At 39.1% G+C, this 264,623-nt stretch overlaps 1 protein-coding gene across 4 annotated transcripts; it reads right to left on the reverse strand.

Moving 5' to 3' along the window:
• Positions 1 to 30,191: 30,191 nt before the first annotated feature.
• PREX2 (phosphatidylinositol-3,4,5-trisphosphate dependent Rac exchange factor 2) lies at positions 30,192 to 220,965 on the reverse strand. 4 transcript variants are annotated; one of them, XM_054815635.1, is made up of 41 exons: positions 220,799 to 220,965; positions 220,480 to 220,702; positions 166,880 to 166,951; positions 166,683 to 166,805; positions 165,854 to 165,958; positions 162,932 to 163,033; positions 161,026 to 161,187; positions 153,161 to 153,294; positions 148,814 to 148,917; positions 140,060 to 140,209; positions 135,513 to 135,657; positions 132,780 to 132,880; positions 128,581 to 128,684; positions 126,696 to 126,745; positions 126,053 to 126,128; positions 125,220 to 125,292; positions 123,910 to 124,052; positions 123,695 to 123,787; positions 122,225 to 122,373; positions 119,750 to 119,835; positions 117,380 to 117,516; positions 114,001 to 114,118; positions 112,955 to 113,139; positions 110,771 to 110,932; positions 106,295 to 106,517; positions 105,736 to 105,943; positions 99,817 to 99,996; positions 96,943 to 97,037; positions 94,839 to 94,921; positions 94,412 to 94,502; positions 93,722 to 93,850; positions 87,585 to 87,626; positions 84,695 to 84,912; positions 81,889 to 81,991; positions 79,542 to 79,685; positions 74,885 to 74,999; positions 61,638 to 61,704; positions 59,367 to 59,557; positions 47,086 to 47,188; positions 40,277 to 40,344; positions 30,192 to 36,256 (listed from the first exon to the last, which is right to left on the reverse strand). In XM_054815635.1, exons 2-41 carry the CDS (start codon positions 220,618 to 220,620, stop codon positions 36,211 to 36,213), a joined length of 4,821 nt encoding a protein of 1,606 aa, XP_054671610.1. In that variant the 5' UTR covers positions 220,621 to 220,702; positions 220,799 to 220,965; the 3' UTR covers positions 30,192 to 36,210. The 4 variants fall into 4 exon arrangements, with proteins under 4 accessions (XP_054671610.1, XP_054671612.1, XP_054671614.1 ...); XM_054815637.1 differs by having other exon boundaries at positions 220,480 to 220,959; XM_054815639.1 differs by lacking the exons at positions 30,192 to 36,256; positions 40,277 to 40,344; positions 47,086 to 47,188; ... (3 more) ...; positions 79,542 to 79,685; positions 81,889 to 81,991 and adding an exon at positions 83,832 to 84,074 and having other exon boundaries at positions 220,799 to 220,959.
• Positions 220,966 to 264,623: the final 43,658 nt, after the last annotated feature.

The raw sequence follows: 264,623 nt of genomic DNA on the forward strand, positions 1-264,623 counted from the left end.
AAACAAATAGAAAAGAGAACTTATTAAAGGAGGTTTTAAAGATAGCATAACTGTCTATGGTTGCATATTGTGCAATTAGCTAGATCCTAAGTTCTCAGTGTTAAAATCTCAGGGGGTTCGGTTTCGGTTGTGGTGTTGGGGTGTTTTTTTCTCCCACAGAATGGTTGAGGTTGGAAAGGACTGGTTCAACCCCGCTGGTACAGCAGGGTTACCTAGAGCTGGTTGCCCAGGACTATTTCTAGATGGCTTTTGAATATCTCCAGGGCTGTTGGATCTTTCTGCTATCTGATGTCATTTTTGCTTCCCATTTCCCTAGACCTTTTTTTCTCTGTCTTAATTCTCACTCACAACATACAATCTAGACTTTCCAGTTGGCTTGGGAGACACACTAGCAATCCTACTGTGGCTGGAAAAGCTTCCAAGGCCAGATGCAGAATTAGCTTGTTAAACAGACACACTTGTAATCTCACAGCTCCGTAACACTTAGCTGACCGATTATCCTTTGATATGGATTAGGCACTTCAGGGAGACGTGAACACAGACAGTTCCTTACGAAGAGCTTCGAGTTACTATTTCCTAGTTGAAGGTCTCCAGCAGCTCCCTGACAGAAAGCTCTCTTGAGTGCTGAAGTACGGGAGTGCAGGTGTCTCCTGCAGAGACCATAGGCTCAGTGACATGATAGAGTAGGAAAAGGAACTTCACTTTTCCAAGAAAGCACAAAAACTGTGGCTAGATTTAAGACAAGCCACACTAAGTTAGCTATCAATAAATACCTGTGATTTGTAAATAAGCACAGAGGTCTGGGTATGTCCCTTCTGTCCTCTCAGTTCTTAAGGGAAAAACATTTTTTTTAAATTTAATTAGGATATTTTAAATTCATTTTAAAAATTGATATTAGTACAGGTCTTTTAAAATTAACTTTCATTTTAATACTGAAGCATCACAGATTAAAAACAATCTCTTGGATTAAAATTACTGATTGGGACATGCATAAATTTATATTAGTCTCAGCAATCTTTTTGTATGAGAAACTGAACTCTAAATTACTTTACAACCCAAGTAATAAAATATAGTCTATGATTCTTGTTTCATTCTGTAGATATTTTTCTTTAAAGAACAGTATACAGCATGCACATCTACGTAACACTCAGGACTGAACTACAAGAACAGAAATGACTGCAAGAATTTGCACACAGACATCAAAAAATGAAAAGTGTCACAATTTCAAATTATGCGCACCACACAAAGTAAAAACCGTAAGATTCCAAAAAAACAGGGAGAGGGACGAAAGAAGAGAGCTAATTTTAAGATGCCTGTGGCCACACTCTATTCAATTCTTATCCTTTGTCCGCACCTGTGATGTCTGAGCTCTGTGCTTATTACCATCATTACCATAAAAAATAGGTGGTTTTCTCATCCTTTGCTCTTCTTAGCAAGAAGAGTGTGCATGTTTTGGTAAGTTGTTCTGGTTTGACTTAGTTCAAGGACTTCACTGGAGTAGGAGCCCATTAAGTAATTCCATAGTATTCTACATAATTTCAGACCTGCCATCTATTTTTTCAGGAATAGGATTGCTGCAGTTCCAATGCTGAGCACCGAGTTTTCAAACTTATGGGCACTTGCAGTACCCATTCATCATTGCTGGAGTTAAAAAACCCAGGCTTTACATACAAAGAAGGTGTTCTTCAGGAGTCAGAGCTGCCACTGCCTAGCAGAACAGGAAACTGATGACTTGGCTGTCTGTAAAGGTACGCTGTGGGTCACAAATGCCCGGTGCCAAGTCAACAATTTTCTGCCTGCTGGCTAAAATTTGATCCATATGCTCTGTAGGAAGTTTATTTTTTGAGATGGCATCTGGAGTGCAAGAGAGACATTAAGATCTAAGAGAAATCTATAGTGGCAATATATGAATTTATTACAGACCTTTGCATGGCTTTCTAGCTGCCATTAAGTGCTTTATGTTTCAGCTATCAAAAATCATCAGAAATTCCTTAATGAACCTTTCAAAAAACAATTAGGGAAAAAAAAAAAGACCAACTAGCAGGCACATTAAAAGAGATAGCATTCATCAAAACCTGATGATATTTTCTTTATAAAGCTTTCAATTTTGGCAATGTTTCCTTTAATGTAATAACTATATAAAAAAGAATTCTTCTTCCATTACTGTGGTTTGTTTCTATTGAGTTTGATATTCTGTGCAAAGTCATTATCTACTTCATGAAGAAGTAAGAGAGCCATTAGTCAACAGCCGACTAAATGTAGTCCTTACAGTACGCTTGTACTTTTTAAAAAAAAACAACTGAAGTTACCTTCAGGAAAATAAAATCCCTGAGTTCCTGCACTTTATACATGAGGCATTATTTTTTATTGCTAAAGCATAGCCTTGGAACTTTACAAACCCCTATTGTAAAATTGTCTAAAACAGCACACTCACGACACACACACTGGCTGAATATTGCAGTGCTTCAAGCTGTTTAAAGTAATGGAGGTCTAACAGTTCCTGACCTAGAAAGCTACCATCTAGCTTCTTATTTAGTATACCACTAAAAATGGATCTGCTCAGATAGCATGTTGTCAAAAGAAATTGAAGCATCTTAGTTAATTGTACTGAAATACCCAATTTACCTTTTATCCCAGCTCAAGTTATCACACAGAAGGAGAAATAACATCACTGGAGGGTTCATGCTAATAATTTGGTATACTTAATTTTGCTTGGGTTTTTTTAAACCAACTCAGTAAAGGATAATATCCCCACAAGCTTGAGTTTAGACAACCTTGAATATCCTTTCTATGGTTTTCTATTCACACCGAATAGAAATACAACTTCAAAAACTGTGCTAGACTCAGACTTGTTGTAAAGAGCAAGGATTCCTTTGCATCATCATTCTCCTAGAAAATTCAACCTAAGTAGCAGATATTTTGTCCTTTATACATTGTGATCTTGGCCACAAACACTCAGCCTCTGTGGTAAAACATTTCCTGTTCCCTGCAGGGCAGGAGCCCTTGGGAACTTAAAAGTTTGCATTATCCTCAGGCTCTCAGTAAGGACAAGAACAAATCACTAGAAAATCCAAGATTCATAAACCACACTGTGCTTAAGGAGGATGAGTGACTACCTCTTTGACTCCTTTTATTCTCAGATGTGTTGTATAATTTGTTTTCATTCATCACGTTCAGTTTCCTTCTTCCAACAGTTTGTTCAGGAATGCTCTTCTCATGCTATTCAGAGAAAAACCCATCTAATCTTGAAAAATTTAGTTAATATCATATTACCAATCCAACCATTAATAGATATCACTACTCTCCAAGACTTTATTGCTGCTTATATCCATTTTTAGCACTTTTATAGTTGTTTTCTTTCTGTTTGGCTACACCTAAACATAATACATTAGTAAAAGGAAAAGTAGCAGAACTTATGAGCACACTCATAATAGAGCAGGACCTGACTCTGTATATTAAATACGTTTCAAGGACAAATCTGCTCTGAGATTTCACAGTTTAAGTGCTGTACAGAAGACTACAGACAGGCATTATTAGGAAGCCAGCTAAGACTGCACTGCAGCCTGCTAAGCAGAGCTCTCAGTACCCTCCTAAAGATGGATAGGCCAGATTCATATTCCGCTACACTAACACCCAGGGATTCAAATAATTAAATAGAAGATTTACCACACCAACTGACAGCCACATTCTTCCTTTCTGAGGGATACAAATGTTAATTTAATTATTTGGTAGTGGCTAAGAGCATAAAAATGCAAGCCTTCGAAAACTGTTCCTTTCCCCTCCCTCTCTAGCCCCGCCATACGACAGGAGCGTTTGTCTATGCAGTGCCGGCATTCTGGTAGCGTGGATGGTGGCAGGGACTGAACCAAGACCTTTTGGCATGTACTGCTGGCCCAAGAGTTTGGTCTAGTTCTTCTAGCCTGTGACTAGTAACTCTAATGTTATGCAGACCAGCCACTAGAGGGGAATAAAGAGTCACACTCTATTAACACGGGTTACTGCATTGTAAACTGCTTTGTGGGCAGATCTGGGACATGGCCATGAACAAGCGCTGTACCTGACTCAGCTGGCAACTCTGGTTCTTGCTGTAGTCCGATATGTTTGTGCGTGCATATTGCATTCAGACAGCAAGCTTTACCTAAGGCTCTATAAACCTGGAGTATATTTGTATACTCACTGCATAATTATTATAAATGTTTGTACTGTGAACTGTATCCTAATTACTTGCAGTGGTAAAGTCATGTAGACTCTGAACCACTAGGCATTTCAGCATGGTTTTTTTTAGCTAAAACCACACATGTAAGTTAGGTTGTCAGGTGCTTTAAAGGTAAATGTATATAAAGTGTATTGCTAGATGATGACTTTTTTTTCGGGGGGGGGGGGGGGGAGGGGCGGTGGAGGTCCGTCACAGCTAAGTCCAGCCTAGGAGAGCTGTTAAGCTTTAGCTGCCTATAAGACACTCCTCTGGGAAGCTACTGAAAGCAGGTATCGTTACTAAAGCCACTGAAGAGTGAACCAGTGCAGAGGCCAATCTAGAGAGAGGAAGGTTAGGCCAACTGGTTTTCAGAGACTCGAGTTAGCTTTTGTGCATACAATTTGGACTCCTCTGCTCTTAACAACACAAGTTAACACTAGTCAAGGATTCTCCTTACTCATCAGGAATCCCCAAAATGCACAGGAGACTGTTTTCCAGGTTGCTTTTCATTACCAGAACATACCTAAGAATGAACAGGATTTTGCTCAATGAGCATACCAGTAATGCCAGCTTCCAACATTTAAAAAAGAAAAACAAAAAAAATGGGTCTAAACCAAAATCATCAAGAGAGACTTTAAAATAGATTTTTAACCTTTAAATTTCTCAGTTTCAAGGCCTCTTGGCCCTCTTCCTCCCCTGACACAAAGCTGTGATCTCTAGTAACTTTTTTTTTATAGTGAAAGCAAAGATTCTGTGTAGCTATTTGATTGCAGGAACTAGAGGCAGAAAAAAACCAACACTAAACATAAAAGGAGTAATGGTAAAAGATATATGAGTTGGCAATGCCGCTGAATCTTCTTCTCCAGGCTTAATGGAGCTGGATTTGAAGACAATACCGAGGGACAAGAGCTTAAAAATTGAAAATTTACTAGCCTGAAGATTGCTGTCTTCTCGGAAAAATCCGGGCAAAGAGGTATGTGTTGCTTTTTAGTGAGAGGGAGGCTAGCAATGATCCCATTTAATTTCCTGTAGTAGGAAGCTTAGCAAATATTCGGTAATATCTCCTTAGGTGATTACTGCTTGTACTTGGAGGGGTGTGAAATTAGAGGAAGTCCTTGAAATATTAATGCTGATGCCCATTACAGTCCTTGAAGAGGAGGACAAGGACCTTGAACTGAATGTGCCATTGAATGCTTGCCCTTGGCAGCGTTGCAGCCATCACACACACATCTGATTCTTTCTAAAGGGGAAAAATTCTTGGCTTGGGATCCATCCCCTTGGGTTTGTTTCTCATGGAAAATGCTGGACACAAGGTTACTTCATCATGGCTGATTTGCTTAATTGGAAAGAGAGATCAGTATTTCTGCTATGAAAGTAACTGGAGTTTTAACATTTCTGCATCTGTCTGCTTTCATAGAGTTTCAACTGATTTTCCTAAATCAGGATGTGCACAGGTCTTCCTAGGCTGTTGCCTTGATAATGAGTTGCATTTTCCACCTGATACACCAAATCTTAGCCATACAGCTGTCTCCCACTAGCAATTATGAACTTGGAGCATTTAAAAGAATATGCATTACAATAAGAACATACATCAGACAATTAGCAAAAAGTAATTGAATTTGTCTCCTGTCCCAAAATAGAGGGAAAAGCTTGGCTTGTTATTAGTACCATGACATCCCTAATAACATTTTAAAATGTATTTTTAATCTAGGATTAATTTTCGAGCACTTGATAAGGCAATTTACATTTCATAAGCTTCATTGTTCTAAACAATTTTGAAATAAAGGATTATCTTCTGTAGCAAAATTGAAAGCCTCATTTGGAGACTAGGTTACCTATGTGCCTGAGCTTCTTTATGAAAAGATGTAGACCGTTATTTTGCTGGAAACTTTTTTTCATGCAAATAGAGGAAAGTATTGTCTATTTAACAGAAATATTTTAGGTTCAGTCATGTTCTTATCAGGAAATTTAAATTCCAAACTCTGCATATAGAATAATATGCCAGTTGGTACCGACTTCCCCTCAAAAGAATAAAGCATGCAAATATATAGGCCACATATAGAGATACTAATTCAGTCCTTATAAACAACACTGCAATTAATTGTATTTTTAAGTGTTCTAGGAGTCAAGATTTTAATGTTTTGGTAGTCATTGGCTGACCTGCTTTAAATCTTCTTACTAGTGTGTTTACATGAATTGGACCTCAGTTCTATTCCGGTTGGACTTGTGAACTGAGTCTTGAATGTTTTGTTTTGTGGGAAAGATTTGTGCAAACTGACCCATGTAGAATTATACTGTATTTTTCATAATGCACTATAGAAATTCAGCATAGTGGCTTTCTTTACAACAAGAACTATTTTCTAGTTGTTAGGTAAGCATTAATACAGGACTTAAAAGACTGTAATTTATAGACTTCAGTACATTATCAAAGATACGCATAAGAATTTTTTTACATTTGTCTGACTTTTGAGGCTTTTTGGCAAATGCTGTAGGGGAGGGATTTTTGAAAATAAATGGAGATACTCACAAATGTGAATTTATGTAAAGACCTTTTGCTGATGTCTGAACAATGGCATGGAAGCTGAAAAAGCATGGAGAAGCACAAGGACTAAGTGACTGGAAAACCATTAAGAGAGGAAACTGTGTGAGTATCTACACAACTAACATAAATAGTGGGAGTGAGCAAAGTACTAGAATCATGCAGTGTACAACATTAATTCTCCAGAGAATGTGGAAAGGATTGTAGACCAGGTATGATGGTCCGTTAGAAAATGGTATCTGTCAAGCTCACTACACTATGCTATGCTGGCAGTTATGTCAAAATGACAAAGTAAACACATTTGTCTACTTGTACTTAAGAAGAGAGAAAAAATTTCCAAGAGGTTTGGAATCACGCTGCAAGACAGATCCTATGCCTCTAAATATAGTGGGATCAGTATCAGGTCCACAGTAAGGATAAAGGGTAAAAAGAACAGAAAGCCTGAAAGCTTTGAAAGCAATTTTGAAAAGTTATATTTCGGAAAACAGAAATACATTGATCTGCCAGATTTGTTGGTGCGGCCTTTTCCTTAAGCAGAAACATGCTGCATTTGAGAAAAAAAATGCATGAATGAACAGTCTGTTCAAAACAGAAAATGTAAGAAAGATAACAGCATTGTTGGTATTGCCAACAGATTGTGAGCCTGTACATAGGTTGCTATTACTGAGCTTTAGATAAAGCACACTGGTATTTGGAACATTTCGAAAGGTTTGGAGAATCAGTTCAGATAGTTATCGGAGATTAAGTTGGTAGTGAACATTCTCCTGAACAATTAATCCACAAGCCCAGTCAGGAATGCAGTACCCCTCTTACTGAAATGTTTTTCTGATTTCTTTTCCCCCTATTCACTTCCTATTTATCATTTATGATTGCTATGAAGAGGTATTCAAAATAGATGAGTACATTATCTATCAGGGTAGATAATCACATTATCTACTTCTTTATTGTTTATTAGTAAGGATGCTCCGCAAATTCGGTATGAGTGTAGGGAAAAAAGAAACAGAGGACTGGATTTTGGTCTCTGGTACCTAAGCACATCACACGGAACAATCCATATGTTCACTGACAATGCATTTTCCTACCATAAAATCAGCATCTCCCTCTTTTCCTACTTTGCACTGAGTTTTCTCTGTCTAGTCTGTAAAGGTCTCTTACACACCCCACTTTCCCTTCTACCCCTTTCTTTGGCATAGATGAAACATTCTTGCCACTGAAAAAAAATTCTTTATTCCAGGATCTACCCTAACTATTCTCACCTCAGATGCTAACATGGGTTCCAAAGATAGGAATTGCAGTTTTTGTTACTTCAGGCTTTGTTTTGCCCTTCTCATCTGCCTATGCTGAAACATTTGTAGTAAAGATACTTCCATTTAAGGCTGCAAATCTGATGTTTCAGTTCAATTCTAAAAAAGGTAACCAGCTTCAGTACAACTTTCAATGACATTAAGAAATCGTACCTCAGGATTTAGTCTTCTGTCTCCACCAATGGTAAAGTCTTGCTTCAAGAAATCACCATTTTAGCCCTTCTAGTCAAGGTCCTTAGGACAGAAAAATAATTGTAGTTATCCAACACCAGCTCTATAGAAAGAATTACTTTATTGCAGATGTCCTCCTCCATCATGAAGCTCCATTCACCTCTGCACTGAGATTGAAATTGCACTGATTTTCAAAATTCTTCAATCCCCTTTTCCCCCACCGTTCTTGACAAGAATTTTTCAATCTCAGTCACTGCCCTTCTGCACTGTTTGTGTCCTCTCTTACCTGATCCATACTCTGCAATGATGAAAAGTTTATATTCTGCCTCATTTATCAGAATATTAATGTTTGGAATATTTCTCCAAATCATTTATTTGCCAGCATCACAACAAAATTTTTACTTCTTTTTAGTTTACAAATGAATATGCAGTGGTTTCATTATGCATGACAGTAATGATGCTAGGTACAAATATATTTCCTTTATAGAGTTATGATTGGCCGGTCCAAATTTGTGAGCTGTTTACTACTGCATTGCATTTTAACAGAAATTCAAGTAGGATATACACCGGTACAAGTTAACAAGTTATAAGTCTTTTCTTGACAAAATTAACTCTCATGGAAACCAAATTTTCTTCTTAGTTTAAAAGTAAGTTAGCAATAAGAAATATTAATCTTTTAGTTTGTTAGTGTTTCTCATCTCAATGAACTGATGTTTCACATATAAATCGCCATTTCACTATAACCCACACCTTAAACCAATACATTCCAGACAAAAGCTGGATAGCTTATGGACATCCTCTTCAAATTTTCATTTAATAAATCAAAAAATACATAATATTTCAAAATTATCTGATTTGGGTTTCTAACAGAGGTTGAAATCGCTCCTACCTCCCATGAGAACATTATATAAGGAGAGCAGGAGAAACTGCCACATGAGAATTATTTTTAAAACATTTCAAATGTAGCTTAAAGTGTTTTTAAAGTAGTTTTCAATGTTCAGAGAAAGCATTGCATGGACAAAGGAAGGAAATGGAAATACTACAAGAAGACATTTTCCTTACAAGTACAGAACAGAATGTAATTGAGTTTCAGTTCACATTCAAGAAGCTTGAAAAACAACATATCAGAAATGCAAATGTGTACAATATGTTTAAAGACAAATATAATGCAATTGGTCTGGGTAGTAGCTAAATCAGGAAATTGACTGTAATTGTAGTTTATTTTATGAGAATATAATACAATTACAAGACTGTTGAAAGAGAAGCTTATATACATCAAAATTACTGGATTACAACATTATGTTCTTTATATGAAATTCTGCTCTCAGACTCTGAGGCAAAGGATGAAGTGGCAGAGAGTGTGGTAATGCAGTTAAGAGCCCCATAGAGCACCAGAGAAAGCCGTACCGCCAGCAAAGTTCAGAGGGGATGCAAGGAAGGAATCAAAATATCACTTCAAAATGAAGTGACACAAGAGCACGGGATAAAGAAAAGGCTTGGGCCCCACTACACAGCCTTTCTTTTTACAAGCTTCAGCCCAGCCCACCCCTTTGCCCACACAGAATGCAAGTAAAGAGTATGAGGACACACATAGCCTTGGGCTTTGGGCAACCTGGTCTAGTGGAGTGTCCCTGCCCATGGCAGGGCAAGGGGGTTGGAACTAGATGATCTTTGAGGTCCCTTCCAGCACAAACCATTCTACGATTCTATGACTCAGTGTCCAACCTGGATTGGAGGATAAAGTTACCAATGGGCAAGTGATAATTTCCCAACCGTTTGGATCCTGGAGATGCAAAAATAAGCCTGTTGTTAGTGCTCAACTAGAATAAGATTTGCTGCCATGTATTAACAGGAACACTAATCTCTGAGTGCAAGAAAAGCAATGCTTGTAGATTTGCTTGGACATTAAAGTGACCTGTAAAAGGATTAGTTCACAAGTCCTACAGAATTTCCATTAGATTTGTAGAGTAAGTGAAATAAAAAAATCTAGCATGACTAAGAAAATTTATGTGGAATACAATGGTAATGATGAGCTGTGGGATAAGATCAGATGTTTTCTCATATGGTCTACTGAACAATAAGATCAGAGACCATTTTGGATATAGTCCAAGGAGCATGCCAAGCAGAGGAAAAAAAGATAGGAGCTGAAGGTACATTAGGAAATGAGTGATTACAATAAAATCAGATATAAGATGTGTGCAAAATGCCTGCCGCAAGAAGAGGTAGTGTGCTTTTAAGATGTGGACTGGAAGTAGGGTTTGGGAAGATGTAAATTGTAGTGGTTGATCTATCCTAATGAAAAAAGTAATGCCACTTTGGATAAAGTAAGAATGAGAAATTGGGCCATATAAATACAAAATACTCTAGTGAAAGACTAGGAGTCAAATAGGTTTCATATACATTCTGTTCAATTAATTTTTCCTAAAGCAACTGGACTGTGATTATAATTTTCAGTCTGATATTAATATACCACCCAAAAGATTCTTAAAATGCTACCCAACACTTTGGCAAGGTGACAGTCATGGCAAAATCACATTTAAAACATTCGCAAAACCATTCAAGAGCACAATCCTGGTGAAAAAAAAACGGTCGTTACTTGTAACAAAGACATTTCTGTGGTGCTGTATTTTCCAGCAGCACTTTTCTTATGTTTACCTGAATTTTACTCTTGGATAAGGTAGGGGAGCTTTTCAGTTGTAAGAAATTTCAAATTTCTTAGGTCAGGATTCTAGAAAGAACAATTTTCCTGTTCTGTAATAGTCTAGGCCACAAGACTGCCAGGCATCAAGTCTTTAAGTTATCGGGTGAAAGAAGAGCTTTTCGATAGAAATCTGTTACTTTCTACTAGCATTCCTTTTTCCAGTTCAGAATTTCTACCAAGTGGACTTATTAGAAATCTTCCAATAAGCTTCAAGGCCAGGCTGGATGGGGCTTTGGGCTACCTGATCTAGTGGAGGGTGTCCCTGCACATGGCAGGGGGGTTGGAACTAGGTGATCTTTGAGGTTCCTTCCAACCCAAACCATTCTATATGATTCTATGAAGCTATAATGCACTGGGGGGGGGTAGTAAAGATCTTTGGTATACACATTTCTCCTAATACAAAAAATGTAGAATGGTATACAGCTTAATACATTACAAAGAGGTTTGTGATCCTTCCACACCCCCCAAAGTTTTAGCCCTTCATATAAGTTAATATAGAATGAACCTGGCTACAACTATGTAGACTTGGCAAAGATACAGATCTTCAGCTTGGATTAGCTTTGTCTTACCCAACTCTGCAATGGAGACATACATTAATACTTGCACTAGAAATATGCAAAACCCCTGAATTTCAATTAGAGAAAGCCTAAAAATCCAAGAGTTTTCAGGCAGTGCCTTTAACGATAACCCTTTTTGTCTATGCATGAGGACATTTAAATGCTCATTCCACAGAGCGTGTCAGAAACTAGCCGGTAGGCAGGAAAGTATTTCGCTTTCACAGGTGTAATTATCACTGGATAAAAAATACTTTCTGCCCTACATCTCCCTCTTCTCTCTCATCCAGCTGGCAATCAGCACCAACTTCCAGCCTCACAGTAAACAGCTATACCAACAATTTGTCATAGTTTTCTGCTCCAAATGAGTACTTTATTTTGAAACCTTTAGCTATTTAGATGCTATTATGCATATGTTAATATTTAATTATTTAATGTAATTAGCAAGTCCTTATGGCTCTCCTTTGTATAATATGGTCATTGTATTCACTCCTTTTTTTCTTTTTTAATGATGGCAGAAATGAACAGTAGTTCTTATTGTTCTGTGATCTCATCAGCTCATACAAACTAATTTAGGTCAGCCTGCACCAAGCTTGGATGCTCTTCCAAAATACATAAAGGGGGTTTAGTAGATTGAATTAGGGATTTGCAACTTGACAATTAATCTGGTGTGATTTAACACCAAATGAGCTAGAAGACACTGGATTGCTGCAGAAATTATTTGTGAGGTAAAGAGTGGATTCCAGCTCCTGACCAAATTCGACTTCCTTCTTCAGAAGGGTTTTATCCAAGTAATATAATGACCATTAACATATATAATAAACCTTTCCACTCACACATATATCAAGAATACTTGTGGACAAAGATGCTTTCTGAGATGAATAAGGGTAGCAGAATTTGTTCCAAAGATTTATTGGGATCTCCCTTTTAATCATGTCAATGAATAGCAGCTATCAGATATACAGAACTCTCCAAAGGGCTTCAACTTGCCTTGCATTGAAGACTCAAGTACTGAGCAAGAACCCCTCAAGTCTGCTCTCTGCATGTAAAATCAATTCCAGAAATTAAAAACCAAGGGAGGAGGAGGAAGTAGGAGACCCACTCTTACCCCAAATCCTCAATTCCTCTGTCTATTCCTATAATGACCCAAATTCTCCAGTCCACTTCAGAAAGTTTTCTAAATTAATCCCTGGACCTTTTAAATTTGGAGCACCTCTTCTATGAGGACAGGCTGAGAAGAGAGGGCTCCGGGGAGACCGTATTGTGGCCTTTCAATACTTAAAAAGGGATTATTATAAGAAAGATTGGGACAGACCTTTTAGTAGGGCCTGTAGCCATAGGACAAGGGGTAATGGCTGTAAACTAAAAGAGGGTAGGTTCAGACTAGATATAAGGAAGGATATAAGGATATGTTTTTTGTGGTGAGACACTGAAACAGGTTGCCCAGCGATACGGTAGATGCCCCATCCCTGGAAACATTCAAGGTCAAGTTGGATGGGGCTCTGAGCAACCTGATCTAGTTGAAGATGTCCCTGCTTATTGCAGGGAGGTTGAACTAGATGACCTTTAAAGGTCCCTTCCAGCCTAAACTATTCTATGATTCTACGTTTGCTGTGTTCCTGCCTTTGTGTCACTTTGCAATTTTTTCACTAACTGTACAAAACTGGTCTTAAAAAGCACAGGGGTTTTTTCGTGGGCAAGAGTTGTTTGTTTGCTTGTTTTCTAAAGAAAAAAATTATCATTTCTTTATAAAGCAGGTCCACAAATATGAAATCTGCTACCTGACTGCAGGAGTACTGCAAAATTGTAATTGATATGTTGAATGAACGTAACATAACAACAAGGAATTGGTACATTTATAATGGAATTTCAATCCATCTATAAGACACGCAGCTTTACAGATTGTGTAAACATTGTTGACGAATGGTTAAAAAAATGTGATTGCTATTATGGTAGGATTTTGAGAAGTATGCTAGAGAATACTGTATAAACTTACCAGCAAAACAAGGACTAGCATATGAAATTTGGTGGAAGATTATTCATAAATTATCAGAACTGGGAGGGTGAATTGTAAGACAAATTAAAAAAAAAATGATTTTTTCAGTCAAGTGGGATCAAAGCTACTAGCATAATATCTACTAAATAGTTTCAATGTCTCGTTTGTGAAATTATTCAACAGATAATATGAACAAAAATCATAACTACTTATATTCTTTAACTTAAATGGACATTTATGCATTTCTTTTAATGTGTATATACATTAATTTTAAAAGCTTTAAAATCTTTTGAGATAAGTGCTATCTATGCAAGGAAAACATATTAAAAGAAATATAAATGTACATATATGATATATTTCAACAGAACTAATGTTTTTAGTGGCAGTTAGATTTTGGGTTGGCAGTTGTTTTATATAGCAAAGCCAAACAAATGTGGCATTTGGAGAGCAAGTAATACTTAAAGAACCCTCCAGATCACAGACCATAGTAAGATCCTAAACATATATGCAAATGAGAGGAAAAACTCAGTAATTAAAACTTGTGGTGACAAAAGGAACAATTTTTCTTGGTCAGAAAAAGATTTACTGCAGAATTCAGCATGTTTAGAAACTCCTAGACAAAGAGGGGGAAGTCAAAACAGTAAGGCACGCAGATAGAAATTGCTCAGCACAATTCAGTGAAAATTCACAAAGAGCGGAAAACATGCTGTGTAAGTGTTCTCAGTATCTAATAAGGGAGCCAGGCAATGAGGTTAGCCTTGTTGCAATAGAAGTCATAGAAACTATAAGATCAAATAGAAGCAATATCCAGATGTTTAAATTTAGGTGTCTAGAGACAACTAAGACCTTGTTCCTGAAAGTATTTATACATATGCTTAACTTTACAGATCTTAATAGCTTCATGAGCACAGAGTCAATGGGAGCTGAATGGTCTGCATCTTGGAAACCGTGAGACCAGTCCACAGAGGCAGACAGGGCAAATGGAAAAGAAAAAAGAGCCAGAGCAAATGCAAACGAACAGAACAGATTTAAATATTTCCATACATACATACACACACGTATGTATGTGTGTATATATGTACATATGTATGCATATATATGCTTATATACATAATGCCCAAGGAATGAAGAATAATTAAAGAAGTAAAAGATTACATATCTGGTTATAAATGCCTTGAAAAATAACACAAAGCACAGTTCATTTGAAAAGTCTACATATTCCACAGGCTAGGCCAGCTGTTATTAATGTTTGCTCTAGAGTGCAGAATACCTTTTTCAGTTCCTTTTGGTTCAAATTCCAGCTTTTGCAGAGGTAGACCTCCCATACTTTACTTCTAATCTATGTTTTGCTGGATTTAGATCTTACATACTAACCAATTTATTCAAAATCCTGGTAGGTAAGATAGCAAGAATCTTCCCAAAAGCAGGGGCAGGCAATAATTTTTACCTCTGTAATGCACATGCACTTGTGTAACAAAATGCTTGTGATCAGATAACTTTTTGGATCAGGCAGGAATGGTTTAATTGATTTCAATAATGCCATTCTTATTTATAGCAGCTGAAAGTGGGTATCTTCATGCTTAACTTCTATTTTGCATAACTTTACATTAACACAAAATAAACCAAAATAACTTCACTCAAGTCTAAAATAGAAATTTTATGGTAATGACTGCTTTTGAAGTAGTTTTATGTTTGTTCTAAATTACCAGATACTATCAGTTCCAAAATGGGACTTTGAACATTCAAAGTGAAGAAAGAGCTTTTTTCTAATGATGCCAGCAGATATGCAAAACCACAAATGATACAAAATGAACATTGACTGTGTTTTGTTATCAGCCTGAGGGTCAGGGCAAGCTCAGGTTCATACTAGAATGTCATAAAAACATTGACAATTAGGGATAGAAAGGTTTTCGAGAAGTCCTTTATGCCTTCCTTTGGTCCAAAGGCAAAGTCAGCTACATCTGTATCACTCGCAACATATGTTTGTCAAATATGTTCCTTAAGACCTGCAGTGTGAGAGGCTGCACACGATTCCTATTCCAGCTCTTCACATTATGATAGAAAGCATTTCCTAATTTTCACTGGTTTTTCCTCTGCTATTTGAGATCTCTCACACAAAAGACATGGAGGGGAAAAAATCCCCACCCTCTTTGCAGCAGCATTCGATATACATGAAACTCAGTTCTAATTTAAAAAAAAAAAAAGCTTGTTTTCTGGTCAATAAAAAATAAAAGCTGTTAAAAAGGTTTAACAGAAAAAGTGTACTTAGAGTAAACCAACATGAGCCAGCAGTGTGCGCTTGCAGCCCAGAAAGCCAACCGTGTCCTGGGCTGCAGCAAAAGAGGTGTGACCAGCAGGTCAAGGGAGGTGATCCTGCTCCTCTGCTCCGCTCTGGTGAGACCCCACCTGGAGTACTGCATCCAGCTCTGGGGTCCCCAGTACAGGAGAGACATGGAGCTGTTGGAGTGAGTCCAGAGGAGGGCCACGAAGCTGATCTGAGGGCTGGAGCACCTGTCCCATGAAGACAGGCTGAGAGAGTTGGGTTTGTTCAGCCTGGAGAAGAGAAGGCTCCAGGGAGACCTAATTGCGGCTTACCAGTACCTGAAGGGGCCTACAGGAAAGATGCTGAGGGACTGTTTATGAGGGAGTGTAGTGACAGGACAAGGGGTAATGGGTTTAAGCCGAAGGAGGGTCAATTTAGGTTAGGTGTTAGGGAGAAGTTCTTTACTGTGAGGGTGGTGAGGCACTGGAACAGGTTGTCCAGAGGTGGTGTGCAGGCCCCATCCCTGGAAGCGTTCAAGGCTAGCTTGGATGGGGCTTTGGGCAACCTGGTCTAGTGGAGGGTGTCCCTGCCCATGGCAGGGGCTTGGAACTAGGTGAACTTTAAGGTCCCTTCCAACCCAAACCAATTCTATTCTATGATTTTTTTAAAAAGTACAGTTTTCTGTAGAACAATTCTATTCATTCTAGGAAAGCATGTTTATTCTTTGCTTTTTCTCTCTGTAATGATTCTTGGCTCTCTAAATTTCATTGAATCATTGTGCTGTGACCGGTTGCTACACTGTAGCATGAAAGTATGTATTTATCATCACTATCTCTGTATTCTATTATTAATTTTTCAGTAGGTAACCAAGACCATTCCAAAAAGGGAGGAAGCAGAGTCTTCTAGTTCTCATGGGGAGGCTATATTTTAGCTAGATTTCCATCTCTGCATTTTGCTGAGGGTTCCCATTCACTATTTTTATTGGTGACAAAACTAAGTATTCAAATATTTTTATATTTATATGCATAACTTATCTTCTTTTAAAGCTCTATTTTAGGATTCTGTTCTCCATCTCACATCCAGGCCCTAAAAGTTAGAAGATGAGTTACAACCCTTTTCTTGATATGTTCTTGCACTGAAACTTTTTAAAAAGTAAAGAAGTTTTGACTTCTTAGTCAAAATGTCATGTTATATTCATTGTTCAAGTAACTACTGTAGGCAACTATTTGATGGCACTTGACTGTAGCTAGCAGTCTGGGACTTCCTGTTCTTCCTACTTTTGCTCTTTGTTATGCTTTTTCTAAATCCCTTTACTACAGAAAATGAAATCTCATTGAAATCTCATGCAGGTGTTCAGGGCTATTTGAGAAGGACTGAAAATGTGCTATTAGTTTCAAAATGGCCTTCAAAACCCTTTCTACTGTGTTTTGTTGTTGAATAGTTTTATCCAGAAGTTATGAAGCATTCAGTCTTTATCTTTCTTTGCCTTTCATTTGACAGTCTAATGAAATTGCTGGCACATCCACCACACATTTCAAGTCAATAGTAATAATTGAGTAAGTGGTATGTAATCATGTTCTTGGCATGTAAAGAATGGTAAATATGTGTCTCCATTATCTCTGAGATCCATAAAAGGGTGAAGAGTCCAACTGCTTATGGTAAGGTCAAGTTCAAGACTAGTGCTTTCTTGAGCACACTGACTTCATCCACACTGCCAAGTAGCTGCAGTACAGCTTGACATACCACTTACCTTGCATCTCTTAACACCTATCCAGAGGCCTCTTGTGCGACACCTGGTGAAACCTCATGCTGTAGACACAGCCAGAGGTATCCACAGCTGCCAACTTCAGTTCAGCAGTAACTGCTGCCTGCTGCTGCCCCTCTTGCTCCTCCTGCTCAAGAGTCTGAAGTGTATCTGGCTTTCCCTAGCCTCCAGCATTGCATAACATAGGTCAGTGCTATGTAGATAGTAAACTATCTGCAAGAACTGGTGTTTGAAAACTGGCAGTGCATAGAAGAGACATTTCCATCAGCAGCTCAGGTCTTTGACCACTGGACTGTTTGATACCATTCTAGCCAGGCTCCCCATCACAAAGAGGAGGTCTGAGTCCAGACCATCAATGCCACTTGTTGAAGACATATGGTTCAACACTCCTGGCAAGACCAGGAAGCCTGTCCAGAATTTTCAGAGGCAGACAACCATATTTGAGAACATGGCTCACCACATCTAGTACCTTCAGGAAGCATGTGGAGCCTACAGGCCTTAGCTTGTGCTGATCAGCTGGCAACCAGTCTGGGGCCAGCATGTCTGGAAGGAACATGCTGGTGGCTGAGGCCTTCATCTAATGGCAATTGATTCAGCAGCCAGAGTAATTTAGGTCAGAGGGGACATGAAAGCCATGCTAACTTCAAAGTTAGATCAGATTGCTTAGGGTGTTTTCCAGCTGAGTGTTGAAAAATCTCCAAGGATGAGGATGGATTTCACAGCCTGTCTGGGGCAAACTGTGCCAATGCTTAAGGTAACGAATGTTCTTTCCCTTAGCACTGGTCATGCTGTATTTTCCATATTTTATCTTGTGACCATCACATCTTGTGCTTCAGCTCTGCACTTCTCAGAAGAATCTGGCTTTGTGTCTGCAAGCCCTTTCTTTCCCGGCTGAACAAGCTCAAATCCTTCAACCTCACCTTGTGTGCCATGTGCTCCAGCCCTGTCTTCCCTCTGCTGCACTCTCTACCGTTTGTAGACATCTCTTGTACTGAGATGGTGGGAGGGATTGAAACTGGACAGAGTACTCCAGCTATGGTCTCATGAGTGCCAAGCAGGTGGGATTACTCACTTGATCTGCTGTTTACGCTCTGAGAGAGCCCAGCATGTGGTTAGCTTTCACTGCAACCGCCAACTCATGACCAGCTTCATCACTACAGTCCCCAGGCCCTTGACTCCAGAGCTGTCACGTAGACAGTTAGTCACCCCAGCCTGCACTGCTGCTGCACATAAAGGACTTTGCATTTGCCATTCCTCCAGCTCATCGAGGCCTCTCACAGTGGCACCCCATCCTCCAGTGTGTCTACCACTCCCCACACTTTGGTACCATCCACAGCTGTGCTGTGAAGGTACACACCATCCCATTGGTCAGCCCATTGATGATTGTATCAGACAGCATTGGCCCCAGTGTCAACCCTAATTAAGCAAGGTGAGATGTGAGGGTGGTGGCTCCTCCAAAAGGAAGGCCACCATGATAGCATGATGGTCAGGTATGACAGGAAACCTAATAAGCTTCCAGAAACATTGTTAGACTTGTTGTAATGTGCCTCGTCTCTTGCCCTCATGTTCCTTACAGAGCTCCTCTGGTAGTCATTGCCTCCATGGCCAGTCGCTGTGCTATGGCAGGCCCATACCTTCAGTGATTCTGTGGATGCTCCAGGATGATCTCCAGTACCCAGTGCTTGGACAACCTGAATTTCACAATCCTGGACCTGATGATTGGTGTGTCTGGAGCTGAAGCCATCTCCTTTTCTCCTCTTGTTCCTGGAAAAGTAGATATGAAAAATCTTTCTTATTTCTGGGAATGCACAATATTGTATATTGCTGCACGTACCAGCTGCTTAAGAAACCAGTATTGTAGTTTTGCAGCCATTATGAGCACAGCTGGAGTGGGCTCATTCCTTGGAAATACAACTTGCATCAAAGCCTTAAGGTATGGAACTTAAAGTATAGGTTTTCAAAGCCTTCTCTGAAGACTCACATCACTTAACTATCATGTGAAGTCAGGCAAAGTTTGAAAATGCCGAGGTATTTAGAAACAAAAAAAAAGTCCAAAGCAAAACAAAACACTTTACAAAAGTGTTTTCGTTGATTTTAAGTTTGACAAAGCCAACTTTCATTCTAGTTTGATTCTGCCCTGTTGTTGACCTCAAACATATAAAGCAGCAGTTTGCTTCATGAAGGGTTTGTAGAAGGCTTGGAACTAAGTTTGGCAATATATATATATATGGAAAAAAAGTTAGGACTGACTTTTTACACAATACACTGTTCTCTATATAGCTGTCCTTTAGAGAAATCAATGCAATAGGTTCTTGAGGCTTTTTCTAGAAAAACCTTTTTTTTGGAGGAGGGGATGAGTTTCTGTGATTGCTTGATAGCAGGCTTCATTGTTTGGATTTATTCTTCTATTGCACTTCTTTATTTTAAATGGTTTAATTATATTATTTTTAAAAATTTCTTCCTGTACCAATTGAATTTTGAAGTCTCTCAATGAGCTGATAAGCCTTATTTTTTCATGTTCAGTGTTTCACCAAGATGGAACTGTCTGCTTCAGTGAACACACGGGGATCTTGGTGAAATCAGTGGAAATTCCAGTTTTTAGTACTGACAATCTGGTCATAATGAGCATGTGCAGCTGTCATGTAAGACCTCTGGAGTCTATGGGTTTTTTTCTACTACTACATATATTTTTTTTTAGAAAAGGAAACTTCCAAATGACAGCAGATTCTGCTTAAGTATACCATTTGCTTAAGTATTTGCTTAAGTACAAAGTATAAATCTTCTCTGTCTTCTCAATGTCACAAATCTAACAAAATGTTAGAGTATCAAAGAAAATTCTACTTTCTGTCTGGCAACAAAGCCTTTACAGTAAGAGTGTTCAAAATGTTTTTTACCTTATACAGAGCAGAACACAGATGCAAGACGTGATATTGACAGTGCCTCATTTTACTAGAAAAATCTTGTAGAAATAGTTGTTCTTTGGTTTTATATTCATAGCCGTCATACTACATAAAGCCTTTCCTCAGAAGCTTTTTTGCTACAGGCCTAAACATGAAGGCTTCTAGTAAAATCCTCTTGACTCCTTAAAAGACAGCCCTGCAGAGACTCACCGACTCAGCTGGTATGTGCTGTTTTCAAAAATAACTTAAGCATTCAGGGGCCTAAATCTTGTTATTCTTCATTCAAAGCTTAAGTAGCTTTTGATCCAGTACTCGATTTAGGCATGCAAAACCACGCATAGTATTTCTGCATCCAGTAAGAGGCCATAGACCATGCTGAAATCCAGATTCAGTTCTGTATCATAACTTCCATCCAAAAGAAACATGACATTCTGGATAAGTAACATCACTGCTATTTCAAAAAGGTGGAATAAAATTGGAGTTACTTGAGGCATTAGAGTCAGTCAGAGCCAAACACACCTAGTCTTAAACTAACTGCCCCTTTTTCACTGTTTCAATGCAGCCAAATAGAAACTTCTTTGCTAACTTTTATACTGCAAACCGCACAAGAGGCAGATGCATATAAGGATGGTGTTTATGCTTCTGGAACCACTGGGCCAGCAAATTTCTAGTCTATTGAGGCTCCAAATGCACTATTTTCTTTTTCCTTTCTGAAGGCAATAACACCAATTTACTTCAGATGTACATAGCTGTCTCTACTGCAAAGAACAAAGCTCTAGTTTTCATTAACCAATGTTCAGCTCTGGAAGATGCTCCCAAATGGAGTCTGAAAAACTGATGCAGTTTCCATCTTACAGCTTCATGTAATTGCTTAGCAGGTCTTCTCAACTGACAAGTCACAATGATTTTTCAACCTTTTCACAGCTTATAAAATGTCAGCCCTGTGTTGTTTCTGAAATAGGTAGCAAGAAAGTTAAGCTAGTGCCCTCCAAACTCCTTTAGGGATAAGGATACATGACAGCTCAGCCGCTTCCATTGCAATGACTTCCTTTTGCAACCATTGAAATGAAGAATGGTAAGAAGTAGATTTTATCCCTGTGTTTGTTTTAATTTAAGCTTGAGGTTTGAGCTCTGAAACATCCTTCAGAGAGTAGAATCTGTAGGAGCGGACACATTTGAGAATTTTGAAAATACTGTGCAACAATGAAAAAACATCTTTAATTTTTTTTCCTAGGAGAGGTGACCCCTGCTATTTTAAATGCTTCCCTAAAAATACAGGAATTCACTCCAAATGATCAACACCAGTCCCACATACAATTTTAGTGATTTCAGTCCCAGGTACTTAGTAATGCAAGTTTTTCAGTAGTCAATAGTCCTTCTCTCCTAAGGAGATTCTTAATATCTTCTTTATCACAGAAGAAAAAAAATATATTTATTTGTCCACAAGAGATAAAGCTATTTGGTGTTGCATAAATTCCAGTGGGAAAAAAGTAAAGAAAATGTATTAGTGAAGCAGACCTCCCTCTTCCTGGAATTAAAGTTTCATTCAGTACATAGAAGCTCCCTATTCTTCACATTTCTATGGTGCTTCATTTGCTTTTGCTTACTGTAATCCAACCATACAGAATTTTCTACTTAAGTGTCAAGGGGGAGGGTTTGGGGGGGGTTTTGTTGAAGTTTTACAAATATATTGTTTCCTCAGGCATGTATTCTTCTACCACACTTTTCTCATTGCTTCTGCACATTAAGCATCGTCAAGGGCTCTTGAAAATACTTGCCACTAACAAAAAATGGCAGAAATTCCAAAACACATTTTCTTCTCTTATGATCATAGGTGTGATCCTGCTCCCAGAAACCCCTTCAGCATTAACAACACACAATATGTAGCAATGAACTATGTATGTTTAACATAGCTTCTGAGCAATATCAATGGCTAAAGCCTCAATATCCTTCTTTGCAGAATTACGAAATTACAATTTATACAACTTGGCCCAAGACATAATAAGACTACAAACTTATGTCATTATCTGAGCAAATTTTATGAAGGAAAAAATCACCCTGAATGCAATCCAAAACCTATTCAAATCTACAGATATATGGAAGATTAATCTGTTGTTCTGATTCTTCCATAGTTGTTTTTCCACCATGTAATAATGTACATCACAGATTAGGGCCTGTATTTTTCATGAATATACAAAGTTCTGTGTGCCTCCCCAGCTTCCAGCCCCCTTGTAATGTGAGAACTCACCTTGGAAAGGTTTTGTACTGCCACTCTGATCATGCTTTTAGTTTCATCTGTAGAAGTGGGAGAGCTTTCTTTCATCTTCTCATTCAAATGAAGGCTTCTTCAAAGCCACCTGAGGCCGGAAGAGGTTTTGCCATTAATGTTACTGGGTTTTGAGCATGGCCTCTATCTAATGAGCTTACTCATCTTACCAGCTTGCTTACTTGTCTCCCCATCTTCCTCAGCTGCTCTCTTCCTCACTGAGTTAGATAATTTGGAGGCACTTGAGGAAAGAAGATTCTGTATGCTTAGAGAATGAGAACATGCTAAATTAAATAATTAATACACTGATGTAAAACTTCACTTGTCTTGCTCACTATGTAGACAGAATACAGAAATTTTGCTGAACATATTTTCTTGCAAACGACCCATTTGTTAGAACATTTAGGGCAAAGCAGAGCTAATTATCACCAGCAGAATTATAGACTCGGCAAATTGTATAGCTTCTCTTTTGATAGCTTCAAAATAAATACCATCCTAATAGTTAGCCCGAAGAGTATGACAAGGGCCTGACTTGCTATGTCTGGCCCATGTAAGCCCTTATTATAGGAATAATCTATAGTTATGTGGTGAAATAATTAGGTTTCAGCTGTTCCTGGAAGCCTCACCCCCTCTCTCGGTGCTTCTGAAAAGTTATCAATTCTCCAGAAAGTCCAGAGGACACAGATCTTTCCTCTTCCACTTCGATATAACTGTATATAGTGCTTTACTGCTAGTAAAAGCAATAAACACAGGTGGGCTGGACTCCCTGTCTGCTGGAGGATGACCTGGCTCTACCACCTCACTCTGAAGCTTAAATCATTTACTAGATAATGATAGAGACCTGCATAGTTTTGGGAATGCCCCAAAGCAGGTAGGCAGGCAGGCAGGCACTTGACTATAGAATTTTACTGGTGCAAATATCATGCTTTTAAACATTGGTTGGCATTAGAGCATCAAAAACTTGGATACAGATGCTTGTAAGCAGTGTTTCCATGTTTTTATATAAAGAGAGAACAGAAACAGAAAGACCTTAAAGGTTGAAGGAACAGTATTATTCATGTTTTACAGATGTTGAAGCAGAAAAAATTCCATGCATTCCAAACACTGACTTCTTACTTGAGTTCTGATCTTCCAGATTATGCACAATTAAAAAAAAAAAAAAATCTTTGGATAGTTGAGATATCTGGGAAGCTGTAGTGGTACAAATACAACATGAGTAATAAGGTTCACAGTGGGTCGGAGCCAGCCAGAGAGCCTGTCATTAAGTGGTTAGCTGAGACATTTATACATTCAAGGACATTTGGAAAGGAGGTTAGAGAAGAGGAACCTCTGAATATAAGCCAGAATCTCTGAATAACTGATCATTTTGCCAGTAAGGATTTAAATATAACTTGCCATACACGGGGATTGGCAGTTACGGGGAAAGGTCTCCACAGTAATGACTCAAGCCGAATTAGACAAATACATAGTGAATTGAACTACAAGTGAAAGGCTGTTGCTTTGACAATTTAAATATTGGAACTTCATGTGAGTATGCAAAAATGTGCACTACTATGACTGGAAAATCAAAGAAAATAAATGAAAGATCAAGTTTGTTTATAAAAATTGGTATTTCGCTTCTCCTGTTCTGAAGGAAGTTTATCACACCATATTACCTCCTTCATCTTACATTTTATTTGTGTCTAGATGAGACTTTGAAAGCTATCTCTTTACAAATGGTGCAGATAGGGGATTTTCAAAAGCATTTTGATGCCCGACTGCCTAATTATGGAAATTAATTATGCCTAACTTCCTAATTATGGAAATAATTTGGACTAGGCTTTCGAAAGCTTAACGAGTGGTTATCTTCATGATTAGGTATCCAAATACCTCTCATCCTTAGGTGACATTGATTACTAGGAACAGTTCTCACAAGTGTTTCATAAAAGGAATTTAAGACCTTACTTTCCATAAGTCAGAAGAACTTGCATGTTCATTGTAAAATTATCAGAGCTGGCTAATGGAGCAGGAGAATTAGTTCTGTTCTCAGAAGTGATTGAGATACCTGGACACTTTGCATTTGTTGACATCAGTGACTAAATGAATAGAAGCCAGGCTGCACATCAGAATTCAAGGCCAAAGCTGGATTAATTCCTTTGATCCAGATCTTAATGCCAGTTAAAAAAAAAATATATATATATATCTCAATCAGAATATAGACAGATATTCTGATAACCCAGCCCTGAGTCACTTTTGAAAAGATAACTACAACTTCAGTATGTATATCAGGACATCAATCGTTAAGTCCAAAGATGTTACCCAAAATGGCTTGTGAGCCTGCCTAAACTCCCCAGATGCCTCCCAGCTGAAAAGTCCCTTAAGCGACTGTAGCTCTGCTCTGGGTATGCCTAGGGCTGATAGGCAAATAGGTTGGAGCCTAACTCTCATCCAAGTCCTTCCAGGATCTAGAAACAAAGCCAGCCTGATCCGAAGCGTATACATTTATAACATCTAACATACATGAGACTGGCACACATGCTGAAGGGGTATAAAAGTCTTCTCAGTGCTTTTGGCCTGGCAACCAAAAGTGTGTAGTCCAAACTAAACATCATACGCTCATCCGCCTGAAAACAGTTGAACGTGCTTATCCCAAGACTGCACACCAGTAGCCTGGCTGTGCTTTAGAAGAGGAGCAATCTTTATCTCTCCTGCTGAAGCTACACAAGATGCACCGGGCCACCAAGTGTGCAAGCCAGAGGAACCTTGACATCATCTCCAGTCTGTCCTTCCACATCTTCGTGCTACTATCCAGCAGCTGAAACACTGCACAATTGTCACTTCAAGATGCAGATAGCAGACTATTTTTCAGTAGACTGTTTAGATCCAGGTAGACAAAAAGTCTTATTTCCCACGGCACCATATTTGAACAGTCCTGTATGTGGTCCAAACAGCAAATTTCACAGGAAGGGTGTGTTGGGTTTGCATGGCAAGGTTTTGGTAGCGGGGGGGCTACAGGGGTGGCTTCTGTGAGAAGCTGCTGGAAGCTTCCCCTGTGTCTGATAGAGCCAATGCCAGCCGGCTCTAAGACGGGCCCGCCGCTGGCCAAGGCCAAGCCAATCAGCGCCTCTGTGATAACATATTTAAGAAGAAGAAAAACAGTTAGAGAGAGAGAGCTTTTGCAGCCAGAGAGAGGAGTGAGAAGATGTGAGAAACTCTGCAGACACCAAGGTCAGTGCAGAAGGAGGGGGAGGAGGTGCTCCAGGCGCTGGAGCAGAGATCCCCCTGCAGCCCGTGGTGAAGGCCATGGTGAGGCAGGCTGTCCCCCTGCAGCCCATGGAGGAAGGATGAGGGGGTGTAGAGATTCCACCTGCAGCCTGTGGAGGACCCCACGCTGGAGCAGGTGGAGGCACCTGAAGGAGGCTGCGACCCGTGGGAAGCCCATGCTGGAGCAAGCTCCCGGCAGGACCTGTGGACCCGTGAAGAGGGGAGCCCACGCCAGGGCAGGTTTGCTGGCAGGACTGGTGACCCTGTGGGGGACCCCACGCTGGAGCAGTTTGCTCCTGAAGGTCTGCACCCCGTGGGAGAAGTTCATGAAGGACTGTCTCCCGCGAGAGGGCCTCCATGCTGGAGCAGGGGAACAATGAGAGGAGTCCTCCCCCTGGGGATGAAGAAGCGGTAGAAACACCGTGTGATGAACTGACCGTAACCCCCTTCCCTGTCCCCCTGTGCTGCTGAGGGGGGACGGAGGTTGAAGCCGGGAGTGAAGTTGAGCCTGGGAAGATGGGAGGGGTGGGGGGAGGTGTTTTAAGATTTTATTTTATTTCTCATTCCTCTACTCTGTTTTCCTTGGTAATAAATTAGATTAATTCCCTCTCTAAGTTCAGTCTGGTTTGCTTGTGACAACAATTAGTGAGTGGTCTCCCTGTCCTTATCTCGACCCACAAGCGTTCCGTTATGCCTTTTCTCCCCTGTTTAGTGAATGAGGGGAGTGAGAGAGCGGCTCTGGTGGGCACCTGGGCCCCGGGCAGGGTCAACCCACCACAAACGGGCATCACATTTTTTCCATTTCACCCCATTTTATTCAAAGCAGACCTACTTCCACGTATCACAGCTTTGAAATGATCTGTCAGAGCTTGTATTTCTGCACTGCACCAAGAGCCCTGCTCAGTGAACTACATCAGACCAGTGCTGAACGAAACAGAAAATGGCTGTGGCTCGGCACATTTGACAAGTCTTCGGCACCTGTTATTTTCTTTCCTTTGAACGCAACCAGAGTCCATTTTCCATTCTTTGGCCTCCCTTTTGAGTCTGCTCTCAGGAACATTCACAGGGATTATCAGTGTTTGGAAACATGGAAATAGGACTTGGAGAGTGGAAGACCAGCAGAATGAGTTCCTCGGTTTATATCAGTTTTTCTGCTTCAGAGAAAATTTTGACCTGCTTTGCATCTTATTGAAATCCTGATTATAATGAGGCATACATCTTCATTCTTTTGAATATGAATTCTAATGTGGCCTAAAGCAAATTTAAATATTGAGGATACCTAGGGACAAACTAGGGATTTCCACTGGTTTTTCTGCCCTTCTCATTCAAACTTCATTACCATTCTAAAACATGGTATAAGCACTCGTCCCACTTTCATTCTAACTGATACAGAATATCTGTTTCCTATTTTTCTAGCAATCAGATATATGAAAGACCATCAGTAAGACTCATATTTTACTTTCACTGTACTGAACTGTATTTTTTGCTGTAAGGTCATTTGGATCATAGCTAAACTCTAATGAAAATGGGGTGCGTTTTTACCACAATCTCAACAGAAAGCACTTCAGTCACTCCTCCATCCTCAGAGTCCTCTCTTTGCCTGACTGCTCACCATCGGGACAAGTGGTCCTGCAGGAAGCTCCAGACCGTGGCCTTCAACAGAGGTGTTGAAGGCACTACAGGCCCGTTACATCAATGTGACTGGAATCTTAACTTCTACTGTTCCTCTGAAAGGCATCTTGCCTGGCATGAATAAATGAGTTTATTAAATGAAAGAGAAAAAAATATTGGAAAAAGTCTTAAAATCCCATTTAACACTTTTTTTTGAGGACAGTAGAGAGACACTGATTACTTCTTACATTATAAATAAATATAAGAGCCATGATTAGGTAGGGAATTTGTGTTTCTTTAAAGATAAGGATTAAAACTGAAAGAGATTCTCTTTCTCCTCATGACTGTTGTGTGATGAGTAGCCAGATAATGTAGTTTAGTCCCACACTACAGTTTCAAATATTAATGCTTTCTCTCAAAGTCATGGGAACTAGTCCAGAAATGAAAGCCTACTGTCTGTTCTGTCTGTATCAGGCCTACAAACGTCCTTTAAAATTGGCACATGGTTATAATTATTTCCCTATGTTTCCCAAGCTACCAGTTTTCCAGGGTGTGCTGTCAAAATTCCAAACACCTACCCAACTTCTTAATGTAAAAAACTTTATGTATTTTTCTATTTTGGAACAGCATTTAATATGTTGCTAAACATTCAATCAAGCTTCACTTTCTCTTGAATTTGAATTCAACTGTCACTCAATGTATTTTGACATGTATTACAGTTTGAGCAAGTAGCACTGATCAGGATCAGACATTATTTCTGTCTTAATCTGGGTGATACTTTGTCATTAACTTTCACGATGATGCACTGACTTTCGTTAATGCAGTACTGATGTTCATTTGCTTGCAATCATGCCCTGTATTGGTTTGATTAGCCCTGCTGTATGGCTGGTTGATGACAAAACCCCATTGATTACATGTGGTCTGCTTCTCATTTCCAGTCAAGCTTTCTGTCTTGAGACATGAATAGTTTCATTAATTAGGTAAACTAAACACGTTGACAAGCATTCAAGCTAGTCCAGTTCTGGCATAATAGTCCCAGTATTATGGATTCATTCTCTGTAGTCGATGAAAATTTGGTTATTCATTTAAATGAAAGCAGAATCAAAACCTATTGGTGTTCCTTTTATTTGATTATGGTCCCAGAATACATCCAGTACAGTTTCCTCCTACTTTTAGAGGCTGTTACGCTTCATAGGGAAAGACACCAATTATTTATTCCAGATGTTAAAATCCCCCCTGCCCTGATAAAAAAATCTCAGTAACAAGAACAAAACATGACTAGCTAAAATCTACAGCTTTAAAAAAAAATTCTGGATGTAAGTCAAAAGAGTAAGAATTTACATTGAGTCTTCTGTAAAGGATGCAGTTGTTTAATAACGTATCAGCTGTGCTAAATACTTGGAAAAACTGAAGTCAAATCTTCATTGCTGTGTTGACACTGCTCAGCACCTGTCTTGCACTGCTTCTCAGTAACCAATATCCCCCCCCACCCCAATCATGTTCTGGAGATGCATTTTCAAATCTTTTTGCCAAATTAGGGCTATAAAGCATTTTTGGATATTACCCTTAGTCCCAAGATTAAAATCAATGGAAGAGGCCTCCCATCCATCTTGTGACTGGAAATGGGCGTTTTTTCCCCCCAACAGCACTCCAATCCATTAATCTGCTTTCATGCAACACAAGCCAGGAGTACGTTGGACATGGTAGAACCTGTACCAGCACTGGATGTTCCTCTCGGGGAGCAGCAAGAGCAGCTCCACTCCCTGAAGGAGGACAAGCCAGGGCTGTTGGTGAACACAGCCCGATGGCCTCCCCCTGCCAGGACCAGGACAACAACAGGCTCTGCTGACAGTCCAGGCATGATCAGACAAGGCAAAATATTGAATCAGGTGCAGGGTCCATCCAGACAGTGCAGTCAGAAGGAGCAGAAGATGGGACTAGAGACAAAGCTACCCGTAACACAGGTTTCAGGGTCCACCCAGGAGGTGAGGCTGGAGACAGGAGCTGCCCAGGCCTGAGTCGAAATGCTGCTCCAGATCGATGGCCAGTGGGTGCAGGGGTGAGCCTAGCTGGGGCAATTAGGGCCTTTTAGTGCCCTTGGGACTCTGGCAGCTCCACAGAGTAAAATGTATACAGAAATGAGTGGGGCGGGGAAATCAAGTACTATCTGGGAAAGCAGTTTCAGAGAATTAAGATTTCTACAAGCAAGAATGAAGTAATTGTTAGCAATTCCATTTCATCCCTATAAGCAAAGTACGAGCACCATCTACCCTGTTTCTGCATGACATAGAGCCATAAAAAAAAAAAAAAGGCAATCAAATACATAGTAAAAGTAAGCTTATGAGTAACATTTAAAAGGAAGTGTTTTAACTTTCAAACATTAGCTGACACATACTTTGATGTGAGGCAAAGATACGTTATCATTCTTGAATCATGGACTCACACTGTGCCTCATGTGGCCTCTGACATGTAAGTGTGACAAGTCCCTTTGCAGACATTTTGACTTTCAAATCATGATGATAGCAATACTTTCTCATGAAAGATGAGAAATTACTGGACACCCAAGTGCTACGTTGGTGTAATTGATATCTTTCTCAGAAGTTGTTTCAAAGCACTATTTATTCCCATTGTGTACACTGATCGAGAAAATAATCCTTTGGACTTTATTTCTGATTTATTCATGGCAGCAAGTCAAGACCACAGAAATGAGGAGCACTGAAAAAAGAAACCTCACATATGATGGTAAAAAAGCAGACCATGTTTGAAATCATCTGGTCACTTCTGCTTCTCAATACTTCTCTGAAATTCCATGCTGCCTTCCTTCACAAACTTATGGAGAGAGGAATACTTAGGACAGGAAAAAAAAAAAAGTAATCTATCTTTTGAAGTCTAGTTATCCAGAAATACTTTCATCCTCACCCTCCTCCCGGCTAGCAGAAGACGGAAAACAGAAGGGATTTTACAAAACCATTGTAGCTGCTTTTGGGCCTGCCTCCACTGATCCTCATGACCACAACCACCACGTAGAAATCAGAACTTCCTTCATATAGAGACAACTGCTTAGGGAGGTCTGCTATTTCCTCAGCTTTCTGTCCTACGAAAGAAACACTCAGCGCAACTCTTCAAACCCCTGGCATCCCAACAGCAGCTCAGACCGAGTTCCCAATCCCTCTGAAGGACCAGTCCTATCTAGGTGGGTTTTTAGCAAAGGGAGTGCAACTCTCCACATTAGGCTCGTCCGATGCTTATCCTTGCGCACAGCAGTAAACAGATGATGACCGACAAGGGAATGCCAGAAACAGTGGATGTTTTGGCCTTTTGTGGGGCAGTAATGGCACCGTGGGGACGGAAAGGGATTTTTGTGCCTGTGTCTCTTCCAGCCTTCACTAAATACAGGTGCCCACAGCCAGGGACGACTGCTCACACAGGCTTCAGTTTTCCACTGCTTATTAAGTTATACTTTAATTGTCAGCAGTGAACCTAGACTGGGCCTGGGTTCTCAGAAGGGAGTCTTAAGATAAACATTTATTTCTAGAAGTTTAATTGCTGTTTTCCTGCAGCAGAATTCCTCGGGCAGCCATAGTGAAAGGGTTAAAGACCCCCAAGTCCCTCTCCCCCAACTTATTTCTTGCTTACAAATAGAGAGATTTGCAGTTGCCATATTATGAACGGTTTTATTGCTGTCTGACATTTTGTAATACATTGTTACCATTCCAGTCTTTAATAGGTAGACTAAAAAAATAAACCATAGATCTAAAAGTACATAGTATTAGTTTAACCCATAATCAATATAGCAACTGATTCAAAGTATGCTACACGGGCACTTTACAAACAAGGAAAAAGTAATTTAAAACCATGTTTCAAGGATATTTAACATTAAATTCCAAAGGTTACTTCTAACAAACTCAACTACCCGCAAAGCTGCTAGTTTGACAGTTTTCAAACAAAAGCTCACTGAGAGAGTCTGTGTATGGCTGTACTTATACATAACATTTCAAAGCAGTAATGCTCTCTTGTGCTTAATGAGACGTTACAACAGACAATATATTCTTCATTTGAAAAATGTGTGCAATACTCGATGCAGAAATTAAGTTCGTTTTTAAAGTGTAACACAAGTATAACCAAATACGTACACTATATACAGGGTATTAAAAAGTTAGTAAGGCTGCTTAGTCTTTCAAATCTGGCGCATGGTACAGATAGGACACACACCTCTGCAAAAGACGTTGTGGATATTCCCATGGACGTCCAAATCTAAATACTTGCAGAAATGTCCCAGCTACTTTGAACACTCTATTGGACTTTCAAACGGAAGCAGAAGTTATTTCTAAAGTAGTTCCACTCTAGCTATATAGGATTTCTAGCATGGAGATGTTCTTTCTGGAGAAGAACTTAAGAAATGACTACTTGACTGGCCTCTGGACAATCTGAAATTTCTCACCGGTGTTAACATCTTCACGACTGTGCATGCTGTATGTTTGTTTATACATACATAACAAGAAAACATAAACCCATGTCTTCTAGCAGGAAAAGGGAAACATTCCTAATAATACATTTTCTTTAGGAAAACTTGATTGATATATACAGTATATAAAAAAAACCAACCCTACACAATTGTCAGCATACAAAAATATGAGTTCAGTATCTTTTTTATACTTCAAAACCTAATGATGAAAAATCCAGGTATCCTGAGACAGGTCTGTACTGTGCATCTAATTTACCAATGCCAGTGTACTGCCGGAGTACAATTAGAAAAGCACTACCTGCATTTATCAACAAGTACAGAGATAAAATACATAAGGCAATGCATTAGCTTGAGAAACTCTCCTCTTTTCATAACGTTAAAGAAAAATGGTGCAAAAGATGCGTAAAATGCTGGCAGACATATCCATGAAGTAACTGTAAAGAGTACAGAACAGTATGTATATATACTACAGTTACTGATTTCACAATTTAAATGAAAATAAATGAAAGATACTTTCCTTTTTTTGAGCATCATGCTTCACCATGATGTGTATACTCACATTCAGGCAATTGTCTTAAATATATATATATATATATATATACTCTATATCTGACAATGAATTAATAAAACGAAAAATCACTGTTTGCTTGTGAATTTCTCTGGGTAAAAACAGATCAATAAAACTGGTTCATTTTTTTTCCATTAGGGGATTCTAACAAATGAAATGAAGTATGATTACTATAAATCCTTGTCAACTTAAGTTTAATTGTTTTGGCTCTCAAACAGGAGAAGAGCAGTTCTGACCACTATTGACTGCATTAAAACAAACAAATAAAAAACAACCTGAAAACCTGATGCATTTGCTAAAACCCACTGAAAACTATCTAAAAAGCCACTAAAGATTGCAGCGCTCTCAGAGGACCTAAAATTGGTTGGTTGGTTCAGCTGACAGCAGGAATACTTACTTTAAAATGGATCCCTAAACACAAAAATGTTTGACATTGAGAAACTGGAATATATACATTTTTGTATTCATTTACATTTACAATCTGCAAGGAAAAGAAGTGTTATGAAATACTTAACTTGGGGAACTAGGCTGAATCAATGCTCATTTCATAAAGACTGTTTAGCATCCTATTATTCATAGATGATGGTTACAAAGATAAGCCAAACATCATCAGCTCTACCTTAAAATCAAATCTAAGTTTTCTCCAAGCAGGAACCCTATGGCAACTTAGCTGTTCCTTGGCCCTTGACCTTCCCTTCCCAGCTGTTAAATCTCCTGTACATCCCCCACAGACTACAGCTACATCACGGCAGTCAGTATTTGGTAATGTATGTCTCTAGATCCTTGAATTTATTCCCAGAAGAATTACACTTGTCTTGGATGAAAAAGTAAAAATTATATACAGAATGCTTTCCCTAAACCAGTACAACACTTTGTCGTAAAAACAGGCTGCATAATCTGTTGCTGTAGAAGCAAAGATTTAACAAGCTACGGGTGCTACAGCTCTTGTAAATCATCACTCTTGGTCATCTCTTCTTGTCATCTGTAAGTCTAAAAATTTATGAGAGGATAAGCATAGTGTGATGAGAATGGATTTTTTTTTACTCTGCAGGTGCACCTTGAATAAGGAACAAAGACATCCTCCACATATACCAAACAAGACAAATAGCTTTAATAATGAACGTATTTCAATTTATAATTTCAGTATGGGCTTCTTAAAGGTCCATGTAATGTTATCAGAAGTCAGATGTGTTAGAATGTGCAGTGTGCTCTGAAAACAGAGGCACAAGAAAAGCAGCCTGAAAAGCTGCACAATGTTTCAAGTGAACACTGGCTTTTGAAAGACATTTTGAGAAATTAGGCTCCCACTTCCCATAGACAGTCAGTGGGACATTTATGCCCAATTTCCTTTGGAAATCATATCTTTACATGCCACCTGTAATCCCAGAAAACCAAGGCTTAAGTTTCTCAGCCCCTTTGATATCAGGCTAAATAGATACTTTATTTTGCAGTATGGGTCACTGAATAAGTTTTTGAAAACTTCCTCTAGAGGGGGGAAAAAAGAATAAAGAACCAAAAATTAGATACAAAAACAAGAGTTCAAGATTTCTGATGCACACTCAGGAAAAAATAGCTAAAGAATTTGGGCCAGTGACTGGCTTATAACTATTTGTCCCTCAGTGTTTACAAATATCTATTACCCCATGCTTTCAACACCAAAACAAATTAGACAATTACCATATTGAACAGGGACACTATTTTAGGATATTTGCATTCCTGTTGTTTTCAATGCAATAAAAAACCTAGTTACAATAACGTGTGTGCATGCTACAGATTTTGTCCTCTAGGTTATGTGACATTATACAGGGTTAGCAGCTCCATGCATGACTCACTTATGTACAAGCATTAGGTTATCCTTGACAAAAAGAATTAGTTCTTGAAGAGTAAGACTTTGTGGGTTTGTTTTTCTTTTTTTTTTTTTTTCTAATCACAAAGATTATAATCCCACAGCTTCCAGTAACTATGAAAGGGCGTAAACTTCAAAACCCAAAGCAGAAATTGTTATTGAAGTGTTCATTATTGCATATGTCTGTCACAGTTTAAGGCAAACATTCTATACTTAAGGTTGGACCGGTAATTGATACGGCTACATAAATATATACATATTGAAACTCACATATATGTGCAGACATATATATCTGTGGATATATAAAAATATTTATTTTCTTAGCAAAGTTAAAGTCTGTAAAAACACTAAGAATACTGAAAAAGGTAGGAGCCCTAATTCCTCCTTTGGAGAAAAGTAAAAAGTCCCCTAGATATCCTACGTAAAGAACACTCTTTGCAAGAGTACAGCTTGTTTTGACTTCTCACGTATTTCATTGTGGATTAATACATTTGTTGAAGATTTCATAAATAATTAGATAATATGCAAAAATTATGTTGTGAGGTTTGATTGCTACAGCATAACTACAGGCTGCTGTTGTACAAAAAATAAATTTTATTCAAACAGTATATGTCCTGCTCTCATAGAATGCAAAGCTACTGCTACAAGTAGAACTATTTCAGAATATAGTTTTTGTTTTAATGTGTCACCTATGAAACCTCATTTGGGGGCATTTTTGCTGAAAATACTTTGGCCAAAAGAACAGCCAAACGCAGATACATTTTCCCTGGGCCCTCTAAATACTCAGTACAATTTTCAAAATAAATCTGTAACAATTACCACTCCAGAGAACTGAAATGCTATACAAAACAGTTCTGACAAAACTGGCAGCATGGAACAGCAAACCCCCAAACTATGCTTCAACTTAAACCACAGACATTTCCAGTTAAACATAACAATACTGCCTCATCCTCGCCATACGTAGATTTGCTAGTGTAGTGCTATACAAGAATATACACAGCTGTGGAAAACTCTGCAATGCAGAGGCGCAATAATGTAAAGCATCCATTAGACAGGGTCTGAAATTCAGTCTAACTATGGATGAAGATCAGACTTCTCCTCCTTCTCCTTCATTCTAATGGCAGCTGAACAAGGGCAAAACTTCACCTCACGTGCCGTACAGGTATTCCTCCTAAGAGTATGACAACGCGCTGCTTAAGACACGGCTGAGTTTGCTGATCACGAGCACACGTTCGTAGCAGCAGTCTGCCTGCAGCCATTAGGCACAATTCTGAGATGAGTTTTTCCATCTTTAAACCTCACTTACATTATATCCTTGAAACAGTGATGCCATCGTTCTGAGAAATTATGACGGCGCCAGGAAAAAAGGGATTATCAGTGCAAAGGGCCCCATATGAAGTGCATGCTCATTATCAAGCCTAGTTTATCTAGGCTTTTATTCCTTCCACAAGAACGGATTCTGCATAGTGTGTAAGTGAAGTCATTCTCTCTGAACAAGACATTTGTTTTCAAGCTGCTGGCTATATCTATCATGTGGCTGAACAAGACACATCAAATGACTCTGATTCCAGTGTAAAATTCCCAAGGAAGATTCCTGTTCTACTAGTGTAAGGCTGGAGTGCACAATTCCAGAAATGCTTTTTGGAAGTCATTTTCCAATGGCAATAGAGAATATTTGGGGTATTTCTTTTGTTATCCTGAGTAAAGGGTTTTTTTATTTATCAAAGCCCCAAGCACATACTGCTATAGTGCAGTTAGATTTTTGTCATATAGTCCCAGTATCCTAAAGGCCATTATCGGATTATTTTCTGGAGCGGTTCTCCTCATTCTTCTCCAACAGGTGGTGGTGGCTGGCACAGCTTGTATAACCTGACAGGGACAAAAAAACAAAGCAATTGCTATTCTGAGAGCTTGGTCATTACTAAAATCAGTAAATTTAAGGAATACAAACAATCTAAGTCTTCCTGCACTGCAAAACAAGAGGCACTGAATTCAGTTTAATAACATTGATATAAAACCAGTAAAATCTTATTCATGCGCATGAATGTTTACATTGAAAGTGGTATTATTAAAATACATGTCTATAAGCAACCTCATAAAGACATTCCAGTTTAGGCAAGTTTTCTTATTTCTGCACTGAAGGACCCCATCCTGGAGAAAGCTGTCTCCACTCATCCAATTACCAGTTGTTGCTCTGAATTTCTAAATTGGAAAAGCTGCTTGGTGAATGAATGCAATTGCCTCCATTTTTGTTTTGTTTTGGCACGGAGTCAGATCTCACTGTAACACAGTTCCCTATAAAACCGATGCTGTTTGAAGAACCTAAGACAGATGTCAGACACGTGACATGCCAGCATGAAGGTTTTAAACTCCCCCACGTTTCTACATGTATGAAGTCAAGACCAGTAAGATTAGGTTGAAATGACCACCTCAGTACAGAGAGCCACTCCTTCATTTATAAAGGTTTTTGAATTTCTATTGAACTCTTTTGCATGGACTTGGTTATTAGCAAGTGTTTGAAACTTCACCCTAATGTTAGGGATACTGAAAAGAAACAGCAATCATTCTGACCTCAGGCTCTCTGTTCTGTATGTTCAGCAAACAGTACCTCCCCTGCAACCACAGCAATCAGAAGCAGCAACAGACATGATCTCATTTGGAGATTACATATTTTCTTCAGGGAAAGTGTATCGTTGAAGGAATAGTAAAGAGAAGAGACTGAGTATGGCATGGGAAGGAGAAAAAGCATTAGATGCCGAAAATGAAGAGAAAATGACACAGCATGTGCATTAATACTTAACTTGAAGAATCTCTGATATTGAAACACCAAAGCAATAGAAATAGCTGGTTTGGTAGGTCTGGCAGGGTGGTGAATCGTTCAGTGACTTGGGGGCTAGGGATATTTAAGCTGCTCAGGCTGAGTTTTCTAAGTATATTTTGCAAATTTGCCTGCTAAACATCACATTAATTTATATGGCTCCATTTTAACTAATCATAAATTCCAGAATCATACTACAAATCAACACAGAAAACAATCTGTACATGTGGCTGGACTCCACGAACAATTCAATTTCAATGGACTGGTGCCTTCTTGGCATGATACCGTGCTGCTACTGAAATTATGTGAGGCACGGTATGTATGGCTGCCCCCCTGAGTACTGAAAGCCTCTTCAACATCTAGCACATCTTGTCAGAAGAAGCATCCTGTGGCTATGCAAAAGCAGGGCAGGATAGCTGCTCTTCTCTGATTTCAGTTCCCTTGGGAGTTAAAACCCACGGGACGCTCACAACACACAATGGCTGTGGGCTACATAACTTTTCTCTGAATCTCACTGGAAGTGATATTATCAAGCAGTATTGTTTCTGGATGGTAAGAACAGGGAGCATCAGTTCTGTCAGCCAAGCAGCAATTGCAAACCTGTTTTCAAACCTCCACCATAATGAAGCTTTTCCACATTGTCATCTGGCAGATTCAGAAACGTGATCATTTAAGGTTACACTGTGCAGACACCAATGTATTTGTTAGGAGCCATATATAAGCCAATACACATATATCTCATACTTGTGTACCAATGAATAAGATCTTTATACAGACAAGTATGCAGAGAAAAATAAACAGGGGTTGAGTTATTTGATTCTGCTGCTGTAATAAAGCAGTAATATTCAAAGCTGGCAAAAGACAGATAAAATTACTGTCAGAATCTCATCTAAGTAATTGCAGTAGGGTTAGTTCTTGATGTTTTAGCAAAATCTAATTTCTGTGGAACAATGTGCAGAAAAGTTCAGCCCCAAGTACCAAGGTCTGTGTATTCCTCAAGTTAAAATGGTAACCATTAAGATTAGAGAGAGTGATGTAGGGAAATTCTGAAGCAAACTAACAGCAAGGCTGCATAAATCCCTAAGGAGCTATAGTTGCTGAAGACGGTATAGAGCAGAAACAGCCTGTTCTGGGTCAATATACATGGAACAACTATTTGAGATGGCACAAACAGATCAGCTGAGAAAAGACAGAAAACAGAGGCGACTGCAGAGAGCTGAGAACACTGTCAATTGACGTTAAATGGAACCAAATGTAATAGTAAAATCATTTTCAAGGCAAAGAATTGAGAACCCCCAGTATCATTTACCTATACATCAAAAGTATCACTCCTGCTGATGACTATTCTGACTTACGTGACCTTCCTCTCTTAAAGGTACACCACATGTCCCAAACACTGAGGTCAATGAGATATTCCTGTGACACTGCTGTTGCTGCTGACTGGCAAGCATGCTGGATCTATTCTATGTTCTAGGAGCTCTCTCTCAACTTTTCTTCAGCTTTTCATTGCTGTGTTGTGGGAGTGTCAACTGGAAAGAGGTGATCTTTTCTCAACTGATGCAAAGCCAAAAAATGTCTCATGGCTAAGTTTTTCTTTTCAAAAACTTAGATTTTTCCTTTATCACAAAAGCTCTGAATCTAGATACATGCTCTGTCATTTAGAGGTGGGACAAGTTTAGTTTGCAACAATTCTTTGGCTGTCTCCAGAATTATGTCATGAAGGAGGAGTCCATTTAAGGCCAAAACCATACTGTTTGAAATACGAAAAGGCTTCTCACAGCTTTTACTATAATAAAATGTTATTTTTCTGTGTTAGGTTGCCACAATGCAAGACAATTGGTCAGGCAATTTTGCTCCTGGATTGCCTCTAAGCTAATCGTTACTGTGAGAAGGGATGTCCCCATCTGCTGGTAAGGGCAATGACTTCATTGCCGATGGGTTTACTCTAGAATCAGTACTTTTGTTGGATCTTATTTAATCTCCTTTATGGGGCATGCAAGATGCATATATGCTCCAACAAATGCTGCTACTCAGCAACTGAACAGCAGCTGCTGCTCAGATTTGCTCATACCTTGTACAATTAAGGTACACTCCTCTTCTAGAACCAGATAGAGCACAGCCATGGAACAACGTGCAGTGATTTGTTACAAATGAATTATGAGCAGTAGCCTGATTCCCTACTGGAAGAAACTGGGACAGATGAGAAAAGGGGAACAAACTGCATAAGAAAAAAATTCCTGAGTATTAGTGGTCAGAACCCAGAAGACATTCTTTCTGTGAGGCTATAGATAGCATATGTGCTCATTCACATGGTTACCTCTATCAGGTATTACTAATTCACTGTTTCCTTGCTGAAATTTAAACACCACAGTGGGTCTGTTATGTATTTCACAGATCTGTTTAGCTCATTCAATGTGTTATCATTAGTCAACAAAAACATTATGTTTTAAATTGGTAAAAAAAAGTTTAAATTAGAGCTGGATTTATAAAACCACTTTAAGATAAAATTAAGAACATTGTTGTTTGGTTATTTTCATTTATAGGTATTGTGCTTGTTAAGAAACATTTCAGGTACCTGCAATCCATCACAGCATTAAAAAGCTGGATAAATATAGAACAGTCGCATTTTTCATTCTAATGGATGTTTCAGAAAGAGATGAAGAAAGACTACATCATCTCTAAAAGCAACTAGAACGTGATTTTGCTGAGATACTGCAGTACAGTATTTCATTAAAATGGGGCTATGGATTTAGTTATGAATATTTCCCCACAACCACTAAACATCACAAGTGATGAAGGACTTACTCCAGTGTTTTCATAATTACCATGAACTAAGTTTCATTTTTCAAAAAAGGGGCACATTTTGAAGTGCTACATAGCCTGAATTTCTGCAACTGATTACTTCGAAATTGTATGGCTTAAGAACATAATTCATTTTATGTACATTAAAAGCTAAATCTTACCAGTTAGGGCACACTAAGTCACTGTTTATTGTTAGCTTTTGAGCAGCTAGGACAGAATTTGGCACAAACTGGACAAAATCATGGTCTAGGATACAAACAATCAGTTACCGTGGGACAGACTGTGGCGTTCGATCCCTCACTCCTAAATTCTTGGCTGTGTTTTGTACTCTCGCACCCTGTGAAAAAAAAACCAATAATTTTGCCTCATTTATTCCAACACAAGTCAGTAAGTTTTCTGAGCTTTCCAGATGAAGATAACTATTAATTATAATAAATACATATGCTCCATGTCCCAAAACAACTCTCCTCTTCTAAGGTGGGAAACAAAAGCAGTACATTGATTTTCCACTTAGTGAAATATGCAGAAAAAAGAAAATCTTTCCACTTGTCATTAAATAAATGCATACGTATATATCTTACAGAAAAAACTTCATAAAAAAATAAACATTTAAGGTTTAAAACAATCCAAACACATCTTGTTTCAATTTGTTTGATTTTTGTCACGATTTCTTTGTAGAAGACATGGATAACAAAGTCCTTTTCTGAAGTGTCACTTATTTCCTGTGAACTTCTGAACAAAAAAATATTACAGATTATTTCCTATGAAGAGCCTTCTAGTTAAATCTAGAAAAATGGACTAAATTGAGGCACTAAATTAGGATTAGAAAAATGCAGGTCCTGATCTTCCTTTATAATCAGAGTCATAAAAAAAATCAGGTTGGACTGGACCTGCCAAGACTGCTTACTCTAATATCTCTGCTTAAAGCAGGCTCGACTAGAAAAGCTGGTCTCTCTGGACCTCAACTGATCCTTTGAAAAACTATAATGAAAGTGCTTTTGTCTCACTGACTCATCCAGTAAGGAGGAAGTTGATAAAACATGCACAATGTTACCATGATAGTGAAAAATGCAGACTCTTCTGCAAACAAACTAGCTTAGACATATCAAAGAACTCGGTAAAATTTGTTTTTAAATTATGAGGTCTAGCTTTTAAAGTGCAGTTTTATTAATGTAAAGTGGTCATCATAAAGAAACGTATCTGTTAGATATACAATCTCTTTATGTTTTCTAACATTTTAAAGGAGATGGAAAATACTTGTTCTGTCACTGTCATACATACACTGACTCTCCCTTTATTTGTCCTTGTGGACTACCTAAATTCAGGACAAAATACCAGAGCACAAAAATATATAATCTCAGAATTCTTACAGTGAGATATTAGATTGGTGTGAAACATCAAAGATAATTTACATTCCAAACAGAGCTGCAATGGCAGCTGCACATGATGTAAAAATGAGGTGTAATCATTGATTCAATACATAGAGTAAGACTAGACTTTGCATCTGACTGAAATCTGGTAGCCAGGAAATGGAGAAGGTATTAGTTCACTGTTGTGAGCTCAAACAAAAGATGAGAAAGGCTGGCTGGTTACACACAGGTAAGTTCTCAGAGTTTATGTAAATCAACATGTGCAACAAAAAATACTGTGTCCTTACATTTCTTTTAGGGGGGAAAAAAAAAAAAGATAAAATAACTAGAGTACCTACAAAACTGAAGGCAGAATATAAAAGTGATTTTACGTCTAGCTCAGTAGGCTTGCCTCCGACAGTTGCAAGAGACATGACTACAGACCACACCAAACATATGTCTTGCCCCAGAAACTCCTCCAGAATTCAGTCATTAGTCACGCAATACTTCCTCTGTTCAGGAGTGAGTATGCATTTGATCGATTTCAGTGATTCTCTTCTCTTCCTTCCCATCTCGTCTTGGACCCCTGAATAACTTAACATCACTAACCTCCTTGTGGAAGGAGATCCACATCTTGGGTACAATCTTAGCTTGCTGTGTCAAGAACCGCTATTTTCATTTGGGTTGAATCTGCCAGTTTCATTTGATGCCTTTAGTTCTGCACTGGTGAGGACAATGGTCAGTCCCTATCCATGCCACATCTTCTTTAGATGTCTGTCATATCCTCCTTCACTCATGAAGTCAAACAATCCTAGATTATTTTGCCTGTCTACCCTGTCTATAAATCATTCCCAAATGTTGATAATTTTTTCTGACCTCCTCTGAACCTTTTCCATTAGGTTATATCCTTATGGAAGGGATCAGAACATCAGATAGTTCAAAATGAAGGGTCACAGCAACATGATTTCCACTGTGTCATCTCTATCCTTGCCTAAACCATTATAGCTTCTGATTTGCTTTACTGATAGCTACTGAGAATTGAGCTGGTGTTTTCTATCATATCCTGAGGTCTCGGACATGAGATGTAATGGCAAGCTCACAGTCAATTATTGTAAATGTAAACTTAGGGTTTGGTTCTTCCCCCGTGTGCATCACTTAGCAGATATCTACACTGGTTTCATCTGCCATTTTATTGCTTAGTCATGAAGTCCTGTAAGATCCCTTTGTAATTCTTCATAGTTACTTCTCATCTTGAGAAGAGTTCAGAGGAGAATAGGAAGAATGATTGGGTAAGAAAACACAACCCAAAAAAGAAAGATCAGATGAAATGATGTTCTTCTGTCTACAAAAGTGATGGCTTATCAGGGAAATGATAATCAAATTGGGGACGGACCTTTTAGTAGGGCCTGTAGCAATAGGACAAGGGGTAATGGTTATACAGTAAAAGAAGGTAGGATTCAGATTAAATATAAGGAAGACATTTTTTACAATGAGGGTGGTGAAACACTGGGACAGGTTGCCCAGAGAGGTTGTAGATGTCCCATCCCTGGAAACATTCAAAATACTAAAAGTCTGCTGCTAAAAAGGGAGTAAAATCTGGTCCCTAAATCTACAGTATACTGGACGGAAAACAGGAGACAAATTGAAGGGAAAAAAAAAAAAAAAAAGACAGACTCAAGTGAGGCACTAAGTAAAACATCCTAATGAAAACATTAAGAAAACTCTGGAACTGAGCATTTGGGAAGCACTCTGCAGGAGTCTCCACTACTGAAGGTTTAAGAACAGATATGACAAGTGTCTGTCATGAATTGCATAAGGATAGCTCATCTGGTGTCGGTTACAAAGTTAGACATGTTGAGTCCGGACCTTCATCACCTTCAGTGTCCTTTCCTCAGTGCCATTTTCTAAACTTTTATCATAATAAAGAAACCCCACCATGACAGACTGCTGCGATTGGCATATAATTAACATAATTGCGAGCCAGGATATACATATACATGGCAAAACTATCTAAATTAATCACATGTAGATCCTGAACGTCAGTGCTGTGACTACCTCTGAGAACAAAACCAGCCTATTTTTACTTGCATCACTCACTAGACAAATTAATTTTAGTATCTTGCTCACATAATAAATCAAATGCGTTGATTTAAAAAGGAGCCTAGCTTTATACAACCATGTAATTTATTGTTTAGCAGGAGAACAAATTAGACCTTACTTACAACCACCAGATTCTCATTTCTTTTGAGGAAAAGCCCCCAAGAATTACTAGCAACTTGCTACATGACATCTCTTTGTCTCCACTGAGCACCATTATACCATTTCTATTTCAATATACTGCTAATTTATACTTCTCCAGTATTATTCTTAAAGCTATAGCAATGTAAATATTGACACTGTTTGTCTCACGTAGGCGTAAGGGATAACTGTGCTACAAGGCTCCAGAATGCTTCCCTCTGCACACCAGCACTGCCAGAGCGCTGGTGAAAAATGCCAACAGCTCTGAGGAGACACCGCCATCAATCTGGACTCTTATATATGAACTAGTATTCTCATTGCCATGAGAAAAAATGATAGGTTTATTTTCAAGCTACACACTAATTTAAGGATAGCAAGAACCAGTCACATAAAGAAAACAGATTCTCTTTATGTCCAGCTCAAAGAGCTCTAAATCAGTACAATTCTTATAAGAATTACTCAAAATGCAGTGCTGTTGTTATACTCAAGAAAAGGCATGGAAAAATGATTACTCACTTAAAAGACAACACAAATTCTCTCCTAGCCTTTTCTGTTTATCAGCTTTTTAGTTACCTGTCTTCAGAGCCCTGTGCCCTCCTGCAGCTCCTTTCCTAGGCCTCTCTCCTCTCCACACTTTGCTGCATCCTGAAGGCACACTCCTGTCAGGATGCTTTACATGGTATTTTGTGGGTACAGATGTTTACATGAATAAACATAGATAAGTAAATAAAGTTGCTAAAAGATAGTTTGGACATGTTGTCAAAATTTTTATTTTAAAACATCAGTCTAGACTGGATTTGCAGATGAAAACCAGAAACCACTTCACTAAAACCATTCCACAGACCCAAGGTCAGGCAGCTCTCACAAGCTGGTCTCTTTTCTTTAGTTCTTGAAGAACAGGTGCTTGCAAATACCTAATTATAACTGACAGGGCAATTACTTTGAAAATTGTTCCAACAATACAGTCAGGGCTATTATGAGTCTTGTTAAACATGATCACGACCTCATTCAATTTAGAAGGAAAAAAACCCCACCCAACCAAAACACTTCCTGAGGTCATCCATTCATTCAGGTGTCTCCAGTTATTCGGTACTGATGCCCCAAGCTGGAAGAGGTACCAGCTTCGAGTAGAGACAATCTCCCCTTGTGGAAAGCTGATGCTGCTAGGAGCTAACATTGCTGGCTTCTCCAGAATAACAGATGGAATAGATGTCCTTTCATTTGCACCTCCCTCTGGCTGATCTCTTTATTCCACAAAAGATTTGGGGTGTAAACGGGCTAACAAAGTTTTTGGTTGGTTGATTTTATTTATATTAAGCCAGGTAAAAGACACATGTATTGCCCTTAAAAAAAATGTTCTGCATCAAACCCCAAGAAGCTTAGCTTTCCCTCCCCCTGCCCTCCAAGGTTTATGGCCTGCATTATGCAGTTAAATCCTACAGATAATTTGAACATTAAATCCAGAGCAGGTTTCTAGAAAATACCATAGTGTGTTGTTGAAATTACTCCAGAACATTTAGAATTTAATGGAGGGTTATATTTCTACTGCAGAACTCCAAGACTGATTTAAAATTACAACAAAAGATTATTACTCTATTAAATGTTGTAGTGGTTGCCTGCAAGAGGAAAAATGTGTGAAAAAAGTCTGGTCTGATATACTAGCAGACTTTTTTTGCAGTGTCTGTGGGTGGTATTGATCACTATTGATCACCTGCTGTTTTACTTCAGAGAATGTAGCCCCACTGCAGGCTTCTTTCTACATCTCTATTTGAGCAAGTACAGTTACAGCTGCTCAAAACCACGCAAGTTACTTTCATTTTCATTTAATAAACTGCAGAAGATCCACAAATGAATCAGCATTTTTGAAGAGCGTCTAGAACTGTACATTGAAAAAGTGCCCTTTGACAGAATACATCCTGCAAGCAGACATATGCAAAACTCTACATCCATATTTTTTGACTGCAAAATACCCAGATCTGCCTTTTGTCTAGAACTTCAGGAGCAGACATATCAAGCTATACATGCAAGTTTAGTCTTATACAGCAGTAGCTTTCTTTTCAAGTCAAGTTAAAGCTGTAATTCCTGAGCAGACCTATATGATCTGATTCAAGAACCCTGAGGGTATTTATTCACCACAGAAACTTAATTAATGCACTGAATAAAGTGAAAGTCCGATATGAAATGGGACAAAATTACTCTGATGTATCCACGTTAGCCAACAGCACTTATATATAATTGATCAGAATCTATGGCTTGAGAATATCTACACAATTGCTTTAACAGACTACAGGTTTGATCTAGCGTAAGTGTATTTTTGTCTATGGCAAGTTAGAAGTAAAGTACAGCTGTTTAATAATCATTTTCATAACTAAATGGTGATTGCTGCACAGAAAATGGAGCAGAATTAATGAAAATAATAGAATTAGAAGCAAATTAAAAACCAGAAGTTATGAATCTTGTCTTATCTGTGATTAATTGTTCCAATATTTAACTATCTTTTTTTCACTTCAAGATTGAGTGCATCCTGTATCTTCTTTATGCTTTGTCATAAGGTTGAAAGCTACCACAGGCTGGGATATATGTTCCATATGCACACAGTATGATCAAACCCCCACTCAACCTCTCTTTGATCAACTGAATAGGTTGAGTTCTTTAATCTTCACTTCATAAGCCTTGCCTAACAACCTCTGCATCATTCGTGCTCCTCCTTTGAACTCCTTCCAAGATTCCAAACATCCTTTTGAAATCATTTATGTGATAACAAGATATTCTAGAAAACGTTCTGCCAATACAGTGAAGTATATGCCCCATTTTCAGTTGATATTGCCTCTAAATACAGCATTTTTTGTCATATCTTAGCACTAAGAGTTCATCTTGAGGTGGTTATCTATCCACAACAGCCTTAAAATCCTAATATTCTATTATGACCAAAGAGTGAAAAACACTATTTCGAAATAAGCACATTGTCCTCAGGAATCTTGCCTGGAAAGTTAAGAGCCATGGTCTTTATTTCTCCCCTTCCTTCCTACGCTTCTCCTTCATTCAGTACATGAGTCACTTTTTATTAACAGTAGTTAATAATCTTAAGTTATTTTTATGGATAATATATATTAAAATAAAGATTGTCTTACTCAACAGACTATTCTGATGTAAGGTGATACCACAGCAGTTACTATACAAAAATCACCAAGTAAAATCATAAGCCTGTAAAAATTATGATCCATTTACACATACAGAAAAAGCAAGCATCTGGTTAAAAACAGCCTGTTCCACTATTTTAAAGACAACAAATCCTTGCAGTCAACAATAAAGGAAGAGAATAAAAAAAAAAAACACAAACCACAAAACAACAAAATACCCAAACTAAGAAAACTCACGCAGATGTTACACAACATTAAGATGGAGGTTAAAAAATGGTTGAGTCATTCTTGTTTAATGGTAACACATTTTGTTAGGAAACATTGTGATCTTACCCATAGCGAGCATCTTACCTGTTTGCGCATGACATCTGTAGCTTGCATGATATAGCGAGGAGGTAGCCCATGGCTCCGAGCCAGAATGATCGCCTGCTCCAGGGTAACACTCAGAGTGCAGCTGCAATGGAAGACAGGAGTCAGCTAGCAGTGATTTCCTTAAAATAACTGCTTTTAGATCAATTATCTTTTTTTTTTTAAAAAAAGTCATAAATAAAAAGATTACATAGTAGACTTGCCCGCTATCTCTCCCCCACCCATGCAGACATTAGCCTGAACACTAAAGTGTTTCTTAATTAGAAAGATTTTGAGTGTAACAAGCATTCCTGCTGACTTACAACCAAATGCATTTGCCTTGTTTTGCTGCTGTTTAAAAAAAAAATCCAATAAAAACCACAACCCAACTATGGCTTGGCAAGTGCATCAGAGAGTGACAACTCAAGAAGAGGTTTTTGTAACTGTATAAATCCCTTTCCAGGTGGTTTCTGCACACCTTATTTCTCACCCTCCGCTGTTAATGCAGACTCTAGCTTTGGTACCAGGATTCTGACCTCTTGCCCTTAATGTAGCTTCGTTATTCTCATGGCACATTAGTGCAGTTCAGTCCAAAATTAAGAGACATTTACCCCTCCCAAAACAGAAAATAAATAAATAAATAGGGCATTCTTTCAAATAAACTGTTGTCTCCTACTTTGCCAATCTTTTTCAAGTCAACACTTGAGGACACAAACTGATCATGGCACCACATCCTAATGAAAAGGCTGGTAATTGCTTTGTCAGAGCAACCAGGAAAGTTTCAGAGCTAGAGATCTTGCTGTAGGACAACCTGTCATCACACCACACAAGAAGTAGTAGGGAAAGTCATTTTGGACATGCCATCTGATTTCAGTTGTCATGGTGAGGATGAGGACTGATAGATGGTTTCTCCAACAATCAAGACCAAAGCTGTAGAAGACTCAGATAAAGGCAACAAAACTGAGTACAAACAGGTACTTTTTGAAAAGCCCAATATGTTTGAGGGCTGCTGTCATCCAAGAGATGAGTGACTGCATTCTGCACCAATAAGCTGCTTGATAATTTTCTGTTCCCAACCAAAGTACTGCAATAATCAAATCTCTTCAGCCAAAGAGACGAGGTGTGCAGAAAATGATCCTACCTCAGCAGAACCTGACAAAAACTGCGTATTTCAAGTTCAAATTATAAAACTAAGACACATGGTTAAAACATACTTTTGAGCAGCCTTTTGGCAAAATCCTGACCAAAAGATTCTGCATAGCTTATATTATGCACACAGAACAGACAATATGTTTCAATCAAACACTCATCTTGCTGAGCAGAAGATCTGTAGGAGGAAAAATGTGTCTGCACTTATTTTCTTACTGAAAAAAAACCCAACCCTGACACGTTTTAAATACCGCTTAAGTAAATTTATGGACTGTAAAAAGTTTCACAGTAGTGAGCGTAGAGGATATTAAATTTGATCTGTAGCTTTATTAATGGCCTTTCATTAAAAATTTATAAGCTAAGTGATTTTGCTTGGTAATGAAATAATTTTTATTCCCGTTTCTTATATACACTGACCTCAGAGTTAACTTGAAGCAAAATCTATTGATCTTTTGTTATATGCTTGATTAAGGTGCATAATAGTTAAATATTAGACTAGAAATTCTAAACACTGTTTTCACCTTGTCTTCAAAAGGTGAAATATTGCACAAATAAAGTACATGCTCATAATATTTGCCAGCACCAAAATCTAAACATCTAATTCTCAAGACCAGATTGCAAAGGAAGCTTTGCCCTACCGACAACAGGAAAAAGCAAAAGTATCTCAAATCTAATTTTACAGGTGTCATCTAAGCCAGAGAAAAAGGGTAAAAAGTGTCTCTGTCAGTGTAAAAGAGGTTAATGGGCTCAAAGTACAACTTTCAACCAACCAGTTACTGAGCCAACTTTCCCATAAACCCCATCTTCCAAAAGACTGAAAGAACAGAAAAATCATATTCTGCATGCACGAATCGAAACTAACAAAAGAACCTCCTAAATGAAGGTCAGCTTGAAGAATTAGGTGCAAACGCTAATCTTGTGATAGGAAAAGACTGTCAAACTGCTCCCTATCCAAAACCTGATGAAATGGCTGGTGATCGTCGACATTATGAGCCATCTACATTCTGACAACGCCAACCATGATTCAGAAATATGGTTGCCAAGTGGTAAAGACATAACCAGAGTGGGAAAAGCAGAGACAAAGAGTAGAATAGCATAACGAAGATTTCTTTAATAGGCTACTACGGAGGTAGGCAACAACTACAGTACAATCCTGAAACTTACAGGCTAAAATTGAAGATTTCACCTCAAGGTGAAAAAGAATACTCATTCTAAGGCTAATATTTGGAATGCATCCTAGGAAATTATTAGTGAAGACACTCAAGATGACAGCAGTGATGATGTTAACTATCACCACATCTTTTTAATAAAACATTTTACATTCGAGGTGAAGTCCTACAGTAATGCTGCTTAGATACATCCACTGTTTCTTTTAAAAAACCACTCTAACTCATTAATGTATGTTAAAAAATGTTAAAATAGCATCAGTGGCATGACTGCATTTCAATATACTATTTCATTAGAGATGCAATTTAATATTGCTAGATTTTGTGTTTCTCTTAAGGCATGTAAAAGTTCTGATGAATGGCAGAATTAAATATAAATTATTGCTTATGGCTTTTGTCATGTAATTATGAAATAAGGCTACTACTTTCTAAATACAAAACCCAACAACACTCAAGCAACTTCATTTCGGTTGAATACCGAATCAATGAGACGGCATCCTCTAATAAAACTGATCAAATAAACCTTCCACGGTGCTATGCTGAACTGACTCACTAGCAAACATATATTTACATGCTGGTGCTTTCTCCCAGGTCTTCAAATATCGTTTTTAAATTACTACATATCTGTTATCACAAATTGAACTGCCCTGGAAACCAGCTGTAAAAGAAACAAATGCACACAAAAAACATGGGATGCTAACATGGAAAATTCGTAACTGGAAGTACCTCAGCAATAGGGCTGCCAAGCACAGAGAAATCAAGCAAATGCAAATTTAAATCAATACAACTTGTAGAAGTTTACAAAACAGTACGAAAGCTGGGAATTCCTCATATGGTAAGACTGTTCCAGTGGTCTGAGCAAGGTTCAATATCAAAGACTGTTAGCAAATATGTGCAATATGTAATAATGCACCCTTCTCCCCCATTTTGAGAGCTGATAAGCAGATGGTATTAAAGTTTAGAAAGCAATTTGGAAGCAGTTCTGACCACTGAAAGTATCTGGTAATTTGGATGCAATCGGCCCAGACAAACCAAACAGGAAAAATATTAGGGGAAAAACTCCTTCAGTGCCCTCGTAATATTCTGTTATGGGAAGCATAAATCCCACATCTACATATTTTACCATGTACACAAATCAAAATCTGTTCTCACCCCCTCTCTTTTCCTCTCATCCCTTCTTTTATGCCAGAAAAACAAAAGACCCAAATTCATCATCTCAGAATTTATGTCAGTTAGAATCACAAATTCCCTGCCTTGACAGATTATAGCAGCAAGGCAGCACAGACATTTGGCTTTCCCAGCACAACTGGGCTGAGAATTCCTCGTTTCACCCATTTGGTTTCCAAGAAACAGAAGGGGCTGCAGCTGCTCCCAGCCCCTGCCTGCTATCCCCAGTCTCCCATCAGTCACGACAGTATTGAGATGAAGATTAAATACAAACTTTCAAACATCTTCTGGATCAGACCATCCTGAACAAAAGAGGTTAAATCATTTTCTATCACCAACAGTCCATTTGTTTCTGACTGGATGCGATTTTTACTAAAAGGGCTGCAAATCGGCTGGATAGACTACACTGAAAAATGGAGTTGTAAAAGAGGAAAACAGATTGAAATTGTCTAAGAAATGGATTATTTAGTGACAGCTTGTTTAATGTCACCTGAAAGGAAAAATAATTTGAGTTCATGTACAGAGCTGCCACTCAGCAAACTGTATATCTATGTTAGCAGAGTAAAAAGAATCTAAATAATTCAGTTCATTCTCAGGTTTCAGTTAGGATTCCAGCCATCCTACATCCAAAGATGCATTAAAACATCCCTTAGAAAAATGCTCTGAATGGAAAAGATGAGGTGAAACAAATTGGTTTAGTAGTTACCACAGTCGGAGATGTCGAAATGAATTATGTTCTGGCTATGTGAATAGGAAAAAAATATGAAAAGGATGCATGTATGCTTAGTCTAATTAAAATCTAAAGCTTCTACTCAACATGTAATTTAATGCCATTGTTATTATTTTAATTACTTTTCTTTCTATACATCATAAGCTAATCATACCTACATTTGACCACCTTTCAAACCAACTACACTATTAAGTATTCATTTGTTTCTGCTGTCGTTTAAATTAATGCTTATAGAGCAGCTATTACTTCTGTCAGTGTATGCAGCAATTAAAAACATAGTACTAAGTCAGTCACTTTGGGGTAAACATTTTTTGGGGTATTTCTCTATAATTACTAGTGATGGGTAATATGTATTGATTCTGATAAGTAACCCAAAGAAGAAAATAGGCCATGATCAACCTTAAAAAAGGAGGGAAAATGTTGTTCAGGACTGTAAGAAATAAGCATAAAAAGTACAGACAGGCCTAACTCAAGACTCTCCCACAATTTCTAAGCTGTTCTCATTGTGGGAATAAGTCTCCGTGCAAGTAAAACTGGAGTTTGCATTCTCTGAGACCATATACCGAAACTTTGCTGAACAGAATTTCATCTCACAGGGAGAGGGAAGTTGGGCCAGCCAATAGGTATTAGAGAGAAAATGAGCAAGAAGGTCATACGTTAAACTATAATATTGTATTTTACAATTACAATAAAACTCTACTGGAGTTCAGGACTTAGGTTCGGTCCCTTTATGAACCTTTATGAAGCTGAGATGTTCCCAGTGTGGAAAGACCACTACTTCAAAATCAGCCTTGGATTGAACCCATGCACTGAAGGTTAGTCCAAAACTTGTGTTATTTTTGCCAACATATAGAAAGCCATTACTCTGCATGCAAAATATATTTATTCCATTATGATGGTTCAGTAATCATAAACAATGCTTCAAAAAGTAACTATCTGTGGAAGACATTACAAGACCACTCAAAAATGGATAGTCCATGGTTAAGGGGACTTCTGTCTTTTATCCATTAAGCATCAGCACACACAGGTTTCCTTCACAAGAGGCACCACCATGATTATGTAGTTGTGCAAACCTCAAAATAAATATAGCCCAACTCCCTTATCAGGCACACATCCACAATCCCACGACAGGATAATCAAACTCAGCTCTACCAGGTATTTTCAAACACAAGCTACCAACAGATTTCTGACTTGCTGAAGTAGATGGCACAAACTTATCAAACTAGAGAATCAGTCTTGGGAGGTAAGTATACATTAGCCATATTTCAGACCTAACCTTGGTTAATGACTTCTTTTACAGTTTACAAATACAGTTTTAATCAGATTTATTAGATTCAATATTAGTAATTTTTAATCCTGAAGCATGAAACATGCAGTAGGTAATGATGATTTTTTTGGTAGCTTATTTGGAAGATTACTATCATCCAATCTATTTCCAGAAATAAAATGTGACTATTCTGCCACTTTTAAAACCAGAAAGCTTTTCAAAGGATAATGAAAAAAAAGAGCACTTCTTTTCAGCGTACATCTGTCTGTTAAACAACTGCACAGAGCATCTTTTCACAAACATTCTTCCTTGTCACCTTTAATCAGCTGAAAATGTTGCAAGGAGGCACTTCCACCATTAATATTCTTTGATGAAAGAACAGCATTTCCAAAAGATTCAAAGTATCCCATGCCTTTTGTTTGCTCATTTGCACTCATAGTTGCAAAAAGAAACAAAAAAATCTAAAGTCAACTGAAACCTCAGCTTCAGCCATTGTCTCTTGTTCTGTGCAGGAAGCCTTTCACATTAAAGGCTTCTTCCCATGTGAGCAGGCAAGTAAATCTGCTGGAAAATTCTAATTCACTTAACTCTCTTCCACCTCAAAAATTAAAGAAAATTTGGGTATTTTTTTTATTTTAGATTGTTCGAGAGAATATATTCTATTTTTGTTGTAACATAGTGGTTTTTGTAAGGAAGAATCAGATTCTCCTGAAGACCTGGACTGCAGATAAGGCAATACTGCAGGAAATGGAGCATGAGGGGATGATTCTACAGGGCACAGTGATCGAGTTGTGTGTCAACCCTGCTACTAAGTGTCCATAATGTTAAAAGGCATCCAAACAGAAAAAAAGAACACCTTCAAGTCCATACTAGTAAGAACTTAGATCCATCTTATCTGTCTCAGTGCACGTTATGGACTTCTCTGCATTTTCAGATTGCATTTTTAATGAAATAGTGTCTCAAAATTGAGAACATGCAAGAGAACTCTACGACTATAGTCCTTCACATAGGCATTAGAGATAACAAAGCAAAAATATACCAGATTGCCTAAGAAAGGCAAATATAGATCAAAATAAAATGATCATCACTGTAGAAACAACCAATTTGTGCTCAACGTCTTGTTTATTTTGCCTTAAGACAAATTCTCACATATTTAACAATTACATAAGTGTTTTCAAATAGTAACCAGCACAGAGTTAAATACTCTACTATCCTAAATTATTTTCCAAAAAGTTTGTTTATGCCTCAGTAGGTAAGGTATCACAAAGACACACTAACTGTAGACAGATATAACAAAACCGCCATTTAAAAAACTGAAGGGAATCTTGACTACATGGGAAGGCAGCAGGACTAAAAGCACGGTTTAGACCAGAAGGCTGGAGAGGAGCAAGGATTAGTTTTTCAGCCTGTGCTAACCTGCCTCCTGAAAGTAGTCCCATCGATCCCAGAAAGCCTTCTTACTGTGGAGCTAATAGCCAGCCTAAATACAGCTGCAAAACTTCAAGGAGACTTCTTTTTTGTAGCACACATCAGTGAGCTCAGAACTAAATTCCTACAGAAAAATTTCCAAAATAATCTAAAAGGAAGAATTACAATAGAATGTCTAAAATATAAATTCAGAGTACCTATTTTTCACCTTGTTTCATTTGATTCACAGAAAAGCAGCTGGCCATGATGGACAGCTTATGGTGTTACTCTGCTTTGCTATGTGGAAGATGGAGCAGGTTTAGCTGGATTGCAGGAGCTGGGCCAGCTACAGGAGACGGCATCATCAACTCTTGGCACAACCTGCCTCATCGTTCAGCCGAGGGTCTGCCAGCCAGAACCCCACTGCTTGAAGGATGGTAACACTAAGGAAAGACTTTCTGGAGGGGAAATTAAAATTCAGAAAAGAAAATAAGGCAGTGATTTTTCTGGGGTTCATCAAGATTATAAAAGACTTCTTTTCTCTCAAGCCTCCAGGAAATGCAAAATTTTAAATAACCTTGGGATTTGTTTCATTTGGATGCTTTAAATGATTCCTTTGAGCCTGTAAGGCCTATGGTCCCTGAATAGACTTCTGCAGCTGCTGCACCTAATTTCATTTTGGCATGGGAAGAGGCTAGGACATGTCTGTGCAGTGCAGTCTCACTCTTCTCCCTCAAGCAGGAGCTAGCATCATGATTCAATAAAATTTAAAAGTGCCTTTCATCACCTACATTTGTACAGAGTGATTGCAACTTCAAACAGAATGAATACAAGTAAAGAAAGCAGAGCATTGTTTACAGGGTGACAGCTGATTTGCAGACAGAAATATAATTATGGATGATAAAAAAGGGAAAATAGAAATGCGAACTATTGATTTCCTGGACTAATTTAGAGCTCTGTTGCTGATGTTGATCAGTAAGGCATGTTCGTTTATGATAATCCAAGGGGAGTCTGTAGTATTCACATGTCACTTAGGACAGTGAAGGTTAAAGGGACTTATTTTTCCCCGTCCTTGTTTTTTTAGTGATCAAAATATATTTGAAAAGAACTGCTGTCTGAAATAGATATAGGATTTCAGGCTGTAATGTAAATTGGTAAACATATTGTCATAATAAAAATCAAAGCAAAGCAATCACCAGCAATTCAAAATCCCCAGCATTATCTTGGATGTAGGGATGAAAATATGAACCCTGTCAAGCTGTTTTAGCCTGGTGCAGTGTAAAAAGCAATTTAATATGGATCACAGGGAAGTCAGAAACCAAGACACTGCTGATCCTGAGATCAGCAATCACTGTCAAAGCAGACAAAGCTGCTGTTTCATAGTTCTTGGCCTCTTCTGCATTGGACTGCCACCCAGCACCTCCCTCCCAAGCCATCTGGGATTTGCTTCTGGTTAGAAGGAGGGGTGGCAGGACCCTCCCCACACAACCCCTTGTCAATCCATGACACACAAGTTGAGAAAAGACAGAAAGGGCTCTCCAGTCAGTTCAGTAAGAGACAGATAAATTGAGTGAGGGAAGGTTCATATGTATTTTGTCTAAAGTCTATTAAATATATCTAAATTCTGACAGATTAATGGTTTGCTCAGTTCCCACTCCCCATGAACAAAAGCAAGATGCTGACCAGCAGAGCACCCTGTATTCTTCTACAGACTCTCAGACATTCGCTCCCATTAGAGACCCATCATAGAAATTATGAGGACTTTTTTTTTTTAAAAAAAAAGAAAGCATATAGGAACCTTGCTCTGAGTTGATTATTCTTCATTCATAAGCTGGCAAGTCTGATAAGTGAAGAATATACTTTCAAAGTTTAACCTGCAAGGACAAAGTGGTGGTTTTGGCTGGGATAAGAGTTAAATTTCTTCATAGTAGCTAGTATGGGGCTCTGTTTTGGATTTGTGCTGAAAACAGTGCTGCTAACACACACAGAAATGTTTTCGTTACTGCTGAGCAGTGCTCACACAGAGCCAAGGCCTTTTCTGCTTCTCACCCCACCCCACCAGCGAGCAGGCTGGGGGTGCACAAGGAGTTGGGAGGGGACACAGCCGGGACAGCTGACCCCAACTGACCAAAGGGACATTCCATACCATATGGCGTCATGCTCAGCATATAAAGCTGGAGAAAGAAGGAAGGAAGGGGGGGGGGACGTTGGGAGTGATGGCGTTTGTCTTCCCACGTCACTGTTACGCGTGACAGAGCCCTGCTTTCCTGGAGATGGCTGAACACCTGCCTGCCCATGGGAAGTGGTGAATGAATTCCTTGTCTTGCTTTGCTTGTGTGCGTGGCTTTTGCTTTACCTATTAAACTGTCTTTATCTCAACCCACGAGTTTTCTCACTTCTACTCTTCCAATTCTCTCCCCCATCCCACCAGGGGGGAACGAGCGAGCGGCTGCATGGGGCTCAGCTGCCGGCTGGGGTTAAACCACGACAGACAATTCACATCTTTCCCCCATCTGCTTGCCTAGTAGCATCTGTAGATAATATCAGTTTTCAACTCATTTAATATCTGTAGCATAGTGTTAAAAAACAGTTGTGAGTCCTTGGTCTAGACCTACAAAATGTGGATTTCTGCAACTGATCGCAATCCAGGACTTCGCTACATTTAGTTTCTAAGAACACAGAAGGCCAGATACACTACTGAATACAACCAGAGATAAATACTGTCTCTTACTGAAAATCAGTAGATGAACTCTAAAGAACTAACAACTTAAAGAGCATTCTTTTGCAAGATTATCTTCCCTGATTAAATAATATTCCAACAAACAGAAGAATTAAGCCTTCAAGATTGCAAGCAACAAGCAAACTCATCTATGTCTACCGGACTCCACCACATCCAGCATCTTACTTTTCCCTTTTCTGTCCTCCTCACAGGTTTTCATGGTGCCACAAGACAGTTTCACTCTGCAGAGCAGCAAGGACAGTAGGTTCACAAATACACAACAGAATTTAGCAGTAGAAATGTCGGGAATAAAATTCAGCCAGCAAGCCCACTAGCTGAAGACAAAACAAGACTTCTATCTGGGCAGAGGCAATTTCTGAATGCCAAAAAGCAGAGAGGCCAGAAAGAAAACAGCACACTAAGTGACTTCATATGACTTCAAATTCTAAGGAAAAACATCTCCATCCATCCAGTTTGTATGCACAACAGTAACTTCGGGAAACTGTTGTTAAAAAAAAAAATTCTTCAACTTTTTACCACTTCAAAAAATAATAGCACAAGAATCCCTTCTAATCACTAAGTACATGAGTTTTCTTCTTAACTTTTGGAAATTCAGAGCAAAAACTCCTTGAGTACCTATAAAATCTCAAGTAATACATTCCTTTTTCCTGGAGGGCCTATCTTAAAATGTCTCTGAAAATGCCAAGAGTTGATGTTTCTTTCTCTGAACAGATGGTAGCCACAAAGGCAGTACTAATGCACAACTGAGGTAACAGTATCTTGTACGAAGGCTCAACTGGATGCGCTGCAAAGCAGAAATAGTCATGCTTTAGAGAAAAGTGTCTTGCACCTTTACTTTATGTACGTAGGTTATCTTGAATCCTTTAACATCTAGATGGAAACCCACACATAACACATTTAAACCCCATTCCTGTTGTTCATAATACAGTCCTGAAATCCAATATGTTGGTTTTCTATTATGTTGCGGGTTTAAAATATACTTAAATAGACATTTAATAGTTTATACCTTTGAATTAGCCCTAGTTCTGAGCAGAAATTTGATGAATAATTTATTCTCATCTAAGAACAGCTCACACTCGGAATCAGGTATGCCACCTCTTATTCAGTCACTAAATTACTCTGAGTAATTTGTGACCCACATGCTGTGGGTTAATAGTTTATTGGGGCTACTGAAGTTTTTCTGACTTTATTCTTATAGTTTAAGAATTTTTGGCACAAATATACTGGCAAATTCAGAATTTAATCCATGAAATCATCATGAAACCCAGAGGTAGTCTTTTTCAACTTTATTAAAAAATGGCAGAATTAAGCCCAAAGTCTTCTCTGATCACGTAAGACATGAAACTGAAACAAAGATAAAGAGCCAGAGAAAAGCTGGTCTTCTGAAATGACAACTTCATGTCAGTCCAAGCTATATGGTATTTCTCTCCTCACCTGATATAGTGACTAGTGTTAAATAATACAGCCTTTTTCTGTTACTGCCTAAAATCAAATACAGTGTACAGCATGCTATATGCACTTCTACCAGTGACAGAGAGTAATACGAATAGTCTGTTGTAAACTGTTAAAAGAAACGGCAAGCACCGTTCTTATACAAATTGCGTTGGCTATATATGGAGCTTTTCCCGTTTCTCACGCCTGATAATCTGCATTGCAGCTATGTTGCTTTTTTTTTTTCCCCTCTCCTGAAAGCTCTTTTAAAGAAAGGACATTACTTGAAATAAGGAGGAAGTAACACTCATTGTAACAAAAATGTACTGGTAACCAAGTCTGCTAATATAAGGATTTTCATACATCAGAAACAAAGGAGAATGTTTTTAACATATTGCTACCTGTGATCTACAGTTTGGCATTCTTATAAAAAGAACAGATATTTAGCATCAGATTCTTGGTTATGTTTGGGGTTGGTTTGTTGAGGTTTGTAGCCCCCCCTTGAACTACAGTTTTTGCCGCCCCCCCCCCCCCCTTTTTTTTTTTATAACGTGCAAATAATTGTAATCTGCCCAGCTGGAACATAAACACATTGCTGGCTTTGATGAATGTCATTAAGTACTAGAGAGCTCTATAATGACACTATTGCCATGTATACATATGTCTACTAAAAATCTCTTTGCATTCATGACAAAGATAAGTTGATTATAACTCAGTTCATTTTTTGTTACTGTATCAATGACATGAACTGCTCTAAAGGCTGAACTTCTGGTTATCATAAGGCACACCTGCAAAAAGGCATATCTCTTCAAGGAAAAAAATGAAACAGAAACAAGCTCTACTATGATTCCCACCCTAGCTTACAAAGCAAATACAAATTTCAGCATTTCTCGCCTGTATTGAGAGTTAAATATAGTATGTGTTATTCACCTAGGAAACCTTCCTTTTTGCACTTTAGCAATTAAGAATTCTTTTTTCTGACTTGAATGAGGAACAATCCATTACAACTGCACACAACAAAATTGTACTACTCATTTCTGTCAATCACTGAAAATAAAATTATAGAATTTTACCACAAATCTTTCAAGTGTGTTAGATATTTAGTCTAAGATGTTAAGATATTTAGTGTAAGACTTCTCTATAAATAAAAAGCAGCAGTCTCCAACCTGCAATGACTGAATGACTGACTGAAAAAAAAAAAAAATGGAAGAAAAGAAATTGTCATACCGGTGAACTCCACTGTTGCACATAATGATGTGACAAGCTCCAAGCCTGCTACAGAGTTCGGAAGACACTGAAAGCAATCCAACCCCCGAAGCACTGCAGGCAGTGTATGCGCAGGCAGCCGTGCGCTTGGATCGGATAAAGGACCCTATCAGTCGGTAAAGTTCATCCAAGCAATTGAGAGGCCTCATGAGCTGTAAGACAGGAAGAGAGAGAGGTATTTAAATACTTGCTACTGAGAGCACATGAAATGCTTTTTTAGAGCAGGTCATCACAGCGGCAAATGGAATGGCAGGGCTGGCTGAGAAAGCTGAAGCCAAATTCTGTAACATAAATACAGAGCACAGAGTCTTCCACTACATGACCTACAACAACTTTTTCAAATTTTTAAATTCTTACCGTCACTGATTGTTTCATTGCCAGCCCTGCCTACAGAAGCGTTTTTTGCTTCAATAGACCCATCAGTGCCGTTTCCATTAAAGGTACTGGCAAAGAAGGGAAGCCATGAAGAGGCAACCTACAATGGTATGCATATACAGGAGGGATGCCAAGACTGGTTAATTGACTGGCTGAGAAAATCAGCTTACAATTAAGACAACACTGTCCTTTATTTATGCAAATGTCTAGTTCCTAATCCTCACTAACAAAATGGAAAAATAAAAATGAACAGAAGTGACAAAAACATACCACAAAACAAGAACAGTTGACTTTGTAGCAGGACTTAAAATAACCTCAGCATTACTGTATGGAAAATAACTGATCCACCTAGTAAAGAAGGCAGCATCAAGTGGAAGGCTGCTCTCAGAAGAGGAACCTTCAAGAGCGGTCTAGCAATGAAAAACATCATTTCACGGTGCTTTGCGTAAAGGAGACGTTCATAAGATAGTTTTGCAGACCTCATAATTCCAAATCCTCTATTCCCTCTATTCCAGAAACACTTAAAGATTCTGAAACCCCCCTCCCTGCTACTCAAAGAATTAACCTTTTGAAAGCCAGATTCATTCCCTAAAGACAGTTTTAAGTAATTAGGGAAATGGCAGCCTCACTTGCTCCTATATGAAGGTTACTTCACTGGAAAGCATACAGGTCAAGTAAACCAATTATAACAACCAGCGTACTTAAGCCTGGGCACAAATACATTTAACTTGGTTTAGGTTCTATCAGTTTAACTCGCATCCATTTGAACTGATTTTAACTGGTGCCACTACTAATGCAGAGCTACAGGGAACATAGCAAAAGTCACAGCCCCAAACTGAGACCATGCACTCACTCTTAGCTCGCTCCAATTGCAAAATACATGCATTAGCTTAACTCAGCATCCCTTGGTCACATCTGGATTATGAGATGCTTTTATCTTGCCCTTGAACTTTTCAGTGAAATAGATAGGGAACAGGTTTAGGGGTAAGAAGCACTCCACACATAGCTAAATGCCTCCTGCTGTACCTGTGACTGCTTAGAAAGTTAAGTTGCTGACTGACCAGGGAAGGAGAGGCACAGGCACGTGTCCTCCTCCCCTCCCATGCAGTCCAGCATGGATCCAAGAAACAGGAACTATCAGTCTGTTAATGCCCACGCTAGATGATACCAACATAAAATTTTAGTCTGTCACAGGGCTCAGCTGATGATCACTGTATTTCTCACGCCACAGTAGCTCAATCACTTTTGAAGTCAGTGTAGGCAAGACCCTAGGAGCTTCTTTTTTCCCCCCTATTGGGCTGCAATACAGGCATTAACTCCCCAACAATAGGAGAGAGCATTAAATGAATTTTCATAGCCCCTGGGATCTCTCACTCACAGAGGTTTAAAGACAGATAAAGGCATTTTAAGAAAGCCTAAATGAGGAGGTTCAGACGCAAGCCTTCTGAGCAGGATGCTGACGGAGTATTTAATTTGGAACAATGCTTCCAGTTTTCAGAACAAGGAATTTCTGCCTGCACTTGCTCTTCCCTCACCCTGCCCTTCTACCCTCAACATGTTCCTGGAGCTACTGCATTGCTCTGAAAGCAAAATGAAAAAGGAAAGCTATGGTTCCCCTTCTCAAATACAGGGATGCACTCCAGTCACGCCTTTTGATACAGAACCACATGGCACCACATACCCCTAAAACACAGCTGGGACAAAGTGCTGCAAGAGAGCTCCTCCTTTACCTGCACTTGCCCCCCAGCTTTAAATAATTCAAATTTTCAATGGAATTAAGAAAGCCTCAGGAAAGGATTACAATAACACAGTGTGTAACATGCACAGTTTAATTAGGCACTTAACATTTTTATTTACCTTATCTATATAAGCCGCTTTAGATGTTGAATTTGGAGGCAAGTTTGACTTGTCCAGGTAGAACGCCCTGAAAGAACAAACAGAATAAGGCAAAAACTGTTAATTGTTTAAACTCCTGAACAAAATTTATATAAGAGACTATTCTTAGACACAATCCTAAGGTTCACTTTTTTGTTTTGTTTTTTTAACTTCATGCTAAGAGAGGGTCAAGCAATAACGCATGAGTAAATAGGCACTATCACTCTTTTTTTAAAGTAATAAGGAACAGTTTTTGCTCTGGAGACAAAACCAGTCCCTCTGCCCTTTGACAGTATAGAGCAAAATTTTAATGTCTACTTAGTAGAAAAAGAAAAAATGCATCTGAAAGCAATTTTCACCAAAGCTATCCATGAAAAGGGTTGTGTCAACAGTCTAGATTTTAATAGTGACTTTGGGAAACCTAACATATAAAGAGTGCCTGAGCTTCATGCACTACCAGCTATTTTATATTAGCTGTATGGAACTGCAATAATATAAGACCAGAATCCCAAACATGAAACACAGTACTGACAGAGGCAACATACAGAAGCTCACAATATAAAAAGAAACACGAAAGCAAAAAGCCTACAAGGGGGCAAATACGCGTCATACAAGCAAAATGGCCTTTGCAATGCGCACGCTCACGCATGCATGGGCAAATAAAAATCAAACTGCCTCTCTTTACAATTTCTGCATACTTCTTTGAGAATGAATTAGTGCATGAAAGGAAAAGCCAAAGAAAACTGTCATTTACCTGCAGAACACAAGTGTGATAGAGAAAGCATGCTTACTGTATCAGGTTTATCTATTGTGTACTAAAGCTCATCAACCCACAGTCTCCCAGTTCCTTCTATAACCTTTCACAAAAAAGTACAAAAAAAAGTTTCTATAAAAATAGAGACAAATGCAAAATGTGCTCTTTTGAAAGATAAAGGTTGGCTAATTTCTGTGTGGCACAAAGGAGGCTGACAATTTGAACAGAGGGCTTCCAAGCTATCCTTCTCTCCTGAGACAGGAAAACTTCTCTCACTCAACACCAGAAAGAAAGAGGTTTAGCAAAGAGCACATGGGAAGCATGGAGCATTTCTCCTGTTTCCTTCAACTCAGGAACACTAGAGGAATTACTCTTTTTCTTTCTACCTTATAAGCAAACCAATTGCTCACCACAGATAGGCTATCATTAAACATCTCATAGGCTGAGGAACTCTCTTACATATCTCTGTGATAAGATCACCGTTTCTCTGCCTCTGAAGTATTGCTTAAGGAAAAAAAAAATTAAAAAATTGTCCCTGCCCATGGCAGGAGGGTTGGACCACATGATCTTTAAAGGTCCCTTCCAACCCAACTATTCAATGATTCTCTGATCATAAAACTCATTGTGCTGGTTGAAAAGCTCCTAAAACCTGCTGGGGCAGCTGAAAATAGAAACACCTGGTAGGCTTCCCTGCCTGGATAAGGCATCCAGTGAGAACCAGGCAACAGCTACCACTGCAGCAATTCTGGCCAAGGTTAAAATAAAACAAAACCAAACCCCACTGAACTATGGAATGTGCAGGAAAGAAAAATAGATTCTCCAGTGGAAACCTCAAGGTATCACTAGGATCCAGCTCCGTTGCCTGTGCACAAGGAGCAGACCTGACTAAAGGTCACAGCTGAGCCGTAACCCAGGCTGGAACTATGGAGTGTGGTAACCAAACTTCAGTTGCAATAAAATATGAAAATAAACACTGAAAATAATGCTTCTTAACTCTGAAATGACAGGATCACTTGGATCCTCCAGTCATGAAAACACTGATTCATGTAAGACACATGGATAAAAACCACGCTCCCCCCCTTTTTATGGCTTTATCCATGAGAGAAGGTCATCACACTGTTACATATTCGCAGGGCAGGAGTGCAGCCTGCAGATTTGAATAGCCTTTATTCTTCAATAATCTAGAATAACTGAGCTGATAAAAAAAATCCAGCCACCTTTAATTCTAGTAGACTTTACTTCCCATAGCTTTGCAGTTTTAGAAAAGCATCCTCTCCCAAATTTAAGGTTTGAATTAATCCCCTCAGAAAGCCCAGCAAAGCTAATCTAGTCCTGTTATTCCATTAAGGCTGGTGCATGATCCAGAATGTACTCTGTGTCAAAGGAAGCTGGAGACTATTGGAAGGAAAAGAGGTTTGCAGAGAAAATTACTCATAAATCACTCTGAGTGGCCACAGCACATAAAAGCTACCTCAGCAGCAACACACCAACCTTCTTTGGTAGCAAAGCCAAAAAACAAAGCATCACCCTGCCATCCACTGAACATGATCAGACTGAAAGCCCACACTGTTTTTTCCTGCCATGCCACAGGAAAAGCTGCTTCATTCAGAGTCTGTTCAGCACTCCCATTCTCTTTGGACTGTTATTTCAGCAAATTCAGCTGCATTAAACGAAACCAGCAACCAAATATAGAACAGTACACACATTAATGGAGTACATGGAAAATAATCAACTCAGGGTACAAAATGAAGCAACATGGACCCTAGAACAGGATATACAATTATAGGAATTACTCCATTAATTCAGTCAATTATTCATTAACCTAAAGAACAAACAAAAATCAACTATACACAACATTAATTTTAAATATAAAAATATCCTGTTACAAATGAAACTATCCCCCCCCAATCAGATAACACTCCCAGATGTTTCTCAAGTGCTTTATTTTTATTGCTTTTCATAAAAACTGTCTTCAGTATTTTACAGAACATGACAAACTGTGGACAGCATATAAATTTCCAAAGCACTTCACTTAATTACTAAATGCTTGTTAAGGTCCTTAATCATATTTTATGGGAAAAGTTAATGGCAATCTTGGCATGGTGCCCAATTTGGACAATATTTTCTAATCCATTTGAAATGAACAAGAATGAAATCATAGTTCTTTGTCTGCAAATGTGATGCTGGTTTTGCTTCTAAAAGCCTTACAATTTCTCTAAGCTGTAGCAGAAAAGCCTTTCTTTAAAAAAAGGTAGAAAATCCAATAGACATTAAAACTACAGGGGATTATTGCTGTGTTCCACTTTTTTAAGATATCCCCCATGTAAAAATGTCAAATAATGGGACAAATCTCTCAGGGAAATCTTACACTGGAATGAGGTAACAAACATCTTAGAGTTCAAAAAGAAAAATGTATCACAAGATGAATGCTTTCCCAAGATGTTTTCCCAGAACTTGAGTACAAAGGAGATGCGGAAGTATTGATGTTTTCTCAGTGAAGCATTTTATAGGGTATCCTCCAAAATTGACCTGGACATGTAAAATCCTGAAAATTTCAAATATTGAAAATTGAACCCTAAAGAGACTCCAAACGTGTAGAGGTGCGTATTCCTGAGTTACTTTGCACAGGCAAATAATTCAATCAAAGCCAAGTTTCTAGTCTTACTCTCAGCTTGTTGTTCCAGAAAGCCCAGAGGGTTATCCTAGATGTTCATCATCTTTTCTTTGAAATACAACGATAGTAAAGAAGTGACTGGAGTGGTGCAGAGCACAGGTAATTCGGTTGTGGCATTAAATAAAGGCAAGTTGGGGGTTCTGCTCTAGAAAGGTTTTGCTTTGATGTTATAGCAGAGAAGAATTTAGTCTTATATATTCTTCATCACTGTGGCATACATATAAATAAATTCATACTGTCTTCAACAGAAGGATGGAATTATATTTAAATTCTATTTGATTTTCAATCCCTTGGTCACAAGATATTCAAGATCATGTAGATAAGGATGGTCAACAACATGGCAAAGGATATATCAGTACAAAAGTGCAGAGGCACTAAGTGGTAGAGATAGTGTCCCTAATTCTTTTCTTCAGCTCAAACTACAAAGCATGTATTTATGACATAAATAAATAATATCTCTGTGTATTTGCATATATATACGCATATACTTTTGCATTTCTTTAATAACAATTCTGGGTTCTGCCATCTGGTTGTTAACTATATAGGTGAGCATGTGTATAAGCACATATATATGTATACACATACATCTGGAAATACATTTTTATATATATAATACAGATATAAATTCAATTGTTTCTTTACTACAAAGTATCCATTGCAAAAAACTATTTGCTGTCACAACAAACAAATCTGAAAGTGTTTGACATGTTCTTTCCACTAAATGTTAAGTCTCGATAAATTACCAAGTATAATTACCCTCTCAGTCCCTACTAAGACCTAGTGATTTTAAATCATGTGTCCTAACATCTCTGGCAGTGATACAATCGTATGTATGGTGTCACTAGCAATTAGAGAAAGGTTTAATTGTAACAAGCGAAAGCCTTCATGACAGTATAGGATTTTAAATTCTCAAAGAGCATAGATAGTAATATTCTGACCTTTCACAACTATTGTGCAAACTGAAGTGCAGAACAGAAAATTTTAACACCACGTGGCTCTGAACTTACCGCAGGTAATTCATATTTACCCACCTCTAGTGGAGGGTGTCCCTGCCCGCAGCAGGGGGGTTGGAACTAGATGATCTTTAAGGTCCCTTCCAACCCAAACCATTCTATGATATTTCATGTGTAAACAACTCAGCAAGCATTTCCTTTGTACTCGGCACTGGTGAAGCCGCACCTCGAGTGCTGTGTTCCATTTTGGGCCCCTCACTACAAGAAAGACATTGAGGTGCTGCAGTGTGTCCAAAGGAGGGCAACGAAGCTGGTGAAGGGTCTAGAGAACAAGTCTTATGAGGAACGGCTGAGGGAACTGGAGTTGTTTAGTCAGGAGAAAAGGAGGCTGAGGGGAGTCCTTCTCACTCTCTGCAACTCCCTGAAAGGAGGCTGTAGCCAGGTGGGGGTTGGTCTCTTCTCCCAAGTAACAAGCAATAGGACCAGAGGAAATGGCCTCAAGTTGCACCAGGGGAGGTTTAGATTGGATACTGGGAAAAATTTCTTCTGCCAAAGGTTTGTCAAGCATTGGAACAGGCTGCCCAGGGAAGTGGCTGAGTCACCATCCCTGGAGGTATTTTAAAAGATGTGTAGATGTGGCACTTAGGGACATGGTTTAGTGGTTGGACTTTTCAGCGTTAGGTTACCGGTTGCACTCGATGATCTTAAAGCTCTCTTCCAACCTACATGATTCTATGATTCCTGGCTTACTCTGGGCACAAAATGACAAACCAGCTTTTGCTGGTTTCTAAGTGTAAGCAAACAGAACTGTGGGAAACAGTGCAGTCTATGGGGAGGAGGATGTGACTGTAAGGTGAGACAAGCAAAATACACACAGAAAAGAGGAGAACAATTAGATTTAGTTATGCACAGAAATACCTATACAAGTGGGAATGGGTGTTAAGAAAATTTCAAGAAATGAAACTTAAGGGCTTTCTTGACAACTGACTGCTTTAGTGGAATAGACTGGGCGCATAGCTAGGACAGACTTTCAACCTGGAAAACTGAATTCCTTAGAAACTGGACTCTTGAACAGAGGGAATGATTCTTCACAGTGCTCCTCATTTTCTTGCAAGCCTGCAGCACCTAGCTAAACTAGTGATCTCCCACCAATTTAAACTCTCTCCAGTCTGTGAAGAGGGCATGTTGAGAAATTGGTGTTAGGATGATTGCAAGTATCTGAGGTGCAAACTAAGGAAGATGCTTGCAAAGGAACAGCCCTACTATCCCAGCAGGCACATCAAGCCCTACTCTCAAACCTTTATAAACTCACAAACGGGATCATAGAAATGTGAAGACAAAGTCATGGATGACAAAAAATGGAAAAAATACCACTTGCCCTATGTAATACTGCCCACTTTTCACATGCTACATTTTAACCCCTATTTTCCAGTAATCTAGTCTCCAGTATCTCTAACTACTTCCAAGATCACTTGAAACCATCCTATTTGTGATGTGAAAGGGAAGTTCTTGGGCCACAAACAAGTTACAGCTGCCTTCCTGCTTCTCCGATCATTATCCAAACAGCCAAATCCACACTGAACCCATTAGTACTAAGTAATTGCTTCCACGTTTGCCTTTCAGACAGTAGATTTCTCCTTTTTTCACTTCTGATGTTCCAGACATGGAATACACTGTTAAAAAAGACAACATGCCAAACATTCATTGGGTGGTCAGGGTTTCTACTACGGCTATAAGCTGTACAAGCTGCAGGCTTGGGCTGGGTTCCTATCACTGACGAGGAGTGAAAGAAAAGGCTCCACCTCTGATCCCTGCGGATACATGTTCTCTGCATTTGCAGAGGATAAAGAAAGCAGAATGAACCAGTTGTCCACCTCAGTGAGCAAAGACTCAGTATATATAATCTATCAAGACACATCATTTTCAATTTCAGAACACTACCTGTAATGAGTACTGATCATACTTTGTCACAAGTCTAAAGAAACAATGAATTTACACTCACAGAAAGAGCATAGCACTGGAAGAGAAAAAACCCCAAAGTTAGATTCAAGCCAGCTGGCAATATCTTTTAGACCAGCTAGACAAATTTAATTTACTTTTTCCAAGATCTCTCTATTCTCTCTTTGGTCTTGCTTCACTTAGATGCAATGAATCTTAATTTCTGTTCTACCTAAAATGCTTCTCATTAAGTTCATCAGGAGACAAATTTAGCTATTATTTCCTTGTTATGCCCTTCAGAGTGAATGCTTAATTTTCAGTCTCTCCTTCATAAAGATTTTGCATTTAGAAAGAGTTCAGCCACGAGTATCTAGTTCATTTGGAACCACATCTTAAAAATCTAAAAGGCATTAGATTTCCAATTTTTATAATCATATGAATTGCATGATAAATTTCAGTATGTAGCATTGCAGCCCAGTTTTACTGTTGCTTTTTTAAACATAAAGCAATGTATCAAATACCTAGTATTGAAAATAGGAAAACAGTTTTTCACCTGCTTTATAAATACCCCACTGCACCAAAAAGAAAATATTTTCACAGAATCACTCTGAAACCTGTATCTCTCCTCAGGTTACTCTTTTCTGAATTTGATGGCAATGACAAAACCAGATAATGTTGCTCATTAACATGTCGCTCACTGAAGTGGATAAACATGAGGGAAAGGAGGGTAAGACTAAAATCACAGGACAGGACAACAGTGGCACAAGGACAAACAGCATAAGCTTCTTAACCACACGAGTAATTTGGTTTGGAAAAGCTTTCCATTGGAAACAGTAGGGGAAGGAATCTGCCAGTTTTAAGGTGGATTTTAATGCATTTTTTACAGGAATTGATGTATGATCTGGTCTTTGTGATAACACACATATTGTCTTGAGGACCCATCAGTTTGTCCCAGAGACAGACACGCTCTTTCTTTCATAGTAATTAACTGTCTCTAAGTGGCTATGTCCTTCATGTCATTGTATCTCATTTATACCGAAGCAACTATTAGAGAATTTTAGTTCAGCCTGAAGCCCTGAGTGCCATCACATCTATTTTCTGCCTTGACTAAATTATACAGGATACGGAAAACATCAGCCTGCCAAGAAGCCTGCAGCTTGAGAGGCTGCTGTGCGCATATACGTGCATGTATAAATAAAAAAGATGTTATATTCCTCAGACAGATTTTGTTCCACGCTTGCATAAATTCTAGGGGCAGAAATAGTTTCCTTTTCTTGTCTTTTTAAAAATTAAAAGAAACAAGAAAACACAACAATGTGAAAACATCATGGATTATAATATCTCTGAATAAAGAATTAAATTAAATTTGCCATCATTCTGTGGAGGGCTACTTATGCCATAAAATAAATACAGGAGGGTTCAGACAGAGAAACCGTTTGAAGTTACATTGTAAATGAAACACTTTAAAATGACAAATATTACATTCAGCATAATCAGATGTTCAACATAATGAGGGTAGTTAGCTAAATCATTTGTCATTAGATTCACTGATTATAATTGCTTCCTCAGCGTAACAGACTTGCATTTACCTCCTAAAACGATATCCAAGAAAGCAGCACCATAGGGAAAAAAAACCACCAAAAAAATGGCCGTTTCCTTTTACTGCTTACTTTAATTTTTCTTCTATTCTGGCTGTACAACACGCTACAAAAGTAGCTGCCAATAACCCTGGACACAGCTGACTTCAAAGAATAGTTCCAAATCACACAGAATGGTAGGCAGGAAGGAAGGAACATTTTTTTCCAGACCTTCTTTGTCTACTGATGCACAGGCAAGTTAATTACCACACAGTGGTAATTAGCACCCACACCAGTGGCGGGGATGGATAGCAATCCTCAGCTGTATTTCCCACAGCATGATCCTATCTTTGGAGTGAAGAACTGGGTCATCATATAGTCAGGGGTGTCACAAGAAAGTGCTGTGCTGGGGATGAAAGAGAAGTTATGGGAAAGTAGAGCTCTCCTAACCTCACCTTAATCTATTATTTTGCTTATTTCCCTCTGAATATTCCAAATCCAAGCCACTGTAACATCAGGAACAAAATTTTAAAGGTGTTTAGATGTCTAAATGCACACATAGTTGCTGAAGAGGCATTAAAAATGTTTATGAATCTAAAAGCCAGTAATTGCACTGATTTCTCATCAGATAATATTTATCTGCATAGACAGTTTTGGAATCCAAACAGGTATGTTGATGTGCAGTTTTAGGCACCTATATTCAACCAGGGTTTGCTCTTGCAGTCAACAGCAGGCAGCGAAGCATCCTGCAGAGACGCAGAAGCTGGAAGCATACTTGGTACAGCCACAGCCCTGCACCTCACTGAATGACCCGTGCCCTGAACATCCTCTCTGCTTTTGAGATACATCCCTCATGTGCACAGACACGTCCAGGAAAAAACCCTTAAAGAGCAGATGTGCCTGGACTTTTCTGATTAAGAAGCTAACCAGGAGCACCTGTAGAAAATTGCACTTTAATAGAATGTCACAGGAGGGACCCAACTTTTTCCCAGAAAGAGAATTCACAGACAAAAAAACCCCCACAAAAAACCCCACCAAAAAACTAATCTGATAAAATGTCAAATAGTCACAGAGAAAAGAAGACCAGAAGAGCAAGATTCTTTTACTACTGTAGACTGAAAGTCCCATCCTGGGCCATCAAGTCCAAACCTCTGGTAACTTGGACAAACATTACAAAATTGTCATTTCTAAACTCATCAAGGTCCATTTTAGAAAGTGGCTTACTTTTCACAGGAAGCTAATCCAAAACCTGTTTTCTCTGAGGATAAATCCTGTTCTCATATCCAACTAAAATGTTTTATCTTACAGTCACTCCTCAGTCCAAGGGCTGGCTGAGTTACGGCCATTCAGCTAACCTGTCCCAGCTTCCAACAGGCCTGCACTGCAACCAATCTTTTGGTTGCAGTAATGACCGTAAGATTTATTTCTATGCAACATAAGAATAACTACCATACTGAATCTCACTCTGAACAAGAGAGACCTTCACCAAATATAAAAATCATATTCAAAGGACAGAATGTATTTTAACTAAATAATTCTTAAAGCAGTAATGCTTCAAAAGTTACAATTAAAGTTTACTCTCGTGCTTTTACAATTACATGACTCACGATTTGCAAGAGAATACTTAAACCAACCGAGCAGTCCAAGTAAGTATAGTGCATTTGTGAGTTTTTGTTATTCCTATCAGCATTTGTAGTAGTCACGGGTACAACCACCATTGTGCCCCACACTGTTGAAGCAAAACAGTCTCCGGTATCTGTAAAAGCAAGAGGACTGATTCGGGATGGAAAAAGCCTGTTCGAATGGCAAGGAGTACCAAAGGGGGGAAGATGGGGAAAAGTGGGAGGAGGCAGGAGAATATAGAATGAGCTCACTCAACATCAGCCTCTGTACAGGTCAGATACACAGCGTCTTTCTGGTCCTCCTCTAAATTAGAAGACAACTGCTGAGCTATCAAACACATAGTAATAAAGATCTTTAAAATCTTTGCTGACCTAATTACTTTTACTTGGTTGTACTGCATGTTTCTCATTAGCAAACAATTTGATGAGGTTAAATTTACATTGCTGGCAACTACTAGCACCAGCTCAACTTGCAAACAGAACGTGAGCATAACTTTCTTTTCCTTGTCGGTGTCAGAGAAACAGCATTGGTGAACTATAAAAATAAGTGCAATCTGGATGACTGTGAGTGAGAAATGCAGCACGATTAAGAATAATTGTGGGCCAGATGCTGAAGATTTCCCAGCAGTTTCAGAAATTTCATACACTGGGTATTGTTTGGTTTTGTTTTTTAAAAAATAATATCTTTATTCTGATGAAGGACTTCCTACATATTGCTGGGGTAGAGGATGTTGCCTCAGGAATTGTAGGAAAACTCAACTTTAGCTGGCCTTAGAGTAAAAATTCCCTTGTATTATTAATTAGATTCAAATAGCTAGGGTTAAGTGTATTACAGAAGATGGAGGGACTTCTCTCCATTCCACATAAGCATGAAATTCTATAACCAATTTTCAACTGTCTTTCATAGGTTCTCATAAAAATGATAATCTTATCATTACTATTTCATAGTTCAGGTAGTATTTGTAAAAGCCCCAAAGCAAGAACCATGAAATACAGAAGCTCTTACGATGCTCAAATCAGTGTCAAGGAGGACAACTTTGTACCTTGATTTATTATATCACTTCAGATACTGTGGAAAAGCTGGTCACAGTTCCATAGTTATGAATGAATTTTGCAGTAAAAGCAAGGATTCAGTTTCTTGACTTTATATGATGGATAAAGGTTACACTTCCTGAAATGCACTAAAAATTTACTAATATATCTTTTGATTCATTCAGATAAATAGTTTGTAAATTAATTCTTTTAATCACATCAGTATCAGATTTGTCATCCAAAGACACCACATTCCTCAAAAATTTTGTACGTACTCAAACTTTAACAAGACTTTACCACAAGAAATTAAGAGGTAGCTGAGCAAAGGTACTAGTCATTTTTAAATTTTACTGTCCTGCTTTGCTACATCCCAAGTTAGGCCACCATCTCAGTTTGTAAAAGCGACCATACACAACAAAGCGGTCTCATCTGTTTCATATTATTAGAGCATTATTATCTAAATGCATCAGGCATAAGAGAAGCTGAACTTGTATCAAGAGTTCTCATCAACGGATGACTTGGCTGCAGTGTCACTGCCAAACAGTGGTTTCATTCCCACTAATCCCCATCCTCTTCTCCCACTACTTTTTCCTTTGCTATTACTCCCATTTGCTTTCCGCTGCATAAGGTCATCAGCAGATGGTCATTTCACAAGCAAGCAATGCATTCCTTTTCTATGGAGAAAGAATGGTTTATGGATTGTGTCCTGAACGACATATTTTATTACTGATCAGGTAGTTCTGCACAGAGGATTTCTTCCACATGAAGAGTTTATGATAGTATTATTGCATTTGAGTATGTTTCCAGGGAGTATTCAATTTCACTTTTTTGTTCTTCTTTAGTGCAATTATCCAAATGTTAATATCTTTTGCTGCTGTAGTTACTTTATTAGATTCTCCTGGCCAAACACCTACACAGGCTAGCAAATGGCAGAACAAGAACGAAGCATCTGCTTTTCTGTTTTTCCTCTTCACATTATGCCAGTGAATTCCTGAAGCTGTTTGTGCCTCATTTAAGAAACGGGTAGAGTTCACCAGAAAGCAAACAAAAAAATCAATTACTAAATGTTCTCATCAGACATTAGATGGCTGGAAGAAAATCCAAAATTTTCCTATTCTTGTCACTGGACAGAGCTACCCATAGTAACTTTTGCAAATTCTAACTTTTTCATAGTAACTTCTTGCAAAACGAGGCCTTGGAGGTTAGCAACTGCTCAGAGCTGTGAGTCACAACACCGTAAGAGGAACGTACCTCATTAGAGCCACAGCATGAATGGAGGTCCTAACACACAAGGTAAGCAAGGTCAGGGAACATTAGATCATAAAGTCAGGAAGAATTTCTTTCAAGGATTTTCATGGGGGCTAAATTAGGCCTATTCATAGAAAAAACAGCACAAGAAGTCTTGCCTTGTCCAACTGATAGAAATCTCTTTCCAACACTAGCTGACTTCATCTAGGCCAAATACTGGCATGACCAAAGCTTTCTGTAAAACTGATTTCTAACATAAGCCCTGTCAAGCAAATACTCAGGAGGAACCTTTTTTTTTCCAAATAGAAAATACTAATACAAGAAGGTGGAAAACAGACTAAATACTACATTTGTCATTAACATAGAAGTGCACTGACACAGATGTCACAAAAAAAATTAAATATACAGTACACATTGAATACAACTGGCTTTAAAAATCAATTTTGCTATTGTACTGCTTAGATTAAAACAGAATCTAGAAAGTCCACTGCTTTGATAACATTACAGAAATACTTCTGCAAGATCCATGAAGAAAACCTTCCAAAGACAGGAGTGGACCAACAGACGAAGGAATTGGAAAAAGAGACCCTCATTTACCCTCTTTCCTCTTCTCCACTGTCCTTAACCTCTTTTTTTAACTCCTTTTAACTGCTGCTTTTAAAAACTAACAGTTCTAGTGAAATGATAGTGTTTCCACCTGATTCAATAATTTTAAAAGTGAATAGATGTGATTTTACTGTAGTCCTTTGCACTCTTCTTCACCTCATGTGCAAGTAAGTGTACTCAAACAGGTGTTTTTCACAGATACAGTGAGATGCAGGAATGGTCTATGTACACATCATTATTTTACTTCATAACTAATAGATTATTTTGTATACCAGGAATTCTGTCTTTATGTGCAACTTCTTAATGAAATATCTACTGAAACGCACAGCTGCATAATCTTCACATATACTGGCAAGTATGCACTCTGTAACCCACACCCGAACCTGATGCAAGTACCCAAATATGTTTATATTCCCATTAGTATGGTGGGGGCAGGGAGGAAGATGCTCAGCTTTGAGGAAAACACCACCATTTTTTAAGTCCTATTCTGTAGAAATTTAGGTAAAGATGGGCTGCAAAATCAGACCATAATGTTTAGCAATTCTGATACTCCATTTGTGATCAAGGAGACATTTACTTTTCTATATGCATTAATACAACAACCTGGAGGCAATTACACCTATAGCTTTCATGGGAAAACAATTTTTTAAAAAATAACAGTGCAGAAATCAAAGAAGTCAGAACCATGAATCTTGGATCTTATTCAATCACACACCGAAAAACAACCACCATGCAACACACTTCAGTTTAAAGATGTGTCATAGAAACTGAGCTGAAAAGCAGAACTCAGTAAACTAATCTCAGGAATGTTGTTTTATTACCCACCGTAGTTTCTGGTTATACTGCTTGACTTTTTCTAGTGAGGCTGCATTAATCTGAGCTTGAAATTCTTCTACTGAGACACTGTCTCTGTAATAATATCCTTCCATGCTCTCCAATGCTGTGAAAAGAGAAAGAAGAATGGAGAATAGAAAAATCAGTATTAAATATTTAGTATTCGCCTTCTTGTAGCTTTGTTCACACACCAGCAAATTACTTTTAACCTTGAGGCTGTGACCCCACTGTGGATTGCTGAGCTGTTTCCATATGTCATCAAATTTGTACAGATCTCTCTTTAAGATTTCATTTACAAGAAAAATTATATTTCTTGCCCTGTGGAAAATATAAAGGAGAGCACTAGTTTGAGTTCCATTGCTCTAATTAAAGTACTCCTGCCCTGTGAATGTAAATGTGGTTTTTAGTTTTGATATATCCTGGAAGAAAACAGCAGAATGAGCTGGGGTAGAGGAAAGAGAGGACTAATGTACCAGCAACATTCACAGATGGAGACCGAACAAGTTCTTAGGAAACCTGATTTTGGGAGATGTTGAGCACTTGAACCTCTAGTTATTCCCACTGATAATGTGAATGCCTGCTTCTGGACTTCTCTGGATCTCTGAAAATGCCCTATAAGCTCCTTTTCAGGGTTCAGGTAAGTTTCTGAAGTCAAATACTTGACTACGTCCACCTTTGTTGTATCCACTTCACCAAAGCAAGGATGAATATTGCTACAAGAACTCAGGAACTAAACACTTTCATTGAAAGAAGTATCAAATGTCCTTCTCATACAATCGTTGCACTGAATTAGAAGGAGGAAAAAATGAATGCACTACCATTTCATTCTGGGATGCTCTTCCTAGCAACAGTTTTCATAAAAAGAAAGAAAAAAAGAACATTTCCCTGAGTATCTAAAATAAAGGGGCTGGGGGAGTTTAACCTCTTCTTTAGCCAAGTCAAATCAAGTGTTTGAAAGTTTCTCAAGAAAATTTGAACGGGAGAAATCAACATCTTCACATTAAGAGATTAACCTTATTATAATATAAAACACAGGCTCTTGGTGAAATAGTTTTTTTGAGGAGAAGCATTAAAGATTTTACAATTAGGAATATTGCCACTTTAATAATCCATACACATTCCAAGAATTCATCACCCTATCAGAAAATGCAAGCAATAAGCAGAGTTCTGATGGAAACATGCTGCCGTCTTACAGCTTCAGCTGCACACAGAATATTAATTCTGCTTGTACTGCTTAATATGACCAGTTAATAAATAATTCATTCATTGTGAAAGAACATGCAAATTACACTCCCCTTCTGTGCTTTCAGAGTTTGTAATTGTACTTCTGTGTGAAAAATATTAAATTTCACCAGTCAGACTTCCTTCTTAACTTCCTCGGTGCTAAGTCACATCAGAAAGCCCCCCCAAAAATATCCACTGAAGTCCATTTATAATAGCATGTCAGTGCAAACAGAGTTGATAATCCATACTGCTTATTTTACTGGCATAAAGTTTTTTTTTTCCAATTAGATTACCCAACCAGGAAACTCAGTCATCTGTCGGGACTGGCCGGAGCACACAGTTCTGCCTCTACAGGCGCTGCGGGGGCCATGCTCATGGGTGCTGGCAGAGAATCCCACAGTGTGTGCTTTGGCTCTCCCCTTTTTGAAGGGTTTACCATTTTTCTACCTAATATCTTAGAAAGCTCTTTTGTAAGGAAGCTCTCCTTATAAACATGTCTTCTGTAGTATTCTTGAATCCAAGTTAGGATAATCTGGTCTGAATGCGTAGACAACCGAATGGGAAAAAAGCCTGGAAGGATGGGTAGACAAAGGCTAGGGGCTACTGGGACATGGTCCACCTAGGGGCCCATTGCAAGCAGACCACAGGGATCTATATTGTTCAACATCTTTGTCAGTGACCTGGAGGAGGTAAGTTTGCAGCTAATAGCAAACCGGGAGAAGCAGTGGATAGACTTAAGTGCAGGGCCACCTAGACAGAGACCTAGACAGGCTGGAGGAATGGGCCAGCAGGAACCTCGTGAAACTGAACAAAGACAAATGTCAAGTCCTGAATCTGGGAAGGTAGAGCCTAAAGAGCAGCTCTGCTGAGAAGGACCTCAGGGTCATGTTAGACAGCAAGCTGAACACGAGCCTGGAGTGTTCTCTGGTAACCAAGGCGGCCAACAGCATTCTAAACTGTATTAACATAAGCATGGCCAGTAGATTGAAAGAAGTGCTCATCCTCACTTTACTCAACATTCATTAGATAACTAGACACAGTATTCAAGATGCTATGGGCCTCACAGTACATGAAAGCTATTGATCAACTGGAAGAAGTTAGTAGAGGGTCATGGGGTGAAGCACATGTGACGAGAGGCTGAGGGACCTGAGCTTGTTCAGCCTGCACTAGTGATGGCTTCAGCAGGAATCTACTAGTCAGGTGTCATTAGCTACCAGGAGGTCAACAAAAAGACAGAGCCAGGCTCTTCATAATGGTGCATGCTGGAAGGACAAGAGGCAATGGACATACATTGAAACAAGAGATGCTTCAACACAATAGAAATAAAACACTTTTTCACCATTAGGGCAGTCAAGTAAAGGAACAGGTTACCCAAGAGATTGTGCAGTTTCTGTTCTTGGGTGTTTTCAAGATCCTATTTAATAAACACCCAAGTAACCTGGTCTGATGTCACAGCTGACGCTGCTATGAGCAGGAGGTTGGACTAGAGACCTTTCGAGGTCCCTTTCAATCTGAATTATTCTAGGATTCCATGAAAAACTAAAAAATTAAAAAACTCTGGATAATTAAGAGACTAAGTAACAACTTTAAATAAAGTGAATTTTAATTTTAAATAAAGTGTCTTTTAATTAAGCTTATTTATTGCTGAGATCTCAATTCTAACGTAGGAAATGGAGAAATCTGAATGCCAAGAGCAATATCTCATCATTCTCAGACCCCAATCCTGCAAATCCTTTCAAATGTATACACTTAATATTTGGTTGCACAAAATGGTTATTATAAGTGGAGGGACAGATAATATATTCTGGGTTAACATTTATAAACTTTTAAAAGTCTACAGTCCCAATCCTGCAAATATATAGACTTGTAATGTCAGGCATGGAGCTACGCCACACAGAATAGAGCAACACAGAGATAAATAGACCGATGTGCACTGACTTATGCCTTTGATAAAGCATTCCAAACACGATTTTTTTAAATGTTCCATTTGAAAACATTATAAACCATTCTATTTTAGACAGGAAACAGCTTAGCTCTGTTAAGCTTGGGAAGCAAGGATTCATTTCACAGAGGAACTTAGAGAAGATTTCTACATTTGTAGCTAATAAATTTCAGTCAAAGATGTGGATCTACCAAATTAGTTTGATGGCAGCTCAGTCAAACCTCACAGGAAAGAAGTAAAAAACAGAATCCCAAATTCACTCATTAATGAGGCAAAAAAACCCAAAACAATGATTTAAACACTAGGATTTAACTTCCTATCCAGGATTTCTTATTCTTGGAGTCTAATGGACTATTTTGGAGGCGGATTCTTGAAAATTAAAGAAATTTGATATGATAAAGAAAGAAGAAATCTGTATCCCCTCTTGAATCTAAAAAAATAGTATTTCCAGGGTTTCATCTGAACCAAGGTATTTTCTGTTCTCTTTCATGTGCCTTTTTGTCTGCTCTACTGAAATGTGTCTCCTGCTCAGTGTTCTCATTTTCCCCTATGACTGACATCAATCTGCTCAAAAGAAATCCACTGAAGTGTGTCTTTATTAGTTTGTTTAAAAATCAGACTTCAGGGATCTTATTTGTAAAAAATACTGTGTTTACAGTAAGTTCGACTATTTCTTCATGTATCTTTGCTATTTCCTTTTACATCCTCCTTATAAATAAGAGACCAAACCCTCCTCGAAACCTTCATTTGTATGCCTGACTTCTGCCTATTCCACTTAGACCCTGGAAGCCTTTTGCAAGGTACGGAGTAGTTTCAGCTCCCTCTGAAATCAAAGGCGGCTCAAGGCAATCAGCACCTCACATTCACCATTTCAGTGAATCAAACTCCATGCTCCTGATGACTGTAATGACACTGCAGCTAATGCAGGCTGCCTGCAATTTATGAACAGTCTGAGCATCAGCGCCCACCATTCATCACTTCGGTAACGTCAGCAGTGTCATAACTACAAAAGCCTGACAACCTTATTTAAGTCTTCATAACATTTTAAAGAGACAAAATTCTCAAGGGGTAACAATTTAGTCCTTAAATCTGAAGTAAGAGGAAAAGATTATGGTAGCATTTGGAATGCAAAACACTTTTAAAAGCAAGCTGCATGATCTGACTATTGTCCACTAATGTCTACAAAGAACAAAACAATACTGATGAAAGACGATTCATTCTTTGGTGTTGGAATCATATAACAGGTATAAACTTAGAAATGTATTCTCATGCCTCTACTTTTTTATCACAAATCTTAGCATTTCTTAAATTCACATTTTAGTTCAAAGTTCTCAATAAATATCCACATTAAACAACATATTTCAATATAAGCATTGTGCCCTTAGAGTTACAAAGGATTTAAATCAGAGTGAGTAGGGTTTTAAAGAGAGTTAAATATTACATGAAAGAATTAGGGAGGGGGGGAATTAAAACTCAAGTTACCTTGTGAAAAAAGTACTGGATGGATTTTAAATCCCCCTCCATTCTTCAGCCTTTGAGGAAGCTGTTCAAAATGGTTACTATCGAGGTAGAAGTAAACCTTCAGGGTTTGCCGGCTTCCTTCTGCTTGGTATGTGATTGGAACATCTAAGAATACACTCAGTGTTACTATTTCATTAAAAGCAATGACACGTCCTTTTCCAAAAACTGTTGCACTGAAAATTCACATGGTCAGATAAAAATCACTGCAGACACACGACTAATACGTGCAGTATTTTACATTATACTCGGTGTTGCTGAGTTCACTCTTGGCCTGTCCATTATCAGGAAGCAGATAAAGAGAAAAGCAGTGACTGTCATCTCTGCCAGCCTGTCAATGACAGCAAAAATACTAAGCAAATAATGTAATTGGCAACATCCTACTTGTGTTCCCTGTAAATCAGAAGAAACATCCATGTACAGCACACAGTTTAAATCACTGGAAGGATACCTTTAGCCATATTTCACATGCCCTCCTCGGGTGCATGACATATAAGGTCAGTGCGATATATAAAGTCAGTATCTCCTCAGATTTGCGTGGGATAGAACACAAGTAAATACACAGCAGCTACCAGCATATTCATTAAATTATTAAAAATAAGGACTGAATTGAGAAAAAAATGTATTATGGTAGAGTATGTAAAACTTCATTACACTTTGACAAGCTAAATGTCATAATACAGCAACTGGTGTCAAGTTCAGTGCAACTAGCAGTATCATTTTGCAGTTACGGTGATTCCCCAACATACAGTGTGTGTATTATGCCAGATGACTAACATGGAGTGACCATTAGCAAAAGTTGACAAAAATTTTCCATTTAGCTAAATCTCACAGAGGAAGTCAGTTTAATTCAATGTCAGTTTTGTGTGTATTTCCTGTTTAAGTATCGTTTCCATACATAAGCCTCCAAGTTGAAAGCAGTAACAATAAAATTCAGTGATTTTCGTTAATAATATTATGTTTTTACATTGTGTGCGCAAATTATTTTGTACCTAAATGGAAAAGATTCCAAAGAAACAGTTTTCACTATTTTTGGTAATAAGAAAAAGACTTTTTTTTCTTTTATTGACTACGCAGAAGCATAAATGGAAAACCCAAATTTGCCAGTTCCTTGTCTTCTGTAACCACAGTCATCCTGACTGTGGTGGCAGCACTTAAACCGAAAGGAAATACAGAGTTTACTGCAATCCTAGAACACATGGACATTCCATTTATCTCTGGTTTAGCACATATGCCTCAGTTGGAAGATACAATATGAACAGTTCATGACACAGGCATAGGGTTAACTCCCCATCGGGAAGCGCTCCTGTAACTCCAGTTTCATGCTGTTACCTGGCTTAGCAGGTCTTCTTTTTAAAACAAACACTACGAACAGGGTCCTTACTTGAATTATATAGAAATAAATACGGTCTTATATAAGCTAATTCCTACCTGAGTACCAGCCCTGCACTACTGAATTCTTCAGAGCACGGGCAGCTTTGTGGAGGAGCTTTGTGTCTTCTGGTTTTGGTTATTGCAGAAGTTCTCTCATGTGTGGTCTCGATCCGGCAAGGGAATTGTTTAAGAAAAGCTTGATGTGAAGCAGACATACTTTCCTCCCTTCCCAGGAGAGTTATGAGACTTAGGAAAATATGAGGGCTTTTTGCTCACTAAAAGTTCACTGCAGGAAAATCTCTACTGGCTGAAAACATATTAATAAAGGAGTAGCTGAAAATGAGTGAAGGGTATGAACAGCAGACCGCGAAGACAGTCCCTTGCTGCGAGTTGGGCGAGTATTGGGAGGAAGGGCTCAGGACCCTGATCGTCTGCACCAGCAAGTCTCAGAGGAAGTTTCTGGCACAATCTAAAGCTATCCTCACAGTGTTTGCCGTCTCCTTTCAAGAAACTCTTGCAAGACCTACTTTGTCTTTGAGACAATAAAATGAAATGGTTTTTATGCTTCTCCATCTCATTTCAATTGCATTTCTCTCTTAAGACCTTCAAGCTTACTTTACATGGCTCTTCAATGACAACTAGATCTTCCAGGGACTTTACTGATGCAGTCACATACTCCCAATGGAAAATTCGGTTAAGCAAATGCTTTTGCCCCCAAGGTTACTGAGATTACCAGATAACGATTCTGCATTGTCACCGATGTTAGCTGTATTTCAGGAAATCTAGGAATATTAGGAGAGCTCCAGATCTACTAATTCTCCATAATCCCAAGTTATATAATATTCCCTGTGGGAGGTAATGTTCTAGGAGAAAAATGTTACAAACAGAGAAAATGTTTCTGCACAGTAAAGCCCAGATATTAATTATAATTACTCACTCGCAACTAGTGGTTCTGGCTCTGATTGTCTGAAGTAAAAAGTAACTTTTTCCAAGTCAAACAGTGCAACCAATGTATCTTCTAGCATGGCTTGCTCATCAGCCTAAAAAAGGCAAAAGAAAAAGTCAAATGGTCATTTCAGCCAGATGTTTTCCCTACCAGAAATAATATGAGAGCAGGACATAAAAGTAACTACAGAATGTTGCACAACATTTCACTGATGCAGTGTATAACCTAACTAACTCCTACATAATGTAAATATCTTTTTTTCTATTTGCACTTTCCCTTTTATTACTAGTCTAAAATTATTAAAATGAATGTTATCATTTTGCATAGTAAATTAATAGGTAATTTATAGCTACCATTACTTCTCATGGCTTTTAATCAAACAATGCTGTAATTATTTTGATGTAAGATACCAGACCTCAACAGCTTGTCTTGACGCCAGGTCTAGCTTATAAATTAGCAGAGGGGAAATGCGAAAAGCAAATTCTTATTTTTCGCAATTTTCTTTTAAAAATGTCATAACTTCAGCATTTCATTTATAAACACCAGATGAAAGTTCATCACGTCCACTCTAAGCACCAATAATTGAACTAGTAGCTCAGAACAAGTACAGCTCAGGGTGATTTGCACCTTCACCAACAAAACTCTAGATGCAAGTCAAGTATGTAGATATGCCAATATTCTGATTTGCACCTATGGTTCACTCTGTGTACTCCTGAGCTAAAGAGATCCAGACTCATTTACCAAAAAAGCTTCAGGAAGTAAATTACTAACTTCTCAGGACACTTTACTGAATCTTTAAAAAAGAAAATAGCTGTCTACAAGTATGGTTATCTTGAGCTAAATATGCAGAGCAATTACAGCAGAAATCAATAATCACTTAAAGTAATTCTATTCTTCATACAACCCTCCCCTAGCACCTCAAGTTTGCAAGAGCCAAATGGAAATCTGAGGCATGCATTTTTCCTCCTCTAAGAACTGAAACAGTAGGAAAGCAAAGAATAATAAACTAGCTGCCTATAAAATGAGAATAAATTATAGCTTACCGAATTATAGAAAGGAAAAACAAACCCCCATGATTTTACCTGATCTATAAGTGAAGTAGCATTCCCCCTTGTATTTATGGGGGGGAAAAAAAAAAGCTGCTAGAAATATTTTGTCTCCTGGTTCAGTTTATGAAATCTCTATGGATAGAGCAGTTTTATCAGCAGAATAGTCTGAAAACCATTCAGTGACATGGGAAATCTTTGCACAACTGCTCATTCTTTACTGAACTCCGGCCATAATGAGCGCAATTTCCTTCAAATACCCTTGTTTAAAATAACACGGATCATTTGTAAGAAAAATAGTGCTGAGAAGGTTGCCTTTAAATACTTTTCCCTTGGTTAAGAACAGTTAGACAGAAGAGACTAAATTTAATTTTATTTTCAATTTGACAATGCACACTGCTGGTATCTGATTATATGAAAATAGCTAAGTAGCATGCATTTTCACTACAAAGGAAATCTCTACAATCTTGAAAGAAAAAACGGAAGTATTCAGTGCTGTAAAGACAGTTATTTTGTGGCAACGTGACAACTAAGCACATGGAAAAACATAAGACAGGCATCAACTGAACTTACTCTTGATCTCTGAGGACTCCAGCACCAGGACATGATGGTGCTGCACGGTGCTAAGAAGTACCCAAGTCTCAAGACATGATGCCCAGCTCCCCTGACTGTGCTTTCTTCACATACTCCTCATGTGTTTCTCTCAGGCATTGACTTTATCTGTTTTTAAGCTGCACACCTCGTCCTGACATACCCTGTCCCATGCAAGCCCGCATAGGTACTTCAACTACCTGTGAGGCAGTTGCTCACACTAGCTCAAGTCGATGCTCTCCAACAATACCACAGATTAATGCTTTATGATTATGATTTAGAAATACCTTTATTTTTATTGATCTCTTCTGCTTCTAGAGCTTTTCAGGTCAACTTGTCAGCAATTTGCTGCTGAGGTAGACAAGGCAAGGAAAGAAGACGTTTGATGCCAGGAACAGTGTCTGCTATCTGCGTGGATTTTTATACGGTAGGATGTACCAAATCAGTTATTTTCAGTGAGCACCTCCAGAGGTTGAAAGGACTGCCATGCAGCAGACCGCACAGACTGCTTCACAGTTCTTCAGGTTAGCAGGACCCAGTCTAATGTGAGAAGCAGCTTAAATAGCGGAACCAGCACTTTGGGTAACGGGATTAGAGGACTACAAAGCCATGTCCTTTTCTTAATTCCTTCTGAAGCCATGGCTCTCTGCCAAGCCTTGTGAAGAAACAGCAGATTTCCAATTACCCTGACAGGCTACAAGGATTTGCCCTATGACAGGAGCAAAATGGACTAGCATGTCTAGTCCTTCAACTACTACACACCTATTGTTTATTGGGGGAGAGGATGATAAAATTATCCAAACCATGTATTTTGCATTGCTGCTTATTGCAAAGTGAAGTTCTGGTTATCGCCTAATACTACATTCACTTCTAGGGAACAGCTACGATAGCGGTGGGGAGTCAAGGGTAAACTCGCTATCTGCTAACTCAAACCAAACATAATACTGTCTTTGTTGAAAACATATTTCCCATATCACAAACAAACATTTCCCCTATCTGTAATTATCTAAATTGTAATTTTTCCAAATAGCAGCTAATTAAGTAACAAGCTAAGCAAAGGACACAGAAAATCACATTTATAACTCAGACTGTTTCACCGCACCCCTGGTTCGGGGAACAAACGCAGGCTGTGACCAAGCATGCCACATGAGGAGTCTTACCAGGTTAGGTGAGAGCAGGGACTGGAAATGAAGCAGAAGACCTGCACTGGCTATCTGTTCCAACCACCTTCTGCTGGCCTCCGGTGTCTCCATCTCATATTCTTTGTTGTTGTCAAACATCTGATTTAAGGCCACCATCAGTTGCTCTGAAAAAGCGCAGACAGTGGCCACTAGGCTCTGAGAGAAGACCATGTCTCGTCTCAGCTGTATCTCGCTATCTGTGACGGGTAAAAGCCAAAAGAAGAAAAGCAAAAACGGAACAGGAGATTCATTAGCAACAAAGGATCTATGCTGGAATTTTTTTTCTTTCACTAAAAACCAAGTCATTTTAATGTAAAGTACATTACAAGTTTAGAGCCTAATGTTATTACCATGTAAATAGCACTCCACGACCAAAACTGCCATTTTCTCCATTAAAAGATTATTTTATAATTCTAAAATTATAGAGAAATTTACTTAAAATCTGGAATTTAAAAGTAGCTCTTCATAAACAATGCATGTTTATGTTGTAGATTTTAATGGACATGTCATCAATTCTATATACTTTTGATGTTACAGGGTAACGGATGTAAGTCAGATCTCTCTGCTGCAATGTGAGAACCAGCTGGGCACAAAAGCATTTACTTTCCACACAAAGCAAGGATAGTCAGAAGCTCTTAATACAACTGCATCATCTGGTCAACTCCATAGCTACCAGCTGGGTAGGGCAGATGAAGACTGCCTGCTGTAAAGTGCAGACAGGGCATATAGGAGTGTCGCTAGCAGAACATGCTCTATCCAAATACAATATATATATATGAAAATAGAATCTAGAAAAGGAGCACAGAGCAGCATCACGTATCCAGGAAGCAGCACAGATTTATGGTGTCAGAAAAGTCCAGGACAGGTCCCTAGGTAGAAGTCTATGTAAAACCATTAGCAGCTGATTTAAATTAGGGACTAGCTAACCTACCAATTTATTCCGGAGGGCACAGGCATTAGATTAGCTAAAGGTCAAAAGAGTTAGAAAGGGAAACATGTTCTCAGTAAAGCACAAAATTGTGGTGATAAATATTCAGTGCTTCCTTCTTTCTCTTTTCTGAAGGTCTTCAAGTATTTTTATCATTATAAGCTGTTAGGCAAACATCAATCACAAATGGTACAGGTAGACTTAATCTTTGTCAGAGCAAGAGAAGATTAGGTGATTTCGAGGTCTTTTCCAAAGCCTAGAATCTTTGTCCTCACTTTTAGATTCCTCTGTCTCTAAGAGGCTTAGCTCCTTTTCCACCTTCTCTATGGAGCTGGCAAGACTATAGATGACTGGATAAGTCAGCAGAAATAATTCTGTACTCACAAAATTAATAATGATTTTGAAAATATGCTTTTCTTGGACTCCAAGTATTTCTCAAAGTAACTCTGTTCTGTCTGTTTTCCTTCTGAGATCTTCCTCAATCTTTTCCTTGAGTATTTATAATAGTGACCGCTCTTTTACTATCATTTTGATTCCATTTGCCAGCCTCTCAGGACCTCACGAATGTTTACCATAGATGGTCTAATCACTACTGCTTCTGCACTGTGACTCATTCCTTTTTGTTTTGATTATTAAAATTAACCTCTCTCCTTCTCTCCATCTCTCCCATCTCTCAAGTTGTGCACAATCCAGTACAGACAGAATTTTCACCTTTAAAACTCCACCCATCTCCAGCTTCAAAAATCCCATCGGCTTCTCCATGGTCAAAGACTTTCCAATGTCACAGCAGCGCGCAGGGATTTGAGCTCAACACACATTCTCTCTCCTCGTTTTGCTCAATTTTATCTCTGCTTGTCTAACAGCAGCTGACTTCCAGTGCCTTCCTCTGTATGGCCTGCTTCAGAAGCAGCCCTCCTGTGTCTCCAACACCTCATTTCCAAAGCTCGTTTAATACTACTTGAACATCAGATACGGCATACAAGAGCACTTTGGGCTCTTCACAAAAAGATTTTTATACTAATAAAACTATAGAATTTATGAACTTACGAAACCGTGTAACTAGGGAAAACTGCTTTAAAAAAATCAAGTCTGGGGTATTTTCTCAGGTCACTTCTAATTTTATAACACCTGAGAAATTACTAAAAGCTTTTATAATATTTGGAAGAAATCTGACAACAAAGAAATGTTATATTCCCCTTTATAAAACTGCTGTTCTGTGTCATAACAAAATCATGAAACAATACTGGATTCATATAGTGCTGCAAGATAGTTAAAATAATTAGTTTTTACAGTCAAATGTGACTGCTTACTTGAACACTTATGCACCTACAAACTGTAGAGAATCTTCTACCACAATTATTATTTTCTAAATACTGATTTACTGACATTTATTTCGCAGACACACATGCATGTTTTGTGTATTTGAAGCTGTATGATGCATGGGGTGATGGCAGAATAATACACAGCATAATCAGACCCCTTCCAAAAAGGAGGGACTTAAAAAAAGGTATTCTCTAAAAAAAGATAAAAGGAAAGGTATGGGTTAGAATAGTAAGGTACATCTGGAAATAGATGCAAACAAGGAGAAAAGAAAAAAGATAGCAAATAGGAAAAAGCCCAAAAGAAGACAGACAGTGGAAGTACTGTGCACAAGCTCAGTGATTTAGTAGTTACTTCATCTGCCCAGATCCAAAGTAAATGACCAAAGAAGGTATTTTGTACTAAAAAAAAAGAATGTGCCACGTCTGTTAGAAATGTCTTTGGAATTGTTGCGTTCTTCAGGAATCCTCACTGTAAACACAGGGGTAAAGTTGTTGATTATCAAGTTATCATATCTGCGATTTTTCTCCTTTCTCTAAACACAGTATTTTGTACAAAAGCAAAAAAAATTCTCAAACCATCCACGTTCACTTCCCCTACTCCCAAAACAAGGAAAATTACCTGTATACTCCAGAAGTGCCAAGAGCATTCGTGCCTTCACCTCTTAAAGAAAAAAGAAAATACATTGAAATCATGGTTAAAAGTCTTTTCACCAACATGATAATGCATTTGCAGTTTCTCATTTTACACAGCTTAATTCCAACTTCTCGTGAAGGCAATCCTGATTGATAACTACAAAACAGTAATGAGTCTCAACTTCACTTAATTTTACATAGGACTTGATAAAATCGATAATAATCAAAAGCACCAACATTGTGAAAGACACACAAAGAGGCAGCTGCCATCTGGTACGTGTGTACCAGCTGGCCAGTGCAAGTCCACATATGAAGAATTCCAGTCTTAAAACTTGGAAAACCAAGACCGGTTTTCACTGATTCCCACATTACCCCAATTCTTTCTTTTTTCTTTTCCCTCTCTTGTTCCATACCTGAAAATCTCATCATTATCCTCATTTTAATGTATACCAAAGCATCCAGGAAAAACACAACAGCATTTTCACTTTATTCTCAACCTTCAAGATTTTATTTTGCTTCGAACATTTCTTTTCACTTAACAATCTATGAAGTAAAAAAGTACAGATTTAAAAAAACCTCCGAATTTAGACTGACAAAACCTTGAGTTTATATCTCTTTACACTGCGGTATTTTTTTGAAGGAGAAGGTCTCCTCAAATTTTGCGGGCTGAAGGAAGTGATTCCTCTCCTCTACCACGTACCAGAGCACAAATTTAAATGTGTTCACCACCACTGCAAGGAACAGGCACGCTAAAAAGCTGCCATAACCTTAGAGAGTGTCAAACTTCCAGCACATCAGTTGTCCTACAGTAACTGCCTGCCTGTAGGAACACCCCGCTACTACACATGCTTTCACATCTTTGCAACCTTTCTTTCATGCACCCAATTTTCTGTGCAGTCCTATTCCAAGTCCTGCTCAGTGGGCCAGCAGAGCTGCTATGGGGTTCATGGACAATAGGACAATTTGGGAATATGTTGCCCCTTACTAAAACTAACCTAATAGGTTTGAAATTTGAATCATTTGCAATTTGAATACAACTCAGATGACGGAACTGATATTAGAGTCGACTGTATCAACAGCATAGTCTGGATTCTGTGTGTGCTTGAACAGATCTATGAAAAGCCAGAACCTTCCCCAAAGGGGACTATGGTTAAAAACAAGAAAACCTTTCAAGCCTGATCTTCATCCATGCCATACACATATTGCGAAAAGAACTGGCAGTGCCTATGCTTCTGAAATGTGTAATCACAGTATCTCAAATACAAGCACCAAAACACTCAAAATTACTGCTTATTCTTGAAAATTGCCTGGTGATAGGTCTTTGCCTTAGCCTTCTGTCTTTTGAAAAAAACTTAAGAGATTAATAACTTGGCATCTTGGAGTCTGAACATAGCTTAGTAACTGAAAATACAATATAGGGAAATATAGCTTTTACCTGAAGAATTTAGATGCATTGAGGCTATTACTTGCAGCTTGTTTTAGATGAGATTTGTTGGATGTCTGAATTCAAAAGCATTTGAGGTAACTATAAATAATGATTTCCTGCTTATGGGAAAATTACAGGACACTGCAACTCTCCTTTATCATTGCTATAAGTCTTCTCCCTTTCAAAATATACCCACAGGCAAGAGAGTATTTTTAGGTTATTTGTACAACTAGAGACTTACCTGGGGTTAGAAGTGAACCTTAGATATCAACCATTTGCTTTTCAACAAATTCCAAATGCTATGGAAGTTTTCGCCCCTTCTGGCTACATGGCATATGGAAAGGAGTAACTCCCTAGCAATTTCTCTTTAGATTATATGATTTGTAATGCAAGATGCCTTCAATCTCTTTTATTCTTAAACATTCTTTTGTACTTTTTTTTTTTTAATTATCCTATTCTGCTCTTCTGATCTTTGCCAGTAAAAGGCTAGATTTTAGTTCTATTTTGTTTCTCACATCTGAAAATATTTTTGAAATAAGACTGAGATTTGCACTGCATGTTTTACAAGTTAAGTTGAAAGACATTTTGTAGCCCTTTAATGACTGAAAGGCTCCTTCACTCCTCACTCCTATTTTAAATTAAAATAGATGAGAACTTTCTCAACTGCATAGTATTTCCCATTAAAATTTAAAATTATTATGCTAGCAAAACAACTGCACTTCCTCATGCAGTTATGTGACTAGCTGACTAGAAATCTGACTTGCTCTAAAACATCTCTTCTTTTGACCAAAATTCTTATCTTTTTTTTACTTTGGGAAAAAGCAACTACAGAAATTTCTCCACCTCTTTGTTATCTTTATACCTTTCCGTTATTACGGTGGTCAGTTTTGGCTTTACTTTCCTTCTGAAGGGTCCCTTTCTTTCCATCCATCATGTTGATTTTCCTGGTTCCTACACGAGTCATCCTGCAGGTTCTCCTCTTCTGCTTTCCAATTCTCATGTTACATCTCTCACGTACATCCAAAATCCTGTACCTACGTTATTCTTTCTCTATTCAGTTACCGTTGAATTCCTGCCCTGACTGCTGCTCTTTCCTGCACCAAAATCAAGCACTCCATCTTCAAAGATCTGCCTGTGCCAATAACTTATCTTTATCTCTACTGGTTTAACAATTTAGTAGGCCCACTCACTCCAAGAAGTGACTGTCATCTTTTCTTAAGTTTCTTAGTTCCAGATAAATCCTCCTAGAATCTGCATACTATTTCAGAGAACTCTTCAATTCTATCAACTTGATTAGACTTCTAGGGCTGCCTTATACTGTAACCATAGAAAACTTTTCTTTCTCTAATGATATGGTAGACAAATGAAATGAGACAAAGCAATCTCCACATATGTTTTAAATTTACAGTCAAGGAAAGTTTGGTTGTTTTCTCTTTTTTTTTATCTGTGCAAACCTTCATAGATTTTTTTTAAAAAACTGTTCTCCCAATTCCAATACTAATGAAAAGAAAACTGACAGACCAGAATGATCATCTTCAAGGCATTCTGAGTTTTCCCATTTCTTCATACATATTAAACCAAGCAAATAAAAGCATCCTAAGATCTAGGACTCATTTTTGTGGGGCTCCCATGTCTCCTTCTGCTTTAAAGCACTAATCAGTCTAATCTAACACAACATGTTCTACAATGCAACAGAACAATGAGTAAAAAATTACAATAGCCTGTGATATTTTTAAGAAAATAAAAATGAGTCAGTTTTCAATAAGGAGATGCATCCTTATTTTAGCATTCATCAATAATGGTTAAGTATATTTATAACAAATGGAGATTTTAATTACAACATTTTTTTTCCCCACAGTGAACAAAGTTATATCTATGGTCTCTTTTGACTACTTCCTCTAGAACCTGCTAGAAGAGACAAATATATCTGCTTTCCTCAATTATTAAAATATTGCCTTTTACTTATAAACAAACATGAAGATTCTTCTAAAATCCCAAGACTTTGTTCAACTTTTTCTCATAAGCCCAACTAAGCAGTCAAATTAGGGGACATCTTTTGTTTTTTTCTGAATCAGGCAAATAAGAGGGGAAACAGGGAGGTAAATCGCTGTACTATGTGTTAGGTTTTCAGCCAGAAATAGCTCAGGGCAGTACTAGCTGTTCTTCTAGGTATCCTGACCATTTGTGAACACTGCATAATGGCAAGACTGGAAAGGAGAAAACAAGAAATGAAGATATGAAGGGAAAATGTAGCTGCTAAAACATTTTTAACCCTGCTTCGTGCTCATCTGATTTCAGTTAGATCCAGCTGCTGGTTGTGTCTCAAGTTTAATTTATACAGGCCTAAGCTTGTCTAAATCACAGCAGTCTCCCAAAACTGCCTGAGGGGCACATTTCTGCCCTGAATCTTTTCAACACTGAATTAGATATACCTGTCCAGACATGCCTTGGAAACTAAGTCTTGAGAAGTAATTATTCACTTCCATTCTCCTGTGTCTCCTTCATGCCATTTGTGCCAGGGAAGCCACAAGAATCTAGGCTTTCAGGTACCCTTTACATCATGCCAACTCCTTGGTCCCACGGGCAAACCAAAATTATGACGAAGATGCGGATCATGATTCTCCAGAGTACTTCTCAGGAACAAGTATTAGTGATACCAGTTTGGGGGGTGGTGGAATAGGAATCAAATTAAAGAAAAAAAACTACAAGAGAATAGAACGATGTAAAGACTGATGGTGAAAAAACAACCTAAGATGATAATTTTACATGGAAACCCATGTATTTGGTTAAGAAGATGGCACGAAAGCCAGTTGTTGGAAATCACTGACAAAAGCTCAAATGCCATGGATGGAAAGGGAGAGCCAAGAATATTTAAAACTGGCACACAACTTCTGAGATACAGTGATCAGAAAAGGTAAGGAAGAGTGTGTGCTCTTGAACAGCACAAGAATAAGGCTTTTTACTTTTTAGTTCTCTGAACCATGCACAATTCACAAGTATGACAGTTGCAACAAAGTTAGTTACTATAATTTTTTAACAGAGAAAATCTTTCTTTTAATCCTAATTTCTAAAATACTAGAAAATGCCAACAGTTTTATTGTTCAGTAAACATCAAGATTCCTTCTGATAAATATCATCATTACATTATAGAAGTATTGTAAAAAGAGAAGTTTTGTATTATAGAGAGGCAGCAAGTCATTTGGACCTTGCTGAACTCTCCCACAAATTTCATGGTAGATTTAAAACCAAATTTATCTGAATAACTTCAGCTCAATATTGAGGGTGTATGACTAATGTTGAAATGGGTTAAGTCTATTAATTCTATTTATGGGCAAAAAAGTTATGTGAAAATGGTCTGCTAGGCTTGGCTTCAGAAGGGGGGCAATGAAGGACTGTTAAAGACGTATTTCCATTCCTCCCAAACTGTGAAAGAAACCATGATTAATACTTGAATATAGTTCAGTTTACACTGAAGACAGACCTGTAGAAAAAGGGATGCAAAAATATTTATTCACTTTTCCCTCAGTGACAGCCACCATTAAACTAAAAGAGGTATTCTTAGTGCTGGAGAGTCAACCCACTGTGATTGATTCAAAAAGTAGGAGATATTTTTGTGATTGTTTTTATAATTGTCTAACCTAGGGTCTGAAAATATGATTGTATCTGAAATGAGAAACAGCAAAAGTCAGAGGAGGAGGAGGAGTTTGTTTGGTTTGGCCAGTTGCTTTTTGGAGGTTTATCTTAATAAAACTTATCACAAAGTTCTTTTCAAGTGATCTGAAATTTAGCAGTTTCTTTATGGGACACCATGGAAATTAGCCAACAAAATTAAAGAAGCTAAACATACACACAAATCATTTAAAGCTAGCCCTGAGACAAGGTTTTGTTCCCATGTAGACTCCTAGTGCAAGTAGTTTTACAAAAATAATTTGGTTCATTTTTTCTGTTTCTCTATCAAATGGCACAGGAAATAAAGCAGAAGCTACAGGCAAGATTTTTGGGAGAGGAAATCCCAGTTACTTTCTTATGAAGCCAGGGAAGAGGGCAGAAAACCCCAGCTCATGTTGTCATTTGGTGGTGAAGAGGAACAGCGTACTAGGTAACTTTTAGACAGTGGTGGGAGGGAGGTACAGGAGGAGTAGTGATGGAGTAAGTGAAAACCAGTGGACGAGGTTTGGCCTCATGGCAGAAGAGGGAATATGATTTTAGAGGGATAATGATTCCAGATCAATGACAGATAAGAGCAACATATAGGACAGAAGTTGCCCTGCAGAGTCTTCTTTCCATTTAAGATGGTAGAAAAAGGGAGTTGAATTTCAAGGAAAACCCATTTTGGTGTATCAGTCCCATGAAGTTCTGTGACAAATCAACCAAGCCCACTAGACTTCAGCAGCAACTGAAATAACATAGCGCATGCAACATAGGGTTCATTTGTTTTTGTCAGAAGAGACAATTTTCTCTTCAGTATCTGAAGGCAATAGGGTGAGCATGAGACAGCTGAGATATACTCCACTAACCTTGTTACTACAACCACCAAAAACTCCTGAAATTCAGGCATTTCCTATAGACTACATGGTGTTCAGCAAACCTTGCCTAAGAGCAACATGAAGCAGTTGTATTCTCTCCCTTCCTTTCCCTTCCCCTGGCTCTCTGTCGTTAATGAAGTGTTTATTTACAGTCATATTGTTCTTACTAACCTTCAACAAATTTTCTGATATTCTGGGCAAGACTCCGGACGCTGCTGGGGAGGTTCCAAGGGTCTTGCTTGATGTGGAGTCTTAGCCTCTTTGGACAGTTAAGCTTTGGTTCAATTTCCTGCTGAAACTCTAAGCAAAGACAAAAATAGTATTTTTCTGCTTAAACCTCCTGAGAAAGCCACAGTAAGACATCATTTCTTCCTAAATGTTTTCACAGCTCAAGGAGGTGTCAACTTATTTAACTCTAGTTAAAGCTAGGGTGACAGGTCTAAGGAGAGAGAGAGCAGCATTCCCAAATGTGATTCTTTGTGAACCAGGTACGTAAGCTAGAAGGTGCCTGTCTCCGTGGAGTAAGCAGGACCCTGGAACTTTTAGAGGCAAAATTAATTCAAATTAAACTTAAAACAGAATTACTTATTGCTTAACCTAGTCTATCTTTCAAATCATTGAAAGTGTTCCTTGTAGGGTTCATGAAGATACTGCAGATCAAGAATAAAATCTCTGACTTGTCCTATCTTGTGGGTACATCTATTATACCACTGAATATACTTAAGAATTTCAACAATCAATTATTGCAGAATACATCAAGATTAAGCAAAATCAGATCTTTAACATCCAGCTCAAGGAGCAGATAGCCATATCCATACATCCTTCAAGATGCCTTTGGATTCTCACAGAATTAAATATTACCTTGGAGGCCTCGACCTGGTGTAAAGTATTTTGTCTGCTCAAAGGCTCTCATCACAGCTGGTCCTTTCAGAAGGCTGACAATTGAATCGACCTGTTGGGATCAAGGTTCTGTGAGAAAGATGTTTTTTACAGCAACAATTCGAAGTTCTTTCTTTAAAAATACGGACTACAGAAAAGCAGCTTTGGATTCTTTCTTACCTAATGACTCTAGTTAAAGCAACAAGCTAAAGAATGATAGACTAAATCTAAGGACCTGTTTAATTTGCAGTTTTGAACTATTTACAGAAAACTGAAGGAGAATGAGTAAATACATACCATCCCAGTAAACAGTGGAAAGCAAAAGTAAAAAGAAAAAGAAGTATTTGCTAAAGATATCTTAGCTCAAACATGGACATTAGTATCAAAGCCAAGAAAAATAATCTCATACTTGACCAAAAAGATGCTCCAAACAGCTATGCAGTTTGTCCTGTTTATCATGAGAGATTCGAACACTTATGGGAAGCTCATCGCCTGAAAAATATTTTAAAATGAAAAATTGTTTAGAAGTTTCAGCACTTTTCCCAAAATCTTTGTAGCTTGGATAATCTGCTTTGCACACACACTGATGCTTAGGCTTTCACAATTATAGCCACTGTAATTCTAGGCACAGAAACACTAATCTGTGGTGTGTTATCCAGAATCCTACAGCATGCAACTGTTCTCCCTATATATTTTGCATTAAGTAGTCATTCGATAATACAGAAATAGCTCTTAGAGAAAGGACCATATTCAAGACTCAACTGGACATGGTCCTGAACAACCTGTCCTAGATGACCCTGCTAGAGCAGGGGTTTGGGCTGGATGATCTCAAGAGGTCCCTTCCAACCTCAACCATTCTGTGACCAGAACACACAATTCTTCTGTGCTGGAGAACATCCTAACCACCAGACTAAATGGCTAAGTAGGGTGAACCTAACATAGCAGACCACAAAGTCACTGAAATGCATTCACCAGAAAATTTTTATAGGGACTCTACAGACAATTCACAATCTTAATGTTCTTACTAATTAAATGGTTCTGAGATTTTAGTAATTCAACAAAAATACAGCATCCAAATCCTGTATTTGGTATGTAGTACATACCACATCATGTCCTAATAGAGTACAAAGGAGAAGGACTCTCCTAGGTCAGTGCCCTCAGTCACTCACTCTCTCAGGCAAGGGTGATACAACCTGAATTCTTTCAAAAGCTGTGAAAAATTGAGCTGGTTTTTCTGCTTGCCATTGCAGTGACAGATAAGAAGTAGCCACTTGATAATTTATAATCCAAATTTATTCATGGTCAATCTAGACTCATTTTTCTTATGTCAGTGAAACACTTAAATAGCACTTTTCTCTCCTTGATTTTTTTTTTTAGCTCCTTTAGATGTCCTTACAGCCAGTAGTTATAACCCTTCACAGGATTTTAATTGCAACAGATGGAGCATGGTGCCAAAAAGCCCTGATCTGGAGTTAACCAGGTTAGCTTTGGAACTAAAATTAAGTCATCAGGAGAGTGGAAGTTTCACTGAGTAGCAGTATTTATCAACTCAAACACTGTATCTGTGCTTGGCTAGCACAGATATACTCTTTTAGGCAGCTGAGTCAGTACCTCAGCTTGATGCTGCACAAGTGCATATCAGCTCATTTATATTTTAAGTTGAAGATACAGACCCTAGGTCTCCTCTTTTATTAACAGTTCTTTATGTCCTTCACCATTTTCCTCTGTATCTGCTTAGTTCTGTAAGTATGTATCATTTGTGCAAAGCAGCTGCCTAGAATCGCATTATTCACAAGGCATCTCAGATACCTTGCATAATGTCATTAATACTTTCCTGTCCCAACTGAAAATACCTCTTCTGGTACAACCAGCAATACAATTTGCCTTCACTGTGGGCAAGTCTCACTGGCGGCTTATATTCAACTAACATGTCCAGTTCTTTCATTTCCTAAATCATTCCCAATGATAAACTCCCAGCTTAGAGAAAATATTTTTTTATCATTAGTCCCTGAGTATATGACCTTGTACTCCTAGCAGTTAAATCCCATCTCATTCCTATTAGCAGCTGTATTTATTTAAATTTAATTTGTCACGGCATAAACAAGAATGTGCTTCTATGTGGTCTCGCATTCCTTCCTACAAACATACACAGCCGTATCCTGCCGTCTGGGTGCTGACGCAGGCTGGGAGAGCATTCCACGCTCACCTAAAACGCTCCTTACTCTGTGCATCATAACACACTGTCAAGGTCAAGGCATGAAAGCGGTTAAAAGCAGTGACTCTAAGAGCTCTAACTAATTCAGCCTATCCACAGAGATGCTGGAATGTTGGCTCTCTTTCACAGAAGGACTCAAGTGCAGCACTAGCAAGGCGGAAGCAAAATGATACGCTTTATTACCAAGGAGGATGCAATTTTTAAAATAAAAAACAACAAAACTGCCAGGCAAATGAAAAGAAGAAAACTGAATAAAAGGAACAGATGACAGATTCATAGCTGACTTTTCTAAACATACCTGAATCCATTTCATCACTGTGAAAATAAGAACTGCATTGACTGCTACAAATACTGGTGAACGAGGCAATGGAGTTCCTATTGCTGTTGCAATCGCTTGAAAAAGAACACAAAACAAACAAAGAAATAAAGTCATGTCCTTTAACTCTGTATCAAAGTTATGGAAAATTCTTTCCCTTTTCCCCTTTTGAATTTAATGATGAGATGGTCTGTACAATTCTTTATCAACAATAAAGATCCCTATACTTAGGCTATCATATAATTTGCAATTCTGGTAGGACTCAGAGGACCAGATTCCCAAAACAGATGATTCAATTCTCTCCCTTCACCTTGCATGTGAACAAGCACTTGCAGAATGACAATATACACTGTCAATGCAAAATAATCAACTTTTCTTACACAAGTGACAGTGTTTGAAACTAGCCTCAAATGTTTTAATAACTCCACATTCAAATTCTGTACTCCTAGTCCATAGCTAATACAAATGAGGAAATACTCTGGTTTATGACTTGCAAACTAGAGTCCATAATGGGTTTAGAAGAGACTTGACCCATTTGAGTAGCACCAAAACTCAAATTACAAACCATTTTCCTGTGCCAGCCAAAGTAATAGTTTATGATCCCATCTCTTCCAGCTGTTCATTTTGTTAGAGATGTATGGACATTTACATCTGTGACTCCAGTGAAAACTTCTATGCATACAAAATGTCACCGACATTGGTCTAGTAAGGAGATTTGCAGATTAAAATGTGGGGGGTTTTCTGCTCTTTTCTCTCAAAAATAAATTGTTCTACACAGTAAATATATGGAGAACATACCTACTTCTGCAGCATAAACAGAGTAAAACATAGCCTTTTGTACTAAAAATCCTATGAAGATAAATTTGAATTCAAAGTCTTCAGAGTTATTTAGCCACATGAAGATCATTTAGCTTCAATGCAGGAAATGCTTAAGTAATTATCCAGCAGAGGCAGTCTTAAAAACCCAAGTGAATATAAGATAATGTAGAAGTGTACCTAATGGATATTTATATACAATGATGTAGTTTTGGTTTTATGAATTGGGTGTACCCATTCACCGAGATATACCTATCTATATTTTATAAATAATGCTACAGTTACACATGCACCCATACATTCCCTCCTTGTTTTCTTTGTTTTTGTAAACACAGAAGTGATCTTTTACTAGTTTTGGCATACTGACTTATGTTTCCTGACTAAGGTATATGTTTTGGACCTGTAGCCAACCAGGCAGGTGAATGGGGAGAACTTTTAAATGAAGCAATACGATATAATTACAATCATATCCATTAACTGGGTGAAAAGACATCAGTAACAACATGTTCCTAACAGAGGGTGAACAGTCCCAAGGAGTATTAAGAATTTCTGGCTGGATATTAAGAAATGTTTTCTAACTAACCCTATTCACTTATTAAAGTCTCCAAGGGGAACGTGAAGGTTATTTAAAACTGGATTGTGCAAAGCATGAGAAAATAAAACACAGAAAAATGAGAAACAGGTTAGATGTATTAGCTGTATCATTCTGCATGGTGTTGTATTGTAAAGTTTAGAATGAGACCCTCCAACACAAAATGAGAGCATTCTAACAGCTGAAATTAACCTACTTGTTCTAATAACAGCCACAGTGGCACGATGGGATCTGGAGATTTTAAGTATTGCCTAATGTAATTATTTAAGCAAAGGAACAAAAAATTCCAATCTCACTCCAACAACTGTTCTAAACTCACAGATTTTATGATTATTCTGCATACGGAACCGTAGATTTTATCATTCCCAAACAGCCAAAATGGACTATAAATGACTGGGATCAGAATTAAGAAAATATTTTAAACCAAGCAACACTCATGTCCTAAGTCACACCTTCTTTCTCCATACACAAATCTTGTGCCAACTGTGGAACTTCCCAACCGGAGCAAGCGCAGGCCACTGGAACAGCTCCTGCACATCATCATGGACGTGCAGAAACCCCTCAACGTGCTTCAGCTGGAACAGCACTTTGCTGTTGTGCTCACCATGGTTAGAACAAGAAGGACTCAATCTGTGCAAATTATCTCTACATTTATTTCTGTTCAAATACATAGGTATATTTCTGTTTCTACTCTGACAAAGAGTTCCTATCTACCTACCATGCTGCAGTAATCAAATATTAGCTTATGAAAGAGATCTCAGCAACACAGGGTTCTGCAGAAAAATGATGACCCTACTGAGGTTCTACTTTCTGAGCATAATAATGAACCTTGATAATGAACACATAATGAACCCTTATTTTACTTGCAGCTAAAATTTTAATTTAGATTTTATATCGTGTAGTTAACCAATTCTCTCTAAGCAACAGAAGATAATCTTTCTAAGACCCATGGTTGCTATAATTACCCCTTCCTTTTCAAAATTCTTTGTATTTTCACTCACAGTAATGCTATGCATTATGAATTCTAGAGATGAGATGATGCTACAGTATTTAGAGTGGAAGAAGGTCAGGAATATATTTTAGGAACCAGATTAATATTTTTAGGTCAGCAAGAGTGGTGGCATCTTGCTTTCCATGGCAGATATTTGGTGTGTTGTCGGGGAACATAACAACAGAAAATATTTCTGGGTTTTGTAAGACAGGTGATCTAAAGTGAAGCTTTACAGCTCTGGCTATGATATCCTATAAAAGTTAGGGATGCCAAGATCTAATAACTAATCTGTACTCATAAAAAAGTTTACTTTACATATCTTGTAACACATGTGATGCTAGTTATTCCTCTGGTAGAAATGTCAGAATCATTACATTCTAATAGTCTTCATAGCCACCTGTCAGTCTACAAACCCACAGGTTTGATTAAGTTGATAAAATATTATTAGTAAAATTACCTGTAAGAATCCCTGTTGCTGATAGTATCATGACCAGAATCTTCTTGTTCATCACCTGTCACACTGAAACAGACTTTCTTCCCATTCCTTTCCCCCTTTTCATTATCACTGTCTGCTGGTATTAAGGGCTCAGGTGTTTTACGTTCTGATTTGGGAGAATATGTTATTGAAGAAAGAAGGCTGTGAGACAAAAAAAAAAAAAAAGAGAAATTCATGTTTTTCAAAAGTGAGCTAACAACAGAATAACATTTCCCATCAACGTCCTCCAACTATTATTCTAGAATATGTGAAGGGAACATCTTAATTAAATCTGTATCTATTTGAAACAAGGGAAGAAAGGGACACATTCTGCTGTTAAAGAGTGCAACAGCGAAACCCATTAGCATAACTAAATACTTAATCTTGTAAGAATGCAATGATTCCAGTTGGGGAAGAAATACAGCACACTCTTGAACACTTGGGGTCAAATTTTGTATTAACATAACTATTTTTAAACACGAATCATGTACTCCTCAGCACAAATCAAGAAAACAAACCAAAGAAACTATATCTCTGTGAAAAGCATATATTTTCTCAATTACTACTGTATCAGACATGCCAGCCTGCATCACAAGCTATTTTACTAAGGCATTTTAAGAATCTTTATGAACATATCTGTATATTTCCTGACATTCAAGTGTCTAAGCCCCTATCCCTAGTAAAACTGATGATTAATCTACAAGATTCTGTGATGAGCACAAAAGCGACATCCACTCAAGAAGAGAGAACAGTGCAGACTGCTACATTTAGAACATGCACAAATATAGGAAGCAAAAGATTCATGTTCTTGGGTGATTAATTCATATTGAGATGTTCTAATTTACTTTCAAGATCAGAACAGCTATACTGGGCAACTGTCCTCTAATTCCTATTACTCAAACGCACCATTAGAATGACATTTTCTAACTAATATTTGAATTTGAAAGGCAGCATTTTTCTTGCAAAAACTACCTTTTAACTACCTGAAATCAGAAGACACTGAATTAAGCTCTTTTTTCCTGTAAAGTACCCAGACACAGTAGCAGGGGTTTATTGTAGGAGCTGTCAGAATGGTCAACTGGCAAACTTTGTACCAAGTACATGGCAGGATTCAAACATATGTGTTAGATCTTTTTCTTACACAGAATTCTTACTTCTGAAGGGAAACTACAGGAGATGCATATCTTTTGTGAACAAAAATGCTGCCCTTATTGTTATTAAAGGGTAGCATTCAGAAAGTCTTCCTTTACTCCTATTTCTTGCCACACATATCAGTATTGTTACATTACGTAAGGGGGAAATTCTGATTTTAAGTGGTTTAAAGCTCCATCTTAATTTTGTGAGGCTCTGCCAGTTTAAGTAATTAATTCATTCTTAATCCTAACGAAGTTAAGTTTGTTCAGCTATAGTTACATCAGTACTGAGCTATTAATTTCTCCACTCTTTTGACAAAGATATTCTACCAGGAAAACAACTTGATCCTAAGGTGTTCTCCAAAGTTGAAGTTTCTGGACTCACAGCAGCGACTTTTTGCATACAAAACACAATGTGTTCAACATCATGTTGAACTAACGTTTTTGACTATACGCAAATAATTTCCTGACTCTCAGGAATGGACAGAGTTTTAAGAAAGAAATTAAGAAACCATATGCTATGGAAACACAATAGGGTAGATTATCCCCAGTCTGCTGACTGTATAGCAATGAATACATACCTCAAATGGTATATCAAGCTTGGTCTCATTGAAATCATGACCTGATAGATGTTAACATAGAGTTTGACATTAACTTTAGGGAAGCAAGGATGATAAGTAAAGCTTTTTAGCAAATCCTTTCATTATTTCTGCATAACTTTCTCTGGCTAAGAGCTAACGAGATAGACAGGTATTTATGCTGCATATAGGAAAAGGTACTGATCTGAACTATAACTGAAATGTAGAAAAACTATACAAAAGGTATAATTTTACTGGACTTTAAACCCACTCATCCACTACACAGACATCTTTTGGGCTACATGATGCCTTAACACTTCAGATCAATGTGAAATCACAACTCATTTCTTCCCTACCACTTAAGTCACCGGTTAGCAGGATTCCATGAGGTCAGGAAGAAAGATGGGGTCCATATTTTACAGCAGTGTTCAGTTTTGATCTACCTGCTAGAGCATACATGTTCTTGAATATGTCCTAAAATAAATGTTATGAAAATGTAGACCTTAGAAAATCAGTTCTTCATACTTGTAAAACTAATTTTCTGCATACAAAAATACAAAAGGGGTTCAAAAAGAGATTAGACAAATTCATGGCAGATCATTCTAGTAGTGCTCTTAAAACAAAAGGCCCATTTCAAGAAGGCCTTATAGCACTGCCTGCTGGAAGATGAGATGAGAGAAGGACAAGAATTAATCTATAATTTTGCTTTTTAGTGTGTTTATCATCCACTTCTAGGAAAACAAAAATGGGCTTTGGGCAGATCCATTCTGGTAACTTCTTGCGGATTTTACTGTTGCAAGAAAATAATCAAGAGTAAGAAACAAGCATAATGAACTGCAATTTCAGCTCCTGAAAACATCTTCCCCTGAGTAATTATTTGTCAAGACACAGACAGACTATTATATCCCCTTCTTTTATGTGACTGTTTAGTCACTGCTGCCAAGATCTCAGTAAAAGACTGATGAAGGTAGCTGGAGCTTTTCCTAAGGGAGCTTTTCATTTTCTCTCAGCAGGCTGGCTCTTTTTCTAAGGAAATTTTTTTTTGCTAAACCACCATGAGCAAAAGCTGGAACTTTGGATAACAGAGTTCTGGAGCTGGTAGTTCCTGAGGTCACTGAAGTGCTCTTAGAAACCCAATTCAGGGAGTCTAAAACACACAAATCCAAACCTGGATGCAAAAAAACCCCCGATAATCAGGCTTAAATAGACTTTTTTTTTAAAGTGTTTTTGGGGGTTTTTTTAAACTTAAACACAGTACATGCACATTATCTTTTCTTTGGAGACGGGTCTCCCCCAAACAAAATTATCTTAGACATCTCTCTTTCAGAGAAGAAATATGTGAACGAGTAGTAACTAACAGCTAGAAAGCCTCTGTAACTATGAAGAAAATTTCCATGAAACAGACAAATTTAAATCTTGACCAAAAAAATCCTCACATGTGGAATTAATCCTATATGCAACCCAAATCAACACAACCTTAAAAGTATGTCAGAAATAAACAAAACCTGCTACGGTCAGTCAAAGCATTAAAAATGATAGCCACAGGCAGTAACAAAAAACCTATGCAACCTGTGAGCTGCTTCGCCTTTTCCTCACTCTACAGAGCCTTGGAAAATTTTCAAGCCTCTTATATACTCCCAACAGACATCCTTCCAAAAAACAGCTGGGATCATAGGAGCACACTGAGTGCATGCAAACCAAGAACACAGCAGTGTCACCATATAGAAAACAATTTGGAGGAGGACTTACATAACACCTAGCCTCAGCAGTGGGTATCTGGCAATGGTACTAAAGAAGTGCTGGGATGCTATTAAACTATTCGAACAAGGAGTCAGTGGAACTTTGAGAGGCTGTGGAAAGGGGATGTATGTCTTTTTTGTATGTATCTCTCCCTCTCCATCAGTACTGAATTTCTTACGCAACCCAATCTCATCAATGAGCCATGACAAAAGTTACTATGAAGATAATGCTAGGAGTACACAACCTTCTCTTACACATTCCCTTCCCATAATCCACAAGCTCTCACAGACCTGCTCTTCAGGTGAAACACTTTTTCTCAGTTCATTTTCATTCACTAACAGATAGGAGAGGTTGGGCAGCTAACACTGCCCCAAGATTTTGGTAGTTGAAGGAGAGACCATTACTGATCTCAACTCAGAGCAGAGACACTTAGTAACATAAAAGCAGCAGTTGTTCAACAGTACTGTTATAAAGAGTACCAAAGAGTCACTTAGTAGCCCAGGTTTTCTGTCATTCAGTATCATAGAAATTTAGAATTGTGATACTGTGTTCATACTTACTGTCCTTAGAAAGTTATAATAATGAGGATTGCTTATAATAATAAGCAATTCAGTAAAGACATCAATTTTATTGTTGTTGTGTCATAACAGAAATCACAAGTTCTACAGTCTTTATGAAGTTCAGGGATCAGTATGTTCAAGCATTTCCTCCTAGCTGCTGAAGTACAACTATCTCTAATTAAAGAAAGGCTGTTTGATTATCCTATCTTATTACTCTATCTTTTTTTTCTTAGTAGTCTTTTCTCTCAAGGGTTAATTAGTAGCTCTAACTATGTTCTAATTAAATACATGACATACTGCTGAACTGCTCACACCCAGATAGCCCTGGCTTCCCTCTTCCCTGTTCAGCATTCTTATGTAGGTGCCTTAGTTATCCTGTTTCCTGTGCAGAACCGCCTTCCTCCACAGTAACACACTGGCAGTTCTCTCACAGACCGTGAGGAATAAAGCATGAAAAGTCTCAGTCTTACAAATAGCAAAAGATAAAATTTGCTAAATAAATCTGTGTACCTTATACGGGATCTGCTACAAGGTCAGTGTACAGGAAATTTATGAATGAAAAAAAGTGAACCTTTGTGTTTACTGTCACAACTGTGTGACTCAAAATAAATATATGTGTATATATACGTATATACCTGTACACACACAATATATGTGTCTGTGGACTTGTATATGCATGTGTACAAAAGAATGGCTCAGAAGTTCCTGTGCTTTTGCATCACGGGCTCAAGGGAGTGGAAGGGAAAGGTGTGGCAGTCTGGTAGCTGGAACTTCCTGAAATATTGACTGAACTTCCATATATAATTTTCTGACTTCCTTGAGGAAGAGTGACAACACGGGCTTTACAGACAGTCATTTTTAAGTGCACCCAAGCACTGAAATTATCTTAAATTTAATTAACTGACTTCATCTCCACACGATAAGGCACAGAAAATGTTTTTACAGAAAATTGAGGCCACTCTTACTTTCATTCCTACTGCAGTATGTAACACATTACGATTACTTATTACTGTGTAACTATTACATTACATTACTGTTAGAACAGTAGCAAAAAATTCCCACTCTGAAATATCTATAAAAGGACAAATCATTGTACAGTCTTCAAAATAACAGGAGAAGCAATGATACACCACTCTTCCAAACTGGAGATCATGAAAAATTGGCTTTTAAACTCAAGAAGTGGTGTTACTTATGTTTTCAAAATGAATTATTTCTGACATTTGTATTACATATGGGATCTTTCAAAACTGAAAGACCTATCATCTTTATTCATCCTAACCCCAAGACAGCAAATAGCCTACCAGTCAACCCACTTACCTTAAAAATGGAAAAGCAAGTTTTAAATCCGTGTCCTGAATTAGGGCAAACTGTGATGAGACTCTGGGTCTCCCACGTTCAAGCCAAGTATCCTAATCAGTCCAGAGTGGCTCTCCCTAGATCCATAGTCCCCCATTAAGGCCAATTTATGTTTGGGAAAAAATCTAACAAATTAATAATCTTCCTCTGGGTGAAAAATGCTTGACCTACAAATTCATCTTTGGGACTATTCAGCAATACCTGAAGAGTTCAAGAAAAGCTATTTTTATGCTTCTGCCCTATGTTTCCATTCCTAGTGAAATTTTAGATGACATGTGAGCCTCATATTTGTCTCACTTCAAAATAATTAGCATTTCCACATTCTAGAGAAAAGCTACAAATTAAAGTGGCAAAAAGTCAGGGACACTGGGAAAAAATCCAAGATATAGTATTACCTACACTTAAATTCTTTGCCTTATTTCAATTCTATCTAAAGTCAACATTGATCCTACACTACAGAAAAAGGATACTCGGATTTATCGGTATCTTCAATGGAAAAATTAAAGGCGAGTCCAGATGGTAACATTTACTTACTCGTCTATTTGACAGACGCATGTTTCCACCTCTTTCAGTGCAGCTTGTAATTTGAACAGCAATTTTTGATAGACATCTTGTGTTTCTAAATCTTCTTCTTTTAAGAGGTACCTCAGACCATGACCCTCTTGCTGGCCAAGAGATTGTCCTGAAGGGGCAGCCATAGTAGTAATGGTATGTTGGACATAAATCATGGGATTCAGTTTACCTGGGAATAAACCAAAGAGGTTACATCATTATCTTTTTTTCAACATACACTTTGAAGTTAGTAAAATACCTAACAGACTTTGAAATATTTTACTGCTTAAGACTTCATGTAATTATTTAATTTTGCATTTTATTTTGCATATCAAAGTCAAACTATTTAAGGAAAAAGTTATTGTGAAATTATGACTAGCCTTTATTGTGCTTTAAAATAAACCTAAGTGTCAAAAATAGTGGAATTTCATAAAGGCTTGTCCTTAATTTTAATATTTTGGACATAAACCTAAACCAGTTACCTTTTAAGACTCTATATCAGAAGCATTGGAAGTAGTTCTTTGAAGTTCAACTGACTTACCTTGATCACTGTTTTTATTTTCCTTTTCATGAGAAGAATGTTTTCTGCTGTCTAACTGTACACCAAAGGCACTACCAAGGGAAGTTGAGGTTTTAGGGTAAGACACTTCCATCACATTGATATGGCAATTGGTTGGACAGAAATCACTGCTGTGAAGTGGTGAAATCTTTGACTTAGCTTGTTTGAAGGTAGGCCAAGCTCTGTTTTTTAATACTCTTGAAAACTAGAAGTGAGAAAGAAAATAAAATTTTGATTAACAGCTTTTGATGCGTCAGCACTTGGCTGACAAAACTTGTGTACCTGACTAGAAGACACAAGTTTAAAATATTTCAGGCATCCTTGACTTCAGATGCCTTGACTTCATAATTACCATCTTTCTCTACATAGGAAAGAAGAAATGTTTATAGTTTTGAGGGGTTGGTTTTTGAAGTAAATAATATTTACAAATGTAAATAGCCTTGTAATAAGGAGACAGAATTTATTTTCCTTGCAACATAATAAAATATTGTGTCTTCCTGGGAAGAAAGTCTGGAAATGCTCTACGATCCAGTGCTGTACTGCACATGACATTTATAAACACCTGCTGACATATATGTTTTCAAGTCAATGTCTTGCAAAAATTTCAGAAATTTTTGCCTGAAGCTATAAGACAGAATTGGAAGCTATGAATTATGAATTTCATATTCAGGAAAGATTAAGTCCTCCGTAATGGTGTCCTGGGCTGCATTAGGAGAGGTGTTGCCAGCAGGCAGAGGGAGGTTGATCCTGCCCCTCTGCTCAGCACTGATGAGGCCACACCTGGAGTGCTGGGTCAAGGTCTGGGCTCCCGAGGACGAGAGAGACACGGACATTCTGGAGAGAGTCCAGCAAAGGGCACTTGTGATGATTAAGGGATGGGAGGAAAGGCTGAGAGAGCTGGGACTGTTCAGCATCGACGTGGTTCAGCCCCAGCTGAGCACCACGCGCCGCTCACTCACCCCTCCCCGGCAGGATGGGGAGGAGAACAGGAAAGACAAAGGCAAAGCCAGTGGGTTGGGGTAAGGACAGGTTACTGGGATGGCAAGGGAGAGGGAAACAATCAACAACAGTACTGATAACGGAATGTTCACAATGGGCGATAACAGAAAGCAACTCACCGATCCGACGACGACCGACCGGACGCCCAGCCCACACTCAGCCCGTCCCCGAGCCGCACTGAACCTGCCCCTGCCCAACTAGCCCCCTTTTATGGTGAGCATGACGTCACATGGTATGCACTAGCCCCCTGGCCAGCTCGGCTCACCTGTCCTGGCTCCTTGTGAAAATTAACTCTATCCTCGCCAGAACCAGGACAAGCATGGAGAAGAGACGGCTCGGGGGGGAGGGGAAGTGGGCAGGTGTCTCATCAATGTCTTCGAATACCAGCAGGGAGGGTGCAAAGAGGACAGAGCCAGGCTCTTTTCAGCGGTGCCCGTGACAGGACCAGAGGCAATAAGCACAAACCAAAACACAGGAGGTTCCCTCTGAACATCAGTAAACATTTTTTCCCTGTGAGGGTGACCGAGCACTGGCACAAGCTGCCGAGGGAGGTTGTGAGATCTCCCTCCTTACAGATACTCAAAAGCCATCTGGACACCATCCTGGGCAGCCATGTCTAGGTCCCCCTGCTTGAGTCAAGGGGTTGGACAAGATCTCCAGAGGTCCCTTCCAAGCTCTACCATTTTGTGATTCTGTGAAGCTCATAAACATTAGAGCATAAAATTTGCAAACACCATATTTTACAGACTTTGCTAGTCCACCTTCTCTTCTCTCCCTCATATATCAGCTCGGCAATGATGAACATTTATTTTTTTCCCTCTGTTTTATGGTCTAATTCTAATACAGTGCTTAGCCACATCTCCTTCACTGTAACACCTGAAATCTTGTGCACATTCTAGAACAGACTTAGAGTTATTTGGTTTTTAAGATGAGATGATGTTAACCCAAAATGGCTAACACTGAATGTACTAAATTTGGACACTTAGAAAATACACCTACTTCAGAATCATAAAAGTCATGAGATCAACTCTCCCATTGGAAAAGTGACTTGTCAGTCACAAGTAGGACTTTTGTCAAATGTGTCCTTTCCAGTGCAGTTTGTTGTTAGGGGAGAATCTTTTCTGGAAAAGATTTAATCAGTTCCACGTCCCTGGTATTTTAACCACAGTATCTCTCCAGTCAAAATATTGCACTGACCTACCTCAGCTATGGAGCACAGCTCATGCACAAGAATTTTTCAAAGTTAACTTGCAAAGTTCCTTCCCCAATAAATGTCAGTACAAATTCAATCAGTCAAGTTTTGACTAGCACTTCAGTTGAACAAAGGCATGTCCCTTCTGAGTAATAACAGGTTTTTGTGCTGGGATTTAAATTTGTGTTTATTTTGGTGTCATATTACTTCAGCCTGATGAACATTTGACTGATTAATTATATATAAATCTTTATATCAGAACAAGATCTGGAAGGTTACAAGAAATCCAATTATGGAATTGTTCGAAGGCTGAAGAATGTACAAACAGTTAGGAAGGGCACTAAGGACATTCAACGATGAAAATGTTCCTGCAAGCAGTACATATTTCACATCTCAATCTCCCACACATCCTGCTCCAGAGAGACCAAATGCCTGGCTATGATTTAATCAGGTCATAAGCCAGGCCCAAAATTCTTTTCATATATCTGTTGAGAAACATCTGGGACTCATGGCACTGGACTTGAGGTCTATTATGAGCAAAACGTTCTGATAATAATAATAGTAGGAACTGCAGAAATCTACAGGGTTTCTATTTATAGAATTCAAACTTTCACAGTGAAACGAGGAGCCAAGCTGGGCTCAGGCGCTCCGAAAGTCTCCTGTAACTATGGTTACCTTTACCTTGCCAATAAACGACATATCTATTCCTGAAATTCATTGCATTACTAATTGTCATTAAAAGCTGTAACTGTGAAACTACTGATTTTTCAGCAGATGAGCTTGAAAGTGCAGTTTGTATCAGCAATATCTGCTTCTAGACAGTATAAGCACTATGAAAACTTCCCTGAGGCTTTTCACTTCATATCCAGCATAACACAATAAAATTTCATTTATTGTCTTGGCCTTCTGTAAAAAGACTGTACATCATGCTCAAATATTTTGGCTACAGGAAAGGTATAAAACACCTACATGTTACTCAAATTCTAAATACATTATCATTAATGCGAAAACTAATTAATTTGGGGGGGGGTTTAAGATATTTTGATTTTTAATCAATTTTAAAACATGGAGGTTTATAATTCAGGTAAACAACAGGGAGATCGGACATTTAGTAATGCAGTATCAGAATCCTCTTGATGTCTCCTTCTGTGACTCAGCTCCTCAGTTTATTCCATTTCTTGTTAGAGAGCACCCTGAAAAGTCTTTGGAAAGCTGCTTTTTGGACTTCATCCTACAGAAGTTACAGGTTTTCCTTATAGTTTTCCCTCCTCTTCCTTTGACAAACAAGAAAACATTATCTGTTCTTTTCAATGCAACTTTTAGAACTGTGTGAAGCTTCTACATTGAACCTCTTATTTCCTTTTCTTTTTTTTTCTTTTCAATTTTTTGCATATTAAGTCTCAGAACAGACCAGTTTGTAAATGTCACAACTCGGATCCCCAACTGAGATAAGACAGGGCACAGCCAATTCTATGCAGCATTTTGGGCCTACTTCAAACTAGTTCCAAACTCCCAAGAATTACGATGTATGGGAGAGGAACCAGTAGCCAGGATGCAACATAAGTTTGCATTAACAAACTGGCAAATTATTGACTCATTTATGCCCTGCTTAGCTAAACAACTATAGAAAAATACACTGACAGCAACTAGAGGTCATACTCTGGGTTATTTATTCATTCACATCTCATTAATTTAGATCTCAAGTGTATGAAAGTCAGCACCTTCTCTTTTTTCTTCCATGCTATAATGTTTTATCAACCCAAGTTAATCTAATAATTTACAGAACTATTACTATTAATAATCTTGCTAGAAAACGTCACACCAATTTGAAGGGTGTACAAGCTGAATAAAAGGGTAACAAATTGGTATTTAAAATTAAGATGCATTTGAAGGAAGAACACAATTCTGCTGTTACTGCTTCATTTTTGGTTAACATCTGCAAATTCACTAGTGTATTGGTTTAAGGCACTTTACAAGAATGCTGGGCCTTTTGCAGGAAATATACGGTTGATTGTATCTACAACTGAACACAGCAAACAAGAAAGAATACGATCTACCCAGTGTCTAAAAAAGGGATAATAAAGAGCATGGTTTGAAAACAATTTATGCAATTACTCAGTTTAGGCATTCGCACCTCAAAATAGCTAAACTTTCAACCATTTTTTTGTCGATGCAATAGACACTTAGAAGTGTTATTCAAACTGTACCACATTGCCCTGTTTTTTCCTTTAAAGACAAATATCAAGCTTAGGACATGCCGGTCATACCTTTTTGTAACTAGAGATTCTTCGGTAGATATGCTCAATTTTCTCACTGCAAATGACACTGAATTTACTTTGAAGCTCGGTGGGGATCACTTCATTTAAGGAATTGAGGCTGTTGCAATTCTGCACAAAATGTTCATCGCTTTTTGCCAGTGCTTCAAGGATCTAAGATAATAAAAACAAGAGCATTACGTTATGAAATAAGATGACTAAGATAACCCCTTTCTTAACCCCTTACTTATTACCCCTTATAATTAAAGCTGAAAAGCCCGATAATCAGTTGCCTTTTAAAAATACAGGCAATGCTACATAACAAGAATTAATGAAACCTGGGAAGCAAAGAGGTTTCTTTAAATCTGTCCCCTGCATAAGTTACACCCATGATAAGTGCTTTTATTTGGCTTCTCATGACATTCTCTGATAATGGATTTACTACTAATTTCCTACTAATGTAACCACTATGGCTCCTCTGAAATACATTATCTGCTGTATTTACTTGAACAGCACATATTATGCAAAGGTGATGAATTAATTCATTTTTTGTAGCAAAACTTCAGTCTGGCAGAGTAAGCGATACTAACACATTGAAAAAGCATACAAGAAAACTAAGTGCTATCCTCTTTTATATTCTGCATATATAAACAGGATATAGGGAAGAGAGTAAGCTATACTGCCCAGCAAAGACTGAAGTCTTGCTAGGATGAAAACAGCACCTGCAAATGATGGTGATAGAAAACTGAAAAAAAGGCATGTTGAAGAGATGAGGGTAGTATATAGCCCCCTTCTTTTTTTTTTTTTTTTTTTTTTGAGTTAGAGTTACATTTCTGGCATTGAAATTCACTGTGTTAAGGAAATTGGGAGATGCCGACCGCTGGCTGGGTCCAACTCTGAAGATGTGTTTGAAAAACTAAAGAGACACCTAAAATCAGGATTAAGGCACCTAAATAAGAAAAGGCTCACACTTTAGAGATACCCAGAGGTCTGGACAAACAACACACACAGTATTAATCCATCATGGGACTTATGTGTGTAATTCTTAGCTGCTACAGTTCATTATTATACTCCTGACCATCACAGATGTAATACACAATTTTGTAAGTTTGACAAAGGAAATCAATGACCGTACAGCAATTTTGGAGTGCAAAATCTGAAGTTTTTAAGATGTCACAGATTATAACTGACTAGATCCTGGGAGAATTTTTTTTCTCAGGTCCCCAGAAGGATGAATTAGGGAAAGCCTGTAACTTCTGCTACCGTGTTAAATTACTGTATAAAACACCCCAGTCACTTTGGTCACAGCAGGTCCGTCAACCTGACCTGCTCCAAAGTGAAGTCAGGGAAGAGAAACACATGCTCATCCCTCAGTCATTTCAGTAAAAGACCAGGACTTTAGTTTATACTTCTGATGGAAAGATCAACAGAAAAATAAATTTGCACATATCAATACACTCCCCAAAAGTTTGCGCTTTCCTACTTTTATTAAGTGTATTTCGTTAGCATGCATATGTGTGTGAAAAGATAAAAACAAACTTAGTAAAAGAGCTGCATTACTACATTATTTGTCAATCTGGCCCAGACAATACCATATGTATATAAAAAAATTCACATTTCATTCATAGCAATCACAGATTTTACCATTTGGAAATATTCCCAAAATAAAAACTCCAAAGTAAACTCCAAAGTTGCACTTGGTCTCTTTCTTCCTCCTTGATTTTGCTAATGTGTGCACCTGTATATGCACAGCTTTGTTTTACTTTCAGACACAGAAAAGAGAGAAGTTGTGCTATTCCTTTTACTGAAACAAATCTAAAAAGTTGCGCATGCAATGCTGATGAAATTAAATAACTTTTGGAAACTGCCTACCTTCACCAAGTTTTGACACTTCAGTGAGTCTTTGACTTTCTTTCAAGTTTTATGTGATAATTAAGAAAAAAGGGAGAGGGGCAGGGAATGGAAGACTTTAAAGTTCGTTAACCTTTTTTTCAATTTAAAGGCTCAATTTATAATCACACCGTAACTTAGTTTGCTTCCTGAGTACACAATTATCCTCCAAAATGTCAGAGGGATAAAGGTGACCAATTATAAGATATTAAATGAAATACAATCCTAAGAATAAGCAGAAGACAGATGTTGCTCCTTTGGTATTAAGCATAGTAAGAATTAATACATAAAAAAATTGCTTCATACCTTCGCAGTCAAGCTGAAAAATCCCTTTGGTTCAATCATTTTTTCTAACACATGGCACTTTATTCCAGCTGTGCTGTCATACTCATAAACTACTCCATACTCCAGATGAACATTGTCAACAGTCAGGCTCACATGATCTTTCTTCCCATCAATTATTGCCATCGTGTTAAATTTGTCAATTACCTCTAGAATAAAGAAAATAACACAAATCCGTTGAGGAGGGTTGGCCATTAAACAAACTAAAAAGAATATAGGCAAATATTCTAGAAACAAGTATGCTCTGATCATTCCACTTAAAAACGTTCATCAAAAACCCCAGCTACCAGCTGAATGATTTAAAATCAGAATACCAGTAGATTCACAGATGCTAAAATACTAGATTGTTAGAGGCATTTACAGACAAGTTACAGTAGTATCTCTTTACAAACAGTTATTGAAGGGGACTAATTTAATTTCATTTATAATCCAGAGACATAAAAAAGCAACCAAAACAGGGAAAACTCAGAACTTCTAAACAGACTAGAAGAAAATGATCATGAAAAGTGTCAACATTCAGAAATGAAACCACAATATCAGCATTTACCCAGAAAACATGAATACAGTTCACATGTTAACCATCTCTTTAATTGGCATGATGCATATGAATGCAGCTTTATCTAAATGTTAATTACCTGAAAGTAATCTGAAGGATAGCTAATTTGTTATTTCTCATGCAGTAGTGACTCAGGCATCTATTTTAGCCTTAAATGATTACTACTGGTGAAAATAAATCAGGTAATTCCTAGGATTATGTTTCCTATGAATGAAAATTGAACAGATTTTCCCTGAAGTGTTCACACAAGCTTTTTCTTGAAATGGGAAATACAGTAATTTTCAGAGAACAGCACGTTAAATTTACATCTTTAGAATACATAAAAAAGCAAATCCACATGTAAAACGCATCTTATGGTCTGCCTGCAATTTCCTCTCTGAAAACAAGCCTATATTTTCCTTGCTACTACACCAATGTTCTGAGCAACAACAAAATCAAAACAAGTATCACATACCTTCCACTTTGCAGTCAAAGGCATCTCCTCCATCATCTCCAGAGGGCTTGGTGTTTGTTTTCTGAAGATCTTCCTGTGCACTTTCAATACTGTTGTAAACCCACTGTATAGAATCTTGCTAAAAAGCAACAAAAAAAAGACAGCTAGGAAAAGCTTTGCAAGTGCAATTGATAGCAACTTATTTCACTGCTCTCAAACATGAAATAGTTGCTTTAATTCCCTGACTATTATCAGCTTTATTGCCTTCTGAGCTCCAAGTTAAAAATAATATTTTGAAAATTACAGAGAATTTTGGCTTTGTCTAAAACCATCTGAAGCATTTTGTCAACTTATTTTTTATTTCAGAGTGTACTGTCATGAGACAGTATGAAATCTGTGACAGCATGACATCCATCAGTTTCATGTCTCTGCCAAAAATAATTTAAGACATTTCAAATCAAACTGCAGATTGAAAAAACATTTGAGACGCGAAATAGTGAAAAAATAAAGAGAACTGATTTTTGCCTTGAGAAATCTGCTCTGCATCCACAAATCTCCTGGCAAATATTATGGAATACCAACTGAAGAGATAGTGTGTCCAGTTAATCACCCATGTGTCACTGGCAAGAAGAATATACACTACAGTCTTCATTATTTAGATTTGCCTTTACTACAGTTATTTTACTGGCTGCTCTTTATCTTTCCCCCAGATTAGCAAAACCCCCAAAAAAGACAGAGTCACAGGCCCCAAAAATCCAGCATCTTAATGTGACTGACACGTGAGCACAGGAATGCTGGCTCGGTCATACAACCTACGAAGAGGCCATGTGTACGCCTTACATCTTGTTCTCCCCCCTCACTTACTCAGCCACATGCCCATCACATCCTTGTGGAAGGGCCTATCATGTATGGCATCTCCAGACTACTCTTTTCTTCCCCTTACACTTCAAAAGAAGCTTGACGGCCAGCTAATCACTCCCTCTCCAACAGCTACAGCAGAATAAATGACACGATTATGACTTATCCGAATTCATTCATTTAAAAAGTTGTTTGTGGAATAATTCAAAGTTAAGCAAGGATAGCAAAAGTTTAAGTTGAATGTTACAATTTTCAGGCAAAATGCCAAGTACATTCGATCACGCTTTGCTAATACACATTATTCAGCTGCTATCTTTATCCCATTAATAAAAGATAACTAATTTTTTTGTATGATTAAGGTACTATTTCTCTCTTGCTTTCTTAGATTCATCCATGCCTTACTTTTCACTCAATGCCACTGAAATATTTTAATAAGGAAGCTTAACTTTCAGAGCTCTCTGTTGATTGTTGGAAGACACCTGTGCACAAGCGGATCAACCAAAACACTTCTGAAACCCACACTTCTTTGCAGGTACACCTGAAAGCTTGCTGCTTATTTATGGAGTCTTACAGGTTTGCTTGGCAGCATTAAGACTGCCAGGCCAATCTCTAATAGGACATTTACATTATGTCAAAGGGTTCCTTCATTATTTGAACTTAATCAGGCCTAATGGAAGGACTAACTACTTAAACTGGAAGTCCCTCTTTCAAAAGTTAACACAAGATATAACTCAATAGGATTTGGAGCAATTCTCCAAGAGCATTTCAGAGACACAGACTAAGCTTACATCTGTCACATCGTGATTAGTATCGCTGCAAAGAAATTGTAATTCCGAGAAGTAAAAGCTGCTTTCAATTTTTCTTTATCCAGACAAGACAGAAAGAATATAAACATTGTCCAACAGAAGTTACACAGTAATTCACACTGCAAGAATCTGAAATGAAACTTCATGCTCCAGGCAAGCAGGAAGACTCCCACCCTGAGAAGCAGAATGTATAGGAAACAGAAAAAGATCCCCTTTAAATTATGCAATTGCCATCCACAGGAGAGACTGCAATATTCATGTTAATTAAATGACAGGCTAATGCACTGTACTTACAAAATAGGCGAAATCCATAGTCATCTTCCAAATAATTAAAAACCCTAATTTCTGAATAGGAAATGAAATTTTAGCTGTCTTGACACCAGTGGGAATACTGCCATTTACTTCAGTCTAGACAGTTCTCCCGTAGCATTTGATAGCTCTACATCCTAAATGAAGTTTTTCTTCCCAGCCTGGAGGATTTTAGTTATTTGTGATTTGCTGAATTATGATCAGCTACTTTTTAAGATTGAAATAAATACTCAATATAGGAAAAGCAGCTATGTATTCTAACATATTACACAAGTGGATTAAAAAAACAGTAATTTTGCATGTCGAGACATTCATGCCAGCCAACATTAATCAATCCTCTTTCGACGTCACTAACCTCTATAGGAACTCTGCAGCTACACACAGAGAGAACACACCTGCTATAAAGAATTTATCTTTTATTCTAGCCAGTTTTGCTGCTAATGCGCAAAGCACTCTCTCTTCACTAGAGCGCATCTTCTTTTAAAGAATAGGTGAGCTTGATCTTGATATGCTATGTAACAACTTCAATTCTGTATTAGAGTTTAAACACAAACATCCAGACAAGCATTTTCATAAAAACTGTATTTGCATGACACAGTTCTAACTAACTCTTACTTATAATTCTTATCTCATATCTATGCAGTAGGTGTGGGAGAAGGATTTCACTTGATTTTAATTGGATTTTTCTTCTCGATTAACATGCACTGGAAGAGTTTGTGAAGTTAATTAATGATATTGGTTCACAGTTTATGAAAAATTTGCAGGGACTTGGAAAAAATATATTATAGAATCCAGCTGGTTTTGGGTTTCTTCCTTAAATTTGTGTCTTGGAAGATTGAGATTTTCTCCTATATTAAGGTGAAAAAGGTAACAAAAATTGCATCCTTATATTAAAAAAAGGGAAATTTTGAGTCCTTGAATGTATGTTTTTTCCCAAGATTGGAATGCAATGGGAACACAGAGACTTTTATAGATGGAATATGTACACTCTGCTCTCTATGTGCTGAAGTGTTACAAAATTCTGGAAGAAGATCAGCTTTTTGCCTTGCATTCTCCTGCTACTGAGCAGGCAGCGAGCTGCGTAAATCCCTCTCGATCATGATGAGAATATACCTCAAAATGCTGTCTGCATAGAACTGCAGAAACACTGGAAATAATGCTTTAAAAATAACACTTGAAAAAAATTAGCTCTAAACTTAGATTTATTTCAGTGCAGAAATTAAATAGACCTTGAAAATCAGCAATATATTGAGCAATCTTCAGTTTTTGTGATTCACCTGGCTACCTTTCACTTTTATTCACCACTTCTTTCCCCTCTTCCCACTCAATCACAACAGATATGTGGACAGAGGTACACATCACATGTTTAATTTGACCAAAAAAAAAATTTTGGAAGAAAATGTGCAAGGTTACCAAGTAAGACATACCTGCATTGGCCGCCTGTACTTCCTGCATGCCGTGACATGAGCAATAACACTTGCATGAGTCTCTTTGCTGACATTAATTCCATTCACTTTGATTATGCATTGGCCAGGGTGGAGACCTGCCGCGGCTGCCACCGTTCCTATTAAAAAACCCCACACAGTTAATAGATTTCTTTTCCTAAATATCTCCTTTAAGGCTTACAGCTCAAAAGCCTCAGTTTTTTTAATCAGAATCTGCTCTCACCGATTCCTACACACTTCGCCTGACCACGGGGTGCTTCTGCAGTCAGCTGGACTCCAAGAAAATGGAGTTGCCCAGCAGATGATTCCATAAAAAGAGACCAGACTATTTTCTAAAGGTTGTTTTATAAAACAAATGGTGATTAGTAGTATGAAAATGGGGAAAATTTGTCTTAAAGAAAAGTATTCAAAAGGATAAAAAGGCTCTAGCTTGAAACTCACTAATTATAACGCAGACCACTTTTATTCTGAATTATTTTATATGCCCCAAGCTTATAAGCTTCTTGGCTACTTCAAGTGTCTCTATTTTACATACAAAACAGAAGCTTTCCGAAAATTCATAAAGAAGTATCAGAGCATACTAGTGTTTCTTGCTAAACATTAAGTGAAATATCCAAATCCAAAGACATTTCCAAGGATCTTGTTCTTATTTTAATCTTTTTACCAATTCAATCATAACAGAGTGCCTTACAGCTTTAATCAAAATGCCCAAAGATAATGAAGTAGGACATCTCAGAGTTAATTATTTTTTGGGGAAATAAAAGGCCAACAAAACAAAACATTCTCTTTGAGCAATATAAAATACACGGTTCAGTGATTTATTTTCACAATGGAATAACCACCTTGGGAAAATCTTCTACCCACTGAATAGATACTACAAAAATAGCAGCGGTCTCCAGGTCTTTTCAGTGTGATTCAAGCCCACTCCTGAAAGACAGCCTGCTGGAGTATGACCTTAGTTCCAGCTACCTGAACATTCGCCTCCTTCTGTCTCTCTTGATACTGCCACAAAGGTGCCAGGGAAGTCAAAATCTATTACCTAGAGACCGCAAGGCTGAGGTGCAGAAGCTTAGCTGCTACGAAAGAAAAGGCTAGACTGAATTTGCAGGGCTGACAAATAGAAAAGCTATGTCATGACTTGTCAGCTGAGCATATTTGACAAGGAAATAACTTAAAGACTGTTACCTGGATTTCCCTCATCTTAGCTACTGTCAGGTTAGATGATAGCTGCATTTTAAATCTACTATCAAAGAAAGTCTTTGGAAATTACACCATTACCAGCTATCGCAATCCCCCCCCCCCAAAAAAAAAAAAAGGATTTAAAAATAAACATTTAAATAGGCCTAATAAATATCTCTTTAAAAAAAAATCTGTCTTCAAAAAACCCAAGGTCTCAATTCAGCAAAGTATTTAAGCATATGCTTACAATCTTTCAGGTTTAGCAAACCACACAAGCAAGCACTTACATACTGTTGAGGCTAATTGGAATAAACTACGTGCTTAATGAATAAGGATAGGCAGTTGAATTGACATCCAGGTGCAGAAATAATTATCACATCAGCTCAACAGTCTGTAGTTTATTAGACTTTCTCTTGAAAATCCGATTTCTGGCACCACAGCCTAGAAAAAAAGTCACTGAGCTCTGTTCAAATCTGGCTGCTTTGCAGATCAGTTCACGTTAAATTCCTCAATCACAAAGGGGGGGGGGGGGAAGAACACAAATACCCCACAATAGCTGAAAATACAGTGTTCATTGGCTCTAACATTAAGAACGTGTGACAGCAACAAAGAATGTTTCAAGTTCTTTTATCGCCGGTGCACCAGTCAAGAACATATTGAGTTAGGGATGGTAAGCATTTGACAGTCACATCACCAAATGGACAAACAGTATTTAGAGGAAACATCTGCAATTACTAAGACAGACTAGGTCACCAGCACCCTTGAAAAGATTTGTGAAAAGTGCATTTTCTGTAAAATGTTTTCAGAACATTGCAGCACCACATGGCCATCTAACAAATTAACACTCAGGAAGTGAGCCCATTCACTGGAGAAGGTGATTTTGTATCCATCAGCTATTCCTCAGCCTGTAAAGAATGCATGGCCTTAACTTAACTTTCCTACAGTCATATAAATACATAAAAAAAAAAAAAAGCCAAAAGAATCTATCCAAAGCTTACAAAGTATAAGAAGACAAAATAATCTTATTTGGTTTTATTTAATATTGTTTGTTACTTTGGGGGAAAAAATAAAATCTAAGCTGAATCACTGGATCTAATTTTGATTTATCTCAACCACACCATTTAGATATTAAATGTATATTTACTAGTACCATTGACAGCTCTCAGGGCTTACCTCTCCCAACAGCATGGACAACTGATGGGCCAAAGCCCCGGATTTGGAATCCAAGTCCATCTGCAGAGTCAGGAATCTTCACTGTCCTGATACAAGCAAATATAAATGTAGCAAAAGGTAGCATTTTGTTATTCAAGATGAAAGTGGACAGCAATAAGTAGGTTACAAGGGTGTAAGACTCTACACTTTCATTCAATTCACAGTTTCACATTCAGCGCCATTCATATTCCAGATACTTTGCACCACGGACATCAGAAATAAGACCAAGCTGAGATACCAAACCCAATCTGAGTTAGGCAATACTATTTCACAGGGAAGTTCAATATGCTCATTACAACCAAAGCACCACCATAGCTTTAAAATCTGTGATTTGGGTAAGTTGCCACAGCACAGCAACACTGCAAGGCCTAGGAAGGCAGGCAGTCTCTCAGCCAAGAGGGCAGAGCCTGGGGACCACAGATCATGGCAGGCCTTGTCAGATGAGCTGCAGAAGACTGCAGAGACTAGATCCCATATAACATTTAAGCGTCTGCTCAGTGAGTTTTATTGAAAAAATATTTTGTTGCAGTTTTTCTGAGCAGCTATGTACAGTACTGAGTTTTATAAAGCAAGAATCACCTACAAGTTCATATAACTTGCAAGCACATTGTGCTACGTGCCCACTTGGTCCAAGTGCAACAGTAATAAACCTACCGACAAACATAACCAACGAAAACACAGTTCTGAGAATCAAAGTTCCCCTCTGCCGATGAAAATGAAGCCTTGAGCTCATGCAAAGTAAGCTGGATATCCACATGGTATCAGCTCAGGTTCCAGAAAAAGCAACACAGCTGCATTAGCCCTTATCAGAGCTACTTAGGTCATGCATAACACTGCACTGATTGAACTTTGCATCGTTTACTTCCAGAGCCAGGTCCGTTATTATTTAAGGGATCTTTGCCCTGAGCTCCATTTGCCAGTGCGAAAGCAGACAAATTCAAATTGATGCTGAATAGTGATTTTAAAATACATTTGGACTGTAATAAACTTGATTTACAGGTAGTTTTGAATAACATCATAAAATCATTCTTTTTTTCTGGTATACATAATGTTTGTCATTTGGAGACAATTATCAGTAGAGGTGAGATCCAAAACCCACTGAAGCCTATGATTTTTTAAAAAATATTAGAACATTCTTGAGATTAATAAATTTTCTTTTGAAATATTTACCTAAGTATAGCATCATTTAGTATACTTATATATTAACTAAGGTTGATAGAATCTATATGGTTTCATCCAGAAAATGTTTTGTGACCATGCTAATGAGCTATGAAAGACCATCACTGGCAGTTTAGGCTAAGAATTTAGGAGACAAGTGTCTCTTCTGCCAACACAGTTGTGCTAGCAGCAGCTCCTGACAAAAAGCAGGCAGCACAGAGAAACAAATTCTTCATCTCCTCTGAACTCCTCATTCAGATGATAGATCATCTCTGTCAACCTTGAATTTCACCCGTATTTTCAGTGGGAAATTGTGTCAGAAATTAAACCAAGATCTGCATTAAAGAAAGGCTAAGATATGCCTTTAATGATTGCTAGAACACTATCATCTACTGGGTTTTTTTGTTGTTGTTTTTGTTTGTTTGGGGTTGGGTTTTTTTGGAGTATCAGTCCAGATGATCAGCTTTATGCCACATTTCTTTCTTTGCTCTTTTCCCCTTTCTGGGTGCCACTGTATTTCTCAAGACACTTTTGCTTATTAACAGGAGAAATGTATCTCCATTCTGCCGCTAAACCAGAGCCATTTCCAATGCACTTTGTGTGCGTTACCTGGTAACAGAGGATGGTTCCTCCTCACCCTGCAAAATTTGATCAAAATTACTCCTGACCACTGTTTCTTACTCTCCCCTGTGTTTGGTATGTATAAACTAGTAACAACTGCATTAATTTAGACCTATGCTCATTTACATACTTACTGAATCCAGTCATTAGGCATTGCTTTGTATTTCTTCTATGTAACAAAAATTGCATTCAGGTAGGACTGGTCAACACTGTGTACAAAAATGCACCCGATGGGGAGCTGTTTACTCGCTCCCGCTGTTTACACAACCAGCACACACGCCGAAGGGGCCCATTAGATCACACAATCCGACTTCTGCCAAACCAACAACTAATCCCCAGAGGAACTTGTTTAATAAACACAGCGAGAGATAAGTGATCAAAACTGTCCATATAGTCAAGGAAACTTCATTTACACTTGCAGTTCCTGCATGTATTTAAAGTGGTGGAGCTGATGATCTAAAGCACTTGTGTTTCGCTTTTGCTGACTGACAAATGTAATCAAATCAAAGCACATCGAATTGCTTGACTTCACAAAGTCAGATTAGATACAGCATTTAAAACAACTTTACAGTAGTGCTGTCTGAAGTTCCACTGGGCTTTTAAAATTCACTTCAACTGTAGTTTGTAAAAATTCCCCCCAAAGGAATGACAACTTACTCCCGTGGTTTAGTGCTCACAAGAACCCGCAGGGGCTTTCTGCTGTTTAGACATGCTTTCAGGAAGCAATCCACTTCACTGAAGGGTCGCAGAAAAACCAGGTCACCGTTAATGGCAAAGATTTTTTTCCCAACTTCCAAGCCTGCCATCTAGAAAACAATAACAGTTGTGTATATGTTTGCCTTTTATAACCACTAACACTATGTTTTCTTCTGCTGGCATGCAACCCCAACAGGAATAACGACATGCACATTTCCTTTACGTTCTTAATGCCTCCTTCACATACCACACACAAAAGACTTCCACCACAAAATTCTTCTAGAACTGCTTAAATTGAGGTGAAAGTACAGTAAACACTCATTTTGAAGAGACCTAAATACAAGACCTAGTCTTAATCAAGATTTTATGACAGTATTACAATATCAGTTAATATTTGTAATAATTAACACAACGGCTTTCATGGAGCCAGTTTATTTTTTATGACATTACCTGATTTGTCCATCCAACATTCTCCAAAGGAACTAAAGCTTCTTGTCATAAGGAAAGACCTCATTAATATTTTAGTAAGTGAATATTTATGAAGTTCCAAAACAAAACAATATCCTTAAATGTTTCATGGCCTTTGAGCCAAAGGTACGGCAAGCCACATTGCATACAGTTTTTAAACTCTGGTCTAACAAAAATGAACCGTAACCAGTTGGACGGCAGGAGTACGCAGAGCGGCTCAGGGCACAGGCTAAGCCTTAGCGCCATCTGAGATCATGGCAGAACCCAACTGCTAGAAATCACCCTGGATATATATATAGCTCTGTGGCTGTATTATGTTATTGATTTGCAGTATCTATTTTTATCTTAAATTTCTATTCCACCGTGAGATTTAGAAAGGCTTGAAATCTAGGTCGAAATTTTTTTCTCTCATGGAAGACACTTGTTCTTTATCTTTAAATGTATGAAGACTCCCAAGCAGTTCAGTAAAACATGAATTTACCCAAAGAGCATCTAAAGCAATGCTAACAAACAGAAAGGCTGTGATTTATTCATTCAGATTCTCAAATTCCAGACTTTATCCAAAGCTTGATACCTCCTTTACCATGACATATATCAAGTGCAACTCACAGACTAGCTTTATACTCATTTCATATTCTACCAAAAATGTTTATTCTACTCATGATTAATGTCATCACTGGAATATAGTAAAACGTATAAAAATAAAATTATAACTTTTATACCACTACTCAATATGCAATTTACCTGAGCAGAAAACAACTGTTGATAATGGTCAGAGCAATATTTTAAACAAAAAACCAAAACAAACAGAAAAAAAAAAGAAAAAAAGGAAAAAATAAAAGATTCATAACCACAGCTTTCTTGGATTACCTTCTACTACTATAGATTTTCCTAACTGATGTAAAAAAATACACCTTTGATCACATAAATAAAACAGGGAAGATAATTTATAATACTTGATACCTCGGCATTTGATCCTTTCTCCACCACTTTAATAATTGGCACCTTGTTTTTATCTTCTAAACCAAAACCATAGGTGCCTTCATTAGATTTAATCTGAAAAATAAAAGAAGAGCTAAAGTATATCCTCATTAAATAACAATACACAGTGCTAATTTATTGTCACTACAACCAATTTTTTCACTGATCAAAGCATACAATCACTGGGTTTCACTCACCAGTAATGACTTGGCTATGACATTTTCCACTACTTTCAGATCATGTTTCATGAGCCTGTGCTTCATATTTGATCCTTCCATTTCTTCATCCGCATAAAAACGGAACAGCAGTGGTTCATCCTTAAATTCGCTTTTCTCTAACACTGTACGATACAAAACCACACACATTAATCCTTTTTTTCTTTTAAACTTTTGAATATCATGTCTTTCATGAACCATAAAATACTGAACATGCATGCACATATCAAATGCTAGCAAAATATTTTTGTGTGTGAATCTAGGGAAATCTTAATTTTCAAGATAAATTACCAATTTTATTTGGAACCATTACAGAGAAATATCACTAAACTCGTTTTCAACAACAACATCTGGATTCCACCAAGCTGAGGATGACAGATTAGCCTGAAATGGTTTTAGTGAAAATGCCAAGCACAAGGGTTTTTCCTAAAAAGGATTTAAAAACATCATTTTGAAAAGTTCCGATGGACAGCTGCTGGAGATGATCACCACAAAGTTCTGGCACTCTCCAGGTGCCGAAGCATGCCAGGTTCAGTATTAGAAATGGGTTTGGTGGGGATGTGGAAGCAACTAGAACAGCAGACAGATGCAGTCTGTATTTTTAAAAGTAAAAGGAAGAAGAATGAACAGTGCCAGAGAGGAAGGTAATTCTCCCTCCTTCTCTAAACAAGCTGATGAGAAAATAATTTCTTCCTCTTTTCATTTCAGTAAATGTCCTACTGCTTCAATCCTTTCACTGAAATCTTCCCTCTGATGGTATTATATGTGACCTTGTTCACCTCATTTCTGGTACTGCACATATCTCTGCTTTCCTCTCCCTTCTTCTTTGTTCGCTGCTGTCCTGATGATTTTCTCATTTTTCTACAGTCCACTTTCTCCTATTGGCACCACTTCACTTTTTTAAAGTCATGCTCCTCCATGCATTATTCGTTCCCCTAAAAATGTCTCCTTTCTTTCCTACATATTTCCTAATTTTTATCATCTTATCTGTGCAAACATGTATTACCTGCTTAAGAAATTTCTTTCACAGAGGCTAATAAAACTACCCCCGCTAAATCCTTTAGAGGATTAATTCCTCAGTACGTGCTACAAAATTGACTGAAAATAATTTTCAGAGTATACAACAGCTTTTTTTATTCTTGAAGATTGTAGCATAGGTCTCTTCAGCAATACAATGAAACAACTTCCTATCCCTTCTGTAAAATCTTTACCAGCCCCTGCATTTCCTTCCAACTCTGTAGACAGCATTAAACTAAAGGTAAGCATAGCTTGTACAGAATGTATTTACTTACCATGGTGCATAAACCCATTATCACAAAGAGCTACACCAAATATCATAGCTTCCTCCCTCGTCCGGCAATCCCCCTGTTAAAACATAGAATTTTTTTTTAATATATTTTAATATAGCACCAAAATGGATTCTATGCACAATGGTGTAACCTCACAGGGCTGGCAATGATTGTTATATTTACCACTGCCACCTTTATATATACATTTATAGCATACATATAAAACTGTATATATATGTTTATCATAGAATCATAGAATAGTTTGGGTTGGAAGGGACCTTTATATGGTATACCTCTTTATAGTTACAAATAAACATGTAAACATTTTAGTAACACTGCATTCTCCATAAAAATTGAACATAATAGAATCTAGAAGTGTCGAAGTTTTTAACTTTTATTTTATAAAACTGGTGCATGCTGACTGAGTGAATAGGAAACTCTGTTCTTGTTCCTAGATCGCTTAAAATAAAGCAAAACGGATGACAGCAAATTGGTACTGACTGTCATCCATCTAGTTAGTAATTTAGAGTTTTTCAGAGCCTATCCATTTCATTTTAAGCCATGAACAATGTTACATGCTGAATCAGAAAGCTAAGTCTCATTAAAACATTTTAAGTTCAATTGCAAATAAGGAAGATAAGCACAAAAGGGATGAACAGCATGGCTGCTGACGGCCGATTTCTGTTACTTTACTAGTTTAAGAGGATTACACTTACACACGCTGTTCTAATAACCCTTACACAAAGTGTTTGCATGTTATTCTGCTTAATGCATCACTACCTTTCAAATTAGAATTTAAATGCAAAATGTACGTAAATCCAAAGATGCATACTTGCCTGTGCAATCAACCAGTCTATGAGTTTGTTAGCCATGACCACAGATTTGTAGGATCTCAAGTGATAATCTTTATCCCTTTTCAAAACAAAACAAAACCAATTAAAAAAATCAAACAAAAACTCAAAAAAGCCTAACAGAAAAAAACCTTGTATTTTATAAAGAAGTCAGTGCAAGCTTGAATGGAGTGTTTTGTAATAGTTCAGAAGTTGTCTCTAGAGTAAAAAAAGCAAGTCAAAGTCAAACCTTTTAATGTAGATAGAAAGGAGGAGGCTGACCATATCTGACTTTGGCGATAATGTCAGTGGAATATAAAGGCAGTTGTTTTGTTACAGCTGGACTCTCCAAACGAGGTAATGGAGTGTTAGTAAAGGAGTGCATTAATATATACAGTAAGCATATAAGCATATCCATCAGGACCTAAAAGGCTCTAAAAGTCTGTAAAAAAAGGTCATATTGAACAGAGTTTGCAGTCATTTAATGATTCAGTTATGCTTTTTGTCTTGATAGCCCTTCAATCTTGTTTGATTACTCCCAAGAGACCAATCTTGAAAGGATGGGTTAGGTTCCTACATTCAAACACAGTACCTTCAGATTATATACTTCTTCCGAATGACTCTGTAAAAATTTCCCAATTGGACTCACCTAATTACTGGGGTAAACAGACTGTGAAGGCGACAGTACAGTCGTACACCCTGTTGAAGAGAAAGATAAGGTTAGTTAACCACCTATTCACACCACAGAGAACGTAAGAGGAATGGACACAGTAAGGAGGCCTATATGTTCTAAATACACTTCATTTAGATAGTAAAAAAAAGTCTGTTCAAATTTCGATATATTTTCATCTGCCAAAACGTACTATTTCCAGCTAATAATATTGATGAATAAATTATGAGAAAGAAAACATTTCCAATCTAATCTGAGCTTCACTGAGACATGCAAAAAGGATTAACTTTAAGGTAGCATTAAAAAATTCAGAAGGTATAGTACTTTGAAAGAAAAGTACACAAAACCTGAAAGATAAAGTAATATTTCCATGTATTAATGTTTTACCAATCACTGGTTGCTGTTCTACACACAAAGTGAGTCATTAAAGTAAAAAACACTGTATTTCATAGAATCACAGAATCACAGAACGGTTTGGGTTGGAAGGGACCTCAGAGATCATCTAGTTCCAACCCCCCTGCCATGGGCAGGGACACCCTCCACTAGACCAGGTTGCTCAAAGCCCCATCCAGCCTGGCCTTGAACACTTCCGGGGATGGGGCATCCACAACTTCTCTGGTCAACCTGTTCCAGTGCCTCACTACTCTCATTGTAAAAAATGTCTTCCTTATATCTAAATCGACCCTCTTTTAGTTTAAAGCCATTGCCCCTTGTCCTATCACTATGTGCCCTTGTAAACAGTCCCTCTCCAGCTTTCTTGTAGGCCTTCTTTAGGTACTGGAAGGCTGCTGTAAGGTCTCTCCTGAGCCTTCTCTTCTCCAGGCTGAACAACCCCAACTCTCTCAGCCTGTCTTCATAGGAGAGGTGCTCCAGCCCTCCGGTCATCTTCATGGCCCTCCTCTGGACTCGATCCAACAGCTCCATGTCCCTGTCCATTTGATTATATACATCCATACTTTACTTACAAATTGAAATTACTACTAACCAATAAACTTCAAAAAAATGCAAAAATATTCAAAGAATGGAAATGTTTTCGATTAAAAAACAAAGAATAAAACATTTGGAGGAGTTTAAGAAACTACCGTCAGAAAATGTTATTTAAAAAAAATAAATCACATTAGTATTCCTTAGCAGACTACCAAAAAAGAATTATGTTTATAACATGGAAGAAGAACCATGTATAAAAATTAAAAGTTGTGTCAAATTAGATTCCATCCTGCTTTGCTGTGCCTGGTAATTCAGTACTGAAGATTTTTCTAGATATACCCTACATTAAAAAATGCTAGCAGAAAAGTGAATGACACTGTAACATAATACCCAAATTTTCTACCACCTCAAAATTATGAGAAGTTTAAATATTAATGAGTTCAAAGGCAACTTTGTTTAATCATTTCGTATGCTCCATAGTGTAAATGGATAGCACTATCTATCCATGTTTAAACATCTAGGTGACTGCAGAGTTACTGCCTTGTTAAGGCACTAATAAAAGACACTCAGATTTAAGTGAAAATTGAAAACAATTTTCTACATATAGCTTCATATCTATTAAAATGGACTGAAAAATACAGTAGCCTGAAACGTCAGCCTCAGAATCATCCAGAACTACAGGCAATGCATCCTGCATATGAAACCATTAAATAAGAAAAATAACTAAAAAATAAACAACTTTGATTTGGTATTTAAAATGTGTAACAACAAGCCAAAATCTTCCCTTACAAATGGAAAACGGAATTTGATTCACATAGAGACAGGCAAGTATGAGGGGATGTTAGTTATCCCAGCACAAAATTTCACATTATTTTTCAAGCAGAATCTCAGCTTCTGATGTGTTCTTACTAATAATAGCAACTATTCTCTTCTGTACCTTAGAGATCACATCCTGCATCTCATTTCTGGGGTAGTATGTTCCATCATCGTATCGGAATCTGTACAGCATGTGTTCAGGTTTGAATTGGTGCTTATCTGTAACTAAATTAAAACAAAAAATAAAAAGTCACGTATTGTTAGGTGACTTCCTGAAGAAATCAACAAGAGAGAAGAGCATGTGCATAATTTCTTCTAGTAACAGCCTGTTACCCAGCAATAGGTAGATTTCAGACAGGGAGGGCAGGAAGCCCAATTAGATCATCTGCCCTAAGTTCCTTTATGTTACTGGTGACAATATTTCTCACAATGTTTAAGTAGTCCAGAAGAATCTAAACGATTTCAAGTCATATGGCAAAGAATAAGAAAGACAAACAGCCTGAAAAATTAGGCACTCAAATCTGTTCTAGTCTTCATCGCTTTTTGCAAAGATTATTGACCAAATAGCCAAATAAAGCTTCTTTTGCAACTATTCATATAATTTTTCCACATTATTCTCTGTTTTAATTTTTGCACAGGCCAATCTCAGAGGAGTCAACAAAGACATGAACCCTCTACAATACTTCTGACCAGTTTTGTACTGGGGAGGAAAGGGAGAGGGAACTTCTTCCTCTATACATACCCAGCTCAAGGTCTTCAGTGCAAGAGACTTGCAATCGTTATGAAGGTGTTGATAATCCACTTCCCCAAACAGCTATGAAAAAGGTTCTTAACATGGATTTCCAGAGTTTCACAAGATTCCGACAACCACCTCACAACTTCAAGTGTTTTGTCAAAACAGTCATATCGTATGATACAAAACTTCTCCTGGAAACAGTACTACAGCAAATATTTCTGAAAAAACAGCTGATTCATTTGATGGCTGAGGACAGCACCAGCACCATCCTAGGATAACTGTCTTGTATTAATTACTGTTTTGCTTGCAGATGTAAGCTTTAATTTTGAAACTAAATTTGCATGTCATCAACTGATAAAGGAGGGTGCTGTAATGTCTTCATTAATCAGAGTAACAAACCTGAGAGTGTTAGGTAATTCTTCTGTGCATGCCTTCCTATACCAAGTGATTAAACCGTCATCTGTTATTCTCTTCAAAAAATTGTTAGGCACCATAAACTTTATCTAGTAAGGTGCCTTCTGTCTGCATCGTTTTTCATGCCCCTTCAAGCTCTTCAGTACCACCATACATCATTTGATACATGGACATAAAAACTGGACTTCATACATTAAGTGGTTTCATCAGCATCATGTGCAAAAGCGAATAACCTGTATTTGATATATCTACTAATAGTAAAGCCCAGGACACTATTCCAATTGCTTGAACTGATGGTTCATGCTAAGGTGATTATGCAGACTAACCCCTAAGCTCTTTCACGTATCATTGCTTCTCAATACATCAAATATAGACTAAAAAATTTTCACATACAATGCCTAGAGTAACTATCTAAATGAATTTCAATCAATTGTGACCATTTACCTCAGAAAAAAAAAATACGTTCTAGTTCTGTAATTAAAAATAATTTCCTTCTGTTGGAGAAAAAACTTAGTATACTAGATCAGCATACATTAAGAGTTTTTTAAAACCATCAACTACAGAAAATAAAAAAAACCACCACCAGGACAGTATTGTTTAAGGCCAAATTGTTCCTCACTGACACAGAGATGCTCAGTGAGGGAACCAGGACTACAAAGCACCTTCCCATCCTTGCATGTCCACGATGAACAGAGCAGGCTCTGCCCCCTGAGGAACACAAGCACCGCTCTGTCTTTGCAGCCCCTACTTACACACAGCACCAGAAACTAAGGGAGCAGGTCCACAGAGCTGGCACATCCTGAGCTCTGGGAAGCAAGGAAACCAGACAAGGATGCTTCTGACTACAGTACCGTGTAAAATACAACATATATCCAGAGAATGCTGTGAGAGAAGGTGTACATTACTATTTGTATTTTAAGGGGGTTGTTTTCTATGATATAGATGTGATTTGGCTTGTTCCACTCAAGAGGAAGGATAAATGATCTATCAGCTATGGTACTAACATGGAAACCTTAAAAAAATTCTGAAAACATTTAGCCTACTGTATAGCTTGACTTTTAACTAGAATCAGCTACACATTTGCAAGGCCATAGTTTCAAACACTTCAAGCTGATAAAACACTTCATTACCACTAAAATAAGGAATCCCAAGCTGTTTTGTATGTCCGTCCCAACAATGTACCTATAGTTTGTGTTGGGATAGATATTTATATGGCACACACTAGGAAAAGGGAACTGATCCAGGTTTAAACTGGTCGTTACTTTTTTTGCCAGGGTAATTCTGACTCAGATTAGCACATCATTCCAGGAAACTGCACAGCCACGTAAATACCTATTAATTTTAAAAATATCTGATATCACATTATTTTTGTAACTACAAAGCTCTGCATTGAGAAGAAGCTTCCATCTCTAATCATCAGCAGCAAGTGACTGGACAAAGTATCTCAGCCCATTGGCTGGTATAAGTCATTTTATGTATTACAGAATGCCACCAGGTAGATTCAAAATAGCAACACACAAAGAGATTTTTTGCTTTTGCAAAACTGGGGAGGAAAAAAAAAAACCAACAAACAAGGGAAACCCATAACTTTTCTACTTGCAAGAGTTCACACAGCAGGAAGTAACACAATGTCCGTCACAACACGGGGCTGGCATTGCTAGAATGAAGCCCAGCACAGTGAATATGCAAAGTCTAACAAAGCCCTCTACAACATTTGCAATGTGAATAACAGCCAAACTTTCTTTCTCCCTTGCTCCCTCTGTGAAAACAGATGGTTCATTCAACTTTATTTTAAGAATTCTATTTTCACTAAACCACAGCTGGATCCACTATTCAAAGTAGCATGTCTGGCTCACATTTCTATGCTCTAATATAATTACCCTTTTATCTCATGAAATTACACAATATTCATTTAACTCTGTATTCAGAAAGTCTATGAGTATATTTGCGATATAAATTATAAGATCAGGAAAAGAATCTTTGGCAACAGAATCATTCCATTGAAAACAATTCTCTGTGTGTAGTAAACATAATAGCATCTGACATTTGAATGATGGTGGAAGAAAATCATGTAGACTGACATTACAGAATTAAAGACTACATGACTACTGATGAATAACCTTAATGTTTTCCCTCCTACTCTGCGTATGTTTAAAATGCACACCGCTAAGTGGCACTCTGTTACTTCCACCTTCTTTCCAGACAAGGACACTGAAAACATCGTGGCAAAGAACTTATAAAGTAGGTATTAAATTTATTGCTTGCTGAAGTATGTAAGTATTAAAATGTATATTATCAATGATTCCATCTAAATTTACACCCTGGATCTATGCTGGAACAGTAGCTAACTTCACAACTCTTTCACTAATTTTTTTTTAAGTGACTGTACCTATTGTAAGCCAAACATGCCTTCAAAACCAGAAGTGTGTCCAGTTCACTCATACAGTCCCATTGGACTATATCTCATAAAACGGACAGAGATGAGGACCTGCTCTGATAAGAGAAAAATGTTGCCAATGCAAATTATCTCCAGAAATCAAACCTTCTTAATTGGTTCAAAAAATGAACCATTTCAGTGATACTTCTCTCCAGAATGAGCTAAACAGATAGTTGACTGAAAGTTTCAGCATAAAAATACCAATTTTAGTAACTATACAATGTAGTGAAAATAAGGCCTTAAAATTCCAAAGATTAAACTGATGGGTTCTAGGTTGGATTCCACCAGCTCCACTTGTAATACCTAACAGATGAGCAGGCACATTTATCAAATGCCAACTGTGACTCACTGTCTTCTACAATTCCTAGGTGAACATACATCCCTAAAAAGCCTGGCCTTAATAAAAGATTTAAATCCTTAACAGCAGTCTACCTTTCTCTGTTCCTCCAGAATTTATTTTTGCTTACAAGAGAATAGCAGTGTTTCTCTAGGTCCCTGTTTGCAACATTGTGATCCCAACAGCATAGATGTAATCTGATTAAATCAGTGGAGCCTCTCCCAGTAAATCTGGTAGGCATGGACAATGGCCCCATGAGGTCCCTGCAAGGATATAATGCAGATTCAACAAGCTGTCTTGCCTTAACAAGACCATCTTTTTGTCAAACAAAATTAAGTCCACTCTAATTACAACAATTACCTTGAAAACAAGTAAGTTAAAACTAATTATATTTACCATGATGGATAATGCCATTCTCTAATAAAGCTTGGCCAAGATGAACACCTTCTTCAGATTTGTGTATCTCTCCAATTTCCAACAACCAGGACACAAATTCACTGAATTAAAAACAGATACAAAAAACAAACTTTAAATGTCCCACCACCACATCTACTACATTTCCCTCTCAGTTACTAGTGCTTCTTACTAGCCTAGTGATTCTTAAGTCTAATGATCTTCAGAATGCCATACCACCTTTAAAAAAAATAATTAACTTTATTATTATTTCAACATAAATACATGTTTTCCCTTGAGACGTCTTTTCTGTTCAGAAGTTTTACCTTTGCACATAGTGCACCATTAGCAAGTTTGCTGATGATACCAAACTGGGAGGTGCTGATGACTCTCGAGGGACAAGAGGCCCTGCACAGGGATCTAGATAGATTGGAGCATTGGTTAATCATTAATGCCATGAAATTTAACTAGTTCAAATGCCAGATTCTGCACCTGGGATGGTGTAATGCCAGGCACAAGTACAAACTGGGAGACGAGTCGCTGTGGAGCAGCCCTGCAGAAAGGGATCTGGGGGTGCCGGTCAACATGAGCCAGCAGTGTGCCCTGGCAGCCAGGAGAGCAACCCGCGTCCTGGGGTGCATCAAACACAGCGTAACCAGCCAGTCAAAAGAGGTGATTGTCCACTGGGTTCAGCGTTGGTGCAGCCTCATCTTCAGTACAGCGTGCAGTTCTGGGGCCCACAATTTAAGGAGGATGTTCAGGTCCTTGAATGCATCCAGAGGAGGGCAACAAAGCTGGTGAAATGGCTGGAAGGCATGTCCTGTGAGGAGCAGCTAAGGACTTTGGGCTTGTCTAGTTTGGAGAAAAGGAGGCTGAGGGGTGACCTCATTGCTCTCTGCAGCTTCCTGAGGAGGGGAAGTGGAGAGGGAGGTGCTGGGCTCTTCTCCCTGGCATCCAGTGATAGGACGTGGGAATGGTTCAAAGCTGCGCCAGGGGAGGTTCAGACTGGACATTAGGAAGCATTTCTTTACCGAGAGGGTGGTCAAACCCTGGAACAGGCTTCCTAGAGAGGTGGTCAATGCCCCAAGCCTGTCAGTGTTTAAGTGGTATTTGGACAATGCCCTTAACAACAGGCTTTAACTTTTGGTCAGCCCTGAAGTGGTCAGGCAGTTGGACTAGATGATTGTTGTAGGTCCCTTCCAACTGAAATATTCTAGTCTAGTCTAGTCTATGTCTATGTCTATTTCTGTGGTTTTGGGGATTTCCTACAGTAAAATAGAATAGACACATGTGACCAGACTGTCAAGTATTCTATTCTATTCTATTCTGTTCTGTTCTGTTCTGTTCTGTTCTGTTCTGTTCTGTTCTATTCTATTCTATTCTATTCTATTCTATTCTATCTTAACCTATCCTATCCCTATCCCTATCCCTATTCCTATTCCTATGGTTTTGGGGATTTCCTAAAGTAGAACAGACACATGTGACCAGATTGTCAAGTATAAGGCAACCCCAGACACACCTACTGCACCTGCCCAGGGTAGATATGCTGTGAAGGCAGAAAATAATCACAGTATGATAGAACAGTAGGCCTGTTACTTCTGAGATGTATCAGATCCATGGACATCCTCAGCATATACACAAAGTATACAGTGCATGAGCAGGATATACCTGGCTTATTTCACAAGAAACCTGATGCAATTCAGAGACATCAAATTTACAGCATGTAAGATATTTGTATGTGTGTCACAAATCAAAAGAACAATGTAGTGAGGTAGTGCAACATTCACATTCATGTTTTTTAACTGGTGACCTAGGGACCAGCAAAAGTGTACTTCAAAAGGGTCCACTTCAAAAATAGCATAGAAAAGCAGCCATTTGATGGTACATTTAAACGTTTCACACATGGCTTCTCATCATGAGTGTATTCTTTACCCGCTTCCAACAACTTCACTGATGGAACATGATTCAACCACAACTTAATCATTAACCTTAATCCTCGTTTCAATTATCACCTCCTATGTGAGACAACACATGAAAGTCTCCAAAGGTTCATTTCCACTTTTGAACCCAGCAGTATCATCACCATAATGTGTTTGTGTAAAAGTCACTGTACTATATAAAAATACTTTCCATACTTAACTGTCTTACAGTCAAATGAAATAAGTGATAACCCCTCCATCCCCCAGACTAACTTTTTTGTCATATACACATTTTTAAGTACCTATTGCTTTCTCCTCCTCTTGCATTTAGTCCTCTTAAGTTACAGGTATAATATGACATTCTAAAGATCCTCCTGACAATAGGGGTGGATTTTTAAACATGTAAACTGCATTTTATAACTCTGTTCCTGACATTCAGGCAAGAGGAGGATGGAAACAGTTTCAGAGACAGAATTTTTAAGTGGAATAAGGCAAATTTGATACTCTAAACTAGGCATTTCAAAGACAAAATGCATTAAAGAAGTTGGGAATTATTTCTTCAAAGAAACTCTTTTATTTAACGCATTTTCATATTTTCAACATGCCTTTGCAGCCTTGTCCCTTTAAAAAGCTACTTTGGAATATGAGTACACACCCATAAATTTCAAGCAGATCCATTTCCATTTTGGCTAAATTCTACGAGGCAAATAGGCCTAACAGACATTACAAATAAAGCATGTTTTCTGCAGAATCCCAAAGAAGATTTAAACTGTGTTTTTGGCTAGTCAAAATTTATGCTATAAAATGCATACAATACCTTCCAAGAAAGCATTTGGGGAAAGTGGTTAATTTCCTCTTCCTGTCTTTGATGAGATTCCCTTGTTTGCACATCATTTTGTACAGTCTTTCTCCTTGCTCAGAGATCATCACCCAAGTGTCCTGTTCCATGCCCAATTTTAAACCTGCCAAAAATGCATTAAAATTGTATGAAGTGATATTGCCATTATATTTCAATATCTTTCCCAAAATGGAGAAGCAATACCAATATTTTACATACAAAAATAGTAAAAGCATTGTTTTCCATTATTTTTCTCAGAATTATGATTCATTTATGAACATCTAATATTCATAAAGCATAAGCGAATTTTATTTATAATTTCCTCACAGTGAAGTTAAATTGTTACTGAAAATGTACACATATACCGACATCACCATTGATACTGCAGTAATAAATACTAATACTGTGATTTTCAGACTTCAGTATATGTTTAAAAGAAAAGGGCCTTGGTTTTGCTCCTACCATGTGATAATACAAATGTTTTCACATAAAGGAAATTTTTTCAAATTTCCAATGATCCATAACTAGTTATCTGTTACACATTTCTTAGTTTCACATAAGATTAATTAATGTAAGATTAATTAACTTTTCCACAAAAGCATTTACATAACTTGATTTTTATTTGCTTCAGAATTTTCTCAACACCCAAAAACTATCAAGGGTTTTAGTTCAATATTTCTTACTGGTTTATTTTTTCCTGATTCTCTTCTCAAGAAAATCACTGTGTTTTCTGAGTAACAGATGATCAAATGTAGTTTTTGTTGAATGATGCGTCCTGCTGGCCACCCACAGAAGCTTGTGCTTCCAAGGAATAGCACAGACCTTCATATCCCATGTGCTTTCTCCATAAGCAATTATTGAATCTGAACAAACCGCACACTTCTGGAATGTCTTATGTACGTGTTCTCAGTTTCTGTTCAGATTTTCACATTTCTAAAACTATAACCATACATATTAAATCTGAGTAATAGCCTGCCACTTCTTTAACTCTAAAAAAAAAAGCCAGGAAAAAATCTACCTGTCATGAGAAAAAGCTAACAATGGTATTGGAAACAGATATAGGAGTGTCTCTCATCATCCATGAACCAGATAGTGGTGGTGCCACGCAAACAGATAAAACCTAATTTATTCCCAGGAAAAGAAAGCTTAACCAAAATACTACTTTTGGAAGTTATAGTATGTTGATGTTTTTATTTGTATTGACTGTTGGAATCAGATCATCACAGCATCATCAGCCTTAAAGATGATCACCTTTTAAACACATTTCTAACTTGCTGAATGCCTTGAGTGGTTACAGGAAAGCCCCAAAACTGACAGAAAGACTTCCCAGCAAAAAGTTTCCAGTTCACCTTGATTTCTCCTAGCAAGAAAATACAATCTATAAAGTGGTCCTAACTGATAATTCAATTACAGCCGCTGAAATCTCTGCTAAAGTACTTCATTCAGGGCATTTTCTCCCTTTTGCTCTGCTTCTGCTATACAGATTCCAGTTTCCTTGAGTACACTGAATTTTTGAGTCTCCCAACATGAACAGCCCAGCAAGCCCCAGCTACATGGCACCGTCACGCTGTATTTCCATGCCTCACTCCTGCTCTACGTGCCGTATTCACCTAGTCTGCAGATCACTGTGATCTGCCATCCTGTGCAAGATGTGGGGTCTACAGCACCGTTACAAAGAATTGCACGGGCACAGGCACGCACAGCACAACAAGGAGGGAGTCACTCACGTGAGCCTCACTCCCAGGCCAAGAGATATGGCACGTGTGTTCATTTGATTTAGTTGCTCTCAGACTTGCAAAGGAGATAAAATACTGTTCTCACATGTGCAGTCACTTAGACTTCAATGTAATTGCCTATATATATGCAGGCTCCATGTCTTATTAAGTAAACATACAATTAAAGCATCTTTATGCTCACAGTGAATGGGAAAGTGTTTATAGCTACATTTATATACAGTATTTGAATTCTAAAAAAATAGCTGTTTGGTTCCCGAGTCATTTGGCAACCTGCTTGCAATTAAGGCGACGCATCCTGCTTTGTAAGAGGTGTTCATACAGACATTTTGAAGAAAATCACTGTGCTGGAGGAGATGGATAAATTTGTAAGTTGATAGACTAGCAGAGATATTCAAGAAATACTTTTGAAGATACTGTGCTGCAAACTGAGTCTAAGCGTGTACCAAATCCTCTCTTGCTCTGTGCTCTTCCTCCTTCTTCTGTGATTGTCTCCTTGACAGCAAACCCACTGCAAACACCACAATTTGAGCAATTCCCCAAGTCATGGGATGCTAAAATCCTAGATCCTGGCTTGACTTTAGGAAGGCTAGCTCAGACCTCAAGCTTGGCAAGGTTTAGCTCAAACTCACCTCTACTACCAGCTGCTCAATACTATAGGATGAAATAGTAAGAATGCATCAACACAAATCACTCCCACTTACTCTTTCTATTTCTTTCCTAAAGGTATGAAGAGTGTAAGGGAGACAAGAAACTCAACAGTGGAGTGGGATTTGTTAAAAATCTTTTTAGCCAGTTGCAGTTAAGGCCATGTACAGAAGCAGGCTAAACTTCTTTTGTTGTTTTTGGCACCATCTCTACCACACTGATTTTTCATCTGTTACTTTAAAATGTCAAGGTTTTAGACCACCAAGGCATCTTTTTTTTAGCTTTTATACTATTAATTCCTGTTGGAACTATTAATTAGGTAGTGCTCAGACACCCTAGTTGAAACTCTGGTTCTACAAACATCCAGAATTCAACTTTAAAAGACAAAAGAAAGTATAGTTAGTCTCCACCGGAGGCACAAAACAATGGCTATTAGAACAGGCTACAGAAAATCTACACAGACCAAGAGAAGAATCCCAGATCTAACTACAAGGTCATATTTTCTTTCAAAATCAAGGCTCCAAACAACATTATTGATTAGGATATTTTAGCTCGCAAATGAAATTAGCTCCAGAAGATTGTTTAACATCTTTGTCAGTGACATGGACACTGAGATTGAGTGCACCCTCAGCAAGTTTGCTGATGACGCCAAGCTCTGTGGTGCAGACCTTGACAGGCTTGAGAGGTGGGCCAGTGCAAACCTCACGAAGTTCAACAAGGCCAAGTGCGAGGTCCTACACATGGGCTGCTGCAATCCCAAGCACAAATACAGGCTGGGTGGAGAATGGATTGAAAGCAGCCCCGAGGAGAAGGACTTGGGGGTGCTGGTTGATGAGAAGCTCAACATGAGCCGGCAGTGTGTGCTTGCAGCCCAGAAAGCCAACTGTGTCCTGGGTAGCATCAAAAGAGGTGTGAGCAGCAGGTCAAGGGAGATGATTCTCCCCTCTCTACCCTGCTCTTGTGAGACCCCACCTGGAGTACTGCGTCCAGCTCTGGGGTCCCCAGTACAAGAAAGACATGGAGCTGTTGGAGCGAGTCCAGAGGAGGGCCACGAAGCTGATCAGAGGGCTGGAGCACCTCTCCTATGAAGGCAGGCTGAGAGAGTTGGGGCTGTTCAGCCTGGAGAAGAAATGGCTCCAGGGAGACCTTATGGCAGCCTTCCAGTACCTAAAGGGGGCCTACAAGAAAGCTGGAGAGGGACCGTTTACAAGGGCACATAGTGATAGGACAAGGGGGAATGGCCTTAAACTGAAGGAGGGTCGATTTAGATTAGATATCAGGATATCACCCTGTGAGGGTGGTGAGGCACTGGAACAGGTTGCCCAGGGAAGTTGTGGATGTCCCCTCCCTGGAAGTGTTCAAGGCCAGGCTGGATGGGGCTTTGAGCAACCTGGTCTAGTGGAGGGTGTCCCTGCCCCTGGCAGGAGGGTTGGAACTAGATGATCTTTAACCCAAACCAGTCTATGATTCTATGAAGATGATGATGCGTCATCTTTCCCTGGTTCTACTTTGTGCTGGGTTCACCTTGAATACATGAAGTTATTTGTGGTCTCATTTGAGATCAGGATTATATTTCATCCAAGTATCCTTCCACCTCAGTTCAGTTATTCGAAAAGACAGTCATTTTCCAATGGTGATTGTTTACTTTCTTGGGTAGGGGAGAATACATCAAAGATGGGGTTGTAGGTATATTCTGTACTGTTTCATGTTGGATCATCTGCATGAAGATCCAACATAGAAAACCTGCTCATGGCAGTGATTCAAATGTGCAGTCCCAAAATGGAATCAACACACACAAATCCCACAAGACATTTAGGATAGACCCTCATATACCACAAACAGTAATAGTATACAGGCCTCAATGAAATTACTACAATTTATACTGGTTGAAGATAAGCTGTAGAATGATAGGTTAAATCATCAGCCCATTTCCAAAACAGCTTTCACTACCAGCATACATGATTCAAGCGTTTATGCCCTTCCCAGTACAAGTTTGATTTACTTTTTCCAAGCTCTTATTCATAAACCTTCAGCTGAACCTGACACTACAAGTTTCCCTGGCAGTTGGTTTTGCTTTATATCTCAACATAAAAAAAACCAGCATGGCTTTCTGGCAAAGCAACACAAGGAAGTTTATTAACCTACCTTTTCTTCTCTCTCGCTCTTTCAAAATAGCTTCCAGCCATTCTTGCTTCTCTTCAGGGGTTTTTGCCATGCATACAAACCATTTGTTCTTTGCCGTGTTGTGGATCTTCCAGCCATTAATAACAGTGTGGCCGCTGCTGTGATAGTCAGCTGGGAATAGATAAAATGGCTTAAAGAGCAACAACTCTTAAAAAAGCAATAGTTATTATAATTATTAAGAACTCATACCATTACAGATAAAGCTCAGGAAATACACAAAAATAAAAGCGAATTTGAAGTTGTCTGTGCTGTTTGTGAACTACATTATAAGTTAATAAACTGTATTTTTAACTTTTAGTAAAAAATGTCCTTTTTAAAATGTAAGAGAATTGCCTAGCATATGGAAGAAGGTATAAACTCGACACTACAACAGGCAGAGTCCTCTGAAAAGAACAGATCATGGTACTTGGAGTACTTTTGTTTGTGTTAAACTGTATTAAATTCCTTAAAAAGCAGGTTTTGCCCCTTAAATTACTCAGAGCTGCTGTGCTGATTGAACAATTTACTATTAAATTTTAAAAAGAACTAAATACACAGGGGGAAAAACACAATTTCAATTTGAAGAGTAAGCAAATCGTATGTATTTGATGTATATTTGGTTACCTGAATAAAGAAATATATATACATTTCATTGTTTACACAAAATGAAATATAAAACAATATTTAGTATAACCTCAAAAAAACTCACTAACCAAACACATATATTTTTAAATATGTTCCTAACAACCCTATGTTCAGTGTGCACTTTATGGGAGAGAGGTAACAATTGCTGATCTGAGGTATCTTGAACTTCTGACTCTTAACATGTAAACCACTATGCTATAAAAGGAGACAATTTACTGTTTATTAGTCTGTCTTTACTTACATAACATTTGAATATAACATACTAGACCATAAATCTTATTCAGAAATTAGCTAAACAGACTTCCTCTCCAAAACTGACACCCTTGAATATCCTTCACTTAGAATTACATGCATTTCCTGGGGGAAAATTTGTGAGGCATAAGTGTCCCATGATAACAAATATATTTTTTTGCATAAAATACATATTAAAACTAGAACTAGCAATTATTGTACAAAATATTAAAAAATCAAAGGTCAACACTGTCACACCATGAACTTTCATTAAGAGGCAAGAAAGTCCCAGGGCCAGCCCTGAACTACTGTAGTAACTATAGAGCTTTTTACTTTGTATAAACTTTTTCATAATTCAGCCTTGTTTTGTACAATGAGATGAGATTTTCTGAAAGTGAAACTCTTGCTGAAATGCTTGCTAAGATTTATCATAAATCTCAGCAGACATGCTAGTATCCTTTCAATAACTCTGCATTTTAATTAGATGGAAAGCAGCCAAGCTTTGTATACTGGGCTGGAAAATGTCAGGAACTACTAGAAAATCATGAGACTGATGGCTAATTTCTAAACCAACAAAACTTTCTAGTACTCAAAGCGTGTAAGAAAGTGCAAGCAAGTCTATGACAGGAAGAAAAAATAAGTTATTTTTGCAACGTCATGTTTATACCATATATAATATCATATATCATATTTTTATTCACATAATCTATGCATAATATCCTTTGTCCCTTTAGAAACACTGTTTCTTGAAAACTAGCCATCATATCATTCATGCACTGTCAGAAAATCCAAGTCAAAAGTGAGGGAAAAGAAAGAAGCCTCAGACAGAAGCTCTCAGCAGACAGACTGCAGCCCTTTGGAGATCGAGGCAGGAGCACTACTGGAGGAAGGAAGGTGAAGGTCCCTTTGTACTATAGAGGCATATACATACAAACCTTGCAATATAGCACTAGCTGCTCCTTTTTGTTTATTTATTAAGCTAGAGGTTAATACCTATAAAACTACAGGGTGATATTTTTCCTGCGGTCTTCGTTACTGTATGTCTATCATCGCAACACCCGTGTTATGTAGGGAAATATCATGATCTCTAATGCAGCGAACCGTAGCAGTCAGTCGTGGCCAAAACATTAAAAAATGACAGCTCAGACTCACAAATGGATTTAGATACTCCCATTTCACTCCAGACAGAAAACTGGTGTCAATTTAGTAGTTTAATTCAGAAAAAAGTGGCTCATCCAGCCACTTGAATATGTCAGTGTAGAGATGACATTTTAAACATGCAGCTTCCTTGGCACCTGAAGGTCTGTAACTGCAGGGCCAAGAGCGCTGGCAGTTGGACCATATTTATCTCATGCCGCTACAAACTCACTGAATTCTGTGAAAAGCCCAGTCACCTAGATAGGTACTAAGACTGCCTGATGTATACAGATGGCAATGAGTTCACATGGAGGAAAATAGGTAGTTATCGCCCAATTTTGCAATAGTAACCCACTCCAGTGATGCCCAGCTTGACTCCAACCTCCGCCTTTCACTGCAACACCCCTGCTTTCTCTTTTGCTCCCATGTTCCCCATAACTGCAATCCTCCAAGGCTCCCATGAGCAATTCGTTCTGCCCGACACACCCATGCCCATAGCCTCCTGAAGAGCATTTCAGCATTATGCTATCATCCCATATAAATTTATACCTTTTTTTGACTGGCTACTGGACAAAATCTGGTCAAGAGCTGCAGACATCCTGGCTAAACAAATGATTTTTAAACCTGACACAATGGTTACAGAAGGAAGAAGAGCACAAGACTTCAAGTTGCTCAATGCAAAGTCTGAACAAGCATGCTTAACGAATCATTAAGCCTCCAACTTCCCAAGAAAAGGTGATGAAAGTTGACATCATCTTCTAATGATACATGGTAATACATTAAAGCTTATAAGTAGAATTCCAATATATTGTTCAAAATTCAAGACTCAAACCTTTGAGAGATGCACAACAAATGATTTGTTACAGACATATACAATAGAATATTTTTCTTCCCTTAAAAACAAACAGAAATCTCTGTATTGAAGTACTTCTAAGTTTCCCAGACCTTAGGTTCTTAGGAGCATCAATGCTCAGAAATACTAAGGAAATAATGGCTTCATATTATCAATTCCCTTCCTCCTCTGTATACTTTTTGATGCAGTCTCCGGTTACTATTATCATGTAGTGTTTTTTTTCTATTTCATGCCTCATTTAAAGACAATAGGGGACAGAACTAAGATAATATAAGCAACCATAAATCTGGTATTTCCTAAGTCTCAAGTGCTTGTCTTCATAAACTAAATAACATTCATTTAATGGCTGGTGAATGCCTTTAGAAATACACTTTTCTCTCAGAATTGAATTTTGAAAACTGAATACAAAAAAAAATACCATAACAATTTATCCACCTTTCTAATACTTGCAAGTGGTTGTGTAACCACATTGTTTTAAGAACACAAATAGTCTGCCCTCATAAGTAATATGCATTCCACTTCAATAGTGCAATAAAAAAAAGGCAGAGTGCTTCATGATGCTGCAACAAAAATGAAAGCTTACACCAACTGTACTGCTCAGCCAAGGCCTAATTTCATCAAAGAAAAACTGCTTTTCAGAAAAAGCTTTGTTAAGTTCTGTAGGCATGTCATTAACATGACAATAAACCACACTGGGAATCTGTTTTCCTATTTCATAGAACCATAGAATGGTTTGGGTTGGAAGGGACCTCAAAGATCATGTAGTTCCAACCCCCCTGCCATGGGCAGGGACACCCTCCACCAGACCAGGTTGCCCAAAGCCCCATCCAACCTGGCCTTGAACACTTCCAGGGAGGGGCAACCTGTTCCAATGCCTTACCATCCTCACAGGGAAGAATTTCCTTCTAATACCTAATCTCAATCTATCCTCTTTCAGTTTAAAGCCCTTACCCCTTGTACTATCACTCCATGTCCTTGTAAACAGTCCCTCTCCAGCTTTCCTGTAGGCCCCTTTAGGTACTGGAAGGCTGCTATAAGGTCTCCCTGGAGCCTTCTTTTCTCCAGGCTGAACAACCCCTACTCTCTCAGCCACTCGCCACTGGTGTCCACTTGCACATCAAGCCATTGATCACAACTCCTTGAGTGCAACCATCCAGCCAATACTTTATCCACCGAGTGATCCATCCATCAAATTCATGTCTCCAATTTAGAGACAAGGATGCCATGTGGGACAGTGTCAAATGCTTTGCACAAGTCCAGGTAGATGACGTCAGTTGCTCTTCCCTTACCCACCAAAGTTGTAACTTCGTCACGGAAGACCACCTAATTTGTCAGGCACAACTCACCCTCAGTGAAGCCACGTTGGCTGTCACCAATCACCTCCTTATTTTGCATGTGCCTGAGCATAGTTTCAAGGAGGATCTGCTCCATAATCCTGCCGGGCACAGAGGTGAGACTGACCGGCCTGTACGTCCCCAGCTTTTCCTTTTTTCCCTTTTTAAAAATGGGGGTTATGTTTCCCCTTTTCCAGTTCAGTGGGAACTTCACCGGATTGCCAGTACTTCTCAGATATGATGGACAGTGGCCTAGCCACTTCATCTGCCAGTTCCTTCAGGACCCTCGGATGCTTCTCATCAGGTCCCATGGACTTGTGTACCTTCAGGTTCCTTAGATATTCTTGAACCTGATCTTCTCCTACAGTGGATGGTTCTTTATTCTCCCAGTCCCTGCCTTTGCCATCTGAGGCAAGTGCAACTAGAGCACTTGCCGGTGAAGACCGAGGCAAAAAAGTCATTGAGTCATCCCTGGCCAGATTTAATTCTGTCAGGGCTTTGGCTTTCCTAACCTGATCCCTATCTGCTCAGACAGTTTCTCTGTAGTTTTCCCAGGCTACCTGCCCTTGCTTCCACCCTCTGTAGGCTTCCTTTTTGCGTTTGAGCTTGCCCAGGAGCTCCTTGTTCATCCATGCAGGCCTCCAGGCGTTTCTGCCTGACTGCCTCTTTGTTGGGATGCATTGGTCCTGAGCTTGGAGGAGGTGATCCTTGAACAGTAACCAGCTTTCTTGGGCCCCTCTTCCTTCCACAGCTTTGTCCCATGGTACTCTACCAAGCAGGTCCCTGAAGAGGCCAAAGTCTGCTCTCTTGAAGTCCAGGGTAGTGAGCTTGCTGTGCCCCCTCCTCACTTCCCTAAGGATCCTGAACTCCACCGTTTCATGGTTGCTGCAGCCAAGGCTGCCCTTGAGCTTCACATTCCCCACAGCCCCTCCTTGCTGGTGAGAACAAGGTCTAGCATGGCACCTCTCCACATTGGCTCCTCTATCACTTGGAGAAGGTAGTTATCATCAATGCATTCCAGGAACCTCCTGGATTGCTTATGCCCTGCTGTGTTGTTCCTCCAACAGATATCGGGGTGGCTGAAGTCTTCCATGAGGACCAGGGCTTGTGAAGGTAAGGCTGCTCCTATCTGTCCACTCGGTCTTCCTGGTGGGGTGCCCTGTAGCAGACCCCACTACAGTGTCACTATTTCTATGCTTCTACTTACAAACAATGACGACTACATTCTTACATCTATCAATGCCAAGAGCAAACACTCTCAGCTACCCTGTTCCCTGGAGCCCTGTAGTTCATTATACAATGCAAGCAGAAGAGGATCCCAAAATCTATAGTAAAGAACTGTGAAAGTATCATCTAGATTCAAAAGTCTTTAATGTCTATAAAGAGACCCATAAAGAATACATGAGAAAGAGTCATGCATAGATATGAAAATATAAGCACTCTGCACTCAGAGCATCCACTCTAAGAATGATAGAAAGTGAGAGGTAATAGGTGATTAAGGAGAATGAAATAATACAACACCAAAAAACCCACACGCAAAGCTAATGTGAATGAAGTTCAGATGACAAAATTACTACACCTGGGATTGAGATGAGACCAAAAGAACGCAGCAGAATAGTACCAGGTTACAGTTCAAACGCAGCTGACTACAGGGGATGAGAAATGAGACATCTGGGTGCAACAAATGAGAACAGTACAGAAACCAAGACAGAGGAAGGTTAAAGAAAGGCATCATGATCTGAGTGAAAGAAAAAATATCATTGTGAGGAGAGGGAATACACTTCTTACTACAAGGAAGGAAGAGAGGGTTGGGTTTTTTTTTAAAAAAAGGGAGGAGGTGGCAAGAAAAGGGCAGAAAGGTGACACAGGCCAGGGAGATAACACAGGCATTTCCATATTTCAAAGAGAACCATAGAAAGGAGGGATGAAATAGCAGTAATTACAACAAAAAATTATTTTAGGACATTGGACAAACTGAAATGGAGAAGGCAGGAAATGTGGGGATATGGAAATAAAAAGCAGTTAAGAATAATCTAGAAATCAAAATAACCAAACCACTAGCTAATGTGTCAGAAGTGTGGAAAGGAGGATGGATTTTAGACATGTTGCATATATAAAAATGACAAGATTTGATATGGCTCAGGAGAGCAAGTAGGAAGGAAGCATGATAGCCTCCAGTACTGTGTGTGAGGCTATAGGAAATGGGGATGGTAGCAAAATTTCCTGTGGCTGGAGGAAATTAGACTACTGGTGTCTGGAGTGGAGAGGAAGACGATTTGTGCTTAGCTAAATTATACTTGAAGATACATTGAGGAAGAAAACGAACAAACAGGAAGGAAAACAGACAGTGTGAAAGAGATCAAGGACTGGATAGCTAGAACAAGCAAATGAAGAAAGGTAGGGCAGATTTGAGAAACAGAGGAGAGACATGGAAGGAGAAAGGAAGAAATATTTGCTAATGCTAACACTAAAAGCATGGCAATATGTGGGATTGGAAACAGCGAAAGAAAAAAGCTGGAATATTCATTAGGAAGAAGATGGTGGGTATAAGCCTCTGTGGCCACAGTAACATCAAGAGTTATAAGAAAAGAGATGCCATCTTAGAAAGTGACATAATGGAAACAGTAAAACTGTATTTTATTTCTAAAGTATATATAAGGAAGGAAAATAAATGAAAGGCAGTCAAATAATACATGACATAAAAGACTGAAACACTCAACTGTATTTTTTGCATAAACAAAGTGCTAACTGAGATTTCATACAAATAAAGCGAACAACTGGGCAGGAATACATGCCAGAAAAGGGAAATAGGAGGATATAGACTATTGGATAAATTATATTCAAGTCAACAAGGCTTTATGAAATTCACTATAGTGTACCCATAGATATCTCTAAACCACTAACTAAAACAGTGGGCCTGGTGAAGGACGTAGCCCAAAACAGATGTCAAGGAGTTCTTACAAAGAATGTCTCATAAACAAAGAGAATGAATTAAGTGTGACGCCACAGTGCTCTACCTTATATTAGCATTTTCCAATAGTTTTAGAAAGAGCTGAAATAGTGCGGTAATAACACTGCTTGTTCATGGAACCAAGGCAAGACGCATTTCATGAGCTTTGGGGAACAAGACATGAATTCTGAATGCTTAATAAACTGTGGAAATAGTAAGATAAATTCAGTAGAGAAAAGAAAGTAATTATTAGGACCTACCCTCAGACATTAACACAGTGTAAGATATAATGGGACAGGCACACAAATGGGAACACAGACTAAAAAAAATGAAAAATAATGCCCTCAGAAAAGCCAAATAATCCTGGGATTAGTAATAGACATGCCACATGGAGCACTACAATAGTTATTCTGTTCTACTTGGCACCAGCAAAGTTTCAGCTCTGGACACCATAATACAAAAGATGCAAATAAACTGGGAAAAAAACCAACCAACAAAACTACAAAGGACACAAAAAGTAATAAAACCTTAGAAAACATGATCCATGACAAAAGGTTGAAAGACTTAAAAAGAAGAGATGGAGGAGAGATGCAACAGCCTTCCAATAAACTAGTTTGTTGCAATAAGAATAGTCAAACCGTTCTCCAAATCTGCCCAGTAAAACAAGGAGTGAACTATCTTGAAAACAAGGAACTCAAGATTAGAAAAAAATGCTTTTAAGAAATATTTAACTTCTATGAAGGATTTCTATGAAGCTTATTTAAGCTATAAAATCCTTGTCATTAATGCTCAATTTTAGAAAGAAATTACATTAAGAAATGTTTGGAATCCATAGTAGATGTAGGGCAAACTTAATGCTATTTTAAAATCAGAAGTAGTAATATATAACTCACAGAAACTTCCTCGAGACCTACATATTTGCAATGCCACTGCAAGTTTCCCATTTATTTTTTTTTTAGTTTTACATTAAAAAGCCAAAATGTTTCAGGTTTTCTGTATTAATTGTAAGGAAATAATATTGTTAAGCTCAAAGGTTAAACTCAAGTTTCTAAAACAAAAATTGACATTTGTAGGAATATTTTGCGTTTTCACTTTTCTAATGTATGTCAGGAAAATTTCAAGCAATCATATGGATTATATCCCTAAAGGTATTAAAAAAACCCTTCCTTTTTTCTTAAACACTTATGTTACAATCTCAGCACTTAAAGTGTTTGAGGTTTCATTCCAACAGAGGTAACTTTTCCATTTGCTTTTACAAATGTATCACATGCCTAGGGATAACCTCTTTAAGAGTGCTGGAATGCTGTAAAGTGAAGTTAAATACATGATTTTAGTTGAGCAATAAATGTCACCTTATTTTATTACTCTGTTCATGTTAGCGTAAAACAGTCATCTATGACCACCCAGCTAATAATGTATGAAAGCAATGATGTGTCACAGAAGCAGTTCTGACATGAGTAGACAGAGCTTTTAAAGAGGCATTTTACTCTTTCTTTCTAAGTACACTCCATTCTCAAAGAAATCATAAAGCTGCATTTGATTTCAGCACCTCAAAAGACTGCTATGAGCAACACAAATATACTCACCTGTTCCATCATCTACATTCTCTACTTCCATCACTTCTGTGTTTATTCTGCCCCGAAAAAGGTAACGGTGGCCATCTGTAGATGCTTTGCTGTTCTTCAATCGCCTGATAAAAGGAAGAGCAGATGAGCATGTCATCCACCACCTTTTTCTATGTTTCTGCACTGCCTTCTGTACATGTAGCATTTAAAGAGTACTGTAAGAGTCACAACACATTTATACATGTGCAATTGAACTGTGGAAACCATTGCTGAACGGGACATTGCTGATGCTAATGCAAAGATGCTACCTCCTACTCTGGTAATAGTAGGCTGCAAATCGCTGGCTGACATGAGAGTTTATCAGGAAAGTCTCACTCTGTAAAAGCTCTGTTCCAACGCTTTGGTACCTATATGCTACTGTCTGCCATCAAAGACAAAATAGTGGGTGGATCTCTCCTCCTAACTGATGTAGCCTCCTTATGCTAGCCAAGAAATTCAACACAAGGGCAGCATGACCGAAAAAAAATGAAACACCTTTGGATATAAATCTTGACCTACGCACATTAGCCTCATAAATGGGATTTATGCATGGAAGAATGAAGATGGCATTTTTCCTTCCTCACATAAGGGTTAACCAAGAATTATAATTAAGAATTGCTGAATTTTTTAACAGTTTCACAGTGATATATTCCAAAGCACTTTGCTTTGCTATAACTCTGTTCTCAGTGAAGTCAAGGCCTTTCGAGAATCCAGTTCTAGGCAGCTTTTCCCACCTCACATAAGCCAGAGATGATTTTCTGTTCATTTTTGCCTATAATGATAATTTATACTGTATATCAAACAAAGGTCAGTTCCTGAGAATTAATGATCATCTGAATTCTGACCTTCACTCCCTCCAGAGAGGTACTGTTCTTCAGAAAATGACCTGCCTCTCAATCATTGCTGTCTGACGAGTAACTCTACTATACTGTAAGTTTCTTATTCAAAAACTGAATAGTATATTAAAAAAAAAAAACCAAACCAAAAAACAGCAGCAAGCATAAAAGCTCAGTATCACATATTTTTCTTTTCCAAAGTGAGGTAAATCCTCTCTAGTGACCTTCATACTTATGAACCTGTATTTAGCAATCCACTTTTATACAATTCCGCAGCAAAAGAATGTTTAAAAATTACATAAAATATCTCATACCATAAAAATAGGACAATTTTTGTAAAATTTCCAAATTATAAACCTCCTGAGAGCAACATTCTCTTTACATACTTTCCAATCAATACCCGAAGTATCTTGCTGGCATATAATCCATTTCCCACCATCAACTCTGAAATGATGTTCTAAATTGAGTTGCTTTTATGTCTGCAGAGATGTCACCATGGTACCAGCCAATGACATGTAGGACATGATTGCTCAAAACTAAAGAAATCATAGACCTTTCACGTGTTTTGAGATTTTCATCCAATAGTGCATTTTAGCTAGAATATGGCTACAAAAATATGTAATTTATTGATGAACAAGTGGAAAGATGCTATGTAATCAGAAATTTAATTGCAATTGCCAGACAACAAAATACAGCAAAAATTAGAAATTTTGAAGAGTGAATTTATATTTAACCAGTCTACATAAAAATGAAACTGAGCAGTTGCAGAAGGATATCCTTCACAAGGTTCTTAAATGGTTCATACTCATCTGTTCCAGAAGTTCTGCAACCTAAGCAAGAGTTGAAACTTAAAAACAAAGGCCTGATTCACTATAGCTAGGTGAGTATAAACTACCTATCTTCTCACATGTAAATGCTTCCCTGTTAACAGAGTAATTTATAGGAGGAAACAATATTCACTGGAGAAGATTTTTAAACTTTCCTCAGGGTTAGCCTGCAGCTTCTTCAGCAGTAACCCACTGGAAAAAACAGCATTTCCAGTCCAGTCTGAATAAGGTTCTTGCAGAACAAGCTAAGCATCTTTACAATACAGAGAGGTTCTTATAAGGCATTCTTCATCAGTAGGGTCCATGGCTACTTTCCACTACTACCACTTTCTATACCACACACTGATGAGTCTAACCATCCACACATATTGGTTCAGCAAGACGCTCTACAGGTGCTACAGTGAATCTAACCACAAGTCTATCATAGAACTATTTAGGTTGGAAAAGACCCTTAAGATCATCAAGTCCAACCATTAACCTAGCACTGACAAGTCCACCATTAAACCATGTCCCTAAGCACCACATCTACATGTCTTTTAAAATACCTCCAGGGATGGTGACTCAACCACTTCCCTGGGCAGCCTGTTCCAATGCTTGACAGCCCTTTCGGTGAAAAAATTTTTCCTAATATGCAATCTAAACCTCCCCTGATGCAACTTGAGGCCATTTCCTCTCATCCTATCACTCGTTAATTGGGAGAAGAGACCAACACCCACCTGGCTACAACCTCCTTTCAGGGAGTTGTAGAGAGTGATAAGGTCTTCTCTCAGCCTCCCATTCTCCAAACTAAACAACCCCAGTTCCCTCAGCCGCTTATCATGAAATTTGTTTTCTAGATCCTTCACCAGCTTCGTTGCCCTTCTCTGGACACACTGCAGCACCTCAATGTCTTTCTTGTAGTGAGGGGCCCAAACCTGAACACAGCACTCAAGGTGCAGCCTCACCAGTGCTGAGTACAAAGGGACAATCACTTCCCTATAATTAGCACAGGAGGAGAGAAAAGGGATATTCATCCTCTAGCAACTTGTTCTTATGTATGACAAAATGAATATGAGTATAAACTTATTTGGCAAAAGAATTTTAAAATATTTAAAGTAATACTCTTGAATGATGAGTCCTATGCAAACACTGATGTGAAAAATATCATTCATAAACTATATAAAACAGTAGACAACAAAGGTTGCTAATAAGATTTTAAAGCCTCAATTAAAAATTGGTCTCAGATTCATGCATTTATATGCATACATTTCCATTTACTTTGCTGATTGTAGTTGCATATATACATCTAAGGTTATAACTACACTACACAACACATAGATATTATGGTACACATATATATTAATTCTGGTCTTTATTATCCAACCCTTTTATCTCCTTCCCTCTCATCCGTCCCCACCAAGAACGGGTAGCAAAAAGAGGATGAAGAGCACACACTATTCCCCAGACACAGCTAAAGCAATGGGGGAGGAGGAAATCATTATGACATTAGGCTGCCCACAGTTGACAGTTCTGGGTGCTCCCACATGCTGGACTGAATGGCCAACTACCTTCACCTGGATGCACCGAGCATACATTTTGCTATTTACATTGCACTTGACCATCCTCTCACGTACAACCTTCAAAAGCAGCTGGGCGAGGATCCATCCTTCAGCAGGTACGTGACCGCTGCCAAGCCAGAGCACTCATCAAAACAAATGGATATTACAGGTGCAGAGAAAGACATCTTTCACCTGGATGCTACAGACAATCCAGGCACTGGTAAAAGACAGTTGGAAAAACAGGATGAAAGTTGGCTATCAACTCTGGACCTACCCTTGAAAATCTTACAGCACTCACACTGATCTGACGGACACAGCTGTGGTGATGAAAGTAGAACTTGGATTTATGAGGCAACGGTTTCAGCAGCTGCGGACAGTTTCCTTGACTGAACACTGAGGTTGATGGTGGAGTTTCCTCTGACACCCTCCACAAGTGTGCAGAGGCAGAGGCAAAGATAATGGTATTCAGCAGTGCTATTAGCAAGCATGCTCAAGGTCTGTCATGTATCTATGAATCTATCAAGGATCTATCCGGTAATATGTATTCAGCAGCTACTCAAAAACAGTTTCTGGATCAAAGAGATAAGTAGTTTCAAGAGGGATGCCTGTACGTAGAACTCTTATTTCTCAGAAGCAAAACAGCACCAAACATTAACTGCAGAAGCTTGTTGCTGAACTAAGGAATTGCTCTTTGCAATGCAGCAAGCAGAAGCTTTCTGGCTGTGTTCCCTGATTAGAAATACAAGGCTTGAAACTCTTCAGTCTGTAGAGACTTATTTTATAGCATAAGCTACAATACTAACTTGTTTGAAGTAAAAATCCAATCCGTTTACCCTTCCTAGAAGAGAGGCCATCACATACAACCTGTTGTGGAAGAGTGACAAAACAGATTCTTTCTCCCCGCACTTCACCATTTGGATTCTGCATTTTTGTAAAATTTTCCCAATGTTTGGATGAATTCTCTTTGGATGATAAGTCTGCTTTAAAAATGCTGACTTTCATATTGCAATTAGTTGCAGCAAATGCTTTGGTGGTGGTGTTCAAATATTCTTATGAAACAGCATACAGGGGATTAGCTCTACTGTGAGAAAAATATGTTATTTTTGAAAGTATAAATTAATCATTTACCTGTGCTTTTTTTTGCAGTAGACCAAAAGGTTATCAAAAAGAAAAAATATCCTCTCTTGGATATTTCCTGCTGAAATTTTCAGTAGTAGTCCACTTCGCAGCATTTCTGTGCATGTATCTGTGATGTTTGACCCCTAAAATCAATTGGAAAGAGATTAATTTTTATTCTGTGAGAATTGAAGGACTCTTCGACAATTAAGGAAAAGTTTCTTACACAAACTCACAACCACAATGATTTTCTGAAAACACCAAGAATAAAACTAACTTTCATTTATTACATTGTAATTAATTAATAATTTCTAATGATGCTTAAGACCAGCTTTGCATTTATTTAGTATTGCCACTAACTGGGGGGGTGGGGGGTGGAGGGCAAAGGTTTGTGGCTTTTTTGAATGGATAAAGTTTAATCGCTAAAATTTCCACATTATATTACATCTGTGCATGAGATCTCTCCCAAAAAATCAGGCTAACTTTATACAATAACTCTTATCCTCAGTAACTTTACTATTTAGTCAGAAATGTCCGAAAATGGGGCTTTACAAGACGTCATCTATGCCAAGATGAACTCGGAAGCTGAAGCAACCAGGAACCTGAACATCATTAAGGGTATATACTTCTACACTAAATTAACCTAAACACAAAATCAAAACAAAAAACCAGCAAGATTTAAAACTCAGGCAAAGCTAATAGTGGCACATACAACTAAGACTTTCTAGTATACTTCCTCCTTACATACTCTGAAGACATCAGAATTTTGCCAATCTGTAAATGTCTGGGATGAAACTTCCCATGCCTCACTTTTGCTTCAAGGTAGATTATTCTTTCATGTGAAAAGAAGGCAGGCGTTTTCATAAAGGTTAATGAAAAAGAAGCAACTTTAACAAAGGATAATATTTTCCCCAAAATATTTCTGTGAAAAAGTCATGGCGTTTCTACGCCTTATAAAAAGAAATTTACCTCTCAAGGAAGCCTGCCTTGAACAGAACAAAACACAGAGGTGTTTTGCTATTCTGAAAATCCATGCTCCTGTGGGACAGAGCTCCTGTCCATGTGCTACATGCATCCAGCATACAATCCTATGGATAATAATGCGTGCTGGCTGCACTGAGCATACACCCATGGCTCAAGGAGTTTCCTCGCTTGAGGCAGTCAACAGTCAGCTTGGAAAACCTGCAAAAGCCAGGACTGTCATCTACACATGTTCTGAATGACTTATGCCTGTGGTAGCTGCAGATACTTCCTCTTCTTGATCTAACCGCAGTAGCCCAAAGAAAAATGCATTCAATTAAGAGCCAAGAAGCAATCATGGGTTCTGCTCTCATCTTGCCGTTCATCCTTTGTACGTCACAGCACTGAATATTGAGCAATAGCGGAGACGCTGTTCTAAGGAGAACACAGTCTGTTTACAGAGATGATAAGAGAGATTGCACAACCATCACACTGGAACACAGCTCAGGTCTCTAAATAAAGCCGCCTCAGTATCAGTATTAACTAACCACTCTTGTTTCCATTTAGGATCAAATGAGCCAAAAATGAATGTCATCTATAGCCACCAGATCATACTTCCCTTCCAAAGACAGAATAAGCACCAGAAGCTGGCATACTAATTTTACAGTTTTACTTGAAACCAAACACTGAAACACCTTAAAAGCACACTCCGTAATATAAATTAAGCATAAATTAGGGCTGCACTTAATGTTTGCTATCCACAACTACACAAAGCATGTAATTTCTTTCCATTCTATTTCATCGCTTTTGTGTATTAAGAAGAGTAACCAATACCTTATGCTGCTTTTAAAATTTGCTGGAACAGTAGTTATGAATAATTTGCATTTTAAAAGTCTGGATATTTTTAAAAGTTTTTGGTTTGTTTTTACAGAAAACTTCAGCTTTGCTGGAAAATTGTTATTTTTCGTAGGGAAACCAAAATAATTTCAGCTTAAGGCTTCAAAACTGTTTCAGCAGTTTCAGCTTCCTACAAAAGAGTGGGTTTTTTCATAGAAAGGGTTTTATGAAAGCATTTTGTCTCTTTTTATTGAAAAATCTCATTTTCACTGTAGAAAAATACAACCTTTTCCCAACAGGCCTAGCAAGATCTGCTACTGTGCCAGCATCATGTCATAAAATACCATACTTTATACGTCTTTTAAATGTATACAATTCAGGCTACCTGAATTATCAGGATTTGCCTCAATCATGATTCAAGTTCAACATTGCAATATGACAGTCAGTATTATCTGTATCACATTACTACCCTTTGCTATTGTTTTCCTCTTCATTTTTCTCCTTTTCTAATATAAACTGCTAGATGATGAAAAAAACCTTCTAGAGAGCTATTTTTTTCCCTTTGAGACCTCCTGTCCAAATATGGAACAGTGTTAACTTCACTTATCGGATAACTTTTGACAAGATCACAACCCATGCTGGTGTGGCCGCAGGTCAGTGGATTTTGTTATTGCTGTTTTATTTGCTGAAGTCCAAGGAAATAAGATAACAGGATCAGAAGTCACATCTGGTTGTCCTACATAACACTGCCAGTGCAGAAAAATCCCCCACCTCCCCCTTGCCTTTGTAACAGTTAGGGTCAGCCTGTTCCTAGAAATGGAACATCATGGAGCTGAAAAGGACAAAAGAGGAAGGGCGTATTATGTGAAAGTACTGCTGTCTCTACACCTGGGGCGAGCACTCCTCTCCACTGCATCCCGTAGGGATGAAAAACATGCCCAGAGAAGGATAAAGCAGAGCGCGCACAAGCACTGCTATATCCACCATGCAATTGAAAGGAGGACTGCCAATCATAAAATGGTTTGGGTTGGAAGGGACCTCAAAGATCATCTAGTTCCAACCCCCTGCCATGGGCAGGGACTCCCTCCACCAGACCAGGTTGCCCAAAGCCCCATCCAACCTGGCCTTGAACACTTCCAGGGAGGGGGCATCCGCAACTTCTCTGGGCAACTATAACAACATTTTCATGAAGGATGTAGCTACACCTTGAACCTCCACATGGGATTACATCAAGAATGCCAAGCTACAGTTGATATCCAGCCCAGTAGGATAATTCATTTATCCAACTCTGAGCTGTCCCTCTCATGGGGGAAGATTCAAGGCTGCAGTAACGGATGAGAGGTCATCCTTCTCTTGGAAGCAGTGAAGCTATCTACTGTACCGCTAGAACTGAACTACACTACCTACAAGCAATACTTTTGGAACAAGTATTACCAAAACCTTCTAATAGAAAAATGTTTTTGTTAAATGTTTGAATTGAAACTAACAGGGAAACCTCAAATATGACTGATTTGAACCTGAAAAATAATTTGCTATTTCAAAGTTTGCTTGAATACGTACATTTATATTCAGTGCTTGCAAGGGAAGATCATATAGTTGCTCAACCTAAATGTAAAATCACTACTTCTATGCTACAATTCATGTTTCTCTACATTTAAAGCACCTGAAATTAGAGCTGATGCAGTATTTTCAGTGAAACTAACATTTTTGTAATACGTCAATTTGAAAATGCCATGTATTGTAGAAATAAACCTGTTTTAATCATCTTCCAACAAAACATAGAAAGGATTCAGTTGGAAAAAACTGACCTGCAAAGCAGGCTTATACTGTGAATCTAGACCAGTTTTTCCTTCATCTGTCCCACTGAGTCACTGAAGACTCCAAACATCTAACTGTAGAGCAGTCCTATCCTGTGGGTAGCATCAGGGCCAAGCACTCTGTGTTTTTTCAGGATAGCTGGTGTGGAAATTAAAAGCCCATTAAGATCTCAGAGCTTGCAGGCTATTTAGATAAAACTGGCTCCTAACAACCCTGGGCTGCCAGTCAGTCACCTGTCATTCCACTAAGGCAACAGCTCAGGCAAGAGGTCTGAAATGTGGCCTACTATGACCATATCACAAAATAAATGCATTTAAAATGCACTGGAAGGAGAGAGACTCTACGCAACAAATTCAAAACAACATTCCCCACATCCTTAAGTCATTAAATACTCACCTTTGACATTAAAAAAATTATTACCTTGACATGAAAAGCAGCATTTGTTGGTTTTATTTGTTACAAAAGCTACTTATCTACATATTCTGGGCAAATTTCAGTCAAACACGGAGGTCTGACCATACCGATTCAGTAGCCAGCACGTTAACAGTGATTAAGGTCAGAAATTACAGATATTAACTTACTCTTCAGAACTTATACATGGGCATAGGAAACAGAAATAAAATAGGGGTAATGGCTGAAAATTCTGGAGTTTAAAACATAAATATCTATTAAAATACTACTTGATGATATGGCGGAATGGAAAGGAACAGAATAGCCCATGCTATTGTTACTGAGTCGGCTTGTGACTCAGACTGTTGTTCGGTTTCCAGCTTACAACAAATGCAACAATTTTATTTTTTCTTTTCTCACAGAAACATCCACGCAAATATTACTGACAGACTCTTTCAGCTGCTGAGCCATTCTCCAGCTGAGGCAGCCACCTACACAAGTTCTGAATTCAGGCCAGTAAATTTAACCACTTAGGAAATTAAGTGAGAAAGTCATTATACTCAAAATTTTCTTTCTTGAAACAGATGTTCCATTTTTCCATGAATCTGTATTTTTATCATAATAAACACAAGCTTCATTTTATGACACTTAAGTATAGGAATTCAAGTCATGCTTTGATCAGATTCTAAAAATAGTCTTTATTTTTTTCCTTTTCCTTCTAGTTGGGGCCAAGCAATGTGCTAAGCATTTCCTTCTGGAAGGAAATCTCCAACAAATTTGCCTCTTTATTTTTAGGCAATGCAGAAAACCAGATGTTTATTTAATTAAATCCACTTTCATACATTGCATTCAGAGATTTTTGTTGTTGTTGTGAATCGTTCAAAATACTGTTAGCTCTTATACATGCTCTAGAATTCTTATCATTTCACGGACTAACTGTATATTATGTTTTAAAAGGATGCGCATATTAAGATAAGGGCAATTTTGCCAGATTGGGCACCCTGTGGTTGCCATATGATAACATCAAATCTGATCAGCTAAACTACAATAAATACTACATAACTCTACTGAAAACATACTATTTTAAGACAATGGCACTATTTCAGAGTTCAAACACAAGTGAAGTCCTAAAATTGAATTGGGGCTGTGGGGGGGGAAGAAAAAAACCCAAAGTTGGAAGTAAATCACTATGTTACGGTTCACAGAATACATTCTGACCACAGGGACAGTAAGTCTATGTTTCGCATGCTTCTGTCCATATTGTTACACTTCCTTATTGTTACCTTTGCTCGTTAATGTATTTTCAACAGCAAACATATTTACTACTGTATGTTTTATTAAGGATTCAGAAGAAAATGCAGGAAAGTGGATTCCCTTTTCAGGCTTAGAAGTTTGCAAACAGTCAGTTATTAACCAACTTACCTGACTAATAATGCATTGAGTTAATAATACTGTAACTTTACACTTGAGTGTGTTCATTAAGATGCATTTGACAAATATGTATAAAGCTCAGGAACTGAAAGCAAGTAGAATTTTGATCACTTTAATGCAGCAGAAGACAATTGAAAAGTGGAAATAATACAAGGAATAAAGTTGGTGATAGGCAATAAGGACTATTTAACAAATTTCCTTGCCATAAAATATTCAGCAATGTAACCACTTAACTTGCTATTTCTTCTATCATGAAGTTATTGCACAAGCATGTCTAATGCATTTTAATGTTCACATACACTAATCTTTCTAAGTTATTGCTGATGACAGTGTGTTCAAGCTAATCACAAAAAGAAACTTATTTTCACCTACTCTAAACAAGCAGCTGTTAAGATACCTGCTTCTTTTGGAAAGCATTAGGTCAACTAGATCTCCTCTCAGTTACAACATTTAGAGGTTTACTTTATCTAAGTAGTCTTTTCTGTTTTAAAATCCTGCAAACAATATCATGGCATGAGTACATGCTCTTTGTCACTTGTCTTTAATGGCTTTTTTTTAAGTTATTTAAGATTGAGGATTACAATGAAGCGTAGAAAGGTTTGTCTGAATACAGACCAGCAATTATATAGCTTTGTGCTTGCTAAAATTCCTTCTCTTGAGGCGCAGTGAATTTTTGTGGAATGTGTTATAGTAACAGTGCTGTACCAAAAGACTACAGTGCCCTGAATGCTGGCAGAAGAGGATTTCTCTGCTCTAAATTATACCTACCCCAATTACAGAAATGGAAGAGCAGTTCTTGAAAATGCTGCTACACAGGAAAAGGAAAAATATCTTAAGTGATACATTTCAAATCCCACAATGCACTGAAGAAACACAAAGAATTTTGATTAAAGTCAAACTATTTGCTTAATCCACGTTGCGAACGAATCAAATCTTCCCACACTACTCAATTAAGAACAAACCAAAGGTTTGTGTAAGTCCACAGATCAGGAGATTTCACGTGGAGCAGACAGGAAATACCTTTGCCGTGTCACGGGCAATATTTAGGGAGTTCTTTGTTCAGTGTTAATTTTTACGCTCCTTTCAGATAGTGGCTGATTCTGCTGAACCCTTCTGGAAGGCAGGGGGAGACTGAATCCACTGCTGCAGAAGCAGAGCACAGCCTTAGGCACAGCAAGTTCAAGAAACAGCAGGTGTGGTAACAGCAGGAGATGTAGGGAGGGAACGGAGCTGTATAGAAACTGGGGGTTTTGTTTCTGCTGTTTTATCTATTACTATGAATTATCTCCTCAAAAAGTGACTATTCTAGTCAATATTCTAGTTTTCACTTTTCAGACTTCTTGGGGAACTCTGTCAGTTAAAGTTCAGGCAGGTCTATCTCAAAGCTTTCTCTGATTTTGTATCCCATCAGTGTCCCTAACCTTTTCTCTGCACTGTACAAAGGCCATTTCCCACTACATAGCTGAAAGATCAGGTCTCAGTCTATCAGACTAATGTGGAAAAAATACATGTTCTTGCTACCTTTTCCAGCCAGCAGGCCTTCCACAAAGCTTTAAAGGGATAAAATCTCTTCCTCTATTTCTTAAGCAGCGCTCTCAGGAAGAGAAGTAGCACATCTGAGTACAGTATACAAAAAACCAAAGAACTACTTCCATATTGAAATTCATGTCTTAAGAACCTCTGTGTATTAGATTCAAAACTCTTTTTTTTTTTTTAAAAAAATGTTTACATTACTTGCTTTATATTTCTTTTACTGGGACTTCACTTGTGTTTCCCTCCCACCTCAGTGCAGGCAGCTCAGACATTTCTATACAAAACACCCAAGGCAATTTAAACATACACCTGTATCTACATCTACTTTCCGTATAAAATAATTATAGTGCTCAAAATAATACAAAAGGAAAATTTTGGTGCTACAACTACTTGATCTTGTTGTTATCTAGGAGAAATGGTGGCTCTTATGGTTACCATTGAAAACTCTAACTCAGGAACAGACCTATAATTTCTACACAAAACTAAAGCATTAAAGCTCTTCAATTTGCTGACAAAAACTAATGGACTCGGTGCTTAAACAATAATAATTACCAAATTTTTTTTCAACCAGACGAAATGCTGTTAGGCAGGCATTGACAGCACTAAAATCAGACCGCCAGTTAAATTAGGATTTATAGATGTACACACATACACACTGATGTAAATTATCGATATTCTAAGTCAAACACTAAACATTTGCTTTCTCTCCTGGAAGTCTGCTATTTTATGCAGCAGTGCTTAGTCATGGACAACACTTAATTTACAGAGCAGATCCCAAATAAAAGCTGTGATTTCACAGAATTGAGGAGCTGACAGTATCACAGGATCACAAAAACAGTGCAATACATGCTTGTTGAAAACTGTTACTCCCTCCTCAATACAGAAAGCAACAAATCTTATGACAGTACCTCCCATCCTTCAACATGAGACTGCCATTCTTCCAAAAACTCTAATTTTTCCATTTGTCTCTTGGCTTCATTTATGTTGGAACAGACAGCTTTCATGGCCTGGAGGGCTTCCATTAGTGCCGCATAGTCACTGTGCTTCCTCGGAGTCCGCTTCAGTAGCTCCTATTTAAACATTTGAAAAAAAAAAAGGAAAAAAGCAGCTTGTCTTTGATCTCTAAATGTGCATTACAGGAGGCTTAAATTGACTAGGATACAAAATCAAAAAGTAGCCAGACTTCTCTTTTACTAGGTGGAAAAGTAATAAACCCTCCAGCATTGTGTCCTACTAGGACATGAAAACACAATAAATTACCAACAATAAAAATAATCACTACTTAGGAAAAAGTTTGCATTTCAGCTACTTTGTCCCCCCAATAATGTTTCTTCATGTTCAGCTTTGGTTTTTGGGTTGGGTTTTTTTGGTTTTTATATTCCACAGGATGGAACTGTTCGACAGCAAGGATAACAATTCTGCTTAAAAACGTCAGTTTACTGACGTCAAAATTAACACCTGCCTTTCCGGCAACTCAGGGCAAAATGCATGTTCCTTTAGCTCCACACTATTGTTAATCTAGTACAATACACCAGAGCACTTAACAATAGCTTCGGTGACTCACTCATTTCAGATGCTTACTGGTAATGGCAGCCATACTAAAAAACAAAAGTGGAGTTGCCAGTATTCATTTAAGATTTCCCATCCCAAACTACCAACTACCCGTTTACAGCTGGACCGACTATGGACAGCCTTCGGTGCACGCCCTGACTGAGGCGTGGGTACATTCGTCCTGGAGGCCTAACCCTGCTGCCACCACATCCTGTATTTAAATTTAACATAAATAAATTAATTTCAATGTATCCCTGAAGTAATTCATTAGTCATTTTCCCTTGTTTTGTCTGTAGATCCTTCACTCAAAAAATAGAAGACAAAAATAATTTTAAAATAGGCCAAGGGAACTGTAAAACCACAGATATCTGGGATGACTCAAACCTCATCACAATTATTATATTATTTAACTTGTTTTAAAAACCTTTATTTTAACATGTTCACTTTTAGGGTTTTATGTCAGTGCAATGAAATGCATACGCCTCAAAACTGGCAATGTTTCAGATCTAACTCACACATGCATTGTGAAAAATACTGTCCAATAATCAGCTTTCAAGTAGCTTCTAGAACAAAATCTGCTCTGGCTTTTCTCATGGTTTCAAACAATAAACAATATTAAACCTTATTTTGTTAAGCATAAATTAATTTTAAGTATTTACTTTCCTGATGATTGAATTATTTCCTAACATGCAAAAAATTTCAGTAACTCAGAGGTTTGAATATCCAATGTTTATCAGCACATTTAACATTTTTCATTAAGTTTTCAGTTGTAACAGTAAGATAAAAATAAACATATAAACATGCATAGAACCACCTACAGCATCTTACTCTACAGGTTTTTTTACAAACCATTTTCATAGATAGTTTTCATTTACAGTTTCGTGATGATAAATTAGAATCATCAAAGTATGTCACTAACAAACTCTGCCATCCCAAGCATTTTAAGCGAGGACATGGTCAAACCCAGCTGAAATCAGTCTCATTAAACTCCCTGAAATGGCTCATTTCCATTCAACAATGGAGAGGCAACCTTAAGACAGATGCCGAAGGGAGCTAATCATCTTGACCCAGCCAAACTCCTCAGTCCTTTTAATACTGATGTCAGAAGAGTTGCCACTGGCTTTAATGAGAGCAGGTCTGGGTCCAATATCTAATAAAGAGATTATTCACTGTGTAGAGAGATTGTTCCTGCAGTTTGGAAATATGCTTAGCAACCACTTTTATACAGAAGTATAAAGTCCTAGATAAAAATCTTGTAAGTACCTTTAAAAGAAGGGGATACTTGCATATTCTCTGTATCGGCGTTACTAGATATCCCTCCAATGGTACATCTGTGTTCTTGCGTCCTCCAAGAAGCATGCAATTCTAGAGTGTGAACAGTTTCAGAAATTATTTAAAAATCCTAAGAAAATTATCAGAAATAAAGACAAGGGCATATGCAAACAGCAATAGTGGCTAAGCTATATATAAATTATATATGTGTATGTTAAATATGTGATGAGGGAGGTCAAAAGAACAGGCTTGAACACATGCATAGGCAGGTGCATTGACTATCATACATGACAAGGAAGTTAGGAAGCTGCCATGATGTTATGCAGGCATCTCCCCTAGGTATCCTCTTCATCCAGTCTGATTACGAGTGGTCTTTTTTTAAAGTTTAAAAATAAAATACAGTAAATAAAATGCTAAAAATATGCTTTCACGCTTCAGCAAACAAAACCAAAATTAATTCAGGGTGACCACTATAGGTGCTGTTGGTTTCAAAAGGTGTGTTCGTGACAGTAAGTAGTATCAAAGATGCTTTGAAAAGTTTGAATATGGCCATCCTAACACACACGCATGCAAAAGTCTTCTGTTCACATGCTTCTATATTTAAACACGATGTGCAATGAATAAAATATCCTTAGTCATGGGCTAAAGAATATGTGAGGTTTGTCAAGACATCCAACTATGGAAGCAGAGAATACATGAGATATTGGGTGGAAGCATCCATGAAAAAGCAGCTGAGAGAGAGAGAAAGGAATAGGGGCTGTATGAGATAACAAAGTATGCAAGGGACATCACAGCGAATATTTGAAATTGCCAGAATTAAAGCGTAAGTACATAAAGACCTAAAGTAATGATGGAAATTATTTTATGGAGAGATCAGAAGGACTTGTGATGCAATGGTATGAGATAATCTACAGCTTCAAAGAGCAAGATGTCTAAACTGAGAACACTAAACAAAAGTAGTTTAACACAGCCAGATGGTATGCTGACGCAGGCCACAAATCTGGATGCAGACACATTGTTGATGGAACAGAGGCTACACAACTGGGAGGCCACTCTGCTCAGCACATAACTCAAAATGCACATACCCCATAACCAGCGCTGCTAGGGGGATCTCTACGCCCACCCATAAGTCTCTGCTTTGTACTCATGGTTAACCAGCTTTTGTCTTATCCTAAAGGATCCTTTATCCTAAAGGATCTCACTTAACCTTCCAACAAAAAAGTTTTACTGATAAAGTCCGAGCAAGATAACAGCAGTGCAGACTGCAGATTTATATAATGGCTGTCTCTATACTTAAAGGCTCAAAAGTTTGGTTTCAGCTCCTGATTATTCATAGATAATTACATATCTAATGACCTGAACTGTTCTGTCTAGCTAGAAGGCTTCAATTGTACTTTCAAATCAAACAGTCAGACCTCCCGTCTCTAGGTTAGACTGCTGCCACTTATTCTACAGACATGTTCTGATTCTATGAGGAACCCAAAGCAGATGTGGAAGCCCCGTCCGTGCACCCAGGAGTACATGATGCTGACACATCGTGAACTGCCACACACAACTGCACACTTGGCTTCCTTTCTCACAAAACCAGCTCTTTGCAATCTTTCACTGGAATATTTTGCTTTTTGTTTCTGTAGTCAGCATTCACCCTTTAGTCCCGAGCCCAGCCATGCTGCTCCCAATACAAGAACCATATGTGTGTGCAGCTCCCCAAGTCTGGGGCAAGGTGAGGGATACTGTGTCAACCGCTGAGGAAAAATAGGACAACTTTCAAGCTGTTTTTAACAATGAATGGAACACTGCCGAATAAGAGACTCTTGGCAAAAAGGCAGATGGAGCTTCATGTCACTCGGTACCTCCTACAATACGGCAATTCCCATACTGCTCGTTAAATGGCTGTAAGTAAATGCAGCTAGGAAGGGAGTCAGACCCAGCATCTTTCAAAAACTTAGTGAGCTGCAATTGGACAACTTCACCAAGAACTCTGTCAACAGCAGTAGTGAAATCCTACTGCATGCTAAAATTAATTAATAAAATTAAATAAAACTTGTGATATTGCCAGCATTGGCATCATGGGGTTTTTTAACCACATCTGTGATGCTTTAATGATAGTGTCATTTGCTCTCCAGTCTTAAAACGCAATAATTGGATCTGATTACTCTGAAATCATATCTGAAGGCACCTTCTCAGGCATTTAAGCTACAATATAGTAGGTCCCACATTTCAAAGCTGACCTTGTTATCACAGGTCACCATGAAGGAAAACACAAAAATCATTCCATACTGAATCCTTCTTTTAACAACCCATGTGAACTATTAGGAAACTCAGTATTTACATGGAAACTAGTTTTGCTGTGGGAAAATCATGAGGACTGTCACACAACATTTTAAACTCCTCCTTATTTGTCTTGTAAAGTGAAAGACTAATTGTGCAGCTGTTTCTTTTGACCTCAGATTAAGTCAGCATCTAAGATCAGGATGGCTACTCCATCATCCCCAACAAAACATTTTTCAGTCTGGCACAGACGTGGCTACCGTACCAGAGTGTGGACCCCCTCTTCAGAAGTTCTGACAAGTCCTTCAGCTCCCTTTCTCTAATTTCTTTCCCTACCCCTCCCCATATATCTTATCCTATTATTTTCTCTTTCTACAGGCACAGCTGGATTTACACTCTTGTCTCTTGGCCAGCAAGTTTAAGGCACACTGCCTAATGCTGTATTACGCAGGGATCCAAGTGCAGCAGTGAAAATATGATGTACACAACCCCTTCCTCTGGAAACACCACCCCCAGCTGAAACTGCCTGCTAACCACTTGCAGGTGTGCTTGTAGTGGTTACATGGTGGAGGTGACAGTACTAACAATTCACTGCCCAGTCAAAAAATATTAAGTTAGAACACCAGTTCAAAGTTTATTTACCAAAAGAAACGTTCGCACTGTTCTTATTTTGTTAAGGTCAAGCAGAACTTTCTGTGCCTTCTCATGGTTACTGCAGTATTCATCATAGATACGGAATTTCTCTTTCTGCAGAAACAAAGAAATACATCGTTCTTCACTTGCCATTTTGGTTTTTTTTAATTAATAAAACACAGAATGAACACTTTTCAAAGCCGAATAGCTAATATAGTCTTCATTTTGGAAGGTCAGCTCTTCCTCCTACATTTATTTGAGGTCCAGTCTCAAATTAGAATTATGAATAGTCTGGCAGCATCACCTGGGAATTTCAATCATAGAATACCAAGCTGGAAGGAACCTCAAGGACCATCTGGTCCAACCTTTCTTGGCAGAAGCATGGTCTAGACAAGACAACCCAGCACCCCATTCAGCCAAATCTTAAAAGTGTCGAATGTTGGGGAATTCACCACTTCCCTGGGGAGATTATTACAACGGCTGATTGTTCTCATTGTGAAAAATGTTCCTCTTGCATCCAATCAGAATCTCCCCCGGAGAGATGCATCATGTATAGGCACCACCCTCACCCATGCTGCAGGGCTCAGTTTTTAGCTTGGTGAATATAAAAATGATGAAACAACAAAAGTTTGCCCATTTTATATGTTTTTTCTTTGTTCCCCCCCACCTATTTTTTGGAAATGACAGTAACCAAGAAATGACCTCAAAGTACTCTACCTTATGCAATCAAGCGTATTTTGTCCTCATGACTATGTACACTCATCATTATGACAGTAATTAATAAAGACAATTAATAAAGGAAAAAAGTGAAATAAGACTGTAACAAAAGATAGCATACGTAATGAAGAAAGCAGGTTCCAACTTCATGCTGCGCATTAGGTTCTGGCTGTAAGCATTCCTCCACCAGAGACAGGAAGTTTTTGTGAACTGCAAGAATATCTTCAATATTTGAAAACAACATCTGCAAAAGAATAAAACATACATAAATAAAACATCAGATACAAAACAGAAGAAATATGTAATTAGGAGACTAACCTTAACTGTCTCTTCTGTGACATTTTTATCCACTTTGGCCGTAGCACATTGGATCATTCGGTGAAGGAAAGCCTGCGTGACACAAGACAAATAAGGGAAAAGTTATTTCAAGAAGACTTGAACAACTTTTGGCATTTTACACTTATAATTTGTTTCCCAAATTTCTTATGCTTTTGATATAGAGTCACATCAGAATATGGTTTGGAATCCAAAACAAGTATTTTATTTATAAAGCATTTAGTAGTTCCATTACCCTAACATGATATAAAACCCTATCTACATAGTGGGAAAGAGTTAAACAGTGAAATATTAATGAAGCTGAGAAACTGAACATTCTCTGAAGTACCACTTCCACCCTGCACTTACAATCAAGCAAGACCAAAGTAAGTAATTTTCAAAATCTCGCTCTAGCACTTGACTAAAAGGCAAGCCGAAATAAGCCGCTAATTTCAAAATTAAAACTAGTTGGGAGATACTATTATGAAATGTAACTTTTACCATAGTAACCACAAGTAAGATTTCTGAGGTATAGATAATCAAACCTATTGTAAAGTAAATTGGCTTAAACAACTGTCAGCTGCACCTGGTTTTGCTTAATGAAAATGTTCATTCTTCCCTCCCCAAGAACCTCATCCTTGGGGATCAAATAAGAAGTTAGTAATATCACTAATGAAATACCAGAAGAGTAAGTTTTCTTATATTTCACCTTCAAGAACTGGAAACAACAAGAAGAGAGGTACAGTAAGTAATTCCAAAAGAAATAAATCACATTTCAGGTACAAAGGATACAATTAATTTTTATTAATTCATTCCATTACAAAGACTCCGGTATGTTCTGAAAATATCTACACACTGTAGACTGAAATCTTACATTGATAATTCTTCACACAGACATGCATATTCTTTAGTCATTAAAAACTGGCACCACAAGTGCACAAATGTCATGTCTTTCATAACCATTTAGCTCCAAGTCACTGTGCATTGTACACTGTACACGAACTCATCTAAATTCTGGCGTGGTGCAAATTCCATAAAAGGGGCAATAAATAACCCCTGTGTGGAAGGAGAGCAGTCACAGAATCCCTTTTTTTTCCCTCTCTGCTGGGATTTAAATATTTTCATTCCCAAGCAGTGATCCTTTCTCTGCTGAAGACTACTATGTAACTGGCATTACACATTTTTATTACCGAAGAGACAAATCTAGTTATCCAGGACATAAACAGAATTAAGTTTGGAATATTGCCAGCATATTGTATGTTTCATATCACTCTCTACAGTGATGTGGATTTTCTACTTCTTTAAACCCCTCTTTTTCCTGCCTACTTATGCTTTCTTTCTAATGTTTCATTGACGGTAAAAAATGCCATTAATTCATCTGCAGCAGTAAACTGTTGGTGGACAACAGCTCTTTAATATCGTTCCTTGCTACGAACATCCACAGGGGTTATGGCAAATCTGCTGTGTGCATCGCCTGTAGAGCGCACAACCAATCCCACACTGAGTGAAAGCCTGTTGAACTGTATGACTCCAAATTCATTTTTGAAAGTTTTCACTAAACCAGTCAACAGTATTAAATATACTTCAGAACTGGGTGGGGGGAGGGGGGGAATCATGAGAACTACCTCTAAAACTCATGTCTATTTTTACTATCTGTAACCTCTCTTTGTTCACATTATTTCCCCGTAGACCAAACATACTGCTCATCCGCACTCATGTTATCCCAGAAGATCTTCGTTTCCTGTAACTGTGAAGGAAGGTGAACATTCAGTTGGCTGAAGGCAAAACAGAAAACGATCTGGGAGCTGGGGTATTAGTTATTCTCAAGTGATTCGAGACACTAACCGGGAGTCATGAGGTCAAGAAGAGTATACATCAGCTGCAATAAACAGAGTCCTCATTTGCCCAAGCAGCGCTGTCCCAGACCCCGCATCTGCAGAGGTTATCAGAAACTGAATCCAGGAAAATCCAACCTCTCTCAGAACCCAGACACAAGTCGCTAATTAAGGTAGGGAGGCCTAAGAGGACTTCAGCTCCTTCCAGCAACTTGGCGTAAACCCATATGTTATTTTGCTGTACTCGCACTGCAGGGGTAGTGTAGTGACAATGCCAGGGTTTCCCAAAGATTTGCCACCTGTTGTCCCCATCAACGCAGATTTGCTTCCTGAAAAAATCCTAACACTATGTCCCACAAAGCAATGGATGTGACCATTTGAATCTTCCAGAGCATTTACATGAGAGTGCTATCAAACCACACATATCTCAAAGTAATTGGAATAATCTCACATTTTCTAGAAGTGCAGTTAAGAGAATTCGGAGGAGTACAGGTAGGGATGGAGGTGTCTACCTCCATCCACCTACCACCAATACCCATCCTTGGTGGGGTTCACCTGCTACAGAGTGAGCAATGCAAAGCAATGGTGAAACCTCTGGCTTCTCCCCATTTCCCCGATGCCAAATGCCCTTACCAACTCCCTCCCTGGACCTCAGAGACACCGCTCACTCCATATGCACACCACCTCTGCTCTGGGACTTTGCAGAGGACACCAGACAGCCGTCATCAGGCAGAAGGATGGAGAAGTAATTGCTTTTGTTACAGTGTAAATAACCTTAATCCAGCACTCTGACTATGGAAAGATAAATGTCTCTGAACTTGCATGACACACAGTAGGTCTGAGGGAGAGATGACTATTCAAAAGATACCAGAACTATTTGAACATCAACTGAGGACTACCAAGAACAGTTCTTCAAAAATTAGCAAACAAAGAAAAAGCAGGTCATTTGTAGACACAGCTTTAAGGAGGACCCCAACATAGAAATAACAGACCTTAAAAGGAAAATATATAAGGATGCCCAGAAACTACACAGAAGTTGACAGTTGCTGAGCTAACAGAAAAAAGTTTATGGAAGCTTTTGAAGATAAACTACATAAACTATTATGAACCATAGAAAAAAACACACCTGCAAAAAAATGAAATAAATGTAAAATGGACATTGCAGCCAATTTATATTCACTAAAGAACGAGACACACAAAAAAGTCAGAAACTCCTCTGAAATAGCACTGAGTTGTTTCTAAAAATTCTACCATAACTTCAAATCTGCTGCTCAAAGTCCAGACTCATTAGGAGCACCACATTGCATGAAGGAGCAAAGCATTACAAATTGCAAGGACACAGCTAAATAGCCCCTGCTCCTGGACTGAGCAAACTGTAGCAATCAATTGGCATACGTGATTCCCATGCTCATCAAAAAAACCCCAAAACCCAAAAACACTAAAAAAACCCCCAACCAAACCAACCAAGCAACGCAAAAAATCAGCTCAAACTTAATGCAATTTCATTTATCACGCACACATGTCAGTAAATCATGACTCATCTTCATTTCCTGAAGTATACTGCACGTCTTGCTGAGGTTACTTCACAATTCATCTACAGTAGTGTAGATGTTTCTTAGGGCAACATCACGCACAGAGAGTAACATGGATCTCTGTGCACTCCAGTATTCCAGACCATTGTCACCCAGACAGCAATCCTCAACTTTCCCAAGATTTTTCAAGTGGATTCCAGAGTCTCCCTTAACTTACCTTCAGTTCTTAGTTTGCTCAAGTAACGGCAAAGCCATGTGGTTTAACCATAACAGAATTTTCCATATTTTCGTCTTGCCCTACCAGCATTCTAGCTACATTGCTATAGTACAGGGATTCACCCTTGCAGCACTGCAAATGGAGATCCGCTGCCCCAGCACTCTCTGCCAGCCAGACTCTTCCCAGTTTCCTGAATTCAGAGCTGAAAAGAAATCTCTGTGAAACATTCCAGAGGAGCAAGTTTGCCAGGTACCATAAACAGCAGTCTAAATTTACAAGATCAGATGAAGAGGAAAGATAAAAGAGAGCATGTTTGTTATTTACATTGTAAAAAATCCAGTTTTATTTGCCGATTTTTAGAACTGTCTATGGAAAACTTTGTCATTCTAGGAATATCCTTGAGTCACTCGGATTGCTACAACCCCTGCCTCCGCAGTTTCAAATTCAAATTACAAACCGAAACTTCCTCAAACATCCTTCTAGAAACTTTGTTAGCACAAAATGGCATCTAAATGATCAGCGTAAAGCTACTTTGGAGGAGAAGAAATGCCCAAAAATGCAGAGAAAATTCTAAACATGAAGAGGCACATCTTTAGAAGTCTGATGAACTTTAAAAGTTTGATGAACCAGCAGACCAACACATGGGGTACCTACTGAGCTTTTTGGAATAGTGGAGCAGCTACATGTGAAATATGTAAGACAACAGTTTAGGGCTGTTTCCCTAACTCCACTCGTGTCCTTCTGGGGACATAAAAACTCTGTTTCTGGCTATGACTCACGGTCTTTGTGCCATGCTGGTGAGGAGGAGGGTAATTCACCTCTACCTCAGAGACATGTGGCAAAGAATTACACAGAACATTTGGAGAAGATTCCATACTAATATTATCAATGAAGATAATTAAATCCTTTTTTCATGGCTGTGTATTTATTATCTCCAAAATATTCTAACATACTTTCTGTACCCGTCCCTGTTCTAACTCTTTTACCCTTTGGCTGACACTGCTGTAGCACACCATAGGAAACACCGGGACTGAAAATTCAAACATAAAGACTGAAAATCCAAATTCAAAGAATTATGAAAGAATCTGTTCATTATGCCAAATAAACACTAATGTGTTTGCCTGTCTGTTGATCTGCTGCCATTTTGCGAGGCAGCGTGCTTCACAGAGAATGCACACTGAGTTCCTGTTATGGGGATTTTACTTCTGGTCTTATCAAAATAAGAGTAGCATTGTTGGGTTGTTTGGTAAGGTTTTTTTCTCTCCATAGTTGCTCTGTGTGTTGTTGAAAAAAAAAAAGAAAAACACCACCGTTACAGATAGCACAAGGAGCTGCCAACAGCACAAATGACTTCTCTGACATCTGGAATGAAACCAGGGAAGACAAAGACGTCTGCCTGCAGAAGATTCCCAGGGCACAAAGAGTTTTCGCCTTCTCAACAGATAAGAAATGAAGTTCTGAAATTATGTCAGAGCACCTGGATCACAAAATATATGTAAATATTTTTCTGAAAGCAATCATCCTACTTTCGTGAGCCTAGAAATATTTTTTTTTGTTTCAAAAAAGAATTCAAGAAAAAGTTACTTTTTTTCCCCCTCAGACTTCTTTTAACATTGTTTCTACCCTTAAATCTATACTGTCATAAACAAAAACAATGTGGACAGCAAAAACATATATATTTTTAATAAGGTCATTTCCTGTATATTTTCACTTTAGAAAACCAGTTCAACTGAAGTGCTCTATCATATTGAAGCCTGCCGAATAAGGCTAGCAAGATGTTTTGTATACTAAAACCGAATAACATTTTCTTTTGCACATTGTCAAAAGACAAAATCCTAAAAAGAAACCCACAAAAAGGAAAATGTTCATATATTACAATTTTTATAAGTGTCTTCGATAACAGGGTTATCTTCACAAATTTAGAAACACAAAGCTGAAATACTTCTGGGTTTTGTGTTTTGTCTTTACATTCTTAGTGTATCTGCAGTCACCTGGATGCTGCAATATGTTTTGCTCTTTTCACAATATTCAAAATGATCCTAGAGAGAAACTGGAGACCTATACTTGGGAGAAAACTGCTCAAGATTATAGCTGACTAGCCAAATGTATTTTCTTATCACAGCTAATTCAGCCCGCAAACATCGAGGCAGTATTTTCAACATCAGTCTTGAGTTTTTGCATGCTATAATTCATGTACGTCAGATTCCAGGTCCCAGAAGAACACCGTGCTGGTTTTGTTGAAGTACTTTTGCTTGATTTTGCCACAAACCCCCCAATTTCAATAGAGAAGATTCCAGCAGCAATAGCAGCTGTGGTAAGCGCTGTGGGCTTACCCTCCTCTTCCCATTAACCTGTGCCAGCAGCAGTGGCGGTGGCTGCTCGGGCTGGCTTCTGCTGCTGAACAAAAGACGCTTCTTCTCTCTCCAGTCACTCACCAGCTGAGGCACCACCTGTTTCTCCCATCTTGCCTGCAGGAGTGGATGAATCACTCTCAAAGCTGGCTTCAGATCCTGCTGCCTATAAGGACACGGGAATAGATGTACCACATCTGCAATACTTTCCATTCTAGTGCTAATTTCCTTTCACGACTGACCAAACTATTCCCTTCTCCATTCATCTGACCCAGAGGGGCATCAGTCTGCCTGAAAGAGCATCCCTGGCTTCTTGCCTTAAAATAAACATGAATTCGGAAGTAAACACCCACACACACACAAATGATTGCATTGAAGAAACATGGATCTTCATAACCTTCTCATACATGATTAATATGCTGCCACATTTCGGATAATCTTAACCCTTTCTCCATCATGTATAATTTTTTATTTTCTGCTGAAGTTTTTCTCTACCATATCAGAAAACTTCTTCCAAGAGAACAAGAAAACCTTTCCTCACCCTGCCCTGTATCTCAGTCACCTTTTCTGCATTTCCCTAGTCACTGACAATATTTTTCAATTTTTTACCTCACATCTTGTTCATCCTTTCATGCCCACTGAGACTCCTAACTCAGTTTCCTCCTTTGACGTGGAAATGCCCTCTGAACTGATCTCCCCCGCCTCTGAAATCACCTGAGCTATGACTGTGCTTTCACTTTTGATCCTCTCCTTCCTTTCAGCTCCATAGCAGATGAAAGCAAGAGATTTATAGTTAAAGTCTAGTTCCTCTCAGCCAGGCGGGAAGTCAGATGTCTCCACCCTCTTCCTTGTACCGAAGCCATTCTCAAAAAGATTTAGTACAACCTTTTTCGGGCCCAAATCAGAAGATATCTGTTCCCTTTTCTTCCCAGATGTCAAGAATCCCGTCGCCTATATCTAATATCTTCATTTTGGGAAACTGGCTCTCTGAAGACTAGCTATGTGCTTGCTGGTCAATACAAGTTTGGCTGATGAGTAACGACAGAGTTACTCGCACGCTCGCAGTTAAGATCATGTCGAAGTGAATTGCCAAATCAGGGGCTGGATGTCAGGCTGGCTCACACATGCTGCTGCAATCTGAAGCCACGTGCAGAAAGCTGCTAGAATATCAGCTACATTTTTCTTGATTAAAATACAGCTTAACTAGAGCTTTAGAGAAAGGCCATACACTGGCATAAAGGATGAACGCCCATCTGCAAGCTGAGCAGAAGGCAGAGTCTGTCTAATATTTTTGGCAAATGCTTTATGCAGCATGGGTTGCTGGTAACTGGGCCTTTATTCCATTAAAAATGCAAACAGCTTAGAGTCCGGTCTCTTCACCAACAGAGAGTTTTCGGAAGGGCAAGGGGAAAAGTCCCATGTGTATTTCTGAGCAGACTGCTGGATAGCATCAGATCAACCAACCAAACAAGAGGCATCCATATCAATAAAGAAAATGTTTCCAGCATGTTTGTGAAGAAGTACAAGATTAATCTTTATTGTATTTTGAAGATTTCCTGATAACGAAAAAGATACTCCGGACTGAAAAATGTTCACGTGTATGTGGAATTCCTTCTGGTAATACATCATATGGTCCTGTTGGTGCACGTTACAAAGTGAATAATGTACTGCTAATCATACAACTGATTTTCTATCGGTCAAGTGGGAATGGAAAAGAAATGATGCCTACAAACAAACTTTACTTCTCATAAAAGTCAGCAGTTTCCTGAATTTACAGAACACTAGGTTCTGACTGGGAAATCTCAGTGAATTCAGCTGTGTTCACTACGAGCAAATCAAAAGAAAAAACTAGGAAACCTCAGAGCAATTGTAGATCTGGAAGTAACAGTATGTTCCCATTACACTGCAATCATAATTAGCAAACAATTCATATGTTTGAAACCTTTATACTACATACTACGGTTTCTGCTTCTTTTATGCAGACATGTCTGCTTATTCCAATCAACTAAAAAAATCTTGAATTTTCATTTAATTTTTACTCCCAAAAATGATGATTTTTCTAAACTTTTTTCCTTAAGTAGGAGAGCACTGATTTAGAAGAATTCAAAATTTATAAAATGTTTCTGAGACAACTTTTTAATTCTACACATCAAACTATATTTCTTTTAGCAACTCATGAGTTTCAGAAAGTATAAAATGATCAAGATGAGAAATACATTTGGCACAAATGACCCCTTTGAAAGAATCTTTTAGATTTTCTGATTCAATTTGAGAAATAAGTTAGAAATCACAAAAATATTACAAGAAAGTCATTCTCTGCTCATCTTCTCCCTTCTTTATCTTTCCAAAGTTCATTAACATGTTTGAAAACAAGTTTGAGCCTTTTCTGACTCAAAAATATCCGCCAGAATTGAGAGCCATAATCTTTATTCCAATTATGAGAAAAAAACCTGAAATAACACAGCACATCTCCACTTTCAGAATTAAAATTTAAAGTTTAATTCCTACTACATCTGAATAAGGGAGGAAAGCTGCCTCAACGCCAATGAAAATGAAATATTAAGCCCTTGATGATTAGGGCAGCTAAATAAAAAAAACCAAAACTACTTTACCTATAAACTGAGACAACTTGAAGCTACTGGCAGGCAATCGTAATGGAAGCCCATCGAACCCTTTTTACATGCTCAGTTTTCAACACAAAACACTTTTTTTTTCCTAATATTGGATTGCACAGTCCTTAATTGTGAGTTTATTTAATGTTCAATGTGGTTAGATCCTAATTAGGAATTAGAGTTTTCGAGAGTTCTACAATTTTTATTGCCAGAGTTGTATAAATAAAGTGTACTTCTCAAACACCATTGAGTCCAATTCTGGCTGCCATTTGTATTTGCACACTTATGCCAGGAAAAACACGAAGCAAGGAAGAGTATGAAACAGCATTTTTCTATCCCAATTTCAATTCTTCACAAAGCCTACAGAGAAGCTGTAGTGAGTATAGAACTTCTAAAAAGTGCCCTCCTGACCACAGAAAAAAGCAGAAGTATCCTATTTAAGTTCTTTTGCAATCAGTAGAAATCAGAACGCTCTCTTATGTCTAGGATACGTATCCTTAATTCCTAAGTACTATTTAGACAGGGCCTGGGATGATCAAATGGTACAAAGTTAAGAGGCTCATATGCAACAATGCCATGCAACAATCATGTGTCACATTTCCGAGTCTTAATAAGACAATAGTCTTATTTTGGAAAAACTCCCAGACGACGATATATACTCTGGCTTCTCCTAAAAATATACCAAACTGACAATCTGCATAATCAAAAGACATCCATGTCTCTACTATGATGATACTGCTATTTAAATGCATTGTGAAACAACTTTTATCTTCAAGGCAAAATTAGCTTTTAAGAAAACCGTATTACTTTAAATTACTTATTTCACAAAGAATTAAGATGCTCCTGGCTTCTGAACTCCTTTCAGCCACTAGTTTAGCAACATAGACAGTACTGCAGAATTATTAAATAAATACAAACTGTAACTCACAGAAAGGTCTTGAAAACATAGCGAATAATCCCAGACCAAAAGCAAGGCTTTACTATCATCAACAGAAGCTAGAGTAAACAAAAAAGGCATCATGGAGAGCAAGCTCCCAAGAAATACAACAAAAATTAAAGTGAATCCACACTTTTACAGTTATCCCAAGCACACTTAACTCTGCCCGGAAATGGCAACATATGCATATAACGAGTTCACTATTTAACAATACTAACATTTGCATTCCCAGATTCATTTGAAATAATGTCACTAAAGCAGTTGTCATATGCTCAAGTATCTTGGCTGCGCTCACATGCTTTCATGTTCTGCACATCATGGGGGAAAAAAACCTTAGAACTTCATGTACAATAAACCAGAGTTTATTCAAACTCCAAGAGAATACTAACATGCAACCTTTCCACTCACCTTAGATGTGTAGCATTAACTACAAATCAATTCAATTACAACTTCAGAGAAACGATGTACCAGAACAGCCAAGGCAGACAGAATGGTCATTAAAGTGGGCCCCCATGGACAAAGTAGCTGAAGCATCTCCATGAATTTGATCCTTAATTTGAAATCCAAGATGATTTAGCCCACACTTTGGACCAGGAGAAGCATTCTGACAGCAGATTGTCTTAACAGCAATTCTCCTTCTATGCAGATATGTAGAGCAGTTACTTTTCGATGCAAATGTTCAAGGGTACGTTTGAATTCAGGTAGATAAACCAAGCAGAAGTCATATATGCCTGCCTGGGTAAAATGACATGAGTTTGCAGTTATAAATTTCTTCCTCTTTTTTTCCCCACTCTTTTGTAAGACTGTGAAGTTCTCAAAAATTCATTGGAAAACTGGATCTTTTTCACAAGAGAATTCAAACACAGAGAGCAGGATCTCTTTCTAAATAGGTCAGACAGCAGTTTCAGCTGTAATGTATTCTCTATCCAGCAATAAACTTATTGACAGACTACTCTTGAAGATGCTATTAGTGTTAGTGGTGGGTATTTAAGAAAACATAGACACAGACATGCTTACTTATATGTAAAAGAACAATTTACAGAGAGAATTATACCTATTCTTGCTATGCCGTCATGCAGTACGAGATGTCATCGTCAGACATAGTCCTATTGCATTTGTACAAAACAACTTTAAATCTTTAATATTTGTTTAAAGTCAAAGCTCCTACTATCCCTCCTAGTTTTCACACTTTGAAATTTTAAATGAAATGCAACAGTGTGATACAAATGCCCCTCCACCATCCCAAACCAGGAAGACGCCAGTCACTGACATTCAATGAAAGAACAGGACCCCATTCAACTGGATCTTACTGCATCTCTTACTAAAGAATTAAACTACAACCAGAATTGATTCTCCATTGAAGATATTCTAATGACAAGAAATGGGCTTAAAATTCACCTTGAAAAACCATAAATTATTTTAATTAAAATTAATTTATTTTTTAAAAAGCATTTAATAAACACTGCAGTGGCACATATATACTCACATGATTTGTGCCTTTAAACTGCCATTTCTGAACAAATATGAAAAAATTGTGAAAAAAAATACATTTCTTCTATCATCCAGGGAAAAAAGTATGATTATAGTTATGCAAGTCTTCCAACGTGGCTTGAAAAACTGATTTTTTACTTTGAACCAGGACTTAAATACAAAGAATGAAATCAGTAAATGAGGAAACTACTGGCTTCTGAAGATCAGATGCAAGTTAGCTGCTTAACTCCATTCCAACAAGAATGCAACCATACCATTATTTACATTATTTTACTTTACATGCAGCTTCATATAAACAAAAGATTGTTACATGCTCCTATTGCCGACCATGAATTGGTCTTGTGAATTTTTATCTGCCTATATGGTTTTGAGCCAATTTCCATGGAAATGCAATCATCAATATTTTTTCTGGCTTATATTTGATTCATGTGATGCTTCAACTGTGCAAATGAAAAGAACAGTTCATCTTTTACTTCTTTATTGGCTTAATAACTATCTAGAAAGAGCATATGATAAAAAAAAAATTAGCACTCCTTTTTTCTTTATGCTACCATCTAGCCATCTGCTGAACATTAATTGTATCACAGGATATTTACATGCTAATCTCAGCTTACATCATTCAAAGAGGTTTCATTTTTTGAAGGATACAATGATCACAAAGGAAAAATTTTAGAAAAATAAATGGAGCATGTTCACATCCAGAATAGAGCTGCAGGAATAAAGCCATGCCATTTGAATTTATCTACATTAACTGGATTGCCTTACTGTCAGATAAATTCATAATTTCAAGAATTATGGACCTGGATTCTACGTGCAGAGAAATAACTCCACACATGCTCACAGGCTTCCTTCTCTCACTGGTCCTTTCTTTTCTGCCTTCCCTACTCAAGCGCAGACTCTTTTTTTGTCAGTCTTATGTAGGTCTATGGCCTGTCTTTGGCTTTGATGAGTTCCCTGCATAATTGCACAATTTCACTGAACCGTCTGCGAAGCATGTGTTCTTCAGGAACACAAAGATTGCATGACTGTTCTTGCTCCTTTCATTAATTTTTACAAGGGAACAGAAGACAAAACCTGATTACAGTACAATTTTCGTTGCCGCCTTAATGAAATTTTTTGTTTGAATGCTGGGACCTTAAGATGAGAGAGCTTATTATTACCTTTTCCTGAAATAAGAGCCTCATTCTTTTATGTTATAATCAAAAGCTTTAAACCATCCTCCACTTGAAGCAGAGAGGATTTGGGGATTTTTTTAGATACTGAATCTGCAAAAAAATAGTACAAGAAAAACTGCCACTCCCAATCAGTCCACAGGGACAGTTTTTAAAAGCATAACTTAAGTTAAAAAAGGGGAAAATTCAGCTGTCATAATATCATTCAAATCACCCTCCTTATCAAACTATCTGCATCGTAACTGCAGACAAGTACCAGCAGAGCACATTGGTGACAACTGCCATCTGCTAATACTCAACCAGAGTCTGACAGCACTGAACACTGCTTGTACCAGGGCATACCACTGGTTGTGAAGACACCCACATTGATTACACAAACTGAAGTCTCACAGGGTCTTTCCACCTAAGGTTACACAAAGATATGGAACTTTATTTTTTTTTCATTCATGAATTTGCTGTGAGGAACACACTTTCAGTTCCTATTCTCCAAAGAAAAAAATAATTGTCTAAACCATTCAAAACACCAAATAACAGACTTCTAAGAACAAAGGGAACCATGGTGTTACCGGGACCAGGAAATCAAGAAACCATACATGAGTATCAAGTATTGTTTCCAAGCATCTTCGATATTTTTGGATCCTGCAGTCCTTCCTCTGGGTGAGGAAATGACGCCTTCGCAAGCTTTCCTCATGACCATAATAGACCACTATAGATTGCCTTACCTGGGCAAACTGAAGGCCGGTAGGCCCAGCTGCTGGACAATAAAAGCCACTGTCACCACAGACTCATTTCTTGACTACAAGCTGTTGCTCCTCCACTACAAAGCCTAACTTCCCCCTTTTAAGGAACAGGGTATGGCTGTCTTGCATCTGTGACATGGCACTGCATAAATGTATTGGTAGAGATAGCTTGAAAATACAGGCAAATAGCTTCAGGAGGAATACCGTGGCTAGGAGCAGCTTCAGGAGGAGAGCTGACACCAAGACCAAGGCTGACAGTCTTCAGGTCTATACATGATCCTGGTAGAAACCTCTTCATCTTCCTTCTTCCCTTAGATCTTGCCCATAGGAAGGACCAGCAGCAGGGAGGCGAGGCAGCGAGACCAAGGTAAGATGTTTCCTACTAATGTCATTCTAGATGTGCAGTACTCACAATTATACCAAACAGGAACGGAAAAAGAAGCAAAATTTGTGGGAAACCAGGTGCGCTTTAAATCAGGAAGCGCAAGCTCAGAGGAAGAATTAATACTTCACACACAAATGAAGCGGACACTACACTAACAAACTGAAATCCTGTCAGAAGGAAGCAAAAAGAAAAGTAGATTGGCTTGGTCTTTCAGGCTTAATCTTACTTTCCCCAAACTGCCTGTTAAAAAGTTACTAATTGCTAGACTTTGATTTTTTCCAGTGGCATGTGAAAGAAACTGGGATAAGTACAGAGGAAAAGCTGCCAAATCCACAGAGTTCGAAACTTTCCACAAGCTTTTTTTTTTTTCAGAAGAGACAGAGTTTCATTTAAAAATATTTTTCTAGCCTCTTCTACTGTGAAGACTACAGTGCAATGATTTACAGAATGGATGTTATCTCTGTAGACAAACAAAACCATCGTTCCCAAGAGATTTGACCTTCACCTTCCATCCTAAAATAGTATGGCCAATTACATAGCAGCAGCAGCCCACATCCTTAAAATATGTTTGACTGAATTATGGAACTAAGTGCTAGTCTTGACTTCTCAAGTTTGCAAGGGATTGAAACTAAATAGAAGGATAAAATATACAACTAAAACAAACAGTTATGTTTGTTAGAAAATAAATTTCAGCAACTAAATGGTGGTGCAAGTAGTACGTACTGTTGAATTTGTTGTTCTAGCTAAAAAGAGGAGCTAAAAAATGCACAAACCAACTTATCATTGTTACATCAACTTCAGCAGTAAACTACAAGCTTGCAGGAAGTTTATCATCCTGTTTGCTGACTATAATTTGGCTTGATACCATGTTCCTGTTCCTTCAACTCACATCCTCCAAACAGGGCAAGCATTGGAGTCTCACTGCCTGTACTCCAAACACTTACCCAGCCCATATACTTTCTCATCCGAGAGATGTTGTAGAGCATTGTAGGGCAGAAACAGCTTCACATCTTCCCTGCAGTCTGAAGGAAAGAGCAGACCTGTGGCTTATTTGGCTAGAGAAGGGTAACAAAAACACACCTATGTGAAAAGCATCCCAAATATACTGGACACTTACTGACCAAACACAGTGGAAATATTTAGGTAACAGGATGTTAATCTGATAGGGAGGAATGGGATCCACTTGTCTAGAAGAGGCAAGGGAATCTTTGGCAGCAAGCTGGCCAACTAGGTGAAGCGGGCTTTAAACTAAAGGACTCGGGCAGGTGGGGGAGTCCCAAAGTGGCAATGCTCATGCCATCGCATCCAACTGGGGAATAAGCCAGGCCAACCAGAGCAGCAACAAATGTTCCTTTCCTTAGCTGCCTCCCAAGACAAGAACCTGAAGGCCAACCACCTCAAGGGTGTGTATGGCTATGGTGGATCCTCTTGCACCTCTCCAGGGAAACTTCCATACTTGATTACCTCTCTGAAATGCCTGTACACCAATGCACGCAGCAGGGGGAATAAACAGGAAGAACTAGAGATCTGTGTGTGGTTGCAGGCCCATGATCTCATTGCAATTACAGAGACATGGTGGGATAGCTTGTATGACTAGAACGCTGTCATGGGTGGCTACATACTTTTCAGGAAAGACAGGCCAGCAAGGCAAGGTGGTGGAGTTGCTCTTTATGTGAGAAAGCAACGGGAATATATCGAGCTCTGCCTACGAGTGGATGCAGAATGAGTTGAGAGCTTATGGGTGAGAATTAAGGGGCAGGCTAATATGGGTGACACTGTTGTGGCTGTTTACTACAGGCCACCTGATCAGGAAGAGGAAGTCAATGAGGCCTTCTACAGACAGCTGGAAGTAGCCTCATGATCACAGGCCCTGGTTCTCATGGAGGACTTCAAGCACCCTGGTATTTGCTGGAGAGGCAACACAGCCAGGCACACACAGTCCCGGAGGCTCCTGCAGTAACTTTCTGACACAGGTGGTGGAGGAGCCCACAAGGAGAGGGGTGTTGGCTGGACCTTGTACTAACAAACAAAGAAGGATTGGTTGGGAATGGGAGGTTGGGGTCAGCCTTGGCCCCATGAGACAGTGGAGTTCAGGATCCTGCATGGAAGGAGCACGGCAATAAGTAGGATTACAACCCTGGACTTCAGGAGAGCTAATTTTGGCTTCTTCAAAGACCTGCTTGGGAGAATCCCATGGGTTAGGGCTCTAGAAGATAGGAAGGTCCAAGAGCGCTAGTCAATATTGAAGCACCACTTCCTCCAAGCTCAAGATCAGTGCATCCCAAAGAGTAAGCAATCAGGCAAAGGAGGAAGGAGACCTGCATGGATGAGCAAGGAGCTCCTGGAAAAAACAGGAAGAAATGAGGAAAGGCTGAGAGCTGGGTCTGTTTAGCCTGGAGAAGAGAAGACTGAGAGGTGAACTCATCAATAGGTATAAATACCTAAAGGGTGGATGTCTAGAGGATGAGGCCAGACTCTTTTCAATGGTGCCCAGTAACAGGACAAGGGGCAATGGGCACAAACTGGAACACAGGAAGTTCCATCTCAACATAAGGAAAAACTTCTCCACTCTGAGGGTGACAGAGCACTGGAACAGGCTGCCCAGAGAGGCTGTGGTGTCTCCTTCTCTGGACGCGATCCTGTGCAACCTGCCCTAGGTGATCCTGCTTTAGCAGGGAGGCTGGACTAAATGATCTCCCTTCCAACCCCTACCATGCTGTGATTATGTGATCCATTGTCATTTAAAGGAAGAACCACTGCAGGTCCAACAAATTAAAAAATTCAAAGTTTAAAATTAGGCCTCTATTTGCTGGATGGTATGTTACATTTTAATCTTATTTTTAAAATTATTTTTATGGAATTTCCTTTCCATTAATACAGTACTTCACCAGAATTACCATCAACAAATGTGCAGGAGAAAATCACAAATCCACAACACAGACTCAGCCCTAATATTGCCACTATCATTTCTGCCCCAAGAGATAGGATAACTCTCTGATAACCAACATAGGATACTGCTTACTACATAATGGGTATTTTCCTATTATTTAAATGGTTATCTGCAACTTCTGTTCTACATCCAGGATAAGGGGACTAACTCTACCACAGATGAGCTAAGGAAAAAATTAAATCCCTATCAGTGAGTCTGTAAGCCCTCTCTCAATGACCAACTCAAAAGCAGCAATTTTTGAAATACAAGTCATCACCGAAAACTGAGCTCCCTTATTAATAAGATAAATCAGCTGAACAACGTGAGTTCAAATGTTAGGATGAGAGAAAAACTAATTTGGTGTTAGGGAACATTTTCTTCTCTCCTCTATAGTCTCTGCCATTATCTATGAAGCACAATAAGCGCGTATCACATTTTATTCTCTGTGTAAAGAAACTCAGCATCCAGGACAAAGAACACTGAACAGAAATAAAATTTCAAGGAAGTCTGATAACATGGCACATACTGCATGCTTGTCTTCCAAACCCTGAGTGGGCAGGCATCCTGGTCATACATAACAAAGAAATATCCATATATAATAGAGAAATAACCAAATCCATTATAAGAAAAAAGCCTTCTGGAGATCACAGAATCGTAGAACGGTTTGGGTTGGAAGGGACCCTTCAAGATCATCTAGTTCCAACCCCCCTGCCATGGGCAGGGACACCCTCCACCAGACCAGGTTGCCCAAAGCCCCATCCAACCTGGCCTTGAACACTTCCAGGGAGGGGACATCCACAACTTCTCTGGGCAACCTGTTCCAGTGTCTCACCACGCTCATAGGGAAGAATTTTTTCCTTATATCTAATCTAAATCTACCCTCCTTCAGCTTAAGGCCATCACCCCTTGTCCTGTCACTACATGACCTTGTAAACAGTCCCTCTCCAGATGTCTTGTAGGCCCCCTTTAGGTATTGGAAGGCTGCAATAAGGTCTCCCCAGAGTCTTCTCTTCTCCAGGCTGAACAACCCCAACTCTCTCACCCTGTCTTCACAGGAGAGATGCTCCAGCCCTCTGATCAACTTCGTGGCCCTCCTCTGGACTCACTCCAACAGGTCCATGTCTTTTTTTGTATGGGGGACCCCAGAGCTAGACACAGTACTCCCTGTGGTGTCTTACAAGAGCAGAGTAGAATGGGAGAATCACCTCCCTTGACCTGCTGGTCACATTTCTTTCGATGCAGCCCAGGATACATTTGGCTTTCTGGGCCCCAAATGCACATTGCTGGGTGTCATGGTGTAAGCCCAGCGGGTAACTAAGCACCACACAGCTGCCCACACACCCCTTCCCCCTCCAAGAGTATGGGGAGGAGAATGGAAAGAAACTTGTGGGTTGAGATAAAAACAGTTTAATAGGATAACAAGGAAGGTAATAACAATAATAATAATAATTGTTATTATTAGTTTTGTTATTGTTAGTATAGTATATAAAGCAAGTGATGCACAAGTGCAATTGCTCACTCCCTGCAAAAAAACAACCCAATACCCAGTCTGTTTCTGAGTAGCAATCCTGCCTCCCAGCTAGCTTCCCCAGTTATATCTGAAGCATGACGTTATATGGTAGGGAATATCCCTTCAGCCAGTCATCCTAAATCCAAAACACAGCACTATACCAGCTGCTAGAGCGAAAATTAACTTTATCCTAGCCAAAACCAGGACACTGGGTCATGTGGGGCTACTCATGAACCAACACACCCAAGTCCTTCTCCTCAGGGCTGTTCTCAATCCATTCTCTGACCAGGCTGTAGTTGCGCTTGGGATTGCTGTGATGCATGTGCAGGACCTTGCACTTGGCCTTGTTGAACTTCATGTGGCTCACACAGGCCCATCTCTCAAGCCTGTCAAGGTCCCTCTGGATGGCATCCCTTCCCTCCAGTGTGTCGACCGCACCACACGGCTTGGTGTCGTTGGCAAACTTGCTGACGGTTCACGCGATCCCACTGTCCACGTTGCTGACAAAATGTTAAACAGCACCTGTCCCAATACCAATCCCTGAGGAACGCCACTCGTCACTGGTCTCCACTTGGACATTAAATCATTGACAGCAACTCATTGAGTGCGACCATCTATCCTCCATTTAGTGTTAGGGACAATAGGCAAGGCTTTAGCAAACAGTATTGTCATACATGAGGGTGGGAATTTCCAGTACTGGAGAGCTGTGCGGAGCTCATAGACACAGGATCCCTTCTGGAAGCACCAAAAGGATTGTCTCCTTTTCTGAAGGGATGAGTGACATCCAGATATTGTTTTTCAACTATTCTTTTATAAAGCAAGGACACTTCTTTCTCACTGTCATCCAAAGAAATGGACCAAAGGAAAAGAGCACAATTTCCTGCCTATTTTGAAAGATCAGAGTTCACCTAAGGAACAGAGGGTGGAGGCCCCAACACTACAGAGTCCTTCAGAACAGGAGTAAGTGCTCGGAAATAGGCAACACTCATAACACACTGACTTAGAGCAACCAGATCACGCTCAAATAAAAAAGCCTGACAGATAAACAAAAAAAAAGAAGTCTCCATGTGCAGCAAAGGTGGGCCAAACTGAAGCCAAATCCCCAGTGAAGACAGAGCTGCTTTTGGGTGAGTTACCCCCAAGCAGCTCAATACATCAGCAAGCTTTGCAAGGCAATGCACGGAGGATTTAATGGTCAATGTAGTTTTCCTGGTCATGTGATATTATCTAGCATTGGACTGTGGATTTTCATACAGAAAGGGGCCTTGGCCATGGGCCTTTTTTCAGGCGCTAAGGGAGGAAAGGATCAGATTAGCAGCTAGATTGGACTGAGAAGTCAACCAAAAGTACATGCCCTGTCTGTCACACAGCTGGTTTGTAAACAGGTAACAGTGATTAGCATGGCCTTACACAAGTATCTACCTACGTGACTAACTATGCTCAAGAAAACGGGACTAAGTCATTCTGTAAATACTCCACAATACTCTGTATTTTTATTTTCTCTTCCAAAACAGGACACAGATTTGAAAAGATTTCACAACATGCTCCCAGTCAGCAAATGGGCAAGAATATTATAATTGCACAGCCAGCTTCTCCCACAATACCCATTTTTGTTAAATTTCTTCTGCACATGAAAAATTCCAGAAGTGAAGTTCTGGATTACAGCACACTGTGAAACCAGAACAGTTTCTGAATGCACTTTGCACAAGTCTCTCTGCAATGTTGTCAGTCTGGCATCCATCCCAATAGCTACTCGACATTCTTCACTTGAACAGCATGCAAAGGTCTGGAAGTTTCTCAAACTAAAGAACAAGCAAAGTTGTCCATAGACATAGGCCTTCTGCTCCTACATAAACAGATTCTTACATGGTCCTCCCAGACTATCAAATCAGGGAATCCTCTGAGAAAACACAACAAAATAAAACAAATCTCTCTTCTTCCCAAAGTGGTCAGCATTTATTGCAAGTGAATGCATGTTTCCCCTACCCTCACCACAAGGGAGAAAGCAGGACCTGCTTGCTTATTGTATTTGCCTTGGTTTCTTCACGTCCTAGATAATGGAGGAACTGAGGCAAAGTTCTGCTCTTACTTCTGTAAAGAGCACTTTTTCAAGTTTTCTCCATGAATTCCATGATCAAGATCAAGCTCTTAAAGTTCACATCTTGTTTCCCAAAGCCTCCTTCTCAGTAATCAACCAGACCACTGGTTTTCCACTGGATCACACAATATAGTGTAGCACAGGCAGATGGAAGCTTCTTAAAGCTTAAAACCTCCTCTGTATCCAGTGGGAAGTCAGTCCATAGTGCTGTTTTTGAGAGAGGTACCCCATGTAATTTGTAGATAGCCAGGCTGCTGAGCTATGGACTATTTAAAACTCTTTTAGTAGAATTTGTACAATTTGGATAATATAGTGGAGTCTGAATGAGCTTGACTCATAGTAATGGACCAGTGGGTGCAATGTTCATGTGAAAGCTCCCACGATCACCAGAAGAAAACTATCAGCAGTTCCTTCAGGCTATTCGATCTCACGATTCCCAGCGCTGTGAAAATCCGTGCAAAGGCCTGATTTCTCCTGTTTCTGAGATTCCTGGGCACTAGAGACAAGCCAAGTAGACACAGTCCTCCCAGCTCCTATGTTTAGACTACGTAAGTGCTTTGCAATCCCCATGAACGCCAATTTTCGACCATGGGAAACCATCAGCTTTACTCTTTACAGTTTGCCTCTGGTTGGAGCGAGTGCAAAACTGCGACAACTTTGATAGGAAGGAGGATCTACACTCATCTGCTTTTGCCTGACTTCCATGAACCAAGTCTCGCTCTCAGAAAAGTTCAACATGCCCAGTCACTGATCTTGGTGAAAAAATGACTTTGAAAAGATTAACGTTTTGTCATCAGTTTGCATTGTTCATTCTCAGTTGACAAATTTTGTTATTGACCACTTTATGAGTAACTTGAATCAGATTTTTTTAAAAACTGACTTTTCACTGTGCCTCAGAGTATGCATACAGGAGTATCACTCCAAAGTGCTTTGCTAGAAGTCTTCACACTCACAGAAGCTGATACAAAGTCAAATATGTTGACTGTTTTCAGATCCGCTACCATGGTAAATAAAATCAACACATTATAAGTACAAAATAATAATGGGTTTTCTAGTAACTTAAAAGTGACCTGGGACATGTCAGAAAGACAGGTATCTTGGTAACAATGACTAAGGCTTCAGAAGCCCACAGCAGATTTCCTGCCTAGTCAATTATTGAAATCCAAGAAATAATAACCACTTTCTTTAGAATTCCTTTCTCATCAAGGATTTCTCATTACTTTCTCATCAATCAGTTTGAATGAGCTTTCCAAAGAAGTAAAGAGTACAGAGAGTGCAGAGCAAAGGCTGATACATGGGCATTAGAATCATAGTACAAAAGCCCCTGTTACCTAGCCTGAAATATTAGATTTATTACAAAGTGGAATAACCTCTCGCTGGCTAAGCCACCGTATGTGGAGGCTAGACTGTTGCGTTATACAGATTTACAAATGCACTGTCTCCCATGAGGAGGCCCTACAAGTGAAACCAGTTAGGATATGAAAAAAAAAGATGTGTAATTGAGAGGACATTCTGTGCTGGGTTACTGGTTTTTGTTTTTGTGGTATTGCTGACATTGTAGATAGCAAGTTTGTTCCCTTGACTGGTCTTCCTAATGAATATTATACCTGTATAGTCTAGTCCTACTCCTATAGTTCTCACACTATGAGATGAACCTGAGGGGAAAATAATTGAATTCAACTACATATTTTCCATAAATATGTCATGTTACCCATTTAATGTATGCTACCTGTATGGTGTTAAACTAGGCTCTTCTAAGCAAAAAATTAAGTAAAATGTTAGTGCTGGATTTTGCCTGGATATTTTCACTTGCAGTACTCCATTCTGCACAGACAGAATGGTAATTGTTTTTTAAGAACTTGATTTAAATGGCTACAATAATTTTATAATATGTTTCAAATTCTCCTTACATGATTCCAAGTATCTGGCTGGGTTTATACCGGGTTAGAACTTCAGGATCAAGCTATTTTGCTAATTGATAGACACTCTTACTGAAACTTATTCTTCAAACAAAAACTTTGAGTCAAAGGCTATGCAAGGCAAAATCCAGCATTAACAATTTACTCTGGTTTTTTGCTTATCTATAGGACTGTATGCTGAACATATCAGATTCAAGTCTCAAAAGCTCACAAAAGTGCTGGTTAATTAGATATTTGGAATGCAAAAAGAACTATTTCTCCACAGAATTTAATGTAGTATTTTAGAAAAAGAATAATCTTTGATAGAGCGTATTAATTTCACTTGCAACCACTGGCATGTTTCTGCCTCTTTTTTCGTACCACAACGCAGCCAGACTGGAGGAACTTCCAAAGTCCAACACTTTCTTCTAACCTCTGTGGAAACAAAGCCCTGAAGGTCACTTCACTCAACCTCACTCACAGAAAAAAGCTGGAGAAAGCAGCCAGAAAAATAAGGATGTGCTGATGTAAGCAGGAACTCAAACCTTTTTTTTTCTTTTTTTTTCAGATTAGAGGAACACCCCTGACGTGGTTTAGCCAGAACCAGGACAACCCCTCTCAAAGAGGCATTAGGTCAGAGACCTCAAAGGTAAGAGGCTGGTACTGAGACAGTGTCAAGGGCAGTCTCCTTACTGCGCCACACTAGAGCACACCCAGTGCTAGTGAGGCAACGTCAGGGAATTAGTGCTGCTATCTCCTTTCATGCATTAGTCACTTATGCTTGCAGTTTGCAGAAATGTAGAGTTCTGGATTCAGTCTTCTAAAATATCCAGGTTATATCTTAAAAGGAAGATACCAACTCCTGTGAAAAAAGAATCCTTACATGATTTAAGACTTACAAACAGTGCTTTCATAAACATGCCCAGAGCCCCAGAAGACTAAACCTGAGGCTGTGCTTGCTGCGAGGTGCTTTCCCTGGGTTCTGCTACACCGGCCAGCCCAGCACTGCTATCCAGGCAGTGGGGATGGGGCATGGTGGTCTCAGGGAGCTCTTCCACGGCATCCATCAAAGACAGAAAAGAGGTCTGTGGTTTCCATTCTGAATAGACCCCAGGAAGTGTTTGGTCAGTACTACAGATATTTCTACACTGTCCTGGTTTCAGCAGGGATACAGTTAATTTTCTTCCTAGCAGCTGGCATAGTGCTGTGTTTTGTATTTAGGATGAGAATAATGTTGATAACACACTCCTGTTTTAGTTCTTGCCAAGCAGTCAAGGACTTGTCAGCTTCTCATACTGCCCTGCCAATGAGAAGGCAGGGAGCATCCAAGAAGCTGGGAGGGGACGCGGCCAGGACAGCTGACCCAAACTGGCCAAAGGGATATTCCATACCATATGATGTCATGCTCCACATATAACTGGGGGAGTTGGCCAGGAGGCGGCATGATGTTTTAGCTGCTTGCCAGGTTAAACCTGAAACACACACAGAGTACTTAGTGTTTACCGCAGGCTTTTTTCTCCCTCCTTTTTTTTTTTTAATGATTATTGGCAACACAAGTGCAAAAAACATCAGCTTCTCAATATTTGGAGAACAATAATTATGCCTCTGTACTGAGGCACAGTCATCCAGGAGTATGGAAGCACATCACAACACACTGAGCTTCCACAACATACTTGCAACATTATATAAGTTTTTCTGCATATCATAGCTGTAGAAGCTAGAAGCGAAAAAGGGATGCTACCACACATTTGCAACACAGCACAACTTCTATATATATAATCAACTGGCATTCTTTGCAAAGAAAAGTGAGTTCAGAAAAGATGTAATTAAAAGGCTTAATTTCCATGAAGGACAATTAAAACTGAGAGGAGTAAAGCCACGTAATTCATTAAATCCACTTATGTTCAGCTGCAATACTTATTAAGGCCCATATTGCCATAACAGACCTATGTAACTGCAAACGTACCCCGGCAGGAAGCCTTCAGTGCCTAATAACTCCAACTAGTGCAGAACACAGGCACAACTCTGCAGCAAAATAAACTGGAAACATCACACCTATTCACCTTCTCTACAGAATTTTAATATGACTTCATGGGCCCTGATGATGTAATAGGTGGTCAAACTTCAGTATAATGGTTATGATGGACGTTTCTGCTCCCAGGGCTCCATGCAGCTCTCTGCAAGTAATGGTCTAATTAATTCATATAAAAAGAAGAAACTTAAGAGCATAGTCAGTGGTTGTACAAGAAACATTTCCTGATGTTCTTACAGGAAAAAAAGCACATCGCTGTCTCGGTCACCTTCTGCTTCAAGTGCGGAACACATTCCTTTGATTTTGTCTTCCCTTAACAAAAGCATAGCATAGCAACCAGAGTATTTAAACAAAAAAACCCATAACCCTCCTGAAACAAAACACTCAACTGCACTGCACATGCTTCATGCTTCCCGCCGCCCCCCCGCAGAAAAGATGAAAAAAGCAAAGACCATATGACAAATGTTAGTCACATCACTTAGCATATAAATGGAAGACACTCATCATGATGTCCACGATACAAGAATTTACATAGGGCTAAAAGCTTGAGAGCACTCTTACTATCCTAGATGGCTATTTTTAGCAAATAGTTTTACCACTGATGCACTCGTTGAATTTCCATTGGTGTCCAAGTTTTTCAGAAGCATACAGCTTTGAAACCTTCTTGTAAAATTTGTGTTTAAGTGTGCACACATTAACTGCTGGAAGAAGCCCATTTTGAAAACCCTTAATTTTTGCATCAGAGTTAATTTGTTTGTATCTGTTTTGTATGTATGTGTGTTTTACAAAATTTGCAGCAAGTCTGAAATGATACTTCTGTGAGGTTTTAAAGTGAATTTTTATACAAAGTTTTTTGCTTTAGAAATGAAGAGATTTTTATGCAAGGTTTTGAGCTATGGCAATTCTTATGTCATTAGCTTGGAGAGATTATTGTCTTCCCTTTTTTTTTTAAAGTAATTACTAAGAAGTTGCAATAAAAAGCCACAGTTAAAAAAAAAGGTCACGGAGTCATGAAACTTAACCGCAATACCAGTTAATTGCTTCCATCGAACTGTGGGAACACTGGGCAGAATGGTGGACCCTTCCTGAATTTACAGATTACAGTCCTGTAGACACCAGATCACTGTGGATTACATTTAACACAGAGAGAGATGCTCTGTAAATCTGAAAAAAAAAACCACAGGAATGGTTTTCTCCTATGTAAAACATAGTTGATGTAACAAGATATATGAACTTCCTTCCTTTCATTTTTCTCCATCCATTCCTAATCTCAAGACCATAAGAATATGAAATACACCTTTTTGGAGATAGTATCTATGACAAGCACTTCTGAGACTACTGCTGAAGCCTATCCTCTTCCTATGAACAATTCACTCCAAGTCCCCAGAAAAAATATCATCTATTGCAATAGCAAATGAAACTGAGATGTGAAGAGATTTCCTTCCTTTAAGTGAGTTAAAAATCTAAAGAAAAATTAAGTACATCTATTCACACTACAGACAACACCCCAGGTAAGAACGTGTGGGAAATAGCTGCCTTTGCAGCAGGAAGTCACCATTTGCCTTCTCCACAAAATGCAGAAATTCACCACCCTGAGATAAAAGTGCAGATAGTTTAGGTTTGAACTCTAACAGCAACCACTCACAGCAATGCTATGATCAGAGCCAGGGATCACGTCAGTCACACTCTTTATATAAAACTCAGGGGAAGTCTACAGTGGACTGTTATAGTTTTTTTTTTCTTCACTCTCAAAATATCAATATGAATGAAATGGGATTTCTTCAAAAGTAAGGACTTGCTTTCAATGGCCGCCTTAACCTGTTCAAAGCCGTACTTCTAAGAGCAATGTCAAATGATGGCTAGTATCACTATCATCTACCCTATAAAGGGTCAGTATTTGAGAAATCTGTCAATTTGCTTCACAAAAATAAGATTTCTGACCCATATAAACCAATCCCTTCAACAGGGATTATATTGGTCAATAGCCAGCTGAACATGAGCCAGCAGCGTGCCCAGGTGGCCAAGGCGGCCAACAGCACCTTGGCTTGTATCAGAAACAGTGTGGCCAGCAGGACTAGGGAAGTGATTGTCCCCCTGTACTCATCACTGGTGAGGCCACACCTCGAGTGCTGTGTGCCGTTTTGGGCCCCTCACTACAAGACAGACATTGAGGTGCTGGAGCATGTCCAAAGAAGGGCAACGAAGCTGGTGAAGAGTCTAGAGAACAAGTCTTATGAGGAGCGGCCGAGGGAACTGGGGTTGTTTAGTCTGGAGAAAAGGAGGCTGAGGGGAGGCCTTCTCGGTCTCTACAACTCCCTGAAAGGAGGCTGTAGCCAGGTGGGGGTTGGTCTCTTCTCCCAAGTAACAAGCAATAAGATAAGAGGAAATGGCCTTAAGTTGTGCCAGGGGAGGTTAAGATGGGATATTAGGAAAAATTTCTTCACCAAAAGGGTTGTCAAGCATTGGAACAGGCTGCCCAGGGAAGTGGTTGAGTCACCATCCCGGGTGGTATTTTGAAAGACACGTAGATGTCGTGCTTAGGGACATCGTTTAGTGGTGGACTTGTCAGTGCTAAGTTAACAGTCGGACTTCATAGAATCATAGAATCATTAAAGTTGGAATGGATCTCTAAGATCATCAAGTCCAACCATCAACCCAACACCACCATGCCTACTAAACCATGTCCCTAAGTGCCATGTTTACATGTTTTTGGAACACCTCCAGGGATGGTCTTGACTTGATGATCTTAAAGGTCTTTTCCAACCTAAACAATTCTATAATTCTATTAGTTTACCATAGATGATCTTTAAAGTCTGAAGCTAACGGCAGCTGCTTTGGGTTTTCTCAAGAGCAGCACAGCCAGCACCAATCTTTGACTTTTTATACCATTTATTAACATGTTCTGAAGTACTAATAGTTCCAGCTTCCTTTTGATAATAACATGATCTTTTGCTATACGGTATTATCACAGATACACTCCTCTACAAGAGATCCCACCGGCTGACACAGGAAGACAGTGCTGCCAAGACATCTTTGTGAAGGGGCTATGACCGCTGCCTGCCACATGTTTTGGTGGGAAGTTTGGTATAATAAAAGAAGGAACAGAAGGTATATTACTATTTTTTTTTGCTTATAATTACAGTAAGAGAAGTTTTAATTACTTCTTTTCTTATTAAACTATCATTTTCATACTGCCTTGCAAGCTAAAGAAAAAAAATTATAAATTATTACCACCTCAGAGCTGAGGGAATTTATAACAGCAGATTGGTTTAAAGAGCATTTTTATCAACATCTACTATGTAAACATCTTGTTTCCTAAAGTCACTATCATTTTCAGTATCTACAGTTAATTGTTAATTAGTAAGCACATATAAGCCAGAAATTTCAGAGTTAGAAACACACCGCACATGCCTGGAATAGGCTACAACAGTAAGCAAATCACTCAATTTAAGGAACTATGTGGAGGAATTTACCCACTGAGCAATAAATTTAAGAGCACTTTCAGTCAAAAAAACCTGTAAGAGAAGTTACAGAAAGATTAGGCCAGGAAATAAATACTTACAAATGTTAATATTCTGCCTACAGACCAAATTCCAAAGATTATTAAGTTTAACCATAAATTTGGACTTCCTTCATTTTCCATAGCATGAACTGATCCTTGAAATAAAAATATAAATTCCTTTCTTTGAGTACTTTTTCAATTATCTGAATTGATTAGAGCATTTCATTACAGAAATACTTTTGCCGGTGTGCATTGCTTTAAATCCTCAGAATCCGAAGATTCAAAATTCTTCCCATTTTTTACCCAATTGGACTGTCATCTGATACAAAAACGGTGACATAGAACAACAACTTAAACCCAATGAACACACCCCTACTACTGCCAAACTTTGGTTGGTAACATCATTATGACAGGCATCAGAGGTTTTTGTGGTTTAAAATCAACTTAAAGCACAGAGAATGCAATACTTAGTTGTGATCATCCTATCCTTGTACTGGACAGTACAGGATAAACTTATGAGCATCTGCGTATCATCATGACATCTTACCACAGATTTCTACAATATAATTACTTTTTAGTATAACATAGGTATATTTGAAACATAACTTCCCATTGATTTTTTTTTAATAAATCCTTGTAGAAGCAAAATAAAATTTCAACATGTTGAAGCATTATAGTATCCTTAGCCTTTCCTCCGTTTTCATAGGTATTTACAGTGCTGTGGAGGAGGATGAAAGAGAAACAGTTGAGGGTTTTGGTTTGTCTGGAAATATCATTACAATGAAGCCTGCATCTCAGCACACTGAGGTTTGGTGCTTACAAAAAGCATGAAGATCAGGAAGAGACTGCACTCCTAATTACACCAACTGAAGAGCATGGGGGGACCTCTGTGCTGGAGTCATTTGTTAACAACTTTGTTTAGATAAGACACATATGCCTGAAAGTCTTCCTGTTAGAAATGTCAGGCACCTTATGGATCTTATCTCTAATTCACATTGAATTTCAGTGGGATACAGCCTTCAGACTCTCTTGACCATTTTCAAAAAACCCCAGGCTCTGTTCAGGAGCAATAAAACTAATTTTAGGGAATGACAGTATTCCTTTTATAAAATAAGAAATACAGTGGCACCATCAAGAATAATCAATATATTCTCTTTCTCAAATTCTTGGGTGCTCCACTGAATAAATATTTCAGGGGTTGAAAATTTTTACAAATATTGAAAATAGGCAATTTTGTTCCCCAATCTATAGGTAAGAAGCCAGGTAATCTGTGCAGCACTGGAAGAATGAGTTCTATCTTTTTGAAGCATCACAAGAAAAAAAGTAAGTTGCATCAGAATCTGTTTTCTTTTACTTTACAGTTATACCTGTCAAACTATACAGAAATGAAACAAAGGAAATAGTTATCCAAGTGTAATGAATGTGAGTGGAAAAAAATCCTCAAACAATTCTGGGTTTATGGATCTTAATTTTTTGAAAATGCAAAAAATGGTGAAATTCTGCAACTACATGTTGGATTTCATAGGGATAATGAATTCACATAATTTTACTAACACACTGAGCTTCATAAGTCAATGTATATGGTTGCTGAAATCTCTGACCTTCAAGACTCATGGAATGTGAGCTATAATGCATTGCATTTCAAATATATTAACAAGTTGATTTCAAATATATTAACATGTTGGAGACATCTTTAACGCATCACATCTGAAAAAACCCACCCCAAATCTCCTATTTGAGTCATATCTTAAACTTCAAGGGAGAGAATAGAGAATCATTGCAGTCCAAATTGTATCAGAAAGGAAAATGCCAGAGCATAATTATTTTTAATTGGGTCCTACTAACAATGAGAACACTTCTTACCACTCGAAAAATAAGGCAGAAATATTAGTCTAATCATCATCATCCAGAGCACTGTCGTAACCACTGTTTTGTTTATATATGCTTTTTGGAGTCCTTTTTCCTGAATATCTTTTCTATTGGGTGCAAATCATTTAAATACCACCTCTCAATTGTGCTTTAGTACAACTGAGTATGTTGAAGGACTAAACAAAACAGCTACACAAATATTTCAATTACAAAGACATTTTTAAGCATCATAAGAAACTGCAGGCAGCTTAGCGCAATAGAGGGGAAGAAAAATGTCCTCAGATGGCAATAATAAACAAACACCCCTTTATTCTGGTCAGACCTAGTAATGATTGGGCACGACAGTTCTTAGCTCATCCTATGAATTTAGATCACTACGATCTTTTATTCTGATTCATCATTATCTTTAATTCCTTGAAATATTTAATTTTTTCTCATGCACTGAACCCATAACTCTATCACTACTTGAATGTTTCTGACTGTGAGGTTTGGAAGAAGTTTTAGGACCCTTTACCTACCAGCCAGTAGAATGGTCCAGGCTCATTCCATACAGAAAAATTAATCTATTGTGTCTTTAATTTCATTTTACAAAACAACTGAGACCTAAACTAACCCTATAACCAACTGTATACATCATATTGTTGATGCAGACCAAGCCCCAAAACTAGAAAAAGGCAGTGTTTCTAAAGAGTGGGCATCTAAGTAATAATAGGGAAAAAAATCTGCTGACATTTCTAGCTCTGCAGACCTATTCAAACCCAGCAAAGCCATGACAGTACAGTAGAAGATTATTTACTCCACATATTTCAAGAGTTGGTAAGCAAATTCATCTTTTAAATCATACAGACTAGTTTCATCTTTAGCGCATTAATAGCTAATAAGTAGGAATGTTTTTTTGCAATTTTTTCAGCTACCACAGAATTCTTTGTCCTTATTGGAAACAGTTTTGTCTTCCAATTAACAGTTTTCATTCATTAACATAACTTAGGGGGGAGAGGAGGGAAAAAACCAACAAACCCACAAATTAAAAACTATACAGTTCTAATTAGAGACATACACAAAGATGTTACATGTGAAAACAGGTACGGATAGTTTTCGAGACTGAAAAAAAAAACCTTGACAAAAAGCTGATTACAGTCACACCGATTGTTACAGCTTTATTCTAAATTCTCCACAGAGTTTTTTTCTTTACAAAAACAACAAGAGCAGCAGCATCACCGCCCATCCTCCAAACTGAAATCACATTAATTAGCTAGGCAGCAAAGTTTCAAAGCATACCAAATGCTTACTAGAGCTCACTCTGCTATGTGTTTAACTTTGAAAACAAGTCATGATGAGGGAAACCTACACGGTAAGCATACTTCAGCTACAGAAAAAAGGTTTTAATCTGCCTAGAAATTGGCAACCGCTCACTGTGTTTTCTATACTTTATGTTATGTTTCTCTGCTCGCTGGAACGAATTGGCTGCTATGAATGAAAAGAAACTTTTGCATCTAATCAGTGGCATGAATTTAGGCTGAAAGCTGCTGTGCAGGACTTCTATGAAGAGTCTGGGCCCTCTGCCATGCTTGTGCTTGTGAATGAAACGGCGTGAGCCACATGCCCTCCTCCCCCCCGCCCCAAGCTGGGCCCTTCGCCCTTCCCTTTGCTGGGGAACCGGGGATCCAACCCTTTGCTGGTGAGATGACCGTGACCCAGAAAGGCATTCAGTGCCATCAATGCGCTCGCTTGAGAGACCTCAGCTGCGCTTTCCATCCCGCAGCTTTCGCTCCTGGTTTCTGAATCAACTTGTGAACCGACGGCAAGGCAGCCCTCCTGACTCAGTCCCTTGATAAATAGGCCCCTAAACTGCTCTCTGACCTCTCTGCATACTTTTCCTAAGTTACTGCTGACCCCAGAGACTCTGTGCCCCACTGCCCGTACAGGTTTGACTTTGTTTTTGTATCGGGATGTACTGATCAAGAAGAAAAACCAAACAAACCAAAAAAACTTTACTACCATACAAGTACTCTAACAGCAAAGTCCCTATTCTTCTATTCACTCATAAGAACTACCAGATGTTTTTGATTAAAGTACTATAGCCAGTGAATTTTCAGGAGATACAAAATAATACAAAATCCATTTAGGCTAATGGAATTTCACATGTTTCAAAATTAGTGATAGATGTCCTACTTAACCAAAAAAGCTCATAACATGCTAAATTTTAAATATGAAATATTGCTGAATCTGGATAAAGAACCAGCTGCTGTTGAGTAATTCATTTAATTGACTGAAGAGCTGAGTCAGACTTGGAGAACAGGCTATTAAAAATTTCCAAGAACAAACACAATGTCTGTTTCAAATGTGCATTTGTTTAGCACTCGTCTATGGTCTTGAACTATGTTCAAATACTACTTAGAACAACTTCAATAATGCACTTCTCAAAACAATTTTAAATGTATATACTTAAAACAGTAAAATATAAAACAGCACCATTTTCCATAGAATACTATATTAATGGTTTTCTCTTATTTAAAACATGAATTTTCTAAACTTCCTAACATGTAATTCAAGTTTATCACTTAAATTTTCAGAAACTTCTTGGTATAATATCCAAGTTTTCCTGTTCCCAGAGAAAAATTCTTTTTATATCTCTACCCAGAGAATTTATGCAGATAAGTTTTCATTCAAATAGTAAATATTACTAAACCCTTGAGCTTTTGCATTTTTCATTAACCAACACTTCTACTTTGCTAAACTACTTAAAAAAGCATCCCATTTTACTAAGAAAGAATACTCTAGTGCATCTCAAGTAACCCACAGTAATATACAAAGACCGCAACAGATCAATTCCAAACTGTCAAGAAAGCTTCTGGTTTCTAGTGCGAGGAAGGTTACTGATCTCCACCGCACACCAGAAACCTTCCCCAGGCACAGGACCAGTCTGACTCCAGAGGCAGCTTCCCTCATCACCTCTCTCCATCCAACACACGTGGCATCTTTGTCCCACAGTCAAAGATATATCAGACAGCAAGATGAAGCGCGAGGTGCTTCGTCAAAAGTTGAGAGACAGGACTCAAAGCTGTCTTCAGGGGAACATTTTGTATTAAAGGATACAAAGGCTAAAAGCACTGGACTTCTACTGTGATCACACCCATTCCATGTCACATGAGAGATCCTCAATAAAACATATTCCCTGGCTGTTGCAAAAAAATTGAGTTGGTCAAGCAAAGAGATGACCATGGCAGGAAGCAGAGTCAGGAGTAATATTTTGGCTAACTGAAAGAGCAGTTGTCCCTGATGTCATAACACTGTTGCACAAATTACTTCTTTATCTACAACACCGAGTAGATCCTATACAAAAAAAAAAAAGTTGTTCGTATGATGACAGTGAAAACAACCAAGAGGAGGCATACCATGGTTAGCAGAACTTCAACAGATGCTAGCCACTGGCACTCCAACAAAGACTGATATTGCCCTGCCCCTCTCTGTCCAACTCACTTAACATGAGCAGTGAAGTATGCTAACCTCTAGTAATAGTTTTAGTATTTTTTTTAAGCTGAAAAACATACACTCTGCCATGTAAACTGATACCTCTGCTTAAGTCATTAGCTTTTACATTCACAGCAGAAATCTCTACTGCTTCAGTAGACTAACTGGTAATAATAACAGATTAAGTAATCCTCAGAGTTTACCAGAGCAAGAAGTCACACTTTCATAGTGTTTCACAACTATTTCTAGCCAAGGAACAAACAGGAAGACCTGGAAACCCAGAATTTCAGTCCAAATTTTTAATGCAGAGTGCACTCAAGTGTACTTATGTATTGATTTCTGCTTATGATTTATTGGCTTTTTCTGCCTGTCCTCCCTTGCTGCCATTTCCACTCCCAGCTCATAATTCTGTTTTCTGCTTTTATACTCCTTCTCCCTGATCCTGCATTTATTGACACATTCATTGAGCGGGAGAAGAGGCACTAAGTCTTTCCCAACCCAGCTTTAAGATTTGCTACTGAAACGGTCCGAGCTATCAGAGATGTAACCGCTTGGAAAATCCTGCTCAGGCTGTGGTCTGGAATAGGCTTAGCGGCTGTGGAGAGGTGGCAGATGAAGAGTGAAATCAGTGCAGCGGCGTGCAGGGTGCCAAGAACACTGAGTGCAAACAGATTCTGTGGGCAGCGACGGTGGAGGCTTCTAATTAGCCTCCGCCAAGCGCTTCCGAGCTTTTCACTTGGTTGAACTGACTGGATTCGCACAGACGAGTAAAAGCCCATTCTCCAACATTACGAAAATAACCCCACCACATCCTTCACTTAGCCCTCCTCTCCCTCACGTTTAATAAAGTTCTATGAAATATGAAGGTGCCAGTTTCCTGACCAAACACACGCAGAACTCTATTCTTGCATCTTATCTATTTATTAAAAGCAAATGCAGTGTGCTTTACTGACTTGGCCATAAAACTATAAAGATAAGCTTTTCACTTGTGCTGAGTGCTTAAATACACACAGAATGAAGTTAGCACTCAGTGTGCTGTACAAAGTCAGCATCATCTTGTTTTCCCTACACTATAAAATTATTAAAATATAAAACCTTTAAATACCTCTTTTCACCTTAAAAACTTTAAATACTACATCATGAGATCAAACGAGCGGGGGTTTTTTAAAATAAAATTAATAAAACACTATCTAGCTACCTTTTGCTAACATAGAGCACATACATTTCACTGAAAGGCACCAATTTCTATGTAAAATATTGTTAAAACCTGAAGCACTGTGTTTTCTCTTATTCCATTGCTATATTTTCCCTGCAGTACCTTCAAAGTAACCAGCCCTCTCTGTTGTTTCCAGATGAGTTTTCTCAGCCAGGTTCCCAAAGCCTGCTGCTCTTTCCCCCAGCAGTATCGATGGCTACTCTCTCATACCAGTGATCCTGTTCAACAGGACAGCAGATCAGCTGTTCACATCGTGTTTTCTTGCACTACAGCAGGCAAATCTACCTTAGACAGAAGTAGCTAGAGGTTCAGTATTTCAGACACATCACTAGGACACAGCTACATTTACCCTTCATGCTATTTCCCTAACCAAATCCAGGAGACCTGTACAAAGCTTCCAGAGTCCATAGGTACACATTCAAACTTAGAGTTACCCATCATTATTAAAATGCTTAAGCTAAGAAAATCAAATTCCAGACACACAAGTCTCTTTGTTTGCAATTTGTTATTGGCAGGGCTAGCAGTTGCCGTCGCATTCATCTGTCTCTGTCTCTGGTCCTCCCCGTATTTCATTCAGCAACGACTCCAGATGCCAGTTATCAGAATAGCCCCGCAGCAAGAAGTGGCACTGCTGACAGGAACAGCATGGTTTGAGTTCCAGTTGTTCTGAATAATGAAAGCCTGAATGTACCATAAATAACATGCAAATCTCACAATAACTGTGGCATTTTTGAGAACACTTATCCATTATGTGTTATCCAGCGCTATTATCAACATACACAATCTTCAATACACATTAACAGTCTTTTTGGCTAATGTAAATTTGGACTTTCAAAGTAAATATTTAGTTAAACTAAAACAAAGCACTTCCATTGCATCACTAGAGTTTCAGAATGATGTTAACTTCTTAGTGATTTTTTGAGCTAGAAGTACGTACAGTAGCTCCTGTAAAAGTCTTTAGAAACACAGAGGCTAAGTAGACTTCTGGAAACTTAAATATTTTATTCACGGTCACTTAATGAATTCATTCTTGCAGTTACCAAAGAGAGGTGATAGAAACTGTCATCTTTTATCTATACTAGGGACAGGCAGGAAAGACTGAAAGTGAAAAATGAATATGAATAAAGGAATTCTTTACAGCATAAGAACAATTTTCAAGGGAGATCTAAAGCTGAAAAATTACAGACCAAGCTGATGGAACTCTTGGCTGCTGCAGTAACACCAATAAAGAAAAATGGATCATGCAAAGGAAAAATCTATTGGTCAGCATTTAGGAAGGGTATTTAATTTAATATGGTAATTGAGTGAAAAAAAAAAAGAGACAGAAAGCCTCCTAACCAAGGTGCTCTGAATTAATCCTTAAGGCAATTTCTCTTCCCCCATTAACCACCTAGATAAACAACTCCTAAAATAGGCATCTCTAGTAGATGCCTCAGGTTAGGATGGACCCCTGTCCATATCTGCTTATACACATATTACACAACCACAATTCTTTTATTATACTGATTTAGCATTGCTTTGCCCCCTCTATCTAAAAAGAACCTGGAAATAAAATTGGTATTAGACAGATTTGGGGTCAGCAGTCTGTTCCCTACCGCACCCCAGAATCCAAGGTAAGTTTATTTTCTTGTAATTTCCAGTTAAAGGGACATTCATAAGTATGAGCATACACATTTTGAAGTTTATTTTGCAAAAGTTTGTTTACAGAAAATTAGGGGCAATCTAAACATATTTTCATTCTTGCATTATCAAAGTACTTATCACTGAAGTCATTCTTTCTCATTAAGGGAAAAAACAGACATAGGCTTTTTAATTAAAAAATCAGAGCCTCTGTGGGGCACGAGCAGCAGTATCTAATTCCCCAAGGCCAGGTGGCAAAGTCTGGAACAGCAGTCATTAAAAGACCATTAAAAAAAAAAAAGAGAGAAAATTACCAAGTGTAAATGCATCCAGAGGTTGAGTTGAAGTGCCTTGCCTAAGTCCTCTCCCCGTGTGAACAGCTGGGAGTAGCGTGAACACTGGCAGACAAACTGTTTTCGATCTGCGCCGGAGATCTGAAGAGAACCTGAAATTTAACCACCAACCTGGTTCCTCAGGTTTTTGTCTTAGCCTGGCATAGCGTCAGGTTATGTCATAATTTATGTTAGTTATCCATTTTTTTAGCAGGATGTTAATCATCCCCTAGAAAGAGCAGATTCACCTGGACCACTGACTTTTCCTCCTCTGTTCCCTGGACACAGCCTGTGCACACACAGCTACAGTCAGTCAGAGGCACCAGAACCAGCAGTGACAGGCTGACGCCCGCTGCGGACACACCAGCTAGGGATTTCACAAGGATTCTGAAATCTCTTGACACCATTTAGCAGAGAAAATTCTTCCAAGATTTGCTATAGCCCTTGAATATTTTGAAGTACTATCTTTAGCTCTCAAGCTCAAATAGGTTAGTTACCATTGGTCTATAGTGCTTTTTGAACAATTTTATTGTACACTTTTAATGAAAAGGAGAAAAATTATAATATAATATACTTTCTCCACGGATACAAAATATGGGACCTGAAATCAAATATCAATGAAATGTTATTAAACTCCACAGACCTACCTTTTCAAAAAAAATCCAAAACAAACCCAACAAACAAAACAGGGAAAAAAAGGGAAAAAAAAGACAAACTTCCAGAGAAGAAAATATGTATGTATATGTATATATATGTGTATATATATGTATATATATAAAACAAAGGGAGAAAATGAAAGGTTTAAAATTTGTTTTAGCGATATGTTTCTATAACAATGTGATAAACTATACTCATATGTAAGGTCTGCTCACGACTTATTATGGTTTTACAATCTGCATAACATTTTGTGACGTGTGTAAATTAGAATTAGAGACATACTAGGAACAGAGGGCTACATATATCTGTATATGCCAGTCTACCGAAGTAGAAACCAATTGATAAAGTGATACAAAATGCCTTTACAGAGAAAGTCAAGATTTGATAGCACCTCTGGTATCCACTTTTCGTAACTGAAAATTCATGAAGACATCAGTCCCCTAAAATCTTGAGGTTTATTGTATTAGTAGAGGCTTTTTAGAAGCCAAAACTATTACTCTAATATCCTCTCTGCACCAGTTATGATTAATTTTCCCTCAAAACCTTAGAAACGAACTTAGTTTAAAATTTGGTTGCATGTGGCAAGTCTGCAGTTCATTTACATTTTTCATTACCCGGAAAAAACTCAAATCTTTCACCGTACAAGACTTCATATTGCAATAGGAATATTCAAGATGCAAATATTCACTTCCCATCCATAGTGCATGGTAAAGCTATAGCTGCCCTACTGTCACTGAATGTTGCAAATCTCTCCTAAGTCCAGTTATCTATCAAGAACAACATCGCCTCCTGCAACAAAAAAATAAGTAAATTAAATCTGAATAAATGGGAGAATAAAGGGTCAATAACCAGAAGTGCTGTGATATACTGATAAATTCATTTGGGAAGTCCATGGGTTAACTACAGTGAATGCTTCATTCTGTTACTACTAGCCAGCATATGAGAAATGTTTACTCTGTGAAATTAAAAGGTTTAGAAATAAATGGGAAAGTCAGGGACTGTATTAGCCCAGAGCTGTTTGGTGGCTGCAAGACAACAGGAACCAGAATGGAATAGCCATTACAGCCTTTATTGCCATGGCACATTAAGACAGACAACAGCATACGAAGAACAAACAGTTTAGACACAAAATAACATTTTGCCAAAATCCTGTTTTACATCTAACAGTTCTTGCAGTGAAAAGCCAAATTATACTTGGCAAGTAAGTATGGGGAATTTTTCAGTACAAACATGCACAATATGCAAATGCATAGTAGTAGCTGTGGTGATCATATTTTAATTTTTTTTAATATTGTAATACCATTTGGTCCAAATCTAGCTATTAATTTTTTTTATTAGTAAAAGTTACAAGTGCAAAAATTCATTGTTACTTTCTGTGCTGGAAGCTGCTGTAATACAGACAAAATCTAATTGAACCAGTATATTTCCAGCACACATTTCTCACAAGATGCCCAAATTAACTTCATTTTTTATGATACAGCAATTGCCAGCAGAAAGCAACACTTGCTCACACATCCCATACAGTAACCTACATAAAAACAGTTTAAATGTCAGGAGAACTGAGTATTTTATGTAACACTGCCATTGATAACTGTTGTAAAGTGGCACTTGTATATATAAAATAGGTTTGACAGAGAAATAGGAGAAGCTTCAGAAGATAAAAGGCAATTCCTTTTTACCAATTCACCTGAAAATTTTGACTCAGACCCAAGAAAGTGTCTGAAAGGATCCCATTATCAAAAACATTTCTCAGTGAAGAAGTATCCTCCAAACTGATTTGGAAAACCTATGTTTTACTGGATCGTAAACTTTTAAAACCGCATTACAAAATCTAAGGTAAGAACTTGCCAAGACTGAGTAACTAGTAACTAGTCAACTTACTGATTTAAAAATTGATAGTGTAGCAGATGATAAACTACTACAACTAGAAAATAGAATTCTGTTTAAAAAAACCCAAAATTTAACTTGGCAAAAGTTTCTTCACTTGGTCTATTGAATGAAATGATGAATTAATTGTACCAGTACTACAGCTCCTGTTAAACGTCTATTTTCCTGTATTTCAACTAGAATAAATTTTAATCATGGCTGAAGGACATCACCAACTCACAGGAGTGTTCTGTAATATATGTATATGAAATTTAAAGACAAGCTATCTCTTACAAACTCATCAGGCTGCATCTTGACTTAAAGGGGGTCTGCAATGTTTTTTGGGGAAGGATCAGATCCTTTGTTTTTCCCTCCGTATAGAAAACCACAGCTTATATTGTAGCCATATCAGTGTAATTTATCCTCAGCTTCACATGAAAATTTCATCACTGTGTTTGCTGAGATCCTGATTCATCAGCTTTTCCCAATTTTTGTCCTGGCATAGTATGCCAAAAACACAAAACCAAAGCATAATTCTTTTTTTTTTTGCAGTTCAAATCCTTATTATTTTGAAAAGTTTCCGAGTCTGCTATATTGACATCCTCCTCTGCTTCCCTTCTGGGAATGTCAGAGTCAGGCCAATAGTAGGCATATGAATGTAAGGATTATTTAATATAACTTTATTTCAACTACCCAAAAGTATTCTAACCACAGCACAATATATTTGAGCATTTATAAATAGGGAACTTTAAGCTTTCCCTACTTTAATTTGCAATTTCTAAATGCAAACACTGAAACGTAATCAAGATGGGTAGAACGGACAGTAAATTGCCTGTAAAACAATTCAGCGAGTGAACTACTGCTTTCCAACAGAGATCACAGCGACTTCATACACTAGTGAAAACCAGTTCTTTGTGCACTCACGCTCGAACTGAAGAAAGCTTTACCTTCCTTGGGGCCAAAGACCTCGTCGCTATCTGCAGAAAACAGGAAACTTTCGTTCCCATTGTTTCTGTCCGGTCTGACTGTTCTAGCAGTTCAGTGTAACTAAACATGGGAAAAAGTCCCTTTATTTCCTGTGAAGACAACCTCCTAGCATATGGGAAGAAATTAACACACTCATACAGAATATAACTGCCAACTTCCAGGCATTATTCTTAATAAACAGGATCTCACACGGTGTCAAAGAGATAAATTAAAGTAAATGAAAATAAAAGTTGTTGCTATCAGGTCTTCACTCTTAGGTCTTCACTCTCCTGCCACTGCCCACATAAAGAATTCTTCCAGGTATATTACAACGTATTTAAATGTGGTAACCATATCCAATTAATTTTGTAATTTCCATTCATTAATTCCAATATTATTATTAATGGTAGTTATGTGTTGTTTTGTGTAACTGAACTACAGAATCAACATCTTGTTAGAAAATGAACCTTTCTACTTAGAGAAAACAGCCAACACGATCCTTCTATTTAAGAGGTCTCTTCTGTAATTTTAACCCACGGATCTCAACTCTGCCAAAAATATGTCCAACATTATGAAGCAATCTACAACTTGTCACTTTCAAAATGTTAAATCAGCCACATCAGCTTGAAACCCTGGCCGTCTTTTTTACTGGTAAGTTTGAGATCAGCTAAAGGGAGGTCACATTTTGCTCTCTTCAGTTAAAAAAATTCTCAATTATCTCTTGATAATTATTGAAACTTCACGTTTTATCATAAAATAAATGAAAATAAGCAGACAAAAACCAAACGGAAAGGTAAGGATATTTTCACCTCAAGCTAACTGTATTTGAAGGTATCTAAGGAACTGCATTTCTACGTTATTGCTGGCCACACTCACTTCAACCACCCAACACCACAGTTAACTTCTGGGACCCCAAGTGGCACCTCATTCAACACTGCAAAAGCCAGTCATGTCTATCCTATTAACACATATATTGCAATATGAGGAAATCTCATCACATACTCGACATGTTTCAAGGCGGGGGGCGGGGGGGGAAGGGTGCTTTTTCATTTTTAGAAGACCCAGTAACCATTCCGTCCTCCTTTTCTACCTTGTTCATGGATGTTTGTTTCCAGTATTCCCCCTCTCCTATTTCAATCTTTCCACACCTTTTCCCCATACACTGTTTTACACTGCAAAACAGAATGGTAAGAAGGAGCAGCAAACAGCAGCTACAACTCATTCTTCAAGCATTTTCCCCAAAATATCACTTTCAATAGAGGAAAGCAAGGCATAAGTGAGGTGCTAACTACACTTTGGAAAAGGAGGATAAGCAGAGTTCTTTAACATCTTTCTGTACAAGAAAAAAAATCATAATTCAGTACTTCAAACATCTATTACACACATTTGGGGGTTTTAATTTTCACCCTCTGAAAACTGTTGCGCAGAAGATTAAGAACGAAACCAGGGTGAAGATCAATGATACTGACACCAGAAGAATTCATCCCAAAGGAGTTTGAAAGATGATCAGAAGTATGAAAGAGCTTTCATAACAGGAATAATTAGACTTGAACTTTTAACAAGAAAAACAGTGATGCAAGTACTTAGTGAATTTTTCAGGCAGGACATTTAAAATGAGCAAAAGGAATTATTTTGTGGGAAACACATTCAGAAGTTACTGGTGCCAAAAAATTACAAACTGTACAAAAATAAATTAGACAAACTCAGAGATTACTTAGTTTGCATCCAGGCCCTACATCCACAATCTCCAGTACTGACAGCCCCCAAATCACTGGTGCCTGAGATTGGGAAGGATGCACCCTCCTTAAGTAATGCTACTAACCACCATTATAAAAAAACAAATTACTGTGATAGACGTATTATTAAATCTATCACAGCAATTCACAGGTTCCTTCCAACATCTCTCTTTTTAGGTCTTTATCTTATGCTACAAGTGGTATTTTATAAGCTTTCAGGAACAAAAATCAGCAGACACTGGAAGGAAGGAACTATCATTATAAATCTAAGGTGGCCATTTTTACAAAGACATCCTATGAATCAAGACATATTTACGGTCTTCCTGCTTTATACGGCTTCTGCAAAATAACTCTCCCCCACAGACAATAAAAGGATAAATTGCAAGTAATCAGCAATGAACATTTTACAAGAGACAAAACACTAACTCTACAGGTATGTGCCACTTTCCCTTCCCTCTACTTTGTAAGGCTTTGGTATTTTTTTAAGCATCTTGTACACTGCAGAGCTTCAGTTGCTTCCACATCTGTTTAAGTCTCAAATGCCTTCGTGACCCTGACAGCAAAGCCCCTTTACCATGCTCACACTACAGAATCCGAGGATGTTGTCTCAAAGCACCCTGTCATATGCTATTTCTTCTAGGCATCTGGATACACCATATGCTTAAATTCCGTGGGTAAGGTAACTTAGCACATACTAAACAATAAAATGAAGTGATTTTCCAGTCTGGTTACACAAATTCATAGCATCCCAGAGATCAATCAGTTTGTTATACAGTACATCATTTCAACTTTATAGCTTTGGGCTTTTAGTGCCCAATTTTTTTCAAAATGTCACAGTAGGGATTAAAAACATGGTCAATTGAGTTTACAGAAGAACCTGAGAACATCCTGAAAGAGTATTAAGGGCTGGGGAAGAGAAATCTTGCTTAGCATTCTTCCATCTTGTATCTAGTACTTTCTAGCTTATTTCAGTAACATAAAATGGGAAGTTGATGATTCTTATGGTATCTTTTGTTAAAGAAAATACAAACTAATTAATTATTTCAGGGGTCACTCCACTTTCATGCTGTTACCTAGTAATCAGTATTTAACTTAATTCCCAGTCCGGAATTTTTAGCTGAGTAATAACATAAAACCAGCTTTGTTTTAGATACACATTTTGAACTGCTGTGCTTTTGGGAGTGAGAGGCAGTGAGGACACAAATACAGATGGCTCAGGGTTTGCCACTGGACATGTCTCAAAGTGTCTCATCTACTTCACCGGTTTGTATCTATTACAAGGTAGTCTTTCCAAAACAGATACTTGGCTACCAAACTGGCCCTTCACTGCTTGCCAGCAAACTCTTCCTAACAAGCCCCAGGATACACATATCTGAAGGCTTTCTGTAAGCACAACTTCATGAAGTTAGTAAGGCTAAGAAATTAGGCTTTTCAAAAAACTGGACATTTACAACAAGTACAAGTATAAACACAATTCCAGCCCAAGTGAGAAAACTCTTTCGTAGTTTAGCCTTTCTGACTTACAGTTCATGAAATATGGCCAGACATTTCAGCTGGGGACTCACAGGTCACAGCCAGACGTATATTCCAAGTGTCACCTTCAGATTTGTTTCTCCGACTGCGAGTACATGACACTAGTCGCTGTCCCTCAGACAGACAGACAGACCTGGCCAGCCTGTAAGCTCTGACCAGCCACTACCTAATTACATTTTCTCAATTGTTTTTTGTGATGCAAATAAAAACATCCTTATTATCTACCAAGAGGCTGAAGTCCCAAGTACAGAGAATTTCCCATGACCCAGCTCATACCTAACTAGCTACAATGAGGATTAATGGCATAAATCTCATGGATAACTCTTCCTGGCCTAGATATTCTCCATATTTTCAGCCTATTTCTCCTTTTCTGTTCAGCCTGCCAGCTGATTGCTCTTGCCTAATCCACGCTGTTCAAATTGATTGCTATCTCTGATGGAGCTCTTAACACCTTATCTTTAACTATCACAGAAGACACTATGTACACAGCTCAAGCAACTTGGCTCTCCAAAACAGGACCATGTTCCTGTTGGGATCACCTATAACACGTTACTAACATGGATGCTTGGTAGGACAACAAGTTATTTTCTGAAACTTGTCTAAGAACTATCCGTCTCCACTGATGCTCCTCTGTCACATCATGTTTGATTTAGGCATAAGGAGGCTGGGATTGTTGAGTCAACATGTAGGAACACATTCATCCCTCACTCTAGGAATGACTCCATTTAAACAGCCTAAGAAATTACCCATATATTTCACAGGGCAAATTATAAAGAACTTATTTAATGTAAATTCACCTGCCAATGATATTGGACACTTGCTCTAGCTGTTATAATAGGCAAAAGTGTATTTAGAAAGCAAACTTTATCAATCCATATAACGTATTTAAACTTCAGGTGCAAATATCAGCTGCTCCAGCCAGATTTCATTTTGAAGTGAGAATGCACGTAAAACTTGCATCAAAGATCAAGGAGCAGATTATTTATTCTGCTCCATTCAGCAAGATATTATCAATTTGTCAGGGGGCCTGCATCACACAAATGACTAAAAGCAAGCCACCCTGCTACATTGTATTACTGTTCTTTCCACTATTCTTCAGTTCTAGCTGTTCCTCCTACCTTTTCCCCTACGCTAAACTCACATTTTTCAGCCTTGAACTTAAAAGCTCATGAGGTATGCCAGATGACTTGGCAGCCAGGCTACCAAAAGCATAAAGGAGAATCAGGAGGTCTCACAGGACCTAAAATAAGTGTCAACCCCTAATATCTCAGTTCTGTTCCTACAACAGGAAAAATTCAGCTGTGAACAGTCTACGAGAGAATCACAGGAGCAATAAAGCTTGCACAAAATGAAGCTGGCTTTGAAGAATGATCCTTGCAGTTTCTCAGACATTTTAAGTAGACAACCATTCTTCTAACATCAATTATATATAAAGGGGAAGGGCTGCTTTGCTGTCAGAGTACTGAACTGGGAATCAAGACATCAGATTATATTTCTGGCTCTGCCACAATCTTCCACTGGGACCCAAAAATCAAGATCTGGCTCTAAGTTTCCCATTTGTAGAACTACTCAGATTCGATTTATTAATGACAGCAATGCACCGAGCGATCTCTGAATAGAAAATATTACAGAAGTGCCAGGCTATCTGTTTCCTGAGCAAATATAATACAGTTGGGGAAAAAACTGTGTATCTGAGTTTCCTCTTGGATTTTGGACATTTGTTTGCTGAACAGTATAGCCTGGCCATCTGCACTGCAATTTCAGAAGATAAAGGAAACAAAGCATAGATGCAACCCTGAAAAATTTGCTCTCCTCAACAGTTGAAACTTCAAGACAGTCTGTCCTCTTCCCCATCATACCAATAAATTTCAAAATGGATGAGTCGTGTAGGTTGGAAGGGACCTCCAGAGGTCATCCAGCCCAACTGCTTGAGCAAAGCAGTGTCAACTAGAACAGGTTGCCCAGTCTTGCCCAGTGGAGCTTTGAACAAAATAAAGATATTCCACAGCCTCTGGGCAACCTATTCCAGTTTTTTACCATCCTCATGATAAACAATATTTTTTCCCCACTCATTGAGTTGGAATTTCCCATTTTCCGCTACCTCTCCTTATTTCACTGTTCACCTCTAAGAGGAGCATGGCTCCATCTTCTCCACATCTACCCATCAGGGAGTTGTAGACAATAATAAAAATTTCACTGAGCCTTCTCTTCTTAAGGATGCAGAAACCTTGCTTTCTGAGCCTCTCTTTGCAGCAACATGCTCCAGGTCCCTCCTCACCTTGCTGACCCTCCACTAGACTTGCTCCAGTAGCTACATTTATTTCTTGAACTAAAGAGACCAAAATTTGAGTCACAAACATCTCACAAATATAGAGTAGAGGGTAAAGAATAATTTCCCTTGACCTATTGCTGACACCCTTGCTAAAACAGTTCAGGAGGCTGCTTGTTTTCTGCACTGCAAGGGTGCAATGCTGACTCATGTTCTAGTTCTTGTCCACAAGCACTCCCAGAGCCCTCTCTGTAAAGCTGCTTCCTAGCTCCCAGCCTGTACTGGTGCACAGGGTTATTCCATCCCAGGTGCACAACTCTGTGTTTGCCTTCACTTAACTCCATGAGGGTCCCATCAGTACTCCAGCCTGTTGAGATCCCTCTTACTGCTCAAAGTGCATCTTCCTATCCCACCAGTAACCCAGACCATTACTGAAGACATGATACAGTATTGGTTCTTGAAGGACACCACTAATAACTGGCCACCACTTGTACTTTGTGCTGTTGACAAGAAGTTCACAATTGTTGACAACAATTCTCCCTTGGGTCTAACAGATCCAACAGTTTCCCATCCACCTTGCTGTCTATCCAGTCCAAATTGATGAGATCTGGATGTAAGGATACTATGTCAGATCATGTCAAAGACTTTGGTTAAATCAGGGTGTCATGGTTTTACCCCATCTGGTAGCTAAGCACCACACAGCCGCTCACTCGCACACACACACCCCTGGGCAGGAGAGAATTGGAAGAGTGAAAGTTAGAAAAATGGGTTGAGATAAAAACAGTTTAATAGGACAAACACAAAAAGGATGATGATGATGATATAATATACAAAACAACTGATGAACAGCACAACTTCCCACCCAAAGTCGATGCTACACAAGACCCCCAGCTGCCCAGCCCCCCAGCCCACACATGCAAGCAAAGCAAGACAAGGAATTCATTCACCACTTCCCATGGGCAGGCAGATGTTCATATCTCCAGGAAAACAGGGTTCTATCACATGTAAGTTACTTGGGAAGACAAACACCATCAGTCCAAATGCCACTGCACAAGACCCCCAGCTACTGTGCCAGGCCCCCAGTTTCCATGCCTCTCAGCCCACCCCCCAGTTATAAATGGAACATGACATCATATGGTATGGAATATCCCTTTGGCCAGTTTGGGTCAGGCCTCCTGGTCGTGTCCCCTCCCAGCTTCTTGGATGTCCCCCGCCTTCTCGTTAGCAGGGCAGTACAAGAAGCTGAAAAGTCCTTGACTGCTTGGCAACAACTAAAAACATTAGTGTGTTATCAATCAACATTGTTCTCATCCTAAATCCAAAACACAGCACTACACTAGCTGTCAGAAAGAAAATTAACTCTATCCCTGCCAAAAGCAGCACACAAGGTAAATAATATCCATGGCTCTCACCAAGTTCACTGAGCCAGTCATCTTCTCATAGAAGGCAATCAGGTTGATCAGGCATGATTCACCCTTGATAAATCCCAGAGGCTGCTTCCAATCACTTTCTTTTCCATCAGCTGCATGGAAATGGTTTTGAACATGATTCACTGCATCACTTCCCCAAGGACTGAGGTGAGGCTGATGAGCTCACACTTCCCCAAATCTTCTTCCTTGACGTTCCTGAAGCTAGGTTTGACATTTGTGTTTTCCCAGTCATGGGGAACTTCCTACAATCATCATGTCCATTCAAAGATGACAGACAGGCCTCACATTGATATTGGCCAGCTTCCTCAGATGCATCCCATCTGATGTCAGACTTGTATATATCCAATTGCCTTAAGTACTTTCTAACTGTGCCGCCTTCTACTGCAGGCAGTGACACATTCTCACAAAATCAGCAAGTAAGCTTCAGGAGAACTAAGGGAAACACTTATTCGTGGCAATTCCAGGAGAAAAAGCATGGAGTACCTCAGCCTTTTCTATGTTCCCTTTACACAAGGCTCCCAACCCGACTGAGCAGTGAGCACACATCTTCCTTAGCCTTCCTCTTGCTACCAGTGTACTTACACAAGTTCTTTCTGTTGCCCTTCACATCCCAAATTTCAATGACAGCTGAGCTTTGACTTTGCTATCTCCATTCTTGCATGTCTTTATATTCCTCCTAAGTAGCCTGTCCCTAAACTCACTCTAGAACCCCAAACCAATGCACAGAATCTATTCAAAGACAGTGATAATCCTGCTCAGTCCAAAACAGAAAACTGAACCAATATACACATAGTTTAGTATTAAAGCAAAAATTCCTGAAAAAGAATATGCGTAAGTATATAAGTATACAAAGTTATTCAAGATACTTGTATAAAAAGGTAGAGCCTAAATTGCTCTGATTATTAATCTAAATTATTATCTTATTCAAGTCTGTATTTCATTCACGGGTAGTGCAATTTCTTTCCAAACAGGGACATATACTTAACATACAGACGCATAGTTATAGCCTTCTACAGACTGGCAAGTTGCCCCCACCAGTATCTTAGGTCAACTATAGCCAGTTTGGATTTGTTTATTTTGGCCAAAATACAGTTCCTCTTGGTTTCCAATGTGAAGAACTCCTCAGTTCCTCCTATAGTGTAATACTGTTACTAACTTTGACTTCGTCTTCTTTGACAAAATTGTTCTTCATGGTAACTCTACCAAAAAAATACAAACCAAACCTGGAATGCATAGTTTCAAAGCACTTGGTGTTTTAAAATGGTGACAAAAATTGCTACTGAAGAAGGTTGAAAAATAAGTCTCCATAAATATTTGAAATCACTGCAAACAGCATACTATTCAACAACATTAGACTGCATGGAGTAACTTAAGTCTGGACATTTTAATTGATGGTCCCCTCCAAGTAGTCTCTTCCAAATTAGCAGCTCACATTACAAACTTGCGAAGTATATGCGGCAGAAGAGTTAGGACTCAGCTATAAGAGCAAAGGAATAACTGGAACACTGCAAATATGATGATATTTATAAATACAGACAAACCACAAAGTTGTACAACACCCCTAAGCGTATCATGGTCTTCAGCATGATGCATCTTAGTCTACAGTAAGTCTTATGAAACATTTCTTAAATGCTATGAAACAAAGATTTCTCCTCTCAGTATTTTAAACTTTTCACTCAACAGCTAAACAAACCATCTTTCTTCTTAATGAGCAGCTTTTCATAATATAGTCTAAGTACATCTGAGAGCCGTAAGAGGAAATCCATTGAAAAGTATGAAACATCTGTCTACAGTATAGTGCAGTATAATTCCCTACACTTCTGAACAAGATAAGATATGTGCTTGAAAATTCTTCTGAAAAAGCTCTGCTTTTTGCCATTGTCATACCTTGCTTCAACTCTGTGCTCAGCTAGTAGAGATATGAATAATCTTTCTTGCTAATCCATTCCATAAAGCAAGCATTCAACCTTGGGGGTGGGGGTTACAAAGAAATAAACAGCTTTTAAGCAGTTACCCTTACTCTGATAAAGACCACAGGTGGTGCTATTGATATAGCCAAGCAAAGTCAAGTAAGAATAGAATACCACATTCATGTTTTTTCGGTAACGCTTAAGCCAGTTAAAAACAGCAGAAATTGGAAGTGAATGGAAAAGATATTGACTTTCTATGGTAATTGTGTTTGCACTTCCTTTTGACTTTTTGTGATGAAGTAGCCATAGAACGTTGTTTTTCTTTTCCTGAAGAGAAAGGAAATCACATAACCTTATCAAAAATTGCAGCCAGCTAAAACCCTTCCCTTCCATTCATTTAAATCCCTTTTATAAAATACAAATGCAATTATGCAAACCATTATGAAGTCACTAATCATTACTGTAATTGAGATATACATATAACATATTTAGGGAGTTGGACTCGATCCTTATGAGTCCCTTCCAACTTGAGATATTCTATGATGTACACACATACACACAAAAACAACACACACGTGTTGTTATTGTATCAGACTACAGCCACAAAAGATCATTTTAAAATGGTTCTTTTGTGAAAGGCTCACCACTTAATTTCATCATCTAGCATAACCATTTGAGGAGTTTCAATCCAGGACACAAATCTCTCTTGCTGGTCAGGGTTAGTAACAGTGAATTTGACTAAAGTTTACCTGGAGTCTCTATTACTGGTAATCACTTGTCCAACTAATTAGTCTGCTCAATAATCAGAGAAATACCTATTGAGCCAAGAGGAAGGAAAGGCTCAGTGTGGCAGGGAAATACAGACCCTGAGGAGTCACACAGCCACTGAGAAAGCTGGGCAATAAACCTTATGAACAAAATCTCTTTATGCCCGTTGAAAAGCAAGGATTCGGCTTCCCTTAACAGGGCACACATTTAAAGAAAACAAACCCTTTTTCACTTTAGTGCAAGCAGAAGAGAGGGGAGAAAACAGTACAGTAGGATCTAATGGAGTTAAACTGAGATTCGAGTTAACTGGCAGAAACGTATATATATTCACAGAAGGGACTCTATAAACCATACTATAGTCTACATAATAAGCTACGGAGCGGGGATCCCCCAGCTGCTTCAGGGTCTAAGTAGTCACCCCAGCTGAGGCTGTGGGGTTTTGGAAGGCTTACACAAGTGCCAACGTCTGCTTCTATTCCCATCAATGCACAATTTGCCAGAACACAGAACTGCACCAGAAAAACAATCCCTGTCATAGAAAAATAAACTCTACTTCCATGGATATCCCCTGAAGAACCAAGTGTAGCAGATCTATTACATTTCCAATTTCTACTGCAAAATAAAATTTCTTGCCCCAAAATACATACATACATTTATTTATATATATATATTTACCTACTATTGTACCTAGCCTAATTCCCTGCAGTCTACCTGTATCCTAAAGTTCTTCATGGCTTGGTTTACCTTTAGTGGCCAGTCAGTGTAAAGCACAATCATAAAAACTAAGCCTTATACCAAGTTACAAGGTGACAAATTAAGCCAGTGACTTTTTGGCAACTCTTTACTATTAAATGCTTTTTAATTTCTCCGCAACTTCTACCCACAGTTTTACTAGTTTCTTTACTACCGGTACATTGAGGGTTCAGGTGAGTATCCTCATTTGTACAGTAAATGAAACCTTACATGAAAACATTAAGCAAATTAAGAAAGAACTTATTTTTTTAAAAACATTCATTCAAAAGTCAAATATATTCCCCAGCATAAAATCATGGACCAATAAGAATCTGGGAAAAGTTTATGTAGTTTTACTCTAGCTAGCTAATTGTGCTTATACACCAAAATAGGAAATTTTACACAGAGCAGAGTAAATATACATGCTTTGTCATTTGCTGTAAAAAATGAAATAGATAAGGTACGTATTGATAAAGTCACAATTTTTTTTTAAAAAGCATCTTTACCATGAACACTCAAGGTAATATTAATTACTCAGTTACACAGTTGGATGATTTGTACTTATTTTAGACAGAGTAAATACTCACCTATTGTTGCTGTCTCTCCCCTCCAAAAAGTGCATTTTGGTAAAAAAAACAAAAAACAAACAAAAAAAAGGATTCTCCTCTATCCTTGCAAGTACAACTTCTCTTTCATGGGAAAACAAAGATTTCGCCATAGTAAGATGACATGATCACCAGAGAGATCACCCAGCAGCAAAAATATGCCAATTGCTAAGTTAGCCAGTAAAGTATCAATCGTTTGTAACAGAAACCTCATACTGTAGTTCATAAAAAACTCCATCTGTAGATGGAATACGCAAACCAAGGTGCTTCCCACTACATTGACGGTAACTAGAGGATGGAGAATCGCAGAGGAGTAGGGGAACAAAAATACTTTAAATAACCACCCAGAAATTTGTCCTCAGTGAGACGCTCTTTAATGCCAATATAAACTGAAGAACCTAAGTAAATCTAACATACAATATACATGTTTTCAGAGCAGGGAAACCAGCAAAGCATTTCCCATGTTGACACACACCAGCAAGGTCACTTCCTCCTTATAATCTCTTGGTTCTCCAGCCAGCCACAAGCTGCGCCAGGCAAAGCTCCATTTCCCCAACATGACTGCATCAGCAACAGGGGTCTCCTCTTCCCACCACTCTGATAAATCAGTCTTACACTTTACTTCCACACCTGTTTATATTATATACTGCCCATTGCAACAGCGTCATTTTGCCTCGGCCAAAGGGGTCATAGACGTTATCAAATCACTTGGCAAGACCTCATGAAGTACTCAGGAAAATAAATTAGGTGTGGTATGATGTACATTATGCTTCCACACAAATCCCACTTATATACTGCCTTTTTCCTACACAAGAACAATTGACTGAAGAAAATTGAATTCTTCTGTCCTTTAATTTAACTGCCTCCTCAACAGGGCATATACACAAAATGAAAATTGCAGTCCAAATGGGTAAAAAGTTAGCTCTCTTGCCCACCACTACAACACAAGTGCTAGTGTACTTTTCCATCTGAACCATACACATCATAAAAGATTACATTCTGTAACGTCGCAGAAGAAACAGGCTCCAACCCTGAAACCACAAGGTTTTTTTCTTTTATCTAAGTGAATACTCTGCTCCTATTAACTGCAGTGAAAACTGCAGGTACTCCGTGCAAACTGTTAGGAAGACTACAAATGGCTTCAGCTTCTCAGTCATAAAGGAAACATGGTTTCTACCACAATGAGCTCCACTGATGGTGTTGAAGCAACCTGGAAGCCTAACTCTTAACTTTTATTGGAACTTCAACCCTCGAGGCTGCCTCTACTTTAACAAGACATCCTGGAAAATAGGATAGGGTTTGGACAGAGAAATAGTCAGTGCTGGGACCCCACAGTTTGGGGGGTGGGGTTGTCACTTCCGACTAGCTCTAGTCTAGTCCCAGGAACTGCACGCTCATTAGCAGACGGATATGCTCCTACAGAAAACCTTCCAGTTCACTTCCATCCACATGGAACCCAGGCTGTGTGTCCCAAGACCACCTCATGACATGAAACAAAGTAAGCTGGGATGGTGTTTGTATCTCAGAAGAGATGGTCCTTCCTTTTATGGAAAAGTATGGGAACCACAAGCCTAGGACACCTAAATTAGAGGATCTAGCCTCCAGACCAAGAAGTAACCATAGGAATAAGCACAACGATGGTATGGACAGCTTATGTAAAAAAAATGTGATGGTCTCCATACTGGCCCTAGTCCAGTGGCCCTCAATAAATCCACCACCACAGCTGCTCTCAACAGCAGTCCTAGCAAGTAGGCCAAAGGAAAGCTCAGAAGTTGTTTCCCCAAACCAAGGCTGAGGTACAGTTAAAACCCATGACATTTCCCTGTGAAGGATTTACATCTCTGAACCATCACTTGAACTCTGTTCACAACCACTAATGAATATGAAAACCTTGACGTTGAACCAGGTATTTAACTCCAGCCCTCCTCCCTTTCTCCATTTGATTTATTTAGATCATCTTGATCCAAAATACAAAAAGACTTATTACTGAACTCGATATTTGGATGCAACTTGAAATATGTACAGAGTCTGCTCTTTAGAAGGACTCGAGCACTTACTGCCTGAACACCAATATCTGTTACGTCTTAAACCGTAGAGGCCCAAACAGAAGATATTACCAGTTCTTTAAATTTGCTGAAATGATCTAAGACTCTGACATACACCAAATTTGGGGCTCAAGATAAAATATTGAGGAACATTCCCTTAGGATAGATATTTTTTTACAATAGGTAAAAATCTGACTGTTAAATGGAAGCAAGTAAAACACAGTCACACAGCCACTTTCTCAAACATGCATATTAAACTTTTAAAAAAAATAGAAAACACATTGGACCATTTACCATTTTTCGTGGTTCTGCTGAGGACAAACATATGGAGAAAATAAGCTACTCTGTAGATCTCATTTCACTCCAGTGTCTGTGCTTGGCTGTCACAGCCAAGTTGAGAATTTCCTCTTTCATGATAATAGGCAGAAAGTTCACAGATCTCAAGGCAGCAAGGCAGGAAGTTTGGAGTTTGAAGGATTTCCCCTCTTCAATGGGACAGGGGAGGAGAGAAAAGTAAGAGGGGGCTACTGTGAAATCTTTTGCAAGTTTAAGCAGCTGATTTGGACATACTTATCTCAACAGGGTCCTAAAGTGATGCTACCAAGACCATGAGCAACTGAAACACTGCCCGCATCTGCTCTGCAATAATTTGTCACTTTGGCTTTTTGAGAGAGTGAAAACTCCTGCCTTTCTGATTAGGGTATTACCTGGCACAAATAATCCTATCAACAGCAACAGTCAGACGTAGAAGGAAGCTGAAAGTGCTGCAACAGAGCCTACACCAGAACGTGCTACCTTCCCAGCTGACCCTGTATCACAAGACAGGAGTGAATGCCACATGTGGCTTTAATGCCAAGCAGCTGCTGCACACCAGCACCCCCTCTGTCCTCCTCCTTACCCCCCTGCACCGCCGTGTTTCACCGGCTATGGCAAGTAATGGCACTGCGGCGCCCTGTAATGACCACAAGCTCCCACACCCACGGCAGACCTGAACCGAAACTCATTACCCCCTCCGCCTCTATGTCCCGAGAAGCGAGATCAACCGTGCTCAAGTGAGATCACCAGTGCAGGCTCTCCGAGGAGGGCGGGGAACACACGACCCCCCTCCAGCCATTTCAAAACCTGCTACTCTCCCTCCCTTCTAAGTAAAAGCGCTCGGGGCGGAAAACCCTCTCCCGGCTGCGAGTCCCGCCGTCCCGCGGCCGGCAGCAGCCCGCCCCGCTCCCCGCGGTGGGCGCCGCCTTCTGGGACCGGGACCGGGACCGGGGCGAGCGCGGCCCTGCGGGGACAGCGGGCGAGGCAAGGCCCCCCGCTCTGCTCCGCGCCCCTCCGCTCACCGACACCAGGAACTCCAGCGTGCCCACGTAGTCCCGCTCGGTCTTGAGCAGCTCGTTGAGGACGCAGACGCGCAGGCGAAGCTGCTTCTCCAAGTCCTTCCCGCTTTCCCCCTTGCCTTCTCCTTTGCTTTCCTCTGTCATGGTGCAGCGAAGAGGAGCGGTGCTCCCAGCCCGGCGCCTTTCCCGGCTGCAGGCAGCGCTGCCTGAGCGCCCCGGCACTGCGCTGCGGACAAGGACAACAAAAGACCCCGCTAAGTTACATAGCGGGGCCGGGCTCCGGTGGCTCCCCAGCCGCGCAGCAGCCTCAGCCCCTTCTCACCCAGCTCCAGCAGCGGCCCGAGGTGCGGAGGCGAGGAGCCACCCCGGTGCGTGCTCCTTTCCCGTCAGGAAGGGGACACAGCCTGGAGGAAACGAGCGGTCACTGGTTCCCAGCTCGCCCTGTTAGCTGAGAGGGTGGAAAGCCTCCGCAGCAGCACAGACTTGGACATTAATCAAAAGCTTTGTATCCATGTGACTCCAACCCCTTCCCCCCCTTCGCTAAATCTCAGGAAAAAGGAAAGGAAACAACTTCAGGGAAGATTGCGTGCCAGCAGCTGCTTGTTTCACACACAAGCTGCGAGCTCCGGTTTGAGGCTAATTGGAGATCTCCAACAACAGAGCACAAGAATTAGAAAAATGTCCCAGCAAGCTGGCTGGCCAAGGCATCAGCAGTTGTTTTTGTTTTGGTTTAATCATCAGCAAAAGAGCCATTTCAACTTCCCCTTCCACACCTTCCCACGAGACGTATATTAAGATGTATATCACAACCGATGTGGATTACAAATACGTGCTTTGATACTCCTCTGAACAAACACGTGGCTAAGCATGTGCATGTGCTAAGCAGGTACAAACAGTACATTCTACAGTAGGAAAAGTTCTTCCAAGATAGGTTTGTGGGGTTTTTTAGTTTTGAGGGGGGTTTTTTTGTTTATTGAAACAAGGTTCTGTAAAATCCCCAGGTTATACAGTTTTTCTGTCTGCATTGGAAGTTCAGATCTGCATGATACATTAAAAGAATAAAAAAGAATTCAGTAACCTTTTCAAACAGTTAGCCAAAAGTATATAGCTACTTCATACAAGAGGAACTGATTTCTTGAAAATGTCGGGACACTACCATGTGAATTTTGAGACCACTGATGAAAGCTAAAGGTTTCTCTGGCTGGCTCTTTGATCTGTGACTGGAAAGAAAATCCAGGTCTTCAACTTAAAGATGCCATATCAAAGTATCTTTCTAAACCTGCAACATCCTAAAAGAAAGGAATAAAATGAAAACCAGAGTGTAAAACTCTTCTACAGCTGCAGGACAAGCCGAGACAGTGAGGAGTCCTTACTGAGAGAAGATAAGCAAAGACATTCATGTTCTGGTAACTAGACATCATCGAGCTGTCTGCCTCAGACATCTTTTGGGAAATAGACAATACAGCTCCTACAAGATATTTCTCAAAGAGCAGAAATAAAAAAGCCTTTCTTCTTTCTTCTTTTTAATGAGTCCTGCTTCCCTTCATCCTCCTCTTCCCAAACACACAGCTCCCTCACATAAAACCTAGGCAAGAAGCAGCAGTTGCTGGGACTGGTTCTGCTACGTGTGTCCTGCTCAGCCTTTTATCCATGCACAGACTAGCCTGCGAACTTGCCTATTGACCTCAGTGTAGCTCTTTGTCCTCTCAGTGGGGCGCTAGTCCATTCCAAAAAATGACACTAGTTTTAATGAAAATCAGAACTTTATGTTTTTAAGGACCTCATTCCCCTGCCAAATCTGGTTCAAATGGATTGATGGGTTGAAAACAGACTTGGGCAGAAAAGCCAGCACAGTTCAATCATTGAAGCTTGTTTCCTTAGGAAACTTGTCTAAAATAGACAATGTGTCTGATGATCAGCTCAAAACTTTTTCACCCTCACAGGTGAGTTTCACCAGTGAGGCACAGTCCCAAAGTTCTGTGGCATCTGCCCTGATCCTATGGAGGAGATTAAGTGCTTCACACTTGCTTGCACTAGCGCCGAGAAGGTGGGGAGAAAAAAAAATTTAAAAAGTGATCCACTGAACCCCATGATGAAGTTTTCTCAAGTGATAACCATCAAAAGGATCCGAAACCACTGGAGTAGAACACCACACTACTGCTCTCCCACTCCTAAACACATGTGAGTGCCCTTTCACAGCCAGTCATAGCCAGATGCTTCAAACTCGTTAAATTTCCTGTCAGCCAGCACCCTCTCTTTCTTTTAGGAGAGCAGAAATAAGAAACCGCTACAAATTCTGATTTCGGACATTTCCCTTTGCTCTTGGCTTCAGCCGTGTGCCTTTAGTTGTCACAACCCACACACACACTCACAGACCAAGGTGAAGGCTAAAAGAGACAAGAGCAGCAGCTTACTGTCTTTTTCTTCCCCATCATCTGTAGCAGTAAGAATCCCTTCCCTTCCCATGTTCATCATCTCATTGCCAGGAGACCTTAAAGCTGAAGTGATCCTTGTCCCAGCCTACACTCCTGCTGCCCTCACACAACTGATTCTTGCTCCTTCATTCAGGCAGGCAGCTCCGGCTATTTGGGCCAGCAAAAGCATTACTGACAGCACAGAAGAGATTTTTATTACTCACTTAAGGCCACTGAACCCAGCAAAGCCCACAGCAGATGTGCAATGATAGGAAAAGTAGTTCTAAGTACCAGACACAATCTATGAAAAACATACGTGCATACAAGCTTAGCCAATTTTCCTGACAACCTGCTTGAACTACTGAAGACAAGGGCAAATTACGCTTTTTCCCTAGTTTCAGGAAAAAGCTGGTTTGCTCCAATTGTAGCTTTCACTACACCAAAATTAGGGGAAAAAAAAGAATAAAACAAAAGAAAAGTAGAGCATACATACAAGATGAAAAAATTCACCCTGAAAATGTTTTAGGCAACTAAAGAGCAGATTTTACACCATGATGTATCAGGGAACCTGAGTAGTAGATAGTACTACCTGTCTTAAATACAGAAACAACTCATGTAAAACAGTATATTGATTATGCTAGCATGTGAGAGACAGCAATTCTTGCTCCCTATGGGGAAAGCCACAGGTTTGGAGAAACTGCAAAAATCAGATTGTTCCCATGGGTTGCTATAACTTTGGAATGCAACAAGCACTATTTTGGTCCAAGGGTACATTAGGCCCAAGTTTGAACTCTGTTTAGAGTCCTGTTGACTCTAAATACCACACAACTTTTGGTCTATTCACAAAACCACATAACTGAGGATGGATGGGACCTCTCAAGATCATCTAGTCCAACCCCCCTGCTTAAGTAGGGTCACCTACAGCAGGCTGCCCAGGGCAACAGGACAGATTGTCCAGCCAGGTTTTGAGTATCTCCACAGATGGAGACTGCACAGCCTCTCTGGGAAACCCGTGCCAGTTTTTGACCAATGTTCTACAGTAAAAAGTTATTCTCTTGTGTTCAAACAGAATTTCATGCTTTTTAATGTGTGCCCATTGCCTCTTGTCCTGTTAGCAGGCACTACTGAGAAGAGTCTGGCTCCCTCTTCTTCATTCCATCCCATCAAGCATTTAGAAACATTGATAAGATTGCCCATGAACCTTCTCCTCTCCGGGCTGAACAGTCCCAGTTCTCTCAGCCTCTCCTCATATGTAAGATCTTCCATTCTGTTAATCATCTTCGCAGTCATATCTGATGACCTGGAACAAGTTTTCAGATATTATAAACCCTTATGCATGACAGATGTAGTAATTAACCACAACAATCTGCCATGACACTTGCGTACTCTACGGGAAAACACATGGATGTGTTTCTGTGTTGCTACAGAACGATGGCTGTCAGTGTAAGACAGCTCCAGTATCACATGTGAATGAAATCAAACATTCTGCGGGGCACATTATCTTGTATCATGGCACTGTAAAGGACCCTTCAGTCCAGCTGGGAATTTAAAATTGTCGTCTTTTCAGAGAAAGCTGAAATACACGTCTGAAGCTGTATCAATAGATAGGATAGCTTACTTTGCAGGCTGCTCACCAACACTGAAGGCTTTTCTCTCTCCAGAGTCAGTTTTCTGGAAGTAAGAAAAACAGGGCCAGACTAACACAAGCCAGCCATTTCTACTCTCCTCGTAGAAAAGAGACTGAGGGTCTCTTTTCTCCAGGTAATACTGATGATGCTGCAATTTCTCCCACTCTAACCTGCCCAAGTGGTCCATGCAATGCAGGAATGGCTATCAAAGCCAAAACTAGCCATTTTCCTGTAGCAATCTTCACTACCAGAATTTAAAAGAAATTTAAAAAAAATGTAAGAATTCTTAAGACAAGAAAGGTGATCAACGAACAACGCTAAAAAAGTTCACCTGAATAAAACCAGTTTGTTTACAGGTGGCTCTAATACCATATGGAGGAATGAAAAGGTTAATATGTACAGGACTAGCTGTAAACTGTTATGAAGTAAGTATTGGAGGGTGAGTAAATCGAGGAGTTCACTTTTGACACATTGCTGTCTGCTCATTCACCACAGAGTTTACACTAAACCAGCTTTGCAGGCACAGGTTTTAAAGAGAAGTCATTTTTTGTACAGAATGGACTAAAATAATCAGTTCTGTAATCTTCCTTTATGGCATTTTTGAAGGCAGATGGAGGTACTTTAACCACAAAGACATTTAAATGGTCCCAAGCACTGTAAGTTTGAGGAGGCATTGTAATATAATCATCAACATAATGCTTACAATGAGCTCATATAATCAAAAGATTTCTGCAGGTATTCTGAATACCAGCTGCCCCCCCCAAAAAAAAAAACCAGAGTGTTTTACCCCAGACTGCTATAATATTACTTTCCAAGTATGAATGCACTGGACTTGACCACACAGTTTTTCCACAAGCCTTTAATAATGGTGCGTATATATCTGCAAGGCTGTCAACTTTTTTATTCCCACCAGCACAAGGGACACAGCAAACATTTGTAGCAAACAAAATCTTAACATTCAGCTTTACTTAGCATGTAAAGAAGTACTGCATGATCCAAATCTGATTTATCCAAAAATAAATCTAAAAGGATATATATATGACAACTGTTAAGAAAAGAGGTGATGGACAATTACTCCACTTCACTTTTAAGAGGACATCTGATTACAGCTTCTTCAGATGAGACATTTAGCAACCTTTTTAAATGCTGATAGGAAAGTGAAACAAAATTAATTATAAACCATGCAAGCTGAAATAAGCTGAACACAATTTATGCAAGTAATCTCAAAAAAACTCCCACATCTTAGTGAGAAATAAAACAAATTAACATCAGAGTATACAAGGTCTTCCATGTTGCTAGCCAGATTTCTATCACTCTGGATTCTCCATGGGAAAGAAACGATACCTGATCAATTAAAACGCCTTTTCTGATCTGCTCATGGGAGCTCTGCAGAACAACCACACAGAGACTGAGGAGCAAGGCTTTATGTGGAAACAGTGACAGATAAATAACTACTTCTTCAACTGTTGGATAACAGAGAGTAAAACAAAACTTGATATGAAGAAAAGTGTAATGAATTTCCATTGGGTTTACTTTAGGGTAAAAAGAAAAACAATCTTCTAATAATAAGAACCTAATCGTGAGCTTTCAGGAGAAATGTTACCTGATGTACTGTGAGTTCTCCAAAGACAATAGCATGTTTGGTCGTTTATAGTTAATCAGATGATTTACCCTCTCATCAGTAAGTTTCCAGCACGAGTGGCTGAACTATTATATAAACACGCCCAACTATTCTGCAGTATTTAGAAGGTGGAAGGAACTTTAGATTCATCAGCTGGTACAAGCTATAAGACAGACACATCTGTATCTGACTTTCACAGGCATCCTTTATACCTCGGCAAGTATGTGATACGTAGACCCGCTTGAAGGCACTCTTTCACTCAGCTTGAAATACCTTTGATATAAGAGGTAATTTTATCACATCTAAGTAAGGAACTTTTGTCCCTCAAAGTGCAAAACCTCACTACTGTTATGCAGAGGCTAATAGATCAAATATTTTATTTAACAAAATCTTTGTACTGCTGTTAAAAAATCTGATTTTTTCGCAAGTATTTTAATATTCTTACTCTTGTACAATGACAGAAGAGTTTTTTCACCTTTTTTTCAATGTGTAAAATTGATCAGTAATCTCTCTAGTCATTGCATGTGCATTGTAAGGTACTGTGAATATTTGCTGAAAATGTTAAATTAATCTTAAATTAAGCAAGGCTACTAATTAGGTTAAAAAAAAAATCTATCTTGCTTTAATTGCTGGATGAAGTGACACAGGAGCCTCAAATACCAATCATCAATTGAAAGCCCAAGACAAAAAACCCCCGCAAAATTCAGTTCCTACTTTGTCAGAAATTATTTTTTGTGCTCGTAAATGTGTGTTTGAGAGAGAGGGTGGGGAGCAGGCAAGGAGAGGTAACATCAAGCAGATGTCCAGAAGTAAACTATACATACATGTAAGCAGAACAGAAAGCACGCTGGTAATACCAGCACAAAACCAACAGCGTCTGACTGGTCTCAAGGCTTCCATTTTGCTTTAAGTAACCAATCCTTGTACTGTATCTCTTTGTCTCTGCCAAAGCAAGAGTAAATACAGACTGTTCAAGTTATGATGTGCTATAAGGTACGTGGCAGCTAAGCTTCTTTTTTCTCCTAGTTTCTTTTACCCTGCAACAACTTGCATAGATAATAAAAAACAGCTGAGACATTGAGTTCACTGGTTAAAGTTGAAAGTACAGAACAAACTGCCATTATACTCCAGAGATTTAATGTTGATGATACCCAAAGCAGATATTTTATATTTCCAACCCTTCAGAGAGTACTACAGTGGAGAGAGGAATATTTTGAAACCATTCTGAATTAGACATTCTAGCAAGATCTGTCAATGAAGAAAAGATAAACTTTAAACTAAACTGCAAAATTAATTTGAATTTTATTATGGTTGACACATTTTCTTTATCAAGGAGCTGAAAGAATGATAACTACTACAGAAAAGTCTAAATATGTTCTTCCTTAGGTAGGATTGTTACTGTCAGAAGATGAAGCTTCTGCCAAAACGAATACTTTAAAAATCCTTTTCTATTAGAGATTATTACCAGAAAAGCAGAGTAAGACTGGACATGCCCAGAAAGCATAACCAAGTACAGCAGAGTATTACAGTATTCATTTGGTGGAAGGTTTTTGTATGAAGAACTGAACCCATTCCATTTGTAAAAGTAGGATTTTTAAAAATCTGAATGGTATGTTTATCACAGTGGCAACTTACTTCTTTATAGCAAGCTGTTTTACAGACAAACTATGATTTGTACTGATATTCTCTGTTCGTTTGTCCAAACAGGGAACAAGCCAAGGCTCTGCAGTCCAAGCCATGTGCTTTAACCATGAAACAACATGACACAAGGTTAGATCATCAGCTGACATAAATCACCATAATTCCATTAATTTCACCGACCATTAAAGACTCAAATGAAATATGGACTAGCAGTCTAACCCTACTTGAACTATCACCCATTTATTTTAACTATGTATGTGAAAAAGAACGAACGATGGATTTGCAGTAGTCATTTGGAGGCAGAAGTGTTGCTGTTTTACAGAGTGTTCCTAATATACTTTTATTCTCTGAGAAGGCAGAAGGACAGAAAATATTAAAAACAAAATAGAAAATCACTGCCAAAAGATCTATGATCTAAACAGCAACACACAAATTCCTTCATAAACACACTTAGTTCTTCAACCATAAAAGGGTTACACATTAATATTAAATGTTTGTAGAATACTTTAAATATAACATGATAATTTGCTCCAAGTCACTTTCTTTTTAACCTTCCCTTTCAGTTCTACCTATCATAATAACACATAAGAGTTTATCAATAAATTCATATCATTTGCCCCCTGTGAGCTATCAAATGTCAACTATACCAGTACAAGCAAGACTGATTGAACAAGGATGTACAACTTTTTTTTTTAAAAAGACAAACTTCTTCATTCAGCTCCTCTATCTTCCAGGATTTTGTTTCCATAACAGAATCATTTTGATATATCACTTTAAAAACTGACAATTTACTTTTAGAAAAATGAAGATTTAAGCTAGAAATCCAAAACTAATTTTATACAGTAGAAAGTGAAAAGATTCAGTATTATGCTTACTTCTATGTGAGTTTAACAGAAATATCTAGATCTTGTGGTCAAGTCATACTGACTAAACTCTAAAGTTTCTTCAGATTTTTTTTTTCCAGTTTGTTCATATGTGACACTACAAATCTAGGTTACATTGGGGGTAGAAGAATCTCAGCCTATCAATAATCACAGCTCTTCTCCTTGGCTGATGTTCCTTCAGAAGCCACTGATGCACAAAATGATTATCTTTTGACCATAAGTTTTTCCACTTTTCCACAGTTTTCTGACTACATGCCTCTGAGACTATTGTGTTTATTTTTTAGAAGCCTCTTCTATGTAGGTTTTTACCTGATCTTTGTGGTACGATCCAAGTGAGAACCACTCAGGCATTAAGCAACATGACTGGGATCTGGTATGTGTTTATTCTCTTACCTTTCCTTTAGCGGCAAAGGCCTATGCTGTTAACTGTTAAGGTTGGGATTAAAAAATCATGTACCAACCCACAAATATTGCTATTTATAATGGAGGGAGGACAGTCAAAGCAATGCTCCTTGCACTTCAGGCAGAAACTGGTTAAGAAAACAACAGTCCCCAATTTTGGGGCAAGTTAATTGCAGCCCTTTGAGACTATGAGAAAACTTCTCTTTTTTTCACATGTACAACTAATAATACAAGTGTTTAAGAAACCCTTTGGCTAGGTAAATCTAGACTTTGAGGTTATGTCTCTTTTCTCTGCACCATGGGACCAGATAATAACCAGTTCTGGATCCAGCCAAGTAAATCAGAGAGGATTCCTCTAATCCGCATGTTTTTATCTGTACCTCTAAAATCCCTCTTGCCTGGTCCCTGTACCAGGGGTCTGGAAGGAAGTACGAAAACTGTTACAGTAACATATAACCAATCATATAGGTGGAAGGGACCTCTGGAACACTTCTAGATCAAACATCCTGCTCAAAGCATGTACAGTTACAGCAGGCTACGCAGCTGAGTTTTTACTATCTACTACTCTGGGCAACCTTCTCCAGGGTTTCACTGCTCCTACATTTGTTGGGTTTTTTTCCCTTGCATTTTCCATGTTCTAACTTGTGTCTGTTGTCCCTCATTCTTCCACTGTACGACTCTGAAAAGATTCTGGCTCCATCTCTCTAGACCTTGCTGTTTAGGGACTTAAAGAGAGCAGCACCACCACCGCCTGCTCTTCTAAAGGTTGAACAAACCTGTCTGGTTCTCTCAGCCCATCGTCATACACCATGTTGTCCATCCCTATAAGCTTCCTGCTGGCTCTCTCCTGGACTCATTCCGATATGTCAATGTCTCTCTGGTACTGGGGAGCCCAAAACTGGGTACAGTGCTCCAGCAGCAGTCTCCGAAGTGCCGGACACAGGGGAAGAACCACTTCCCTAAACCTGCTGGCTACACTCTTGTTCTTATACTCAGCCCATTATGACATCCGTCACTAAATAACTTGTCCTTAAGAAGGGAATGCAGGACTTGCTGACTCTGCTGATTTTAAAACATTTTATTCTGCCAAGAAGCAATGCAACCTGAAAGAGAGCCAAGTGGTGTCTCAATTTTAATCTCCTCTTGGTTATTAGCTAAGTTTAGCATCATTCTATGGCTAACAGAAGTGTTAAAGGTCAGCAGCAGTATAATGCCGCTCTGAGACAAAAGCTTACTAGATGCAGGATATAAACGTGCCTGCGAGTGACAGCACACTGATTTATGAGTGCTGAAAAATCAGTAATTTGAATAAAAGTTAGGTTTGGAACAGCAACCATTTATTGCCATCAATAAAGTCTGTGTAGCAATAAGTGCAGTAAGGTAGCCATGGGAATGGATGATTGGGAATTTCCTGTGGAAGTAGCATTTTTATTTTCCACAGTAAGAATTCCCACTCAGCCACTATGACATTGTTTGGAATCTAGAGTGTTTCCTGTACAGGTGCTCCACAAAAGCTGAAAGGAACTGCAGAAATGTTTGTGCAGCTAAACAGCACACAAACACAGTCTGTCTACAACACAAAATCATGATTAAAGAAAATGTTTCAATGTACTGGTGAAGACACATGGCTCACTGGCCAGGACACAGTAAACTAAGAACTGAATCTGGAGTTTACCACTAATTTGTTGTGTAAACACCATTAAGTCATTCCTCTACATGCACCTCTGGGTGCATACCAGCTATAAGCTCCATTTACACACTTGACTACCACTAACCCTCAAATCAATATAGGGTCTTTTTTTTGGGGGGGGGGGGGCGCGCAGCTGATGTGTTTTCATAGGCCTTCATAACTCACACTTCCTTGCTCACATAATGTCAAAAATACCTGGTGGTTATTTCCACAAAGTACCTCCAACTGAAAAAAAGACAAATTTGATGCTGTTGTAAACTGGAAGTATTTTTCCCTTCTCAGATAACAGAATTTATTCTGTTACAGTAATAATGTTGCCCCAATATTTATCATTTCCATTATTTTTCAAATGACTGCAATACGTACGATTTTATTGTTATTTTAGAAAGGAGTTTATATGCAACAGTAGCACAGCTGGAAGATCTGCTGTTCCAGCAAGTTATCGCAGATTTGCATACCACTTGTTAGTGCAGTTGGCTTTCCTGTGAGACAGTGGCACAGCTCTGGTACTTGACTCCATGAATGCTTAATGGTGGATGCAGGATTTGGACTTCCAGCAAGGACTGGTGAACTGAGGTTTATCCAGCAAATAACAAGAGCGATTGCAGAGTTTGATTTAAGGAGCTGAGCAGTATATTGAAAAATCTTTATAAGATTCAGAGTAATAAGGCCAGGATGGTTACGTTGCTTGTCGGATGAAGTTGAGCCACTTCCAATGTACAGCTTCAAAACTCAAGGCTTGCACTCCTTTTGGTAGAAAATATCCTTTTTATTGTGTTATTCTTTGATAAACCATGACACATTTGGTAATACAGGAACTTTATCTGGGATCATTACTATATATATCTGGAACTGTTTGGCCTAGACTGGGACTCTAGCCTGGAGAAGAGAAGCCTCAGGTTAGGAGGAGGGGCAGATCTCCTCAGCATATATGCATACACAAAGGGAGGCTGTAAAGAGGATGGAGCCAGGCTCTTTTCAGTGGTGTCCAGTGACAGGACCAGAGGCAATGGGCACAAACTGAAATACGGGAGGTTCCCTCTGAAAATCAGGAAACACTTTTTCACTGTGAGGGTGACCGAGCACTGGCACAGGTTGCCCAGGGAGGTTGTGGAGTCTCCCTCCTTAGAGATCTTCAAGAGTCATCTGGACATGGTCCTGGGCAACCAGCTCCAGATGGCCCTGCTTGAACAGGGGTATTGGACCAGATGATCTCCAGAGGTCCCTTCCCACCTCAGCCATTCTGTGATTCTGTGAATTGCCCGGCTCAGAGGGTTCTGATCACTGGCACAAAGTCCAGGTGGAGGTGAGTTACTAGGGGCATACCGGGAGGCTGATACTGCGTCTAATACTATTGAACCACTTCATTAACGATCTGGATGATGGACACAGTGCATCCTCAGCGAGTTCACATATGACATAAAACCAGGAGGAGCAGTTAATATACAAGATTATTATGCTGCCATTCAGAGAGACCTCAACAGGCTGGAGAAAAAGGCAGAGAAGAACCCATGAAGATCAACAAAAGGGAATATGAAGTCCTGCACTGAGGAAGAATAACTCCATGCATCAGCATACACTGGCAGCCGACCAGCTAGAGAGCAGCTTTGCAGAGAAGGGCCTGGGGGTGCTGATGGACAAGATTGACATGAGCCAACAATGTGCTGCAGACCAGCACAGAGCAGAGGAAAAATGTAAGAAAGAAGCAGCAAAAGAGAAGAAGTAAGGAGCAGCAGAAGGAAACTGCTACACACCGACCCCAACTGCCTGTGCCACCCATCACCACACAAAAGGGACTGGGAGTAACCCACAGTGATAACAAGAGGAATGAAGACAAAGAAGATGCAGGGAGAGATGTCTAGAGTGAAGTTAAGCCTCAGAAAAGGAAATAAAAGGTGTTTTCCCCAAGTCTTTCAATGTTTATTTTCTTTCTTAATACCCACATCAGTAATTAAACGTCAATTGGCCATAAATTCTCCAGCTGGAGTCTGTCTTGCCAACGACTGCCCTTCGACTCCTGCACAGCTATACCCTACCTTAAGCTCCCCCTTGACACTTCTCCCCACATGCACACATGCAGCGTCTTAGAAGTCTAACCCCACTGTTCCCTATAGACCCTCAAAACTTCCCTTGACCTGCACCCAAACTACAGCAGCATCCCAACAAGTAACAAACCCACCACAAGTTTATGCCACCAGCAGTGCCCCGATACCAAACACTAACCAAGTACACCAGTCTCTCTAGTCAGAAGACCTTTTCTGCACATTAAGTCATTGTATGTGGAATTTAGTCTCAGGATGTTATTCAAGTATGTAAAAGTTGCTTTCTTGCCTCGGTCTTGCTTCACCGCTATGGTGCCATGTCAGCTGGTACGGCCCATCCTGCATTTAGCTCTGCAGAGCTGGAGCAGGTCTATTGCTCCAGATTATATCTGCTTCACTCTCCTGATCTTCCCTGTTTTCTCAATCACCCACAAGGGAAAGCAGAATCAATAAGACAACATCAGCAAACCACCAAAACCTAAATATACTCGCTCTGATTTTCACCTAGAATTTAGCCGTGTCAACTGCAACACTTCTGCAACCCAAACCGTACAGCTCCTGCTCAAGTTTTAGCACAGTGTCTCAAAAACTAAATGCAACAGAACTCCTGTGTGATTCACCAGTATGTCACCTAACTGAACAAATCCCTAGCCTAAAGCAACCAGAGAAAAAACTTCTTCTGAAGCAACTTTACTATGAAAGCAATCATCAGCCTTTAGAATAAAGTACAGTGTCCGGTCTCTTCCCCTAAAAAGGCATGTGCATAATAAAAACAGCTGTGTTGAGGATTTAAAGAACAAAAATATATGTGGGATATAACCTATTCCACAGAAAAAACCCATTATGTATACAGCAGGAAATCAATAAGCTGATCTATATCAATTAGAGATGACATAGGAGACAGTGAGTGAAATAAGGAAATGTCTGAAATGCAATCAAAGGGCTGTCTCACTGCTTGAAAACAGCCCAGTTAGTTACTTTAGTGAGCTCAGGATTCCTGAGGCAATACAAAACCCCATCCAATTTTCTTTCTTATTTGGAGGTAAGAAAGGTATAGAATGCTCTGCCAGGGATTAGACATCTGGACACGGTCTTGGGCAGCTAGCTCTGGGTAGCCCTGTCCAGGCAGGTGGCCAGACCCGAGGACCTCCGGAGGTCCCTTTCCACCTCAGCCATTCTGTGATTCTGTGAGATTGCCTTTGTACAAACTCATAATGATGACCCTACTTTGCCATTTAAATCTTCAAAAATTCACAGACAGCAACTTCCGGTTGACTATTAAAACAGATAGATTTTCTGTCAAGGATGAGTACAGAGATATATATACTTTGTCAGGGCCCTGAGGGCAGTTACCAGCCCTAACAGCCTTGCCCTGCCTCCCTGGGGCTCCCCCCACCCTGCCCACAGCCCAGGAGGCCATTTCAGTTCCTCAGGGCTCCCCTGACCCTTCCCACATGTCAGAACCCCATCTCAGCTCCCCAGGGCTCCCTCCACTCTGCCTGCAGCCCAGGACCCCATGCCAGCCCCCCAGGGCCATCAGTCCCTGCCCCAGCTATGCAGCATCAGGGCCGGTCTCCAGCTCCCCACAGCCCTGCCCTGCCCGGCCATGGGCCCGCCAAGCCAGGCCCACCCATGCACTGACATCCCAGTCTGGCTTCTGCCCAGCCCTATCGCCACGGCACTGCCCAGCCATGTCCGACCCTTGTTCTCCTCACCAGGCCTGATCCTGATTCCTAGCTGCAGGCCAATGTCCCAGCCCAGCCCCAGCCCGGCCCCAGCACCATGGCCCTGCCTGGCAGCCACTGGACCCAACTGCAGACTCCCTCCATCATCTTCTGTATTTTTGTTCCTGTACTATCAAAACATTAGTGATGCTGCCACTGCAATATGTTTTTCATGGGCGGGTCCATATTTTCTTGAAAAGCAATCACTTCTGTGTTTTCATTCTGCCCTAAGTAATCTGTGTGTGCTTAACAGCACTAGTCCAGATCACAACAATTAAAGTATAAACCATTTAGAAGCTTAAAGTAATGAACAACACGGGAAAGACTGCTTGACGTGAAAGGTTCATTATATGACTGCTCATCTCCGAGAGCTTTTTTGCTTTGCAGTGGGAATTTCCTTATCACCTGTCATCCTAATTTTACATGGACACTCTACTTTCTTGTTAACCATATTTCATCTTCTAGAAAATGCTTTTTTTTCATAATTGTTACTTCTCCTGCTACTCATACATCTGCTAAAAATGGCAACAGTTTCCCACTCTAAAAATGTAATTGTACCTTGTATTTATAAACAAAGGCAAATGTGTTACTTGTCAAATTAAGATTTTTCCCTTATGGCTGCGCTACAGACATCCTGTGTACTACTACTGTTGTTCTCGTGCACAGAAAACGGTAGAAAACAGGAGTATCGCTTCATACAGACATAGCTCATCCTCCAGATCTCAATTTTTACTTAAAATAGTAAATCAAACAAGATAAAGATAACTCAAATCATACTAAAGAAAGAAACATAAAACTTCTAAATCAATACTTGTGTGATCTATCCAACCATGACTCTTTGAAGTAAATAGGGACCCAGTCACACAACCCTTAGAATCATAGAATCATTTAGTTCGGAAAAGACCTTTAAGGTCATTGAGTCCAATTGTTAACCTAACACTGCAAAGTCCACCACTAAACCATGTCCCTAAGCACCGCATCTACACATCTTTTAAATACCTCCAGGGATGGTGACTCAACCATTTCCCTGGGCAGCCTGTTCCAATGCTTGACAACCCTTTCACTGAAGAAATTTTTCCTAATACCCAATCTAAACCTGCCCTGACTCAACCTGAGGCCATTTCCTCTCATCCTATCACTTGTTACTTGGGTGGAAACCAGGGCAGGTAGCCTTGGAGGAATACAGAGAAATTGTCCAAGTAGTCAGGGATCAGGTTAGGAAAGCTAAAGCCCTGATAGAATTAAATCTGGCCAGGGATGTCAAGGGCAACAAGAAAAGCTTCTATAGGTACGTCAGTGATAAAAGAAAGACTAGGGAAAATGTGGACCTTCTCCTGAAGGAAGCAGGAGACCTGGTTAACCGGTATATGGAGAAGGCTGAGGTGCTCAACAACTTTTTTGACTCTGTCTTCACCAGCAAGTGCTCTAGCCACACCACCCAAGTCACAGAAGGCAAAGGCAGGGAGTGGGAGAATAAAGAACCACTCACTGTAGGAGAAGATCAGGTTCCAGAATATCTATAGAACCTGAAGTTGCAGGGACCTGATGAGATGCATCCATGAGTCCTGAGGGAACTGGCAGATGAAGTGGCTAGGCCACTCTCTGTCATATTTGAGAAGTCATGGCAATCCCATGAAGTTCCCACTGAACTGGAAAAGGGGAAACATAACCCCCATTTTTAAAAAGGGAAAAAAGGAAAAGCTGGGGACCTACACCTGTGTGCCCGGCAAGATTATGGAGCAGATCCTCCTGGAAACTATGCTAAGGCACATGCAAAATAAGGAGGTGATTGGTGACAGCCAACACGGCTTCACTAAGGGCAAATTGTGCCTGACAAACTTGGTGGCCTTCTATGATGGGGTTACAGTGTCGGTGGATAAGGGAAGGGCAACTGACATCATCTACCTGGACTTGTGCAAAGCATTTGACACTATCCCGCATGACATCCTTTTCTCTAAATTGGAGAGACATGGATTCGATGGATGGACCACTTGGTGGATAAGAAGTTGGCTGGATGGTTGCACTCAAAGAGTTGTGGTCAACAGCTCGATGTCCAAGTGGAGACCACTGACGAGTGGCGTTCCTCAGGGTGAGTATTGGGACTGGTGCTGTTTAACATCTTTGTTGGTGACATGGACAGTGGGACTGAGTGCACCCTCAGCAAGTTTACCAATGACACCAAGCTGTGTGGTGCGGTCGACACTGTGGTGGGAAGGGATGCCATCCAGAGGGACCCTGCCAGGCTTCAGAGGTGGGCCTGTGTGAACCACATGAAGTTCAGCAAAGCCAAATGCAAGGTCCTGCATGTGGGTCAGGGCAATCCCAAGCACGACTATAGGCTAGGTGGAGAATGGATTGAAAGCAGCCCTGAGGAGAAGGACTTGGGGGTGTTGGTTGATGAAAGGGTCAACATGAGCTGGCAGTGTGCGCTTGCAGCCCAGAAAGCCAACCGTGTCCTGGGCTGCATCAAAAGAGGTGTGACCAGCAGGTCAAGGGAGGTGATCCCGCCCCTCTGCTCCGCTCTTGTGAGACCCCCACCTGGAGTACTGCATCCAGCTCTAGGGGCCCCAGTACAGGAGAGACATGGAGCTGTTGGAGTGAGTCCAGAGGAGGGCCACGAAGCTGACTGGAGGGCTGGAGCACCTCTCCTATGAGGACAGGCTGAGAGAGTTGGGTTTGTTCAGCCTGGAGAAGAGAAGGCTCAGGAGAGACCTTACAGCAGCCTTCCAGTACCTAAAGAAGGCCTACAAGAAAGCTGGAGAGGGACTGTTTACAAGGGCAAGTAGTGACAGGACAAGGGGTAATGGCTTTAAACTGAAAGAGGGTAGATTTAGATTAGATATAAGGAAGAAATTTTTTACAATGAGGGTGATGAGATGTACAGGTTGCCCACAGAAGTTGTGGGTGCCCCCTCCCTGGAAGTGTTCAAGGCCAGGTTGGATGAGGCTTTGGGCAACCTGGTCTAGTGGAAGGTATCCCTGCCCGTGGCAGGGGGGTTGGAACTAGATGATCCTTAAGTACCTTTCCAACCCAAACCATTCTATGATTCTGTGAAAAGAGACCAACACCCACCTGGCTACAACCTCCTTTCAGGGAGTTGTAGAGAGTGATAAGGTCTTCTCTCAGCCTGCTATTCTCCAAACTAAACATCCCCAGTTCCCTCAGCTGCTCCTCATGAAATTTGTTTTCTAGACCCTTCACCAGCTTTCTTGTTCTTCTTTGGACATGGTCCAGCACCTCAATGCCTTTCTGGTAGTGAGGGGCCCAGAACTGAACACAGTACTCAAGGTGCAGTCTCACCAGTGCTGAGTACGGGGACACAATCACTTACAGATTCACAGATTCACAGATTGGTAGGGGTTGGAAGGGACCTCTAGAGATCATCTAGTCCAACCCCCCTGCTAGAGCAGGATCACTTAGAGCAGGTTGCACAGGATTGCATCCAGGTTTGTTTTGAATATCTCTAGAGAAGGCGACTCCACAACCTGTCTGGGCAACCTGTTCTAGTGCTTGGTCACCTTCAAAGTGAAGAAGTTTTTCCTTGTATTCAGATGGAACTTCCTGTGTTCCAGTTCCCTAGTCCTGCTGGCCACACTGTTTCTGATACAAGCCAGGATGCTGTTGGCTTTCTTGGCCACCTGGGCACACTGCTGGCTCACATTCAGCTGGCTGTCGACCAGCACCCCCAGGTCCTTTTCTGCCGGGCAGCTTTCCAGCCACTCTGCCCCAAGCCTGTAGCGCTGCGTGGGGTTGTTGTGACCCAAGTGCAGAACCCGGCACTGAGCCTTGTTGAACCTATAGTTCAACAACCTACAGTTGGCCTCACGCCATTGATCTAGCCTGTCCAGATCCCTCTGTAGACCCTTCCTACCCTCCAGCAGATCAACAGTCCCACACAATTTGGTCCCATCTGCAAACTTACTGAGAGTGCACTTGATCCCCTCGTCCAGATCATTGATAAAGACATTAAAGAGAACTGGCCCCAGTACTGAGCCCTGAGGAACACTGCTTGTGACCGGCCACCAACTGGAGTTAACTGCATTCACCACAACTCTTTGGGCCTGGCCATCCAGCCAGTTTTTTACCCAGTGAAGGCGTGTCCAAGCCATGAGCAGCCAGTTTCTCCAGGAGAATGCTGTGGGAAACAGTGTCAAAGGCTTTACTAAAGTCCAGATAGACAACATCCACAGCCTTTCCCTCATCCACTAAGCAGGTCACCTTGTCATAGAAGGAGATCAAGTTAGTCAAGCAGGACCTGCCTTTCATAAACCCATGCTGACTGGGCCTGATCACCTGGTTGTCCTGTACGTGCCCTGTGATGACACTCAAGATGATCTACTCCATAACCTTCCCTGGCACCGAGATCAGACTGACAGGCCTGTAGTTCCCTGGATCCTCCTTCCAACCCTTCTTGTAGATGGGCATCACATTTGCTAGCCTCCAGTCAACTGGGACCTCCCCAGTCAGCCAGGACTGCTGATAAATGGTGGAGAGTGGCTTAGTGAGCACTTCTGCCAGCTCCATCAGTACCCCTGGGTGGATCTCATCTGGCCCCACAGACTTGTGGGTGTCTAAATGGGGTAGCAGGTCACTAACCATTTCCCCTTGGATTATGGGGGCTTCATTCTGCTCCTCATCCCTGTGTTCCAGCTCAGGGGCTGGGTACCCCAAGAACAACTGGTCTTGCTATTAAAGGCTGAGGCAAAGAAGGCATTAAGTACCTCAGACTTTTTCTCATCCTTTGTCACTATGTTTCCCCCTGCATCCAATAAAGGGTGGAGACTCTCCTTAGCCCTCCTTTGTTGCTAATACATATTAACAAGCAATGTGAAGTCAACAAGAGTGCTTTAAGTTAGATGTATATCATTCATCCACCCATCACCATATGCGTAAGTACTTTCCTAAAGTACATTAAGTATTAAATATAGCCTTGAATGCATAGTTAGCATCACCGGAGTTAAATTTTAAGCATTTCTCTAGGTGTTTAGAGTCACTGCCTTCAGCAAAAAGAAATTACAATATATACATTGTGCGAGCATAACCATATTTATTAAAATTGTCTTGGGTTTGGCAGCAATAAAGCTAATTTTCTTCTTAGCAGCTGGTATAGTGCTGTGTTTTGGATTTAGGATGAGAACAATGTTGATAACATACTGATGTTTTTTAGTTGTTGCCAAGCAGTCAAGGACTTTTCAGCTGCTCGTACTACCCTGCTAAAGAGAAGGGGGGGGCACCCAACAAGCTGGGAGGGGACACGACCAGGAGAGCTGACCCAAACTGGCCAAAGGGATATTCCATACCATATGATGTCATGCTCCGTATATAACTGGAGGGTGGTCTGGGAGGCAGGGCAGCTCAGGAACTAGCTGAGCATCAGCTTTGGGTGGTGACAAATTGTTCTGTGCATCACTTGTTTTGATGATGATGATGATGATGATGATGATGATGATGATGATTTTCCTTTTCTATCCTATTAAACCATCTTTATCTCAACCCACAAGTTTTACTTTTTTTTGTTCTTTTTTGATTCTCTCCCCCATCCCACTGGAGGGTGGGGGAGACTGAGCAAAAGGCCGTGTGGTTGTTTTAGCTGCCTGCTGGGTTAAACTATGACAGATTAATAACTGGGGGTTTTTAAGGCATTATCAGGATAAATTTTTGCAGTCATCTTAGGGTTCCAGAGACTTGGCCATGGGTTTTACCTGTGTAACTCACATTTACATATCCAGAGTCTATTTCTAGAGGAGAAGCAAAATTCAACTCTAACATTTAAGTGTTATGTAATTTAAAACTATGTAAATTGTTCTATATTGTAATGTTATAAAAGTGTGGTCTATATTGTCACAGAGTTATGCTGAATACACTCATTTTCATTTTGATGGAGCTTTGGTTTGGTTTGAATTTGGGTTGTGTGTGGAGGGGAATATATTTTCTTTCACAGAATCACAGAGCAGCTGAGATGGGAAGGCACCTCTGGAAGGCATCTGGTCCACCCACCTCCATTCAAGCAGGGCCACCTAGAGCTGGTTGCCCAGGACCGTGTCCAGACAGCTTTTGAATATCTCCAAGGGTGGAGATTCCACAACCTCCCTGGCCAATCTGTGCTAGTGCTCGCTCACCCTCACGGTAAAGAAGTTTTCATACGGTGTATAGCAGAAGAATTATTCTCTCTGTTCCATCACTATAGAGCCTTTTTTTTTTTTTTCTCCTTGTCATTTATCAGCTAACTGGCAAACACCACTTCTGATAATGCAATTACTTTTGTGCTTACTGAAAGATTTAAATATGACTCCCTTGTGTGCAAAAAATGTCTGGGAAAAAGCGGAAGCTCAGAGATTCTAATGTGGCACCAGAGAGTGACAAAAGAGTAGCTCTGAAGCAGAACCAGTTGTCATGATCACCAGCACAGTTCACAAAACTAAAAATATATGAGAACTATGAAAAATGTTCATGAGGAACATTTGAGTAAATCACAGAACAAGTTGAGTCATCTTGTGGAACACAGCTGAAGGAACAAGAGCTCATTGATATGCCACTGGAAAATATGTCTTAAATGTAGTCGATCCACTGCCAATATTGTAATATTGTCGTAGCAACTGTGATTAGGACAGAATAACATTTAAGAGCATCTTAAGTACTAAAACCAAGTGAAGTGGTGATGGTGCCTCTTTCTGGTCATTAGTTATGTATCAGATGCTGTTTGATCACATTTTTCATAGCTTCCAGACTGATTTACACTGTGTAGGAACTTAACCCACAACATTTTAGATATCAATCATCACGGCTCTTCAAAATGTATTTTAACATTATTTGATTTCCCAGTAGAGGAACAGACACATCCAGTGTATTTATAGATCTTCCACTGCTGTCTAGTCTGGGAAATGAACCATCTATTTAAAAAATGTATTTGTTTTGGTTATATTTCCAAACTGATGACTAAAACATTTTAAATACCTAAATAACAAATAAGCATTTTTTACATTTTCTCACAAAAAACAGCCTGAGTTGTGTATCAATACAAATTGATAGCACCAACAGCTGAAGAGCAAGTAAGAATAGACGTGCAGATAAGAAATTAAAATTGCCCAAATATCATTTGCCATATTCTTCCATATTGACTAGAGAGTATGGATTTTTATCTATGATCTTGAATTAAGTCTCTAAGTCCATACTTTTCATTACAGATAAGTCAAGTTTTCTACATAAATGCAAGATAAAAGCATGAGCTCACATCTTCTTCTCTCATTTATGTTCTTTTTAAACAGCTAGGCCATAGAGTCCTTATTAAGCATGGAAATGCACGGGAGCCACAGTGTTGACAGCTCTGTCAGCTGTTACAGGTGTACAGGGTCTGGCTGGGATGGAGTTAGTTTTCATCATAGCAACACGTATGGTGCTGTGGTTTAGATTGGTGACCAAAGCAGTGTTGATAACAGACCAATGCTTTAGCTATCGCTGAGCAGTGCTTGCACAGCATCAAGGCTTTCTCTGTTTCTCACTCTGCCCCACCAGTGACTAGGCTGGGGGTGGACAAGAGACTGGGAGGGGACACAGCCAGGACAGCTCACCCCAACTGACCATAGCGATAATCATTACCATATGATGTCATGCTCAGCAATCAGACTGAGGGACAGGTTTTCCAAAGAAGCCATTGCTTAGGGACTGGCTGGGCATTGGTCTGTGTGATGAGTGATTGCTTTTGCATCGCTTGGGTGTTTTTTTCTTTTTTCTGCCCCTTCACTTATTAAACTGTCGTTATCTCAATATATGAGTCTCCTTCCCTTTGCCATTCTGACTTTCTCTCCCATCTTTCTGGGAGAGTGTATTGGGTTTGTGTGGCAAAGTTTTGGCAGTGGGGGAGCTACAGGGGTGGCATCTGCGAAAAGCTGCTAGAAGCTTCCCCCATGTCAAATAGAGCCAATGGCAGCAGGCTCCAAGATGGACCTGCCGCTAGCCAAGGCTGAGCCTGTCAACACTGGTGGTAGCATCTCTGGGATAACACAGTTAAGAAGGCAAAAAAACCCCCAACCAGCAGGAGGAATTGCAGTCAGAGAGAGGAATAAGAAGATGTGAGAGGAACAACACTGCAGACACCAAGGTCAGTGCAGAAGGAGAGGCAGGACGTGCTCCAGATGCCAGACCAGAGATTCCCCTGCAGCCCGTGGAGAAGACCATGGTGGGGCAGATATCCACCTGCAGCCTTTGGAGGTCCCCATAACAGACCAGGTGGATGCCTGACAAAGGCTGTGACCCCGTGGGAACCCCACACTGGAGCAGGCTCCTGGCAGGACCTGTGGACCTGTGGAGAGAGGAGCCCATGCCAGAGAAGGTTTGCTGGCAGGACTTGTGATCCCATGGGGGACCCACACTGGAGCAGTCTGCTCCTGAAGGACTGCACCTTGTGGAAGGGACCCACGCTGGGGCAGTTTGTGAAGAGCTGCAGCCCGTGGGAAGGACTCACATTGGAGAAGTTGGTGGAGGACTGTCTCCCGTGGGAGGGACCCCACGCTGGAGCAGGGGAAGAGCGTGAGGAGTCCTTCCCCTGAGGAGGAAGGAGCGGCAGAGACAACGTGTGATGGAAGTGACCACAACCCCCATTCCCCGTCCCCCTGTGCTGCTGAAGGGAGGAGGTAGAGAATTTGGGAGTGAAGTTAATCCTGGGAGGAAGGGAGGGGTGGGGGGAAGGTGTTTTTAAGATTTGGTTTTATTTCTAATTACTCGCTTCTGATTTGATTGGTAATAAATTAAATTAATTTTCCTGACTTGAGTCCGTTTTGCCCTTGACAGTAATTGGTGAGTGATCTCTCCCTGTCCTTATCTTGGCCCACGAGCCTTTCGTTACATTTTCTTTTCCCTGTCCAGCTGAGGGGAGGAGTGATGGAGTGGCTTTGGGGGGGGCACCTGGCCTCCAGCCAGGGTCAACCCACCACAGGGGGAAAGTAAACAAGTGCCTGGGGGGTTTGCCTGCCAGCCGGGGTCAATCCACCACAACATTTCACAGTATCTCATTTTATTTATTTTTTTATTGTCCAGTGTATCCACTGATGGAAAAAATCCAAATTGTACTTAGATAGTTCAAGGGCATTCTTAAGTTTGAAAAACCACAGAGATTTAGTTAAATATTAATTTTTTCCCAACACTTCAATTTGCAGAGACCATCTTGCTGTTTCTTGACTGTTTGGATATTATAGTATTATGTCATGCAACATTGTCTTTTGAAGTGTGCTTTCAGTCTGAGCTGGAGGAATGATCTTTTTCTATGGTTTTAAACTGCCCTATGTTGCCTTGGGTTCGGAGAACACCTGGAGACTGATGCTCTGACTTTGGGTATCCATACGGCTTTATCTCTACCTCAAATAGTAGTGCAACTGATTTTTAAAAGTACTACTCACATCAATAAAGTTAAGTAGATACATAATTAGTAACAGAATAAGAGATATTTTCAAAACAATTAATTTACTGTAAGATATTTTTCAGACTGTATAGCTCAGCTAGCTAATTGTGCTATTATGCAAAGCAAAGACACACTGCTAATTCTGAAAGCAAGCAAAAACGTTTTAATATATGTTTTCCAGTACAGTATCTCAAGGGGAAAAAAAAAAAAAAAAGATAATATTTCTCTTGTGGAAAATCTAAAAAGATTGAGGGTGGAGGACTGGCAAGTACGGGATTCTCCATCACTAATAAAGGAGAAAATTATATCATTGTCCAGTCATTTTGATTACCCTGTGTCTTATAAGCATTTGATTAGTTAGGTTTGGGTTTTCCTGCTTAAAATTTCAAATAAGAGAAAATAGCAGTGTAAGTCTTATAAATGTATGCTTTCTAAAAGTAATCTTTTGGTAACGTAACTCATCAAGAAAAAGAAAGAGTAAAGTCCAAGGAAGGGAGACAAACCAATGAAAACAGGGAAGGTCAAACAATCTATAACAAAACTCAGTTTTAATGATTGTTGGTGTTCACTATAGTTAATATGTTTTAATCATCCTTTTCAACATGTACCCTTTAATTATTTTAAAGGCACCAAGGAAAGAGAAAGAACGTGGCAGATTAGTTCATTTTTGTATACTTTTAAGTTAGTCTCCTCACTCTTAAGATTGTTTACAAGAATTATAAAATTAACATTTCTTGGCAAAGGATGGCATGTCTATTTGATCCTAAGTTTTTATCAATTTTTTTTTCCTTTGAACTACTTTTACTTAGTATTCTGAAATTAAGTCCTGGCAAATTATGAAGCAATGCAGACTCAGATCTACCAAGCAGGCTATTTTTCTGTGTGCTGAATTGCTAGTCACTGACAGTAAAAGGAGAACTCGGGGTTTTGTCCTTTTAGGAAAGGGTACGACTCAACTAACCGATTGTTGTGCCTATCTATAAACACAGGGAACACAATATATTCACCAAGTTCTTTGCTAACCACATGAAGAACTTTTTTTACCTTTGTTATGAGGCAAGGATTCATTCAGCCCATAACTATCATTCACCCGTTACACCAACAAAATAATCAGAGCTTATCCAATAAGCCATAAAGCTCCAGACTGCGCACCTACCAGCGCTAGCGGACTCAGCTACTTTATAGCCATTACATGCATCTGTAACCATATCATACTGTGTCACCTGAGGTCCTTATATAGATTTATGACTTCAGGACTTTGTTCTATCCAACATCTCTTGCCTCAAGAGTTCAAATTTACATCACAAACCACAAAAATTACAGGCAGACTTTGATTTGAATGCAGTTTTAAAAAACTATTCACTTCCAGAGCCAGAACAGAAACCTACACTCCTGATGCCCAGAAAGGCACACACAGATCTCTCTATAGCTGGGAAGACAGCTCCATCCAGGATATAAAAGTCACCCTTTCACACATAGCTGCTGTAGGAATGATTTGTGCTATAAATCTGAAGGGAAGGGTCTTCCTCATTGAGAAAACAAAACAAAACAAAACTTCTGGGTACCATTTAGTACAAGGGCCCTTAAGTAAAATTCCTCACTTAGAGTACTCTGTACCTAGAAGTGAATGGACTTAATAGTTCACTGCTGTAAGAAAGGTTTTACATTTTTAGAGGTGCTGTTCCTTTCACCACAGAACAAGACAGCTGAAAAATCTCAGTGTGCCTAAATGAATAAATAAAAAAGATTATTTACTTTTCCCAGCCATATCAGCTAGTTTAACCAAATATATTCTCTTTCTCTTCAATCGTTGCTTCTTGATAGCCTGGATAGTCATGGATGCAACAGTTATTAGGAGTATGGCATCATGAGGCTATGGTCTCACTCCTCTCCTGTCCTTGCTCCCCACTCTACAAGGATCCGCCTTGGTTTCTTATCATTATTTTTCTGTTCTTTTGTCTTGTTGAATGTATCTCTTCTACAAACAGAAACCATGATAAAAATAATGCTGGCATCTCAACACATTCACCCCCAGATACTAATTTCTTTACTCACTTCAAATAGGATTGACTCAGGAAAAAAATGTTTTTCTTCTGGAACATGTTCCATCCATTCTACTTGTACTGCCAATAATGATTAGGAGAATGATTTCTATCAACAGTCTGTAGCTTAAACTACATGTATCAAACAATACAATATCCTACTTTCACTTCTATTTTTATCTGATTTTCATCAGGACTTCTTATATTAACTTATTTCTCCTTTAATGATAAAAATGTAATTTATTTAATGTCACTTGCACAGTGATTGAGGAAAAGGAAAAAAGAGTGTCATACATAATTTACAATTTCTTTTGATTAATCATCTTCTGTTGGCAGAACTGCTCATCTTTCATGTAAAAAGCTTGGGTATGTTGGGTAGTCTACTGGACTGACACCATATAAAAGCTACTGATCAGTTATTCATACACAGAATAAAGTGAATTAAAACTGTAATCTTGGAACATCAGGAAAATATAAAATTACCAAGAATTATTAATATAGAAACCTTCAAAGAAGTTATAAAAGTCAAATTCTCAGCTACAAGCCTACTGTTATCTTTTTGGTCCAAAAAATCAAAGGAAAACTTACATTCTTTTTTTTAAATGGTCATTAATTCTTTCACAATTTCAATTAATTCTGCCAAAGCTTTCAGAGAATCCCATTCTTACTAAAGGAGACCATTTCAAGGGAAAAATTGCAAAAGTACTTCATGGAATCAATTCAGTTTTATGCTGACCTCAAGCCCTATGCAGTTCTCTTGTGATTAAAAAAGGCAACCTGGAGCTAAATACTGCCTTTTCTAGTCATGATGTCTAGGAGCTGTGACATGTATGTCTTCAGTTCTGTCACCAACTGGGAAAAAAAAAGGAAGAAATGAACCTAGCATTGTGGAGCAACATCATTTCATAATAAGCTCTCCAAAGAGTTGTCAAAGAGTCCAGTCATGCCTTTCTCACTAAGTTTTGGCACTCATTTCAGTAAAGCTGAGGATATAGTTCAGAAAATCCAGATAATGTACAGTCAGTCTCTCACCTGACACCTTGTTTTGCACCAAGAATTGCTGGTCTGTTATGATCCCAGTGAGAAAGGCACTCAGATTCCCTAAGGTATCTTTTAAAATTCTGTTTATTAGAGATAACACTACAATGATAGAAAAGTAAAAGTAATCTTATGTCCCTTTAGATGCTGGGAACTCCAAGTGGTGTAACATCGACTGAGCCTCTGATCCACGTGTAGCAAATCACGCAGACCCCATCCATAGAATTTTGGTCATTTGAGCTCTTACAGGATTTTATTGCAAGAAAACAACTCTATTCATCATTTCTACTGTCAAACAGAAAGGATGTTCACATGAGAACTTCTTGCTGCGCTTTTAGACAAAGGGAAGGCCATGCAAGTGGCGGAGTCACTGGTACACAGTGGGAGCTGCCTGCAGGCTTTCCTTTCACAATGAGTTGGCTGAGTCTCTCCCGAAGCCAAGGGACTTAGGTAGCACAGCACCAGCCTGAAGACCAAGCCGCACGTGCTGCTCTGGGCAAGCCCTGGGCTGCTCAGGTTGACTGTTTTGTGGATCACTAACTCCTCAGTGTACAATGGTCTTCTGGACAGGATCACTACGCACATCCTTCAGTCCGTTTCCCCTGCATTTGTGTGGCTGATGCTGTATTTTTTACAGAGGGACAATATAATTCTGAAAGACATTTACATTTCTCCCCAAAAGTTTAACATGCCCATCCTGAAGGTTCCCTCTCTCACAGCTGCTGTCCTACTGCAGAGAGAGCACAGGTCTCCTCATGGAGCTTACATTCAACTACCAAAAATTCTGCTTCCACTATCGTTTCTCCTTCCCTGTAACTGTGTGCCATTAAATACATCATGCATAAATTAGCATCAAGTCAATTTAATTGCGCACACACAGACACAGCTTGTTTCCTCTTTTCAACAAATACACAGAACTTGTAGTTGTGAAAACAGGAACCAAATATAACAGATTCCAATGTTAGAAGACAAAGTTCGCCTAAAATTACACTAAATAACGTAATTTTTGCAGCCTTGACTCAAGATGCCGGGGATCAACCTACTTGTTCTTTCAAGTAGAAAGATTGCTTGGGTGCTGTTTGAAGAAACCTGCAGTAAAACGTATTTGCCATTACTCTTGCTGTGTACTGCCCTCTCGTGGGCTTGCGTCAGAAAAGAAACCCAAAAAGAAATCCAACAGAATAAGAATACGCACCCACTAGTTTGTTTTCCCAAGCCCTATGAAGACTCTATACGTCTTTGAATTCAGTCACAGAAGTGGGTCCACAGGAATTCACTCTTAGGCATATATATAAGCATTTACAGAACTGATCCCTAATTAAGCAAGGATAAATATATTAACAACCAACACTTTGCATTATGTATGCTTTAAATTGAAATTATAGCTCTTTGTGTCTTCAGAGAATACCTATTCATGGGGTTTATGTCAAAATTTCTCATAGATTGGAACTTGATAATTTCAGCTACAAAACTTTCTCTTTGTATTCATTATAATTGAAAAACACTTTAATTAATGAAGGCCTTAAGCTACTTCAGAATCAAGCCAAGTATTTTAAAATGAAACCAAAGTCTACGGAGGTTTTTAATAGGCATTTATAAGTAATGTAAATAATTTAGAACTCATGTAAATTTATGATATACACCTTTTTAGGCCAAGATTGGTAAAACATCCAAATTTTGACTACCAGAAGGAACATTTTATACAAGCTGCAGAGAAGAGTCACTTCAATACAGCTGACACATTGAGCAAGACAGATCTGCAAATATTCTCAAAAAAAATCCTTTGAGCATCAACACTGTTGTTCACTCCATGTGAAAATATAAGTTTCTCTACAATGCATTCTGCTCCTGAAATTCACAAATCCCTAGCTGCTTCTTTTTTTTTTTTTAATCGTTCAAGCTAGGTTACTAATTTATCTCTGAATTTGGGGTTTAGTAGTCGGCTGAATTTTTTTTAAAGGCAAAATCAGATGTATTCAAAGGCATGCCACAGGAAGGGTGCTTCAGTCTGTAAAAAGTCTGTATCAATAACTGCATTCAGCCCAGTCCAAAAACCTCACATTCCCTTCTACCTCCTTCCCCAATTCACCGATTTGCAACTAATTCTGACAGTCATAAGGAAAAGGATCAGAAACTCTTAATTAGCATGGTTTACTATAGTATGATGAAACAAGCCCTGCTACTGATCAAGGAACATAATACATTGTTTCCGCCATATTTTAAATCAAGACTTCAGAAGAGGGTGAATAAATTACTCTTTATTTCTCCCCTATCAAAAAAGTCTGTATCCCACAATGCTCTCACAATGGGCAGATGGACATTTGACAGGAAAATCAAATCCTGATAGTCTAGGATTTTAATCCACGTATGCAACTCTCTAATCACTCAAACCAAGGGATCTTGGCCAACAACTTTGACGAGAAATAAAATCAAGCCTGTATTGGGGATGGACAGTTACATGGCATGACTATCTCCAGCCATGATGAGGGATAACACCATTCAGAGTTCAATGCTGTAACAAAACTGAAGATTTAACCCACAGCCTATTCATTGCCAACATCTATGGGCAGATCAAGGGTATAGATTGCCCCATGCCAGCAGCATATCCTTCCTACAGTGCTGGAAAAGGCTCTGGAAAAGAACCCTTCTGCTGCCCAGCTGAGTCTGTGCTCATTTCTTCTGACTCCCAGGAACCAGAATATGCAGTGCTTTTCAATTGCTTCATTTGGGATTTAGCTTTTGTGGCATTGCCCATTTTTAAATACACATCAGAGAACAGATGGATAGGATGACAATTTTGCATGTCTGTGCAATATAATTCTTTATCGAGCAAGCTGCCAGATTTTAGTATTTCTAATTTACAAGAATGCTTTTATACCTTTTATCAGCATCAGACACTGCAGCTAACTTTCAGAAGCAGCTAGAAGTAAATAACTACAGATTTTAGAATGGGTAGAAGAAGAATGCACTTCAGGGAATTTCAAATTCAATAGAAGTCTATTTGAGCTTTTGGTTCTTTTATCCGGGCATCTTTTAGAGCCAACTCGGAATGCTACAGAATAAGCGCAGGAAAGTTTTCCCTCCCTGGTCATCCAATCAAATTGAGTAGGTCAGCTTTAGAAAGGAAAGCGTTCTTCTGTTTCCCTTTGAGACTCATACTCGTGCATTGATGTGATATTCTAGTTTGCGCCTATTCTCTACTCTCCTATTAGCACAAGAGGTCCCAGGCCCAAGAATACTGGTGGTTTTGTTTGATCTCTCTCGCAGTAGTCAAATAAGAGCAAAAGCAGGATTCAGCAGAAGAAAGGGTCCATAAAGAGCTTTAGAGACTTGTGGATTCCACTGATTTCCATGGCAGTAGCAGAAAACAAGATCAGCCTTATTCAATTTCCTTCTGTGCTGCATTGCTTCCTTCCTATGGTAGGTGGCACTGGAAGCACCTATTACAAAGACCACTTTCCACCTAAAATGTTTGGTTTAGTTGTTTATATCTTTGCTAAGTATCAGTACTTTGCCCTTAGATTTTGTTTCCAGGCCAGATATCATGTCAGCTTGAAATCCAGGGAGGAGGGGCAAGAGAAGGAGAGGAACAGACTTCAATAAAAATAGTTCAGTTGGGTAGTCAGAATTGGCTGAGGCTGGGTTTGCCTGTGTTTAAAAAAAAAAAAAAAATTCTTGTTTTGTTAAAGGTTCTAGCAATTTGTTCTTTGAAGTAGGGACTTGAATTTCAGGTGGGTAAGGATGGGAAGGGGGGGAGTGCCAGCCACTGTATTGAGAATGTGGCTTTTTCATCCTTTTGAAAAATCCACACAAATTTGTGTAGGTTTTACCTTCACAAAGAACTACAGTATGAAGATCCTGAGCAGAAGCTAAGATCCTAGCAGCATATTTTCCCATCCAGTCCATCTGTATGCAAGCATGCTTTAACCCCATCCGAGCAAAAGCATTTTGGAATGGCAGTGGTTGGCTGCTGAGGGCTGTGTTTGGTCTCAGTACAGGTGTGTGCAGAGGCCGAGACACCCATCACCTGTGTGCTTTCAGGAGCAGCCATCCTGGAATCATCTTCTGCAGACAAGGAACACACAGAGCAGGAACAATATGCAGACATGCTGTCAGTGAGGGCTTTGATGAATGGGGGAGAAACCCAGAGACAAAGGGAGTGCAAAAGGAATATGAGATTATGGGGTGACCCGTTGTCATGGTGTAACCCCAGTCAGTGACAAGCACCACTCAGCCGCTCTCTCACCCCTCTCCTCCAAGGGGATGGGGAGGAGAATAGAGAAAAAACCTCATGGGTTGAGATAAAGACAGTATAATAGGGTAACAGAGGAAGATAATAATAACAACAATAACAACAACAACAATAATAAAAGTGATGCACAGATGCAATTGCTCACCACAAACGAAAAGGGGGAAAAAAACCCAACCCAATGCCCAGTCTGTGTCCAAGCAGCAAATCTGCCTCCTGGCTAGCTTCCCATTATATCTGGAGCATGACGTTCTGTGGTATGGAATATCCCTTTGGCCATTCTGGGTCAACTGTCCTGGCTGTGCTCTCCCAGCTTCTTGTGCACCTGGCAGGGCGTGGGAAGCTGAGAAGTCCTTGACTTAGTGTAGACACTACATCTACCTAGCAACAACTAAAAACATAAGTGTGTTATCAACATTATTCTCATCCTAAATCCAAAACACAGCACTATACCAGCTGCTAGGAAGAAAATTAACTGTATCTCAGCCAAAACCAGGACACCTATATGTTGGCAATAGAAGAACCTTGAATTCTGAGACCCAGAGGGGTCTGAAAGTGGGATTTAAACAAGCACAGGTGATAAGTACCGCAGTGCATACCCAAATCTCAGAATATTCAAACTGCTGTCACTCAGCATTGGAAAGAGAGAAAAGACTATTTAGTCATGAAAATGTTGGTTGCTTTAGTAGAGCACTGAACAAATAAGAGCCTTTTATCTTTGTGTTGATACGAGGACAATGTCATCATCATCCTTTCTCCAGCAATATCCTATTACCAACTAGCTAACACCTTCTTCACAGCCAGGAAACTTTTCCTCTGAAGGAAAGCAAGGATTGGCAAAGTACACCCACCTCAAGCCTGTAGGCAAACATTAGAGCACCATGCTATCAAGAAGAAAACCAGCATCTGCCATAATATTTGAGATCCGAGCTACATAGAACAACTTACTAACTTTTTTTAAGTTTAACATGGCATCAAGGTGAGGTGCCATGGTTGGAAGCAGTAGATCTTTTCATTTCAATCACACAGCTGAAAAACTTCAACTCCTCTTTCCAAGTGCACGCTATTTATCAATACTGCTCACACCAATTTTAAGAAAGTTCTCCTGCTTGGAAGCTGCTTTTCAAACACTATAGTCACTAGTACTAATGAACTAATACTTCATTTTTGACAAGGAAAACTAGGAACATCTTCAGGGGAGGTTATATTAATCACAGTAATCGTGTAAATCTAACACATTCTTTATTTCATTAAAAAATGCATATCATGTTATGTCCTGCTGGCATATAAAAATTTAATGGGGCTCTGCTTTTTAAAGAGCTGTTAATCCTTTTTTGTAAACATAAGCAAGCCCAACATATTTGTCTGGCAATACTGCTCAGAGCAATGAGATCTGCAGCCTTGCAAGGAAATATTAAGTCTCGTTAAGGTGAAAATAAAAACAACTCCACAAGTACCAGTAAATCAACACCTGTAAAAGAAGTGAAGTGTATTCAAAGGACATATTTCACAGAAGTGATGGAATAGTGATCAGAATAGCATGTGATGTTCCCAGGAGTTTTGAGAAAAGCAGGCTGTGACAAAAATCTTGAAAGTGCTTTGCACAGATGAGAGCTCCAAGCAATTTGGAAAGTGACAGCCAAAATATGGAAAACAGTGACTAAGCTATTTTCTATGAAGAGAAACAAACAAGTGCATCAGAGAAATGAGGTCTACAGATTTACTGAGACTCTCTGCAATGCTGATCCTCTATTTCGTGTCATAGACAGCTCTGCTCTGCTCTGAAATGCTAACTGGAAAGTTCTTTAGCAGCATTGTTAGATCAGCAAAGAAAAGGGTTCGTATTGATGGCTTTTGAAAGTCAAGTTAAACCAACTAAGAAAACTGCTGTCCAGTTCACAGAGTCACAGAATGATTGAGGTTGGAAGGAACCTCTGGAGATCATCAGGTCCAACCCCTCCACTCAAGCAGGGCTACCTAGAGCTGGTTGTCCAGACAGCTTTTCAGTATCTCCAAGGATGGAGACTCCACAACCTCCCTGGGCAACCTGTGCCAGTGCTCGGTCACCCTCACAGTGAAAAAGTGTTTCCTGATTTTCAGAGGGAACCTCCCGTATTTCAGTTTGTGCCCATTGCCTCTGGTCCTGGCACTGGGCACCATTGAAAGGAACCTGGCTCTGTTGTCTTTGCACCACACCTTCAGGTATTTATAGACATTGGTGAGGTCCCCCTGAGCCGTCTTTTCTGCAGGCTGAACAGTCCCAGCTCTCTCAGCCTTTCCTCATAGGAGAGATGCTCCAGTCCCTTAATCATCACAAGTGCCCTTTGTTGGACTCTCTCCAGAATGTCCATGTCTCTCTTGTACTCGGGAGCCCTGACGTGGACCCAGCACTCCAGGTATGGCCTCACCAGTGCTGAGCAGAGGGGCAGGATCACCTCCCTCCACCTGCTGGCAACACCTCTCCTAATGCAGCCCAGAACACCATTAGCCTTCTCTGCTGCAGGAGCATGTTGCTGGCTCATGGTCAATTTAGTGTCCAGCAGGACCCCAAGGGCCTTTTTTGCAGGTTATCTTTGGTATTTCTCAGTAACACTCTTGCTACGCTCCCTCTCATTCACCAACTGCTTCACCTCTTTGTTCCTTTCCTTTCCATTAACTGAGAGGCTTCTGGGATTTCCACAAGGTCTTCAGATAGAAGACAGGAAAATAACCATAGGTTGTCTGACAAGAGCAAAGTGTGGGGGCAGTGAGACCTGGTGCCAGACCCAGGCCAACACTTCCATTATCTCTGGGCCCAAGAGAGCCCCATACCTCCGTGACTGCTGCTACAGCTTGGCTGTGAAGCAGCTTTAATCTCCAGCTTCGCCCACTCGTGTTACATGTTATTTCTCCAAACTTAACTCAGCCATGCTGTTCTGCACCCCACAAGGACTAAGGGAATGGCAGCTACCCCATACGTATATCACAGAATCACAGAATGGTTGAGGTTGCTGAGCACAAGATGACAGCTAATATTTCCTGTATTTTTTCCTAGCGTATTTCATCTATGAATATTGGGGGGAAAAAACCCAGCAAAGGAACAATGTATAATTCTAAGTTTGTGGTTCAGCTTCAGTTGAGAGTTAGAAAAAAATGTAATATCTAATATTTAAGTTCTTTTAACATTTGGAGCAGGATGCTCAAGTAGAACCTAGTGAGATAGAGAAATTCAAATTAAAAAACAGCACGATGCACATTTGCACATATTCTGTGGGGATTTAGATCCCATGCAACCAGAGATACCAATGATTCAGCACATAGTGTGAATTAAAAAGAGAAATTTGCTTAAAACATGTAAGTTGGGTTTTTTACAAGGAGCACTGCAGTTTAGTACATATCCCAGTTTATACTGCATACTCCAGGTGCTTAAGTCTACAAGGTCAATGATTCAGCTACACGGCCAGAAGTCTCCCTTGTGACAAGTCACCTTGTTCCCAGATGGTTATGAAACAAGAGCATTAATGCTCTGTTAGAAATCTGTTGGGTTTTTTTCTCTCTCTTAATGTTAAGTTCAAACAACAGACAAGTGTGTGAATGACAGTCCTGGTGACTGTACTCCTTTGTGAATTCACAAAAAGGTTCAGCTTGAGCAGAACTGGCACCAACATCCCAACACTGTCTTATCAACACCCATCAGCCCTAGCTTGCAGTGACCTCTTCTAGCAGTGACCTCTTCCAGCAGTGACCTTTGCTGAAACCCAATTTAGGCAGCAGTTTCTGTGGTGGCCAAGGCTTGCAATGCTCACAACTCCATTGATGTGGCCAGGGGAATCAAGATCACCAGCACATTTCAACATAGTTCTCCAAACAGTAGATATAGGTGGTAATTGTTGGTCATTATCTATCCAACCTGGAATGTGTTACTAACTGATTTTTGTGTCCATAATGGCTATTATTTGCATCTATATTAGTATTTTTTTAAAGACAGTTCAGGGAGCTATTCCTAGCAAGATGTTCAGGCCTTGATATTAGTAGATAAATTATTCCATAAAGCAATTAAAACTTTGCAAACAGCAGGAAGAAATCCAAAGAGACTGCCTAAAACCTAAAATTATCTTGCAAAAACTACTGTCTCCAAGCTCCCTCATTATTCAGCAGTGAAAGAGAAGTTTTCTTGGACACAGTTCAACACAAGACCAACTTTAGTCACCCTGCATCTCCCTCTAGAAGAGCCCCAGTGGACCTAGGGCTATTAGTTTTATGAGGCTTAACAGGATGTAAAAGACCCTTTAAGAAGCACTTTGTACGGTAAGAAGAACAACAGGGGCTTTGCAGGACTTTTTTTGTTTGTTTTTTATGTTAATTTTGACTGCTCAAAAATATTCCATAATTCTGCAGATCCATAAAATTTTAATTCTCAATGATTAACACTGTCAAATTTCTTATAGGAGAAATTTGTAGGGAAAGATGCTACTTTTTATTGGAGGTACCCAATGTCCCTGTGACTTCCTCTGTGATTTTGCTATTTCCCCAGGCCTCCACTGACAACTGCCATTTCAGTCTGACAGCCCAACACATCTGCAGGGAAATGCAACAAGTGTTAGAGAACAAGATAACACCTATTTTGACATGATTACCATATTAAAAAAAAAAAAGATCTGATGTCTGGTTATGGGCATATGAGGTATATAACTAGGTAAACTTAAGTCTTGAGTAGGGAACAAAGGAAAGGAGGAAGGAAAAGCATGGCCTGCCTGCACTCACCAATTCCACAATGATACTGCAGGCTCTGTTGGGATCCCCTATTGCAGACCCACATCTGGCTACCTTTGCTTTGTAGCAGCTTACTGGTTTGCGTTGTTCTGCTCTGTCACTTATTCACAATAAACCTCATATTAAGCTGCAATAGCTTAGTCATTACAATATTTCGACTCAAATAGTATAACAAAATTCTACCAATGTAACCATTATTCTTAGACCATCATGATAATAGCATAGAAATTCCCATATATTTTGAGGGGAAAAAACCCACAAAAACAATTTAGAAATTACCAGTCTGAGATGCATATAAAGAAACTGTTTGATCTATAAAAAGCGTATTAATAAAATGCTTTATACTACTAGAGTGAAATGTGCTAATTAAACTTCTCAGTAGCCATTTCATAATTAGATGTATATATTATTCATTGTTGTATAGAGCTTGCATGGCAAGATTTTGGTAGTGGGGGGGGCTACAAGGGTGGCTCCTGTGAGAAGCTGTCAGAAGCTTCCCCTGTGTCCAATAGAGCCAATGGCAGCCGGCTCCAAGATGGACCTGCCGCTGGCCAAGGCTGAGCCCATCAGCGACGGTAGTAGCACCTCTGGGATAACAGAGTTCAGAAGGGGGAAAAAAAAGCCCTGTGCAACACAAAGACCAATTGCAGATGGAGAGACGAGTGAGAAGATGTGAGAGGACCAACTCTGCAGACACCAAGGTCAGTGCAGAAGGAGGGGGAGGAGGTGCTCCAGGCACCAGAGCAGAGATCCCCCTACAGCCTGTGGAGAAGATCATGGTGAGGCAGGCTGTCCCCCTGCAGCCCATAAAGGAAGATGAGGAAGCAGATGTCCACCTGCAGCCCATGGAGGACCCCACGCCGGAGCAGGTGGATGCCCAAAGGAGGCTGTGACCCCATAGGAAGCCCACACTGGAGCAGGCTCCTGGCAGGACCTACGGACCTGTGGAGAGAGGAGCCCACGCCAGAGAAGGTTTGCTGGCAGGACTTGTGATCCCATGGGGGACCCACGCTGCAGCAGTTCGTGAAGAACTGCAGCCCATGGGAAGGACTCACGTTGAAGAAGTTAGTGGAGGACTGTCTCCCATGGGAGGGACCCCACGCTGGAGCAGGGGAAGAGCGTGAGGAGTCCTTCCCCTGAGGAGGAAGGAGCGGCAGAGACAACGTGTGATGGAAGTGACCACAACCCCCATTCCCCATCCCCCTGTGCTGCTGAAGGGAGGAGGTAGAGAATTTGGGAGTGAAGTTAATCCTGGGAGGAAGGGAGGGGTGGGGGGAAGGTGTTTTTAAGATTTGGTTTTATTTCTAATTACTCGCTTCTGATTTGATTGGTAATAAATTAAATTAATTTTCCTGACTTGAGTCCGTTTTGCCCTTGACAGTAATTGGTGAGTGATCTCTCCCTGTCCTTATCTTGACCTGCGTGGGTTTTTCCATCTTATTTTTCTCCCCTCTCTGTCCAGCTCAGGAGGGAAGTGATAGAGCCGCTTGGTGGACACCTGGGATGCAGACAAGGTCAACTCACCACAGTAGTGTTGTGATTATGGTAAATACCTGAGATATATTCCCCAAGCCTTACCATATTTCTTTTAAAAATATTATAAAACTGGATTTTTCTAGTGCAAGTGCTTACAGGTAAATAAATTAAGCAGCTTATGGAAAACAAAATGGATATAGTGATTCTGAAACAAAAGTACTTCTTTATACATAAGTGACAAAACTGGATGGAAACATTTACAATAATGTGGTTAAACACTGGTTAAAACATAGTAGACCAGATTCTGATCCCACACATGTTATTCACAGAAGTTCACCTATGCAAGCTGGATGGTATGCTAGCACATCCTGGTGCTCCAGACCATGCACATACATCCTAAGGCACCTTAAATGCTTCCCACGGAGAAACTTGAAGTGATATAGAATCAAAATAGGTCTTACTGCAAAGTAAGCAGTAAAATATATATATGTACACATCATATATTTTTCCTCCATGGAATGTAAGAAGTTGTAGCTGTGGTCTGAGTGATTTTATAATAATGGCAGAGGCATTTACAGGAATATAAAATGGTTACATTCAGGGGACTTCCTTAAAATATTTCCATGATGCTTAGAATTCTTCCCATATATATCAGAGTTAAGATATACTGCAGTTGTCGAGCAGCTGGAGTGATAGCCCATTATACATTACAGAGTGAGAAACAAGTTTAATTGGTTCCTTATAAAGAGATGATCTTGGCCTTCATATGTAACTTGGGTTATAATTCACTAGAAGCAGCCTAAAGGGGATTTTTCTGTTATTTTAATTACCATGAGTTCACTCAGACAAAGCCTTCTTTCAGAGCAAATTAATAATTCTATCTATGGCTGTACCAGAATGTAAAGCAAATGGCACAGCTTTGACAACTTTTCCTCATTTGGGTTCCTGCTCATCCCATTCATGCAACAAGGGGATTCCTAAGATCTCTTATACATTGATTGCTTAATTTTTTCTTTCTGACAAGCATGCTGAATGTGATAACATCTAGCTATTTGTTCTCTTTGTCAGATCCTTTGAACTGGTTAAACAGCTTAGCAAACTGATTTTTCATCATGTTCAAAGCTGAAGCCTGCTCCATCACTCTCCATCAAAGAAGGTAAGATTACAAAGGTGCCAAAACATTAGTGACCCCTGAAAAATCCCTTCCATTCCTACCTTTTGCTGCTATTGCATTTCTCTGCAAATCCCTCACCTTCAGTGGTAGTGCTGTTTCTTCTGAAAAAAAAAGGAAAAAAGTATGCAACCAATTATACAGACTAAACTGGTGCTAAGAAGCACTGTGGTGTTTCACTGTGGCATTTCACTGTGGCAAAACAGTTCTTTCAAACAACTGGTAGATCCTGTTCCAGCATCACTGATATTTTCTAAGCTAGATTTTCAAGCTCCACAGTCCCAGTAAAAATACTACTCAAGTAACCCAAATATTCTGTTTAGAGACTTATATTAAATGATGTTTCCCATAAAAAGATAAACCAAAGGAATAGGGATTAATGCAACCACTCTTTGGCAAAGATTTGTAAGAAGCTAGGAAAAATTAATTAGACAGCTCTCCATGTGGTATAAAAGCTGCATGATGCTGCTCCCTCCTCAGCACACCACCTTAGGTTCCTATAGCAGCTGGCAATGTGGTCTCCAATGCAGTTTTGGCATTTTGTTTCCTTTGGTTTTGAGGATTTTCTTCCCAGTGTCACAGGGCTACTAAATACTGTTCAAGAAAAAATGGTTGCCAGAGTTAGAGGTGATTATTGCAACTCCAGAAAAACTTTTTTTTTTTTACCAACTCATTTCTCACATGCTAAAATCTGAATGTAGCAAATAAATTGCACGTACACATATATAGAACTGAAACCAGTCTTCTGCTTAAAATTAACCAGGGACTTAATTATACATAGGCTAAATTAGGTGCTAAGTACTCTCATTTGCCATCATTCTAATTTAAGGGAAATAGATTTATCTGCAGGTGCTTGGAAATAAACCAAAACATTTAGTGGTGCCTTGTCAAAAGCTCGCTATGCCTTTTCCATGGAATTTATCCAAGAGACATATCCTGTTTCTAAATGCCAGACACTATGTATATAAATAATATAAAAAAAACCTGTGAATTTTAGTTTATGTAAACAAGTTGGGCAGAACATGCAGAAGGTATCAGAGTTCAGCCTGCCTGCTGCTAGACCGAGGGAATATACTAAGGGAGAGCTCATCCTACTTCCATTTTCAATGATTTTGAAGTTTAATTTGAACACACATTTATCCATTTGCAGCTCAGTTCAAAGAATAGTTATGTGGCAAGTAGAGAATAAAGAGTGCCTAGAAGAGTCGCAGGCTAGAAATATCAGTCAGTGGTGATCTTTTTCCTACAGTGCTGCTCCTAGTCTGTCTTTAGACGGTCTTGAGAAAGGAGATGAACGTGAGATACATTCTCTAACAGCAGCCTGGGAAAGACTCTGTGGCTCAGTCTAGACACAAACTGCTTCCAATTTCCCTTTGCTAAAGGGGAAGGAATAATTTGTGGGGGATCTTTGCCTATTATATAATCCCTCCACCACGAGTGTTAGGAAGATCCATGACTCCATTAATTCTCTAATTTCCTTCCCACATCGCTTCCTTGACACAAAAGCACGTTGACATCTGCCTACTCATCACAAGTGTCTCACTGACTGGCGTAAGTGTTAAAATGTAGTCTCAATCTAGATATATATCAGTTTGTGTGTATAAACCTGCAAAGTTCAAAGGGAGATAAATTTTTAAGTGAAGTAAATAATATGGTATTTGCCAAATAGCCAGGGTTAGAAGAGCTCATCAGTGCAGTAATACTGCATTTATGGGAGTCTGTCAAAACTTTGCCTCGCCACTACGCTAGGCCACCTTGCACCAAAATTAAAAAATAGTCTCCAGGTCAGTTATACCATGTTTTGACCTTGAGTGAAACAGTGACAGTAAATTTACATACAGTTATAGTGGGGATAGTTCAGACAGCTCCACAGACAACTTTTTTCCCAACAAATTTCTTAATCTAACCTGTAAATCCTTGTACCATTTACCATTGTTCCATCTTACCCTCTTCACTGTACTTGCAGTATTATTTGCACGACAGGTCCCAGACAAGATCAATACCCATTGCACTAGCAACTGTATCAACAAGTATTAAAATAAAGAAGTTTGGGGGAGGAAAAGAGTGGAAAACATTATCATTCATACATTGTTTTCTTCACATAGTTTCCCATTACAAAGTATTATGTTGAACACACACACACACACACACCTCAAGTTAATAACTTCCTTGTTCAGACATTTATGGATTTGGATGGAGCCTTCAGTTGAACAACAAACCCCTCCTCCCCAATAAAAAAGGAGTAAGGCAGTTGAATTGCCAGTGATCACTGAGACATGGAACACTGAAATACGACATTTTAAAAGCAGTAAGTCCCATCCTTTATTTGCTAAGATCAAAGGGTAATTTGAGTAACCATACTTTCCATTGTACCTGTTTCTTGGATACACTGACAAATTTTTTTTTTAATCTTAGATCTTCTCACTGGTTCCATTTATAATGGAAAGCAAAAACATCTGCATTTAACAATGTCTGTAAATGCTATTATATTAAATTATATTACGATTAACTAATGACAGTATTTTACATTACTATATTAAATGCTAATATAAAATGCAGCCAGCTAATTGTTTAAGAAACCGTGATCTTCACCTCTGCTAATGATGAATCTTCCCTCAGCTATAGGTAAGGATAAAAAGAAAAAAACCTTCTGTCCAGCTTATTTTGTGTTTAATTTACCACAGATTGCTTATTTCCCGCACTAAGTATTCCATCCTTCAGAGGAATTTTGGACCACCATCTAGAACGTGGCAAAGTGACATGAGAAAAATTCAGATTTTTTTTTTTCTCAAGAGATCTTTGCTGAACAAAAGAGATTTTTTTTGAGGAACAGGTAAGAACAGGAAGACTAAGATGTAATATGTGACCAAGTTGGCCAACAGCATCCTGGCTTGTATCAGAAACAGTGTGGCCAGCAGGACTAGGGAAGCGATCGTCTCCATGCACTTGGCACTGGTGAGGCTGCACCTTAAGTGCTGTGTTCAGTTTTGGGCCCCTCACTACCAGAAAGGCATTGAGGTGCTGGGGTGTGTCCAGAGAAGGGCAACAAAGCTGGTGAAGGATCTAGAGCACAGGTCTTATGAGGGGTTGCTGAGGGAACTGGGGTTGTTTAGCCTGGAGAAAAGGACACTGAGGGGAGACCTTCTCACTCTCTACAACTCCCTGAAAGGGGGTTGTAGCCAGGTGGGTGTTGGTCTCTTCTCCCAAGTAAAAAGCAATAGGACAAAAGGAAACAGCCTCAAATTGTGCCAGAGGAGGTTTAGATTGGATATTAGGAAAAATTTCTTCACTGAAAGGGCTGTCAAGCATTGGAACAGGCTGCCCAGGGAAGTGGTTGAGTCACCATCCCTGGAGGTATTGAAAAGACGTGTAGATGTGGTGCTTAGGGACATGGTTTAATGGTGGACTTGTCAGTGCTAGGTTAATGGTTGGACTCAATGATCTTAAGGGTCTTTTCCAGATTCTATGATTCTGTGATTGATTCTATGAATGTGAGGGAATTCAATGAGACAGAAGAACTTGAAAAGAATCTGCAAAGGACCCACTGCAAAGAGTGAGAAGGAAGAAAAAGAGGAAGATGTAGTCATAGATAACTAGAAGACCTGGAAACTAATGGACAAGTAGAGTGAATGAAGAGACTGAGGGATGTGAAATTCTAACAATATTCACTTCGCTCTAAAAGGAGTGTTGGTGATATCGAAGTGCCTCAGGAAGGCCCTACCTGCCTCCCTATCTTTATTGCAGCCCCATCTTTCAGTGAGGGAGACGGTCTGCTAGGAGCTGATGTGGAATCTTCCAAAACCTGCACCCAGGCTGCTGCAACAGACTGCCTCAAGACATCGCAAAGTTAGTGAAGAAGTTAGCAAAGTGTTTTACTGACCACTGGTTAATATATTTCACATTACCCCCAAAAATATACACAAAAATATGCATGCTTACTTGATTGATCATATAGGGTTTTCTTAAAGTATGCTATGCTTAGGTACAAACCTTCATCTTGTTTCAATGCCAAATGGATCCCAAAGACTGAAAGCAAGGGTTTAGTGCATATATTGAAATCAATAAATATAGAAAAGATCTATTGTCATATGTACGAATACATATATCTATACACACACACACCCCTATTTTTATCATGCTAAGGTGCTAAACACTGACAAAAAAATAACTCCGTGATATTTTATAGTCTTTGTCATGCACAGTTTAAAGTTGCAAGAGCAGGTGTCAGCCGTAGGAGGTGCAAATGTTTATTTCTGACACTAGATGGCAGGAGATTGAAGTAAATTATCTCCAGTGGGTCAGAGTAGCCTACTTACTCAATCCGTTAAAAACTGAAATGCCCGCCGTTTTGTAAATGGGGTAATAAAATCAAATTGAAAGATATAATGAGGATTCTGAAATAAAGCAGAACAGATTTTTATGTTTTTAAAGCTGTTTCTTGGAGCTGTTTCTTGGAGAATGACTGTTCAAATACACACATACAATCTCAGTAATTAGACAGAGTTCATAATGGGTTAAAAAAATGGTGGAACTGATTCTACAAATCCCAGTGAAGTGTTCTCAGATGTGATTAGAAGCCGGTGGTGTATTTAGAAACTAAATTACGTGTAAGTAAGTTGTGAAGCCTCAAACCTCAGTCCATGTTTGGTAGAAAAAGAGATCAGGACAAAGCCTAATGGGAGAGACAGACTATTCCACACCAAGGGAAGGCTTTTTGTATCTTCTAACGTGCTACTTGGTGCAGCTAAAGGGAGTAAGCTGGACTAGAGGGACTGAGGTTCTGATAGGCACTTTAGGTAAGTTCATACTCACCCTTTGCTCCCTTCTAAAAGTTTATTCTTCATAGACTTTGGCTTAAACCTTCATTAGTTTTGGACAGGAATCTTCAGTGTTATCAGTGCAAAGGGGCTTCTCGTGATTTGTCACACAGTGTTGTGTTGTCTGAGAGTGACAGAGGTACTATGACAGCCTTCCTACAGAGCTGGTAGGTTCTTTGGTCTCCAGGGAACCACTCACCCCTTACAGCAGCTCTTGCTTTACCGCTAGCCTTGCAAACAGGCAGTGCCTCCTCCAACTCTTCAAGCCATGAGGTTGATGTGCTGCAGGAAAGCTGGAAAAATGAGAAATATCAGGTATTCCTTATGAGTGGAGGATCTTTTTTTATGGCTCTGTCAATTTTTATGATTTTCCAGAGGTGTTGCTGCCACTGGCAATTGAATCCCAGGAGACGCAGGAGAGGTGCCTATCCACACTTTCAGTATGAAAAAGATTGTAAAGAAGGTAACATGGCATTTTTACTGAGAAATTTTGATGGGCAGAGTAAGTAGTTCCTGGTCAGCTGCCAAAAGAAGACCCTGAAGCTTGGTCTGTAATTACCTATCTCATGCCACAAGTGATCTGCACTAGGTTGAAAGACAGAATATGTCTCCACAGCTATATGGGGCTACTCTGCAAAAACAGCAGTGAGCTGTGGTGATATATGGTCATACTGCTTCCTTGAATGTCATTGAATGCTTGAAAGGATACAAGACCTCCCACACAAAGCTGTAGTTAAGATTAAACTAGCTGACACTAGTGCTCTCTAAAAATGGTGAGTATAATTATACCTCTTTTCTAGACAGGGGAACTTAAGCTGAGGAAGATGACATCATTTGTGCAGGGTCATCAGAAGGCTAGCAGCAAGGTCCAGCCAAAAAGTTAAGTCCCTCAGACTCCTGGCCCCAGATTCTAGCCACTGTCTCCCAATAACATGGTAAATACCCATAAATAGGTTTTGGTTTCTTTTGTCATCTAGTAACTTCTGCTTTAATATTGATATTTTATAAGTAGTGGGGGAGTAGGAGGTCAACTACCTGCTGGTAGTGGAAACTGGGCTAGTCCCGATTTCCTACTAAACCACTTCAGCTGATGATCCTTTCACATTTAATGTGGATACTATCAAACACAGGATACTTGTCTCGGATGTTACAAAATATCTAC

Source organism: Grus americana, chromosome 2 (assembly GCF_028858705.1).
Source record: "Grus americana isolate bGruAme1 chromosome 2, bGruAme1.mat, whole genome shotgun sequence".
NCBI classification, from domain to species: Eukaryota; Metazoa; Chordata; class Aves; order Gruiformes; family Gruidae; genus Grus; species Grus americana.

Bases quoted from the DNA above. Each gene is read 5' to 3' on its own strand.
- PREX2 (XM_054815635.1), bottom strand. From the start codon at position 220,620: ATGACAGAGGAAAGCAAAGGAGAAGGCAAGGGGGAAAGCGGGAAGGAC. The intron at 166,952-220,479 runs GTGAGCGGAGGG...TGTGTCACGCAG, and splicing joins CGCTGGAGTTCCTGGTGTCG to GCTTTCCTTCACCGAATGAT. The intron at 79,686-81,888 runs GTGAGTAATTAT...GTGTATTCTTAG, and splicing joins GCCAGAACCACTAGTTGCGA to ATGTTCCAATCACATACCAA.